This window comes from Eleutherodactylus coqui, chromosome 1 (genome assembly GCF_035609145.1).
Source record: "Eleutherodactylus coqui strain aEleCoq1 chromosome 1, aEleCoq1.hap1, whole genome shotgun sequence".
Classification (NCBI taxonomy): domain Eukaryota; kingdom Metazoa; phylum Chordata; class Amphibia; order Anura; family Eleutherodactylidae; genus Eleutherodactylus; species Eleutherodactylus coqui.
The window spans coordinates 219,327,512-219,615,869 of NC_089837.1; the positions used below are offsets into that span (position 1 = coordinate 219,327,512).

Here is a 288,358-nt window from a genome sequence, read left to right on the forward strand (position 1 = left end):
GATTCCTTAGTAGTCATGATGCCAGATAGCGTAGACAGAACCAGGTAGACAGATAAATCCTTCTCTGAAGGTGTGCTGTCAGTGGAAGCTTGCCGGGGGGTCTCCATTTTTAAATCTCCCGCCATTTCCGGGTTCTGCCGACGGCGTCTGACGTCACCGCGTCACGTCACTGGCTCCGCCCCCCGGCACAGCGCGCGGTCGCGCCGGCATGCCTGGGGGAGAGAGGCATCTGAGCCTGTGGCCCGCCGCTCTCCCCGGCAGAGAAACGCTGCATGGAGCTTTGGAAGACGGAAGGAGGGGACTCAAGGACCTGTGGTCTGCCGCTCCGACCGCTGTGGTGGTGAACCCCGGGCGGTCAGACCTGTGGCCCGCCGTACTCCCGGACCACGCTGACCCCCGAAGGGAGAAGAGAAGGGAAGCAGCCCTATGGACCGTCAACCCTTCCTGTCAGCCTGTTTGGGTGAGAGGTGAGGGGGGAAGCAGCCCTGTGGACCGGCCCCAGCTGTCATCCTGCGGCTCCCCGGAGGGAGCTCCTCTTGCATGTCCCTGTAGGGACAGGAAGCACTGGTGAATGGGGGGCAGGAGGAGCCTTTTGAAGTCTCTTGCTTCCTGTCACTACAAGGTCAAGGTGCAACCTCCATGTCTGCCGTCAGGATGACGCCGGGGAAAATTAAGATATACTGCAGGCATTGTAGCTGATACTGGAGGACTGGTAAAGTGGTGGTCACTCGGGTCTCTGTGCCTGACACAGCTGTTTGCATACCTCCCAACCAGCCTGGTTTCAGTGGGACCGTTCTGGATTTCAGGCGCTGTGCTGGGAGGTCTGCTGCATGTCCTTCTACATCCGCAGATGTATTCACTGGTAGGTGGTGCACGTTTTACAGAGGCCACAAAGTTGAAATCCCCGGGAGAAAGAACCAGTGTGTCTGGCATATTCAGATTACAACTGGTCACTGTTAACCAGCACCATGCCGATACAGAGACACCAGTTAAAGGTAGCGTGGCCGGATGGAGAAGCCCCCACAAGTGAAACGGGCGGGTAACATCCCTTCCTTTATGCATATTGCTGTGTGTAACCAATTAAAAGTATATCCACAAATAATTGCATATATACGTACAGCTGCAATGTCTGCATAACATCTACCCGTAAACGTATGTTTTGTCAGACTGTAAGCTCATGATTCAGACTCCACCAAATGCCGTTTGACCAGCGCAGAAATCCTTCACTCCTCCTACAAATTGCTTCCAGATATATAAACCAATTAAACACTTTGTATAAAAAGCTTCTACTCATTTAAACAAGGCTATGGAGTCAGTAAGACAAACCTCCGATCTGAACGTCTCATATACGACTCATGTTTATTACGTGATGAACGGACAGTATTAAATTGTTACATCAGGCTTCTCATCACCATTATGATAAATAATCAAGCTATTTAGATACATTTTATGTGTTTTTTATTGGAATACAATTTCTGAACACAACTTTACTAAATTGTAAGTAAAAAAAGTTTTCAACAGAAATTCCTATGAAGGGAAATATGCAACAAATTCTGTATTGAATTATACCATATGTTTCAATAAGCTGGGTGACCCATGCGGATTCCGAAAATCAGATCTGTCCATGGACATTGGGCCTTAGGCCGCCTGCAGACGGCCAGGTCGGATCCGGTTGCGAGAATTCTCGCAGCGGGACCCGACCCGAGCGCCTGCAGAGAGCACCGCAGACTCACCTGCTCCCGCAACTCCGGCCCTTTCATGTGCAGGCTGCCGGCACATGCGCAGAGCGGAGCCGGCGGCCATTCATTGACGTTTCTGTGCGGGACTCGCTTAGAGCATGCCGCGGTTTGTTTTCAAACCGCGGCCGTCTGCATAGGATTGCGTATTGTAATGCACTCCTATGAAGGCGTGTACGAGCGGAAATTCTGCGGGGAATCCCGCCGCGGAATTTCTGCCCATCTGCAGGCGGCCTTAATCTGTTGAATTTAACGTCTGTCCAATTCAACTTTAGAGCAGATATTAAGCCCAATGTCCACGGGCGGATCTGATTTCTGGAAGATCTGCATATCAAACCGCCTGTAGGGAAGCATTGGCCGTCTGCACATGCGGATTTGTTTTGCGGACCATTTAGTACGGAAAACAAATCGTAGCATGCTCCATTTCAGAGTGGATCTCATTGAAGTCAATGGAGGCAGACTAATCCACAGCCCGTCTGGCCGTGGATTCCACGGGAAAGCAGGAGTTCAAAAAGAAAAATAACAGCGCATGCGCGCCAGACGGAGCTTCTGCACGCATCCGCAGACCAGAAAATAGAAAACTCAAGATAGCTAATGCTGTTTGCCCGCTGCGGGCAGGGTCGGATTCCTCTGCAGAATCTGATCTGTCCGTGGACATTGGGCCTTAGTTGGCTCAGTTCATGCCAAAAATTATGCTAGAATGTTGACACACCTTAGGCCACTCCTTTTTGGGACAAGTTGGAAAAATTGTCCAAAAGAATCTAAAAATATATAGTAAGTGTTGCACAAAGCACGTAAGAGTTTTCTGGCATAATTTGAATAGTAAATAAGGCTTCATGTCCACGGGGAAAATCAGATGCGCTGCGGATTTGTAACACGGATTTGGGCTGCGGATGCACTGTAATTGTCTTTTATTTTTCATGCGGGAGCTCAATTGAGCTATGTGCTCTATGAGCTCTCGCACGCGTGATCCGCACTAAAATGGAGCATGTCCATTTTTTTTTTTCATGCTCCAGAAATTTTTAAATTCACTTCTAAATACCATCCACGGGTATTTAACTACCCGCGGGTGGTCAATGCATTCCTATGGGGCGCGGATCCACGTGCGGGAAAAATGCTGCGGATTTTAATTTTAATTTTCCCAGTGGACATGAGGCCTAAGTCTCAGTGTTCCTTTTCCCAATCATTAAAGAGGTATTCTGGGCCTTCTTTTTGTTCTCTTTTGATGACCCGTAGGTCATCAATAACTAATCGTCAGGGATCCACTGGTCAGGATTCCCCCAATCAGCCGATTCCCAGGGCTGTTGTCACTCGGTTCAGCGCAGTAAGCAGATCACGCCGGCCATAGCAGATTCCAGTGTTGATATTGCAAGCGCAGCTCCCCATGAAGTCAACGAGAGCTGCTCTTCATTACCACCCTGGGACCTGTGCCATTACAGCGCTTCCTGCACTGATCAGCAGGGATCTGAGCGCATCATCTACTAACAGCAGTCATCAATAGTAAGTGTTAGAAGTGTCCCAGCATAGCCCTTTAAATGTGCTCCTGCAACAGCTACATTTTCATCATACTTCATAGAGAATGTAGTGAATGAGAAACATGAAACCTAAAATAAATTGTAATATTTACTTCACTGCTCCGAGTGCAGCCCAATGGGCAGTGACTGCGGGGCACACACAGTGACCGCCACATAGATGGTTGTGTGCGCTAGGCGGCTAAAATAACCTTCTAGCTTCGCACTTACACAAGGTTTGGCCCTCCCGCCGCACCGTAGCAGTTGGTTGCTCTACCATGTGGACGTCGCGCCGAGCGCTCTGCTCCCTGCTGCAGATTACTGCGCGTGCAGCTGCTCGGCGGGGCCGCAGTGACGTCACCGGGGTGCCCGCGCCGTACTGCAGGGTGACTCCGCGGGTCCTTCCCATGGAGGGCGCCCCTCTGTCCGTCCTGCCGGGCTCGGAGCGGGGAGGAGCACTAGAGGGCACAACACCGCGGCTACAAGCAGGTGCGAGCGAGAGCTGCTGCATCCCTCATGTGTGCAGTGTGCCAGTAGTAAAGCGCGGGGCCGCGTGACGTAGGAGTCACATGACCCCCAGTTCTCACTACTTTAGCAGTGAGAGGAACATTGCTATTACACTTTGCTAATTGTTGGCATGCAATATGAATCATATATCATGCAGTATAATGAGTTACCATACAATTCACACTGATTGTTTTTTTGTAGCTTCCGAAAATGAAGCAACAGAGAGAAATCAGCAAAAGAGAAAAAGAAACCTGAAGCAAAAGAAAGAAACTTCAAATAAAAAACAGCTAGCATCAGTGGAAAGTCTGCTGACAGAGCTGCCATTTGCCAATGCAGATATTAGTTGTGTGTTTGAAAGTAAGTATGTCTGTGCAATGAGCTGCTGACTCTTAAAGGGGTTGTCATATTAAGAGGATCCAGGTCCACACCCTAATATGTCCCACATCTAGTATCAAGAAGAAAGGGAGGATATATGAGTTGTCTCCCGCTCCGGCGGATTTGAGCTGTTCTTACATATTACATTGATGGGCATTCATTTGTGTAATGCTACTAGAGATGGGCGAGCGTACTCGCTAAGGCTAATTAATCGAGTGAGTATTGCCATTTTCGAGTACATGCCCGCTCGTGCCAAAAGATTCAGGGGCCAGCGGGGTGAGCGGTGAGTTGCTGGAGTGAGCATGGGGGAGAGATCCTCCCCGCTCTCCCCCACTGGCCCCCCAATCTTTTGGCACGAGCGGGCACGTACTCGAAAATGGCAATACTCGCTCGAGTAATTTGCCTTAGCGAGTACGCTCGCTCATCTCTAAATGCTACATTTCTGCTGTTGCAATGACTGACCGTGCAAATACTGGAGGAACAGCACTGCATGCAGTGCTTTATCTTCTAGCCTAAACCCAGAAAACGTCTGGCCCCCATTATAGTCAGTGGAGTCCGCCTGATGCTGCTCAGATCTGTCCAGGGATGGACCCGTTGGGTTGTGGGTATTCCCTTTTCCTGCTCTCCCCAGCGCAGGTAGAAACCACCCTTAACATTCTTTAAAAGTGAATGTTGTTATTCTCAATTGGCTAACAAAGAGAAATGATGTTACAGCAAAAAAGCTAGCTAGCATGAGGAAGAGGCCCAAGTAGCCTCAAAAGCTTACGGTAACATCATTAATTTTTGTGAGCCATTAAAAGGTATCAAATCTACAAGATTATTTTGATTCTCTCAGGGTGGTTTCACATCTAGGTCGGAACCTCCGATCAGAGGTTCCATTTTAGCTGTGGCTGCAAAGAAAAAGTGCTACATGCAGCGCTTTTTCTTACATCCCAAAGCTGAACATCTGGGCAGAAAGTGAGCGGGCCCCATTATAGTCGATGGGGCTGCCTGCCGCTATTTGGTTCTGTCTACCGGAGGAACTTTTCTGCCGCTGGTATTCCCTTTTACTGCTCCCCGAACGGATATGGATAGCGGAACCCATTGTCCACAGGTGTATTGTAATGATAGAATCCGCACGACTTTCCCGTGCGGGAGATACGCAGCTCTAGGCACTCATAGGAATGCATTAGCATCCGCAAAACAATTTAGAGCATGCAGATGTGATTTTTTTTTTCCCGCCATGCGGATCACACATGCGGGAAGAAATTGCAGCACGCTCTACTTTTCTGCGGATCTCGCGGGACAGCTTCCATTGAAGTCAATGGAAGCCGACCGATCCGCGGCACAGCCAGATCTGCGGGAAAGCAGGAGAAAAAAAATTGCACTACGCATGCGTCCGGCACATCGCCAACGTGTCAGGATGCATCCGCCGTGCTGAAGAAAGAAGATCCGGCCTGCACAGAGGAGACCCGCGCTGAAGCTGGACAGGTAAGAAAATGTCTTTTCCTGTCCATGTCTGCGGGCACAGCTGGATTCTGCTGCGAGATTCAGCAGTGGAATCCGTGCGTGCCCGTGGACATGAGGCCTTAGTGAGTGCAGTGACGTTTTGTTTTACTGGCTATGGGTGCATTCAGACGATCGTATATCTCCCAGCCGATATACGTCGTCCCTCTCTGCAGGGGGAGGAAGCTGGAAGAGCCGGGAGCAGTGTACTGAGCTCCTGCTTCCTCTCCACCCCCTCTACACCCCTCGCCACTATTTGCAATGGGAGGGGCGGAGCTACGTCTGGGAACTTAGCTCCGCCTCCACCCTGCCCCCTCCCATTGCAAATAGTGGCGAGGGGCGGAGAGAGGGTGGAGAGGAGGCGGGAGCTCAGAGCACTGCTCCCGGCTCTTCCAGCTTCCTTCCCCTGCAGAGAGGGACGACGCATATCAGCTGGGCGTGAAAACCCAGCCGATATACGATCGTCTGAATGCACCCTAACACAGTTGCAAATGTGTTTCTTTTTTAAATGAACGGCACGTATAATGGGTTAACGTCATTTCTTTCAGCTGCAAAAACGGTTGACAAAAAACTGAAGAAGAAAAGAAAACCCCATCAGTTAGAAAGTGATGAAGACGATAATAAAAGTAAAAAACGAAAAAGGGCCAACTATTTTGTATCTCTGCCCATTACTAATGTTAAGGTAATCTTATTTCTATTCAGGTCACTTCCATAAGTATGTGATCTTTTTCTCATCTGTTTCTTCCTGTTTCTGTTAGTCTCCTATACGTTGGGAGTATTCTGCAATGCTTCAGCGCCGGACATTCATCCCATGCTTTTACACAGCAGTGAGGATCACTCAGTGAATGGAGGCAGAGCGGGCCAGAGATCTCTTCCAGCTGCCCGCCTCCATTTCAGGCAGTTGTTTACACAGGCCAATGGTTGTTTGATTTGTATGCCTGCAAAAAAAGGAATTATGAACAACTTATTGTTCGACGTTCTGTTGTTGTCGGCATTTACACTGAGCAATTATTGTTCAGATTCCCATGATCCAGTGAGAATCTGAACAGTTACCGTTCAGTATAAAAGGGCTCTTGGTAGTATCTGCTTCTGGACATGTGATCACCATTATATCCAATTATAGTGAGCATTAAAAAGTTTGTTTCTAGACAAAGTTGTGATGCTACCCAGTGTGTCACAGCCTCCCTTAATATCCTGTAAACCAAGAGAGAAGAAACAGGCAGCCAATATGAAGAGCTGTAAAGAAAAGTTACAGTACTAACAGAAATACATTATATCCATAAAGTGTGTATATATAGTATATAGAGATGAGCGAGCATACTCGCTAAGGGCAATTGCTCGAGCGAGCATTGCCCTTAGCGAGTACCTGCCCGCTCGAGAGAAAAGGTTCAGCTGCCGGCGCGGGTGAGAGGTGAGTTGCTGCAGTGAGCGGGGGGGAGAGAGGGAGAGAGAGATCTCCCCTCCGTTCCTTCCCGCTCTCCCCCGCTGGCAGCCGAACTTTTTCTCTCGAGCGGGCAGGTACTCGCTAAGGGCAATGCTCGGTCAACAATTGCCCTTAGCGAGTATGCTCGCTCATCACTAATAGTATATACATTATTTCCTACCATTCTATCTCCTTTCATACCAAATAAGTTGTGTAAGACTGGAACCTGTAGTGTTACTTAAAGGGGATGTACCAGAATTTTATGTTATTCTTAATCGGAAAAATAAAAAAGTGAAATGTGAGGTTAAATGCTGAAGACTGTGATTGGCTACAGCAGCTTGTGATGTACGCTGGCTGGCTGCAGCTTGTAAACAAACACCAGACACAGAGGACAGAGCTGCTGCACGGGATAGGCGGCAGTCGGGAGAAATGAGTTTAAAGTAGGCCAGTCCTGTAGGAGTTAAAGGGGTTGTCCCGCGCCGAAACGGCTTTTTTTTTTTTTTCAATAGGCCCCCCGTTCGGCGCGAGACAAACACAAGGGATGGGTTAAAAAAAAAAAAAGTTTAGTACTTACCTGAATCCCCGCTCTGCGGCGACTTCTTACTTACCTTACCAAGATGGCCGCCGGGATCTTCATCCACGATGCACCGCAGATCTTCTCCCATGGTGCACCGTGGGCTCTGTGCGGTCCATTGCCGATTACAGCCTCCTGATTGGCTGGAATCTGCACACGTGACGGGGCGGAGCTACGCGATGACGCGTAGAAGGGGCGGAGCCAGAACTCTGCTCGTGCCGAGACCCAAGAGAAGGGAGAAGACCTTTCTGCGCAAGCGCGTCTAATCGGGAGATTAGACGCTGAAATTAGACGGCACCATGGAGACGAGGACGCTAGCAACGGAGCAGGTAAGTGAATAACTTCTGTATGGCTCATATTTAATGCACGATGTATATTACAAAGTGCATTAATATGGCCACACAGAAGTGCCTAACCCCACTTGCTTTCTCGGGACAACCCCTTTAAAGGGATTTTCCAACTTTTAGCCATCATTGGCCTATCCTTGGGATAGGTAATCAATAGTTGTTCAGCTGAGGTCCACTTTAACTTTTTTTTGCACAATGCAGCTCCCAAACTGGCTCAGTGCAGAAAACAGCAGAACAGTCCCATTTAGCGTCACAGTGCGAGATAAAAATCGCAGTATTCCCTATTTTTCGGCGTTTCCTCGGACTGCCTTGCCCATTGTTTTCAGTGGGGTTAGCATTGCTCGGCATTCAAGGTGCATGTGAGTGTGATGCAAGGTTTCCCTTGAAAAATAATGGGAAACACTTGCCGATCCCCCGACGCGGCTTTCAGGATCGCTACTTCCCTGAAGTGATGGGAGGCGTTTTTGACACTTAGCATCTGTGGGGATGTCGCATGTTCACGAGCACGATATCGCCCCAAGTTTCACGACCCGATATCTCGCTCGGCCTCAGAGAAGATTGCCAACTGCCCTTAAGGCCCAATTAGACACAACGATTATTGCTCAAAATTTACTCAAAGGCAATCTTTTAAGCGATAATTGTTGTGTGCATTTATACGCTCTAAGAACTGCTGTGTTCTTTTGAGCGCTCAGCTGGTATACAGCTGAGCTCTCCGAGCGGGGTATGCAGAACACAGCTGGAGCAATGTCTTCTGCATACTCCTACTGTGTTCACGGAGCACTCAGCTGGTATACAGCTGAGCGCTCCCTGCAGGGTATACAGAAGACAGCGCTCCAGCACTGTCTTCTGCATACTCCTGCTGTGTTCACCGTGCTAGCTGAAAGACAATGATGAGCGAGTCGTTAACGAAAACTGCACTATGGACGTGCATTTAGACACAACGATTATTGCTTAATAAGACTGCTTTTGAGCCACTATCGCTGTGTCTAAATGGGGTATTACTTAGAGTTTCACAACAGTAGCCAATCACTTTCGAGGGGGGAATGAACAATGGATGTCATCTTCCCTCTGGAACATAAAGGGTAGCTTAACATCCGGTGAAGTTTGATTAATAATATTTAATAGCAAGCTAGTCCTCTCAAGGGTATACAGAGCAGTAAGCTTGTGAGGATGAAACCGGAGTATAAAAGGACTGTAAAAAAAAAAAAAAAAGAAACATCCTATACCCTATATTGTTTTGCATCAGGTAATTGTAATTTCGATGTGTCATGAAAAAAAATGTATTCACATCAACCCACCATGTAAAAACTCTGCCCATCTGTTCTTGGGGGTAACATAGGGTTAGCTAATAGAGGTGCGACTGATAATATTATAGATTGAAGATGAAGCTTAAATCCACAGTTGTACTGAGAACAGTGTAATCCTGGCAGGCAGTGGCAGTAAATTGAGTATCGGGCATGTGACCCATATCAATGTTGCTAAGGAATAAGGAGCAATAATTTGTTTTCAACTGGACCTATTGTGGACAGCTGATTGAAGAATTCCCTCAATCAAACTACAAGACCAATTGTGCAATTCCAGCCGCTCTGTAATATCATACTGAATTGGGGACTGAATGGTCCTCCTACTCATTTGTGAATCAGCATAATACGCTGGGAAATCTGTGGGCGTTTATTGCACCAAATAAATTGAAGAATATTTTTCTGCAGAAGCCTTAGATCTCCAAGGGGAACCGGAATAGGCAGGGCACGAGACAAATACTGGAGAACTACCATTTTAATGGTGTTGAGTCTGCCTGTCCAGGTTAACTATGGCAAATTCCACCCATTCAGATCTTCTTGGACTTGTTTATAGAGATTCAGGTAGTAATATCTGGAAAGTGGATCAAGAGAGTTTGTTAAATGGATTGCCAAAAAGGAAAGTTAGCGTAGGGATGTTTGAAAGCCAAAAATTAAGTTTGAGTTTTTGATTTGCTAATGGAGTATTGCAATACAAATCTTCTGATTTAGGGCTCCCACCCACTGGCATTTTTTTCTCTACTGCGATGCGATTCTAAACTTAAAGTCTCCCATCGCAGTGCGAGAAAAACGCAGGCAGATATCCCAAAATCGCCGGGATATCGCTGCGACATCGCCAGTCTTTTCAATGGGGCCAGCGGCAGCAGTGCTAGCCCCATTCAAAAGATATGGAGAATGCCGCAGACTTCTGCCGCGGACTTCTGCCACAGCTGTCACAGCTGTTGCAGGAGTTTCCTTCATCCCCGCGATTTTTGAATAGCTAAGATATTGCTATTCATGAATGAATAGCTAAGAGCTATCTGCCATTGGCTGAGCGCTCAGCCAATAGCTAAGCAGTAGCTGCTATTGGCTGAGCCCTCAGCCAATCTGCACAGCCCTTTCAGGAGGTGGGGATTTTTAAATCCCCGTCTGCTGAAAGAGCTCAGTAGCAGTGCCGGGGAGCCAGCCGGAGGACGCGGCTGACAGCAGGAGAGGTGAGTAACTTTTTTTCTTATTTTTTTAACCACTTTTTTATGATTATCGGGGAAGGGCTTATATTTCAAGCCCTTCTCCGATAATCATTCTGCAGGGCTTGTCAGAACCACTGCTTTCAATGGGATCGGCAGCAGTGTCGATCCCATTGAAAGCAATGGGATAGCATGCCGCTGACTTCTGCCACAGCTGTCACAGCTGTGGCAGAAGTCCGCGGCATTCTCCATATCTTTTCAATGGGGCTAGCGCTGCTGCCGCTGGCCCCATTGAAAAGACTGTCGCAGTGCTATCGCAGCGATTTTCTCGCACTGCTCTGCGAGAGTTTTCACTTACTCTCGCAGCGCAGTGGAGAAAAAAATGCCAGTGGGTGGGAGCCCTTAGTTGTATTAATAGTGAGGGCCAGAGATTTTTGAGAATTTATCAAGGATATTAAATAAATAAAGGAGAGACATCAATAGTCTTGTCAAATTAGTAGCAAGTTGTCAGCATATAAACTCACTTTAGAAACCTTAAAGCCAATCTTAACTCCTGCCATATCTGAAGTGTCACGGAGAATGAATGACAGCAGTTCCATCATTAGGGCAAAGAGGGCGGAATAGGGGGCATCCTTGTCTAGTACCACAGCCAATGTGGATGGCACGAGGTATCTGAGTAAGAGGTTTTGGGTATGTGGAGGGATTGGAGTAGATAGTTTTCAAGGGCTGAATAAAAGGCACAGAAAGCCCATAGGATTTAGAACTGCAATGAGATATGTCTAGGTAACACTAGCAAAGGCTTTTTTGTGTGTCCCAAATATCGGAGGATTGGCAGCCAGGTCTAAATCCTACTTATTTGTTATGGACCAAGCTTGGCAAAAGATGACTCAACCTATTAGTTAAGATGGCCAAAAAAACCTAAGTATCTAGGTTGAACAAAGAAATTGGGCGGTAGTCTTCAGGTTGAGCAGAATCTTTGTTAGGTTTTAGAATAATGGAAACTATAGTATCAAGGGATGTAAACGGTATATGGTTCCCCTGGAGTAGTTGATTACATAAAGAAGTAATGTAAAGAGTAACGATATGCTGAACTTTTTTTATAATATGGTGCAGATAATCCATCTGGGCCAGGGGCATTCCCAGGTTTCCGATTTTTAATCATTTCTGTCACCTATTTCTCATTAACAGGTGCATTTTATATAACTCTGGCTTTTTGAGTGAGTGATGGTAATGGAATATCTCTCAAATAACTGGCCATATTGCACAACTGGTCCGTTGTATGACTGGCATATAGAGCTGACTAATAATCATAAAAGACGTCATATATCCAAAAAGGACAGGAGGTCATCAATCCTGGTTTAACCTGAACCTTATAGACTTAGTTAATTTTATGCCTCAAGTGTAACATTTGTGCCAATAGTTTATCAGGCTTATTTACCTAGTTGTAATATGTCCATCTCAAGGCTAATTTATTCTCTCTCGTTTGATCTCTGGTCAGTTGTTTTTTAATACTAGAAGCAGTCTCCATAGTGAAGGCCTTATGGGCCAGCCATACCCATTCAGGGTCTGCTGCTGGAGTAGTGTTATTCTGGAAGTATGAGAATATATCCTCTGATAACTGTTGAAAAGCAAGGGCTGCAGATAATAAAGACTCATTAAGCCGTCATTTAAAGAGAGTAGCCATTTTTTCACTAAAGTCAAATTCTACATAAACTACATCATGATCTGACTGTTACGGCACTCTGCCCCCCCCCCCCCCCCCCGAGCGCCAGGTGGAGTGCCCTGATCTTCCCGCACCCCACTGTCCCTGCCTACTTGCCTCGGCCCTGGCTAACCCCCGGCGGACAACTGGACGGCGGTCCCTGCACTGGCTAGGGACCTGGCGACTGACAAGATGTGACTAACTGATGGGGGGAACAGAGTGCAGACAGAGAAGGCAGATGGAAATGACCAACAGAACATACAGAGAAAGCAAGTTGGTAATGGAAGCTGACAGGCAAACTAGAGGCTGAACTGAGACTTAGCTGCAGACAGGACCGACTAGATGCTAGCAGAACCAATAACTGGCAGTGAGCTCAGATCACTGCCAGTCTTTTAACTACAAGGCTCCGCCCAGGGGCAGAGAGTGGGAGGAGGCAACTCCTCCCACTGCTGCATAAGAAGGATGGAGGCGTGCGGGCGGCACCCTACGGGTGGACACGCCTACACCGCCGCCCACCAGCCGCCCCAAGCCGCCGGGAGAGCCCCGACACCAGAGCTCCAGGACGCCGACGCCGGAGCGATGCGTGCCGACCGCGGGACCCCGCGCCGCCCTGCATGGTAACACTGACCACAATCAGTGAATGTGACTGGCATATAATAAAGCAGGAAGTATAGGTGTATTTAGTATCCAATTGATTCTCGGGGAATGCTGAAGGCCAGTGGAGTAGTTTGAGTACCCACAAAGTGAACTGTTATGCTCCCTCCAGACATTTGCTAATGTTAAAATATCAAATTGGGATAATCTAGAACTCAGTTGTGTGCCAATACATCTTAACAGGGTATTGTGGGATCTATCCAGCTTGTCATTCACTACAAAACTGAAATCATCACACCAGATAAGATGATCATACTTGTAGTGATTCAATGTTCTTACACATGATTTATAAAAAAGATATAGGGTCATCAGTAGGTGCATATGTTTTAAGGATGGCTCTTAGGGTCCCTCAGTACCTGTGAAACGTAGAGCATAATGTAGTAATATCATCACGTCCCGACTCTTAGAATGAAACAAGGCCGTATATGCTCTGGAAAATTGCTTATGTATATATTTCGGGTAAGATGTCTTGGTAAAATGAGACTCTTGGACACATATTATATCTGTTCAGAACTTATTACAGTTCAAGAATGATTTTTTTCGGTTTAATAGGGCATTGACCCTTTCCAATCCACTGTCTGACGTCTTCCTACATTCTGATTGAAGCCCCTGCAGCTCTGCTGTCGGAAGATGTCCAGCAAGGTATTCTTACTATATATTGCTGGACGCTTTGTTGTCGGGGCCTCTCTGGCAAATCACATACTCCAGTACTGGCTGTAGCCAGCAGATGGCACCATTGTATAATGGCAGAAATAGCCCCCTAGAAAAAACCCTGAATCCAAAATTGGATTGCAAAGGGTTAAAATCTTGACCATTATGGGTGATTACTTGGCACATATATGTTGTAATAACGTGCTAAAGATCTATTCCAGTAATAGGATTAGCAGTTTCATCCAAGGTCTGATAAGGAATGTAGCTACCCACGTGCCCAATATGTTTGAGTATGGCATACAGGTATAGGTCTCAGAAACACTGGTAGGAATAAACAAGAACGAAACAACCCTGCTTCCACAGGTGATAAAACAACAAACATAATGTAAAATGTGTAAAGAGAAATTAAGCCAAAGGGGTGAGAGGACTGGCAGGTTGTCACCCACTCTCCAGGTTTGCCTAATTGCCTATACCTTCAAACTGAAGAGCTTCTTGCACCTCTTCAAGGTTCCATACTCTATAAACCTCTATTGTTGTCTGTGGTAGCAAAATCTGGAACAGAAAGGTCACTGTTCCTTCAAGATTAGACACAGATTCAGGAAGTCCTGAGGTTTAAGCTCCATTGCTTCAATGCTGCTTTGATGCTCCAAAATATTCTGATGATCAAGTTCTTGGTTTTAGCCTCCACATCAGCTACCCGCTGGTCTAAATTAGTCACTTGCCTGAGCCAGCTTCTCTCAGAAGCACTTTTGGATTTTTTTGAACAGGCTGCAGTAGAGGAGATCAGAGTTTCTCTTTTAAAACATGTTCTTGTGTAAGTTGACCTAGGCGTTGTTCACATCTGACGGATCCTATTAAGTATAATAAGGTCTGTTGGGTTTTCATTATGGAGTCCAATAAAAAAAACAGAGCTATGTGCTGCACAAGTTTTTTTCTGGTATTTTTGGCATCAGAGGCTCCTAACAGAACCTCCAACGCAGATGTGAACTATGTCTTAATTTGTTTTTTTTTTCTTCTCATGACTAGATTCTTCATGACATCCAGAATATTCAGAGTTCTGTATTAAAGAAAGACGATAGACTCTCCAGGGCCATGATTCCAAAGGGTTCATTCCATCTGACGCTCTTTGTGATGCATTTAGCCAGTGAAGAGGAAGTTACCTTGTAAGTAGAATCCATTGCGAACATGTAGCAAGTTGTATTGAGAGGTGATTTTTTTTTTGTGAGTTAATAGTGCAATGCCTAAAGAGGTTGCCACCGCCAAAACATAAAATTTTTTTTTTGCACAGTCCCCCAGTTACTCCCCAGTAATACCGCATCCATGTGTTATTTTTTTTTTTTTTTTTAATTCTCTTACCTGGATCCCCGTTCTGCAACTTTGAAAAATCTTCTGTCCAAGATGGCGCCGCTGGTCTTCTCCCACGGTGCACCGCGGGTCTTCTCCCATGGTGCACCGTGGATATTCTTCTGCAGTCTGCGTTCCACTGCCGATTCCAGCCACCTCATTGGTTGATCGGCACCACGTGACGGAGGCGGAGCAACGCGATGACGCGGAGAAGAGGACGGCCGAGGGGGGAGCCAGAACGCAGCTCATGAGCACGGACCATCCAGAAGAGGAATCGTCTCTGCGCAAGCGCGACTGATCCAGCAACCAGAGGAGAACTTTGGTCGGCGCCATGGAAACGGGGACGCCAGCACGGGGGGGGGGACCCCCTGTAGGTAAGTAAATAACTTCTGTATGGCCAATATTTAATGCACGATGTATATTACAAAGTGCATTGATATGGCCATATAGAAGTGGATAACTTCACTTGCTTTTGCGGGACAACCCCTTTAAATTACAGAGCATTGCAGCCTATAATGCTTTGGTGTTCACAGATTATACCATGACTGCACATACCTTGTCACGGATTCACAGTACGCATAGTTTATAATGAAAAAAGTTTGGTACCATGTTAGCCAGTAGAGCAAAATGTGATTCTTCTTAGTAAGGCCTTAGTCACACGGGCGTTTTTTCACGCGATTTGCGGATCGCATGACGGATGCGCATCCGCAAATCGCGTGACCGGTACGCGCAAGTCGTCCGCAAATCGCCCGAAAATCTGCTCCTAGCCGCGTTTCATTAGAAACGGGCCGGAGCTGTCCAGCGCATTGCATTCAATGGAGACGGCAATAGAGCCGGCTTCATTTAAAGCAATGCGCTGCGGGCGAGCCCGGGATGAATTGTCGGGAAGGGCTTAAATATATAAGCCCTTCCCTGCAATTCATCCTAAAATGTGTAAAAATAAAAAAAATATATATACTCACCTTCTCCCGGCAGCCGGAGCTCCGCGCGGCCGTCCTGCAGTGGGTGTGAAGGGGGTGTGAGTCAGACCTGCCCCCTGATTGGCTCAGCGCTGAGCCAATCAGAGGCATGTCTCACTCACACCCATTCATGAATTCATGAATGGATGTGAGTCAGACCTGCCCCTGATTGGCTCAGCGCTGAGAGGCAGCAGTCACTCACCCATTCATGAATTCATGAATGGGTGTGTGAGTGAAACCTGCCTCTGATTGGTCAGGGCTGTGACCAATCAGAGGCAGATCATTCAGCAGGTGGGGATTTTAAAGCCCCGCCGGCTGAATAGTGCCGAGAAGCAGTTCAGGAGAACTGACAGCGGCCGCGGCAGAACTCCGGCTGCAGCGGAAAGGTGAGTATACAATTTTTTTTTATTTTAACACATTTTAGGATGAATTGCAGGGAAGGGCTTATATATTTAAGCCCTTCCCGACAATTCACCCCGCGCACGCCGGCAGCCCATTGCTTTCAATGGAGCGGCTGTATTGCCGGCTCCATTGAATTCAATGGGCAAACATCGTTCTTCTCTGTCAAAGCTGTTACATGCCGGACGCATGCGCATGCGCAAATCGCGGCTAAAAACGCCCGTCTGACTAAGCCCTAAGAGAAACCAAGTAATCTTGTAGATATGATATCTTTTAATGACTAACAAAAATACATGACGTTATAGTGAGCTTTCAGACTTACTCCGAGTCCTTCATCAAAGCAGATCTGAAGAAGCATGCATATTTATACACACATACTTATGATAAGGCACAAACATGGATATGAATAATTTGTAGAAGAATAGTCACTGATAAGGGAGTGAAGGTTTTATGGTCCCTGAATTAGTGTTGGGAGGTCACCAGGTCTGCTATAGATGTCTCATACTTCCCATTCACGCATAAATCCTCATGAAGAATTTAACCCTCTATTAAAAGTTTCAAAAGTTGTTATGAATTTATATTCCCAAATTCCTCTATGGCTTTGTCACTTGAAATTGCCTTTCAGTATCCTAACTTTCATGTCTTCTATGCCATGTTCGTGACAAGAGAAATGCTCTGCCACAGGTAATTCTGTCTTTCTCTCTTTAATCTTGTAGCGATGAAACCTCATCTTCGCTTTAAGTTTTTGTCCTGTTTGTCCAACATAAGGGCTACCAGCAAGACATTTATTACACAGGATCACTTGTGTACCTGATCCTGTGTATTATTACGTTTGTATTAGGTGTTGTTAACCCAATTTTTGTTTGCACTATGTAATATATGTGAGTAGGAGAGCTGGGAAGGCCATTGTAAAATTCGTTTTGAGCAAATCCCTATTCGTATGGCTGTGCTGTTTTAATCAAAATACAATAACGAAAGTCATGGGATAGTTAACTACCACAGCTACAAGACAATAAGGAGTACATTAAAATAATAGATTCATATAGCACATCAATTAAATAACTCAATCTGTCATAGAATCGCAGTCAAGAACCACAATAACCAATCCCACAGATATTAACTAGTAAATCACCATCCTGGTACATAGTATGTGGAAAGAAGAAACAATTTCTAATCACTGCACATCACAAGGGAAACAAAATGAATGAAATGATCTTACCGCACAGTAAGTGGTTTCATGGTAAGCAGCATAACACTATAGTAATTATGTCCATTCCAATATTCATATTCATCCATAAATGGTTGTAGAGGTTAACCTTTTCCAATCCACTGTCTGACGTCTGAAGACATTATGATTTCAGGCTGCACAGCTCCGATGTTGGAAGACGTCCGTCGGGTTCTTTTACTGTATATTGCCAACCTCTCTGCTGTCGGAGCCTATCTAATGTGTCACCTCATGCAGTACTGCGGCATATGTTTTCTGTTATATCTGGGGGAGTTCTGGTCTCAGACACCCCCAGTTTGCATCTGCAGCTCTCCTTTGATTCAGAGGATTGGAGTACTGGGGAGAAGACGCATCGTGTGTGCATCCGCATATTCCAGCAAGTGTGGATTGGATCTACCTGTGGCGCTCTCTACTATTCTTTGATTTGCGGCATATGTTGGCGCTATACAAATAAAGATTATTATTAATACTGGCTTTAGCCAGCAAAAAGCGCCATTGTATAAGGGCAGAAAAAGAGTAAGCCCCCTGGGAAAACCAGGATACAAATTGGATTGGAAACGGATAATCTATATATATATAAAGACGAAAGCCCTCACTGACTCACTGACTGACTCACTTACTGACTGACTGACTCACTGACTCACTTACTGACTCACTCACTCACTGACTGACTCACTCACTGACTCAATGACTGACTCGCCACTAATTCTCCAACTTCCCGATGTCGTAGAAACATAAAAATTTGGCACAAGCATAGATTAGGTCCAAAATAGGAAAAGTAAAGGGGTCCCAACTCGATTATTCAATTCTAGCACAAAAGAATTAGCGTCCAAATTTTACATACGTAATCTAATTCTCTCACTTCCCAATGTCATAGAAACTTAAAATTTGGCACGAGCATTGAATATGTCATAAATAGGAAAAGTTAATGGGTCCCAACTCGATTATTAAATTCTAAGCGCAAAAGAATTAGCATCCAAATTTTACGTACGTAATCTAATTCTCTCACTTCCCGGTGTCATAGAAACTTGAAATTTGGCACGGGCATTGGTTATGTCATAAGTAGGAAACATTAATGGGTCCCAACTTGATTATTCAATTCTAAGCGCAAAAGAATTAGCGTCCAAATTTTACGTACGGAATCTAATTCTCTCACTTCCCGATGTCATAGAAACATGAAATTTGGCACGAGCATTGATTATGTCATAAATAGGATAAGTTAATGGGTCCCAACTCGATTATTCAATTCTAGCGCAAAAGAATTAGCGCCCAAATTTTACGTTCATAATCTAATTCTCTCACTTCCGGATGTCATTTTATATAAAGGAAACGTCGCATGGTTACCTCCAGATGGTGTTTCCTGGGTAATGCAAAGAACCATGCAAAATGGTGAGCATATTTTTTTCCTCGGTATCTCTAAAGTAACCACGACTTCATGAGATTTTTCCTGTGAACACCAGATAAACACCAGTACCAAATTAACACGGGCGAAGCCGGGTATAGTATAGTATATGTAACAAAGATGGAAAAAGTGGTACGCTCACGCTCTCACACCCTAAATACTAGAAGACCCTATGCCAGCACATAGGGTACCCTGAGAAGGGCAACCCCATCTGAAGTCTGACCCTACATAAATTACCCTAGGGGACTGTGACCCAAATGAAAAACAAAAGTGCATGTACCAAAAAGGAACACTCTATGCTTTTCACCCTCCTAGATAGATATGCTCATCTGGAGACACTAATATATGGTAGTGAGAAAGTATCAGTGGATATCAAACTAACCACAGAGCAGTCCAGCCTGCATATGACTGCAGTTCTATGGCGGTTTGAGTTATCCAGTCCATGTATTATATGGATATTTTATTTTAATGCATTTTTATTACAGGTTATGTTTTATATATTTATAATATACCTCTACGCTGTTACTGTATTTTGGTCCTACTTCTTTATGGAGGCCGTACAATTTGTGGAGCTGTTTTTGGCAGCTATCTGTGAAGTAATCTTTTCTTTGCTTTGGTCGTTATTTTTGTATAACTATTGTTCATTCCCAAATATTCCTTAAATAAGCACTGTATTTTCAACAAACTTTGCATAAGTCAACCAGATAATATAAGAAACTTTTGTTATATATCTTATTAGACAAAAATGCCTCTTTTTTTCACTTATGAGCTACCACTTCTCCTCCCTTCACTTCTGGTACTGATCATTCACTCTAAATTTACTGGTAAAATCTGTTTTAAGAGAGGAGATTATTATCAGCTCACTGAGGAATGAGGTTACATGCTACCCATAGATGTTTATGGAGAGAGGAGGGGTGTAGCAGCTGCAGAGGTAGAGAGACTGAGGCATTGCTGCTGCTGATTTTAGTAAGTTTAGTTATGATACAGGACTTCTTCTGCAGTTCTGTCATCTCCTGTCATCTGGATGGTTCTGGGGCAGATGCTCTGCAAAGCTCCTACAGCTGATCCATTAGAATAGGCAGCTGACCACACTGCTGCAAATTAGGCTGCTTTGGATTGAAGTTCTTGGTTGGCTAGCCTAAGCAATGTGTTTCTAGGTTAGTTTTTACCCCTTATTGACATAGAACGTATATTTATGTCCTGTGCATTTGGAGTTTGTATGGAGGGGAATTGGGAGCTGATCCCGCTGCATACAATTCAGGTGTCGGATGTTTCTCACAGCTAACCACAGTCTCATGATTAGTGATAACGCTGATCGTGGCTGTTAACCCCGTAAATGCTGCTATAAGCCATGAGAGCTGTATTAAAATCTCCTGATCTGTTTTGCAGTTTGCAGTTTGGCTGCCATGGCAGCCTGTGGCATGCCTTGATAGAATACCTGTCAGATTGCTGCATAATTTAATACTATGGTATTACATTATACTGCAGGAGTGATCAAACTACTGCAATTTTAAGTCCCCCGGGGGAGTAAAAAAAAAAGTAAAACTTAGTTTAAAAAAGTTGAATTAATTGTTAAAAAAAATAAAAGGTATCTAAAGTCTAAAAAAACCCTTTTCCCATATTTGTAGTAAAAAAAAAATGTAATCACTTTCGGTATTGCTGTGTCCCTAAAAATCTAATCTATCAAGGTAATGCATTATTTATCCTGCACGGTTTATTGTCCAGAAAAAAAAAATACACAATGCCAGACTTGTGCATTTTTGGTCACCTCGTCTCCAAAAAATTTTTTATAAAAAGGAATCAAAAAGTAGTATGTACTCCAAAGTGGTAGCAATGGAAACTACGGTATGTCCCGCAAAAAAACAAGCCCTTGGTCCTCATGTCCACTTGCATGCTGAGATTCCACTGCTGAATCCTGCAGCAGAATTCGGGCGTGCCCGCGACCATGGACATAAAAAGACACTTACTTACCTCTACAGATCCAGCGCGGGTCTTCTCCGTGCCAACTAGATGTTCTTCCTTCAGCATGGCGGATGTGTCCGGGAGAGCTTTTTTTTTTGTTTTTAAATCTGCTTTCCTGCGGATTCACGGCTCGTCCACAGTGATAGCTGCGGGTGTGCTGCGGATGAGACGGGTTCTATTATCTGCAGGAAAATGGAGCATGCTGCGATTTGTTCCTGCACGTGCAATCCGCTACTGGGGAAAAAAAATCACATCCGCATGCTTTTAGCTGCTTTGCGGATGCTAATGCATCCCTATGGGCGGCTTGATTTGTAGATCTCTCACACGGGTGCCGCAAATCAAATCTGCCCATGGACATTGGACCTTGCACAGGGCTGATGGAAAAAACTAAAAGTATGATAAAGACCAACTGCTGGTTGAAACGTCACTGTACTGTCTACATTGGTTATGGGAAAATAAACGCATTTGGATTCTTTGCACCAATTGATGCTGCTACCTAATCTTGTGTTACCTCTCATGGTGGCTTCCAAGAGGCATTTTCCAGCGGGATAATGCTCGGCTGCACACAGCAAAGAGGTCGCAGGAATGTCTCTACAACATTGTCACACTTCTATGGCCTGCCTGGTTGCCAGATTAATCTCCAATAGAACATGTATGGGACCATCTATGGTGCTAATTTTGACAGCTTACAAGTTTGCATGAACTAGAGGCTCAGTTACGTTGAGGAGTGAAATTATGCAGGATACAATACAGAACCTGTTTGCCTCCACGCCCACCCATATCACATCTTGTATCCAAGCTAGAGGTGGTACAACAGGGTACTAGAGCCTCCATGCCCACCTGTATCACATCTTACATTCAAGCTAGAGGCGGTACAACTGGGTACTAGAGCCTCCATGCCCGCCTGTATCACATCTTACATTCAAGCTAGAGGCGGTACAACAAGGTACTAGAGCCTTCATGCACGCTCATCTCACATCTTGTATACAAGCTAGAGGCGGTACAACAGGGTACTAGAGCCTCCATGTCTTTAATGTTGGCTGTTTCTTGACTTTGCAGAGCGACAAGTGCACTTTTGGACAGCAAAAAGCCAATTGAAGAAATCCTTCAGGGAAATGTTTTAGTTCTGTCATTTTGTGGCATCTCTGACTTTAAACATGAAGTTGCATATGTAAATATGACAAATGACACCTCCACAGCTGTCCTAAAACAAATTACTGGTGAGAATTTCTTCTTTTTCATGATGAGATACAACTTTAAAAATTGCTTTGTTTCATAAATTTAAGACTAGTTTATAATGCATACAACACTTCACTTTAATTTTTTTGATGGCTTAACTGTATTTTAAAATTAGCCAGTTTATTCATAATGGCTTAATATGATAGCGATCAGTAATAGTTATAGGAGGGGCAAAATGAACCACCACCAGCATGCCCAGTCAGCAAACTGGACTTTGAAGAGAAACTCCAGGGGGTAAAAGGAAATCGTACCCACCAAGCCCTGGTGTAATCCAAATAATATTATCCTTCTATTGCTATGTCCAACCTGCATTTTAAAAGAGAATATTCTTTGCATCTAATAAAATTACTCTTTTATAGCTATGGTAGCTAAATATCCCATGATTCCTTGCCCAGGAATCACATTAATTCACAAGCTACAGTTACATAGATAATAGCAAGATGCTGGAGAGCTACCGACCCAGGCAGGCTGCAGATCATGCCCTGTGTGCAGCAGCATGTATGTCACGGGGACCTTTCAATACACCACAGAATTTGCGACTTTGGAAATCCCCACCAACATCTACAGGACAAACTGTGGATTTTGATTCGGAATTCCTGGCAGAATTAAGCTATTTTCTAGTCCACAGAATTCATATGTTAGATGTGAATTTTGGTGTGGAATTTTCTGCATGACGGCAAATTCCGCTGACCGCTCCATCCTGTGTGAAAGCTTCCATAGGAAGTCTACACAAGTTCATTGCAGGAAGGTCACACACGAACATTGCACCATAGGCGTACATCTTCTACAAGAAGCAGTCTTAAGGAGATTCAGTGACAACCATAAAGTACACAATGCTAAAAAGTTTGCAGTTGTCAGCAGTTCATTTTTGAATTGTTGCTATGCAATGTCTCAGGCTCCCAGACGCATTCTACATGATATTTTATTATTCAGAAACCCACAAAAGACTTCAGTGGTGTCAGGTATCTTAATTACATGTAAGAAGTCCCTTAAGCCTAATGGCAGACATGTCCATTTTGCCTTCCTCCGATGCCTACAATTACTGTAATTGCTATATTTCGTTAGTGTTATTCAGCACACATGGCAGATATTCTTTATCATAATTTGATATATTGTATTTCCTGAGTGTTAGTTAAAAAAATGTACATCTTTTTTTTTCTTCTTTTAAATATGAAGAAGCCACAGGAAAGATATTTATGGAAAAAGGTATTTCTTTATCTGGATGTAAAGATTTTGAACCACATTTGACCTTCATGAAGTTGTCAAGAGCACCAAAGCTGCGCAAAGAGGTGAGCTTTTAAGACACAAAGAATGACATAATAGGAGGCATAAGGCGTTTTGAGAAACTAGAACAAAATGGCATTATTGACCATCATGTAATTGGCCAGTTGTAAAGCCTGGGTAAGTAAATATACTGCACTGTACAAGTAAAATGGCCACAATTGCCATGCACCTGCTGCTGTGTTATGATACAGCTAGAGTTGTGTTGTACTGCAGCTCAGCACCATTTATTTGACAGAGACAGCCAAACAAGTGTGGAGGGTCCTGTGTTAGTAATGACAGTTATGAACTCAAAACCAGAGATTTTTTGTTTTTACTCTTCCAAGATACATAACTTTTTTATTCTGCCAGCATAGCTGTTATTGCAGGGCAAGTTGTATTTTAGTATTTAACCCCTTAATGACATGGCCTATTTTGGAGTTGAGGACCAAGCGATTTTTGGTATTTTTCCATCTCCATTTTTCAAAAGCCATAACTTTTTTATTTTTCCGTCGGCGCGGCCTTATAAGGGCTTGTTTTTTTGCGTGGCGAGCTGTAGTTTTTATCGGTGCCACTTTTGGGTACAAAGGCTATATCGTAAAACTTTTATTATTTTTTTTATGATCGTAGGGAGAGAAAACGCATCAATTCTGCCATAGATTTTTTATTTTTTTTTTACAGCGTTAATCATGCAGCATAAATGACACACTAAATTTTTTCTGCGGGTCGGTACGGTTCCAACGATACCAAAATTCTTATATTTTTTTTTAGGTTTTTACACTTTTTTGCAATAAAAACCCTTTTTTTTTGGAAATCTTTTTTTTTCTCCATAGCTGCATTCAAAGTCCTGTAACTTTTTAATTTTTCTATGTACGGAGCTCTATAAGGGCTTATTTTTTGCGAGATGAGCTGTAGTTTTTGTTGGTTCCATTTTGGGGAATGTATGGCTTTTTTGATCAGTTTTATTGCATTTTTTGGGAGGCAAAATGCTAAAAATTAGCATTTTGCCTCTGCTTTTTAGCGTTTTTTGTTACACTTTTTGCCGTACAAAATAAAAAGCGTATTCAACTTTTTGTACACGTCGTTACGGACGCGTCAATACTAGAGATGAGCGAGCATACTCGTCCGAGCTTGATGCTCGTTCGAGTATTAGGGTGCTCAAGATGCTCGTTACTCGAGATGAGCACCACGCAGTACTCGTCTCGATTAAACGAGCACTGACTATTGAATTCAATGGAGCCGGCAATACAGCCAGCTCCATTGAAAGCAATGGGCTGCCAGCGATCTCAGGATGAATTTTCGGGAAGGGCTTAAAAATATAAGCCCTTACCTGAAAATCATCCTAAAATGTGTAAAAATAAAAAAAAAATGTATACTCATCTTTCCGCTGCAGCCGGAGTTCAGCCGCGTCTGGCCGGCAGCTCTCCTGAACTGCTTTCTGTAGTATTCAGCAGGTGGGGATTTCAAGCGCAGGGACCAATCAGGGGCAGCTCTCAGCTGTCATTCAGACGTGCTCCCTCTGTGAATTCTTTCCCTGCTGCGATCTACTTAGATCGCGGCAGGGAAGGGGTTAACAGCGGGGGGCGCCTCTCCGATGTCCCCCCGCTGTTACAGCGGAACGCCGGCTCCGGATCATATGTGATCATATGTGATCTCGCGCTATCCCCAGGACGTACCGGTACGTCCTGTTGTGGGAAGTACCAGGCTCCCAGGACGTACCGGTACGTCCTGTGGAGGGAAGGGGTTAATGCACTAAAGAACTTTGAAAACATTTTAAGTGGGGTGAAATTTAAGAAAATGCAGTTGTACCTTTTTTTGCAGAGGGGGTTAGCATTTGCGGCATTATGGTGCCATGAAAATGTATTCATTTTTACTGTATTCTGTGGATCAGTAGAACTGTGATGATACCAAACTTTTTTGTAGTTTTACTACACTTAAAAAAAAATTACTAAACGTCACCATGTTCTCAAACTCTTTTATTTTTCCATCAATTGGGCTATCAGAGGGCTAGTTTTTGCTGGGCGAGCTTGAACTGTTTGCCATCCATGCTTTGTCTTCCATGTTTTGGGGACATGGCAACAGTCAAACTGGTAAGCACTGGATATGAACGTCGCTAACAACGTTTGACTCTCCCTAGCAAAGCACAACAGCGCCGCTAGACTTAACATTGGAACTTTGACCTGGCCTGACAGTCACTCAATGTATCAAACTCAAATTTAATGATTTCACGGCAGTGGTGAGGATCTCACAAATCTAATAACACCAAAATCATCCACCAAAGGTCACACAAAGGGGTCAAAGTGTGGGGCAAGAAAAAGCCTGTAGGCTGTTTTTATATGAGATTTCTCATGCTTCTCATTATTTTTTGCTTGTATTCATGTAATGAGAACCTTCACTGCTTTCTTCCAGGGAATAAAATGCGTTCTGGTCATGTGATGAACACATGGTGCGTAGTGCATTAGAGTATGTGTAACAGAGTTATACACTTGTGTGATCATCACAGGACCAGGATAGATTTTTCTTAACCCCTTAGTGACGGCCCCATTGGGAAACTACGTCCTCAGTAAGTGGGCTTTAATCCTAGAGGACCTAGTATTATGCGTCCTCTTAGGATTAATGCCCACTTGCCTGAGGATGTGACAGCTCCATGCTGTTGGTGCCCGCAGGTAGCCGACAGCATGGAGCTGTCATCCCGGGCTGCGGGCAGTCCCCCCCGGCATTGTGATCGGCGCTATCCAATGGATAGCGCCGATCGCATAAAAGTTTTAAAAAGTACAAAAAAAGTTAAAGATTCAGCTGCCCTGATGGATCGGATCCATCAGGGCAGCTGAAAATACTCACCCGCCTTCTCCGCGCTGCCCCCAAAGATCTGGTCCTCCCGGACCCGCCGCCGGTCTTCCGCGCACGCGCACCAGACGATGTCGTCACGCGCATGCACAGAAGCCCGGGAGCCGCCGGCAAATTTAAAATCTCCTGGCTCCTGAAGGTAGCCGGGAACCAGGAGATGTTACCGGGGACCGCGGTGAGCAGTCCCCGGGCCCGCGATCGCCACTATCCATTGGATAGCGTCAATCGCGAAAAAGTTAAAAAAAAGTACAAGTTTCACCTCCCCTCATGGATCCAAACCATTAAGGGGAGGTGAAAATACTCACCTCAGGTCTGCTGATGTCCCCGGTGTTCCGGGACCCGAAGTCCCCGTCTGCGCATGCACAGAGGGGCTCGGGCCCCGGGAAATTTAAAATCCCTTTGCTCCTGGCTGCCATGTGTAGCCAGAGCAGAGAGATTTCACCGGGGACATGATCACTGTTATCCTATTGATAACAGTGATTATTTAAAGTAAAAAAAAGTTTAAAAAAGTTTAAAAAAAGTTTTAAAAGCTTACGTCTCATCACCCCCCACCAATCATATCCGTGAGGGAGGATGAAATGACGTACCTAAGGCCCGCGGATTTATCCACGGACCTTACCCCAGCTTCTGCGCACGAGCCCGTCGCCAACATGGCGGACGCATGGGCAAAAGCCGTGGATTGCCAGGGTAATTTAAAATCTCCCTGCTCCTGGCTACAAAACTTAGCCGAGAGCCTGGAGATTTCACGGGGGGCCGCGGTGAGCGGTTCCTGGTCACGTGTTCACCGTTATCCAATGGATAATGGCGATCATGTAAAAGTTAAAAAAAAGGTGAAGCTTCATCTTCCCTACCGATGCGATCGGTGAGAGGAGATTAAGCTTTTTACCGGAGGTCTCCGTATTTGCACCCCGCCGCTATCTTCCTCCGTGAACTTTCCCGGATTCTGCACATGCGACCGCCGGCAAAACACCGGACACATGTGCAAAAGTCGGGGAGCCCAGGAAATTTAAAATCACCTTGCTCCCAGCGACCAACGGTCTTCAAGAGCCTGGAGCAGTAACCTTGTTGAGCGGTCGCCAGTCACGTGATACAAAGGTAGCGATCTACCTTTGGCCGGTCTCACATGACTGGATAGGAATTACGGATTCCACATGCGTCTGATCCGCGGTATTACGCAGATCAACCGCATTGGATTACACAATTCCTCTCACATTAGTGGGTCGTAATTACGTAATCCACTCGCAGAAAAAAAAAACGCAGCAGGTTCTATTTTACCGTGGATATCCGCAACATAGAGCCTATTGTGCTCCATGGTCGCGGATATACCCACAGCCCATACCCAACTACCTTGTATACGAGCTGCGGGTACCCGTGTCATCGCTAAGCGACGGTGCTGGAAATACAAACAAAAAAAGATGTACTGCGCATGACCGCCTGTGTGAGTAGGCAGTTATCCGCAGTACATTACATGGCCGTACGCAGGGTCACGTCCGGATTCCACCTACGGCTGCGTGAGCCTGGCGTTATTCAGGCCGCTACCTGCAATTTACAAGAAGCCCCGGGAACGCTCGCCTTCCTGCAGTTCCAGGAGCAGCTTGTTGAGCGTCTTCTGTGTGAGACTGCCGCACCTCATCAAGCTTACGGAGACTCACAGAGCGCCACTTTTTACACCCCATACCCGCTACTGAGGTCACAAAATACCCCCAAAAAGCATGAGAGGAGGGGGGATACCCGGTTTTATTGCCCCATGTACCCATCCCAACCAGCCTCCGTAATAACCCCTGTCTTTGGAAATACTACACAGTTCACATTATTACTTTTATGTAAGATTTGGGGAACGCCGAAAAGGGCGCGGAGTGTGTGTGTGGGGGGGGGGCGGGGATTTTTTTTAAGGTGTTAATTTTTATCCCGTACAAGTGGGTAATGGGGCCTGGAATTTATTCAGTTGTGCCCTGTAATCCAACGGGTGTTCCCTCCATTACAGGCCTTGCCATGCATCCTTTAAGTAGATTAGGGCCACAATGGGTATGTTTCTGAACTCGGGACGAATGGGGGTATCCATTTTGGGGTGAAGGTCTTCATTCCTATGTACAGTGTACAAAAAAACCTGTTTTTAAATTGACAAAATTGACAAAAAAATGAAAATCGTAATTTTTTCCTTTTGCTTTGCTTTGATTCATTCAAATACTGTGGGGTCAAAATACGCAATACACCCCTAGATTAATTTGTTATGGGGTCTAGTTTTTAAAATGGGGTCATTTGTGGGGGTTCTTTATCGTTTTAGACGCTCAATGGCTCTACAAGTGGGCAATGGGGCCTGGAATTTATTCCGTTGTACCCTGAAATCCAACGGGTGCTCCTTCCATTATAGGCCTAGCCATGTGTCCTTTAAGTAGATTAAACCACAAGGGGTATGGTTCTGAACACGGGACAAACAGGGGTATCCATTTTGGCGTGAAAGTCTTCATTCCTATGTACACTGTACAAAAAAACCTGTTTTTAAATTGATACAACTGCCAAAAAAATTTAAATTGTAATTTTTTCCTACTGCTTTGCTTAGATTTATTCAAAAATTGTAGGGTAAAAATACACAGTACACCCCTAGATAAATTCGTTAAGGGGTCTAGTTTTCAAAATGGGGTCATTTGTGGGGGTTTCTGTCGTTTTGGCTGCTCAAGGGCTCTACAAGTGGGGAATGGGGCCTAAATCACCTTCAAGCTAAATTTCTGTTCTGAAAGCCACCGACTACTCCTTTCATTTTGGGCCATGTTGTGCATCCAAACAAAAGATTAGGGCCACAATGGGTATGTCTCTGAACACGGGAAAAACAGGGGTATCCATTTTGGGGTGCAAGTCTTCATTCATGTGTGTGCTGTACAAAAAAAGCAGTTTTTAAAATGACAGAATTGCCAAAAAAATGAAAATCACATTTTTTTCCCCTTTGCTTTGCTTTAATTCTTTCAAAAACTGTGCGGTCAAAATGGGCAGTACACCCCTAGATAAATTCGTTAAGGGGTCTAGTTTTCAAAATGGGGTAACTTGTGGGGGTTCTCTTTGGTTTTGGCTGCTCAAGAGCTCTACAAATGTGCTATGGGGCCTAAAACGCCTTCAAGCAAAATTTATGTTCTGAAAGACACTGACTACGCCTTTCGTTTTGGGCCCCGTTGTGTATCCACACATAAGATTAGGGCGACAATGGGTATATTTCTGAACACAGGAGAAATGGGGATCCATTTTGGGTGTAAATCCTCATTTTCATGGGCACTATAGGAAAAAAATATGTCTTTAAAATGACATATTTGCAAAAATATGAAATTTTATTTTTTCTCCTCTAAATTGAATTAATTCCTGAAAAAAAACGGTGGGGTCAAAATACTCATGACACCCCTCAGTGAATACATTAAGGGGTGTAGTTTTTAAAATGGGGTCATTTGGGGGGGGTATACATTCATGAGCCGTTGCAAACTTGGCTTGGTGCAGGAAAACGAAGTGTTCCTCAAAATGCTGAAGTAATGTTAAATTTGTACGTCATCTAAATGGTTAAAAAAAACACAAAAGTTTTTCAAATGTGCATTTAGAATAAAGTAAACAGATGGAAATATATATCTTATCAAAAATTTGTACAGTATGTTTGGACATATTTGAGATATTACAGTTGAAAATGTGAAAAAATGACAATTTTTTCAAAATTTTTCCAATATTGGTAATTTTAATAAATATACACAAATTATATCGGTCTCTTTTTACAACCAAAATGAAGTACAATATGTGGCGAAAAAACAATGTCAGAATCACTTGGATATGCAAAACCTTTACAGAGTTATGCTATGTTGAACGATGCTACGTTGAACGATGCATGTCAGATTTCCAAAATTTGGCTCCGTCACTAAGGCGCAAACAGGCTTCGTCACTAAGGGGTTAATCAACTGGTATGGTGATATGGAGGAAAACGAACAGTGAAGCTTCCAATTCATTTAGTGAAATCTGAGAGGTTAAAAACCATGATGAATTGATACAGAAAGGATACAGGGAAACTGTATAACTGTTTATTGCACAACAGATGAGCCTTATTGGCAGAAATAATTATACAGTTAAGCACAATTATGCTCTCCACTAAGGATAGTCCTTTAATAGCCATAGTACTGTTGCTTAACTTGGCTGCGTTTAAACTTGTTGGCCAACTAAAGTGTATGGGGGTGTCTCTACTCTCCCCTTTCAGCAGATCTCAGGGAAAGGAAGGTTCAGGTATTTTACATTTCAGCATGCTCATTCATTTGTTCGAAAGGGAGATAAGTACTACAAAAGGTGTCTAGCAGGGACTGACCCTCTTCCTATTGAGAATGCTTGCACAACCTAACAAAGCATGCATGTGCATGTCAGAAAAACCAGCAGCCATTGAAAGTGTATGGCCATCTTTAGTATACATTCATAATATCGCACAATGTAAGTTGGATAACAGAAGTGTTTTCCAGGCAGCGCTGGCTGTCAGTGCTGTGATACACCGGGATCGGAGTGGTAGCCTCTTCTCCGACCTCTGTGTAGTGGCCGGTGCTTGTTATTGAAATAAATGGGAGCTGCACCTGCAATTACAAGGGCTGCCCATTACACAGGGGTCGGAGCAGCGGCTTCTGCTTTGACCCCAGTGTATCAAACCACTGACAGCCAAAGTTGCCGGGAAAACCCCTCTAATTATGAATTTGTTCTTTCTTACCTAATTTCATTACTGTTTCTCAAAATCCCAAATTAAAACAATCTAGGAATGTATAGAGAAGAATGCTCTAATATAAATTGATCATTGAAATTGCTTTCTTTAGCTGTCACAATGTTCTAATAAGCCTGCATAGCTACTGGAGCTTTACTTTCTCCAACATTGTCTTGCAAATCCATAAGGTGACTGCAGGCTGCCATGTACAAAATCTGTATATTGTATTTGGACCGGCAGAAATGGATTGTCATCAAATGTCATTTTGGTGACAGAGCAGCAGTTCCCCTAGGATACTGCACTGTTTTCAAAAATGGGTTTGGGCATGTTCACACAACTTAAATATTGTCAGATGTGGATTTGTCACTTATTCTGCAACAGAAATCCGAGGCTGAGTCTCACAATTCTGCTGCAGATTTGCATGTGGACACGGATGTGAATTTAAACCCAGTTAAAGAGGCAAGACTACGTGAGGCGGCTGAAAGCAGATTATGCACAGGAAATGCATCAAGAATTGATGTCAATTCTTTTTTTTCCACAACACAGACTTTAAAATCCGTGCGTGGAAAAAAAATCGCACCATATGAACTACTACAAACTTTTCTAAAGCATTCAATTAAATACTAAAATGACATTTTTTGAAAATGGATGGTGTGAATAGGGCTTTTCAGTGCCTATTGATAGGACTGGAGTCACAGTTTTAAAGGGGTTTCCTCCACTTGTCACGCCTTCTCTTATGCCATAAAGGGGTTTTCCAGGCATAAATACTATTGATGATCTATCCTCAAGATAGGTCATCAATTTTTGATCGGCCATGGTCCATCACTCAGGACCCCGACCATTTAGCTGTGCGGGCACAATGCTATCAGCGCTGCAATAACAGAGGTCGGAGCACAAGCCTCTGCGCTGACCTACGTGTAGTGGCTGGTGTTTGTAAGTGCAGGCATGGCTCTCATAGAAATCAATGGGAGCTGTGCCTGCAGTTGCAAGCGCTGGCCACTATATGGGAGGTCGGCGTGGAGGCTTCCGCTCCAAATACACAGAAGTCGGGGCGGAAACCTCCACAATGTTCTGCCATGTAGTGACTGGCACTTGTAATTACAGGCACGGCTCCCATTGATTTCATGGCCACTACATGGGATTTTGGCACGGAGGCTTCCGCTCTGACCTCTGTTATTACAGCGCTGACAGCATGCACCCCCGCACAGCTGATTGGTTGGGGTCCCGAACGGCAGACTCTGTCCGATCAACTATTGATGACCTATCCTGATGATGGGTTATCAATAGTATTTATGGCTGGAAAACCCCCTTTAAGATTTTGCTACAGTCAACAGCAACACCCAGTGCAGTATTCCATAATGGGTCACAACAATGTAATCATTTAGTGATAAGGTATGGGTAAATGTAGGCTTTATGAGGCCCACATAATACTGTATATGCTTATTGTTATGATACCTAAACACATGATGTGCTCTTTAGGGAATTAAAAAGATTGATGTGAGTCTGTATGAAGATTTCCACGATCATTGCTTTGGAGAGGACGCCCTGATGAGATTGGATCTGTGTTCTATGTTAAAGAAAAAGCAACCAAGTGGATACTACCACACAGAAGCCTCCATATTCTTCAGTAAGTAAAAGTCTACCAAATTTGGTTCCCTCACTTTCATTTACAATGATGTGAAATTATTATATTTAATGAAAAAATGTCTGTATTTTGTTTTGCAATGTTCCCAGATTTGCAATTTGTTACTCTGCAATGTTTCAGGATGCTAACAAAATGACCACCTACAAAGCTGTACATTATGTACTTTGTTTCTGTATTCCAATTCTGTTATGGTAAAAGGATTTATTTTTATTATCTTTTATCTTGGAGTTGTGTTTTATGTTCTAATGCATTACATATTTTACACTATGGTTATGCTGATGTTTCTACTTGCCTAAATTGAATATGATGCATTTGCAAAAAAAAATAGAAAAATGTTACACTTTGTGTGATAAATGTACAGTGTCTTTGTTAGCATATTTAAAATGAAGTCCAGTTATATGCAAACGGGATTCCTAAAAAAGCGTACATCAGTATAACGTAAAACAAGATTGTGCTAACAGAGAACCATAGCTTACACTGCCACAAAATCAGACTTTAAAAAGTGGTACAATGTGCACCCTGCATTGTGCTGGTGCAGAGATGTTTTAAAAAGGTTAGCCAGAGGGTGGCAGTAGACTCCTAACCTAGTTGTTTTTACAGCATTTTAAATCCCATTAGTATTACAGTATATTAAGGTCAAAGCAGTAAGATTTTATTACTAGCAAGAAAAAGTAAAAACAAATACTAGACATACCCTGATCTCCTCCTCTTTAATCCTATTATGTTCCATGTCATAATCCAGGGGATAAATAAAATCTGTGTCCCCCCCGGCCATCATTCCCTCTAGTGCTATTTCATAAAAAAGAGAAGGAAAGAGTTATAGCTTAGGCGAATATGTTACAGGGGTTTTCTGAGTTATTACTTTTATATAGTTTTGGATTCCCTGTGCCTAAAACTATATAAACCGTAAGCCCATCATGTAGAAGCCCTGAGGCAGGTTTTCAGGACGTCATTGATGACATTCCTGCTGGCCTTCCATTGGCTGCAGTAGTCATGTGGGTAAACAACTAGCTTGACCCAGAAAATAATGTTTGTTATGTGTACCGAATGGCAAAGGCCGTAAGAATAAACCCAAAAACATTAATGGAATTTAGTTTTTCCCAATCTGCATCCCTCCTATAATGTATAAGTAAAACATACCTTATACATTATATGTTCCCCAAATGATGCTATTTAAAATATAACTTGTTTTGCAAAAATTCAAACCCTTATATGGCTATGTTGACAGAAAACTAAAAAAAGTTTTTCTCTTAGAATGCATCGATGAAATTGAAAAAGATGTTGGTCATTTAGATCTAAAATAGGCCTGTCATTAAGGAGTGAAGTTACAGATAATAGTCACACATTTCTTGTTAATGTGTGAAAGAAAAATATAATGGAAGCATTCCTTTAACAACTTGTCATGGAAACTTTACAGTTCCAGTGAACTGATGTAATAGTAGATTATGGTGATCGTGTGGGCCTAGGCACTGTGCCCGTTACACCACTTGTGGGTGTTGGCTGTATTGTATGGTCATCACTCCACTCGAACTACCACAATAGTAGACAATTTCGATCTCGGCCATTCAGCCCCTAAGATACTTGAACATGGCATCTAAGAGTTTAGACAGAGAGCGGTAACTCTCTCTGCTACCCCATCAACCCCCAATGGCGCAGTCTTGGGGTGCCTGTCGGTTGTCATATCAGGTGGGGGCCATCTGACGGGCAGAATACACCGCAATACAGAAGTACTGCATGTATTATCCAGCTCATATATAATTTTAAGTTTTCAAGTGGAACTAAAATAAAAATAAGAGTCTAAACAAATGTTGATAAAAACAAAGACAAAATACCAAAAAATGTTTTCCCCATAAAAATGCGTTATTATTTCAAAACATGATGGCCCACACTATAAAATTATCATTTTACTGGCTTGGTAAATTCTATAAAGAAAAAATATTTAAAAACTGCCGGATTTCCTGTATTTTTATTTCATTCCACCTCCAAACGAATTGAATAAAATGTGATCAGAAATTGAAATAAAATGACAACTAGTCGCTCAAAAAATATGCCCTCACACAGCTTTTTTGACGGTCAAATAAAAAAGTTATAGACCTTAGAATATGGCATCACAAAAAGATGACTTTTTTATAGTGTTTATTGTGAAAAAGTAGTAAGACCTAAAAGCAAATTGTAAATTTGCTATCACCATGAAGTACTAACCTACAGAATGCAGTTCACATCATGGTAAACTATGTAAAAATGAAACCCCAAAAATTGTGAAATTGCTGTTTTTTTGTGCCCCCAAGAAAAGTCAATATATATGTTATATGAACCCCAAAATGGTTCCATTCTCAAAATACAACAAGCCGTTGTATATCCATGTTGATGGCTTTTAGAAAACTTAAAATGACAAAAAAATAAAAATTCTGCACCCTGCCGTGCCCTTAAGGGGTTAAGAAAATGTGTGTGCCAATACATATATGAATAGACAGTGCCTTTATTGTTCACACCTATGCCCATATATGTGTATTAAAACTTGGTGAGCATATTTTTCTGTAGTACGCCTATATACACTCCATTCTGACAACAATAAAGCTTAGCTACTGTCTTTGAGCCAACTGTCATTACAATATTGCCTGCCTAATAGCCTGTATTTGTCATGCTGGGGCATATGTACATAATTGAGGTGGGTGTTTTCACTCAGAATGCAATTTTGTTGGCAAGAGCAATGAACCACATAGTAAGAAAAGGTCCATCTCTGTTTTTTTTTTTGGCCCGGCCAATGTTTTCATGGTTGTCCATTCAGCTAAATGGTAAAGAGAGATGTGCATCTAGACAAATCATCCCACAGCAATTCTAGCTAATTTGTAGTTTTAGTTACCGTATATTCCGGCGTATAAGGCGACTGGGTGTATGAGACGATCCCCCAACTGTCGCCTTATACACTGGGAATACGGTGTAAAAAAAAAAAAGCAGTACTCACCTCCCCCGGCGTTCTGCGGCGCTGCTGCAGGCTGTCGCTCCCTCCTTGTCCCCGACAGAGCATTGCTTTCTGGATGCGGGGCTTGAAATCTCCGCTTCCAAAAAGCTAATGCTGTGATTGGCTAACTCACGTGGCGTCACCCAATCACAGCCATTCAATGACATCATTGAATGGCTGTGATTAGCTAACTCACGCAGCGTCAGCCAATCAAAGCCATTCAATGACCTCATTCAATGATTGCTCATGCAGTATGACGTAATGCTATAACATTACGTCATACTGCATTCTGACAGGCAGCCTATCAAGCCTCCCCACGTGGATGGCTTGATAGGCAGTCTCTCAAGGCAGCCCTGGGGCCTTTCAGAAGGCCCCCGGCAGCCATGACCCCTGCACGGTTCCCCCTATCTCACCGCGGGGGAGGGGGGCGTACGGGACCCCGCGACCTCCCTGCGTACATACCCCGACGCTCCAGGACGTAAATGTACGTCCTGGAGCGAGAAGGGGTTAAACACTTGTAACTTAAAAAGGACGCTTCCAATTTTATTTTGATTTGTGCCATTGGAAAGAGTAGGTTTTAATCTATTCATTCCTGTAGCTTCATGTCGGTTTCTTTTCACTTATGGGGGAAAATTCAGTTAAAATAGTGTGATGAAGTTCGCACGAGATGTGCAAATCCTTGCGTTGGCCCATGGTGGCAGTGCCACTACCAATCTATAGGATTGGTATCCCCATCACCAAGAGGCTACGCTCAGTAGCCAGGCGAAGCCAACCAGGGGATGGGTTTCTTTGCCACAGGTTCCCAAGCCATAAGAGTGGCAAAGAGTGACTTTTATGTAAATAGTTCTAGTACCTCAACCAAGCTGAAACTTTGCAGAACGTCATACAGGTGGTGTATGAACATTCTGTAAACATTTCAGAAAGACTAAAGGTGGTCGAGCAGGGACCCTCTTCCAAATTGTACCAGTTGACATGGAATGATCCTTGTTCTTCATGACATACTTCCAGGCCATGGTAGTTTTCTGTACTCTGTTCCTACATTGCTCAGTCTACATCGCACTGAAAGGACTGTTGTCCGGAAAGCATTTTCACAGAGGTGCAGCAGAGGCAATATGCAGTGCAGACTGAGAGTGTTTCAGCCATGTAGTAGCATTTCCAGCTCCCTTGTGCCCTATATTGACGCTCTGTACACTGAGCTGACCAGAGGGAACATGACAGTGGAGTGGGTACGTCATCAGCAGACGTCAGTAAAACACTAATGGGCAGCTTCTCGTAAGCTGCAGTGTGATTGGGAGAATGGTGACATGTCAGCCATGTAAGTAAATTGGCAAGTGATTGAGATCCAGGGGTTTGGTCTCGAAAAACGCCTTTAACCCCTTAATAACATGCCATTTTTACTCTTTCATTTTTTCATCCCTGCCTTTCAAGGATTTTTATTTTATTTTCTGTCAGCTTTGGCACATGAGAGCTTGTTTTCTGGGGACGGAGCTGTATTTTTTAATGGTGCAATTTAAAGAGGAACTATTCATATCTTTATTTTACCAGGGCTGGCTACATAGCTTTGCAGTCTTAGCCCTGCTAACGCCAACAATATCTTCCTTTTGTTCATAGTCAGTGTCTCATTGCATTGAATTGTGAGCATTAAACCTGAGACACTGTCCTAGTGCACTGGATTCTGGTGAGAATGGGCGTAGTGTCATTTTCCACAGCATCGGGGGAGACATAACAGCAGGTTATTGGGAAATTTGTACACATCTGAAGAAAATAAAAGGCAGCAATTCTAGTTATTAAATATTAATATCGGGTTTCCCCAGCAATGAGATACTGTCTTATATTAATTTTTGCCCCAATAGAGGCACAGTGTCTTATTTTCAGGGGGGGGAGCCTTATACTCACCTGGTCCGCAGCATCCCGATGGTCTCCAGCAAAGCAAGCGCTGTGATTGGCTAATCGAGCACCAGCAGCCAATCACAGCCGGCACTCGATGAGCCAATTACAGCCACTCAGTGAATGACTATAGGCGGAATATTCGAAGCTGAGATTGCAGACGGGGAGGACTCTGCAGTTTGCTGCAGCGCCGCCGTGGACCATCGGGACGCCTGTGGACCAGGTGAGTATAGATTTTTTTAGGGAGGGGGGAGGGAGGAAGTTAGCTAGGTCTTATTTTCAGGGAAGGCCTTATATTTCAAGCCCATCCAGAAAACCTATTTTTGGGGAAACACGGTACTTATTATTAAGTGTAGTATGGAGCTTACTGTGTCTTCACTAGAGATGAGTGCAGCACACTGAAGAAGAGACCTCTGTATGCAGCTAGCTGAAGACTGATTTCCTTACCAACGCCTTCTTCTAGCTGCATAACGGAATAGGGATTTATAGTAAAAATGTAGAGAACAGCCGTTACACTTTTAGACAAAACTTTAGGTTAAAATGACCATGATTTGTGAGCAACTTATGTTGAAATAGGCATGCTAGTAACAACCAAACCATAGCTGTTTGATATGTACCCCAGCTATAGTCCAGAGGACCCTTCTGTCAGGCCACCATTGTTGTGGTGTGCAAGAAGAAGAGCTGTTGTATGGTACATGTAGAAATTCAAGTACCCTGAAGATTTTGTAGTAACATTGACTTGTTTTTCCTTGATGAAAAGAACATTAGCCATTAAATTTAAGGACATCTGTGTTATTAATTATTAAATGCCTTGCTGCAAGCTATTGTTTTTCTTAAGCGGAACCCACACATTGTCAGTGCCTCTAAATGATGTAAATGCCAGATATATTCAGCTAGCACTGATATTCCAATTCCATGACTGGCTTTTACTCTAATTTGCATGTCTGGAAGGAAAACACTTGAATAAGATGTAGCGAAAGATTGATTCTCATTACAGAGATTGACTCAGAAACATACAGATGGCATCATTTGGCTTTGTTACAGGGAACCAAACAGTATGTGGCGGCTATAAAGGTTTCGCTCATTCCTCAAGAAGTATTTACAATATTGTGTGAGGGAGGCCCAGATTTATTTGGCTAATTCATGTTTAGTTTTGCTATTAATTATTTCATTTTGAAGTACTCATAAACTTTTGGGTGACTTTTAAGAAGAAGCTGTCATATGTGTATACATGAGGAATAATAATATTTCTGACCGTAATATGACTTTTATACTGCACTTTTTAGCTGCCCTGCAGGCTCTATCTCTATTTATTAGTCTTCCCTGAGCTGATGGTGTGTCTAACTGCTATGATATCTCCCATACACTGCATATATAGAGATAAGGAGATTTTGCTTCTCTATCACTATTTGTCATGTATAGCGAAGCAGCAGCGGCGTGGAAGACATTATAAAGAAGTACTTTATAATGCAGTAGTACTTTAGAAGCAATATAGCCATTAAAAGGTAGCATATCTACAAGATTGCTTGGCTTCTCTTGCTGAGAACAATCATTTTGCAGCAGCTGTAAGACAGTAAAACATTTGCTATTAGCTACAGCAGTGTTTGTGTGTCTCTTTACTTCACTCTCACTTGGCTCCTCTTCTCCATTCCTATCTTCATTGATTTATATAGACCTTTCCCTAGTACACAGCACTCAATGAGTGCTATGTACTAAGAAGTGAAAGTATAACTTCCACTACGCGAGGCGGCTGTCATGTGACTGCTGGGATTCCCTGGCACAGCAGAGCTACAGGGTCCCAGCAGACCCTGATTAGCTCTGCTAGTGAATATTGTCACTACAGGGGGGATGTTTGTCCCTGTATTTGGGGCTCCTATGGATACCTCAGCTACAGTGGAAAAGTGTCAAATAGAAAAAAACATGTGAATGTTCTCCAGAGGTCATGGGGGACATAGATAGTAAAAAACATAATTACATAAGTAAGTAAAACAAAATTACAGAATAATATAAAAATTTATGCATAAAAAAGCAAATAACACAAAGCCGACGCCAACCAAAACCATCGTCGTATGCGCTCTGTGATCCAAAACCATGCATAGTATATATCAAAACATCCGAAACAAAATAAGTAACCCAGTCCCATACTTTTTTTTTTTTAGCTTAAATTTACTAATTAAAAAAAAAAAATGTTTAAAAGATTTTTTTTTTAGCTTTTTACTCGTTCAAACTAAAAAACGGAAAAAAGAGTCAGTGAAAAAGATCTTTAAAAAATACCCCTATATGTCACAGAAAAAAAACCCAGCAAAAATAATTTTGGTAGCTAAAGTAAAAAAAAAAATAGGGCAGTTAAACCACCACATGGGTAAAATCCCTAAAAAGTGCCTGGTCCTTAAGGCACAAAACACCTGGTCCTTCAGGGGTTAAGGGAGGCTGTAACTTTTCATGAACATATTCACTGGACACATTAGGGTTTGTTCAGTGCTATTTTGTCCTGTAAATTCTGGAAATTGAATGGACCCGCATTATAGTCAATGGGGAGCCGTTTGGCACCATTCGGTTCCGTTATGAGATGGAATGTTCGGCCAGGGGGTGCACAAGCCCAAAGTTATAACAAAAAAGTGTTTACACTGAAGGCAGCTTTTGTTTAATAGATTTTGTAAATTAACGGTAGTATTGCTGGCTCTATAGATGATTTAAGAACCATCAACCTGTTATCTGGCATTTACTGCTTTAGTAGCCACAGTGTCTGTCAAGGGATCCAACAGAATTTATTGAATCCCTTACTTACTTAAAGTGAATGTGTCATCAGAAAATGACCAATTTTTTAAATCAAGTTTTTATGCTAAATCTATTTTCTAACATTTTTTTTTTTTTACTATTTTTCAATGTCACTGTGCATATTAAAAAAAAAATCTTAGTATGTTGCACTTTTCAATCTTGCCACTAAGAATAGTCTGACACATCATAGTGGAAGTCATAGTAGTCAGATTTGATTCCTCTCAGATAATGAAACATCCTCAGCACTGGAATCAGACTTAGCTCAATGGTCTAAGAAGGTGCTAAGGGCAGGACTAAAGAGAATGACTATCAGTAACTGCCCCTCCTTTCACAGTGGCTTCTCAACAGCATGCATTTCTATTGAATTTCTTCTGAACACTTATCATTGTTTCAAGGGAGACTGGTAGCATTTGTGACCTCTACAAGTCTTCCTGAGATGGCACTCTGAGGCTTTTTGTAACTAGAGATTGCAGCTAAAACTTCCTTACTAACCATAAGATTACTATCAGCCATATACTGCATATTAAAGCCCCTTTTACATGGCACAATACTGTGCAAATCGTTCATTACATCGAGTGGTTTGCACGATAATACTGCAGTGTAAATGCATGCAGTGATAAATCACTGATTGGATCCTTCATGCAGACCTGAAAATCACGGCTGGTCTGCATTTGCATCATTCTGTGTAAACAGGCAGTTCTTCATCTATGAATGACTGCCTGTTTACTGTGAATGGAGGCTGGCCGGCTGGAACGAGCCCTGGTCCACTCCGCCTCCAGTCACTGAGCAATGATCGCTCCTCTTTAGAAGAACAGGAGCGATCCCCCCTCATTTGCCCGAAAGTCGTCCTGTGTAAAAAAGGAGCTTAACTATACTTTTCTCAGGTTTATCTGTAGTCAGCCTAATCCTAAGAAGTAAAAACGCATTAAACTTGTCCTCAGCTCTACCAGGGATTCATTCTGACCACTAGATAAGTAACTGATTCCAATGACTTCTTTAGCTTCATTATCCTGAATGTTGAGCGTGGACTTCAGCTATGTCTATTCTGACTTTACTAATCATAGACAGCAGTTCATTAGAAAACAAAACTGGCATAATACCCTTTGAAGACCTCCCTTTAGTCAGCACGAAGGGCTTTGCATAGAATGAATTAATAGACTGCATTGATTTAACAATATCTGTTTGTAAACTTTGAATGCTTCATATTTCGGGTATCTGAAGGCTACTCCTGCCTACTGAAGTAATGGATTTTTTCTAATCCGTGACAAATTGGCACTTCAAAGCACATAGATAAAAGACGACATTGATTGAACTGCTTTAGCTTCCGTCCATCATGGACCTTTTTTAGCTTGTAGCATTGATATGATCAGCTTATATGATGTGCTACACGATTAGAGAGAGAATTTGTATTTCTGGCATGCAGTAATCCCTGTGTGATGTTCTATATTAGGCTTCGGCTGCAAAGGTCAGCTGTATGGAGAAGAAATAGGCAGGCAGCATCGGCAAGAGGAAAAGTAGATAAAATGAATTTAAAATTACCTAGAAAATCTAGTTGCATGAAAAATAGTCGCACCCATCAAATACTTAAAGCTAATGAGATTCAGCTTGCCTATACTTATATAATTATAGTGTGTATGCACTAAGCTACTGATTGATCTAAGGAATGTTTTACATTCTGCTTTAGCAGTATTTAAGCTAGGTAAAGATTTGCTCAGTATTTCCATATTTTCTAATATGCGGATCACGTAAACTCTTATTTTTCTGTGTTTTAGGTAACTATATCATTATGTATAGTAGGTAGAAATGCAGGTCATCTCACCGTGGCCACTTCAGGCTGGGATAAATAGTAGAACTGGGTGTTCTACGCTGTCCTATGATGTTTATCTAATTCCCATCCACTTCTATAGGTGTTACAGAAACCGAGAGCTACACTGTTTCCACTACTTCTCAGATGTGGAAACTGAGTAGTTTGCTTTGCTACACTGTATACGCGGCTCCCATTTCCTTCAATAGGAAATCTGGATCAACAACACAGGAGGATAACAGGCTGGATTAGATGGACATTGTCTTCATTCGTCCTTACATACTATGTTACATGAGCACCCAGTTCAACCGAATGTTCATGTATTTTATATAGGGACAGTGGAGAAAGCTGCCAGACATCTCTGGCGGCAGCTTATCTCTGGGTAAATGATTAATTTATGAAATTCAATACGCCTGTTTTTTTGTTTCCCTGATATCTTCTATAATCATGCTAGAGCTATCCAGCCCCTCTGAAATGAGCGGGTGCAGACGATTTTTAACTAATGTGTATGGGCACCTTAAGAAAGGATTGTCCAAAAGTGACAATGACTTCAGTGTACCAGAGTTGGAAAGCAGTCAGCACTGAAAAAACAAAAATCCTGGATTTACTAGCCAGGTATTGCCTTACATATTATTTGAGACCAGTTGAAGACTAGTTTCATTTGTGATCATATCTAAATCACTGTGATGGGCTTGGTTAACTCCTGTGCCAAGGGAAGACCTATGAAAAAAACACTCCAGTGCCTAGGTGGGTTTGGCGAAGCTGACTTGGGTGCACAGGTGTTCCCTTCTGATTATTCTAGCATTCTCTAAACTATTTATTTGTCTAATAATGGTATTTTTAAAACCCCTGTAAGGACTTTTCTTGTCTGCCGGCAGCTACACACTTTATGGACATCGACATTATTAAGCTGGTGAACATTCCAATGATTAAGTTGTTTCGACACTCCATGTTATTGCTGTTGATAACACCCCTCTGTCTGAAGAGGTCATAGCGTTTATAACCCCTTGGTGGGCCCATGCATTTTGAGTCCGTGCCTTTTTTTCCCTTTTAAAATCTCTGCAGTAGTTTTGATGTTATGTTGGTTACGTAAGCACAATCCAGGGGTGGATTGGTCCCAGGAGACATAAGCAAGTGGAATCCAGATTATCTTGTTCACTGTGTGTGTCTATCCCTGAACTCTGTTACGGTCGCTATGGTTACTCTACCTGAATGTTAGAGAAGGGTTCTCTGATGTTTTCTATGAAAAAGATTGTGAAAAATTTCCTCCCCATAGGAATTATAATTCTGCTGTAGATATCATTTCTGGGTTCATCTACCATGGGGGTGAATTTAACATTTTCGAGAATCATTAAAAGAATAAATAGAAACAGAGAACATTGCTGGCAGAAAAAGAAATGTGTCATGGCCAAGGCCACAGTACATCTCACCTTCTCCTCCTCATGTCGGTCATGGCCAGCGGCATCTCCTGCATGCTTTGTGTGGCAGATGTCGCACCATCTTCCCTGATGTCAATGCCACCGAAAGAGTCTATGCTCACACGTGCGCATGCACCCAGTTTTTCTATCCCTGCCCAATCCAGACATTCCTCCGGCTATTTGATTCACCTTTTCCCATTGGAGACTGCCTGAGCAATAGGTTCCATTTCGTTCAACGGTACTGTAGTTTGTGATTTGATTCTAAAGGCTCATTTACACACAAAGATAATCTTTAAAACAACTGAACGATTGAAAGATTTTGCAGTCTATTTGCATAAAATGTTAATGGCCATTAACACTTTATCATCTTCATTTACATGTAAAAGGGCCTCCAGGAGCTGTTTGCAAAGCCCAGCCAGTGATTAATCACATTACAGTGTTATCTACCGTCTCCCGTGGAGATAACAGCATGTGGTCTACTGACAGATAAATGTGTTTTGCTTTATCTTTCAGTAGCTGTATGATGGTTTTAAAGTTCACCTTGAAATCATCATTCAAACGAAAAGTGCACGATGCCTGCATTTACATGTAATGATTATTGCTCATTTTCAGTCGTTTGAACAAATTTTGAGCATTAATTGTTGCATGTAAATGGACCTTTTGTTTGACCTTGACTACAGTTTGTCTGATTATTGCCTGTTCTAACTCTCGGCCTGTCATTGCATTTATGCAAATACACCCTCTGTACTATGTTATCAACTACGTCTCTGTCCCTCTGGTGTCATTCTATGGTGCTTCTGACTAGGCAGCTGAAGTACACACTGCGCATGAAAACCTGACTCTTTAGACTTGAATAGGAGAGCGCATGCACGGCAATCTGGAAAAGAGTCAGATTTTTGTGCGCAGCATGGACTTCAGCAGCAGGCACCCCGCGCTCCAAGGAGCGATTGAGTATAAAAAGTACATCACCCGGCTCCCTGTCACCTGCTCTAACAGCACCATAGCTTAGCTTATGGTGCTATAAGCAGGTGACAGGTTCCCTTTAACCCCTTGAGTGGCAGGTTTCCTACCACCCTGTCGTGCCCACCAGGGCAGGTTTTTTAAAATGGTCTAATCATTGAATTTCAACTAGTTTTGCAGTTGCGTCTCAAGAGCCATAACTTTTTCATTTTTCCATTGACATGGCCATATAAGGGCTTGTTTTTTGCGGGACAAGTTGTGATTTTTTAAACAGGGGGGAGGAAAAAAAGAAATGGGGAAAAAAGAAAAAAAGGGGCCATGTCATTAAGGGGTTAAATAATGTATTAACTTCCTTCTCTGGGTCATTAGGACGCACACGGATACCACATGTGTGATTGTATTTTTGATTTTTTACAAAGTAAAGGGAGACAAGTGTTTTTTTAATTTTTTTAATAATTTTTTTACTTTTTTTTTTTTTTTTTTAATTTTTTTTTTTTTTTTGTCCCTTTAGGGGACTTCCACAGGGACCCATCAGGACCCCTGATCACATTCCGGGGGTCCGATGGTGACAGCCCTTTACATGCTGCAGTGACAACCCTTTACATGCTGCAGTCACATAGACTGCAGCACGTAAAGGGTTAACACAGCAGAGATCGGAGGTTTTCTCTGATCTCTGCTGTAAGAGCAGGTACCTAGCTGTCCTCTGACAGCTAACAACCAGCTCTCCCTGCCACAGAGACCATCGGCTTGCTTCTGACAAGCCGATGGTCTCTATGGCAACTTGTAAACAAAGCAGGAGATTGCCAAATGCCGACATGTCGGCAATACCTTCTGCTGGTTTTTCAAAGCCCTTGCTTTGTTCTCTGTGGGTCTGTGCAGGCAGAGCACAATGTCACAGCTTGTGGCATTGTGCTCTGCAGCTCCCATAGTGATACATAGCCCGGAAATCTTCCGGGCTATGTTGCTATGAGCAGTGGAGCTCGTCCCCGGAAATTTTCCGGGCGTGCCACTCAAGGGGTTAAGTTCTTTTAAGCCTTTCCAGTTTTATGTTTAAGACCTTCCATCATTTTTGTAATCCATCGTTGGCCTTTCTGAAAGTGACGTCTTCAGAACTGAACACAGTGTTCCAGCTGTGGTCTCGCCAGATCTCTGTACAGTGGGATCAAAAGCTCCTTTTTTCTACTAATTCTGTAGCCAAGCATTTCACATGCTTTTAATACTGCCTGACCACGCTGTTGACCAATCTTGAAGTTGTCAGAATTTAGAACCACTTAATCATTTCCGTTTTGAAGTCCCGGCTAATACAGAACTACCAATACAATACGCAAAGCATTGTTTTTTACCCCCGAGTTTATTATTTTACATTTGAAAACATTGAACTACAGTTTTTCAATGTCGTGACCATTTATCCAAAAAAGTCAGTCATCGACAAACAGACAAAGCTTGCCTACAGCACCAAGCCTTTTGTTATGTCTCTTGCAAACATGTTAAGGTTTCTTTAGACCATCATCTTCACCGGTAGGGCTTGTTTCTTTTTTGTGGAGAAGATAGATACGGTTTGAGGCTCTGTATTGATTTTCAGGAACTTAATAACCGTTAAGAATTATTATCTGTACCCTTTACTCCTGACTTCTTTAAGCAGCTTTTATTAAATTACGTCACAAGGGAGCGTATAAATGTCAACCGTATAAGACAAGGCATTGAGAGGCAAACTGCGTTTAACACACCTGAGGGACACTAGCTAGTACTTGGTACTGCATTTTAGTTTGATTAATGTCTGAGCAGTTTTTCAGATTTTTGTAAACAATGTTTTTAGAGACTTTATTGGTAGGTTTCTAGTAGTGTATCTATATTACATTCTGATTATCTCTTCTGATCTTACTGGATATATATCCCATATTTGTCCTGCTGCAAAGATTGCTAGAGGACTACTTGTTTGCAAATTCCACATGTGTTTTCCCAGTGTTCTGCGTAGATCCATCTAAGGTACAAAGGTATGTTCAGCCTAAAACTTTGAAAGGGTTACAGTAATTTTTGGGGGCTGCTAATTACTATAGAATGTTCATTATGGTGTTCTCTGAGTAAGCAAAACCTCTTACTATTATGACTAACAATGGGAGAATTTGTGTTGGATCCGAAGCCAGAGGCAATAGTGTCTTTTGAAAAGTTGAAATCCTCTATCTTGGTAGCCACCGTATTGATATAGCTCGATCATAATCAGCCCTTTATTGTCAAAATTGAGGCTTTGGAAGTCAGGGTTGCTGTAGTTCTGCCCTCAGGTTCGCCAGCTTTGACTGGTTTTTGCCCTTGGGCATATTTCTTTTGAAAGTTACTCATGTGGAAAGAAACTGATATCAGTAACAGTGAGTTGTTAGCTATTAAATGGGCTTTTGAGGAATGGAATCATTTTTTGGAAGGGGCTAAGCACCAGATCAGTACTTACTGATCTCAAAAACCTGCTTTATCTAAAATCTGCTAAGGCCTTAGTCAGACGGCTGCGCATCCGCAAATCGCGTGACCGATGCGCGCAAGTCACCCGCAAATCGCCCGAAAATCTGCTCCTAGCCGCGTTTCATTAGAAACGGGCCGGAGCTGTCCAGCGCATTGCATTCAATGGAGACGGCAATAGAGCCGCCTCCATTTAAAGCAATGCGCTGCGGGCGAGCCCGGGATGAATTGTTGGTAAGGGCTTAAATATATAAGCCCTTCCCAGCAATTCATCCTAAAATGTGTTAAAATAAAAAAAAATTGTATACTCACCTTCTCCTGGCAGCCGGAGCTCCGCGCGGCCGTCCTGCAGTGGGTGTGAAGGGGGTGTGAGTCAGACCTGCCCCCTGATTGGCTCAGCGCTGAGCCAATCAGAGTCATGTCTCACTCACACCCATTCATGAATGGATGTGAGTCAGACCTGCCCCTGATTGGCTCAGCGCTGAGAGGCAGCAGTCACTCACCCATTCATGAATTCATGAATGGGTGTGAGTGAGGCATGCCTCTGATTGGCTCAGCCCTGAGCCAATCAGGGGGCAGGTCTGACTCACACCCCCTTCACACCCACTGCAGGACAGCGCGCGGAGCTCCGGCTGTCAGGAGAAGGTGAGTATACAATTTTATTTTATTTTAACACATTTTAGGATGAATTGCTGGGACGGGCTTATATATTTAACCCCTTCCCGACAATTCACCCCGCGCATGCCGGCAGCCCATTGCTTTCAATGGAGCGGCTGTATTGCCGGCTCCATTGAATTCAATGGGCAAACATCGTTCTTCTCTGCCACAGCTGTTACAGCTGTGGCAGAGGAGAATGATTTGTCTTCTATATGTTCTCAATGGGGTCGGCGCTGCTGCCGCCGGCCCCATTGAGCGCATATAGAGAAGAGAACAGGAATCGCAGATCGCAGATAGGTGCAATCTGCGTTTTTTTGTTCTATAATTTATCGGACGAGCGCATAAAAAGCGCTCATGTGTCCGATACCATTGCAAAGCAATGGTTTTATAAAATCGCCGGACGCATGCGCATGCGCAAATCGCGGCTAAAAACGCCCGTCTGACTAAGGCCTAAGATATTACATTTCAGACACTCTAAGTGGGTGTAATTTTTTACTCAATTTGTTAATTATTAGAGATGAGCGAACGTACTCGGTAAGGCCGATTTCTCAATCGAGCACCGCGATTTTCGAGTACTTCACTACTCGGGTGAAAAGTACTCGGGGGCGCTGTGGGTGAGCGGGGGGTTGCAGAGGGGAGTGGGGGGGGGGGGAGAGGGAGAGAGAGAGAGCTCCCACTTGGTCCGTGCTGCTACCCGCCGCTCCACCACGCCTACCCCCGCCCCACCCCACAGCGCCCCTGAGTACTTTTCACCCGAGTAGTGAAGTACTCGAAAATCGCGGTGCTCGATTGCGAAATCGGCCTTACCGAGTACGTTCGCTCATCTCTATTAGTTATGTTTAGGAATGTTGTAAGAATGTAAAAGTTGATGTTACATCCCAAAATTTTGGTCATGTGCAGTCTGAGAATTGTGTCAGTGCGCCAACTTTACCAAAGGTATTGTGGTTTTGGTTTTTTCCATAGACGTAATCAAAGAAACTGAAACCAGGTAACAATCTGCCCCTAAATCTACTGTAGAAAAAATGTTTGTGACAGAAAAATCATTGGTTCAGTTTGGCAGGGCACCTGGAAATCTCGGAAATCTGTATGCTTAAAACATGGACAAATATATCTTTGAATTCCATCATAGATCCACCTATTCCTAATTGCAAAACTGTAATTTGGATAGCGATGGATTGTTTTAGTAAGCAGTGTCATTTTATACCCCCAAACACCTAATTAAACTTTTTTTTCAGGATTAGTGGATGTGGATCCGCTGTGCCACGCATTGGTTTGACTTTGGGCCAAATCCAGAGGCAACACCTAAAGAACTCCGGTCTTCACTATTTACCTCCTCCAATCAGGATGTAGCCTTCACTGCAGGGTCCACATGCTGTTACACTAGAAGTGGTACTAGTAATGTGGCTGCTGACACTACTACAGACCCAGGTGCAAGACCCAATCTTGTGAACAGAGATGTAATCAGATCAGTCTAGGTCAGGGGAGGCAGCACAGCGCAGAACGAGGAACAAACTGGAAGTCGAGACACACAGAATGGGTTATGCACAATAGAACAGGCCAGAGGTCGAGCAGGCACAGGCAGGATTGTGATTAATACAAAAAGTCATGGTCTTATATGGAGAATACAGCAGAGTCAGGAATAACCAAAGTCCGAAACTAGAGAATCAGAATAAATGAGATGGCACCTTCCTTAGGGAAACTGGTATCTGATAGACCAAAGGATACCTTATGATTGGCAGGGGGAGGTTTACTATGATGCACACTAGCCCTTTAAGAATGCAGGCATCTGTGTGCATGCCCTCTAGGCCGCCGACAGAGACAGGGCAGATGCCAGAGCTGGGCATCCGCAGGATCGAGAAGGAGAACACTCGCTGTCAATGCCAGCATTGAAAGGAAAGGCAAGCTCGGCGAGTTCGGAAGAGCTTTCTGTTTTAAAATAAGTATAGAAACGACTTTTTCTTCTACTTATCACCCCAAATCTAACAGTCAAACTGAACATCAGAATCACACCCTCAACACTTTCTACGCTGTTATGTATGTGAACATCAGTTTGACTGGGCATCCTTTATTCCTCTGCTCTGAATAACCATTATCAACGTCTTATTTTGTAATTATAGTTTTCACCCCTGATTTTGTTACTTTTCTTTTTTTGAAGTAGACACTTCTCAAGTTAAAATGATCTCTAACATGTTAGTCATGTGGTTAGAAGTACAGCATAGTCTGAAGCTGAAAAAAGTGAAAAGCTGATAAGACTTCTGGTGCTGTGTTTAATTTGGACTCTCATCAATCTACTATTGAGGACGTATCCTGAAGATAGGCCATCAATAGATTACAACTGGACAACTCCTTAAAGGGGTTCAACCCAGGTTCCATGGTGCCAGAAAATAATAAACAAGCCACAGCTCCATCCCATCCTCTCTGTCCAGTCTGTTTCCAATCTACTGACAGTTTGTGTATGGGAGGTCACAGACTTCGGGAGCCAATTACAGTCCATAGTGCTCGAACCCTGAGGTCTGCGATTGGCTGCAGCAGCTTGTGATGTCCCATAAACAGGCTGCTACAGCCTGTAAACATGTCACTGGGGATATCTGAAGCTGGCAGCGCAGGAGACCCAGGCGAGGTGGAGTATAAGCACGTTAATTAATTTCTGGCAAGGGGGACTTGTTTTTAAAATAAAAATGTATTTCAGATAACCTGTTTAAGTGAAACTCGCTGGATACAGCTGATAACACAACTCGCTACCATCTGCCCACTGTATTCTGAAACAAGTCGGAAAGGAGCCGTGGGGGAGCAAATGAAATTGAAACAAATTGTGTGCTGCATAACTTTTCATTATGCCATTAATAAGCTGTATTTACATACAACTGGAAAACAACTTAAGGCTATGAACTTATCTTGTTTCTTCTAAGCAACAGCATGTGTGCTGAGAATAAATAGTACGCATAGGAAAACCTTTTTTCACCTGGACTGAAAAGCATAGTCTATTGTGGCAGTTTGTGAGCAACCTATGCATGCATCCTTTTATTATTTTTAGGAGCTTTATGTTATTTTTGTCTGTGTCCTTAGTTTTTCTGTTACCATTCTAAAGTATTATTATATTTTTTTGTGGTTAAAAACACAAATTCACAATGACAAGCTAAAGTTTTCCATAAAAGACAATTTTATAGTATATTCGCATCTTTATTCCTAATTACACCAGTTTTGGGAGATCTGTTTGTCTTTTTTCAAATAGAATCTGAATATATATTTGGTATTATTGTACCTTGACGACACCGGAAGTGGTGGGTGTCCAGCAGGGTAAGGCTGTTTGACAGCGAGATGATGCCCCCTGTTTCTGATTGGCTGCGGGGCTGCCTTCAGTAGTTCGGCCTCACAGGTCCTCTGCACTGCGGTTTTCACATCATATTGTCGGCAACCCATCTGGTTTTGCCGCTCATTTGACTGTCCCGCTGCCATCACCCCTCCCGAGGGTGTATCCATTGTCCCTGCTACAGCGTGCATGTGCTGGGGTGCCCCTGCTTGTGCACCCACCCCCGCTGTCAGTGTAGCCGCTGGCGCCATGCCAGTGGCATTGTCACCGCTATTGCAAGCTTCTGGTGAGGTGGCTGTGCTCCTGCCCCTGCGGCCATTGTTGGTGCCTACACGTTCCAAGTGCTGCGGCGCCCCTACTACTGACCCTACTGTCACTGTAGCCGGTGGTGCCCTTCCAGCGTACTTGTTCCTGCAAGAAGAATCTTGTGCATAGGCACCCGTGTTGCTGCTGCTGCTGTGAGCGTAGCCAGCGACACACTAACAACGCAGCTGCTACTTTACCCACTGTCACTGTAGCTGCCCGTGGACTTCTAGCACACTTTTCCCCGCAATCACAATCTATTGCTGAGTTGGGCGTGCTGCGGCTGGCGCCACTGTGAGTGTAGCCACCGGCGCACTCACAGTGGCACTGTCTCCCACGGGGACGGTTGCCTGACATGTGCCCCTATGAGCTCCCAGGAACGGTGTGCCAGTGACAAGAACCAGTGCAGTTACAAGTCAGTGGCAGGACCTGTGAGCCCGACCCCAGAGAGCACGCCCTGCATCCAATCAGAAACAGGGGGTGTCACTTGGCTGTCAAACAGCCTTCCCCTTGTAGACACACACTTTTCCGGTGGTGTCAAGGTACAATAATACCTATATATTTGTTCCATCCCTGCACCCCTGTCACTCTGGAGGTCTCCTCTGTCCATTGTGCTCTCTTTCATGCAGTGCAGCTTTCTTTCTGGTGCTTATCATGCACTATATTGATGTTTTCGCTTTCACTGCGTTTTGTTAAATAACAATCCCATGATGCATCTGCACATCATTACATGGGGAGCTACAGACTGTACCATCTTTGTCTACTGCGAGGACAGTGTAAATATAATTAACCTCTACATTCACCTAAATAAGCTAAAGACCATAAATATGCAGTCATGGAGGATGAACTATTAGCATCTTCTTCATTATAAGTGTGTGACAGAAGTCTCTAATCATCAGCAGTAATGTGATGAGAGTTAAGGCCCATTTAGGCACAACGATTATCGCTCAAAATCCATCTTTTGAGCGATAACCATTTGGTATGAATGTGCTCATCTTTTACTTTTCTGCCAAACGATGAATTTCAGTTCGGCATGAAATCCATCGTTCGGCAGAAAAGCCGATAAGCAGGAATGCACTCTGTGTTTTACCCGGGGAGCCCTGCTTACATTGTCTTAGCTGTCAGCCCGCAGCAGAACAAAGGGAATTCATTCAGAGAACATGGGGTGGTCTGTCCCCTGAATACAGCTCCCGGCGGTTCACAAGCTTTTAATTGGTACGAATAGGCATTAGTACCAAATAGTAGTTTATGCAAACATGATCGCTCAAAAGATCTTTGTGTGTAAATGAACCTTTACTGTTCCTCCTGAGAACAGCATCTGTTGTACAGTCCATGTAATTTCATCCCTCAGGGATTTCTAGTGGTGACATCTTCAAAGAACAGGAAGGCAAGTAATTCCCAGGGAGAAGGTACCTATGTTGATCTACATAGCTACCTATATTGAGCAGAGACACATGCTAAGGCCTCATGCACACTGGTGAATTTCTGCTGTGGAATCCAGAGCAGGTGTACGCCTCCAGATTCCGCAACAATAACCCTCCATACCATGCTATGGAAAAATTATTCTTCATGCACTCGAGCAGATGAAAAATCGCAGCATGCTTCATTTTCCCGGACAGGCCATGGATTCCGTGGGAAAAGCAGGAGTTAAAAAAAAGAAAATCTATACTGCGCATGTACGATGGCAAGTCGTTTGGACCATCTGCAGTACAGATGAAGAGCAAGAAAGGCAGGTACGCGTGGATGCCGGGCAGATTCCGTGCGGGATTCCCCGATGCGGAATCCATGAGTGCCCGTGTGCATTCGGCCTAAGGCTGCTTTCTGATGAGCATATTGTAAGCACATTTTTGCACCCGTATTACAGGCAGATGTCCCTGCTTGACCACTGGTCTACTGACCCAAACTCACAACATGACACATCCTTATGGCTAGTAGTTCTATGGTCGGACTGGGACCCGTCCTCCTCCCCTCCCCCGTGGTGAGATCGGGGGAGCCGTGCAGGTGGCATGGCAGCCGGGGGCCTTCTGAAAGGCCCCAGGGCTGCGTTATCAGACTGCCTATCAAGCCATCCCCGAATTGGTACTATCGAAACTACAAGACATCCCGCAAAAAATGAGCCATCGCTCAACCAAGTCGACGCAAAAATAAAAAAGATGACCGCAGAAAATAATTGAAAAAAAATTAAATGTCTTTGAAAAAAAAAAAAAAAATTGCACAGTAAAAAAGACCTATACAAGTTTGGTATCGTAGCAATCATACTGACCCATAGAATAAAGATATCATGTCATTTTTGTTGCAATTTGTGCGCCGTAGAAACAAGACGCACTGAAAATGGCGGAATGTGGTTTGTTTTTTCATTTTACTCCACTTAGAATTTTTTAAACGTTTTTCAGTACATTATATGGAACATTAAATAGCACCATTGAAAAATACAACTCGTCCCGCAAAAAACAAGCCCTCATACAGCAACGTCGATGGATAAATAAAGGAGTTACGATTTTTTTAACCCCTTGAGTGGCGGGGTTCCTAGCACCCTGTCGTGCCCACCAGGGCAGGTTTTCTAAAATGGTCTAATCATTGAATTTCAACTAATTTTGCAGTTGCGTCTCAAGGGCCATAACTTTTTCATTTTTCCATTGACATGGCCATATAAAGGCTTGTTTTTTGCGAGACAAGTTGTGATTTTTTAAACAGGGGGGAGGAAAAAAGAAAAAAAGGGGCCATGTCATTAAGGGGTTAAATAATGTATTAACTTCCTTCTCTGGGTCATTACGACGCACAGGGATACCACATGTGTGATTGTATTTTTGATTTTTTACAAAGTAAAGGGAGACAAGTGTTTTTATTATTTTTTAAAATAATTTTTTTACTTTTGTTTTTTTTTGTCCCTTTAGGGGACTTCCACAGGGACCCATCAGGACCCCCTGATCACATTCCGGGGGTCCGATGGTGACAGCCCTTTACATGCTGCAGTGACAGCCCTTTACATGCTGCAGTCACATAGACTGCAACATGTAAAGGGTTAACACAGCAGAGATCGGAGGTTTTCTCTGATCTCTGCTGTAAGAGCTGGTACCTAGCTGTCCCTGCCATAGAGACCATCGGCTTGCTTCTGACAAGCCGATGGTCTCTATGGCAACCTGTAAACAAAGGAGGAGACTTAGAAGCAGGAGATTGCCGGCAGATCGGCAATATCTTCTGCTGGTTTTTCAAAGCCCTTGCTTTGTTCTTTGTGGGTCTGTGCAGGCAGAGCACACTGTCACAGCTTGTGGCATTGTGCTCTGCAGCTCCCATAGTGATACATAGCCTGGAAATCTTCCGGGCTATATCACTATCGGCAGTGGAGCTCGTCCCGGAAAATTTCCAGGCGTGCCACTCAAGGGGTTAAAGGGGGAGGGAAAAACAAAAATGGGAAAAAAAACGGGGCCGCGTCACTAAGTGGTTAAATGTTTTATTTAGAAAAAATAAAACATACAATAGACGCTCTTAGAGCAGTAATTTGTGTGAATTATGTTTGTCTAGTCTCCACATACGCTGTAACATAAATGTACAATACATGGTATAAAGGACACGCCAAACACATACATTTGCTGTGCTTCAATGCAGTTCACAGCTCCTTTTCTGCAGAACATAAATGCATCAGAGTCCAGGAAAAGGGCAGACAATTAGACATGTGTTTTTAACCAAGGGGTGAAAGAGCGGGGAAGAACAGATCGGGTTTACTAACGCATAGCCATTGAGGTGGGGTTAAAACTGTATCAAAAATGCATCTTAAAAACAGCATGTGGGTTTAGTGTACTTTTGTGATTATTGGCTGCCTAATTTAAACTGAAGAAATAATACCTTTGCAGCATTCCTGCAAGACAGTGTCAGACTTTTTAACCCTTTCCAATCCACTGTCTGACGTCTAAAGACATTATGATTTAAGGCTGTACAGCTCCGATGTTGAAAGATGTCTGTCGGGGTTCTCTTACTGTATATTGCCAGCCTCTCTGCTGTCAGAGGCTATCCAATGTTTCACCTCATGCAGTATTGGCTTTAGCCAGCATATAGTGCTGTTGTATAACAGCAGAAAAAGAGCCAGCCCCCTGGGAAAACCAGGATACAAATTGGATTGGAAAGGGTTAACAAGCCTTGTAACAATGACTGGGAATGTAAGCCAAAGCCAGATTTTCTCCAGAAGGAAAAGATAAACCATATGCAGACAGCTGTTTCATGGTATTTGCCCCTTATCAGTGTGCAATAGGTTTGTTGGCTTAGTTGGGTGAGAAGGTCCTCTGGGAAATTTATGCAAATGGAAAGATTGAACAATGCCTCTGAAGCGCCACCTATTGCAAAGAGAAACCATATCCTTCATGACCCACGTCAAAGGCCTCTTGCCAAGCCAAGCCAGCAACATGCTGCACACTGATGAGAGGCAAATACCCTGAAACAGCTGTCTGTGTATGGTTTATATTTTCCTTCTGGAGAAGATTCTGGCTTTGGCTTATATTCTCAGTCATTGTTAAAAGGTCTGACATTGACTTGCAGAAATTATGCTTTCCAATGGGTGGCACTATAGAGGCATTGTTCCATATTCTCATTTGCATAAGGAGCATGGTTGGCCTTATAAGTCTCCTCACTAGGTGCTCTCCTTAAGTAGAAACCATACCCTTTCTGATGACACATGCAGCAGCGGCGGCCCCATTGAAATCAATAGGAGAAGATCGTGAAGCAGCCTAGGAATCCCCAAAAGAGAGGAGAGAGGGGAGGAGCAAAGCAACAGGAGCTCTCTTACATATCTCCCCATATTTGGAGAGATAGAGGCGGTGCTAGAGGGCTTTCCCAAGAATGGGGCCGGGGCTTGAGAGGGTGCAGGGCTAGAGGGGTTATCATAGTGATTCCTCTCTAGCCACATGAGAGGGATCACCCTGCCCCTCTCAGCTAGAGAAGAATCACTATGATAACCCCTCTAGCCCCACCCCCTCACCACCCCTCTCAGGGAAAGCCTTCTAGCCCCTCCTCCTATCTCTCCAAATATGGGGAGATATGTTAGAGAACCCCTGTTGCTCCACCAACCCTCTTTCTTCTCTATGGGGGATTCCTAGGCTGCTTCACGATCTTCTATTGATTTCAATGGGGCCACGCTGCTGCCTTTCTTATTGCTGTGAGGCTTGAGTGAACACATCGCAAATGAGAATGAAACCATTGAAAATCATTGGTTTCATAATCATGCATTTTCACTCACTCTTGCATTGCAGGAAAGTCTATCACCAGTGGGTAAGAGCCTTTAGGATAATGGTCAATTAAATGTTTTGTCACACTCTTCACATGTGAGTTTAGCAAGTAGGGATGTTCTACCATATGCATAAAAGATTCTGGAGTGCATGTGTAATATTGCTTTAAAATATGCTTTTGGTGCAAACTGTGCCCTTTAAATGTTTAAAGTAATGACGGTCAACAGTTTAGTGTTAAAAAATGTCATTTTTACACATACCATATTTAGAAAGTGTCAAAAAAAAAGTGGGTGTGGTTTCCCAAGAAAACATTATTTAGGTCAGCTTTTTAAAGTAGAATAGTGAAAAACCCATGGAAATATACACTTGCTTACAGCGGGCAAAGATTTCCTTTCCTAACTGTTACGCAGGTGAAAAAGCAAAATATATGTATTAGGAGGTGTGTGTGCCTATTCATCAATTTCTTTACTTTACTTAGATTGGTGTAAAAAAAACTACTGTCTTAGCAAATATGGACCATTCTAAGATCTTTTGTGTTAATTAGTGGCTTCCTCATACTGGGAAGCTGCTTTAGCTGAACTGTTATTTCTGCTGAACTGACATGGAGAGGGCAAGGTAGTTTTTTATATATCAGTCTTTGGATATCTGGTTAAGCAGATTTAACCTTCAATTTTGTGCATTAATATTTAAAGGGTTTGTCAACTTTGGGCTATTACTTGTTTGTTATAAGGGTTCCCCAATGATGAACTGATTATGATGGTGTCCCACTGTTGGTATTCTCAGCAAGCATCTAAGAGGTAACCACACAGCAAGTGTACAATTAACCCTGCTGTGTTGCCATAAGGGGAATTTAACCCCCCCCCCCCCCCCAAATTGCCAGCCCTTCCTACATATAAATTAAATGTGCAGTACAAGCAAGAACGTGGCATCAGCACTAGTACACTTGATATATAAATTAAAGTAGCAAAACTGTTATAGTTACTAACTGCATAAAAATGCAGGGCACATTTTGATCAAAATGTGTGAGCCCATCTGAGAGGTTAAAGTGACCTTTTTGCAGATAGGACCCTACACTGACAGACTCAACTCTTTGGGTCAAAGCCTCCAGATGCTTTCAGGGAAAGTAGGGAAATGGTGTGCATGACAGATATGGAGGCGTAGGCCAGTTTCGGCTATTAACATTTAAAGGGACTTTGGTCAATCTATTGTTTGTTAAAAATGTTCCCCAAGGATGAGCTGATTAGGATGTGTCCTGCTATTGGAACTCCCATCAAACATCTTTTGATCTGGCAGGAAACAGACAGTGCTGCCACAAGTGGGATTTGATAATTGTACAGTGCCCATTGAAATCAATGAAATATGTACATAATCAAACCTGCCAGGTTCTCCGGATTGCATCATTTCTTTGTCCTGGATGGATTAAGGTCTAGAATGAGTGATACTTCTCTATTAGCTCAGAATTCCGTAAACGGGCTGTTTGAAAAATGGTTCTCTCAAGAAGCCTGAAATTCTAAGGGCTAATTAACAGTAATTTTTCTGCCTTTAAAACTCATTTGTCATGATCGCTGCATCTAAGAATTACAGAGAGGCACCTGAGGCTATGACAACTAACAATGCAAGATTGAAGCTCACAGCAAAGTCATCCAGTTTACATTGTCCTGCCTGGCTGTGAGTGGCCTCCTTAAAGGGTCACTTCAGTGAAAACATTCTTCCATCCCTGCCCTCAGCACCCGATTGCTTATCACACTGTGGAGGTCTCCTAAATCTATTGCAGCTATTTTCAAGTAATGCAGCCTCCCATCTGATTTTTATAAGCCGCCATCTTGATGGTGAGATTTTTTTTTTGTTCCACTTTCACATCAATCCCATGATGCATCAGCACAGCATTAGTTAAAGGGCTATGCCATTCTGCCTGCTGGGGGGACAGTTTAATTATCTTTACCTTCTATACTCTTCTCAATAAGCTACAGACTAAGTATATACAGTCAGGAGGATGAGCTGTGATCTATGATACCTGTGTGATGGGAGCTGTGTGATCATCATCAGTAAGGCCGGTCTCATACAACTCGATTTGAATTGCAGATTCCGCGATCACTGTCTGCGCGGGCAATTTGTGGTAATATGCGGGCATTGAAAGGCATGTATTTTCGAAGTTTCCTCCATACCTGCGGGTTCAAATTGCGTATTTAACAAGCGGAAGGAAAATCGTGGAATGCTCTATTTTACCACAGAATAGGGTCCATTGTGTTCTATGGTCCCAGGTATACCCATAGTCCATACACAATTATATTGCGTATGGGCTGTGGATACTCGCGTCATCGCTAAGCGACTGTTCGGGATATACAAACGAGAAACAAAAAAACTGTACTGCGCATAACCGCCTGCGTGCCTCTGCGGTCTTATACAATACAATTATACAACGTCACTGGTTGGGCTCACAGCCGGAATTCCCTGAGGTCCTTCCACATGGGGAATCAGACCTGGACGTATGAGCCCGGCCTAACTGTGACAGGAGAATCTGTGTCCCCCTTTTGGCAGTTTCCGTGGTAGGGTCCATGCAACAGCATTACACAGACTGAGAAAATGATTAGTTCCAGAGCACATAAAGACAAGTAAATCTGAGCTGGTCAGAACTGAGATCACATGACCATCTGAGGACGCAAATGCCAGGAGTTTGTGATAGAAAGGAATAACTTCCCAGGGTAACACAACTGACTTATATACACTGTGGGGATAGCTACATAAGGAATGGGGAAAGAATTCACTGGAGTGGCCCTTTATCCTGGAATGCACTTTGACGCTGGTTGTCCAGCTGAGTTCCACAACACTATACATCATCCTGTCATGGTAAGGCATAATAGAGGCATGTACGTCATCGAAAAAGGGAAGTTACATTATCTATTGTTGGTCCTGTCCATTATGAATGACAGTGCGGTAATTAGGCTAATCACAAAGTGATTGCACTTGTGTCATTGTGTCTTGGGTTGTCTCCTGCGCTGTCAGACCTAAAGCAATTGCATCAAACAGCAGGACAGGGAGGAGGAGCTCTCCCTTCACTATAGCCTCTGGTTCCCTTCTCTTCGATTCCTCCTCTCTCCCCTCCCTTGTCTGTGGAATAAGCAGCATTCAGCCAGCCTGTGCACTAATCTGCACTTTAAGGTGTTCAGAGGGAAGAGGATCAGCAGAATAACACGGTGACATGGGCCAGCTCTGCTGCTTCCCTTTTTCCCGAGGTGACGAGAAAATCAGTAAGTATCCTTATGCTCAGCGCACTCTGCAGAGTAAATGTTATGACCATTGGGTTAGGAACGGCGCTTTCAGCCCATCTGTGGGAAAGGGAATGACATTTCTAGTGTCCCTGCTAGAAAAGGCACTGATAGTGGGAGTTGGCATTGAAAGCTTCATAGCAGACTGCCTCTTCTATAAATAAAGATATTAAAAATGTGTCTGCTTTCCTTCCCTCAGTTTTCTGGCAGCTTCTTTCTATTAACAGATGCCAACAAGGTAATATTATCTATTCTTTTGCATTGTAGAGCTTTGGTGGAATCATTTTCAACTTAGTTGTGTAGTATGTGAATGTGTAGTCCCTATATTGCCTGTTTGTATGATTTACTTTCATCTGTCTACTAGTAATTCTTCATTCTACAGCTCCACCTCTGCGTTCTCAAGTAATAAAGTATACATATCGCTATTTTATCTACTATTAGAATATTACTGAGTCATATACTGATCTGATTACTGCCTCTTCCATAAGGAGCCTGCAGTAGAGCATTTCTTTGTAAATTGATACAGTATGTGGAGGAGTGTTAAGCATACAGTAGAATTTCCACATTTACAGCTGATGTATTTGTGGACATTTTTATGGCTGGTTAGCTGGTTATGAACCCAAGTGAAATGGTCTAAGTTTGTCTTCCAAACACAATTGACCGAGACCTGAAAAATGTATTTGTTGCCTACTATGTATCATAAATTGTTCAGTACATTCTCTCTAGGTTCGGGGAGAACAACGGCCTTTGAATGCTACATATCTAGGCCAAAGGAGTTATGCGTGTGGTTTACATGTTTTACAGTTTGTATTATAAAAGTAGTATAAATAGTTTAATAAATAAGATTTGGTTTCATGCTTTTTGTCCTAAGGCTATTATTTACAATTGCAATTTACAGTTTGTATTGCTTTTTGTAGCAGTCTAGTGAGTGGGATTCACACATGTAAACTGAGCACTGGGAGAATTGTTTTCACCAAAGAGTTGTAAAACTGCATATATGTAACAGCTGGTGTTTTTGATTTTGATCCTTGCTGCTCCCTTTAATAGATAGGTACCTTTCAGATGAGTAAAATCATTTGAATCTCGGTACATTTCCATGGAATACAATGCGCACTGTGATGCTCTTAGAAAGCAAATTTTCCATACGTCTCTGGTGAATTTAGTCAACCCAATAACAAGCCTGTTAGAATATTTTTGGCCTGCACAGTGTAGCATTCATTGATTAACAAGCCTGGGATTGATTCTTCAATTACAACTATGAATTCATCTCCCTCCTTAGAGACACAGTAATAGTCTTTAGTTTACGTTGCAACTTTTTAATAATTTAAGAATAGCATATTGGAAGAGTTCCTGCGTCTAGACACAAAACAAAGAGCTAAAGGGCGATGGACCTGGCAAAAGATGTGGACTGAGCCATGGATCTGGATATATATGCTCTAATGATCAGAGAGTTATTGCTTTCTGGGAGCACTTCATGTGTAACTTAGGTTTATTACATTATATATTAAAAGGGTTTTCCAGGACTTTACTACAGATGACCTATGCTTACTATAGGCCATCAATAGAATAGTTGATCGGTAGGGGTCTGTTGTTTGATATTCCCCACTAGCAATGCAGATAGATCTGTCAAGATTGCAGTGGCCCCAGTTGGTAATGTTGGCACAGCTCCCATTCCTGTACACTATGTTATGTAAGCTTTTTATAACATACTGTACATTAATATAACAACCAGTTATGTGATGTTAGTATATTATTTAAGTGACAGTTGTAGAACAGCTCCGTTACAGGGAAATCAAGCACCTACTAAACACCCCCTGAAATTCCAATGGAGGTAGAAATTAAAGCACTTCCTCCTTTCTGGGCAATAATGTTGTTTTCCTTCAATTGTGAATTCTAGGGACCCTTTAATGCATACGTTTGCAATTACCAAGGACATCAAGAGTTAGTACTGTAGGATATTACAGAAGAGTTTAAGAAAAGGGTTACTATAATATTTAATCTACATTCATCTATTAATTGTCAGTGCCCTATACATAAAGAGAGAAATGGCATACAAAAACCTAGCTGTATTCACTAACTATAGTGTTTTGACAACCCCTTTGTTATCATTTGGTTTGTTCCACAATGATGCAGTGATTGGGAGAGAGATACCTTGTATGTAGTGAAACAGAACAGCCACATTTAAGCCCCCTGTCCACAGGCGTTGCGGTATCCCGCGGCGGAAGCCGCCGCCCGGGAGCAGGAGCTGCAGACAAATCTCCGCCGGTCAGCCTAATCTGATAGGCTGCGAATTGCCCTCCGCGAGCGGAGAATCGCAGTGATTCTCCGCTAGTGGACACGGGGTCGGCGCTTTCCATACAAATGCCGTGGACAGGGGGCCTTACAGTGCTCATGCACATATAATATTATTTTAGTATGTTAAATAAGAAAATTTGAAGTTATTTCCTTATAAAATTATTCTTTCAAAGTATAATATCAAAAATGATAAAGCATGAAAAAAAAAATGTAAAAGAGAGCGTATAAACCAAGTACTGTATATACTCAAGTATTAGCCGACCCGAGTATAAGCCGAGTCAATAGGTTTTACCACAAAAAACTGGTAAATCTTATTGACTCGAGTATAAGCCTAGCTATACTAGAGTATATACTAGATTTTAAAAAACGCAATACTCACCTCCTAGCCGGCGTCTGTGTCACCAGCACGATGGTCTCCCCGGCGGTGTGGCAACCTGCTTAAGACTTCTCCTGAGGCTTCCCTCACACAGGGCGTTTGCAGAAACGCAGCGTTTTGCAACGCTGCGTTTACTGCCGATTCCGCCCCGTTTCAGCAGCGCTGGCATACTTTATGCCAGCGTTTTGGCTGAGTTTTCAGCTCGGCTGAAAACGCAGCCAAGAATGCTGAAAAGGAAAAAAAAGCAATACTCACCTAGCCGCTGCAGTCCGGGTTGCGGGCGCTGGTCTCTGCAGCTGATCCGGGTTTCCTCGGCACTCCCAGGTCTATTGCCGGAGGCCAGGTTTGAGAACCCCGGCTCCGGCAATAGAGTGCTGTGATTGGTTGTCGGCGCTTGCTCGATGCCCAATCACAGCCCTTCATTGACTGTCTCAGCCAATCAGCGCCGGCAAGCTCTGATTGGCTGAGACAGTCAATGAAGGGATGTGATTGGGTATCGAGCAAGCGCCGACAACCAATCACAGCACTCTATTGCCGGAGCCGGGGTTCTCAAACCTGGCCTCCGGCAATAGACTTGGGAGTGCCGAGGAAGCCCGGATCAGCGGCAGAGACCAGCGGCCGCGACCCGGACTGCAGTGGCTAGGTGAGTATTTACTTTCTTTTTTTCTACCTAGCCTAGCTGGGACTGATTTTCGGGGTGAGGTCTTCTATTGCAAGCCCTCACCCCGAAAATCGGCGAGCGGTTAACGCTGCCAAAAACGCGGCACCAAGTGTTGCCACGTTTTCAGCAGTGCTAAAACCGCTGCCCATTCATTTCAATGGGCGACGCAGGACTGAAAACGGCCAAAAATAGAACATGCATCGCTGTCAAAGCGCAGCGTTGGGAGGCGCTGCGTTTTCAGCCCTGTGTGAGCAGCCCCATTGAAATGAATGGGAGTGTTGTACAGTGTTTAGCGCTGGGCTGAAAAGGCAGCGCTAAACGCTGTATAAAATGCCCTGTGTGAGGGAGGCCTCACTGTCATGTCCCTGCTCGATTTTTCAATTCCCCTGCTATCAGCGCTGTGTAAGTAAGCGCTGTGATTGGATCAAGTGCCATCCAATCACAGCCGACGGGGGAATTCAAATCTGAGCAGGGAGATCACAGAGGGTAGAATTCTCAAGCAGCTTGCCGCACCGCCGGGGAGACCATCGCGCCGGGGACACAGACACAGGCTGGGAGGTGAGTATTGCAGGGTTTTGTTGTTTTGTTTTGTTTTTTTACCTCACTCAAGTATAAGCCGAGGGGGGCTTTTTCAGCATAAAAAAATGTGCTGAAAAACTAGGCCTATACTCGAGTATATCTGGTGGTACTCATTGTTTTTCTTTACGATTATAGGGATGAAATCTAGTAAATTTTATTTATTTTTAAGCCAGTGAGGAACAGACTAAACTCAAAATTGACCAGACTGCTATGTGGACATACATGATAAATTGCTTAATTGATTGGTTTTTCATTTAGGGTATACCACATGGCGAATTGCCAGCCAATATGCGTATTTCTGAGACGTAAAAGCGCCCGGCCAACCAATATAGCGCCGGACGTTTTTACGTCGGGCCCAAAAGATAGTCCTGGAACTATGTTTCGGGCCGGAATACGTCTGCTGCTGCATGGGCTCCTATGCAGGCTCACCTCTTGTCTCCTCCCTGCTCGTTCTGTACAATGGATATGGGCGGGGGCGGAGCTAAGCTGCGGCCCTCTCCCTGCCCCTTGTCCATAGCCATCAATTAAAGGAGGCGGGGCGGGCTGCTGCTTAGCTCTACCCTTGTCCCCTCCCATTGCAAAGAACGAGCGGGGAGGAGACAAGAGGTGAACCTGTGATGGGGAGGGAGGGGAAATGGGCGACGACATGGTGAGCTCGGCACATATGCATCGGGCCCCATGCCGTGTGAACGGGCGCACATTAGATTAGATTTGTGCACCCGTTCACAAGCTTCTATGCCCCAGATGGAAGCGTGTATTTGCCGGCCGTGAAAACGCTGGCCAATATGCGCTTGTGTGGATTTGCTGCAGATTTTTCCACATACAAGGAGTACTATAATATGATTCATTCAGAAAAAGTAATTAGTTTTTCTGGAAGTATCTACAAATATCCAATACAGTATTACTAGTGTATAGGTTACAATAGATAAATAGTGAAACGATTAGCAGTTTGTTGTATAATAGTACAAAGGGAATTAAAATTATAAATCGTAAATTATAACAGCAGCAAAATAAAGCATCAATGCACCACATGTAATATCATACGTGACTAGGTTTGCTTAAACCTTGGGCTAATAGCTTTCTTGTTCCTTATTGCAGAACTTCTCATTAATTTTTTGCTCTGGACTCACCCAGAGGCAGATTGGGAGCTTAAACCCTACTGACGACCAATACGCCTTTTTACTGACCTCACTAATGGGCTTTTAATTTGCACATACATATTTTTAAGGGAGTGACTTGGCTGACTACTGACAGCTAGGCTCCTGCTCTAACAACCAGATACAGAGAAACCTCAGATCCTGGCAGTTTAACACCTTACATGCCACAATCAAAAGTAACTGCAGTACGTAGACAGATGATAGGGGGAGAGGGTTCCTTCTGTCACCCATTGGCATCCTGCAGTGTGATTTCAAAGTACCAATGGGTTCCCTTGACAGCCAGAAGCCTGACAAAGGCCTCCATTTTTGCCATCAACTTAGCCATAAATACAAAACCCCAAAACAATGGTAAAATTTCTAGATGCTTTTTCCATCTCCATCTAAAAAACTGTAATAAAAGTTATGCAATACATTACATGTACACCATACTGGTGCCATTAAAAATACAACTTGTCCCCCAAAAAACAAGCCCACATACAGCCGAGAGTGCATGGGTTTTTATTGGGAAGAAGCAGACGGCAACAGAGCCAAGCTTATAAAATAAATACAATACCAGAATAGAGCATACTACAAAGAAATCATAACAGAATTAAGCTTACTACAAATATATGGTACCAAAACTGTGCTTCCTACATAGATACGAGTATAGAACCTAACTTACTACTTAGAAATGGTACCAAAACCAAACTTGTTACATAGATATGCATAAGAACCAAGATTATTAAATAACTAAGCTTACTACATAGAATAGTACTAGAGCCAAGCTTACTACATAGTCATGGTATGAGACCCGAGCTTACTGCATAGATACGATATCAGAACCAAGATTACTACATACAATAACAGAACTAAGCTTACTACATAGTTATGATATAGGAACCAAGCTTACTACGTAATTATGGCATGAGAACCGAGCTTACTACATAGTTACAATATCAGAACTGAGCTTGCTACATAGATATGAGTACAGAACCTAACTTGCTACTTAGATACAGTACCAATGCCAAGCTCACTACATAGGTACTTATCAGAACCAAGATTACTACATATATACAATAACAAAACTAAGCTTACTACATAGAAACAGTATCAGAAAAATATATTAACCACAACTGTAAAAAAAAATCCATCAAAAATAGCATATAGTTGATACACAGTTGCGTCCCCTTTTTTGTAGTATTCCTGGATACATTTGACAATATCATGTGAATCTTGCCTAAGTTGGGCCATTTTCACATAATGCATAGTAGTTGTTGAATTTTGGTTGAGGAATCCGCATCAAAATTCTGCAGCTAAGCACAATACGATGCTGGTGAAGGGGTTTTTAACAAACGCCATGCACTAACAGCGGAAAAAAATCTGCTGTGGATTTGAGTCCTGCTGTGGATTTTCAAATCCCCAGTGTGGTCTATTGTAGATATTTCCGTGCAATGTAATCAGCGAAATCCATGGCTAAATCTGCACCGAAATCCGCAAGTCATTTGTGGACTTCATTGTAGAATTTTTTTTTCAGAAATGCAGCTAATTTTTCGCTCTGTGTGCAACTAGCCTTATATCTTTGAAAAACATGCCCCAAACATATGAATGTTTTCATACACGATGATACGCTTTTACATACACAGTAACACACAACAGCGTATGTTACAAACATACAGCCACACTTTAAGTACATCCACAGGTTTTATGTACGCTGCATAATTTTTGCTGCAGAACTGCATCTTGAAAATCCACGGTGTGTTATATAAGCAACTGTGGATTTCAAAAAATTCTTCCACACGCTACTCAAAAAATCTGCAAAATAAATTGACCTGTAGTGTGTATTTTAACCTCTTAGCACCCCAGGACGTTTATGTATGTCCTAGGTGTGCAGAGTTTGTATAGAGCACACTCAGATGCCAAGCTGACGGCTGACCCCTGGCCGCAACAGCTACGATAAGCGTTCATGCCAATTGGAGCTTTTAACCCTTCAATTTCTGCTCTAAAGTAAAAAGTAAAGATACATGAAAAAAACTTTTTCTATTGTAAAAAATACAGAATACTAACAGTTAAAAAAAGACCTTTCCTGTATTTATGATAATATCAAAACAAACAAAACACCACACATATTTTGTATCACTGCGGCTGTAAAAGTCCGTTCTATCAAAATAACATTATTTATTGCACACAGAAAACGTCATCAGAAAAAAAATACAAAATTGCAAAATTGCACTTTTTTGGTCACCAGTTTCCTAGAAACAATGTATTGAAAAGTGATCGAAAAGTCATATGTACTCGAAAATAATACCAATTGAAACCACTGTAAACCCCCCTCACCCAAATATGCCCCAACTGCATTTTATCAATTTCAATTGACTTTTTTAATTTTAACCCTTTCCAATCCAATTTTGGATTCAGGGTTTCCTAGGGGGCTTTCTCTGACAACAGAGTGGCCAGTATTCTACAGTAAGAATACCTTGCCGGACGTCTTCTGACATCGGAGCTGCTCAGCCTTCAATCAGAATGTCTTTGGACATCAGACAGTGGATTGGAAAGGGTTAAATACGTTTTTAGTACATTATATAGTACATTAAATAGTACCACTGAAAAATACAACTAGTGTCTTAAAAAAATAAGCCCTCAGTAGGTTTCAGGACATTTCGTCAATTTCATAGATTTGTCCACTGCTTTCCTCGTCCACTAGGACATTTTGTCCAATTGCTTTCCTCGTCCAGTAAGACATTTGACATTTCGCCATTGATACTTTAGGCCCCTAAAAATGTTGCCTCTTCAAGGGTCTGTCCACTACCAGGGTTGCCTTTTAAACGGCCAGCCACCTCACAATGTCGCCTCCTCTAGGGTCTGTCCACTTCTACGGTTGCCTCTTAAAGGGCGAGTTCCCTAAAAATGTTGCCTCTTCAAGGGTCTGTCTTCTTCCAGGGTCACCTTTTTTTTTTCTTACTGTAACTTTTTATTTGAAATTTACGAAGTTTACAATAATCCAGTAAACATTAACTAGAATGTATTAAAGTCTCATTAATGCACAACAAAGGCTGCTCACAATTCTACAGATTGGGGGAGAGAGAAGGAAAAAACATGGCTTGAAAAGCAAGTTATAATATAATCTTCTCTTTTGGCCAGTGTCACCTCTTAAAGGGACAGTCCCCTAAAAATGTTGCCTTCTCAAGGGTCTGTCCACTTCTAGGGTCTCCTCTTAAGGGGCCAGTCCCCTAAAAATGTTGCCTCTTCAAGGGTCTGTCCACTTCTAGGTTCAACCTCGTAAAGGGCCAGTCCCCTGTAAATGTCACTTCTTCAAAGGTCTGTCCACTTCTATGGACAGACCCTTGAAGAGATGACTTTGTGGGAGGACTGGGCCTTTAAGAGGTGACCCTGGAAGTGGACAGACCCTTGAAGAGGCAACATTTTTATGAGATTGGCCCTATACGAGGTTGCCCTGGAAGTGGACAGAGCTTGAAGAGGCAACATTGTGAGGGGACTGGCCTTTAAAACAAGTGGCTCAGAATCACTTTTGCATTTCCAATGCTAAATGGATAAAATCTAGGTTGGAGATAGTGTTATATAGGACAAATTGAGAATGAACGAATTGTTCGCCCGGATGAGTTTTTCCTTGGACAAACTAATGAAAGGACAAGAAAATCTTGGCCCAACTGCCCACAAACCCTTCAGCAAGTTATGTCAACGAACGAATAAAGAATTATTTTTTTGAAAGAAGGAAGAAATGAAAAATTAAGGGGTCCATGGCACGTCAATTTATTCTGCAAATTTTCACTGCAGATTTCACCTATTCAAATGAGATGAAAATGTAGAGTCCTGCAGCTTCCCAACCTCACAGCACTTGATGCATGAAGCCTGCCAGACTAAGGGTGTAATTTCATTGCTTATTAGGCAACGAATAGAGTCAGAGATAGTACATTGATTTTTATTGATCCATTAACATTTGCGAATATTCATTGTGTGCCATTATGCGCACAGAAAGGATCAAGTGAGTCGGGAGGGGCATTGTCTCTCCTTGAGGAGAGCACCTAGAAGGGGAATGAGGAGACTTATAAGGCCATGCATACTCCTCTGGGTAATATGCAAATAAGGAAGATGGACCAATACCTCCTCAGCGCCACCTATTGGATGGCAGTGAAATAAGGAAGATGCAAATAAGTAAGATGCAACAATATCTCTACTGCGCCACCTATTGGATGGCAGCATTCCTGCAAATCAAAGTTCGACCCTTTATACAAGTCTTAACAAAGATTGGTAATTACATTGATTTGCAGTTAAGCTGCCATCCAATAGGTGGCGCAGTAGAGGTATTGTTGCATCTTACCTATTTGCATATTACCCACAGGAGCATGCATGGCCTTATAAGTTTCCCCAATCACCTTCTAGGTGCTCTCCTCAAGGAGAGACAATACCACTCCCGACTCGCGTCACAGGCTAGTGAGCACTAGCCAAGCCAGAAACCTAATACACACTGATGAGGAGCAAAAACACAAAAACAGCTGTCTGTGTATGGATTCTGGATTGGTTTTCAATTCCCAATCTTTAAGATCTGTAGAAAGTGTCGAACATTGATTTGCTGCCATCCAAAAGGTGGTGCTGCAGAGGTATTGTTCCATCTTCCATATTTGCAAAAAGGAACAAAGCATTCTCTATGGGCGTATAATTGATGCTGTACATATGCAATTACATTGTGTATGGGTGGTATTTATACACGCCATTGTAAAGTAAGAGAGCGGGAAATTAAATAGAAAAGAAACCTGGAAGACTGTGCATGACAGCGGCTGATATACGCTACCATCTGATGCATGGGCTTGGCGTTTTTTCCACCGGGCAGGAGAGACAGTTTAGCTCTGCTAAGCTGTCTCCCCCTTTCCTCCCTCTCGCCTGCTCTCTGCAAGGGGAGGAGACAGGATGGGGCGAGAGCTAGTGTGCTGAACTCCTGACCCCTCTCTGCCCCTTGCCACTGTTTGCAATGGGAGGGGCAGGATGGGGCGGAGCTAAGCTCTGCCCCTGTCCCACTTCCTCCCACTGCAAGGGGCGGAGAGGAGAAGAAAAGAGGGAAGGAGTTTAGCAGTCACACGGTGCTTTTACACTGCGGGAATATGCCTGTGTGTTCTGATGCATTGGAATCCGATTCATCAGATGGTAGCGTATAGCAACCGGCCGTGAAAATGCCGGCCTATATAGGCTTGTGTGAATAAGCCCTTAAAGGGGTTGTCTGAGTTGTAGATCCTATGTAAAATTAGTTTCCCATGCACTAACATAACAAATAGGCATATACCAACCTTTCCCCTCTGTGCCCTGCGGTGCTACTTGGTCCTTACAGCATTGATGAGCCCTGCCATTGGCTGCAGCACCTTTGGCGTCCTGTAAGCAAGCTGGGGAAGCATGGATACATGACCTCAGAGTGGAGACCAGGAGCCGTGGCTCAAGACACAGTGGGAAGAGGTGAGTATTTGCTTACTTTTTGTCTTCATGCATGGGGAATGGATTTTGCAGAGGAGCTACAACTCGGACAACCCCTTAAACTTTCATTTGTCTAAACCCAGGATTACATTGTAATAAGTAAAAAATGAGTTAATTATGCTGCTAACCAGAGATTAGTGCAGCCAAAGAAAGTACCGTGTAACATACGATCACTTCTATCAATACTTCTTTCTCAGATGCGCTCCACCAGCACCCGGGAGAAAGCGGTCACCTTTACAGTTTGATTGGCATGGCTTTGTTGCATAGGTTGTGTAAAACCTTGCATTATTACTTCAGTTGCCTTTCCTATGATGCAGTTTAAAAAAATAGCTCAGCAATATGAGCTTAAAGGGAACCTGTCACAAGGGATGAGCACCATAAACTAAGTTATGGTGCTCATACGGCAGGTTCCCTGGACTCCAGGGAGGTATTTCTTATACTCACCCGGCTCCTCGATCCAGCACTGTCACCCCAGAAAGTCAGTGCGAACTGTGTAGCAGGACTCCCATAGCAATTAATGGAAGTGCGTGCGTGCAGCCAGCAGTCCTGCTACACGGTTCGCACTGACTTTCAGGGGTGACAGTGCTGGATTGGTGAGTGTAAGGAATACCTTCTTGGCCTCCAGGGAATTTGCCATATGAGCACCATAACTAAGTTATGGCTGCCCGTCACCATCCGAGATGATGAGTTCCCTTTAACAATAAGACTGAATAGTTAAACCGTGCTTAAATAACAGTAGTTATCAAATCTCTGTCTACATCAAAGCAGCCAACCTTAATTGAGGGCATGGATGCTTATTCAAAGCTCCATAGCATCACTGTAAAACACTGGTGTACTGCCACATTGAGGCAGCTTAGGTTACTTGGGGAACCATGTGCATATGTGATCCACAGAGACACACCCGGTTCTAAACAAGGAGTTGTGGATAATGTTGAATATAGCTTCAGGTGCCACAAATAGATTAGAAAGCCCTTGGGTGATTGCTGCCCTTTAATTTTGCTTTTCTGGCATGGATGGTTTTGTAATAAGGTGTTCATTCTGTTCTTTCAGGGGCCACTTAAAGTTCTAAGACCAAACTCAAATAGACCAAAAGTGAGCAGAATTCTATCAGTACAAATTACTGGCCAACCAAAGCTTACTGTTGTATGTTGCCATTTACTATATAATGAAAAATGTGTATTAAAGGGAGTCTGTCAGTGGTCCCCTGGTTGCACGCTACATCTCTCCATCAGAGCTATAGAGCTACTCATTGGAGAGCACTTCAGTTAATAAGACCTGCCTTCAGGGCACTTGTAAGCACAGCACGCTGCGGAATAGAAGTTCATTTTGTAGGCGATAGAAAAAGCCTTGGCAAAAGGTATGTTCTAGCCCAGTTTCCATGCCACTACATATCGCTCTCAGCAGTCTCAAAAATCTTAGTATCCTACACAAAGTATACAAACAGCATGTATGTTGTTCCAGCTGACCAGAAGGGAATCTGCCCTTGCAATCAGCAGATAATGATAGGGAAAGCTGTGGAGCAATTTCTTGGGTAAACTGCATATTGCTTAGGCCAGTTTCACATCTGCGGTGGAACCTCTGGCTGGAGGTGCCGTCACAGATCTGGCTAAGTGGGGAACCCCCCTTTTATGATGTTTGTGTCAACCACTGTTTCATGTATGATTTTATAATCATATTTTAAAACTATTTACTTGCATTTTCTATATATATAAAATTGAATGTCTGTCTGTCTGTTTGTCCTTTATGCGCTACTACACCATTCATCTGATCGCCATGAAACTTTGGGAAGTTGTTGAGTACACTCCTGGGAAGATTATAGGCATAGTACATTTATGCTACGATAAATGGCGCGCATGCGTGCGTCGTCGACAGTTACGACCCCCCCACGTAGATCGTTCGATTTCCATCATTGCCCCTAATTCTCTCACTTCCCGATGTTGTAGAAACATGAAATTTGGCACGAGCATTGATTATGTCATAAATAGGAAAAGCTAATGGGTCCCAACTCGATTATTCAATTGTAAGCGCCAAAGAATTAGCGTCCAAATTTTACGTACGGAATCTAATTTTCTCGCTTCCCAATGTCATAGAAACTTGAAATTTGGCACGAGCATTGATTATGTCATAAATAGGAAAAGCTAATGGGTCCCAACTCGATTATTCAATTGTAAGCGCCAAAGAATTAGCGTCCAAATTTTACGTACGGAATCTAATTTTCTCGCTTCCCAATGTCATAGAAACTTGAAATTTGGCACAAGCATTGATTATGTCATAAATAGGAAAAGCTAATGGGTCCCAACTCGATTATTCAATTCTATGCGCCAAAGAATTAGCGTCCAAATTTTACGTACGGAATGTAATTTTCTCACACAGAAACTTGAAATTTGGCACGGCCATTATATATGTCATAAATAGGAAACGCTAATGGGTCCCAACTCGATTATTCAATTCTATGCGCAAAAGAATTAGCGTCCAAATTTTACGTACGGAATGTAATTTTCTCACATAGAAACTTGAAATTTGGCAGGGGCATTGATTATGCCATAAATAGGAAAAGTTGATGGGTCCCAAGTCGAGTATTCAATTCTAAGCGCAAAACAATTAGCGTCCAAATTTTACGTACGGAATCTAATTCTCTCACTTCCTGATATATATAAATGAATGTATGTCTGTCTGTCTGTCCTTTATGCATTACTACACCATTCATCCAATTGCATGAGACTTTGGGAAGTTGTTGAGTACACTCCTGGGAAGATAATAGGCATAGTACAACTATCCTACGATAGGTGGCGCGCGTGCGAGCGTCGTCGACAGTTATGCCCCCCAGACAAAGATCGTTTGATTTCCATCTCAAGCACGAAAGCAAAAGGCATTACGAGCAACGGGATGAGTGTTCAACTACAAAATGATGCATCCGCTGAACGTTTCGCAAGACAATTGCTGTATATTGAGAATGCTGAGGTAAAATGAAAGCTGTGCTGTGATTGGTTGCTATTTCTTATACTGCTGATGTAACATGAAAGCTGTGCTGTGATTGGTGGCTACTTCTTATACTACTGAGGTTGCATGAAAGCTGTGCTGCGATTCGTTGTTATATATTATACCACTAAGGTAACATGAAAGCTGCGCTGTGATTGGTTGCTATATATAATACCGCAGAGGTAACATGAAAGCTGCGCTGTGATTGGTTGCTATTTTTTATATTGCTGAGGCAGAATAAAAGTTGCACTATGATTGGTTGTTATTTCTCTTACTGCTGAGGTAACATGAAAGCTGCGCTGTGATTGGTTGTTATATATTATACCACTGAGGTAACATGAAAGCTGCGCTGTGATTCGTTGTTATATATTATACCACTAAGGTAACATGAAAGCTGCGCTGTGATTGGTTGCTATATATAATACCGCAGAGGTAACATGAAAGCTGCGCTGTGATTGGTTGCTATTTTTTATATTGCTGAGGCAGAATAAAAGTTGCACTATGATTGGTTGTTATTTCTCTTACTGCTGAGGTAACATGAAAGCTGCGCTGTGATTGGTTGTTATATTTTATACTGCTAAGGTAACATGAAAGCTGCGCTGTGATTGGTTGTTATATATTATACCACTGAGGTAACATGAAAGCTGCGCTGTGATTGGTTGTTATCTAGATATATAAAAATGAATGAATGTATGTATGTCTGTCTGTCTTTGCAGCAACGCGCGACGGGTAAGCTAGTTATATATAAACTTTCCAATTAATTCCATTCCAATTAACAATTATTTTCACTGTAAATTAGTTTTTTTCCAGTTGAAGCAATGGGATTTTATTGCTTTGTGTGTTTTAGGCCTCCTTCCCACGAACGGATTTCCGCCGCGTAATTCGCGGCGAAAATCCGCTGCGTTGCACGCAGCTATTAGGTTCTATTGAACCTAATAGCTCCATGCTCACGATGCGTAATTCCACCGCGGAATTACGCACCGCGATTTCTCCCGTCCTCACCCGCAGCATGCTCTATTTTCTGCGGGTGAGGACGGGCTGTACGCACTGACGGCTTCCATTGCAGTCAATGGAAGCCGTCCATTCACGCTATCTCCCGCTGTAACCAGCGGGAGATAGCGTGAAAAAACGCTTTCCCGCCCACCGCCGAGCGTCATATGACGCCAAATGACGCGGTCCGGCCGCGTCACGTGACACGGCCGGCCGTGCACGTGACACGGCTGGTGACGCGAGAGCGGTGGGCGGTGACGAGCGGTGACGCGGCGGTGGTGGGCGGGGAAGCGATTTCACGCTATCTCCCGCAGGTAAGTATAGGGGCTCTGGGGGGCGCCGTGACGGGCTTCACTGCGTAATATTACGCTGCGGAGCCCGTCACGCTCGTGGGAAGGAGGCCTAAGTCACAGACATTTGAGATACAGATCATAAATGACTTCCTCCAAAGTATTTACTTTAGACTGGATAAAGAGATTTTCAAATGGTTTGTAATTGACAGGTAGCGTAAAAAAAAAGAAAAATGTATGCAGTATGCACAATAACAAATAATGAGACAGGTGAAATTGTCATTGATATGTTATAGGCTTTTCTGATTTTGTATTTTATGAATGAAAGGGAGGTAATAGTATAATTTTGGATCCTGTATTAGTATTTATTTACACATAATTGGTACCACGCATTTTGCATTTTGGAGAACTGCACCATCATCTCACCAAAAATGTTTTTTATCCTTGGCGGGGCAGTTTTTATATGTAAGACAAAAGGGGATCTCCTTTTTCTTTTTTTACTTAATAAGGGCTTATTCAGATGTTCATTTATTGGCCAGGTTTTCACGCCCGGCCGGTATACGCTGTCCCCCTCTGCAGGGGGGGAGGAGGCAGAATAGGATGGGAGCAGTGCACTGAGCTTCCGCCCCCACTGTTTGCAATGGGAGGGCGGGATGGGGGCAGAGCTAATTTCCACCCCTGCCTTGCCCTCTCCCTTTGCAAATAGTGGCGAGGGGCGGAAGGGGGCGCGAGCTTAGTGCACTTCTCCTGTCCTGTCCTGCCTCCCTCCCTAAAACCCTAACAGAGAGGGTTTTCATGCCCGGCCGAAATACGGACGTCTGAATAAGCCCTTAGGGTGCGCTCACACGTGGTGGATTTTGATGTGGATCCACACCAAAATCCATGCCTTTTGGTGTGGATTGTGGTCATAGATCTGCCGCAGATTTTACCCTTTCAATTGAAATTATGAAGTCTGCTGCAGATCCATGTCAAAACCCACAACAAATAGTGCAGCTTTTGCTGCCAATTTTACTGCTGCGGAAAATAGGCAGCAAATCTGCCATGTGCCGACTTCCTTTTTCTTCCAACTGTATTCACTGTAGTAAAGCTTGTGTATATTAAATAGCTGTAGGAAAGGGTGTGTGCTAGGCAGCTTAGGCTGCCTTGTGCTCATTTAATCCCCAAGAAAAATAGAAGAAAATAGACTGGGCAATTACATTTCCTTCCTTCAGGAAGTGCTAATCTCCTATTTTCCCGGAGTTGTATGATTAATTAAATTATACACATACACTGTTATATGTGTAATCAGTTCATTGTTGAGACATAACACAAAAAGTTACTCCATAAAGTTGTGGCATGACGTTCAATCTGTAGCCATATTAAATGGCAGGTTTGTCACCTTTTTTTTTCTAGTATAGAAAGTAGCAGTTTGTGTTTATGTAAGGAAGGTTTTTGTTATGCCAAAAACAAACACAGCATTAATCCAAAAGCTATTATTACACTGACCTTCAGTACATTTTATTTCATTTATTTTTAGCAAGAATAATAATTCCCTGTCACCAGAGAATTGTTGGAATAGGTTTGTAAGAAGCAACAAACTCTGCGTGATAAAGACGATTTCAACTGAAAAATGTTTTCAATTATTATACTTTTCATGATTCTATTCTGTATGGAGAGTAAAGTCCATCACAGCAATGTTCTCTTTAAGTAATAAATTATAGAAGATTGCAATTGAAAGAGTACTACCAAAAAGCATATATTAACCTGTTAATGACCTGTAAAGAAAGTGTACATCATGGTTGGGTGCACGTTCCCAAACTCTGACATACAGTTTCATCATAATGATCTTACGGGTATTGTCAGCGGCAAGAGCAGGTTTTATTGCCGTACCTGCTGGGATCGGAGATAGCTCTGATCCTGGCTGTTTAAGCAGCATCTACGGGGTTAGAGGGAGGGAGCTCCCTCTTTTCCACCTCATCGCTCCCATGCAAGAGCAATTGATGGGTTGCCATGACAGTCGGTGGCTTAAAAATGGCCCCGAAGTCTACCAATATTTTTCATCCCTGTCTTCCCAGAGCCATAATGTTTTTAGCAGTGCTTCGCGGTCTCCTCCCACAGCTGTCACCTGCTGTGACAGCTGCGGGAGATGAATTCTTTACTCCTCACGGGGAGTCCCCTTTACTCCCCATGCAGTAAAAACCACGGAAAATTCAGTTAACAGCTCAGTGCTCTGCACATTTCAGCACTAGAGCTGTCCACGGAAACCTTCCGGGGTTTAACTGCATGGTCAGTGCAGCAAGCCCCAGAGATTTTCCGGGCGTGCCACTCAAGGGGTTAAATAGTACCACTGAAAAATACAACTCGTCCCGCAAAAAAGAAGCCCCTTTATAGCTAGATCGATGAATGAATTAAGCAGTTATGGTTTTTTAAAAGGGAAGAGGAAAAAACGAAGATGTAAAAAAACAAAAAAGCTCTGTCACTAAGGGGTTAAATTAAGGTCCATAGCCCTGTTGTAACCCAGGAAAATTCTGAACGCATACAGCGTGGCAAACCATTTTAGGGGTCCTGTTTATACCTTAGGCCGGCATACTTGCTGCGGACTGCCAATCTCCATGCGCTATTTTGGCCTGTATAGAACATGCTGTGATTTTTCAAGCGCGTGTGATTTGTGTGGGTGGCAACATGGCTGCCTATGATTGATACACGGAATACGCTGTAACAAAATGTTCATGTGAGAGAGCCCTTAGGTTGACTTCAAATGGTAAAAATATGGATACATCATAATGACAATATCATATCTGCAAAATCCAGACCCCTTAAAGTTCTTCTGAACCAAACTTCCAATAGAACCACCAAAGGTCTAATACTAATCTAAAGAGTGACTCAAGAGGTGAGTGGTTATGCAGATTCTTAGGTCTTGGACAGAGGTAGATTAACCCCTTCCCGCTCCAGGACGTACCGGTACGTCCTGGGAGCCTGGTACTTCCCGCAACAGGACGTACCGGTACGTCCTGGGGATAGCGCGAGATCACATAAGATCCCACGCTATCCCGCAGCGGGAGCTAGCTGTCAGTCACAGCCGGCGCCCCGCTGCAACAGCTGGGGGGCATCGGAGATGCGCCCCCCGCTGTTAACCCCTTCTCTGCCGCGATCTAAGTAGATCGCGGCAGGGAAAGAGTTCACAGAGGGATCGCGCTCCCTCTGTGTCTCCAGCCGGCTCTCGCGATGTCATCACGAGAGCCCGGCCTGTCACCATAGCAACATGGCGTCCTGGCGTCCTGTATTGCCTGTGCCTATAATCGCTGTACAAGCGATAAGGCATGGCAGAGCAGTAGCTCTGCCATGCCTTATGACAGCGATCATAGGTACAGTGCTGCAAGTTCCTCAGAGGGACTCAAATAGTGTAAAAAAAAAGAAAAGAAAAGTGTAAAAAAAAAGAAAAATGTAAAAAAAACCCTTTTTTATGCTTTTTTTAATATTAGCATAAAAAAAGGGAAAAAAATTTAAAACCCCACATATTGGGTATTGACGCGTCCGTAACGACGTGTACAAAAAGTTGAACATGCTTTTTATTTTGTATGACAAAAAGCGTTAAAAAAAACGCTAAAAAACAGGCAAAATGCTAATTTTTAGCATTTTGCCTCACAAAAAATGCAATAAAAGTGATCAAAAAAGCCGTACATTCCCCAAAATGGTACCAATAAAAACTACAGCTCGTCTCACAAAAAATAAGCCCTTATAGAGCTCCGTACATAAAAAAATAAAAAAGTTACAGGACTTTGAATGCAGCTATAGAGAAAAAAAAAGATTTCCAAAAAAAGTGTAAAAACTTAAAAAAAATAACAATTTTGGTATCGTTGTAACCGAATCGACCCGCAGAAAAAATTTAGTGTGTCATTTATGCTGCATGATTAACGCTGTAAAAAAAAAGAAAAAGAAATCTATGGCAGAATTGATGCGTTTTCTCTCCCTGTTATCATACAAAAAAAAAATTTACGATATTGTCTATGTACCCAAAAGTGGCACCGATAAAAACTACAGATCGCCACGCAAAAAACAAGCCCTTATACAGCCGCGTCCACGGAAAAATAAAAAAGTTATGGGTTTTGAAAAATGGAGATGGAAAAATACCAAAAAATCGCTTGGTCCTCAACGCCAAAATAGGCCATGTCATTAAGGGGTTAAAGCAATAATCAAAAATTGAGGACTAATGACAGTCTCTATCTTGTAGGTCTTTATTGTAGTACTAGCATTAGGCCCATTTACAGTTGACAAAAAACAGTGTGGAAACCGCATGATAACAACAAAATCCTAAACCGCAGCCATAGTTTTCCTTAAAGAAGCAATCCTAAAATCTGAGTTGGGGACCATTTTAGAAATAAAAGCTATTATTGTGACCTTACACTTCCACAGGGATAAATTGGAGGATTGAAGATTGAAAGTCCTGAAAATTTCATGATCCACTGCAGGATGGAGCTGTGTGCTCTAGCCCAGTGTTCCCCAACTCCAGCCCTCAGGGACCGCCAACAGGTCAGGTTTTCAGGATTTCCTCAGTGTTGTACAGGTAATGTAATTATTATCAGTGCCTCAGACAGTGCCACAGGTGTTCTTACTATAGGATATCCTGAAAACATGACCTGTTGGTGGTCCTTGAGGACTGGAGTTGGGGACCCCTGCTCTAGCCATTGTGGATTTTGCTACAAAAATTTTTGAATTGCATTTAAGCTTTCCAATCCCCTTCTGAATCTGTATGCAGATTTACAGATGTTCTGCAGATGTTTGTCCCGATTTTTCCTCAGGTATTTGCAATGTGTGAACATTAACTGTTAAGTGGGGATTTTGAATTGTCATCCCGTGTATTTTGAGTTGTAAGAAGAAGGTGTGATTCATGCAAGTGAACACTTTCTTGTTATGTAGCTTCTAGCGATTATTATTTGTTTTAACTGTAGGAAGTTTAGATATTAAATAAGAGAAGCATTTTGTTTTATCAGTACACATACTCTTTCTCTTACATAATACAAAGCTATTGTCTTAGATTTTTCACAATTCTTTGATGCTTATGCAATATTTTATTTTTTAACAGTAGTTTTTATAAAATTTTCAATAAAGGAAGTAAAACATTGTCACATTCTAAGCAGAAGAAAGCTCTATACAGGTCAGCAGCTTTATTTTATTGTACTAAGTCTGGCTGACCCATCATGGCCTGGGGCAATATATGAAAAGGGTCCATAGGCGAAGGACCAACAGGAATAGCAACCAGAATTAAGCTTGGACTAACAAGGATGAGGGTGGGGGAGAACAAGGAAGACACAGCTAGCAGTGTATTCGAAATTCAAAGAAGCTGTTGTCATCGGCTTGATGACAAGGCACAAAGCCCATTTGGCCCATACCCATAAGAACTCCTGGGTCTCTATTGAGCCTCGTAGCCTTTGAAAATAGTTTGACGTAAATGTTAAAGAGGGAAATAGGTCAGTAGTTAGACCATTATAAAGAATCCTTGTCTGGTTTAGGGATCATTGAGTAGAGTTGTGGGATTAGAGTGGGCGCCAACATTTAGGGCTCCTGTCCATGGACGGATATTGGCCGCGGAATCTGCGGCGGGGGTTCGCACTGTGGATCCACACCAAATAGCGCCCATAGCTTGCTATGGGAAATTAATTCTTCCTGCACACTTGCAAACACCAATTGCAGTTTCCACCAGCATGGTCCCTTTTTCCACGGATTCCGTGCGGACGGCTTCCAGTGAAGTCAGTGGAAGCTGTCCGCTAAGTGATGATGCGGGAAAAGCAGGACTTTGAAAAAAATAAAATCTGTACTGCGCATGTCCGATGGCTTGCTGTGTGGACCATCTCAAAGTACATATCAAAAACAAAAGTACAGGTACGTGTGGACGCTGCTGCTCCCAGGGCCGAAATCCACATGCAGAATCCGGCCTTGCTGTGCATAGGCAGTCTTAGGTATTGAAGAATCATGCCAGATGTGGTGCAAGAATAGGAGCAAATTTCTTATAATATTTGACTGTGAGCTTTTGCTATCAAAGTTTGCTTGAGTAATAGTCATAGACCAAAACAAATTCCAGCAGTCGTCTTCCAGACCTTTCCCCTTTCCTCCGCCTAGTGTAAATAAAATAAAATAGGTCTGCACTCGATAGTCCAGCAGTGTGTCCCAGTCACCATGCTCCTCCTCCTAGCTGCTGACACATATGAATATTTACCTCCAGCCTTTCACAGTGTAAGTGAAAAAAACTTAATCTATACAAAAGCACCCACCGGCTCATTGCTCATTACAAAGAACTGGGCGGAAGTATTTAGGAAAGGTTTCATAAGGAATGATTCAGTGGGCACCTGTAAGACACTGAAGTGAAAAGTACAGGCTGTTACTTATTAGAACAATTAGTTGCCGCCAACACTTTCAATTATCCAATACAGCTAGTTGCCATCCAGTACCAGATTAAGGCTTTATTCCCATGAGTTTTCACGCCCGGCTAATATGTGCTTTCAATGCATCAGATCACATGGCCGTATTCTTGAGACGTAAAAGCGCCTGGCCAGGCCAATATAGTGCCGGGCGTTTTTACGTCAGGCCCAAAAGATAGTCCTGTAACTATCTTTTGGGCCGGCATACGTCAGCTGCTACATGGGCTCCTATGGGAGCCCATGACAGCAGCCGGAGGTGGGAGGGAGTTTAGCAGTGTGGCTGCTAAACTCCTTCCTTCTGCTCTCCTTCCCGCTTGCAGGCTCACCGCTGCTCTCCTCCCCAGAGCCTACCTCCGACCCCATCCCACCCCCTCCCATTGCAAAGAGCGAGCGGGGAGGAGAGCAGAGGTGAGCCTGTGAGGGGGAGGGAGGGGAAAGGGGCGATGGCATGGTGACCTTGGAGTATATGCGTCGGGGCCCATGCCATGTGAACGGGCGCACAAACTGTAGATTTGTTCACAAGCTTTTACGCCCCCGCTGGGTGGTAGCGTATATCGGCCGTCCGTGAAAGCACTGGCCAATATACGCTCGTGGGAATAACCCCCAAGAGTGTTTTTCATATGTGGCAAACTCGAGGCCCGCGGGCAAAAAAAAATGCAAGACTATCTCATACATTTTTCCTGGCTCTGTGCATAAATATGCAGTGAATACGTATATTACCACCCAAAATTGGACATCCTGTTTTTTTTCACACGTGGGAAATACATGCATTTAAAATGTATGTTTGAATGCCCCAGTGCAAATCAATGGAATTTAAGCTGTTTGTATTATGTACTTAATACAGAGTGCAAACAGGCATATGTGACCAAGCTGTTTGACGTTTCCCCACCAGTGGATGCAGTCTGGGTGTCAGACGGAGAGATCCTTTATGTTAAGGTGGAAAATGTGATTCTTCCCAGCAAGAGAAACCAAGTAGTCTTGTAGATATGATACAACCAAGATTACTTGGTTTCTCTTGCTGGGAACAATCACATTTTGCTCTACTGGCTTACACCAAACTATTGTTTTCATTATGTTATGGTGGGAAATGTGGATAATCCACTACCAGATGCTGCCACTGATGGAAACATGCCTCATATTATGCCAGATATGGAAGTCAGAAGAGACAACTATTAAAATGATTTATTTTGTCAAATTAATAAATGAGGGAAAGTATGATGCCACAGTCAGTGTTTCCAAAACTCTGGAAGAACCAATTAGCTTTGTTGTCGGAATTGGCTCTGCCTATTCCCAATAATTCAGTAACAGAAGTGAAGATAGCCAAGTCTCTGTCTGGCGTACAAAAGAAAGAAGTAAACAGTTGGTTATGTGTAATAGAGAATTATTTTCTGAGCCACCAGGGCAGACAGTGCTTATAAAACACAACATTGCAACAGAGACTGGTGGTACTACAAGGCTTTGCAATGATTCTAGAAAGTTGGGTTCAGTGTGTGTTTGATGCATATTGCATGCCACAAGTTGAAAAGAAAAAAGGAAAGGTTTAGGCTGGCTTCACACGGGGCCAACCCTTCGCATGGAAATTCCACCGCATTTACAGTAACATCAAAGTGGACAAGATTAGGAAAATATTGTTCACATGCTGCAGAAATAACTCACACAAAACCCATGTGGAATCTGACATGCGGCACGGAATTCAAATCTGTCCCCGCTATGGAATTAGCGACGCAACCCGCATCAAAATTCACACCAAATGGTACGGGTTTGGAGGCAGGCATTCCATGACTGATCTGCAGCGGAATGTCCGCTGTGGATATTCCGCTGCAAATCAGCCCCGTGCGAGCGCACCCCTATGGTGGCAGTTGCTCAGTCTGAATGGCTTGTGCAGGCGGGGGGAATATGTGACAGAAACAGAGGTGTGTTGCACTCAGATTCATCTACCATGTGAGGTAACAGAGAGAGTTCACCTGCTGGTTGATTAGATAAGACAGTGGGTGAATATTTAAGGAACAGCTAGCAGACAGAAGCTCTCCACTTGGTAGGGAGGGCATCATTGGGATAGTAAGTGTCAGAGACGAGGTGTTATTATTTTGTTGCTGCTGTATTTTATTTTATTACTATTGCAGCCTTGCTAATAAAGCTGGCTGAGTGTCAGTTTAAAATTCCTGGCTATTGACCCCATGATTGATTGTGATATGTGCCCTTTGACCCCAATAAAGGTGAACCTGAGCTAATCCAGTTACAGTGTCTTAAAGTGATGCTATGTCTTCTTCAGTTGAAGGCACTCTTTAATAATTTCCATCTAGCCCATATCAATTAATGAACCAATTGCTGATTACAGACTTTGCTACGCAGAAATCTAGGACCTCTTCACTTTTTGCAGCTCTCTCCACTATTTAATACTGCCATCCTGCTACCACCAGTAATGTCTTTACTGATGCCCCATGTGCTCTCACTACTGTACCTACAATGCAGCTCGATTCCCCAAATACTTCAGATATAGGGTATTAGTATATTTTGACGCCACTATGAATAAGTGGTGGAGTCAAGATTGACAGGGGGTGACTCCCCCTGTAGCTGATTGGCTGGAAATCTCGGTTTGCTGCAGGTCCTGGAAGCCCAGTATGTTGATGCTGCAGCTGCAATCCAGGGCCCTGTGTCAGGTGCGCAGTGGGGCACCCTAAACCCCTTCCATGCCGTCCTGCACCTCCATTGCATCTCGACCCCAGGGCGCCCTGCACCCCCGTTGCCTCCCGGCACCTGCTCTAGCTGCGCCCCGTTGACTCCCGGCCCCTGCTCCAGCTGCGCCCCGTTGACTCCCGGCCCCAGCTGCAGGCGAGCATTGTCCCAGCTCAAACCCCTTCCCCTTCGTCCGCTCTATGTTGAAGCGCAGAGTGGGGTCGGCATTAGGGAGGCCACAGTGGTGTTAAGCGGCTTTACCAGCCGCGCCGCTGAAGGCGCTCCCCATTCCCGGACGGCAGAAGGGAGATCAGAGCGGTGGCGGTCCCCGAAGTCACACACTGGCCGCGCTGCTGAAGGCGCTCCCCCCTCACCACTCCACAGCTGTATTTGTGGTTGGCAGCAGGAAGGACAGGGCGACGGCGGCGGTCCCCGAACTCGCACATGCTGTCCACCCACTGCAGCACCACACCACACCCGACACTTACAGCCTACAGCAGAAACAGGAGAAGGACAGCTGGCAGGCTGGGGGACAGGCGGTTAGCTGCAGCACAGCACATCCTAAGCCTAAGACACGGAGCCAGTTTACCTCCTTCTAGGACCTTTAGCTCTTGACCCTATCTGGAGTTGAGGGTGTGACAAGGGCGTTCCTCCTGTCAGACCCCTAGCTTCCGGTGGCGTCAAGATACACTAATACCCAGATATAGTAATGCCTGAGGATAACAGCAGTGTCAAAACTATAAAATTATGTGTCCCAGACCAAACTACAAAATGTAAACCCCTCCTTTTATCTCAGAATTAATTGACAACAGACCCCAAAATTAGAGATGAGCAAGCGTACTCGCTAAGGCAAATTACTCGAGCTAGTATCGCCATTTTTCGAGGACATGCCTGCTCATCCAAAAAGATTCGGGGGCCGGCGAGGGTGAGCGGTGAGTTGCGGGAGTAAGCAGGTGGGAGTGGGAGGGGGGGGGGGGGGTGTCAAACAGGCATATACTCGAAAATGGCGATACTCACTCTAGTAATTTGCCTTAACGAGTACGCCCGCTCATCTCTACCCAAAATCCATTCACCTCTCAAACCAGATACCTAAAAAAATGTAGATTCCAGATTAGAAAAAAAAGAGCACTAGATGCACAATACTTACAACACATCACTAATCAGTAGCACAGGACTGCATTAGGGGGTGCGCTCCTCCCTTTCCTCCCAGCTTTTGACATGTGACCATGATTTCATCATGTCACCACATTGCAGAAGAAACTTTACAGTTTTGATGCAGATTATGTGCAAATTGTGGTTTAATTGTAATGAATTTGCCATGATTTTGCGCACTCCACAGCAAAAATGCCAAAATTGCAAATAAAAGACTGGGGAACCCCTGGAGCTAGTGATCAAATAATAATCCGACATCCAACTGCTATGAATTGGGAAGAGTGGAGCTAGAAAAGGATCCCATGAGAATGATGTCAGCTGCTGTCAGTACTGATGGAAAAGGGGTTGCTTGCACTAGCGGTAGTAAAGGAACTCTCCAGGCATAGTGTGCACTGCGTTATGTCTGATGCCGGGCTTCACACAGAGTACATCAAGGAGACAATCCCTCTTGTATCATTATATTTCGTAGCATTATCACTTACCTCCATATACAATATTTACTTGAGATTTTTCTACAATCGCAGAATGGAGCCTGCTTAGTAAAACAACATGTAATAACACTAAATACAGGCACTTCATCAGAGAAAAAAATGCTCAGACCTGACTTTTGTTTAACCTCGCTAACCAAACAATGGTAATAAAACAGCTAAGCTTGCAAGAACGCTAACACGAATACAAACATGCAGTTGACTATAATATATGCTCAAGAAGAGTAGGAAGAAAATGTTAGTCATAATTAAGATGTCAGATTGAACCTGCTCTAGAAGACATCTGAGATGTGAACAGGGGGTGGCAGCTCATGAGGTAAGACATGAAGCAGTACGTTAATTACCTACCAGTTTTCATCTCCATTTAAATGCACAGTAAAGCAGATGTGTACAATTAATATACCAGCTATTAAAGAGCCCTTCTGAGTTCTGTTCTGCGGTGTAAATTTTCACTGCTGCCTCCTTGGCCAGGATCCATTCTTAATTTACAGTATAAACTCCCACATTTTGTCATTTCCAATCTATATTCAGTATAATCTGAATAAAACTCAAAACTGGTTGTTTGAAAATAGATGAAAAATACCACAATTATTTTCCAATTCATGCTTTCTATTTTACTGAAATATTCAACTTTATTGCTCTTTTGGACATATTTCAAAGCTTTGTTTCTCAAATTCTCAGTTTTCCTTGAACTGGTAAATGAAGACTAACTGCTATCATGTCTCCCATATACACACAGAAGAAGAGATGGTGCTGTCCTACTACTATCTCTCACATACAGAGAAGCAGCAGCATGGAGGACATTATACAGCAGTACTGTTTAGCGTAGCTGTCAGACAGTAAAACATGTTTTGCTGGCTGCAGTACCATCTGTGTGTGCATCTCTGTTTCTTTCTCACTCAGCTTCCTCCCCCTCCGCTTCATAGTGGGCTATGGGCAGAGTGTAAGTCATTCACATTACTGTTTTACACTCCTATGTTGTTCTACTCCATTATAAAAGCAGAACAGTGAAAGTGACAAAATCCCTCATGTGAAGGACACCAACTGATCACTTTAAGATATATTACAAGGTTACATAAAATTGCATGTACTAGCGAGTTCTAAAATATTGAAAGCTCAGCGATCATTTAAAGAGAAATTGTTAGCCCCCCTGAGATGTCTGTTATGATAAAAAACTTCTTTTTCCCATGAAAGAACAATCCTGAAGCATCTTTTCTTATAACTGTGCATTATACCGTTCCAATGTTATTCGTTATAGAAAATGGAAGAATAAATTGACACCTGGAGAGGTGTCCCTACACAGTCTGAAGGTGATTTCACACCCCGGTCTTTGACAGATTTTCTCAGTTTTGTTTAGCTAAAGCTAGAAATGGATCCACCAGGAAGATGAAACTCGTATAAGTCATTCCTTTATATTTCCCACATTTTTTTAACCCAATTCTGGCTTAAACCTGTGTGTGAAACCAACCTATCACTGTCCAATCTGTGTTGACAGTACCACGCTATGTAGGGACATGTTCTTTTTTCAACTGGATGTTACCGTTCCCCTTGTCAATCTATTCATAAATTTCTATGAATAAAGGCCCAGTCAGACACAACGATTATCACTCAAAAGATGTCGCTCAAGCGACTTTTGAGCGATAATCGTTCTGTCATTTGCAGCCCAAGATGATCGCTCAAGATGAGCGATCACCTTGCGCTGCCAGCGGAGGATGCAGAAGACAAGCGTGGTGTCCCCGCTTGTCTTCTGCATCCAGCTGTTCCCCTCTCCGAGCGCCTGACTGTTATACAGCCGAGCGTTCGGAGGAAAGGATGCAGAAGACAAGCGGCGTGTCCCCACCTGCCTTCTGCATCCAGATGTTTTCTGCACGGAGCGCCCGGCTGTTATACAGCCAAGAGCTCCGTGCCAGGTATGGAGAACCGAGCTGGACCGCTCTGTTCTTCATACCCAGCTGTCCTCAGGGAGCTGGATACAGCTGAAACAATAGTATCAGCTGTATTCTGCTGTGAATCCCTGATAAGACTCATTGTTGTCGTTCAGCATGCTGAAAGACAACGATGAGCAAACGAAAACTGCACCATGTCAGTGCAGTTACACACAACGATTATCGCTCAAAAGACAGCTTCACATAGTATGTGGCCTGAAACCAGTTTTCTGTCCCGATCGCTGAGAACAGCATCCAGACAAAACCCTGAAAAAAACAATGAGCTTCCTTTACTACAAGGTAGACCAAAGTTACAAGCTTGGCTCTCTGATAGAACTGGTTTCCTTTCCTTCCCGACATTTGTGTTTGGTAGAAGAGTGTAGTTGAATATAACTTTATAAAAAAAAAGATAGTCCAGAGTGGCTATTTCATATTACATGTACAGTGTATTTACTAAAACAAAATGTGATTGTTTTCAGTAAGAGAAACCAAGTAATCTTGTAGATATACCTTTTAATGGCTAACAAAAATACATTATGTTATAGCGAGCTTGCAAATCTACTCAGGCTTCTTTCTCAGGCTTAACTGGAATAGATCAGAAGAGGTGTGTGTGTATATGTATATATGTGTGTATATGTATGTGTGTGTGTGTATGTGTATATATATATATATATATATATATATATATATATATATGGCACAGACATGGTGTGATTAATTTACATTTAAAACAATACCATTACAGAATGAGTAGAGGAGTACATACTTGATTAGTCCACTGTTAAGGCATGTGAATGTTTTATGGTCTTTAAATTGATCTTAGGGGGTCATCAGGCCACCACTTATTAAGTATGTACTTCTCTACTCATTGTTTTGGTATTGTTTTAAGTGCATATTAATCACACCATATCTGCGCCTTTATATATACATATATATATATATATATATATATATATATATAATGTGTGTGTGTGTGTGTGTGTGTGTATGTGTATGTATGCCTCTTCTGATCTATTCTATTAGCCTGAGAAAGAACCCTGAGTAGGTTCAAAATCATGTTTGTGTTCGCCATTGAAAAGTATCATATCTACAAGATTCCTTGGTTTCTCTTACTGAGAACAATCACATTTTGCTCTATCGGCTAACGAGGTACCAAACCTTTTTTGTTTTTACTAAAACATACGTGTCTGCAGAGATGGCTGGTTCTCTTTAAGACCAATTTCATCCCAGTGTACTATGGGCTGATTTATTTGCCGTAATACAGACAAGTGTCTACTGACCCCAACTCGCAGCATCCATAGGTCAAGCCTGGACACTCAACCTTCTTAGGGGCACATAAATGTGCCTGTAATATGCTCATGTGAAACCGGCCTTGAGGGAATTTTTGTTCTTTTTTTCCTAATTCAGGTGACTCTTGAAGCAAGAGATCAGACAAAAGACATAAGCTCATTAGCTGACATAGCAATATTATAGTGCAATAAAAAAAGGGAACTATGCCATCAGCAACCTTCTTGGATTCATCCTATAATCGTGTTTGGAAGCTTTGCAAAACAAATATAACAGGACAGATTTGACATGTTTTGAAATATTGTACTAAACATTTAAATTAAATTGAAGCCATTTGCATCTCCTTTTTCATAAGGCTCTTGCTGTTTCCAATTTATTTCTTATGCATCAACACTTTAGTAAAACAGAATTGCCAGGCAACACACAAGATGCTTCATGCAATGTGGTAAGACTCTAAGACAACTGTCAGCAGCAAAGTCCCCTCTGACAATAAAGGGCTTTATTACACAATAACAGAGTATTACTGTCTATTTGTTTGGCCTCTTAAAAATGTTATCATATCTATGTCAGTCAATAAGCTAGAAGGAGGAAGACTTAACTGAGGGCTCAGTCACACGGGCGTATCGGCGCCCGTGTTACTGCAGGTAGCAGACGGTCGTACCTGAAGACGGACATCTCTCCGCAGCGCCGGAGGAAAGAACATGTGACCGGCTTCATTGCTGGTCATGTGTTCTTTCATCAGCGCTGCAGAGAGACGTCCGTCTTCAGGTACGGCCGTCTTCTAACTGTCAGTCACACGGGCGCATCTGCGCTGTTGTACGGGTGCCGATGCGCCCGTGTGACTGAGCCTTGACAGTGCTTGCAAAAGCCAGCTTACACATTATATGATGAAAGTGTGGAACCTGACCATTACACATATGACCTAAGTGTGCAGCCCCCTTTTATGGCCATAGCAGCTTTCACTCATCTGCAAAAGCATTCCTCAAAAAAGTGTCCGCTGTGGGAGATTGTGTCCATTCAGTCTAAAGAGGATTTTTGAGATCTGACACTGATGACACAATCTGACATTGATGTTGGACAAGAAAGTCCAGATCGCAGTTGGCATAGCAAAGGTTTTCAGTGGGGATGAGTTTAGACAGGCTTCTCAAATCATCTGAACTAGTAGTAAAAGTGTCTAAAAGTTGGCTCTATAGTGTATCTTCATGTCCAAATAAGTTTTGTGACCATAACATACATTATTTATTAAGAAAATGGTTAGGTTATAATAGCAAAAGTCTTTACTTCAAAGGGATTGTTTTATTTGTACAACCCCCTCATGTAATTAGCTGTTCTTTCTAGCACTTCTCTCTTCTACAACCACTCAGAATCCCCTTATGCTATTTTTTGGTTCAAATTGGACATATGAAAAAGCAATTGTTCCTATTTCACAATCACTTTAGTCTGCCTATTGTTTATGCCAAGTTGTGCTCAGGCAACAGGAAAAGGCTATTACTGTTTTGCTCAGGTAGCTTTATGACTGCAGTGGGAGACACTAATTTAAAGTAGCAGCTTTTCTCTGCTTCCAGGGCAGGCTCAGCATTAACTCTGATCCTGGACATTTAACACTTCAAATCCTGCAGTGAATGTTGATTACTACACCTAAATAGAAAAATGTAAAAATCCTCAGCAAAACAGTGTAATTAAAACTTTTTTCCCTCTCCGAATTAAAAAATACGCAAAATTCATATCACATAATGATCCGTACTATAAAATTAACACATTTATCCTGCACCTTAAGCACCGTAAAATAAAAAAAAAACACGAGGTCAGAAGAGCTGTCTTGTGCTCATTTTGCCTCCCTAAAAGTGAAATATAAAGTATTCAAAAAGTCACATGTACCCTTGCATGGTAGCAATGAAAACAAGTTGTCCCACATAAAATCAGCTTTCACACAGCTATGTCGATTAAAGATTAGAAATGTTATTTTTATTGATTGATTCAGTTGATTTTTTAGAATAAACTGCCATGTGTGTACATGAGGACTAACATTATACATCGCCATTATATAATTTGTATCCTGCATTTATCACAAGTTTATTCCCTGCAGACTGTACCGCTAAATCTTAGTTCTGTCTGAGTTGGCAGGATGAGCCTGCTGTTATGCTGTGTTCCATACACTGTACACAAAAAACAGCAGCATACGTATATTCCTATCTTCTTAAGCTTACACAGACATAGCATCATTATGCAGGAACATTATACATCAATACAGAGCAGTGTAGATGTGATTTCAGTAGCTGTAACTCACTAAACAACTACCCATTAGCTACTCTCCTTCTAGCAGCTTCCTTCCCTTCTTCTTTGTCGACCTATATATGCAGCATGAGTCATCCCCCTTTACTTTTTGTTCTTCATCTTATCTTTGTTAGGCTGTTTTTGTTCCATCTTTCCATTTGCATATATTTCCCAGAGGAACATGCATAGCCTAGTAAGTCTCTTACATCTTCTAAGTGCTCTCCTTAAGGAGAAACAATGCCCTTCCTGACCCACATCCCAGGCCTCTCATTAGCCAAGCTAGAAACTTACTGCATACTGATGAGGGGCAGTTACCCAGAAACAGTCCGTATGTGCATGTTATCTTTTCCTTTTGGGGAAGACTCTGGCTTTGGCTCATATTCCCAGTCATTGTTACGAGGCTTGTTAAAAATTCTGACATGGCAGGTGTTTAACATATTATTTCAGTAATACCTGTGATATCTGACTCCCAATGTGAGTTGATTTGCTTTGTGAAGCTCTGGATTATCTCTCTTGTGCCTGTGCGCATGTGCTAGGTGGGTGGTGGACTGGTACTCGCTGGAATGTGTATGCGGCCCACGTTGCCCGAACAACCTGTGGTTTTTATTGTTTCCGGGGGTGCAGTCTGCTTGACTGCGGTGCCCGGACTTCTGGCCGTGCTTTTGGACCCAGAGTATGTGCTGTTGATCGTGCAACAGGTATGCATGATAGGGGCAATTATATATAGGGAGTTCCCATCCTTGTAGCATATCTATTATCCCTGAGACAAAACACACGTTGGGGAGTGTGGACACACTGGGATAATACTATATGGGCGAGGATCAGAAACGCTATCTTTTCTCCTTAGGGAGAGCTTCTAGATGGTGAGTGAGGAGACTCAAATGGCCATTCATGCTCTTCTGGGTAATATGCAAGTAAGGGAGATGGAATAATACCTCCATAGTGCCACCTATTGGAAGGCAACATTCCTTCAAGTCAAAGTCAGACTCTTTATACAAGCCTTGTAATAATGACTGGGAATTAAAAGCAAAGCCAGACTGCATGTACAGAAAGCTGTTTCAGGGTATTTGCCCTTTATCAGTGTAAGCAGGAGTCTGGCTTTGCTAGTGAGTGGCCTGGGACGGGGGTTAGATATGATATATGGGCGGGACATGTTGTATGTTTATACATTTATGCCACCGCTCACATGTGTATTGCCGGATATGTGGGATTATTATGGTAGGGATTGCACTATAGGTGTTTATATTTGTTTTTTGTGCCGCTACAGTGAGCCAGTCTGTCGTCGCGTATGGCAACGATTTGGACTGCGCAGGCCAGCTTATCTCATGCCCTCTGTCATGCGCACTCTTGCTAGTTTTTTGTATTGCTTAAATTTCCCGCTCTGTCACTTCGCAGCGGCGCATGTAAATGCTGCATATACACAATGTAATTGCATATGGGCAGCGTTGATTACGTGCCCATGGAGAACAATGGGCTATATTGTGAATAATATGCGGCAAAATAGAACATTCTGTGTTCTTATCTGCGCGCATATCAAATGCAATGAATATTTGCAAGTGTGATTGGAGCAATGCAAATCGATGTACTTTCATTGACTTCATTTACCACATATTACACGTGCGTACATCGCTATGAAATTACGGTCGTGTGAGCCCAGCCTTACTGTGCAAATTTGATTTTATTCATGTTACCATGCACATGGCATTTGAATGGCAATTAGTGGTATCTCTCATTGTTTAACTTTTTGGTGTGCCCATTTTTTGTACTCTTTTCAGACAAAAAAAAATTAGTTCACCTCTAAATTGACAGTATATGAGTTTTTTTTAATAATATTTTGTATAAAGAAGATTAAAATATGTGTGTGTGTGTCTATATATATAAGTGTATGACTCAGTTTTTCTTGTTGCTATATAATCCATAATAGAGTTGCTAGTACAGTAGTTATTATGGGTATGATGAGGCATTTGTATGGGATCTACCTAGCCATTATATGTTTGTCCATTTGTGAATCCTAGTGGACTAATTGCCTTCCAATAGGTGGCGATGTAGAGGCATTGCACAATCTTACAATTATACTATACAGACTATACAACTTACAGTTATATTATAAATACAGATAGTATTCAATAACTGATTTTTAACTTTTGTCAGAAGTTTCCCTTTAAATATTATATTAAAATGAAGCTTGAGGGACAATTTGCTTCAACACTTCCATTACTGATAAGGGAAATTAAAAATGCTACAGAGATCAAATATTAATATAAATTTCATGTGTACAATATGAATAATTAATACATGTTTGGGAATTCGGAGTGCATTGCAAGTGGACGATTTACTCATTACAGATTGTAAGAATTATTGCAGCCAATCATAAAATCAGAGAAAAACAGATTTGCTTATGGCCCCTGCTAGGCCCCCTTCATAGGGACGTATTTTTGCATCCAAAGTTTGTGCTCAGAATCGAACCCATTGATTTTAATGGGTTTGTTCACAAGCAGGTAGTTTTCCTACGTAATTCCGTTGCGCAAAAAAACCAAAAATGCAGCATACTATATTTTTCTGCGCATTTGTGCACCAAAAGTCCCCATAGAAATCAATGGGGGAAGCGAAAATGTGTGCACAAAATGCAAGGAGATTCGTAATACCATGTCTGGCAGGCTCAACAAATATAGTAAAAGACACTGATACGCGTGCAAAAAAGTCTTGTTCAGTGTGCTGAGATGCGCACAAATGCACATACGCTCGTGTGAAGGGATTGCCCAAGTTGTAGCTTCTCTCTAAAAGCCCTTCTCCATATACTAACATAACAAAATAGGCGCTGCCGCTTTAGATGTCCCATCTGGCATCACATTTAAAGCAGGCTCACAGAAGCGTATGGTAAAACGCTGCGTATAAAATGCAGTGTTTTACTGGCGTGTGGAGCTGCGACCACTGCGATTGTGATCATGTATGCATGTACATGACAGCGTATCTCACGCACGCTTTCATGCACCGGTTTTCTGGTTTCTTCTTTTTTTTTTTTAACTTTCATTCTTTTGTTTTCTAGCAACATGGAAATTGCGTATGTACGGTGTTTTCATACACACCCATAACAATAGGGCTCTTTCGTGTAATATGCTGTAAAATAGAATATGCATTCTTTTTACGTGTATATTATATGCAGTGAATAGACGCAAGTGTGAATGGATCAATGAAAATCAATGCACTTTCATTGACTTCAATCACCGCATATTATGCGTCCGTATATTGCGCGTGCAATATGCAATGAAATTACATTCGTCTGAGCCTGCCCCAACAGGCCGCCCAGCCTCTTTATGGGACATGACTGGCGCTGAACCCAATGGCAGAGTTCAGCGCTCAATTGCTGAGCTATGTCATTGGTTGTGATGTCCCGTAAAACGGCAGCCAATGAACAAGCACCGGAGCGGAGGACTAAGCAGCACCGCAGAACACAACGGGAGCTGGGAGAGGTGAGTATAAGCCGATTTGTTATGTTTGTGCATGGAGAAAGGCTTTTACTGAGAAGCTAGAACTCGGACAACCCCTTTAACAAGTACAATAGCTTCAGTGTGTTTCTACAGAAGGCCTCAGTCAATGACACAGCCCTGATTTGTCACTTGACTGCAGTTTATGTCAGTTTGCCCTTCATTACGATTTATAGTTATTGCCTTCCAGTTATGGAGATAACATAGTTTTCAATGTCACATGTAAAACGGAAAGTCTAGTCTCCAAAGGGGAAATGCTTACAGTTTGCCGTAACATATATGGTCACATCTGCAGTGGTTTATGTCCACTAGGTCAATTTTTATTATAGCCAAGCTAACACATTACTACTTTGAATTGTTAAAGGGGTTGTCCCGCGCCGAAACGTTTTTTTTTTTTTTTCAACCCCCCCCCCGTTCGGCGCGAGACAACCCCGATGCAGGGAAGTAAAGGAAGCTTACCGGAGCGCTTACCTTAATCCCCGCGCTCCGGTGACTTCAATACTTACCGCTGAAGATGGCCGCCGGGATCCTCTGTCTTCGTGGACCGCAGCTCTTCTGTGCGGTCCACTGCCGATTCCAGCCTCCTGATTGGCTGGAATCGGCACGTGACGGGGCGGAGCTACACGGAGCCGCTCTCTGGCACGAGCGGCTCCATAGAAGACTACAGAAGACCCGGACTGCGCAAGCGCGGCTAATTTGGCCATCGGAGGGCGAAAATTAGTCGGCACCATGGGAACGAGGACGCCAGCAACGGAGCAGGTAAGTAAAAAACTTTTTATAACTTCTGTATGGCTCATAATTAATGCACAATGTATATTACAAAGTGCATTATTATGGCCATACAGAAGTGTATAGACCCACTTGCTGCCTCGGGACAACCCCTTTAACATAGCCATAGACATGTGTACGAGGGGCTGCTGATAAGTCTTTGGCTTTACCCAGAAAGAGACGAGATAGGAAGATGAAACTTTACATTTATTCCACATACTCTCCACTGATGTCAACACACTTCTTACATCGGCATTCCAAGTTCTGTAAGCCTTGCAAAAAGAAGGATTTCAGTTTTGCCTCAAACCAGTCATCCGTAGCAGCCATGGCATCAGAAATGGTGTGAAATTTGGTACCCTTGAGGTGTTTCTTCAGGTTTGGAAACATGATAGTCGGAAGGAGCTAGATCTAGTGAATAAGGTAGCTGGTCAACCAGCTGGAAGCTTAGCTCCACCAGTTTTGCTGTGGGCGCTTGTGCAGTGTGAGCGGAGGCATTGTCTTGCAGGAGCAAGATTCCTTTGGACAGCTTGCCGCGCCTTTTGGCCTTCAGAGCTGCCTTCAATTGGTCCAAAAGTTCAATGTAATACCTTGCATTAATGGTGAAAACATTTTGAAGGTAGTCCACTAGCAGCACGCCCTCCTTATCCCAGAACACAGACGCCATCACCTTAGTGGCTGATTTTTGCACCCTGAACTTCTTTGGGCGAGGAGAACCACTGTGCCTCCACTCTTTTGACTGCTCCTTGGTTTCAGGGTCATACTAATAAATCCAGGTCTCATCCATAGTGACCAGTCGATCCAGGAAGTTCTTATCAGTCCGGAAACGCTGACAAATGGACCAGAAAGTTTTCACTCGCATGCTTTTCTGATCTGTTGTCAAACATTTGGGGACCCACTTTGCAGATAGCTTTTTCAGGTTCAAATGTTCATGGATAATAACACAAACACGTTCACCAGAAATGCCCATGATGTCTGCTATTCCTTTAGCTGAAATTGGCCGATTCTCCAGTATGAGGTTGTGCACAGCATCGCCGATCTCCGGAACAACAACCCCTCTCGGTTGTCAAGGGACATTCCTCATCATTGGTGCCTAAGTGGCCCGTTTTAAATTTGGCAACCGAGTTTTTAACTGGGGGATCAATGCCCTTCATATTCTACAATGTCTGCAACATATCACCATGAATATCCTTCGCAGACTTTCCCTGTAGAAAACAAGAATTTTACCACTCTTTTGCTCTCATTTGCTGTGAATATCGCCTTAGACTCCGCCATTTTGTTTTCCTGCATGCCTAGATCACTGTTGCCATAAGCTATAAACACAACATTTTGAAAACAGACACATAAGGCTTTCATGTGATGTAACATTCGTTACCATGGAAACAAAAAAAGAACACAAAACCAAAGGCTTATCAGCACCCCCTTGTATAACTAGGTTGTCTGCCTGCACATGGGCGGGTTGGATGCGGCAGCGAAATCTGACCCTGTGCCTGGCCGGTGGCCTCTGCGGACCTGTCCCCAGTCTTCTCATCTGTACTGAGGATGCGCCAGCCGGCACAAGTGCGCGCTATAAATAATGCTACGCCGTCGCTAGGCATTGATGTGGATGACGCAAACTTTTCGCAATGATAATTGCGGAAGGGCCGTGTGTCGGACGAGTTCCATTGGCTTTACTGGAAGCCGTCTGTGTGGAATCCGCTTAGGAATAGAGCATGCTGCAATTTTTTTCCACGCAAGTGAAAAAAAGCAATTGATTTCTGCTCGTGGGCAGGAAAAAAAAAATCACTTTTCCATACCATGCTATGGGAGGTATTTGCTGCAGAATCCTGGAGAAGTCCACCCAAGCTGGATTCTGCAATGCAAATCTGCCCATGTACAGGCAGCCATTTTCTGAAGATCATGTTCTTACCCATACTGGGCCAACGCTGAGGTCTGTGATTGGCCGCAGCAGTCTGTGACGTCCTGTTCACAGACGGGACCCGGAAATAGCCAGCCAGGTAACAAAATACCAGAAAACCATTCTTGGCTGAATATTCTTGTTATTTTAATGAGGAAACAGAAATAAACGACTACCAGATTGTAACAAGGCAGACTATAAGATAAATGGCAATGTTCAGCTCAGATATCACAAGACTCCAAAAGATCTGAGCGGCGTACTGCCGGATGTCACAAGGAAATATAAGAGGTATGTATCATATACATACACTGTCGTATACAACAGATATGGTAATTTATTATTACGAGGCAGGAGGAGAGGAGGATGGTACCAGATGAAGAAACTAATAATGATGAATAGAATGACACTGGCAGCGGAGACTAGAGCAGATAATGGAACTGAAATGGCTCTCTTCCTAAAGGTGCATTTAGACACAAAGATGATCGCTCAAAAGATGGCTTCTGAGCGATCATTTTGCATAAACCACTACTTGGTACTAATGCCTATTAGTACCAATTAGTAGCGTATGAGCCGCCGGGAGCTGTAGTCAGAGAACAGACCACCCGCTGTTCTCTGAATACATTCCCTTTGTTCTGCCACCCCCAGGCAGAACACAGCATGCGGTCCGCCTTAGCAGCTCTTATGCCGAACGATTGATTTCAGGCCAAACTGAAAATCATTGTTCAGCAAAAAAGTGAAAAATGGGCACATTTACACGCAACGATATCGCTCAAAAGATGGATTTTGAGTGAATTTTGAGCAATAATCGTTGTGTCTAAATGGGCCTTAATTCTGGTCACTGAAGTATCATTCACACCGATATCACTGTCCCTATGCAGCCCTCAGCTATCTCTGCAGAGCTAACGCTGACTGCTATTCTGTCCTTAAAGGGGTCATGTACGCAACTGCCTTTTACAATTTTTACTGAGTCACAGAATAGGAAATCAGTCAATTTTCTAATGCACATGTATTTAAAATTAGTTCTTATAGCAGCGCAGTGGCCCCTATCTACACAGTAGAATGGTATAGCCCATGGACAGGTCTGTCCGTTGAAATGACCATCCGTCATGTGACACCCTGGTGTTGAGCTCACACTGATCAGGTATCTAATAGGTGAATAGGTAATTACTGAGCAGCAGAACTCGGCGGCATCATGTCTGTCAGTGTTCGTGGAGGAGCAGCTCTTATATTTTCCACCATCTCCTCTGTGTGGTGTTTTTCTTGACTTTATTAAGAACATCACCTGGAGACAGTTGTGCTTTTTTTTGAGCAGGTAATTTTTGGCCTCCTGCACACAGCAGGAGAACGAGCAGGAAGGAGAGGACAAGTGAGCCTGCGATATGGAGGGAGTAATATGTAACTTTTCCCATCTAGGAACACTTCTGGCTCCATAGAAAGGACAGGCTTAGGACTCATATATTCACACAGGCATATTTAGTTTTGGTCCGTGAATACGTTGCGTATTCATGGACCAGAACTCTGCTTATTTACTGCGTATCTGGATCTGATTGCTTTTTTTTATATGTGTATTCTCTGCATTTTCCTCATTTGACGAAAAAACGCTACCAAGTTTTATTAATTTCATTTATATATACGTAATGAGAATGAATTATGCATATTCATTGTGTATTTGCGCTTTCCCATTGACTTTAATGAGCTATTTTAGTCCCTAATATGAATCAAAATAGGACAGGCTGCAATTTTTTTCACGTGCGTAAATACGCTTGTGAAAACACAGGTCTGAATACCCCAATGCAAATCAATGGGGTCTCAACACTGTATTACCCAGTGTGAATAGGCCTTTATAGTTACCTTGTCTGAGTATATAGATAGACTTAATAAATGGATATATTCTTATTTACAATTTGTGTGTCCTGACATCATTGTTGCTGTCTTTTGCAAGCTGGTACCTCACATTAAAATGTATAGCGAAGTGTGCATTTCCGGGTAAAGGGGTGCATATTAGTTGTCCAGTCTGAATTCTCTAAAATACACCAGGTTCTCCTTCCCCACTTATTTGGTGCTGTTTGTACACTGTTCCATGTCTGTAAGTTCTGATTTTCAGGTGGACTTCCCCATTGTTCTGTTGCTCTGCTATTTGCATTCCCCTTTCAGGGAAGAGATGTGTAGCATGCCCACCTGTTTTGCCAGAAGTTTACTGTCCTGCACTTCCTTGCTGTTATTCCCCACACTACATTGCACTGTCTCTGATCCAATCAGCATGGAGGCAATATCTGAATGACTAACCCTCTGTTTTCCCAGGATGATCAAGTATTTGGAGACATTCTGGCCAAATAGTAAACCCACTATAATGCGCCCACACACATGAAGGAATGCTGCCTTCCAATAGGTGGCCCTGTGGACGTTTTATTCCATCTCCCTTATTCACACACACACACACAAACATACACATGCTGTAACAGCAGGACTATGGAGATTGTGTGAGTGAGCCCTTATGCCCCCATTACACGAGCCGATTGTTTGGCCAAGTGAGTGACGTCGCTGCTAATTCTTTCACAGTTGTTCGCACTCGTACAGAATATTTAGGCATGCAGATCATCGTTGAGAATTGTTCACTTCTTATTCAGTGCTTCACATCCTAGACCAGTGATGGCGAACCTTTTAGAGACAGAGTGCCTAAACTGCAACCCAAAACCCACTTATTTATCGCAAAGTCCCAACACGTCAGGGGGCGGGGCTTATCACGACGTATGATTTTACCCCTATCGTTCTAAAAAGGACAGGGCCGCTTCAAAATAGACCGGGTGCAGATTTTGACTGCTTTTTGGATGCGGAAATACTGCCGAATATCCTCAGCGGAAATTTTCGTGGAAAAGTCTGCAGCATTTCCACATCCAAAAAGCAGACAAAATCTGCACCCTGTCTATGGTAAAACAGTCCTGCCCATTTCCACCACATGTAAACATACCCCAGCGGTAATAGTGCCCCCCCCCCCCTCCCCTAGCAATAATAGTGACCTTCAGCCCACAACGGCCCCAGCAGTATTAGTGACCCCCACAGCAGCCCCAGCGGTTATAATGACCCCCACCCCACAGCAGCCCTAGAAGTGATAGTGACACCCCCCAGTATAACAGTGACACCCCACAGAAGCCCCCAGTGCAACAGTGACACCCCACAGCGGCCCCCAGTGCAATAGTGACACCCCATAGCGGCCCCAAGTGCAGTAGTGACACCCTACAGCGCCCCTCCTGAGACCCACATACTTACCCCCCCCCCCCCCCTTCTCGTCCTCCTCCTCCTGGAAGCTCAGCTCCTCTTCTGGTCGGCGATGGTCCTGGCACGCATATTAACTACTTCCCCACTTCTGCTGCAAGCAACCAATCAGGTTGCTGGGAATTGCTGATTGTAGCAGAAGTGGGGAAGAAAAAGTTAATATGTTCCTGACACACATGGACGTCAGTGTGTGCCGGGATCAGCGCGGCTATCAGCGCTGTGAGTGAATACCCACAGGGGAGCCGCGGCCACTGCCGGTATTCACTAGTGGTGAGCGGCCGATGGCGGCACGTGCCAGCAGGTAGGGCTCTGCGTGCTGCCTCTGGCACGCGTGCCATAGGTTCGCCACCACTGTCCTATGGGAACCACTGATCGGGGAATGTTTAAAGAAAATGGAAAGTGAGCGAACCAGCAATGACTTTTATACAGGCTGAAACTGAGTGACGAACGAAAAGTGCAGGATGGTTCACGTTTAGACGTAACAATTATTGCTCAGTTTCATTAGTTGGAGCGGATTTGGAGCAACAATCGTTATGTATAAATGGGCCCTAATCTCAATTTGGTGCCATATGCAAATGATGCAATACAATGCTTGTATCATTGATACCTCTGTGTCATTGTTGCAGCTCCGACACAGGGACCTAAAAATGAGCGTGGGGGAGAGTGAGTGGACGTTTTAGCTAAATTTCCATTGATTTCAATAGGGTTTTTATGACTTTAAATTTGCCTCAGTTTGTGGTTTTTGTAGCAGATTTCCTTTTTTTTCATAGAAACAGCACAATCTACTGTGCTATTTTTTTCATCTAATTAAAATTGAAACTCATCAGAAATTAGCCTTCTGTTTTTTTTTACAATTTATTCAGTGAAAACGGATGCAAAAGAAAAGTCTTTCATTTGTATTCATTAATTGCTCCATTTAACAAATTTGTATTTCCTTCTGTGCATGCTCACAAGGAAACTAGGAGCAAAAAAACAGTATTAAAAAATGAATTTGTTACAGATGCAAACAAATGCGAAAATGATATAAATGGAGGCTGTAGTTTCTATTTTGGGGTGGATTTGTCCTACTGCTCTGTCAAAGAATGGAAACCTTAGTTTCTGTGTGTTTCAATTTAGGATCCATTTTTTAATCCGTTTATTTACATATGTGAACTACTTCCTGCTTGATTTAAAGAGTCTGTTTAGTTTTGGCTTTGAGTTGTGACTGAGTTTTTACACAGTTATGGCAAATGAAAATTCTTGAGCGCTATGAAGTTTTTACTTGCTGGATGTGCACTTTAGCTTTTCCATTGATTGGTTAGGGCTCTTTCACACAAGCGTATATTGGCCGCCGTTTTCACAGCTGGCCGATATACGCTGTCATTAGGGTTGAGCGAACGTACTCTGCCGAACTTGATGCTCGTTTGAGTATTAGCGTACTTGATGGTGCTCGTTACTTGAACGAGCATCACGCCGTGTTCGACCCTGCCCCAGTTATTGGCTCCTCACCGCTGTGACGTGCCTTTTTTTGGCCCCTCCCTACCGCGACACAGCGCGCGCGTCAATGGCAAATTTTGGGTGGGAGAGAGAGAGAGAGAAACCAACAAATCAAGAACAAAAGAAAAAAGCTTGGGACCCGGAGTTCCACATACAAAAATGCTTGAGTCTCCCATTGTAGTCAATGGGGTTCATTAGAGCAGAGCTCTCGAATTTTATGAAAAGCTTGAATAACGCGGACCTGAGCATTTGGGTGCTCACTCAACTCTAGCTGTCATCTGATGCATTGGATTCCAATGCATCAGATCACATGGCCGTATTCCTGCAGCATAAAAGCACCCGGCTGGGCCAATATAGCGTCGGGCACATTCATGCCAAGCTGAAAAGATAGTCCTGGAACTATCTTTCCAGCCGAAATACGTCGGCCGCTATATGGGCTCCTATGGGATCCCATGACAGCAGCTGGAGAAGAAAGGTAGGATGGAGTTTAGCAGCAGGACTGCTAAACTCCCTCCCTCTTCTCTCCTCCTCTCCGGCTGTTTGCAATGGGAAGGGATGGGAGCGGAGCTCCGCCTCCTCCCATTGCTGGCTGCAGACAAGGTGGGTGGGTGCTTAGCTCCACCCTCGCCCACTCCCATTGCAAACAGCTGGAGGGAAGGAGAGAGGAGGTAAGTCGGCGAAGGGGAGGCAACGGCATTGTGGCCTCAGCATATATACCCTGGGGCCTGTGCCATCTGAACGGGCACACAAACGTTAGATTTGTGCGCCCATTCCTGCGTTTTTACGGTCCCGGCGGGCGCAAGTAAAAACGCTTACGTCCATGTGTAAGAGGCCTTAGTGCTGCTGTTGGTAAATTCAAAGTAATAGAAAGGCATCAGCATTTAATTAACCTGTAGTCAGTCATTGTATAAACTAAAATGAAGCTTGTTTACAATGCGGCTTGAGAATGTAATAGTGTTAGTCAATCAATGAAATGGCTTGAGGAGAAACTTCACTTTATTTATTTATTTCGGCGATTACTATAAAGCACTTCAATCTGTTACTTATTTGTGCTTCTATAATTACATTTCTGTTACAGCAACTTAACAATCATGAAATCATGTCATTATAAACTACGTTTTCTTACACAAAAGCTAGAAACATCCAGATGATAGTGCTCTTTTATCTCATTCCTGCTGTGCACATGTACCGTATCATCAGACCAAATAACCATAGCCTTAACGTGCTTTATCATATTAGATTAGTATTATCTATCATACATCATTGGCTTCTAATCTGCAATACATGAAATTGTTTACTGTATACAGAATCGACATTTGACAAAGCATCTGCTTGCTTCACTTGGGATACTGAACTGAGACTCAGTGGTGTTCTCAGATTTACAGGGCCTCAGGAGTCCAGCAATGAGCACCCTGCATCATTTAGTTTTTCCTGCACCTAGAAGGTGAGTGAGGAGACCATTAGGCCTCATGTCCACTAGGAAATTCAGGCCCGCGCGGATTCTCCATGCAGAATCCTGCAGCAGGACCCTCCTTTCCCGCGGACATGAGGCCTGAAAATTGATTTAACTCACCTGTCCAGACGCTGTGGGTTCTCCTCCGTCACGGCCAGATCTTCTTTCCCTCTGCCCGGCAGATGTGCTCGGCACGCCGGCAGCATGCTGCACGCGCTGTGCACTCTTTTGTTTCTTTGAACCCCTGCTCTCCTGCGGCAGAGCAGAAATTCATCTGCGGGTGTATTGCGGATCCGGGCTGCTTCTATAGGAGCCTGCTGGAGCCGTCAGCGCAGGAGACCCGCAAAAAATGGAGCATGCTGCGGGTGATTTCCCGCACATGCGATCTGTGCGGGAGGGAAAAATGACATCCGCAGGTATTTACTCACCTGCGGGTGTCCAATGCATCCCTATGGGCGCGTATCACGCGTGCAGGACACCTATGCGGATTTACAAAATAGAATTGTCCAGTGGATATGAGGTTTTAAGGCCATTCATGCACTTCTGGGAAATATGCAAATAAGGAAGATGGAACAATAGCTCTGCAGCACCACCTATTGGAAGGCAGCATTGCTGCAAGTCAGTGTCAGACTCTTTAGACAAGCCTTATAACAATAACTGGGAATTGAAAACCAATCCAGAAAACCATACATGGACAGCTGTTTCAGGGTTTTTGCCCCTCATCAATGTGCAGTAGGTTTCTGGCTTGGCTGTTGAGAGGCCTATAGATGTGGTCAGTGTTGGCCCCATTGGAACCAATTGGAGACCATTACAATCCCCTGTTGCAGCTGTGACAGTTGCAGCAGGAGATTCCTTCAGCGATTTTCTCGCATTGTCTAGCTAATGTTCTATCAATGTGAAAAAAGTGCTACAGTAGAACATGCAAAGTTACTTAATTGAATTGTTTAACTTCCTCTGGCCATACTGGCAAATTAAATTATTGGAATTCTAAAGCAAAGGTATTAGACTCTCCAGGGAACTGAAAAATACGGAGAAAAATATACATCATCTAAAAGTCAATTGCTTTTTTATCGTGCTGTGAATAGCCAATTCCACCAGCAAAAAAGTAACCTGTTAATGTGGTGCAATAAAAAGGTGCCCCCTTTTACTACATAGTGTCGATTCTGATCTTTAGATAAATAGTAATATTAGTCAAAGGAAACAGAATTAACACAGGTTTTCAAGTTTTCTGCCTTTATTTGAAGGGGTTATAATGGGCTCCCTGGTCACTCTCATATGGCTGGCTCTCTGGGGTGTTTCCCCCTGATTTTGTGTCCCTTAGTGTCTTTTTGTCCCCTTTGTGAAGTGTTCTGTCTTTTTACGTCTCCTCCTCCTGTCTGCCTTATATCTATACCTTATTTGTTCCTGGCCTTCACAAGGAGCACTGGCAGGGCACACTCTCAGCAATGAAGCAGTCAACTTCCAAGCTAAGTGAAGGAAGAGAGCATTGGCGTTGTGATGGCAATGGCGCTAGTCAGCCCTTGGTGCCATGACACACATGCTAAGTGGCAGAAAAGCAGAGTAAATCCTTTATCACATTGAGGGACATGGAGGGCAACATCTGTATACAGTAGGGCTACTATGCATGAACAGACTGGGAGGTGGTATATATCATGGAGCAGGTTGAAGTGGAGTAGTAGTGGTACATGTGGGCAGACTAAGGATAGGCTAGTGCTCACTGAAGAGTCCGTGTTTCTAAACATTTTAGCCAGCACAAAGTGGGAGAGAGTATCTCATCAAAGCCGGGCTCATGCAAGCGTGTCTTGCAGTGTCTGGGCTGCACGATGTACAGCACGCAGTCAGTAAACAATGACATTACTTACTGGCTGTGTGCTGCCCATCGCCATGTACTATCTTGGCATGTATGCGCACGTAACATGCGCCAAGATAGAACTTGCTGCGGTTTTTCTTGCCCGCTTAATTTCTGCAATTTGTGTGAATGGCAACATTGCCGCGTAATACAGTATTACCATACACTCATGTGAGACAGCCTTTAAAGTGACACCGCGCAGAGGCTCTGCCTATGCTGAAACCCCTCCCCATTCTATCCCTATCCTCATTCGTGAGTGAAGCAATTAAGTTGACAAGTGGAAATACTGTTGGATTGCCAACCATTCTTATTTGTAATTTGGAAACTGTGCTGCTCTAGAGAGAAGATCTTAAAGAGGACCTGTCACATCCTCATGTCATCTGGACCAGCTGCATACATATTTTTGCAACCATTGCCCATTGATACTATCATGATCTTCTCCTCTTCCTGCTTTCTGGTACAGGTTATCCTTCGATTTAGCTGCAATTGCTTTAAATGTGTCAAATGGGTGGTCCTATCTCCACATTGTTAATCAAAGAGCTGTGGTTCGAATCTAAAGATAGTCTGTCTGGGGAAAAGGGGTTGAGTAGGGAGAAATGTAAAGGGGCAGGGATGTCGACAGGGTTGTGGCTACAAAGCTATATTCTGCTTGCCCTGCTGATTTGAGCAAATAACAGGTTCTCTTTAAAGGGACGGTAAACACATATGCTTATTGTTTAGTGTGTCAACTGTATCCCCCCACATAAATGATTACGTTACCAGGCATTCTTAATAAGTTGCGGAATATTTGTGTGACTACCCATTCAGAAGCCAAGGAGGGCAAGAGAGATGAGTCCACAATAGGGAGTTATTAGTGCTGCAGTAACCTGCTGAGACACTGTTGTACCTTGCTAGACTTTCTGAACCTGCAACCCACTCAAGGGCATAGCCTTTACCCTTGGGATACCATACGGTAGTGACTAGTATAAAGACAATAACCATAACTAGATGCTCAGGTTTTATGTAGGGTTCACATGCACCCACATTCCAGGGACTTCGGGGTGATCAACATCCCCACCCTCAGATAACCCTTCCACTGCTGCACTACTGTGAATGTAAATATTTGTCCACCCTTGAATCCTGCTCAAGTCAGCAGATTTGCCTCATGAAGACCACCTGTTTTGTATGGTAACCAGCTCTATGATTAGCTGATAACCATGGATCTGTATTCTCTAACATCTGGGAATAACAATTGGATCTAACTATACGTTTCCTACCACAACAGAATAATACATGCGGCCACAGTCTGCTTGGAGCAGGACGTGTTTCTGTTGTCTTTTAGGTCATTGTGTGACATCACTGTTATGTCATTTATGGCATCTGCTTCAATCATCATCCATGTAATGAGCAGACTCTAACCTAACCCTTCTCAACCCCACAAAGGCAATTAGATTTTTTCATCACTGTTTATGTCCCAGAGAACGCCTTAAAGAGCTTCTCTTTATCTTTTTCTTCTAGTTTTGTGCAGTGTATATTTGTATAATTTGGGGGACTTTGTTTAATGTTGTCAGTGATTCATATTTACGGTATGTGCTCAGTTTAGCTGTTTTATTTTAGCATTTTCTGTGGATGTTTTTATGCCTATTTTTAGTGCCAATTATCTTTTAAAAAATGCAATGTTTTTAGTCTATAACTTGTATCCAAGACTTTACTATTGAGCCATATTTATTTCCTTTCAATATTTTAACCACTTTGTATAGTCTACAAGACAAAATGTTCTCTCTTCCTTAGTTGATACTGCTTTGCTTTCCTAATGTTCCAGGTACCATTTCATTGCGTATCATATCAAAACTTATCATATTATGTTCACTATTGCCCAGATGCTACGAAACCTCCACATTTCATAATATATCTGTTAGACAGGCAGATGTGGATCTGCCTTGCTGCACAATGGTTTGACTTTAGGCTGAGGATGCAGAACTTAGGGAACCCTGATTCTCACTCTTGACCCCTCAAAGTGGGATTTAGCCTTTGCTGCAGGGATCCCAAGCCTTGATATTCACAAATAGTCCCAGCAGTATGACTGCTGATGCTGCACTAGGCTGAGCTGCAGTACCTGATGGTGTGAATAGGTGTATAGCTAGAGAACTTGAAATGGTCAAGAAGGGTGGCACAGTATCAATAATGAGGTCCAGGCAGAAGGTCAGGGTAGGCAGCAAGGTCCAATAAACAGAGCTGAGGTCAGGGAGCACAGAAGTCAGATAGAATTGGTACACAGGTAGGAAGCCAGATCCGGAATGAAAACAACAGTTTTTTTTAATTGGCTAAGGATGCCATTTGTATAGGCATTCTCCACGGAGGGAAGGATGCCTAATATAGCTGGGGGTGAATGGTCACTTGTAGGGGACAGAATAGGGGAGTGTGTGCTGACCCTTTAAGAAAGGGGGTGGAGCATCTGCGAGCCCTACAAGACACTAGGGAGCCAGCAATGGAGCAGACATGGCTTTCAGTGTGGGAAGGTGCCCAACTGCTGCCCAAGTAGCAGGGGAGCAGCGGAGGCAAGCCATGACTATATCTGGTCTATTGTACGAAATCCAGCCAAGCTAAGTGTCTGCTCTAGGCGGTTCATCTGTAAACCGTGTAAGATAATGGTTTGGAATAGTGCGTTACAGTGTATGCCACCTTTCTGTTTATAATCCTGAGTTTTATGCAGACTAGATGGTAACCAGCTATGAATATCGGATGTGAAAGCTGTTCTATTGTTGTAGAAGCTGAGAAGGTTGGGAAAACTGGTTTTCCTCTTGACTTGGTACACATCTCATTGTTTACCTTTACATGCTGCCAGTGTCACTTGTATTAATTAGAACTTCCCGGTATTTGGAATATAAATGTGTGCAAAAAAAAAGTGAAAACCGTATGTAAGCACCTCCGTGAAGTATTGGAAATAATCGAAATAACGTCAACACTTTTTTTTCCGTAAACAAAACATTGATTTTATTAATTAGAACCTAATTACAGAGAAATTGCCTCACCCGAATTTTTTCTAAAAATCTAATACAACAGCACATGCATCAACTATTGGTAAAGTAGTGTTTTACGTCACCTGCAACATTACAAGTGATTGCATCGTTCTATCTGTGGTATAAAAGCACCAACAAAGTGAAGGACCGTTATTTGTACACTGGGGGCCTCATTTATCAATAACGTCTTTGTTGCCCCTAGCAAACAATCACAACACTGATCTCACTTTACCGCAGTAGTTTCAGAAATGAAAGCTGAGATCCGATTGGTTGTTATGGATAGCAAAGGCAGTTTTCCTCTTAGACAGTAGTGATACAGTGAATGAGGTCCTGTGTTTTGTGATACAGGACAATACTGCGATGGCTCCTTGCAAGAAAAGCGTTGTGCTGGCATTGAATGTCAAGGGTTATTCTACATGTCTTATAGTAGAAAGGATCCACTGTAATCAATCTAGTGCGGCACGTTTGCTGACTAAATATCATCAAACTAGCACAGTGAAGGCCTGACAGTGTACAAATGGCGATCGTTCCTTTGGTACCAGAAGTAAAATGATACACAATTTGACCAACAGCTGATGCATGTGTGCAATTGTATCAGACTTTTGGAAAAAATTAGGGTAACACAATTTTTTTTTCAATTAGGTTTTAATTAATAAAATAACTATATGTTTTGTTTATGGATAAAAAGTGTCAGAGTTTTGTTCTTTGTATTATTTACAACACCCCAGGAAGGTTTTGTGCAGCTTATTAAGGCCACTCTCAGACGCACTGTTTTTTACAGCGTTTAACACTGTAAAATGCCTCCAGAATGCTTCCCTGATGAGCATTAAAACGCAGTTTTTTTTTTTGAGCGCTGTCTTTTCTATTTTCAGGCATTCCAGCATTTTTAAACGCGATGCGTCATGCATTTGATTTAATGGGGATCTTTTTCAATGCTGTAAAAAACGCGGCAGGGTACAGCATTTTACGACATGTTTAAACGCAGTGTTATCTGCCACCGGGAGGGAAAATGAAAGACATCATCGCTTTGCCTTTCCTGTGTTGTTGCTGCGAGGGTCGGAAGTAGGATGCCCAATGCACCCAAATTTGCAGGTGTGGAATTCCCCCCCAAAATCTGCAGGTCTAAGGCTACTCTCACACTGGCGCTTTTTACCAAAGTGCTCAAAACTCCCTTTGATTTCAATGGTGCCTCGCAGACCTGTGCTGGAACGCGGCATTTTCCAGCCCTGTCTGCTTTATTTTGCAGCGTTTTCGTGCCTTTTAGCGTACCTCGTCATCACCCATCACAATGATGGGGTGCATTAAAGACCAATGTCTGAAAACAGCGGTGAAATTGCCAACACTGTGTGTGAGAATGGCCTAAGGGTATGTTTAGACTGTGCGGAATTTTTCACATGAATTTCGCCTCAAACACCAACAGCTTTCTGTTACGGTTTTTGGTGCAGATCTTCAAACAGAATTTGCCCTGACAATGAGCAAAATCCAATTGCAGATTTTTGATGTGGAAAATCATGCTTCTGTGTTAGAATTCAACACACGGATTTTGCCCATTGACAGATCCAACTGCGGATCTGTGGCCAAAACCACAGAAGGAAGACGTGGATCTCAACAAGGTGTTTAGAGGCGGAATTCATGTGTAAAATTCCAAACTTTCTGAATATACCCTTATTATGGATTTTGATCCAGAATTGGAGGCAGGTTTTAAGTCATTTTCAAGTTCGCATCAAAATCTCCGGGTAGCCTGCGGATTTATTACATAATTTACCGCGGCTTGTGGTGCATTGTGCATGCTAATTCCAGCCCATGTGAAAGGTCTCCAATCTGTAAGATGCTCAAATCCACATCTAAGCTTTCCAGTGTGATGACAACTAATCCTAAGAAGATCACAGCATCTAGACACATGTACTGAAGCTAATCAAGTGGGAATTGTAGGTAGAATGAATCTATTTGTTTAAAGAGAATAATAGTACAAACACCACTTCAACACCAATTCAGTCCTGTATAGCCATGATAGTAAATATATAGTGAATTCAAGATTTCGGGTTTTTCTTATAGCTCCTGCCCACGGACAGATATTTGCTGCGTCCGCAGCAAATAGCGCCCATAGCATGCTATAGAAAATCGATTCTTCTTGCACACTTGCGGAAAACAATTGCGATTTCCGCAAGCAGAAAAAAAAATCGCAGCAGGCTCCATTTTTTGGCATATTTCGTGTGGATGGCTTCCATTGAAATCAGTGGAAGCTGTCCGATATGCGGCCCTTTCGCAATGACAGTGCGGAAAAGCTGCGGATTCTGCATCATTGCTAGGTGATGACTCGGGAAAAGCAACATTTAAATAGTACTGCGCATGTGCGACAGCAAGCCGTGCAGGCCATCCGCAGTACAGAATATAATGAAACTAACCAGGAACACACGGACGCCGCTGCTAGCAAAGCCGGATCCCGCATGTGGAATCCCATTGCCATTTTCCCAAACATCCATCTAAGTCGTCAAACTGAACTCCAGCACCTTTTTTTGCTGACCACTGCCTTCTAGCCAGCTTCCGATTTCCACATTGCAATTGTCGAGGAATGCAAAAACGACATCTCCCACAATGCCCCATTGCAAGTCACTGACGAGTGCACATTCACAACTGTACAAAGTATGTCATCATTACAGTAAGCAAGCCTGACCAGTAAAACAGCGGATCATACAGGTAATAACCACTGGATACCAATGGAGAGCTAAGTAGAGGGGAGACCTCAGGGAAAGAAATATCTCTGCAGCCTTGTAATACAAGTTATAACATTATATCGCAAAATGACATGTTATCGCTTTATGAAGTATATAACTTTCAGTCTGAATCACTGGGATATCCCTTGAACAGCAACTTCAACAGCTAAGTGGATTGACATTAGGAGGGGGCACCGCACAATCACATCTTCAGGCCTGCTATATCTATATACCTATTGGACACTGTCTATAAGTCTGTTACACAAGATATGCACAATACATTCCAATACATTAGTTAGTAAGTGGAAATATTATTGTATTCCCTTTGGTTGGTTTGTGCTTTTTTTAAAAATTATTTTTCCTGGATATTCCGTCATTTCGGGTCACCTGGGATAGCAATCATGAATACAGCAGGATTTTGTCAGCGAAAGCAAAAATAAGTTGGTCTTTATTGTATTCTTGCCATTTTTAGATGTGCCACAGTTATTTGCTCTCCAAGGCTATGGTTTCCTACTCACTTTTCCTCATTAGTCATAACCTTTTACATGGTTCAGCCAACCACATGAAAGGAGTGAGAGAATAGAAATTCTCTCAATTCTCAGCTAGAATGAAGACAGAGACTCGGTAATACATGGCTGTTCCTAACAGCTAGATATGCTCTGTGTGTATATTTCTTCCAGCAGATAAAGTAGATTATTTATTTAGGCTGTGAGATTTATACTCTTTCAATGTATTTTCTAAGGATTGGATTATAGCTAAGGCCATACATACTATGGAGGTAGACCAGGCTGCTGGCGAGGGGGGCTTAGTCTTAAATGGTCCCTTTTCTGGAGTGAAGGGATCCTCCCAGAGTTCTGCATTGTTAGCAAACAAGAGAGACATGTTGACTTCTAATTCTCTTGTAAATGTTTTATTAAAATTAGTTCCTTTGGTTCTAACTAGAAAAGGGGATATATTTGCTTCTATAGGCACAAGAATACTGGATGTACAATGTATGAGATGTAGTAACACCGTTATTATGAACTTTTAGGCTGTATATTGTGGTTTCCGCTGTAGTTCTCCACAGTTGCAGCAGAACCGCAGTATTTTTGCTGAGATTGCCCATCGTGAAAGATGCACCGTGGCTGCGGTGTGGCCACCATATGTGAATATAGGCTACTGATAAAGCTTTTAAAACAATCTACTAATGTTACAATATCGGAAAATTGGGGAAGCTCGCCAGCAGAACAGCACAATGGTTGAGGTGTTGAGGGCACTGGTTTGATCTTTGTATGCCCAAAATTAACCACTTGATGTAAGTAATTAGTAAGTGCACACATGTTCTACAGACACCTCGCTGTGTGAAGTACGATGACCAAATTCAACTATGTCAATACTGTATGAGCTATACATTTAACTTGTTAACAACCGTGTAATCTACATGTATGTCATATGGTTGCAGGGGAAGTAGGGAGTGGGCTCTAGTACTGAACCTGTTTCATACCCAGTTAGTGCTGCTACTGTGTTACACAGCTGACACCTGCCTGCAATGGCCAAGACCAGATATAACTAAAGTCGTAGCTATTTAACTACTTGGATGCTGCACATGGCATCCAAGCTGTTAGCCGGCGTGGGCCACAAGGATGGGTTGACATGACAGCCCCTGGCCTAGTGAAGGCGCCAAGACCTACCATATGCCTTGACTGTAGCTAACATTGAAATCTATAATATATTGCAATACAGATGTATTGCAATACAATGTACAAATGATTAAATTATCGCATATTCATGTGCAGTATTGGATAGCAATACTGAAATAAATAAGATAGATTATACTGTGTACTGGCATTTGACTTTTTTCTATGTTTTTCTAAAACTTTAAAAAGCAGTATTTGTTGGTAGATACTGGTACTTTAGTCGAAAGCTCGCTATAACATCATGTATTTTTGTTAGCTATTAAAAGGTATCATATCTACAAGATTACTTGGTTTCTCTCACTGAGAACTATCACGTTTTGCTCTATTGGCTAACACGGTACCAAACTTTTTTCGTTTTTAATACCTCTGTAACATCTAAATGTGTTTCAGGGCTCTCGTAGATCTTTCTTCAGTCGCAAAAGACTCTTTTTCTTTTTGACCCATCAGTGTATTAATACCCCTTTTTATCTTTGGTGCTGTTAAAGATATTTTATGCTCTTATCTCTGAAAAAAAAACAGAATAAAAATTGATAAATGTTATATATTCCCAAAAATGGGGTCATGAAGCTCATCCCACCAAAGGTAATCTCTTATAGAGCAGGACAAATAAAAATGCTATGGCTCTTGGAATGCACTGACACAAAAGCAAATCTTTAAAAATAAAAAAATGGTTTTTTTTGGGGGGGGGGGGGCAAAATATAAAAAAACTGCATTAACTTGATATCGCTGGAATCATGCCAACCAACAGAATAATGTTATCACATTATTTATTCTGCATGCTCAATGCTGCTAAAATGAGATAAAAAAAGGTGGAATCTCCTTTTTCCAATCCCCCCCCCCCCAAAAAAAAATACAATATGAATAAAAGTTATACAATACATTCTATGTACCCCCACAATATCCTTAAAAATAAAACTTGTTTTGCAAAAAAAACATATGGCTATGTCAAGGAAAAAAGGGAAACATTATGGCTCTAGGAATGCAACAAAAAAAAGAAGAAAAACCGATTGGTCATTGGGGCATAAAATGAGTCCCTCGTTAATTCTCATCCAGGGATGTTTTTCCTGCATTATTCTTGGTTTACTTTCGAATCTTTTCTCCATTTTGCCAAGTATTCACAAGATCCTTCATGTAGTGCTGCAAAACAAAAACTACTGCAGCTATTTTCCGTGATGAGCACTTTCTCTTTTACTGAAGCGCTGAGAAGTTGCCAGAGCCCTGTCTAACTACTGCTTGGTTTTGAGGCTTATTCGGAAAGAAAACATTTAACAGAAGGAGTAATCTTTTTCCATTTTAACCAAATAGTTTTCTGGTGGAAGGATACTCAAGTAAACGTCAGAGAGCAAAATAGATGATATCTGGCCTCCCTGTTTGCTAAGCTGTAGACAGAGAAGATGTTTGGGCTACAGATTAGTAATAACACATGCATCCTGCTGGTGACAAAGCCAGATCTGCACTCTCTTGGCATTGTCACTCATTAGAGATGAAATACTGCAGCCAGGGAGAGACAGCACGCTGGGTCACAGGCACAGATCTCTTATGAATACGATGGCGCTCCACTAATAACAGGCACATAAGGATTTTACCTATTTAGATGCAACGATTATCGCTCAAACGATCGCTTTTTAGCGATTTTTGAGCGATCATCACTCCGTGTAAATGGGCCTTAATTCAGGAAAATAACGCAGCAAACAGCCAGGGAAGTTTCTAGAGAATATGACCAACGAGGCAAATATCAAAAAAAGGTCTTCTCACCCCCATCTTCAAGTTAATATTAATGCTGCACAATTAGGTTAATGCAACTACATATACCCCTTATCATTTACTCCATTATGTTTACCTTCAAGACATCAAAATGTAAAATAATCCCAACTCAAATAGCTCAAGTCAAACAGCTTTGGCTGTGCCCTCCCCCCCCCCCCCCCCCCCTCTATCTTGTCTGGCGGATTCACACTTCAGGCAGTCGCAGTCCCTGCCCAGAGGTAGCCATGCAAAGACCTACTGAAACCTAACCAGAGGTAAACAAATCTGTCTATCACACAGATGCAGCCTAATGACAATGGAGGTGGAGCTTACAGCGAAGATGGCACTATCCAGTTAGCGTAGTTTTTGTAGATGTGTTAATAGAAATAAAGTGCGTGATTATGCAAAGAGGCTGAGAAAAGGTACCATACTGCAATAACTTATAGTGTTAACCCTTTCCAATCCAATTTGTATCCTGGTTTTCCTAGGGGGTTTACTCTTTTTCTGCCATTATACAACGGCACTATATACTGGCTAAAGCCAGTACTGCATGAGCTGACTCATTGGATAGGCTCTGATAGCAGAGAGGCTGGCTATATACAGTAAGAGAACCCCGGCGGACGTCTTCCAACATTGGAGCTGTACAGCCTTAATTCAAAATGTCTTCAGAGGTCAGACAGTGGATTGGAAAGGGTTAAAATACCAATTCTATACAGGCACTCTGCAATCCAGTAATTCACAGGTGATGCTATCTCTGATTACAGATATTCACTTTCCTTTTCTTCTCCATTTGGCCTGGGCCATTATGATGACTTCTGGCTGCTGCAGAGTTTATTGCCAAGTCATCTTTAGCCCCTCACTTCTGCTGCCATTTACAGCCTATATAACAACACAGATTTAGTACTCAGACCAGATGCCCATTGGCTCTCTAAATTAATAATAATAATCTTTATTTGTATAGCGCCAACTTATTCCGCAGCGCTTATTACTCATTGACTAGTTAGTACCAGCCTGTGCAACTTTATACCTTGCATTGTATACCCCATATAGCATAGTTCTGGCTTGTGCTCTTTTATGTGCTCATAGCCTACTGCCAATCTGTGGAATTTTGCCTAGTCTGAACTAATCTGATAAAGCTGTTTAATTTACTTGAAAAAAAATTAAGGACCCAGGGGACCACTTTTTAGACCATCCTGTCGCACCTTAGCTGCCAAAATGTGGCAGGGCAGCAGCCTGGTTAGAATACACCCTTGTGTCTGTCTCTCTTTTATGATAACATTGTGGTTGATGGTGTTATGGGGACACTCTTGGTTGTTAATCTATGTGTACACCGTCACTAGATATGTTATAGGACACTGGCACTGTGGCTTGCTGTAATTTGGGTGCCTTGGGTCTGGTTGTATTATGGGGGCACAGTAGCTGGCTGTACTGTGGTGCCAAAAAAGGACTAGGGTGGCACGCCTTGTTTCCATTACATCTACCTACCTACCTACTAATCTCATACAAAGCATCAAACTGTTACATACCTATGTGTTCTAGAAATCTAAAAAGGAATGAAGCTGAGCTATAATAAGGCTGTACCATTGGCTTACTTCCAGGGATGGGGAGAAATAACACTGGTTTGAGATAAATGCATCCTACTTAAAATCCTTAATGATAAACAGCCAAAGAATGAGTACAGGAATGTGACTAGAATAGAAACATTCCTCCATTCACATAGCGGCTCTTACTAAACAATGCTTCTGTGCTCTCTACACTTCAGTTTTTGGCAGTCAGATTGCGCAACAGAAATTATTTTCTTCTGCTAAAAATACAGAGGTTCAAAAATATCAGATTGTTTAAGTTACAGCAGCGTAAAAGTTTATCCACCCTTAATGTTAATAATTCCCTAACAATATGTAGGAAGCTAATGAGAATGTGCATTAGAGGTCATTGACAAAACTGACTCTGCAGCATCAAACTGGATAGTTGTCCAAAGAGTAAGAACATCTTTCGAGTTGTTATAAATTATATGCAATTGTCTGCCAAGGAAAACTGGGTGATTTCCAATATGGCCACCATTACAGCTGACATAGTGCTTTCCATCCATCTTTCCTAAGCTTTTACATGGTTACTGGAGAACTATACATATCTGCAATTCAAGAACTCAGAAATGTAGCAAACATCGAACATAATTGAACAAAGTGAACAATTTTTGTCACACAACCATACCATATATACTTATAGCCGGGCAATTACTTGATAATTGCACAGATTAATTAGACTCTGAGTTTCCCACACTTGACTTAATATAAAGTGCACTGCAGTAAGATGAGTCAGATATAATAAGACATTTAACACATTTTTTGGCAATCCAATCTAATCTATGTCTGCTATGAGCTCACAATGATTTGTGCCATGATATATTGTTAGGAAAACACTGAATGTAAGATTATTTAGATTTCAGTCATCCATTTTAATTACAATTTTGAGCCTTTGACCATAATATACTGAGTAGGTGGCTAAACCAGTTCCATGTGCAAATAAGAGATGTCCCCTCTTTTGATGTGCAAATCCGTTTTACTTGGACACAGGGTGATGGACATTTAAGATTAGATCTTGGTCTAGGAAGAGGTGTAATTAAAGGCCCATTTAGACACAACGATTATTGCTCAAGATTTGGTCAAAAGCCGTCCTTTGAGCAATAATCGTTGTGTCTAAACGTACGGCCATCGTGCTCTGTTCGTGCACGATTCGCGCATTGTTGTTTTTCAGCTAGCTGACAGACAATGATAAGTCATAACAGGACCACACTGAGTTCTGCAGCGGGATTCCGCTAATACTGTTGTTTCGGCTGGTATCCCGCTCGGAGAACACAGCAGGAGTATGCAGAAAACAGCGCTCCAGCTGTGTTCTGTATAACGTGCTCTGAGCTCTCAGCTGTATACCAGCTGAGCGCTCCATGAAAAAAGCAGGAGTATGCAGTAGACAGCGCTCCAGCTTTGTTCTGCGTACCCCACTTGGAGCGCTCAGCTGTATACCAGCTGAGCTCTCCGTGAACACAGCAGAAGTATGCAGAAGACAGCGCTCCAGCTGTTTTCTGTATACCCCGCTCTGAGCACTTAGCTGAATACCAGTTTTCGTAGTGCGTAAATGCACACAATGATTATCACTCAAAAGATTCCCTTCAAGCGAATCTTGAGGGATAATCATTGAGTCTAAATGGGCCTTTAGTTTGTATGCAGACAAAGAGGAGTCAATATTTATGACCATATGCAGCTGTTTGATGTCCACTTCAAACAGGAATGTGCTAGCATCTTTCTGTTTCGTAGAATTTGGAATGCTGACCTATGAACATTTGTATGGGCATAAAAAGGTCCCATTTTCTCACTTTAGTGGGAGTAGTCTTGGAATCTCTGATGGAACGATGAGAAGCTCTGGGTAGTACGGATGCTTCAGACACAGAATGAGGATGTCCATCTCTTGAACCCCTAGAAGAGAGGGGAACCTTTGGTGATAATGTGCAGCTAATGATGTACTACAACTTGCTATCTTTATACTTTGTTATGTGACGTCTGCAACCTTTATGCTTTGTATATAGCCATTATCATTTGTATATAGATATTATCCTTTGTAGATCCAATAGTTTACAAATGTAGGGCAATTATTCACCACTATGCAATTATCATTTGGTTTGAATAAATTCTTATTGTTAAACCTTCCAGAGTGTCTTACTCTCTTTAAAGCGTAATATGAATTTAAGTCTTGCTCCTTGAAGGAATACAAATATATAATCAGTTTTTGGCATCAATTATAATAAGGGTACACTCACACAGGCGAGTGCGATATTGGCCAGAAAAACTTGGACCAATATCACACTTGCAATCCTGTGATTTTTGCTGCAGAAGCTAATCTCTTTGCAAGAAAAACAGAATAAATATAGAAAAAAGTGGTTGTAGGCATAATGCATTGTCTTACAGAGGCGCAAGACATATTTCTAAGCTCAACCTCTCTTTTTATTAAGAATATACCCAGCATACAATTGACGTGTTTCCTGTCCCGTTGCGCTGCATTATGTACCACTACAAGCACTCGTTATCACCATAGCATCTACAGCAAGCTTTATGCCTCACATCATCTACATCCACACAAACACCCCAAAATGGTTTCAAAAAATAGAAAAATCTTGATTTAACAAATTCCAGCCTTAAGTCCTGTGAAATCATGGTTTATCTATCTAGCTGTGTCAGTAGGGAGATGAGACAACAAAGGGACCCCCACATTGGTTTTTCCTGGGTGTTTTGTGTATTCAAAATAGCTGACACTTTTGCATTATGACTATTGTTCCTAATTCCACTGAATCATTTTCCTGAACTTGCATATTTATATATATATTGCACTCACTGTCCTGGGATCGGCAACTAAATGTTTCATTTGGCGACTAGACTTTACAGCTTAGGAGCCATTGGCTCCTATGTAATTTCTTTTAGTATGCAGCAGTGCATCAGTGTTTGAAGAGCTGTGTATAAATAGTCCATGGTCATTCTTCGCACTGTTATTTAGCTGCACCCTTCATAATATTTAAATGTGTATGGTGCTTTATTTGATAGCTTATTAGTATAATGATTCAAGTGTTCATATGTGCAGCATAGTGCTACATGTTTTAGGCCGGTCTCAGACGGGCGTTTTTTCGCGCGATTTGCGCATCGCATGTCGCATGCGCAAATCGCGTGACCGGCGGCGAAAAATTGCGGGAAAAATCTGCACCTAGCCGCGTTTATCGTCGCTGCAAAACGCCCGTCTGACCGGAGAAAAATCGCCGTGCGCATCAAAATGCGCATGAAACTTCGTCTGACCGGCGAAAAAAATGATTTTGGTGCGCACATAAAACGCAGAACGCAGATAGGCACGATCTGCGAATCGTCGTGTCCTATAATTTTTCGCATATGCGCATAAAAAGCGGACATGTGACCGATACCATAGCGAACCATTGGTTCTATATATGCGCAAATCGCATGCGCATGCGCAAATCGCGCGAAAGAACGCTCGTCTGACTAAGGCCTTAGGCTCACATTTGCATTGCAGGCTCTGTTCAAGGCTTCTAGTGCAAATCCTGTACAGAATCTCAAACAGAATAGCATGTCATGCTGCACTATTTTGTCTGATAAAATTGCGGACAAGATGACTGAAATCCGATGGATCCCACAATATGCAATGGGGTACGTTGAATACTGTTCTTGACAGTGACGTGCAAGACTTGTCACTTCTGTCATTTTCGTTGTTTGACTCCGAAGACCATGCCAAATAACAAAATACTTTAAGGAAGATTTGAAGAAAGCCTTACGCCGGCTGGACACCAGTGGATTTGCATTGCGGAATCCGGAGCGGGCGTCTGCCTCCAGATTCTGCAGCAAGTATCGCCTATAGCATGCTATGATAAAACGCGTTTTCCTCTACACAAGTGGAAATCAATTGCGATTTTCCGCTTGCTTAGAAAAAATCGCAGTATGCTCTAATTCTGTGCGCATTCCACATGGACGGCTTCTATTAAAGTCAATGAAAGCCATCTGAGCCACGGCCTTCCCACAATGACATTGCAGAAAGGTCACGGGTATCGGTGTCGTCGCTAAGCGATAACGTGGGGAGAGCAGGGGGCTAAAGAAAGAAAAACTGTACTGTGCATGTCTGACAGCTTGCCGTGTGGACCATCAGCAGTACAATAAAGAAGGAAGAAATGTCCGGTACGCGCGGATGTTGGCTTGGCACAGGGTCGGATTCCGTTGCAGGCCTTACTGAATATAGTAGCACTGGGGATGCAAACTCCATTCAGTTCGATTAAGGGTCAACCTCATAGAGAATGTCTATAAAACCATGAAATGAGTTTTTCACATATAAAAGTAGTATTTTAAGAGTGCACCCTTAGGCACATGTATACAAGAATTTGTGAATACTGTAAATACCTGAAAATCTAGGCAACCTATAAGATGCACTCGGAACCGTTCCTTCTGCATCTGATTTGCTGGTCATGTGCTGTTTGCTTTCTATCATTTATCTTTCATTAGGGTGATTTATTCATGTTAATGAATAGTAAATCCCAGTGCCCGTCTGGGTATTCAGTACTGACAACCACTGCTTCTGTACTTTACAAAGAACCTTGTCTGTAAACATGTGGATAGAAAACATGGTTAAAAGGCAGCTTGTAGAACACATTCGCCTTTTATAACCAACATCACAAGCTTCTCCTTTAATGTAGAACACAGATTTATTTCTTGTACAACCATTGCCTCTGATGGCAATTTCTAGTGTATGATTTCCCTTAGGGAGCCTATCCATTGCTCTAGCGTACTAAGATACAGCTGATTACATCCTACTAGACTATTATTTTGCAAAAATCCTCTTCATCTTGAAATATTTAGGAGCTAAAATGTATTCAGTGTTGTTATGTCGTGACTTTTTATCCTAATGCTAGGCTTCTATTAAAGAGAAACTCAATAAGGCACATTAAACCATCCCCACCACTTCTTAAAGGTGTATTCCCAGCCAGGACCCTCAAGTCACCTGACCTTTTCTGCATCCAGGTTATGAGAGGTAATCAGATGTTACAGACGCAGCCTTGCACCCTGTGCCAGGCTGTGGCCGTGACCCCTATAGGGAAAAACGGGAGTTAAGTAAACAATAGGAGCTACGTTGTCTCCATAATGAAATAGTGTAGCAATTCTATGGGAGTCACAGAAACAGCATGGCACAGGATGCTTCACCATTTGCGTATACCTCGGCAACCTTCTGAAGGCGGAACTTGCATAACAGGGTACTAGAGCCTCTATGCCCACCCATATCATATCTCACATCCAAGCTAGAGGCTGACCAACGGGGTACTAAAGCCTCTGTGCCCCCGTATCACATCTTGCATCCAAGCTAGAGACAGCCCAAAATGGTGCTAGACCTTCAGGTGTTCAGTTTTCTGCAATAAATTCTCCTTTTGCTCTGATATTGTAATCACTTTCTTATATCAAGGTTACAATCACACATATAAAGCTTCATTCCATTCCGACAATAGGTGCTTGATTTTTTTCTTTGGCAATGAGTGTAGATTGTCCTCAATTATCATAATCCTCAGGCAGGTCCTTTGTCTATTTCCTCTTTCACACAACTCTTGTTCATTATGTTGTTTATGTGGAACAAAAAGAAGAGGATTGCTAGCACATACAAACACTTTCCCAAGGAAACCACCTGTGGCAATACATGCGGGATTCTTCACCACAGTTTTCATGATGCATATGAGTTTATACATCCTTTATTTTTATATTCTATGCATATTTTCATGCCAATTCATTATATTTATTGATTGTTGCATGGGTAAAGGAAACAGGGTATTACTTGTCTTCTCTTTCATATTTTCTTTTTCAGCAATTTATAGTAATTGACACTGTGACATTTTATTTATATATACCTATATATATATATTATTTTTTTATATACGGTATTTGTGGGGTGATGTATGGCATTATAGGTATTGCACTTTGTACATACTGTTTTTTGATTGATGTAGCAGTGCCTATCACAATAATTGATATCCAATCACGTTAACACGTTATTTTAACTGTGTGATAACGGATGTTAAATAGCAACAGTTTTACTGCCACTCATGACACACTGCAGGGGGGCCTCTTGAGACCGATTTGCCCAAGGGCCCTTGAACGCCTACAGCTCGCTCTGCCCATGAGCAATCTGTGTTGAAAAACTTACAGCCTTGGGTTCAGTCAGTGAGAATTAAGAGTAAGGAAATCTCTTACATATCATGTCCCCATTGATTTCAGTGATATCAATGGCAGTAGGGCATCTATAGTATCTGTGTCTGGTAAACCCCTTTAATTGAACTGTCATGCTCTCATCATAGAGGTCAATAGCTGTGTACGTTCAGAGGCCAGCTACACCAGGGGCAAGAAGCCATTAGTCCCCCTAGACTGTGCCTCCAGCACATGTTGAGGGCTGCCTAGTCCACCCCTAATACTGTATGGATTTTTTTCCACTGCAAATCCACCATGTGCAAACATACCCCAAGGGTGGGCCACTGCTTATGGGCCAGTGTTCTGTGTCTGCTCCCAAGGGTAATATTTGCCAGTCAGCCCCTGTGTACATTTGTCAAGAGTAACAAGTAGCCTTTCTAATCTATACAATATCTCATATCGGATAGTCTATGGCAGATAGGAAATCATAGTTAGGCCGGCTGTCCACGGGCAATGCGGTATCCCGCAGCGAAGCTCCGCCACGGGAGCCGCTGTCCAGGAGCAGGAGCCGCCAGCAAATCTTCACCGGTCAGCGCTATCTAATAGTTTGCTGACCGCGGAGAATTGGGGCAATACGCAGCATGCTGCGAATTGCCCGCCGCAAGCGGAGAATTGCAATGATTCTCCGCTCGTGAACAGGTGCTGGCGCTTTCCATAGCAATGCTATGGGAAGCGTCGGCCGGTGTGATTCACCGGCAGTAAACTGCCGTGGACAGGGGGCCTTATACTAGTGAAACAGGAACTCCCATTATAGACCAATTTTCATGTAACCCGTTCAAAGTAAATTGGTTTCAGAGCAAGGTTGCAATTTCAGAGTGACACACCGTTCTGCTCAGTCTGTGCTTGAGCAACCTAAGATCGACTATTCAATGTTGCTTTATCTTGCATAATGTGAATAATCTCTTTAAGCTGATTCTGTGCCCGTTCGTGTATTTTAAAAGATAGCTTTGCTACTATCATGCCACAGGCATAAGCATCATCCTATTTTCTAATCTTATTAAGGGACCAGAAACTAAAAGGACATGGTCATGGCAGAGCTCAGCCCTGTTTGTTAGAAAATATACAGCCGAGTAAGTAGAAATACTGGAGATGATACAACTGTGATTGAGGCTATCCAGAAAAGAAAATCCTACAATAAATATTGCTCTAAGGGCTTAGACTATTGAAATTCATGATTCACTATTCGAGATCATATTTTTTTTGAGCTGGAGAATCTATATAGTTTTAGTAAATAGTGCTCTAAATATGGGCAGCATGGTGGCTAAGTAGTTAGCTTTGTAATTTTTGTAGTAGTGAGGTCTTCGGTTTGAATCCAGCCAAGCACAACAGCTTCATGGATTTTGTATGTTTACCTCTGAGTTTCCTGTGAGTACTCATGTTTTTGCTATTTGGGGAAAAAACCAACAAAATAGAGAAGCTGACTTCCTGTGAAATTATCATTAGTGTGTGAGATATGAAAATTAGATTGTGGGTCCTAGACTGATGAAAATACTTACAATCTTTGCACTGCAGAATATTTTGAGACTACCGTATATAAGCAACAGGATTTGTTTTTAAATCTGCTTTTTGTTGTTTTTCCAATGCAATGTTCCTGCAAAAACTACATTTAATTTAGCAAATAATCAATAATGCAAATTGTGCCAAATTTCAGAAAATGCTCAATTCTTAAAATGGGTCTGTCATTTAAATAAAAAATTCCATACTCACCTATTCCTCCCCAGGCAGTCTCCTTACAGCATCTTCTCCTCCCCGTTATTCTCCTGTCTCCTGTAGTCCCTGGGGCACCTCCCCTCAAGCTGGCTGATTCTTCTGCTTCCTGTGATGAAACGTACATTCACAGGCATTCTTCTAACTACCCGGCAATGTATGCTACGTCACTAGCTCACAGCCTAGCAGAGAGTTTCCGAGCTATTGCAGAGACTGCTCATGCCTGCTGTCTCTGTAATAGATCAACATTCCTTCCTAGCCAGTGAAGGCTACAACACAGTGACGTACCGTACGTTGCCGGGCAGGAAGAAGAATTTGAGCAATGCATGCTCCATAACAAGAGGAAGAGGATCCGGCCGGCTGGAGGTGACGTGACCCATGGGACTGGAGAAGATCAGTGAGGAGAAGATGTGGTAAGGAGTCTGCCTGGGGAGGAAGTGATGAGTACAGGATTTTTTTTTTTGTATGATAAAACCCCTTCAATGAAGGATGACAGTGATCCAGCTCAATAGAAAGACATGATTAAAATTCCATGCCAATGCATTTCAAACCTAATACATGTCCTTAGCCATGACTAAGGTCGTGTATTACATCTGAAACACATTAAAGTTTGAGTAAATATCATATGACTTTTAAAGGTGCTTTCACACATACCGGAATATTCTGTTACATGCTGCAGAGTATTCCACTGTCGAAATCTGCACCAAACTCAGCATATCTCGGAATATTCTGGGTTGTGTGAAACCACCCTAATACAGTTTTAGTAACATGGAATTTTAATCAGGTCTGGCTGTTGAGCTATATCATTGGATTTCTTCATTATTGGTTTCCTCTACCTCAAGTCCAGATCGGTTATGAGACCCATTGTGCAATGAGCTGTTTATTTCCCTCTATTACTGATACGCCACGTGTCATGCCTGATGTACATGTGTAGAATAATTTACATGTACACCAAAATGCTGCACATGTCTTCAGTAAATTGAGTGCATCTTTTCTACTCCTTTTAACCACACCCTTTTAACTAAAGTTAAGGCCCATTTACACCAGCAGATGATCGCTCAAAGATCGCTCAATCAACAGTTTGAGTGACAGTTTTGAGTTATCATTTTGCATAAACTATTAAGTAGCTACTCGGCTACTTAATAGCAATTAAGTGTGCAAATGAAGCCTTTAGCTGAAAGCAGGTAAGAGCACTCGGGCTGTTATCTGCTTTCAGTTCATTTGTTCTCCGACGGGAAATAATGCAATCAGCACTACCCGTAGAGAACTTCTGATAAGAGTGAACAACGGTTTTTAGGTTGAACTGAATTTAACGATCAGCTAGCAGTGCCCGAAAAGCACACGATGGGCGCACATTTACACGCACCGATTATTGTTAAAACGATCGTCGATTAGCAATTTTTTTTTTTATCGATCATCGGCTGGTGTAAGTGGGCCTTTAGGTGTAAAAAGTGTAAGAATTTGCTGTTTGATGTACCCATTTATTTATTGCTTGCGTCTTTTGCTTGGTAAATATACCCCACGCTAAGTGTCTTTCCTTCTGTCTAGGATCATGTTCATTACTTGAACTAGGTAAGGTAATTATGTCAGTGACATTTTCCATAATTCTGCAGTGAAACTAACTGCGCAGTACAGATGTTAGAGATAATGCTCATAGCATTTGCTCTGCTTTGATCTCTCAGCACACTGTTTAATCACACAACCTTCTCTGCCATTCATCATCTGTTATTTGGAAGCTGAATTCAGAGAAGAATAGAATTACACATCATATACGGTAAAGGAAGACATAGTCTAGAAACCTTGTTTCTTCTTTCTTGTATTTTCTATTTTTATAAATCTTTACAGCTTACAGAGAAAACAAATGAGACCTTTTAACCTTAATGCTACAGTGTAAAGCATGTGCTACATTTCTCTATTATTTTCTAGCAAAACCCATAAGGATCAGCATGCAACACACATTGGATTTGTCAAAAATAGAGGGGTTCTACAGTAGCGGGCAGCAGCCCCGACGTTCACCCCTGCCGCCCCCTCCCAAGCACGCTCGGACCAGTAAGCAGTTACTCGAGAAGAGTGATGCTCGCTCGAGTAACTGCTACTTTATCGGAGCGTGCTCGCTCATCTCTACTATCCTCCTTTTGGAACATGTGAATGTCCCAGGGATCTTATAGTCGTGCTGTGTGTTGGGGATTTGTATCCTGTCCACGGTCCGTACTTGTGAGCAGGTCTTGCAGCTCCTTACATTACAGGGATAAGTTCCTTTTTGTATGTCAGAGGGCAATGCACTCCTGAATATAATGTTCCTCAGGTTAGGAGGTTGCCTGTAACACAGAAGTGGAGGGTCCGGGAATATGGTTTTCAGACGTCATCCTGAAAATTAATTACATCATGTCTGTGCCTCTTCATATGTATATAGACACGGACATAATGTGATTATAGATATATAGAGGCACGGACATGGTGTGATTATATCTTCTATATTTTTGTCAATGTCTGTCTGTTGAAGCATCACACACAAACTGTACGACCGATTGACATGACATTTTGTAAAAAGTATAATCCTGACCCGCAAAAGGTTATAGGCTAAAAAATTTTCAGAAATGTTGTTGTCTTGGCAACCTTATGGCTGAAAGGATTGGCAAGTGTTTTCCATTGTTTTCAATGGGAATCCTCGCTTCACACTTGCTTGCACATCACACGCCGTGCAATGTGTTTTCCGATCTCATTGAAAACAATGGGCAAAGCGTTCCGAGGGAACGTACAAAGAGAGGACATGCCATAATTCTTTCCCGCATCGCAATGTGAAAAAAATCGCTCATTTATAAGAACTAGAGATGAGCGAGTATACTCGCTAAGGCGCATTACTCGAGTGAGTAGTGCCTTAGCCAAGTATCTTCCCGCTCGTCTCTAAAGATTCGGGGACCAGGAGCGGCGGGGAGGAACGGAGGGAAGTTCTCTCTCTCCCTCTCTCCCCCCCGCTCCCCTCTGCTCCCCGCCGCAACTCACCTGTCACCGGCGCCAGCCCCCGAATCTTTAGAGACGAGCGGGGAGATACTCGGCTAAGGCACTACTCGCTCGAGCAATGTGCCTTAGCGAGTATACTCGCTCATCTCTAATAAGAACCCATTTAAAAGAATGGCGTTTATATCCGTGCAAGATTTGTACGTCTCACATTGCACAAATCTTGCACGATTTCCACGGCCATGGGAAAGCAGCCTAAATAATACCATGTCTGGACTTTTATATTTGCATTATCTTATCTTACTGTGTGTAGCATGCAATAAGAACAAATCCTGACACTTTACATGATTTTTTTCTGAGTGTTTAGAGAGATTTGCGCTACATTATTTACTGCTTTTGGTTGTTTAAATTTATTCTTCAAAAAACATTGACACCTTTGCAGCTACAAAATTGCATGTAATTGTTCACGTTTTCAGAGGCTTTGGGTCAGTTTGCTCAGATGCTAAACTCACACAGACATACCATTCTATTATTTATCAATCTGCCAGGCCTCTTTCTGGCATTTACTGCTCTGCACGGCTATTAATCTAATTCTGCATTGGTTAAGTCAATGGAAAAATCATTGGACAGCTAGGCGTGCGGACATGTGACCCTCAAATGAATGACCTCAGAACTTTAGCAGCTGACTGTTCATGCTCTAGAATACATGATGAAAACATCACAGGCTGCTATCTAAATTGACTTGACATCTGCTTCAGTATCTCATTGCTGAGGACAGCGGTACAAGCTTGAATTTAGTAAAGGAAGATTACATTTACTAGCAGTACAAAATTTCTACAGTTAAACTGATCGAAATATATGTTTATTGTGGTCTGTTAAAAAATACATGAATAGAAAGGTAAGACACTGGATTAGGTATTTATTTAAAGGGGTTTTCCAGGGAGAATACTATTGATGACGGGGTCTGTCGCTCGGGACCCTGACCGATCGGGTGAGTAGGCGCATGCTGTCAGCGCCGCAAATTCACAGAGGACGGACCGGAAGCAGCGGAAGTCTCCACGCCGTCCTCTGTGTAGTGGCCGCCGCTTGTAACTGCTGACAAGGCTCGCATGGATTTCCTTACATAGGTCATCAATAGTATTCTCCCTGGAAAACCACTTTAAGTACTGCAGGTTGTATTTGCTTTGAGAAATCCATCCCAGTATCAATGATGTCGGCTGTGGAGAATCCAGTTCTGTAGCTCATTTTTCCCGGCTGGGTATTCTGCACTTTTCTTCCTTTTCCTGGTCACATGGTCAGCACTCTGACAATCTGACAATACTCTGTGACTTTTGAATGAATAGAAGTCAGTAATACTGTGATGGATTTCTCAAAAAGGAAAAAAAAAACTGCAGTTCTTTTTTAAAGGCGCTATAGTACTGTGTAAACGTTTTAGGCAGGTAGGGAAAAATGTTGCAAAGTAAGAATATTTTCAAAAGTAGAAGGCGTCCAATTGGCTCCAAATGTATTCTACAGCAGGGCAACAACCCCAAACATACAGCCAATGTAACAACTATCTTCAGCATGAAGAAGAACAAGGATTTCTGGAAGTAATGATATAGCCCCACAGAGCCCTGATCTTATCATCATCATGTCTGTCTGGGATTACATGAAGAGACAGAAGGACCTGAACAAGACTACATCCACAGAAGATCTGTGGTTAGTTCTCCAAGATGTTTGAAAAAGCCTCCCTGCCAAGTTCCTTGAAAAACTTTGTACTTGAAGAACTGATGCTTCTTTAAAGGCAAAGGGTGGTCACACCAAATATTGATTTCATTAATTATTTTTGACCATTCACTTTGCCATTTTTTTAATTGACAAAAAATAAACACTTCTGTTCTTACTTTGCAGCATTTTTTCCACAGCTGACTAAAACTTTTGCACAGTACCGTACATGTACGGACTGAAATGTAAAGTATACCTACTATTATCAAACTAGCAGTATATATGACTTAAACCATTTTTCTAATATTTGATAAGGCTACACTGTTCCATTTCTGTGGGATATGCTGTACTCCTGTACCCTCACATATGTTGAACACATTGGCTCCCTTTTGCCCCACCTGAAGGCTGATATATGTGTAGCTCGAACCATTCAGGTTATTAGGAGTCTAATTCAGTGGTATACAGGGCAGCCTTGTAGTGGTGGCATCAGGAAGCCAAGATTTTTAGAAGTATGTGTGTGTGTGTGTGGGGTGGGTACGGAGGGATAGTGCTCTATACTAAAGAGGCAGCACTTTGTAATTAGATGAAAGTCTGAAAACATTTACTAATACAGAGGCATTGATAGATTTTTCTATATGAACTGCTTACTTTAGCTCCTTAATACTACACTGTATACTACCGTGTTTCCCCCAAAATAAGATCCTGTCTTGTATCAATTTTTGCCCCAAAAGAGGCACTAGGTCTTATTTCCGGCGGATGGCTTATTATACTTACCCAGCAGACTGTGTTCAGGTTCCTTCCAGGGCTCCGATGCACTTTTTGCAGTCCTCGGCCGTGCACAGAAGATCACTTCCTGGTTACGGAATTTAAAAAATCCCACCTCCAGGAAGCGATGGCTCTGATCGTTTTTTGAGTGCTGCTGAGCCAAACAGTGCGGCTCTTGATGAACCAATGTGATGGCTGTGATTGGTTCATAAAATGCTGCATTGATTGGCTGAGTAACGGTCGAAGAACCAATCACAGCCATCGCTTTGCACAGGCAGGATTTATGAATCGGGTGAGCTGCGGCATTGATTGGCCAATTGATAAATCCTGCCTTCACAACGCCATGGCTGTGATTAGTTCTTCGACCGCTGATCAGTCAATCAATGCAGCACTCGATGAACAAATCACAGCCATCACATTGGTTCATCAAGCGCTGCATTGATTTTCTGAACAGCGCTCGAGAAGCAATCAGAGCCATTGCTTCCTGGAGGTGGGATTTATGAATCCCGTAACCAGGAAGTGGTCTTCTGCGGGCGGCCGAGGACTGCAAGAAGCGCGTCAGAGCTCCAGAGAGCAGTGTAAAGGACCTAGACATAGCCTGCTAGCTAATGTATTCTTTTTTTTATGTAATGCAGCTAGGGCTTATTTTGGGGGTAGGGCTTATATTTCAAGCACCCCCGAAAATCCTAATAAAATAAGACTAGGGCTTATTTTCAGGGTATGTCTTATTTTTGGTGAAACAGGGTACATGATGCAATGACCTTTATTTTGTCGTAATATTTGACCTTAGTTATTCTCTGCTTGTTTTTGTAATCTCAATAAATGTGTAAATTTCCTAAAATGCAATAACTGTTATTATATAGAACACTGCAATGTGGCATGATATCTGGTATTCTATTTCCTTACTTATTAGGAACTTTTCTTTGTCATGGTGTGTAGGTCATAAGAATGGAAGAGAACCTGATGAAGCAGAGCTGGTGAGCTTGAGTAAAAGGCTGGTGGAAAATGCAGTACTCAAAGCTGTACAGCAGTATATAGAGGAGACACAGGCCAAAACCAAACAGACTGATGGGATCTTAATGGAGCCTGGCAATAATGAGAAAATTGAGAATTACATTAAGCAATGAACAGTCTCCACACATAAATATAAACTTGAACTGGACTGTCCCATTCAAGAGACGCCTAGTTTGCTACTCAGGTGCATTTTTCATGGGAGTTGAAGGACAATATTCTTTTATTGCATCATCTACATAGGTGGATACATTAAATGACTTTTCTTGTTAAACCTGTTTGCATAGCAGAAAAGCCAAAGCAAAAGGGAAATTGCAAGATTCCCATGAGGTGAACTACAATGAATACATTGTATAGGTGTAAGAAGAATGGAAGCCTTTTGTCTACGCCTTGTTGAGTGGCAGTGAGCAGCCAACTAAGAGGCCTTACCACACGATGTAGCCATGTCATCCTGGTTTCATGGAGATACATGACTTTGTCACTTCAAACAGAAGGTTCTTACTAGATTACTACTGATGCAATGGCAATGGCAACCCTTCAAAAGCTATGCTAATTTCAATGCTGGATACTCCTTGGAGAACATATATTCACTATCTGTTATTTTACTGGTTTCCTTCAATGTATTGTAACACTATGCAGTATCTTCTCAATGCCCGTTAATCAAGAAAGAAAAATAATTTATTTTTGATGAACATAATTGTCTTTTTTTTGTAATACAGATGTGTGGCCAAAAACCAGAATGTGTGTTGTTGTGAATAGTGTTACTACTTCTATCACACACTTTTTCTATATGTCCACTGTAAAATAATGATGTTCTTCTCTCCAGGCCAGAAATACAGAAATACCATCACAGACATTGCATTTCAAAAAGAGTTGAAGCCACTGCTGGACAAAGTGAAGGACATAAAGAAAATGCTGGCTCTTCCAGAGACACGTGCAAAAATATACAAGGAATTGTATGATCACAGGAAACAGGCCGCTGCTGGCCACACAGACTAAAGTGCTGACATAAGTATTTGGGGATAAGTTTTAGTATATGAGACTTTAGTATGATAAGGTAAAGTTATGTTAGTTATGTATACTATGTTCTCTGAACCGCACATCATGCTGGAAACAATTGTTTATAATTATTGCCACATGGATTTCTTAAGAATGTTAAGGTTATACAAGTTTAATTGGCTATTTAAAAAGTAAGACCACAACTTGTATACATCATGTTAATCACATCCACTGCTGCAGAAAAGTGAGGTGCCTCTCTAATCACCCAGGAGCTGCTTGATAGAATTCACTTAGTCATTTACTGATCTGTTTGCAGTCATCTAAGGCCTTATTCACACAAATGTTTTATTGCGGCTACTCTGCCACCATAAAACGTCAACCGAAAATGAAGCATTGGATTATAAGGCATTCGTTCAGCCGGCCAATTCTATATGTGTCCAGAAAAGATAGGCCTTGCCCTATATTTTGGCCGCGATCAGCCAGCAGCTCCCATATAAGCCTATGAGAGCTGCTGGCAAGGGGAAGGGGAGGGACATTAGTAGCGGCTCATGCTACTTAACTCCCTCTCACCTCCCTCTGCCTCCTTTTCCCAGCAGCTCCAATAGGCTTCTATGGGAGCTTCTATTTCCGCAATCAGCTAGCAAAGGGAGATGGAGATAGCTTGTCATCGCTAAACTCTCTTCCCCCTGGCCAACGGAATTCCGGGCTGTTGCGTCTATACACTGCACCTGGCCGTGTGAATGAGCAAGAAAACGCAAGATTAAGCCGCGACTTGGTCACAGCTTTTCTCGTTCATGCGATATTCGGCTGCAATGCAGGTGGCTGAAAATCGTAACGCCTGTGTGAATGAGGCCTAACAATGTATCCTACAAGTAAGGGCTGCAAAACCATAAATTGACCCATTTTCTGGTTGCAATCACCCGCAACATTGGTATTGTATTTTGCAATGCTGCCCGAACACTGAGATTTTGTTACCTGTGTTGATAATCTGTGGAATGACTTAAGAACAGACATAATCTTTCCATCAACCGATTGATTGTTTCAAGTAGGATGGGATCCATTTACAATATAACCTTATGTCTATAGGAACATCCCGACAATCTGCTGATCAAACAGTGATCGGAAAGGTTGGACTTTTCCGTGTCCAGTCTTTTGCTTCCCCCCAAGATCACCCTATTTGCCTGAGCCTTTCTAGGTTCTCAATGAAGTTGGGGATGATTGATGTGCCCCATTTATTTTACGCTTATAGCCAGCTTTAGGGTTTACGCATTCACAAATGGCAGATTTGTTGCAGAACTTTCTGGGACTCTCCCATTCATCTGTATGGGGCTTGCAGAAATCCATGTGCTTGTTAACAAAACTGATTTTCATTTGCAGAAAGTTCCGTAATACAGTACTGTGCAAGGGTTTTAGGCTGGTGTGGAAAAAATGCTACAAAGTAAGAATGTTTTCAAAAATAGAACTGTGACAAGTTTATTTTTGTCAATTAACAAAGTGCGGAGAGACAAAACAGAACTGTAAATCAAATCAATATTTGGTGTGACCATACTTTGCCTTTAAAACAGCATCAGTTCTTCTAGGTACACTTGTACATAGTTTTGCAAGGAACTCGGTGTGGAAAGTTGTTCAAAAACATTTTGAAGAACTAACGACAGATTTTGAATGAATGTCGGCTTGTTCAGATCCTTCTGTCTCTCATGTAATCCCAGACAGATTTAATGTTGACATCAGGACTCTGTAGGACCATGTAATTACTTCCAGGACTCCTTGTTCTTCTTTCCACTGAAGATCGTTCTTAATGACAGTGGCTCTATATTTGGGGTCGTTGTTCTGCTGCAGAATCCATTTGGAGCCTATAAGACACCTACTATTTTTGATAAAAATTCTTACTTTCCAACATTTTTTCCTCACCTGCTTAAAACTTTTAAACAGTACTGTACAACTGCTGATATTGTAGCTCAGCTCTCTTCAAATGAATCTGCTTAGTTGCAATACCAGACAACCTATTAATAAGAAATGGTTCTGTTTCTAGAAAACCAAATGCCTTTCCAACTTTCTAATCCCAGACAACATTTTTAACTCTTTTTCCCTCGTTATACAAACTCCTTGTGAAAACTGCTGATCTGGTTTTCTCGCTTTTCTGCAACAGCGGTACTTAAAAATAATGTGTCATCAGAAAATGACCTACTATTTAAATTAACTTTTTATGTTACTTTATGTAAGTGTGTGTTTTTGGTGTTTTTTTCCTGTTTTTATTTTCCATGTTACTATGTGTATTAAAAGTTTCCTAAAATCATACAGTTTTCACTCTGGTCACTAAGCCTTATAATTAGCTGTCACTTCCTATGCTGTAGAGAAAACTTTTTAGTAGTCACCGTATCATCACAAGCAGGATTCCACCTATATATAGATAACTAAAGATCCACTATCCATAACAGGTGCTAGTCACATCTCACCTCCTACCCCACTCTGCGCTAGTCACAAAACATGCCTGGAACACTTGAAGTCAATGACTATCTCTATTCTATTGTTTGTATGGTCCATGAGGCTGCTGTGCATGACAGGAAATGTCAGCCTATTATGAGGCTTAGTAGCCAGAGCAAAAATTGCAAATTTTGAGATTTCTTTAAATAAAAAACAGTGACATGAGAAGTAAAATAAATCAGAAAAAAATAAATATTTAACATTACAAGATGATTTAAACAATAGATCATTTTCTGATTTCCATTCCCTTTAAGACTGTTAAACTAAATGATATCTCGTGGGTGTCACTTTACACAGAATATATCTATTTGGTTCTAAGTGCTGCTGTGACTTCAGGGGAGAGGTGTAATGTGAAAGAATAGTGTATACAGTGTGAAATAATGGTGGGGCCTGATATGGCTCAGTAGATACTGTCAGATGTGTGCATGCTTGAGAGCTTCTGGAATGCTAGAATGATTCTCTCTCTATTGTTTTATAATAACCAGGCCAATACATTCCCCTTGTGTAATTAGAATTTTTGCAGTCTGATACAATGGCACGATAGCACCGATAGGGGAAAGAAAGGTTTTTTTCTCAGAATTTGTGAGTCATTTTCAGTAACACAAGTAGTGAGTCATTGTTTAATGATAATAATGGCAGTCAGCTTTATTTGTACTTAAAACATATTCTCTGCTATGCAGATTTTTGGTCTTTTTATATGCGGCATTGGATTATCCCTCAAGCGCTAGTGAATTAGTACATCAACAGCACAGAATGTCTTATGTACAGTAAACTACGTTACACACAGCAGTTGTGTTTCATAATAACAGCTTTCACAGCCTCTGAAACAGCAAATCTCAAATGTTAACTTATAAAGAGTCTGTACATTGGGTAGTGCTTACCTGCTATTTAATTTTTCTCTGTTAGTTGCTTTTAAGCTCTGACCCTCTAAAGCTCAGTTATGATCAGTGACACCAGCTTAGCTGCCTTATCTAATGACAGTCTGAATCTAATCAGAGCCTTGTGCTGCTCTCTTCGTCCACAGTTTTTTACACTGCAGCTGCACTTTTTCAGACTGGTGGCTGTATCTAAGCACAAGCTCACCTGGAAGACAGAGCATGGAGAGTAGTGATAATATGATAATCAACAAACAACTAAAGGCTCATTTACATGCAAAGATAATCTTTCAAAGTATTGAAAGTTTTAACAATCTTTTTGGATAAAGTGTTAATGGCCACTGATGCCCATTAACACTTTATCATCTTCATTTGCCTGTCAAAGGGTCTCCGGGAGCTGTTTGCAGATCCCAGCATGTGATTAATCACATACACAGCTGCATTGTTCTCTCCGGGGGTGCCAGCAGGTTACAATGTAATCTCCTGACTCCCGTGGAGAACACAGCATGAGGTCTATGGAGAGACCTAATTTACACACACAGATATCTTCAAAAGATTGAAAGATCAGCGATCCTTTTGCATAAAGTACTAACAGGCACTAATATTTATTGGTACTTTCTTAGCTTCATTTGCATGCAAATCAGCTTCTGTCAGCTGTTACAGAACTCAGCAGGAGGTCTGAGGTCTGTAACTAGCTCCATTGTTCAGCCATAGGCCCCCCATCGGAGAATTCAGCACTTTGGACAGCAGACACAGCCTGCCATCCTGCTAATCAGCTGTTCTGCCAGTGGGGCTGAGAACACCTGTAACAATGCTATCAGCTGTAATCAGCTCTCTGCAGGAATAACACAGCGTGTGGTCTTGCTTATCAGCTGTTCTGCTGAATGAGGGTTCTCAAGCAAAACTGAAAAATGCCGTTCGGCTGAACAGTGACAGATGGGTACATTGAGACACAACGATTATCACTCAAAAGACGGCTTTTGAGCGAATTTTGAGCGATAATCTCTGTGTCTAAATGGGCCTTATCTCTCTGCTGCTGAACAATGAATTTTAAGTTCACCTTAAACTCACTGTTCAGAGGAAACGTGCATGATGCCTGAGTTTACATGTAAAGATTATCACTCATTTTCAGTTGTTTGAATGAATTTTGAGCGATAATCGTTACATGTAAATGGGCCGTAAGGGTCCTTTTACAAGGGATGATTGTTGGGTGCTTAAACGCCCAAGAACCATCCTAGCGATTATCTCTGCTGTGCCTTCACACAGAAGCAGTTATCACTCGGTGAATGGAGCATGCTAGAGATCTCTTCTAGCCATGTGCCTACATTCACAGTAAACAGGCAGTCATTCATAGATGCACAATAGAGATGAGCGAACGTACTCGGTAAAGCACTACTCGTCCGAGTAATGTGCTTTATCCGAGTATCGCTGTGCTCATCCTGAAAGATTCGGGGAGCGCCGCTGCTGACAGGTGAGTTGCGGCGGGGAGCAGGGGAGAGCGGGCGGGAGAGAGGGAGAGAAAGATCTCCCCTCCGTTCCTCCCCGCTCTCCCCTGCAGCTCCCCGCTCCGCGGCGCTCCCCGAATCTTTCAGGACAAGCGGGGAGGTACTCGGACAAAGCACATTACTCGGACGAGTAGTGCTTTACCGAGTACGTTCGCTCATCTCTAATGCACAACTGTCTGTTTACACAGGCTGATTTTTATGCCTTCCCTGACAAAACTGAACAGGGAGGATAAGCAAACAAATTATTGGTGGTTGTTCAGTTGCTGGCAGCATTTACACTGAATGGTATCATTCAAATTTTCACAATCCAAGAAGAATCTAAATGATAATTATAATCATTCCTTGTAAAAGGGCCCTAAATTGCCAATTAAAGAAATAAAACCATCAATTAACCACTCCACTTACATTTTGTAACTCAATGCTGTAATTGGGCCGTTATTGAGCAGTTTTAAATGATGTTTGTCCATTGTGTAAGGCATAAGACTCGAGCCATGTGGTGATACTGTCCAAGGTAAAATCATGGTTGTGACTTCAGTTGTTCAATTGAAACAATGTATCGCAAAAATTAGCATAGTACCATATTAGCCAAAAAAATCTATGTGTTGATAAATATTTTTGTGTTAAAAAAGAGAAAATTAGTATAGGAGTAATACATTTATTGTTCTGGTTAGCCAATAAAGATATTATTCCTATAATAACAACCAGACTTCAATGAGAGTGAAGTCAGCGCTCTCAGTTCCCTGTCCCCTGAAGATGATGTCTAGCTTTGTTGTACTGACAGCGGGCCACACGATCAGCTGAGGAAGGGGAACCCTATCTATCAGCTACTGATGACCTATCCAGAGGATAGATCAGAGGTGCACTACTCCATTCCTCAAGGGACCAAATGACAGGTCATGTTTTCAGGATATCCTCTAGTAAGAACACCTGTGGGAATGTCTGAGGCACTGACAGTAATTACATCACCTGTGAAATCCAGAAAACACAACCTGTTGGGCTCTCTTGAGGACTGGAGTTGTGCACTCCTGGGATAGATCAGTTGAAAAAGGCTACAATAGCCCTTTAAAAAGAAAGTCATTTTGTAGTATATAAAAAAGCCATTGCTTGCTTACCTACTTTGTAAATGGCAAGGATTTGGAAACTCGTTTTCTAAGAGTATATTAGTAATTGTATGTGCTACAGCTGTGTACAGATTTCTTCAAACTGCATTCATTTTGATTTGATCAAATATATTGATATTTCACAGCACAGTACAGTACAAGATGTTTCAAAAAGAATGGTGCAAAGTATAGCTGATTTATTTATATATGAACTGACATACTGCAGCCAGAATGACATAAAAAGATAGAACTCTTCAGGTTTTTAATGCACCTTATAGATGTTCAATGGGGATGCCGACAACCTGAAACAACGCATCTCTATGCCGAGACACATCTGGGCAGAACTGGACTATCAAACATCTGTCAGGTGCAATAAAAACTTGAAGTGTTCTATCTTTTCTTGTCATTCTGGCTGCTGTATGTCAGCTCATGTATAAATAAATCATTTGCACCATTCATCTTGAATCTTCCTGTATTAAAAGTCATGCAGGGAAGAAGGGGTCAGCACATAATGTGCCTTGCTAATGTGATTTAAACTCGTAAAAAAAGCATAGGTTTTTATATAGCTGCTGATGTTTTGTCTGAAGTATTGTTGACATTGTGTCTTTGCATCCTGTTGAAAGGTGCTTTTCCCCCCCAAGACTAGAAAAAAAGGAGTATATTTAAAACAATTGGCCAATCCTGTTGGGATTGAATTATATTTTACAAAAAACAGGGCCCTGTTCCGTTAGAACGTAGCCATATTTTGTTTTCATTTTTTGATTCTTGCCTTCCAAGAGTCATACATTTTTACTATTCTGCCAATATTGCCATATGAGGGCTGATTTTTTTGTGGGACTAGTTTTATGCCTGAATGGTCCCATTTAGTGTACAATATAATGTACTAAAAAACACTTCCAAAATCTTAAGTGGGATGAAATAAAAAAACAAATGCAACTGTGCAAATTCTTTTTTTACTATTGTCATTGTTGGGGTAAAAATTACATGTTAACTTAATTTTGCAGATCAGTGCAATTATAGTTTTACAGAATTCATATAGGTTTTATGTTTTACATTTAAAATCTAAAAATGAAAAAACAAAATGCCTTTTGTCACCTTATGTAGACACTTATAATTTTCATTTCATTTCTCCAGTGATGGGGCTCTGTGACAGCTTGTTTTTTGTGGGGTGTGCTATAGATTTTATTAGTATCATTTTGGGATGCATACAATTTTTTTAACATTTTTTGTTTCATTTTTTTAGGCAGTGAAGGTGACTACAAAAGCCAAAATTCTTGCCTTTTTAAAAAATGTTTATCGTAAGGGATAAACAACATTACATTTTAGTAGTTTGAACTTTTTTGAACATAGTGATACCAATTGCGTTTATTCTTTAGTTCTATGTAAAAAATGAGAAAATAGTCTTTTTACTCTTCTAATATTTTTTCTAAATTGTATGTATTCAACAAAACTATTTTTTCTAAATTTCTAGTGCTCTAATGGGATTTGAACATGCAATCATTTGATTGCTTGTGAAGTAAACTGCAGGATGTAGTAGAAGTAAGCCTCTAGCTGCCATGACAACTGTTTGGTAGCCCATAATAGTGTTGTGGGGGGTACAGAAGGAGCCTCCTCCCTCTGTCTAATTACATAGATGCCATAGTCAGCGTTTTCCACAGAATCTGAAGGGTTAATCAGAGGTAATTGGAGTTATTTCCTATTCTGGCCGCTGTGGGGGGTGGTTTAGTGGTTTAACCCAGTCAGCGTCTGTAAATGTTGTAAAGATGTTAAACAGGGCAGTATATTACAGTGCATCCTTTAATAATGATAAATTTGCTCCCCCCCCCAAAAAAAACAGTACCATTTAACAGGAACGCAAAAACATGGTGTGAACTTAATGTATGTGTTGGGAATTTTTCTGACATATATGCTATTATAAGTCCTGCATATCTCAAGTTAGGCCTTAGTCAGATGGGCGTTTTTTCGGCCGATTTGCGCATGCGCATGCGTCCGGCAATTTTATAAAACCATTGCTTTGCAATGGTATCGGACACATGAGCGCTTTTTATGCGCTCGTCCGATAAATTATAGAACAGAAATCGCAGATCGCACCTATCTGCGATCTGCGATTCCTGTTCTCTTCTCTATATGCGCTCAATGGGGCCAGCGGCAGCAGCGCCGACCCCATTGAGAGCATATACTAGACAAATCATTCTTCTCTGCCACAGCTGTAACAGCTGTGGCAGAGAAGAATGATGTTTGCCCATTGAATTCAATGGAGCCGGCAATACAGCCGGCTCCATTGAAAGCAATGGGCTGCCGGCGAGCGCGAGATGAATTGTCGGGAAGGGCTTAAATATATAAGCTCTTCCCTGCAATTCATCCAGAAATGTGTAAAAATAAAAAATATATATATACTCACCTTGTCCCGGCAGACAGAGTTCAGCGCGGCCGGCCAGCAGTGGGTGTGAGTGGGTGTGAGTGAGAGCTGCCCCTGATTGGCTCAGCGCTGAGCCAATCAGAGGCAGCTCTCACTCACACCCATTCATGAATTCATGAATGGGTGTGAGTGAGAGCTGCTCCTGATTGGCTCAGCGCAGGGACCAATCAAGAGCAGCTGTCACTCACACCCATTCATGAATTCATGAATGGGTGTGAGTGAGTGCTGCCTCTGATTGGCTCAGCGCGGAGCCAATCAGGGGCAGCTCTCACTCACACCCACTCAAACCCACTGCCGGCCGGCCGCGCTGAACTCCGTCTGCCGGGACAAGGTGAGTATATATATATTTTTTTATTTTTACACATTTCTGGATGAATTGCAGGGAAGGGCTTATATATTTAAGCCCTTCCCGACAATTCATCGTGAGATCGCCCGCAGCGCATTGCTTTCAATGGAGCTGGCTGTACTGCCAGCTCCATTGAATTCAATGCGCTGGACAGCTCCGGCCCGTTTCTATTGAAACGCAGCTAGGAGCAGTTTTTTCGGGCGATTTTTGGGCCCCGGTCACGCGATTTGCGGATGCGCATCCGTCATGCGATCCGCAAATCGCGGCAAAAAACGGCCGTGTGACTAAGGCCTTATAGTGAAATGTAATGTGAGATTTCACTGATATTGCATAAGTATTTTTACAGAACACTAAATCTAGAAATAGATGATAAGGGTAAAGCAGAGATAAAGTTACCCACACTGTCAGCCATAAGGGATTTTCTGCATGTCTCGAGTCAAACATTCATTTAGAGATATTGCTGAGAACACAGGTAAAGGACCATTTAGACACAACGATTAGCGCTCAAATCGTTCCATGTAAATGTGCCCATCTTTCACTTTTCTGTCGAACAATTGATTTCAGTTTGGCATGAAAACCATCATTCAGCAGAACAGCTGATAAGACGGAACGCACACTGTGTTCTGCCCATGGAGAGCGGATTACAGCTGATTGCATTGTCTCAGCTGTCAGCCCCGTGGCAGAACAAAGGGAATGTATTCAGCGAACAGCGGGTGGTCTCTTCCCTGAATACAGCTTCTGGCAGCTCACATGCTACTAAATAGTACTAATAGGCAATAGTACGTAGTAGTAGTTTTATGCAAAATGATCGCTCAAAAGCCATCTTTTGAGCAGTCATTTTTGTGTCTAAATACACCTTTACTTTCATTCTGATCTCTTCCAGTTTGGACTGGTGAATGGCTGAGGGATGGGGGCTTTAGGAATAATTTAGGAATATGTTGTAAAATTGCGCTAGGAATACTCCAGGTTAGATAAACACAATCCTCATTGCCAAAGGCAAAAAATACCCATAGGTAATATCCCCATAAATATAATCTAAATACTTGATTATTCAAAAAAGACAAAGATAGCATCAAATGATATTTAAAATAAAGGGGCAAATGGTGGCAGCAATGAGATATGACCAGCAGTCATCAATTAGTATCATGTGTGTAATTGTGCATATATACACTAAAACATTAAAATCTAACCTATAGCTACCCCAACATTTTTCACCTTGCTTCGTCCTCAGGGGCTATAGCCCTGGTGTTTTTGCAAGGCGAAACATATTAGGGTGGCTATAGGCTAGATTTTATTAGGGTTTTGGTGGTCCTGACTTATTAACCTCTAAATAGGCTTTTAAAAGTTGGCCATTCAGACCTATGTTTTAGGGTGAAGTCACACGAACGTATATCGGCTCGGTTTTCACGCCGAGCCGATATACGTTGTCCTCATGTGCAGGGGGGGGTGGAGGCTGGAAGAGCCCAGGAGCAGGAACTGAGCTCCCGCCCCTCTCTGCCTCCTCCCCACCCCCTCTCCGCCCCTCTGAACTATTTACAATGAGAGGAGGCGAGACGGAGGCGGGGTCAAGTGGCATGAATTAGCCCCGCCCCCGCCCCGCCTCTCCCCATTGCAAATAGTGCAGAGGGGTGGAGAGGAGGCAGAGAGGGGGCGGGAGCTCAGTTCCTGCTCCTGGGCTCTTCCAGCCTCCCCCCCCCCCCTGCACATGAGGACAACGTATATCGGCTCGGCGTGAAAATCGAGCCGATATACGTTCGTGTGAATGCACCCTTAGTGTGTATATATGCACAGTTACACAAACATGATACAAATTGATGACTGCTGGTCACATTTCATTGCTGCCACCATTTGGCTCTATATTGTAAATATCATTCGATGCTGTCTTTGTCTTTTTGAATAATAAAGTATTTAGATTATATTTTAAGGGATATTACCTGTGGGTATTGTTTGTCTTTGTCAATTAGAATTGGGCTTTAGTTATTTGTCTCCTATTGATGACAGCGTAGCGGGGAGAGGCGGCAGCCCGTTGTCTTACAACAGACAGAAGAGGAAACACGCAGAATCTGATCTCCTGGGACACATATAGAAGAATTCCTTATATATTATTCAGTTCAGAAGATAATTTGACTTCAGTATGTGACAAGATATTCTCAAAGAACAAAGAAAATTACATGAGGAATTTCTGAGATTTCGCGTATCTTCGCGTATCTTCTGTGTTTAGTGTTCCTTTAGGATGAGTTCTGGGTTCACTGCGACATCCTATTTACAACATTATTACTAGAGATGAGCGAACGTACTCGTTTCAAGTAATTACTCGATCGAGCACCGCGATTTTCGAGCACTTCCGTACTCGGGTGAAAAGATTCGGGGGGCGGGGGAAGGCGTGACGGAGCGGGGGGTAGCAGCGGGGAACAGGGGGGGAGCCCTCTCTCTCTCCCTCCCCCCCCCACTCCCCGCTGCAACCCCCCACTCACCCACGGCGCCCCCCCCCCCCGCATCTTTTCGCCCGAGTACGGAAGTACTCGAAAATCGCGGTGCTCGGGCGGAAAAGGGGCGTGGCCGAGTAGGTTCGCTCATCTCTAATTATTATCCATTTTCCAGAAGTATTCTGAAATGATAAAGTTGGTAAACATAATTAGTACCAAGCAGTCACTAAATTAATGCAGTTCACAAATTCCAATTTCATATAGAAGGACTGTAGTGAATAAATAAATATATGATAATTGTTTTACTAGTCTGGCTGAGAACGGATTCAGATCAAAATGCAGTTGACTATTTCGGAGCCGCTGTAGGGCAGAGTTTGATACAGCCAATGGGTGTTGTACTTTTGCCCATGTAAGCTCATTGTATTTGGACAGTATTACTCATGTAAACCTGCTGTACCCATAATGCCGACATTGTCATTTTTCTACGAGCACTACTATTTGCTACTTTTTAATGGAAAAGAGAATACACTGCACTGTTTGTACAATATGCATGGGGTTTAAGTTAATTTTTTCCAGTAATACCTATATATCTGTAATTGCGACAATATTGTAATTAATAAATATTCTCTTACAGCCAGCTGCTAATAAGAATTTTATGAATAAAATACATTTGTACAACAAGTTGTCATGTTTTGGGAATGCTGCTATGGATTACTTCTTCCTAATCACAGATGAAAAGCTGTGAGTTCAGAATGAAATCCAGATCCAAGTTCTGCAAGTATGCAGTTGCAAGAAAAAGTAAGCAAACATGGTTTCTCTATTGATTACTAATAAAATGTGGTCCGGCTGTTATCTATAGCCGGGCTCTCATGACCGTATTGTAATATGCAGCATAAAATTTGCAGCATTTTATCCATGTATGCATGCGTTTTTGCGTGCGTATACTTGTGTATGTATTGTGTGTGTGTTATGCACACAAAAATAAATGCAAGCAGGGAATGATGTCAGAAGTTGCCCAACCCCATGGAAACACCCTCTTGGTGCTCACATGATTGCCGAGGTGCCATTGTCTTGTGCTCTCCTGTGTTAGGCCTTGGTCACACAAGTGGGTTTTTTTTCACGCACGAAAATACGCGCAAAAAGATCACCCCTTGCGTGTGGAAAAAAATCATGTGAACGGGTAAATTCCAGCTGTTTGAAGTAACCCACTCAAACGATTGGAGGTGCTTGCTTTCCAGCTCCCATAGGAATCTTTAACTTCCTTTGCCTGTCTCCTAGCAACAAATGTAAAATATGTCACAAATATGCAAAGTAATTCCATATGAATTGCGTTCAGAACTTGCGTAATATACAAAAATATAAGTTTTTATGTGCACAACGCACATTAAATATACACAAGTGTGAGTGGAACAATGAAATGCAATGTACTTAGCTTGACACCATTTATCATGTATTATGTGTGCGTAATATGCAATGAAAATACGTTTGTGTGAATCCACTCTAAGACAAAGTTATACACAAGCACAATATAAGTAAATTAATAATACAAAAACAGGTGTACTGTTTGTGTCTTTTACTGAGCACATTGAGTACATATCCACAGTGCAGAGAGAAAAGTAAGTGAACTGTTTGGAATTAGCGCTCATGTCCACGGGCAAAATAAGAATTAAAATCCGCAGCGGATTTTAACTCTTCTTCTGCCCGCGGATCCGCACCCCATAGGGATGCATTGACCACCCGCGGGGTAGATAAATACCCGCGGATGGTCAATAAAAGGGATTTAAAAAAAAAATGGAGCATGAAAAAATCCGGACCATGCTCCATTTTCATGCGGGTCTCCCGCGGGGACGGCTCCCGCGGGCTTCTATTGAAGCCTATGGAAGCCGTCCGGATCCGCGGGAGACAAAAATCATATTTTACTCACACGCTCCGGTTCTTCTCTTCGGCGCGGCGCCATCTTCTCTCAGTCGCGGCCGGATCATTTTGCTTCGGCCCGGCGCATGCGCGGGGCACGTCACCGACGTCATCATGCACATCCGCCGAGCCGAAGAAAGAAGATCCGGCCGTGACGAGAGAAGATGACGCCGCAGCGAAGAGAAGAAACGGAGCGGATGGGAGGTGAGTTTATTCTTATTTATTGCTATTTTCAGCGCTCATGTCCGCGGGGCAGGAGGGACCCGCTGCAGATTCTACATGGAGAATCTGCAGCGGGCCCGATTTTCCCCGTGGACATGAGGCCTAAATGGTCTTTCTGGATTGATTACTAATAAAATGGGGTCACATTGTTATCTGTTACAGTTGTAGACCAACACAAACTACCTAAACTAATCACATATAAACAGTTGCATGGTTAATGTCTTTTATTAAGCACATTGAGTAAACATCCACAATGCAGGGAGAAATGATCTGTTGACTTTAAAAGCATGTACATTCCCCTTTAGGCCTCCTCCATACAGGCAACACAATATCGCAGTAACACTGCATCGGTGGTCTGTGCGATATCGCTGCATTTTCTGGCAGCGATACTGCGATTTTATGGCGCTACAAAGCTGAAATATAAGCCCTACCCCGAAGGTAAGCCCTAGCTGCAGAAAAAAACCTCATCACCTCATCAGAAGTGCTGTCCGGCTCCGGCCCGTATTTTCCCCGGCACTGGTCTTCAGCATCTCTGCTGGCCGGGGATTGGAAAATCCCCGCCTGCAGGAAGCGCTGCCTCTGATTGTCTGAGTGCTGTGACGCTCAGCCAATCAAAGCCAGCGCTTGATGACCCAATCACAGCCATTCATTGGCTGTGATTGATTAATCGAGTGCTAGTTCTGGTTGGCTGAGTCGAGGCTCTCAGGCAGAGCCAGTGGTTACTGGAGGTGGGGATTTTCTAATCCCCGGACAGAAGAGATGCTGAAGACAACTGCTAGAGACCATGGGGAAGACGGGCCGGAGCCGCACAGCGCTTCTAGGTGATGTATGGGTTTTGTTTTTTTGTTTTTTTGCTGCAGCAAGGGCTTAGTTTAGGAATTTGACAGTAGGCTTTCATACTGTCAAAGTTGTATTGCGATGCAACAATGAGGAGGGCTCCATAGGGAAACCTGGGCTACAAAACCTCACAAGTAGCGGCATATCACAAAATCTGCTAGGTTTTTGATTCCCAGTGTTGAATGCTACAAAACAATGCAAATGTGAAGGAACCCATAAAAAAGCATGGGCTTCACATACATGTGATTTGTAGCATTATCGCAATGTGAGAAAATTGTGCGACTTTGTCGCACGGGTGAATGAGGCCTTAGCAGCAATCACCTCTACCAAACATTTCCTCTAGCTGCAAATAAAACATTGAGGTATTTAGCCTCCCTGCAAAGATTTCTAGAATACCTTGGACACACAGCCCTGTTCATGTTATGGCACAGCATCTTGATATAGTTAACATCAGGACTCTGACTTAGCCTTTCCAAAACACAATTTTTCTTCTTTTTCAATCATTCTTTAGTTTAATCACTTGTGTGTGTTGGTTCATTGACTTGTTGTATCACTCAGTGTGCCTTCAACTTGAGGTCATGGACTGCTGCCTTTACATTCCCTTGCAAAATGTTTTGACATTCCCTAGAATTCATTGTTTTCTCAGTGGTTACATACAACTGTCCCACAGCTGATCTGTTAGTGGGATGGTTGACCACACTGCTCTTCCCAGTCTTGTTTGGGAGGAGTTCCTTATTGACTAGCCTCTCTTTAAATATTCTTTGATCTGACAGTGTGGTGCTGGTTATAGCAATAACTATATGCATTTAAATGCAGTATTCCTTGTTTATTACCACAATATAATAAATCATGGTTGCATCCCCACAACCAGCAGCACACGCTCTGCTGCACAATCAATAAAAAAAAAAAGTCAGAACGCAAAGCTTACATAAAACAACTTAAATATATTTTATTAATACAATAAAAAGATTTTCCAATACAACAGAGATGAGTGTCCAATGTCCACCAAACAGGTGTAAGGAAGGTATTCTACATATCAAGTTCATAAAATTATATATATGCTCAAAAGGCATGTATGCAAAAATGTATATCAGCAATAATGAAATCATATAAAATGACACATCAAGCATACCAAAAATTGCATTTTATCACATATACAGCAGTTACATAGTGTAAAAAGCCCACCCTTACCACCTGCACCCCAACACCTGTTTCGCCCCAAGCTTCCTCAGGGGGGTACAATTCGTAAATGAAATGGTTGAACTTAAATAGCAACTGATTAGGTCACATAATTATACAGACACTCCCTTACAAACACATGATCAGAATAGGAAACTCTCTCCCGGTGGTCAGTTCTTATTGTGTCTCAAATGTAAAAATGCACAAACAAAATGGAGTTACACAAATCGCATGATTGTATAAACATTTCTCCAAAAGTGCATCATCAAAGTAATAAATAGTCCCTCGAGTGATCAAATTAAATTAAATGAAATTGCCCATAAACAAAATTGAGTACAAGAACTAATCCATCATGTGACCACTCCATCATCATTCAATCACTAAACAACGTGTTCTAATATATAAATTTATACCTAAAAGGAACCAAGCCAAAATGGCCACTATGGTCACATGATTAGTCAGTCATCAACAACTTCAATTGTTGGGCTACAAAAAAATGGCTAGTATCACTGGGTATAAATATATTTAAATAAGGAACAGGCCATAGAAAAATGGAACCTGCCATTAGGCTCATGCATCCTGTGTCCAGCTTTAAAAAATAGCCGCTATCCACACAAAAAGACCAAAAATAAGTATAATTATAAAAATAAAAAAATGAAAATATAAAAAAAGCAACCCATAAAGATGTATCTCCTCACCATCATCGCTATCCTGCATCCCTTATATAACAAAAAAACATTTATAAGCAATAATAAAAGTGGCTAAAAACCCTAAGCCTCAACCTTGAGTGGATGAATCGGTAGTGCCCATCAGCCCCACGGAAAGAGGGGGTGAGGGGCAAGAGCGATCCACACCCAGTGGAAGCTTGGGGCAAAACACATGTCGGGGTGCAGGTGGTAAGGTGGGCTTTATACACTATGTAACTGCTGTATATGTGATAAGATGCTATTTTTGGTATGCTTGATGTGTCATTTTATACGATTGCATTATTGCTGATATATATTTTTGCATACATTCATTTTGAGCACATATATATATATATATATATATATATATATAAAACTCTATGAACTTGATATGTTGAATGCCTTCCTTCCGCCTCTTTGCTGGACATTGGACACTCATCTCTGTTATATGGAACATCTTTTTATTGTATTAATAAAATATAATAAAGTTGTTTTATGGAAGCTTGTTAATTACTAGTTAGAGATGAGTGAGCACCAAAATGCTCGGGTGCTCGTTGCTCGAGTCGAGCTTTTTGGAATGCTCGAGAGCTTGTTTCGAGTAACGAACCCCATTGAAGTCAATGGGAGACTCAAGCTTTTTTAATCTTACCTATGCTCCGCATAGGGGAGGTTGTGTGAATCACCTGAAAACATCAGTAATCATGGAAACACCACAGAAACTGATAGGGAACAGCAGGGGCAGCATGCATGGATGCATCTGAGGCTGCCAGGTTGCACTAGTAGGCCAAATTGTGGGCAAGAGCCTGGCGGTCACCCCCCTAACAATTTACCTGGGCCAGACCATAATCAGCAAGGCACACACGCTTGCACATCTGAGCTAAGCACCACACTAGGTGCAACGAAGGCCAATCACCGCCTGCGGGTGACACCACTGCCTCTTCTCCTGTGTTACATGCTGGCATTGCTGTCCAATCCCCCCAGGATGCAGGCATGGGCCTGTGTCCACAGCGTACTCAAATTTTTCCCAGGGCAGCGTCCAGCTGCCCTCATGCCACACGGTCGCTTGATAGCCACATTATCCTCATGTCTGTTTATAAGTGCGTATTGGATAAGAAGGAAGCGGAGAAACACACTGCAAAGGGTTGGCAGGGCCTGGCAGCGACCCGCTTTGAAATTGTGGGCAATATCCCACTATGCTGATGAGAGTTGATAATAAATTAACATATGATCAGAAGTCACAGTGGCCTCTAAGTACTCATAAACTAAGTAACAATTCTTCACCGACAAGAACTTTACTGATACTAAAATTTTACATTTTATTAATATTCATTAAAAGAAGGGAAAGGGGGGGGGGAGGGACCATACACAAATGTACACAAAACAAAGAGAAAAGAATTTTTGAACGTACTGGTCTGTCTTTATAATGATTTGACCATCGCTACACTGACTACCATGATGATTTATAAGTGTAGACAACTTTTCTTTTCTTAGTTCACTACCCACATAAATTGTGGGTGCTCCAGAAGATTCTTATCCGTCACACCACGTTATTTTGGGAAAATAACCACATATGTTGAAGGCATTACAGACAGTCTGAATCTGTCACCAACACGTTGTGTTCACAGGTTTGCTCTTTTATCACGTATCATAAAGAGGTAAGAAAACTTGTTGATTTTGACTCTTATCAACTTTGATCAGATGGATAAGAAGTATTTAGCAAGGTAGTACCCTCAGATAGAATAGGCAAAAATTAATATTTGATAAGGTGTCAGCACTTTGTGTTGTACTTTCTATATCTATACACACTGTCACATCTTCTATATCTATACACACTGTCACATCGACGCGTTTCTATGACACTGCTTCAGCGTGTCACTTCATCAGGATGGACTGGCTGCGTACACTTCGAATCATATATTTGCTTTATTAGGGTTAATACTTATAGATTTATTTTGCTCTCTATACCCCAACGGACTGTACTGATAATGACAGGTCAAGGCTCACTGCGTCAGCATAACATAGATCACTAGTGCTTTATTGAAAGCAATAACGTGATTTTTTACGGCTTGACGCTTCCTACTCCTCTTAAAACCTAGCTTATGCAAGGTGGCAAAAGATCCAGCTTGCGTAAGGTAGATACATAGGTCCACGATTGATAATAGTAGACAGTTAATGCATCAGCATCAATTCGCTGTGGTTATGGCACATATCGCCTCTCAAACTGGACACACGGTTTATATGATGAAAAGACCCACATTTACGGGGTTAATATATTTAGGCAGAACCTGCACATATGTGATCAGATTGATAATAGTAGGCAATTAGTGCATCAGCTTCAGTTGGCTGAGGTCAAGGTACATATAGCCTCTCAGACTGAACACATAGTTTGTATGATGAAAAAACCCACATTTATGGGGTAAATACACTTAAGCAGAGCCTGCACATATGTGATCAGATTGATAATAGTAGACAATTAATGCATCAGCTTCAATTTGCTGTGGTTCAGGCACTCAAGCTGAACACATAGTTTGAATGATGAAGAAACCCACATTTATGGGGTTAATGCATTAAAGTGGAGCCTGCATATATGTGGTCTGATGCATTGATTGAAGCTGATGCATTAATTGTCTACTATTATCAATCTGATCACATATGTGCAGGCTCTGCTTAAGTGTATTAAAGTGTAAAAAATCACGTTATTGCTTTCAATAAAGCACTAGTGATCTATGTTATGCTGACGCAGTGAGCCTTGACCTGTCATTATCAGTACAGTCCGTTGGGGTATAGAGAGCAAAATAAATCTATAAGTATTAACCCTAATAAAGCAAATATATGATTCGAAGTGTACGCAGCCAGTCCATCCTGATGAAGTGACACGCTGAAGCAGTGTCATAGAAACGCGTCGATGTGACAGTGTGTATAGATATAGAAGATGTGACAGTGTGTATAGATATAGAAAGTACAACACAAAGTGCTGACACCTTATCAAATATTAATTTTTGCCTATTCTATCTGAGGGTACTACCTTGCTAAATACTTCTTATCCATCTGATCAAAGTTGATAAGAGTCAAAATCAACAAGTTTTCTTACCTCTTTATGATACGTGATAAAAGAGCAAACCTGTGAACACAACGTGTTGGTGACAGATTCAGACTGTCTGTAATACCTTCAACGTATGTGGTTATTTTCCCAACATAACGTGGTGTGACGGATAAGAATCTTCTGGAGCACGCACAATTTATGTGGGTAGTGAACTAAGAAAAGAAAAGTTGTCTACACTTATAAATCATCATGGTAGTCAGTGTAGCGACGGTCAAGTCATTATAAAGACAGACCAGTACGTTCAAAAATTCTTTTCTCTTTGTTTTGTGTACATTTGTGTATGGTCCCTCCCCCCCCCCCTTTCCCTTCTTTTAATGAATATTAATAAAATTTAAAATTTTAGTATCAGTAAAGTTCTTGTCGGTGAAGAAACATGTGCCAGGAGCCACAAACGTGGGCATAAAGGGGACTCAGATGCCAGCACTTCTAACCATCTGCACAATTCAACAACACATTCTAAAACCAAAGATTTGTTTTAAGCAGGAGGTGTCACAAAAGTTGCCACCACAGGTATACAGTGAAACTGTCAATGTCTCATGAAATCAGTTACGCTTCCTTTCATCACTACAAGGACAGTGGGACACATGAAGAAATTTGAGTGGCCAAAGCAGGACAATTCATTCTGTCGAGGTGTCAGATTATGGAACACTGCGCTGGGATACATTTGTGGACTCTGTGGGCGTATGATGCTGGAACCAGCACGTTTGGTGAACTGTAGAGGTGAACCTCTTCAAAATTGGTGGCGAGAACCTGGAGGCGGCCCTCCAAAAAAATTGTTTTGACATACGCTGGAGGCAGCCCTGGTAAAAAAAATTGTTTTTAAAGAGCCTATGGGGCCCTTTGAAGAATTGGCTATTCAGCATGCTGACATGCTGGTTTAGAAGGAGGAGGATCAGAGAAGAATAGACCAACTGTCATTTGGACGCCCACATCCTCGACCTCGACCCTTACCCCTAGTCTTCATCATGTTGGATAATGCACTTGGACAAGATACTACGCAAAATCTGAGTTATTTTGCGTACACTTTTAGGCCAAAATCGACACAATAAACAGTATATACGGGTATATACCGTACGCTTTCAGCAGGGCCAAAAAAATTGTAAACAGTGTATACTGTTGTTAGATAGCGTAGATTGACAGCTCCCACACACAGGTATATAGCGTATGCTTTCAGCAGGCCCCCAAACATTTTAAACAGTGTATACTGTTAGATAGCATAGATTGACAGCACCCAAACATGCGTATATACCGTGCGTATTTAGCACGCCCCCCCAAAATTTAAAGTGTGTATACTGTTGTTAGACAGCGTTGATTGACAGCCACCAGACACGGGTAGATATGGTACGCTTTCAGGAGGCCCCCCAAAAATTTAAACAGTGTATACTGTTGTTCGATAGCGTTGATTGACAGCACCCACACCCGGTATATACTGTACGCTTTCAGCAGGCCACAAAAAAATGTTAAGTGTGTATACTGTTGTTAGATAGTGTTGATTGACAGGACCCACACACAGGTCTATACTGTATGCTTTCAGCAGGCCCCCCCCAAAATTTAAAGTGTGTATACTGTTGTTAAAAAGCGTCGATTCAAAGCACCTAGACACTGGTATATACATACGCTTTCAGCAGGCCCCCAAAAATGTAAAGTGTGTATACTGTTGTTAGATAGCGTTGATTGACAGCACCCACTCACTGGTATATACCGTACGCTTTCAGCAGGCAAAAATAAAATTTGAAGTGTGTATACTGTTAGATAGCGTTGATTGACAGCATCCACACACGGGTATATACCGTATGCTTTCAGCAGGCCCCCCAAAAAATTTAAACAGTGTATACTGTTGTTAGATAGCGTAAATTGGCAGCACCAACACACGGGTATATAGCGTACGCTTTCATCAGGCAAAAAAACTAATAAAAAGAAAAATTAGGAAGTTTGTCTACTTCCCATTTAGTCTCTGTACACCACTAGCATTATACTACAAAAAACTGGTAACAGTATGCAGTATACAGCTGGGATGCTTGAGAAAAAATTTGTGTGCACTACTGTTCTTAGCAAGCTGCTGATGCACACAATGAAAGGAGTTTTAGTCCTAGAAAGGACTGTTGGGTTCTTGGAGCATGGATCCTTGCCTAACCGCAACCTCTACCCTACAGCAGCAGCTATATCCCTCAGCGCATGCAGCATGCGTGTGAGGCAAGCCTCAGGTGACCAGAGTTTTAATACTCAGAGGTCACCTGATCAGTCCAGCTAGTCACTGCTATAGACGTGCACAGAGTTGGCACGTCACAGCAGGAAGTGGAAAAGCCTTTCCTGCATGTTTATTGGCTAAAAAATGGCGCTAAACATGCGGGGAGGGGACATGAAATTTTCTCAAACAGCGCATGGTGCCCGCTCAAGTAACGAGTACATTGAGCAGGCTGATGCTTGAACGAGCATGCTCGCTCACCTCTATTACTAGTGTCTTACTCTAATATACATGATGTCTAGTCCAGTACTTGCTTTGTAAGCCTTGTGGTGTTGCCTGTTACTCCCCTGTTTGTATCAGTTTAGTCTTGTTCTTTCTCCAGCTTACTTTGACTTTCTTGTCTACATGTTCTACTGTCTTCTCATTGTTTTTCAGAAATAGTGTTTCATATAGGATTTGCCATTAGGGATAGTAAGGGTGCTGTTTGGTTTTGCAGTCAGTAGGGAGAGAGTTGTGGAAGGTAGCGTAAGCGTTAGATATTAGGTTATTATTTCTGCTTTCATCAACCATCTGCTCCATTTTCTGACTGTCATTATCATCACTCGCTTACCATCATCATTCTGTTTCTGTCATCTATTGGTGATTCCCTAGCCTTCTTGCATTTGTGTTTCTATTTTTGCCAGTACGTGCTTCATATATTTCTTCTTGCAGCTGTCTGGTTGTAACATTATTCAGCTCTCCTGTGTGCCTTAATTTAATGGGTAAAGAAACTGTGAAAGCCACACTTCCAATCTTATCTCCTTAATTGAAATGCCTTTTGCCAGTTAGTACTTGGAGAAGTCTTTAATACAGAGGTTCACCCTGCACTGCAGATATGTACTCAGTGAGCGCAGTGTAGGATATGAATGATACAACTGTTTGTGTGTCATTAGTTTAATACCATTGTATCACTTACAATTATAAACGAAAACAAACAGATGACATTTTATTAATCAATGTAAAAATCCAGGTAATTACAAAGGGTTCACGTTTTCTGTCAACGGTAAGGTTCAGTTTGAAATATTGGAAATCAAACTGCATGATCTTAATTGATACCTGATGCAGACCATGCGGTGTAAATGCTACATTCATTAGACCAGGCAGAAATTATCCAGTCTGGAAGATATTTTCTAGATTAGTCCTTTCTTTGTTTCCTTTGTTCTCCAGAAAGGTTTTAGTAACCAACCACCCTGCACTGTGGGTCTTAATTATTGCATCATAGTTTCAGATTGCAAATATTGTTGTACTAGGTCAAATGTTACATTGAAATAAACGATCCAGGTCTGTGGGTGTTCACATTTATTAAAGAGGTTGTTTATTTTTCTCTCCAGAAACATCACAATTTTTTCATTCATCGTGTAACCAGTTCCCCGGTATATATAAACCCGATATGTATATATATATTTCTGGCAAGGGGGTTCACTTGCCTCTGGATCGCCAACCTCTCGGACCGGGAAATGGCACCACACGTGTATAAAGGAATTCCTCATAAATCTGGCTCCTGCCAACATTTATTCAGTATCACAGCACAGCAAACATATTCACAGCCAAACAGATTGTACAGCATACAGGAGCACCGTTCATATGCAATGTTCTGGGTTTACAACCCTCAGGGTCACCGTCACTATCCCGCCAGGGGCGTCTGGAGGGCATCCCCCTCCTCTGTCAAACATGTGATGGTTCCCAAACAGATCCGCACAGAAATCACTGGTCCCAACTGGACATTGGGCTGGCAGCCCTCCTAGCTCCACTGAGCTATTGCTCTCTCTTGAATCTGACAGGAACAGACTTTTATCTAGCGTCCTGCCACACCAGAAATCCTGCAGTACCCATCCTGTCTGCAGCCATCTACAGGTCGTTCTGTGTACTGCACTCCCAAAATATATATATCTTATTTCTATCTGAAAATTTCCCTTCAATTGGGTCGTGTGATCTCATGGTGACCCCATAGAAATTATTAGCCTTTCTGTTCTCTCTAAGCATCACCAAAGCTCAGCCACCAAAACTTCATATATGATGTCCATGAAATTACATGCACTGTATCACACAGCCTGGTCACAGGGAAAAGGGATGCAGTAACTCTATTACATTACTGCTGATGATTAGAGGCTCCTGTCACATAGTTTTAATTAAAAACATTATAGTTCACCTTGACTATATATTTATGGACTTTAGATTATTTAGGTGAATGTAGATGTTAATTATATTTACACAGTCCTCCAAGCAGGCAGAGATGGTACAACATGTAGCTGCTTATGTAATGCTGGCCTGATGCATCATGGAATTGATAGCACAGAACACAGAAAAAGTAGCAGCAAGATGATGTCTGATAAGCATCAGACATGAGACTGTACTGCATGGAAGAGAATGCAATGTACATGGGAGGTCTCCAGAGTGTGACAGACAATCAGCTGAGCGATGCAGGGATGGAAAATGTGTTTTCTTAACAGGTGTGTAGTGAAAGGGATGTAGGAATTTTATCTGAATTAGAAGATCCCCAGCACTTACTCAAGATGAAAAGGTAAGGTATTTTCAAACTCTTCCCACTCCTTCTCAGACAGATTTGGGAAATATACCTTCCTTTTGACATAAGCCTTACTAAAGGGCTAAATAGTTGTTATTTGGAGATGACAATAAATTTTAATAATTGGTTTACACTGAGTACTCAATAGATTCACCAGGAGAGAGGGACAGGGATAAAGTACCAAGTTGTAAACAATAGAAGAAAGCATTTCTCTGTAGCTGGCCTGTAGATCACTAAGAGAATGAAAAAGACTATCACTGGGATAAACACAAGACCCCATCACTCTGAGGAGGTACAGATTAAATTGAGCCATTTTCCCCTCTTAATAAAAAGACCTAAGGAGACCAACTAGCGTCTTAAATAATTTTTTTGGAATGATCACTGCTGAGACGGGGAAGAGATGTAAGAATTTTGGAAGGTATATCATTTTAAAAATGTATATACTTCCAAGCAGTGATAGCGGGAGCTATAGATTCAATTGTACTACCTGGACTTAGTCTAGCCAGTGTCCTATAGAATCTTTGAATTCTTGGTTTATTTCAATAATGGCTAACCTTGTATTCTCAAAGCTGTCAGTTACACAAGGGATTAATGTGCGAGGACGTTCAGCATGCACCAGATAAGCCAATAGTTTCCCATTTTTATCCCAGAATTCAAATACAGCTGTGTCCCTGGAAAGCAGAAGGAGTTCCCTCTGCACTCGCAACCAATGTTCATCTGTGGGGTATGCTATGAACACCTATTCTGCCACCCATTCAAGGGATCGGAGATCATATTCTTGTGTCTTATGAATTTACCTCTGTGCTGTCTCCCCTGCTATAAATGCTCCCCTAAGTATGGCTTTATAGGCATCCCGTTTAATTAGGGGATTTGAATAATCATAACTGTGTGTCCAATAGCTATTATGTGCCTGTGAAACTACAGTAGATACCTGTAGGGTGGAGAATGTATTTTCACAAGAGTGCTTCTTTAAGCCTAGCTCAAGGTGGCCAGAAAAAGACAGCCAGATAGAATGATAATTTGGAGCGCTCTACGCAGTCATAAATAACTCAGGAGTTCTTCCCTCTCACATTTATAGTCTCGCGAAGAGAATGCAGCCAATAGCGGCAGCATTTTATTTATCACTTATGGTTAGGGACTGGCTAACTCTCCTCACTTCTCCTCCAGTCAAATACGATTACATGATTGGCACCAGTGATGCACAGGTGACTCAATGCCGCTGCTATCGCCCGCATTCTCTTTGTGAGACTATAGTAAACAGCAATGGTATCGTAACCTCTGAAAATTAGTAAAAATTCTTGGAAAACCTTTCGCCTTTTCTTCTTCACTCCAGTCCTACTTTTGACAAAAATATATTAAGAGAAAATGCAAATAAGCTCTATAGTTGTATGTAACTATGTGCTGCCATAAATTTGATGAGAAAATGCTGCATTGAAAGAGTATTCTCATCTTATCCACAGGATATGCCATATGTGTCCAGTAGATGGGGGTCCCATCTCTGGGCCCTGCACCTATCTCAATAATGTGAGTCTCTTCTCTCTAGAGATGCATGCAGAGATGGTACCTACATCTGTCAGACATTTATGGCATATTCTGTGGATAAGATGGCAATAATGCTCTTCGAAACCCATTTACAAAGCATAGTCCTAAACCTCTATATCTGGGGTGAAATAACTGCTCTGTACATGGTTTTTATTCTTCAGTCAGTACAAATATTCTTCAGCTTTGAATATAATATCGGTGTCTTGGTTTGTATCAGTTATTACCATTACCATACAAATGCATACATTTAATTTAAGGTCTTTTGAGTAAATAAGTCCCGGTAATTGTTATCGTTTTAACACTGGAACATCAAGGCTGCTTCTGTAGCTGGAGTCTATTTTTGTAAGCATTAAAAAAGCATCTTGCATTTGTTCTTCCCCGGGGCAAACTAGGTCACAGTCATAAAGACTGAAAATAAACACTCAGGCAGTTCCATGTCAGTAAGTCTATCATTTTTTGTTAGCATTCCTGTGAATGACAGTCCACATCATTAGACAGCAGACCTGACTATCAATAGAGACTTGTCAATGAAATGGACATGCTAAATTATACAGTATCCCTATAGGAATATCACAATGTTTGCAGATTTGCTTGTCATCTGTCAGCATTTCTCTGGCTCCTTGCTATCCTGACGTTGCCTCTGCCAGCAGAACCAGACGATACTGGTGAGCAGCTGTCACTTACTACTGAGCATTCTCAATGCTCATGAATGCATTCACCATAATCAACTTCAGTCCTTGCAGAATGATATTTGGTTTGAAAATTATATATTGTGCACTGATACTAATTGAACTGTGATGGCACCGACAAACCCTACCCAAAGAGCCACAGTTTCCATATCTTGTACTGACGAGGAGCTTGAAGCAAATTCACACAAGCCAAATGGGTCTAAACGTATGGATTGCACACACTGGCGTAACTATAGGGGATGCGATTGCACCCGGGCTCAGGAGCCTTAGGGGGCCCATAGGTCTCTCTTCTCCATATAGGGAGCCCAGTACTATGAATAAAGCATTATAGTTGGGGGCCCTGTTACAGGTTTTGCATTGGAGCCCAGGAGCTTCAAGTTACGCCTCTGATTGTACATGTGGTATACATCAGCTATGTAGTCATTTCATATGCATAGTTGACTACAGGGACATAAAGGATCAGGGGCGTAGCTACAGGATCATGGGCTTGGGAAAAATAGTTCAGCTTGGGTCCCCCCACACTGCATTTGTAACATAGGATAACATTGCCTTTCAGTCACTGTCTATCAACTACATACCATGACTAAATAATACCACCATACAGTTGCTCAATAATGTCACCATACTGTGAGTCAATAATATATATATAATATTAAATGGATTGTCTGAGCTATAATTTTTTTTTTCATATTGATGCTCTCCATGCCTGAAAATAATAAAATAACCTATGCTCATCTTTTCCTACTCCCTGCAGATCAGTGCCGGCAGCACTTTAAGGCCTCGGTCACACGGGCGGTTTTTCCCGAAAAATCACCCGAAAAATCTGCTCCTAGCCGCGTTTCATTAGAAGCGGGCCGGAGCAGTGCAGCACTGTGCAGCGCATTGAATTCAATGGAGCCGGCAATACAGCCGGCTCCATTGAAAGCAATGGGCTGCGGGCGATCTCAGGATGAATTTTCGGGAAGGGCTTAAAAATATAAGCCCTTCCCTGAAAATCATCCAAAACTGTGTAAAAAGTAAAAAAAAAAAAATACTCACCTTGTCCCGGCAGACGGAGTTCAGCCGCGGCCGGCCGGCAGTTCTCCTGAACTGCTGTGAGTAGTATTCAGCAGCCGGGGATTTAAAATCCCCGCCTGCTGAATGAGCTGCCTCTGATTGGTCACAGCCCTCACCAAACAGAGGCAGCTCTCACTCCCCCATTCATGAATTCATGAATTCATGAATGGGTGAGTGAGTGCTGCCTCTGATTGGTGAGGGCTGTGACCAATCAGGGGCAGCTCTCAGCTGAATGATTATATTTTTAAGCCCTTGTCGAAAATTCATCCTGAGATCGCCCGCAGCCCATTGCTTTCAATGGAGCCGGATGTATTGCCGGCTCCATTGAATTCAATGGGCAAACATCATTCTTCTCTGCCACAGCTGTAACAGCTGTGGCAGAGGAGAATGATTTATCTAGTATATGTTCTCAGTGAGGTCGGCGCTGCTGCTGCTGGCCCCATTGAGCGCATATAGAGAAGAACAGGAATCACAGATCGCAGATAGGCGCGATCTGCGATTTCTGTTCTATAATAAATCGGACGAGCGCATAAAAAGTGCTCATGTGTCCGATACCATTGCAAAGCAATGGTTCTATAAAAACGGCGATCGCATGCGCAGATCGCACCAAAAATCGCCCATCTGACCGAGGCCTAAAGGTGTGTTCACACATTGAGGATTTTGGTGTGGATAATCACCAAAACCCTGTAAAATCAGCACGGTTTGGTGCACATTTGGACACGGGTTTTGGTTTGGTTCCACAGAAGATTTCACTCTTTCAGTTGAAGTTTTGAATTCGGCTGTGGCTCCACACCATGTATTAAGAGAAGCCTAGAGTCTAGATCACATGAAGTAATTATTCCCCTCTACTCTTCCTTAGTCAAACCTCATTTGGAATACTGTGTCCAGTTCTGGGCACCCCACTTTATTACAAACTGGAGCAAGTTCAGAGAAGAGTTACCAAGATGGTGAGTGGTCTGCAAATCATGTCCTATGAGGAACGGTTAAAGGATCCTCATAGGACATGATGGGAATGTTTAGCTTGCAAAAAAGAAGGCTGAGAGGAGACTTAATAGCTGCCTACAAATATCTGAAGGGCTGTCACAGTGCAGAGGGATCAGCCCTATTCTCATTTGCACCAGGAGAGACTAGAAGCAATGGGATGAAACTGAAAGGGAGGAGACACAGATTAGATATTAGAGAAAGCTTTCTGACAGTGAGGGTGATCAATGAGTGGAACAGGTTACCACAGAAGGTGGTGAGTTCTCCTTCAATGGAAGTATTCAAACAGAGGCTGGACAGACATCTGTCTGGGATGATTTAGTGAATCCTGCATTGAGTAGGGGGTTGGACCTGATGACCCTGGAAGATCTCTCCCAACTCTACCATTCTGATTCTAAATTATGTACAGCACTGTGGATTATGTATGTGCTATATAAATGAGCAAAATAAAATCTTTCTGTGCTTTGGAACCAATTTGGATTTTGCCTTACAAGAATTGTTTCAGAAGATGGTGTAATTTTGTGGGGTGTAGTATTACTTTTTAGGGGCGTAAAATACTGACAAAATACTGCCGTCTGAATGAAGCATTATACTAATTGTAATATATTATGGTTTCTGTTATAACACCTTAAAAATACATGTAGAACACAGCTTGTAAATAAAGACACGTCATTGTGAAATAGACATCACAGAACACAGCCTGGGAATAAAAAAATACCGTTATGTACATTTCTCTAAGTTTTCCCCTGCTGGCAATGTTTGTAGCGAATGTGCCATTCTTTTTGTTTTACATGAATGAAGATATAGGCCATTGTGACAGCAAAAGAGAATGCAACCCAGCAATTGTTATGACCATCTTGAAAAATCCCCGCCTCCAGAAAGTGCTGCCTCTGATTGGCTGAGCGCTGTAACTAAACAGAGGCAGCGCTCAGCCATTCATTGTGTTATATTTTAAGCCCCTTCCTCCCAAAAATCATCGCTGCAGGGGTTGCCTTCATCCCACTGTTCTCCATGGGGTGGCAGCTGTGGCAGGGAAGCGCAATCTACTCCCTATGTTTTCAATGGTGCCAATGCTGCTGCTGCCCCATTGCCGAAAAGTTGAAACAGTTGAAAATGTGACAGCATCCACGGGTTTCACATTTTTTTCCTTCAGTCACACGTTTTTAACACATGCTATAAATTCTGTCCTATTTTTTACAGGTGCGATTTTTTTCGTACACGTAAAAATTGGACATGTGACTGCTTTCATTGGAAAGCATTGGTTCTAATAGATGCGATTTTTTTATTGTGACTGTACATGCGCTGAAAAAAAAAACCGCTCGTGTGACTGCACCCTTAGAAAAAAATTAAAGATAATAAAACTTTAAAAAAACAAACTTTTCCCATATTTATAATAAAAAAACATATTTGGTATCACTGCGTCCATAAACGTTCTATCTATAAAAGTAGCATATTATGGTGAATGTCGTCAGGAAAAAATACACAACGCTAGAATTGCAAATTTACAATGACATAGCTCCAAAAAAAAAAGTTATAAAGAGGGATCGGAGGGCCCTTTTTTCTCTCTTGTTTCCTGCCCTTTCTTTTTCCCTATTCTTGCCCCCACCTACCCCACATCGTATCTTATCCCTCCTTTTCTGGCACCAGGGAGCCAGTGAACAATTCCCAAGTAAATAGGATAGTTTGCTTAAAATAAGGAATTCATTTTAAGTATTCTAACTTTGGTCAATTTTCACAATGATTAAGCAAACAAACCGGCTTCAGTTCATGTTAGTGGATAGCTCATGAAAGGTTTGAAGCAAGATCTTTGTGATGCTTTATGACAATGTTTAAATGTTTTCCTATTCTGAAAATAAATAATTAAAAAATAAAAAAGCGATTTGAAAGTCATAGGCACTCCAAAATAATATCAAGAGAGACTCCAAGATTTCCTACAAAAAAGGTGTCCTCACACAACTATACCAAAGCAAAAATTCAAAAGTTATGGCTGTCAAAAAATAGCGGCAGAAAATAATTTTTTTTACCCCAAAGATAATTCATTTTTTGAGAGTAGTACAGCAAAAAAGAAAAAAAAAACGTATGTAAAGTTATTAGAGATGAGTGAGCATACTTCATAAGGCAAACTACTGGAGTGAGTAGTGCCTTATTCGAGTACCTGCCCACTCGTCTCTAAAGATATCTCCCCTCCGTTCCTCCCCGCTCTCCCAAGCCGCTCCCTGCTCCCTGCCGGCACCCGGATCTTTAGAGACGAGTGGGAAGGTACTCAAATAAGGTACTACTCGCTCGAGTAGTTTGCCTTATCGAGTATGCTCGCTCGTCTCTAAAAGTTATCATATCACTTTTGCTGCAATGTGTATGCTGTAAAAACAACTCCTAGCTCCTGGCAAAGATGGAGGTATTTTTTTTTCTATTTCACTCCATTTAGAAATATAAAAAGTTTTTCAGCACATTATATGGTACATTAAGAAGTACCATTGAAAAATACAACTCGTGCAGCAAAAAACAAGCCCTTAGACATCTACGTCGATGGATAAATAAAAGAATTATCATTTTTTGAAAACAGAGGAGAAACCAAAAATGAAAAAGAACGGGCGAGTCATTTAAGGGGTTTATCAGCCCCAAACAATTGATTGAAAAGAATATTCTTTCTTGTGTTGTGAAGTCACATGATCTATCACTTGCATTGGGTCCTAAGAGGAGTAACCAGAAGCTCTTGGGTCTACCTACCATGTGTCATTTATAGTACTACCCTTTCTATAATAGTTCAGCTGCTCTTTAAATTTCAGTTTTATATATACATTGGGGCTAATTTATTATTCTTTGGATGCCAGAATGTCGTACTGCTGGTGCATGTACCAAAACTGCTAATTTTGGGGCATTTTTGTCACACCACTAAAAAATACAAATGGATAGTCAGACTATTATGAATAGGAGTAGCAGTGAATGGATGTAATTGTTTGTACTGGTAATTAAACAGATATCTCTTTAAATAGAGCAAACTCATTAAAAGTCCAGTTTACACAATATTTCTGGTGTGTGTTTCACCTTTGCAATTGTAATTATTTATTTAATAACTGTTTTCTTTCTGCAAAGCACCAGACGGACTACAAAATGTTCCACGGCTGATTGCAAGGAGAAAGAAAAAGTACCACATCTGCCTAGAAGGATGAGAATCTCTATGGAAACCTCTGCAATTGATAATTTGCTGAGGAAATCCAGCACATTCAGAATTTGGCTTTAGCATTTTTAACATACATGTCATGGTTTGCAGAAGCTGAAACTCCTGTTCTCCTAGTGCACTTTAGAAGAAGTACGAAGGACAGTGGTCTTATTTAGATATACCGAGCATAAAAGCCTGAAGAGGCTAGAGAAAAGGTCATACTAATACTATAATTTAATTCATAGGGCAATGCATAACATTACATGTACGATTTAAAGCGATTCCCCGGTTTTGGCACATAATTCTGGGATGGCAGTGTTTTCCTGCAGTTCTTCTCTGCTGTGCCTCTGATCCTATGGTTCATGTCCTGTCTTTGGCCGTCCAAGAAGATCGATGCAATCTTTAGACTACATAATTAATGTTAGACTACTAATGTACTATACCTGCTGTCTAATTGGCCAGTGCTGCTCATGTTATCAACACTGGCCAATCAGAGAAGAGTGCACAGTGTGCATCAGGTAGCTAAAAAATTGCTGCAGCCATGTTGAATAGCCAAAAACAGGGCTCGAAACTAGTGGATCTGGTAGAGAAGAACAACTGCAGATAATACATTTACAGTGGGTAAAACATAAAGCACAGATGAAATATAGTACAGTAGATGAAAAGCTACCATGTACAGATGCAGCAATTATTAACATGACTGGTGCATTATAACTACAATGTACTTCAATGCTGTAAATCAAGTTATCATAACATGTTAAATGTCAGGTTAATGTCTGCTACATCTGTAAATTGCTAAATCCTTTTCAATACTGCCATTTTTTTCTCCCTGATGAATGGCTGGCCTTTAGATACTGCAGATTTATCTCATAAAAGTCCTATTTTCATCAAGACATTTTGCATAGATATTGAAATTATAATGGAATGAATTCTTTCACATGGCGCAGTCAGTTCCAGCAGCTGTATGAAATGAAAGCATGTTATTAAACTTGACAGATTTTAGTCTTTTCTAAAGTACTCAAGCAGAAAAAATTATATCAATCCATCTATTTTAAATCCAAATTTATAATCAAAGTGATGGCCTGTACACCAGCTCATATTCTACATATCCAAGAGCCATATATTTAGTGCCAAGGATGGGACTGGATCCCATGCTGGGAGACCAGGGGAGTGTTGTCAAAAGAAAGCATTTGGGAAAAGCTTCAATGGCCATGCTGTCTGTACATTCCTTAAAACAATAAAAAATTGTTGCAAAAGTCTACAGTACATATCCTTTAAAGGGGTTGTCTGAGTTAAAGGTCTCTGTTTACAGCTGCAGTCTTGCCCGGTTAAGGGGAAAGCGATTTTTGAGCATTGGCGTCAGCTCCTGTGATGTCCTGTAATCTGGGAGCAACTGCAAATGTAAATAGAGACTGGAGCGGAGGACCAACCATTGGGCCTCAATTATGAATATGCAACCAATGACAAGTGTTTTATTGCAATCTAGAATACTAGTTAAAGGGAGCCTATCAGTTACTTTATGCTCCCTAAGGGCATGATTCACTTATGGGATTTTTTAGTTTGTTTCTGCAGCTCCCTGCAAGAGTTGAGTCCAGTTTATTCATAAGTACCTTGTAGCCCCACCATCTGCCCTGACTGACAGTCTTCTAGATATTAGGAAGACTTGTTATTTGTATAGCACCAACTTACTTCACAGCACTTTCAAGTAATTTTTTTACTACCCACCAGCAAGCTGGGTACTCATTTTACCGATCTTGGATGGAAGGCCGAGTCAACCTTGAGCCGGCTACCTGAACCACGCAGGGATTGAACCTGCAACCTTCAGTGCCTTAACACTCTGGACCACATGAGGCCCACAGCTATTACACTACATACTTAGAAAACTGTAAGGTGTAGGATTGAATAGTTATCCCTTCACACAGGAGCAGCATGCTGCCGGCAGTCAAGAGTGGCCGATGACCTTGGCAGTAAGCCCGGCCTCCAAGACCTGGCCGCAAGGGGAGCATGGAGATGAGAAGTCAGACGAGTGCTGGAGGCAGTTGGTGTTTGCAAGCACCGATGTGAAGGCGTTTCAGGTGCTGTGGAGACGAGGCCCACTCTCCTTCTAGACCAGCGGCAGGGAGCAGGAAGGTGCAAAGCAACATGTTACTGATGCCTTATGTGAGCCAATGTTTCCTCAGGCTGGAGAGCAGTGCAAAGGAATGGAGACACCAAAAGGGCCAAAAATGACCAGCGGTGTGGAAGGAGAGGGAGTCTGCCTTTCTGCAGCGGACTCAGTCCTGAATATACTAACATGGACCCAGAAGAACTACAACTGCAGGACATGTGAGACCAGTCTCCACCATGACATTAGTGTGTGCACACTATTAGGGACTATGACTGACAGATACGGACTGGGAAGTATCTTCCCATGGGGGTCATAGTGATGTGGGGACTGTGTCCATGTGTGGTTATGGGCAAGTATGACATTTGTTGGTGTGATGTGATGTGCAACACTTTATATGACAGAGAACAAGGCACTTTATGGTAGTGGCGTTATGCACCATTAAGTGATATGTGAGATGACAGTGTAGAAGAGATATCTGTTTGCATCTACGGTACATTGAGTCCGCAGTGATGCGGAACTCCGAAATTTTGTGATGAATTCTAGCACCTGCGTAAGGCTGCAAGGTCAGTCATGCTGCATACTCTTGATGAATAGAACAGGCAATTATGTTTCTGAGGAAGAGTTGAAGTATCTTGTTGCCCCGATGTAAAGGATGCACCCTGCACCTATGGTGCACTGAATTTGCATGCTGCAGAGCTCTGAGAATGTTGTATGGAGATATATGTTAAGTGTGACTTGTGGTTACATTTATCTAAGGGCGCCCACCCACTGGCGATTTTTTTTCCTTTGCGTTTTGCGTTTTTTCTCAAGAGCAATTAGTTTTGAATGTACTCCTGTCCACTGGCGTTTTTTTTTTCAGTCCGTTGCAATTTTTAACATAGGAACTGTCAGTTGCATATGTGTCCTTATTTTTCTCTTAATGCACCCATGAATGTCAATGTAAATTAACGGAAAAAGCCGCGAAAATGCCGCGAAAAACGCGCCGAAAACGCTGCGTTTTTCACGCACGAAAATCGCAAACGTCAGTGGGTGGGCGCCCTTACGTTTAAATTACCAGTAAAGTTCTAGTAAGTAAAGTTTATTTTTATAAAGAAATGCTGCCTTCATCACTGCTGTGCCATAATACAGTGATCCCTCGTCTGTCGCGGGGGTTACGTTCCACGATACGTGAAAATCCGCAAAGTAGCGACTCTTTTCGTTATATTCACACAAGTGAATCTGCCAGGTGAACTGCCAAACAATCGCAAAAATGAACAAACAGACGGATGCTACGATCAGTGAGCCAATCAGCGCTCAGGATACAGAACACATTCCATCAGCCAATAGTGTGCCGTGTACAATCCTACATTGGCAAGCACTAGTGGCGTACTGTATTTCCTGTATGTACCGCAAAATTCAGCGATATAACAAAAAACTCACCAAAAATAATTATATATGGTCTAAAATCTGCGATGCACTGAAGCCGCAATCATTGAACCGCGATATAGTGAGGGATCACTGTTCCACCATCTCATATCCTGCAACATTGGGAACCACCACCTGCCAATCAATGATGGTGGGGCTACAAGGTCCTCATGAATAAACTGGACTGAACTTTTGCTGCGTGCTACAGAAATATACAGAAATAAGCTGCAAGTCCTCCAAAATCCGCAAAAAGTGTCACACCACTGGCATCAGCATGTTTGTCACTATAACGTGCTGCCCTCGGTGAACACAATACAAAGTACCTGATAGGCTGCTTTTCAATTGAAAGCTTTAAAAGAAAAGAAGAAAACACTTGCGTATTCTTGTATAACCTGCTTGCACAGATATAGCATTCATTACCTTGAGTGGTGAGGCTCTCTATGGCTTTAACACAGCACTCCTACGCACTTCATTCAGCACATTCACTTTGTATTGGAGCGGCTGTGTAACATAAATTGCATACAAACTTTAATTGTGCCAAATGAACATTTGTAACGTGACAAACAAACATTTGCTTGGCGCTTGCTACATCTCTAGACCGTCTGTCCTTATCAGCTAGAATTGTGTCAATAGAGAAGAGATCCAGATCCACTTCACGTTGCAGATTACACCTTTATTCCAACATAATAGCAAACACAAGCATAATACAGGTGGCCAGAAACGATCTTTCTCAAGATAAACCAACATACATTGCCTGTATTATGCTGTTGTACCGTTGTTGGAATAATTATGTTGAAATAATTTGCAAAGTGAAGTGGATTCCGGTGTCTTTCTTCTCTACCAACTTCTGAAGTGTTGACAGTGCCTCTGCTAAAATGCATGCAAATAGGGTGTTAACTAGAGATGAACGAGCATGCTCGTCCGAGCTTGATGTTCGTTCGAGCATTACCCTGCTCGATGTACTCATTACTCGAGCCGAGGACCACGCGGTGCTCGAAAAAATTTCACCCTCTCCTCCCCACGTTTTCAATGGAGTCGCGGCTGCTGCTGGCAGCTCCGTTGAAAACAATGGTCTGCCGGCACCCCTGAATTGTTTTTCATGGAAGGGCTTTAAACTTAAGCCCTTCCCTTAAAAACAATCATTTAAGTGTTAAAAAAAAAAAAAAAGAATAAATAAACTTACGTGTCCGCCGCTGCCGTGTCCCCCACTGGGATGAAGAACACATCTGCAGCATGCGGCAGAAGTTTCCTTCATCCCCGCTAGTAAAAAGAATTTCCTGCTGCTACATCTGCCACATCTTTGACAGATGCAGCAGAGGAGTTATTCAATTCCCTACCACAGCTGTCACACATGACAGCTGCGGAAGAGGATCATACTGCCGACACCCCGTCATTGGTTTTTCAGGGAAGGGCTTTAAACATAAGCCCTTCCTTGAAAAATAATAATTTTAGTGTAAAAAAACAAAAAAAACTTACCTGTCCACCGCTGCCATGTCCCCGCGGGGATGAAGAACTCCCTGCTGCACCTGCCACATCTGTGAAGAATTCTCTACCACAGCTATCATAGATGACAGCTGCGGTAGGGGATCCAGCTGCCAGGCATCCTGAAATTGTTTTTCAGGGAAGGGCTTTAAGTATAAGCCCTTCCCTGAAAAACAAGAAAAATGGTGATTAAAAAAAAAAAAGAATACTCCACTTTCTTCACCTCCCGAGGCTCAGCCGCGTCCAGCCGGCTCTTCTCCCTGCACTCCCTGGCGGGGATTTGAAATCCCCACTGCTGAATGGGCTGCCTCTGATTAGCTGAGCACGGTGACAAATCAGAGGCAGATCCCAGCGATTCAATGACAGCTGAGAGCTGTCTCTGATTGGTCCCTGCACTCAGCCAATTAAAGGCAGCACTCACCCATTCAGCCGCGGCTCCATTGAAAGCAATGCAGAGCATGGGTCACCTTGAAAAATGCTCGAGTCTCCCATTGACTTCAATGGGGTTCGTTACTCAAAACGAGCTCTCGAGCATTACAAAATGTTTGGTTCAAGTAACGAGCACCCGAGCATTTTGGTGTTCGCTCATCTCTAGTGTTTTATGGAACAGCAATTTCAAATTTTTATTTTTGCTTTTTCATCCCCACTTTACAAGAGCTATAACAGCCCGCACCTGTGGAATCATCTCCATACTACCCATCACTGCCCGACATACATCTATGGTGGTTCCAGGGCCTGATTAACGCTGTCCACAGTATGGAGCCCTCAATTATGATGGGACCTCCCTCTTACTGCTGCTAGTGTAGTTATGCACAGCACCAATTTTTAGGCAATGCCCATTTACGCTAAACCACGTTTTGTATCCCCTTGCAGTCATAGTGCTCAATAGTGACCCTTTCATAGTAATAGTATATCTCTTAAATAATAGTCAGTTACCAGCTCTGCATAATGACATTGATTACAGTACAATTACCTCCAGTGATCATAGGTGACATTATCTCTTATTGGTGTCATTGTCTCTCCCTTTTCTTCTCTATCCGGGCCCACACCGTTATGACTTCTCCTGACCACAATTTCTCTCTGCAGAATTTAACGCACAGAAATCTTTGGCTCCTTGCTTTTTTCATCCCTATCCCTACGTTTTACGCACTGCTACACAATTCATAGTGCCCCAGATAGTAATCAGGCTCCACACAGAAAGAGCTCTTTTTAAGTGCGCTCCACGCAGTAAATGTGCGCCCCTTTTCTGCCCCATTAGTAATAATGCTGCCTCTTCTACACCTATCATTAAAAATGCCCCTTTTATGCCCCCATAATTTATAATGCCTACATCTACTCCCATAATTAATCATCCTGTCATTTCTGTCCCCGTAGGAAAATAATGCCACCTATTCTGCCCCAGTAAGTAATTATGAAAACTTTTCTGCCCCACTTAATAATGCCACCTTTTCTATCTCCATTATTAGTAATGACATCTCCTCTGCCCCTTAATAATGCTGCCTTTTTTGTCCCTGTTAATAGTTCTGCCTTTTCTCAAACTGTAATTAATAATGCCACCTTCTCTGCCCCATTATTAATAATGCCAACTTCTCTGCCCCATTATTAATGTCACCTTTTCTGCCCCCATTAATGCCGCCTTTTCTGCTCCAGCTAACATCACCTTCTATGTCCCCATAATTATTAATGCTGCCTTTTCTGACCCTCCCACCCCCAATAACCAAGCCCAAATAATAACTAATGATGCCTGTTCTGTTAGTTTTTAAAAATAAATAAGGCTTAATACTCACTAGAGATGAGCGAACGTACTCGTCCGAGCTTGATACTCGTTCGAGTATTAGCGTGTTCGAGATGCTCGTTATTCGAAACGGGCACCACGCGATGTTCGAGTTACTTTCACTTTCATCTCTGAGACGTTAGCGCGCTTTTCTGGCCAATAGAAAAACAGGGAAGGCATTACAACTTCCCCCTGCGACGTTCAAGCCCTATACCACCCCCCTGCAGTGAGTGGCTGGCGAGATCAGGTGTCACCCGAGTATATAAATCGGCCCCTCCCGCGGCTCGCCACAGATGCATTCTGACATAGTTCAGGGAAAGTGCTGTCTTGCTGGAGTTGCTATAGGGAGAGTGTTAGGAGTTATTTTAGGCTTCAAGAACCCCAACGGTCCTTCTTAGGGCCACATCTAACCGTGTCCAGTAGTGTGGAGGCTGCTTTTTGCAGTGTTGCATATATTTTTTTTTTTGTATATTGGCCGTGCAGAGCATTGCGTCCTGCAGTAATTTTACATAGTGCAGTGCCAGTAGTGATGGTGAGGCAGGGACAGAAGACCTATTTAGTGTATATAGGCAGTGGGCCTTTCCAAAAACATTTGGGAAAAAAAATCTATTTGGGCTGCCTGTGACCGTCCTCAGTGTACTGGGTCTCTGCTGGGGGTAGTTGTTCTAATTCATATGCAGCCAGCTAAGTGTTACAGCAGGCTTGCGCAAAATTCTTTCCTGGCTCTGTGTTGCCTGTTACATCACCGCTGTATTCCTGTCCACAGTGAAACAGTCTGCAGTAATTTTACATAGTCCAGGGCCAGTAGTGGTGAGGCAGGGACAGAAGATATATTTAGTGTATATAGGCAGTGGGCCTTTCCAAAAACATTTGGGAAAAAAAATCTATTTGGGCTGCCTGTGACCGTCCTCAGTGTACTGGGTCTCTGCTGGGGGTAGTTGTCCTAATTCATATGCAGCCAGCTAAGTGTTACAGCAGGCTTGCGCAAAATTCTTTCCTGGCTCTGCTGTGCATTCCGTAAGCGAAGTCAGCCTCCAACCACAGGCCAATAAGCGGCACATTTAATTACAGCGTTCTGTTTCTGCACTACTGGTAATACAGCATGCTGAGGGGTAGGGGTAGGCCTAGAGGACGTGGACGAGGGCGAGGACGCGGAGGCCCAAGTCAGGGTGTGGGCACAGGCCGAGCCAGTGCGGTGGCCAGGGGTAGAGGCAGGGCCAGACCGAATAATCCACCAACTGTTTCCCAAAGCGCCCCCTCGCGCCATGCCACCCTGCAGAGGCCAAGGTGCTCTAAGGTGTGGCAGTTTTTCACAGAGAAGCCTGACGACCGACGAACAGTGGTGTGCAACCTTTGTCGCGCCAAGATCAGCTGGGGAGCCACCACCACCAGCATGCGCAGGCATATGATGGCCAAGCATCCCACAAGGTGGGACGAAGGCCGTTCACCGCCTCCGGTTTGCACCACTGCCTCTCCCCCTGTGCCCCAACCTGCCACTGAGATCCAACCCCCCTCTGAGGACACAGGCACGAGTGCCTACCGGCCTGCACCCACACCCTCACCTCCGCTGTCCTCGGCCCCATCCAGCAATGTCTCTCAGCAAAGCGTCCAGCCGTCGCTAGCGCAACTGTTTGAGCGCAAGCGCAAGTACGCCGCCACGCATTGGCTAAGGTATGTATTGCTAATGAGGGCTTTTCAGAAGTAAAAATTGTTGGGAGGGGGGGGCCCACTCTTGCCGCTATTGTGGCTTAATAGTGGGACCTGGGAACTTGAGATGCAGCCCAACATGTAGCCCCTCGCCTGCCCTATCCGTTGCTGTGTCGTTATTAACACTTTCTTGAATTGCCCAGATTTTCACAAATGGAAAGCTTAGCGAGCATCGGCGATAAACAAAAATGCTCGGGTCAACCATTGACTTCAATGGGGTTCGTTATTCGAAACGAACCCTCGAGCATCGCGAAATTTTCGTCCCGAGTAACGAGCACCCGAGCATTTTGGTGCTCGCTCATCTCTAATACTCACCTCTCACATAGCGCTTCCCTGAAGCTCCTCTTTCTTCTTGATCTTCTGGTGTCAGCACGGATACGTGATAAGTGCTATGTCGTCTGGCTGGGTGAACACCTCACAGTCAATCATTGCTCAGGTCATTTTCACATGCAGCAGATTTGCTGTAAAATTTATTTGCAACTGAAAACCTGTTCAATTCCATCTGTTCATGGATTTCTGCATGCAAGGACTGGTTGGCAAATTTTAACCTGGAGGGCAAGCATACAACAGAGGCCCATGAGCAACGGTCCCTTCCTTTGTGTATGTTCACATTTGGAGGATTAGCTGTGAGCATTCTGCAGCTTGGCCACACCATTTGTTGCAGATTTGGGTGTGATTCGCAGCAGATTACAACCTATATTTGAAGGAGTGATGTCTACTGCATGTCTGGAACAAAATGCATGTCAAAACGTGCATCAAAAGGTGCTGATTTTGATGCAGATTTTTGGCGTGCGCTTGCTGCAGATTTATCTGCTCAGAAAAATCCACTACATGTGAACTAAGGGTGCGTTCACACTAGCGTGTTGTTGTGCGTACATACGCACACACAAAAACACGCTTGTATTTACAACAATACATTCCCTATGGTGTGTGCACATGTCCGTGTTTTACATGTCCTATCTTTGCAGGCCTGCTCCTGTAAAACACGGATATGGTGCATAGGGAATGCATGCATTGTTTTCAATGGAGCCGCAGCTGCTGCCGGCGGCTCCATTGAAAACAATGGTCTGCCGACTCCCTGCATTCTTTTTCAGGGAAGGGCTTTACATATAAGCTCTTCCCTGAAAAAGAAAAATTTTAGTGTAAAAAAAAAATGCAGGCATTCTCTTCAATGGAGCCGCTGCTGCTGCCAGTGGCTCCATTGAAGACAACAAATGAATGACGGGTGAGAGCTACCTGCGATTGTCTAAGCACCTCAGCCAATCACATTCAGCTCTTTCAGCAGGCGGGTATTTTAAATTCCTGCCTGCTGATAGATCAGCACCACAGTGCAGGGGACAGCAGGAGAAGACGCTGCTGAGCCCCAGCAGCTGAAGGGAGGTGAGTATCTATTTTTTTTTGTTTTTTAAACCAGTTTTACTTGATTTTCAGGGAAGGGCTTATATTTAAAGCCCTTCCCTGAAATCAATTGCCGGCAGCAGAATCCTCTACCATAGCTGACATGTGTGACAGCTGCGGTAGAGAATTAAAGAATTCCTCTGCTGCATCTGCCACAGATGTGGCAGATGTAGCAGCAGGGAATTCTTTTAACTAGTGGGGATGAAGGAAAAATCTGCTGCATGCAGATGTGTTCTTCATCCCCGCGGGGGACAAAGCAGCGGCTGACAGATAAGTAATTTTTGTTTTTTACACTACTTTTAATTGGCTTTTCAGGGAAGGGCTTATGAAGCCCTTCCCTGAAAAGCCATTCACGGCTGCTGGGGCTCAGCGGCGACTTCTGCCGCTGTCCCCAACTCTATAGTACTGAGCTATCAGCAGCCGGGGATTTAAAATCCCCGCCTGCTGGTAGCTCTGATTGTGATTGGCTGAGCAGTTCAGCCAATCACAATCAGAGCTACCAGGAGGCGGAGATTTTAAATCCCCGGCTGCTGATAGCTGAGAGCTACAGAACTGGGGACAACTGTAGAAACTGCTGCTGAACTCCGGCAGGTGAGTATAAAGTTTTTTTTGTACACTATTTTAAAGGGCTTTTCAGGGAAGGGCTTATGAAGCCCTTCCCTGAAAAGCCACTGACAGCTTCCGGGGGTCTGCGGCGACTTCTGCCACTGTCCCCGACTCTGTAGCACTGCTGAGCTATCAGCAGCTGGGGATTTAAAATCCCCGCCTGCTGGTAGCTCTGATTGTGATTGGCTGAAGCACTTAAATCCCCTCTGCTGATAGCTCAGAACTACAGAGTCGGAGACAGCGCCAGAAGTTGCGGTTGAGCCCCTGCAGCTGAAGGGAGGTGAGTATTCTTTTTTTTTTCAATACACTTTTTAAATGGCTTTTCAGGAAGCCCTTAAAGTCCTTCCCTGAAAAGCCATTGACGGGATGCGGGCAGCAGGATTCTCTACCACAGCTGTCATGTGTGACAGCTGTGGTTGAGAATTGAAAAATTCCCTTTGCTGCATCTGTGGCAGATGTAGCAGCAGGGAATTCTTTTAACTAGCGGCAGATGTGTTCTTCATGCCCGCGGGGGTCACGACAGCGGCGGAGAGGTAAGTTTTTTTATTTTGCACTAAAATGTTTCTTTTTCAGGGAAAAATGCAGAGGGCCGGGCTCCATTGACAACAAGCACGCAGCTGTGTTCACACGTGTTTTTGCTCATACCTAGGTGCGGACGTATGTACGCACCTAAGTATGCACAAAAACACGCTCGTGTGAACGTACCCTCAGGTCTTATTCATACATCAGTATTTAGTTAATATTTTTCAGCAGCATTTGAATGCCATAACCAGGAGTGAAACCTACAGATAGAAACTATTATGGAAAGATTTACACCTCTTCTATATTGTGGATCCGCTCGTGGCTTTGGCTTACAAATACTGCTAAAAAATATTGCCCAAATAGTGACATGTGAATAAGACCCTAGGTTTCGTTCACACATCGCTGATTTAGTGCTGATTTTGCCGCAGATGTTGGTGCAGATCTGCAGCAGATTTTACTCCTTTGATTTGAATTCAATTGAAAGGGTAAAATCCGCTGTAGACCCATCTGTACGGGCCCATAATATGAGCCCTGGCCAAGGTCAACTGACCTATTAGGGATGCTTTGCAATACAACATGAAGTTACAGAGAGAGAAACAATCTAATTTTAGTGTTAAACATTTTAAGCTGTACAATTTGATTTCCTCTTCTTTTAAATAATCTTATTTTTATTGTATGAGAAGTTACAAAGTAGAGTAGTGCGGAGGTCATTCCATACAAAACAAAATTTAGGCAGGAAATATGGCACTGACATACATATTCAGGCCTCGGTCAGGCGGGCATTTTTTGCCGCGATTTGCGGATCACATGACGGATGCGCATCCTCAAATCGCGTGACCGGGGCCAAAAAATCGCTGGAAAAATCTGCTTCTAGCCGCGTTTCCTTTGAAACGGGCCCGAGCACAGGAGCGCTGTCCAGCCCATTGAATTCCATGGAGCTGGCAATACAGGGACCAATCAGGGGCAGCTCTCAGCTATTGAATGACAGCTGAGAGCTGCCCTTGATTGGTCCCTGCGCTGAGCCAATCAGAGGCAGCACTCACTCACCCATTCATGAATTCAGGAGTGGGTGAGTGAGAGCTGCCTCTGATTGGTGAGGTCTGTGACTCAATGACTCATAGATTTAGCCATGAAGGTTATAATTCTACCAGAATTATAACCTTCATGGCTAAATCTATGAGTCATTGACCTTCATTTTGGTCACCAGCCTCTAATCACGGTCGGTCGGCACTAATTCATTCCTACATTATCTACAGGTGCCACCGCCTTTTTTCGTGAGTTAATACTCAAATTAGGGTGCTCTCATAGTTTGGTTGACCATTGGCTCTATGTTGAGCTTATTTTAGTTTCGTATGTCTATTTGTGTTAGTGACGTCGTGTCATTGAGGCTTCTCGAATTTTTAAGTATTGTGTATTAAAAGTTACGTTTTAAGGAGTACACACAGTGAATATTTCCAAAAAATTTTGTTTCTTCCTGTATTCCTCTGCCTCTGTGATTTCTTCGAAAGATGGCGGAATGTTGTTTTTTTTTTCATTTTACTCCACTTAGAATTTTGTTCAAGTTTTTCAGTACATTATATGGTACTTTAAATAGTACCATTAAAAACTACAACTCGTCCCTCAAAAAACAAGCCCTCATACAGTGACGTCGATGGATAAATAAAGGAGTTGTGATTTTTTTAAAGGGGGGAGAAAAAAACAAAAATGGAAAAAAAAAGGGCCACGTCATTAAGGGGTTAAAATAAGACTTTCCTAAAATGACTATAAACAATGAAGCTGTCTTTATTCATCACTATATTTACCCCAGTATTTACATGTTCACTTCCTGCTCAGTATTTGTGATGCCAATACACACAGCTGACAAAGCACTTCTTTTAATAGTAAAGTATTATTTGCATGAAATTAACAACGGAAAAATGCTTCCAACCCCCGGCTGAAACGAAAGAAAGAAACCCAATAATAAATGAGTAATGCTCTTTAACCCCTCAGTGCCGAAGTCTGTATGCATCTTAATAACAAACTAATTTTTTTGTGTTTTTCATCGCCACATTCCAAGAGCCATAACTTTTTAATTCTTCCGTCGACAGCCATATGAGGGCGTGTTTTTTGCGGGACAAGCTGTATTTTCTAATGGCATAATTTTGGGGTACATATATTGTATTGTATAACTTTTTAATAAAAAAATTTGTGGAGGAATTGGGGGGGGGGGGAAATTCTGCCATTTGTTTTTTAGATTTCATTTTTACGACATTCAGTGTGCAATATATATAATGTGTTAGCAGCACTATTTTCTGGGTCAGCGTGATTCCAGCGATACTAGGTTTATACAGTTTTTTTTTGTTTTTCTATTTTTCTATGTAAGAGTATTGTATTCCAAGAGCCATTGCATTTTTATTTTTCCATTGACGGAGCTCTATGAGGGCTTTTATTTTGAGGGATGAACTCTAGTCTTTATGTATATAATTTCTGGGAACATATCACATTTTGATTGCTTTTTACTCAATTTTTTTCTAGAGGCAAGATTAACAAAATCTGCAACTCTGGCATGCTTTTTATTTTTATTTTAACAGCATTCACCATGCAGTATTAGGGCTTATCCAGATGACCGTATATCGGCCGGGTTTTCACGCCGCCCGATATACGGCGTCTCTCTCTGCAGGGGGAGGAGGCTGGAAAAGCCGGGAGCAGTGCTCTGAGCTCCCGCCCCCTCTCCGCCCCTCGGCACTATTTGCAATGAGAGGAGGTGGAACGGGGCAGAGCCAAGTCTTGTAACTTAGCTCCACCCCGTGCCGCCTCTTCTGATTGTAAATAGTGCAGGGGGGCGGAGAGGAGGCAGAGAGGGGGCGGGAGCTCAGTGCACTGCTCCCAACACTTCCAGACTCCTCCCCCTGCAGAGAGGGACGCCATATATCTGCCAGCGTGAATACCCGGGCAATATACGGTCATCTGAATAAGCCCTTAATCATACGGTATATTAATTCTGTAGGCCATTATAAGGATGTCAATACCTAAGTTATACAGATTTTCTTTTCTTTTTCTTTTTGCAACTTTTTCACACTTTTTTGTATACTGCTGTATTCAAGGAGACCCTAACATTTTTTTTTGTCAACGGTGCTGTGAAAGTGTTTTTTTCTTGCAGGATGAGTTGTAGTTTTTAATTGTACCCTTTGTTGATCCATGCAACATTTTGATAACTTTCTATCCTGTTTTTTGTAAGGCGAGATAGGCAAAATTAACTATTTTTACCATGTTTTTCTATTTTTTTTTCATGAGGTACACTGTGTGGTTAAATAGCATGGCTTAAAAAAGGCTTACTTACTTTTAAACATCATGGATTAATAAAGATTTTTTAATTTTTAAAGAACTTTCTCTGCCTATGCCGCCACTACATCTATCATATTCTAATTTAACCCCTTAATGACGTGGCCCCTTTTCTTTTTCCATTTTCGTTTTTTCCTCCCCCTTTAAAGAAAAAGTAACTCCTTTATTTATCCATCGACGTCACTATATGAGGGCTTGTTTTTTGCGGGACGAGTTGTATTTTTTAGAGATGAGCGAACGTACTCGGTAAGGGCGATTTTGCAATCGAGCACCGCGATTTTCGAGTACTTCACTACTCGGGTGAAAAGTACTCGGGTGCGCTGTGGGTGAGCGGGGGGTTGCAGAGGGGAGTGGGGGGTAGCAGCGGGGAACAGGGGGGAGCCCTCTCTCTCTCCCTCTCCCCCCCACTCCCCACTGCAACCCCCAGCTCACCCACAGCGTACCCGAGTACTTTTCACCCGAGTAGTGAAGTACTCGAAAATCGCGGTGCTCGATTGCGAAATCGCCCTTACCAAGTACGTTCGCTCATCTCTAGTATTTTTCAATGGTGCTATTTAATGTACCATATAATGTACTGAAAAACTTTCAAAAAATTCTAAGTGGAGTAAAATGAAAAAAAAAAAACGCCATGCAGCCATCTTTCAGTCCGACTTGTTTCTACGGTGCACAAACTGCAACAAAAACGACATGATAACTTTATTCTATGGGTTGGTATGATTGCTACGATACCAAACTTGGATAGTTTTTTTTTTTTTACTGTATTACTCTTTTTTTTCCCCAAAGACTTTTAATTTTTTTCAATTATTTTCTGCGGTCATCTTGTACGCACAATAACTTTTTTATTTTTCCATCGACTTAGTTGTGCGAGGGCTTTTTTTTTTGCGGGATGTCCTGTAGTTTCCTTTAGTACCAATTCAGAATACAAACGACTTTTTGATCGCTTCTTATTGCATTTTTTCTGGGAGACAGGGTGACTGAAAAATTTGCATTTTAAATCAGGGCATTTATCTGCCCAGGTCAACAAGCAGTGCCTGCATGAATACACTTCGTATTTGCGCAGGCACGAGCGCAAAATACACTCATTCACTATGCAAAACAATTGTGCATGAACGAATGCATTAGGTTACATGCTGCGTATTATTTTGTGCAACCGAAAATTGAGTGAAAAGTTGGCTGATGTGAAAGCGACATGTCAAAAGTTTTGATCAGTGGGGATTCTGCTGCCGAGAACCCAGCTGATAATTCAGATGAAGGTGCAGACAGTGCTTACCCAAACACTGTGCCCCTTTACCAGATAAAGACAGATGCATAGACTTCTATAGACATCTATATATCCATCTTCATTTGCTGGAAGGAGCAGACAAGCAGTAAAGAAATCCAAAGGGGTACAGCATTTGGGCTTATTCACAGGAGAATATATCGGCTGCCATTTTCACGATCAGTTGATATACGCTACCATCTGAGCTGTCTTCCCTCCTCTTTGCCGGCTCTTTGTCTCTTTCCTCCCCTCCGTCTTGTCCGCAGCCAGCAATGGGAGGGGGTGGGATTGAGCAGAGCTAAGCTCCACCCCTGCCCTCTTCCATTGCAAACAGCCAGAGGGGAGAAGAGAGGCAGGGAGCGGCGAGGGGGAGGGAAGGGGAAAGACAGCATAGATGATAGCCATGAAAATGGTGGCTGATATACGCTCCTGTGAATAAGCCCTTCATTTGAGCAATCAGCAAGTGCTCAGCACTCAGATTCCCACTGATCAAAACTTTTGACATGTTGCGCTGACATGTCAAACATTTTTGAAATTTATAGTTACTCACTATGCATTTTTTTTGCCTCATATTTGGTTTCTAATATGTATGATACATTGTTAGTTTTTTTATATCCAGACTTTTATTGATTTTGCATAGGTATTATAAGTAAAACATTTGCTTCAAAACAAGAAAAAACAATAAATTTCAGGAAATATCTGGAGGGCTAAATTGAAAAAATGCAAGGTGTAGTATAAGGTCAGCTTCATACCGGCGTAAGCGTATTTATGTGCACATTTTCATTGCATATTTGCGCGATGGGCGTTGCATTGTTGTGCGCATGTGTGTATTTTACTGCATACCCTGCATATGTTTGTGTGCAAAAAAAACCACACCACCATGCTCCCATTGATGTCAATGGGCAATTACGTTTAATTAGTGTAATGCTACTCCCAAGCATTGCGGAACAATATATTGGCTTTGTGCCACGTTTGTTTTCATACAGTTTCTGACAGTTTTTCAACTTATCTGAAAAAGGGGCATGGCATAAATTGTGGCAAACTACTACAAATTGTGAGAAAATTTTAGTGCATATAATATATGTATATTATATGCAAAGCTGAATAAAAGTTAGAACCTATATCACTGTCACCATCTATAGCTGCAGCTGTAATTTACTTTCATACAAGAGAAAAGTCCTAGTGTGCGGCAATCATCATAATGCAAAATACTACATAGTCATTGAATATGTATATATGAAAGTAGATTACAGTTGCAGCTATAGCTGCTGACAGTGATGCAGGCTCTACCTCTTATACCACCTTGTGAAACAATGAGAGAAGCTCATTGGTTTAGTGGGTGGGATTTAGTATCCATGAGCTCTGTTAGCCAATCACAGCCATTCTGTGATTGGCTAACGCCAGACTAAGTTAGCTAATTAGAGCATTAGCTTTCTGGAGGCGGGGCTTTCAAGCCCTGCTTGCAAAAAGCAATGCTCTGCCAGCATGCACTGGGGAGAGAGAGCCTGCAGCAGCGCCGCGGGAGGTGAGTATTTATTTATTTTTTTCGGACCTGTATACCCAGCATCCATTGGTACTTTGCAATCACACTGCAAGTTGCTGGTGGATGTCAGAAAAATCCCCCTCCCCGTCATCTGCTTACATGCCGTAGATGCTATTGATTGTGATATGTAAGGGGTTTAACTGCCAGGATCTGAAGTTTCTTTGTTCCTGGCTGTTAGAGGAGGAGCCTGGCTGTCAGTAGTTAGTGAAGCCACCACCTTAAAAATATGTATGTGCAATGTGCACATACAACTTATTAGTGAAGTCAGGAAAAAGACATATTGCCATCACAAAGGGTTAAAGGTACCTTATCCCTCATTACATCTTAGTACAGATACACAGACCCAGTAAGGCTGTATATCTGCAACAGCCTAACTGGAGTTAGGTATACTATGTGAAGTCACTTCATTTGTGTGAGCTGGTCTCTTGCACTCGAAACCTGACGTTTTTTAAATTTTATTCCAAACTAGCTGATATACCCGGCTTCGCCCGGGTCAGTTTGGTACTGGTGTTTATCTGGTGTTCACATGGAAAATCTTATGAAGTCGTGGTTACTTTAGAGATACCGGGAAAAAAAAAATTCACCATTTTGCATAGTTCTCTGCGTTACCCAGGAAACACCACGGGGAGGTAACCATGCGACGTTTCCTTTATATAAAATGACATCAGGAAGTGAGAAAATTAGATTCCGTACATAAAATTTGGACGCTAATTCTTTTGCGCTTAGAATTTAATAATCGAGTTGGGACCCATTATGAATGGTGTAGTAGCGCATAAAGGACAAACAGACACGCACGCAAATTCCGTACGTAAAATTTGGATGCTAATTCTTTGGCGCATAGAATTGAATAATCGAGTTGGGACCCATTAGCTTTTCCTATTTATGACATAATCAATGCTCGTGCCAAATTTCAAGTTTCTATGACATTGGAAAGTGAGAGACTTAGATTCCGTACGTAAAATTTGGACGCTAATTCTTTGGCGCTTAGAATTGAATAATCGGGTTGGGACTCATTAACTTTTCCTATTTATGATATTATCAATGCTCGTGCTAAATTACATCGGGAAGGGAGAGAATTAGATTCTGTACGTAAAATTTGGACGCTAATTATTTTGCGCTTAGAATTAAAAATGGAGTTGGGACCCATTAGCTTTTCCTATTTATGACATAATCAATGCTCGTGCCAAATTTCAAGTTTCTATGACATTGGGAAGCGAGAAAATTAGATTCCGTACGTAAAATTTGGACGCTAATTCTTTTGCGCATAGAATTGAATAATCGAGTTGGGATCCATTAGCTTTTCCAATTATGACATAATCAATGCTCGTGCCAAATTTCAAGTTTCTATGACATTGGGAAGCGAGAAAATTAGATTCCGTACGCAAAATTTGGACGCTAATTCTTTGGCGCTTACAATTGAATAATCGAGTTGGGACCCAATAACTTTTCCTAATTATGACATAATCAATGCTCATGCCAAATTTCAAGTTTCTATGACATTGGGAAGCGAGAAAATTAGATTCCGTACGTAAAATTTGGACGCTAATTCTTTGGCGCTTAGAATTGAATAATCAAGTTGGGACCCATTAACTTTTCCTATTTATGACATAATCAATGCTCGTGCCAAATTTCAAGTTTCTATGACATTGGGAAGCGAGAAAATTAGATTCCGTACGTAAAATTTGGACACTAATTCTTTGACGCTTACAATTGAATAATCAAGTTGGGACCCATTAACTTTTCCTATTTATGACATTATCAATGCTCCTGCCAAATTTCATGTTTCTACAACATTGGGAAGTGAGAGAATTAGTGGCAATGATGGAAATCGAACGATCTACGTGGGGGGGTCGTAACTGTCGACGACGCACGCATGCGCGCCATTTATCGTAGCATAAATGTACTATGCCTATAATCTTCCCAGAAGTGTACTCAACAACTTCCCAAAGTTTCATGGCGATCGGATGAATGGTGTAGTAGCGCATAAAGGACAAACAGACACGCACGCATACAGACATACATTCAATTTTATATATATAGATTTTAATCATGCTGTGATTTGCTTAGCAGAGATGCATCTTACTAGTGATTCAGTCAACCTTTTCCACAAGCCCTAGGTTAGGCATTTTCATGGCACAATGTAGTCAACTTCAATCAAACACATGTGGAGTCTAAACACTCACTACATTCCTTGATTAATTCCTAAAAGGGTGTAGTTTCCAAAATGGGGTCACTCCGCTGTGTACGTCAGGGGCTTCCAAACATGACATAGCGTGTGATATGCCCTGTCATTCATCCAAACAGCAGTTTATGTTTATGTGGGTATTTCTGTGCTCAGGAGAAATGGGTAGCAAATTGTGAGGTGCTTTTTCTCCTGTTGCCAGGAGAAAATCAAAACTTTTGGGCTAAACCTATATATTATTGGAAAAATTGTAACTGTTCATTTTCATGGCCGAATGTTAACAAATTCCACATGACGCCTCAAGGGTCAAAACATTCACTACAGCCCTAAGAGCATTCCTTGAGGCATCTGGTTCCCAAAATAGGGTATTTGGGTGCTGGATTCTTATATCTTTGCACATCATAGCCTCTCCAAACCTGAAAGGGTGCCTTAAAAAAAGGAGGCACTATAATCCACAACATGCTCCTTTATTTGTGAGGCCTGTTTTTGAGTCCTGTTGCACACTAGGACTCAAAAACAGGCCTCACAGGTATCTTCTCCCCATCTCCCTCCCTCCTTCCCCCCCTTCTTCTCTCCCACCCACTCCATTCTTTTTTTTTTCTTACACATGGGCAAAATTGGCTTCTGCCCCATTGGAATTTTTTTTGCCTTCCTCTGGATCAATGAGTGGGGGTGGAAACACGCTGAACTAGATGGACACTGTCTTCATTCAGCCTTAAATTCTATGTTACTAGGGCCACATGTGGGATACGTCTAAGAACTGCAAGTTGGGTTTTGTTTCTCTGACAACTCTTACTGTGTTGCAGAAAGAAAAATGTAAGAATGTATTAAAAAATAATGCTAATATAAAGAAGGCTTAAGCCAAATGTTTATTAATTAAATTCTGTGCTCATTTTTCCAAATTTCTGGTAAAGTTCTAATTTTTGATATTAATAAACACCGCTAACATAAAGTAACATAAAGTACAATATGTCGACCTGCCTTTTGAGACTCCTTTGTGAAACAATAAAGGATTCTCACATCTTCATAAACTTCCTGATTGTAATATACCATTAGTGTTCCTAGATGTTGATGCTGAAAAAGCTTTCGATAGGGAGGACTGGACATTTATGAAAACGGTGTTGCATAAATTTAACTTTCAAGCGCAACTGATTAATGCTATTTTTTTCCCTCTATTAGCAACCATATGCCAGATTTAGAGTTAATGAGACCCTATCTCAATCATTTAATATCACAAATGGCACCCAACAGGGTTGTCCATTGTTCCCCACTCTATTCATACTCACTTTAGAAACCCTTTTATAAGCAGCTAGACAAAACCCCGAAATTCAAGGGCTTAGTATTGGGAGGGATTGCATACAAACCACGGCCTTTGCTGCTGATGTTATTTTTTTAATCTTAAACCCACAGCAGGGACTTATAAAGCGAAAGAGTTTATTAGATTTATATGGAGGTATCTAAAACTTTAAAGTAAACAAAACTAAATCGGTGATTTTGAATATCACTTTACCCCCACATAGAAATCAAGAAAAATATACCATTCATATGGGCGGAACAATCCATTGATTATTTAGGTATAAAACTCACAAACAACCTTCCAAAATTTTAAAAAAGTCTTTAAAAAAAAAAAAAAAAAATCTGTATATTGTTCTCAGGCTTTTTCTGGAAATATAATCGTTCAATGCTAGCATACTTCTTAATGACTGGGAAAAAACGGAATGGAGGAGTTGGTCTCCCAGATTTAACGGAGTACTACAAGGCAATTCAACTAAATAAATGGCTGGATTTGATGTGCCCTCTGAAAAGCCATAAATTGAAAAAGATAGTACAGATCTCACATAGAGATGGTTTCTTGGGAGATATGTGGTTTCCCAGCTCTAAGATCTATAGAGCCAAGGGGTTTAACATCTTATTGAGAGGTATCTGCGAGACCTTGGATGCACTTAGTCCTCAATTGGCACCCTCACCATCACCTGCTACCCCTCTAAATTTATTACCATATATAATCAAACAACCTACACATTCAACACCAGAAAAAATTTGGAATACCTTCAAACACCTAACTATTAACCCCTTAACGGCGCAGCCCTTTTTTCCCCCCATTTTCGTTTTTTCCTCCCCCCTTTAAAAATATCATAACTTCTTTATTTATCCATCGACCTCCCTGCATGAGGGCTTGTTTTTTGCGGGATGAGTTGTAGTTTTTAATGGTGCTATTTAAAGTACCATATAATGTACTAAAAACTTTAAAAAAAATTATAAATGGAGTAAAATGAAAAAAAAAACCAACATTCCGCTATCTTTCAGTGGGTCTTGTTTCTACAAACTGCAACAAAAACAACATGATAAATGTATTCTATGGGTCGGTACGATTGCTACGATACCAAACTTGTCTATTTTTTTTTTACTATACTACTTTTTTCTTTTCAAAGACATTTAATTTTTTTTCAATTATTTTCTGCTGTCATCTTGTACGCGCAATAACTTTTTTATTTTTCCGTTGATTTAGTTGAGCGAGGGCTGTAGTTGTCCTGTAGTTTCCAATAGTACCAATTTGGAATACATACGACTTTTTGATCACTTTTTATTGCGTTTTTGCTGGGAGACAGGGTAACTGAAAAAGTGCATTTCTGGGGTTTTTTTTTTTTTTTTTCGGATGACGTTCACCATGTGGGAAAAATACTGCACTACTTTGATAGATCAGATTTTTATGGATGCGGAGATACCAAATATGTATTTTTATTTTATGATTTAGATTTTTTAATAATAGATATGGCCAAAGGGGGGTGATTTAAACTTTTATAACTTTTTTTTTACAATAAATAAAACTTTATTGATTTTTTTTTTTTTACTTTACTTTTAGGTCCCCCTTTGATCGGGAATGGCTTGTTAGGCAGTCTGCTAAGGCAGCCCTGGGGCCTTTTAAAAGGCCCCTGGCTGCCATGACACCTGCACGGCGCCCCCAATCGTGGCTATCGCCCGTGGGTTTCAGCTGTAATAAACAGCTGACGCCCGCGCTGTATGCAGAGAGGTCGCCCTGCAACCTCTTTGCATACATACCTCAACGCTCCAGGATGTAAATGTACGTCATGGAGTGGGAAGGGGTTAAAGACATGCAAGTGATAATACACAAAGATCCCCTATCCATAATAAATACACTTGCACCTCACAGGAACATTCAAGATCTACACCTTGCGCATCTTTCAGCAGGGATCTTAGATTTTAAAAAACAGCATATATCTTTGAGACCCTTAACAGATTTTGAAAAACTAATTAGCAATAAAAATAAAAATGCCACAAAGATGGCACTTTTAGCAAAAAACTGCACCTGTTCCCCCACTAGCAGACCAACTTATATCTCCTCTTGGGAAAAGGAACTGGGTACCAAAATAATAAGAGAATCACTACAAAATATTAGCTGGATGGTACAAACCCCTAGAGTGGTTATATACATATAAACTCTTGGAGATGGACAAATGCTGGAGATGTCAGGAGGAAACTGGTTCATATCTACATATCTGGTACAATTGTGATAAGATTAAAACATTCTGGACAAAGGTTACAGAGGAAATGGGAATTATACTACAAACCCAACAAAGCACAGGTTGGCCTCATCCTTCTTAGCAGCAGCAAAAACCTTGATTTTCCTATTCTGGGGAAAACCAAACCCTCCAACAGTGCATTTGTGGGGAGAGCAGAAAAACCAAATTTGTGGTTTCGAAAAACTATTAAGCTGGACAAATCAATCCCATCTGACATTTCACAAAGTATGGTCCACTTGGAAACAATACTCAGCACATGCACATGTATCTCTTGGTTTGCAGGAAGTTAGGCTAGACCAAGCTATGATAAAAATGTACATGAGGTGTTGTTCATCTGGATAATGTATTGTGTGAAAAGTTTATTGCAGTAAGGTAATGTCCTCTATTATTGTATCTACACCCCCCCCCCCCATCTTCCTTTCTCCCCCCTTCTTCTCCCTCACCCACTCCATTCTTCTTTTTCTCATCGCATTTTTCTATGATTAAGTATGGCTGTATGAAAAACAATATGTCACTAGTTGACAAGAATGGCAATGTAAATTCATATGGTTTGCTAATGTTGATGCATGAAAATGGAAAAGTACGATTTATTGTCTGTAAAAATTTAATATGAAAAATCTGAAAAGAAAGGGATTTAACAAAAAATAAATAAACTTCCTGATTCTAGATATTGGATAGAGCATGGAATAACATCATTATCACATCTACAGTATTTATTAGTGGAGTTTTTCTATCTATTGAGCAACTACAACAGACATATGATGTACCCCGACCGAGCTTCTATAGCAGTGGTGTGCTGTGAGAGTCTACCAGGGGTGCTGTGATACCAGGGGCAGATTAGCCGTTCAGTCCACCAGTGGGCTGGTCATGTCCTGAGGCCACCCGTGACTGCTACAGGCACCCCCCTGAGCCGCTAATTTGGAAGGTGGCAGGTTGAGTCTACAAAGTAAAAGAAATAAAAAAGCTAGCATAATCACCTCCTTTGGTGCGTGTCTGCCTGACTTCTGGTCACCTGGTCATGTGGTATGTAAGTGCTGTGGCAAATTGGACAACCTGGAAGTCAGGAAGGCCTGAAATGAAAGGAAGGACTGCCACAGCAGAGCAGCTTAGACAGAAAAGGATGGTAAGTATATATTTTTTTTATTATATAACCTAAGAGGGACCGAGGGAGCAGTATTGCTGATGGGGACAAGATGGGAAAGTGTTCTTACTCATGGAGGCCTTCAAGGGGCAGAATTATTACTGACAGGGTAGCAAAGAGGAGCACTTTTAATGATGAGTCAATTATTACTGACGGAGAACAAAGGGCAACATTATTACTTATATGAGAAACAAGGGATAGCACTATTAATGATAGAGAAATAAGGGCAGCATTTTTAATAATGGTGCAACAAGGAGGGCATTATTAAAGATGAAGGCATGAAGGGGGTATTATTACAACTAGGCACATTGAGCGGGGCACTGCTACTACTGGGCCTACTGAGAAGGGGTTCTATTACTATAGGGGGTCATTTGAATAATGGAGATGAAATCATACGTCATGTTAAGCTATGCGCCTAGCCATGCCCCCTGACTACAGACCCTTTTTTAGTAGGGGTGCCCTGCAATCTTTTATTTTCCCCACGGGTGCCTCAAGGCTGAGAAGGTTTGAAAACACTGTTCTATAGGTTTCTTCAGCTATATCGCGCAGTATGTGCTTAGTATCCTGAGCCTTAGCCAACCATATTCACCTATCTTTCAATTGGAATACTACATATGCAAGGGCCTAAAGGGTTAATTTCCCCTGTATATACTCTTCTGATTCAGTCTAAATTTTCAGCCACACACCCAAAAGAAAAGGACAAATGGAGGTCCCTTGTTCCATCAGTACTATAAAGGATTGGTTTAATGCTATGAAATCTTATTTATCAGTATATCAAGCTGTAAATGACAAACTCATTCAATTATACATTTTGCATCAATGCTACATAACTCCCAAAAGACTGTACCTGATGGGTAGTTGAACCAATTCCCAATATCATTGGATGTTTTGAACCTGATACTGATTTTATAGCCTGATTTTGAAAGCCTACAATGGTTGGGATCAGTGAGAACACTGATCCCCATCGTTAACCCCTTGCATGCCATTATCAGCGTTGATCATCGCAAGTATGGAGTTAACAGAGGGAGAGAGCTCCCTCTGTAATGTCATCAGCCCTCCATTATGAGATATGCTAGATCAATGGTTTGCCATGGGATTCTATCCTACACTACTTGAAAAAAAGAGCCAAAATGCATTTCGCCTCCCAAAAAACATAATAAAGTGATTTTAAAAAATCATATGCACCACAACAAAAGGGTACAAATAAAAACTCCAGCTCATCAAGCTAAAACAAGCCCTTACACTGCTCTGGTCTTTGAATAAAGTGATGCAAAAAATATATATTTTTATACCAGCCTGCAGAAAAAGTTATCATGTCATTTACTCCACATAGTGGACACTGTAAAAATGTGGTGGAATTAATGCATTTTTTCATACTGCCCTCTGCCACAGAAAAATCTTAAAAGTTACACAATACATTATGTGTAACACAAAAAGGTGCCAATGAAAACTACAGTTTGCTCTACAGAAAATAAACCCTCATGTGGCCATGTTGACAGAAAAATAAAAAAGTTATGGCTTTTTAAAAGTGGAGATAAAAATCCCAAGAAGTTGTTGAGACCTTAAGGGGTTAAAGCAGTGATGTTAATATTTACAGCACATGAATGCTAAGTGGCTACAGTCAGTGGCAGCCACAGTGCCACAGGTCAGCATGCCAGTAGGGATGAGCGAGTATACTCGCTAAGGCACTACTCGCTCGAGTAATGTGCTTTAGCCGAGTATCTCCCCGCTCGTCCCTAAAGATTCGGGGGCCGCCGCAGCAGACAGGTGAGTTGCGGCGGGGAGCGGGGCAGAGCGGGCGGGAGAGAGGGAGAGAGAGATCTCCCCTTCGTTCCTCCCTGCTCTCCCCCGCAGCTCCCCGCCCCGCGGCGGCACCCAAATCTTTAGGGACGAGCAGGGAGATACTCGGCTAAGGCACATTACTCGAGTGAGTAGTGCCTTAGCGAGTATACTCGCTCATCCCTACATGCCAGCCATCACATATCACATGTCAACGATCTAGACACAAACCAACAGGACGCTGCAGTGGTAGAGGCCTGCAAAGGTCATAATTAATATTTTTAAGGGATAAGCTGCTGGCAGGTGGGGCTTTTTACAACAGAAACATCAATTCTTGATATTTTTATGACTGGCATGTAATTTTTACTTTATGGTAAAATCTTCTAAGGGCGACTTCACACGGGTGTATTTGTGCACATAAAATTTGAGCGCACAATACATAGAGAATTTAATAGGTTCGTTCTCATCTTATTTTTTTGCGCACACAAAAACATAAAGCCTGCACTATTTTTATGCACATTTGCGCACCAAAGGTCCCCCATAGAATTCAATGGGAGGTGCACAAATGCGTACACAATTAATTTCACAGTACGCTGCGCAATTTCCGTTAAAAAAAATGAACATATCTGGACCTCTAGACCAAATAGCATTTTAAATCAGAGCAAAGGTGTCTTGCGTGCCCATATGAACAGGCCCCGTGTGTGCAGAAAAGTAAAAGCGCTGCGTAATAAGTTGGCGCTATACAAATAAAGATTATTATTATTACAGTACAATGTGCAGACATGCGCGCAAATCAACCTCGTTCATAGCGCAAATACATTGCGCTAAAGTGTGCACATTTGCATATACGCTTGTGTAAAGCCGCACTAAGTTGAAGTCCTTAATACATTTATGCACAGCTTTTTCTTCATTCACCCCTATTGTATATTTGCCAGCTCAACTATATTTAAACCAAGAATTCGCTTTTCTGCATGACTTATCACACAGCTCTATAAAATATGTTTTGAACTTTTTCTAAATAAGCGAAGAACTTTCTGTCCTTGTGTGCTTTAGATCAAGCAGAACATTCTCTGGAAAGTGTGTTACTGTTGGCAGCGGTAAATGTCAAGTGAACTTGTTGAGAACTACCAATTTAGTTCTAACCTGCGATAAGAGCAGCTTCTAACACACTGCAAAGCTGGAAATGATGATATGGATGCAGTTACTGCAATAAGCTCTTCAGTGGTGGAGAAAATGTGAAAAAACAAAGCAAAAATGTACTCTAATATACTTTAATATTCATGGAAGCACGGCTGACATTTCAAACAATTATATTGCAGGACAAATGTCTTTTCTACAGTCAGTGACAGATTTAATGATAGGCACAGTAGGTTTGTGTCTCTGGGCACAACTACTTTGTAACTTGTATGTATTCATATGTTTAATAGGCACTCACCGTCCTGTGGGACGGTATTATTGTACCTAGACGCCACTGGAACTAGTTAGTGTCCACCAGGTTAAAGCTGTTTGACAACCAGGTGACGCCCCCTATTTCTCCTTGGCTGGAGGGCTGGCTGCACGTCCTCGGCCTCACAGGTCCTCAGCCCTCCGGTTTCCAGATGAAATTGTGCGGCTGCCATCTGGCTTTTCCTCTCATGTGAGGGTCCCTGTGAACTCTCCCCTCCCGAGGCGGCTGGCATTCTCCCCGCAATAGCTTGCATGTGGTGCGGCTGCCACCCTCCTGCCCCCGCTCTCACTGTAGCCGCTGGTGCACTGCCAGCATGGTGCTTCCCACTACACCGAAGTTCTGCTGTCACTGTAGCTGGCTACAGCTTCCACATGCTGTGCCGCCCCTGTTCCTGGCTCCCGCTCTCAGTGTAGCCGGCGCCAGACATTGCCCCCACTCGAGCCCCCGCTGCCAGTGTAGCCAGCGTCGCCACTGCCATTGTCCCGGCTGGAGCTCCCATGTGGTGTGCTGCGGCGCCCCTGCTCCTGCCCACGCTGTCAGCTGTGCTGTGACTGTGGGCAACAGCGGCCTCCCATCTCCCCTTACCAGCTCCCAGAGGCGCTGGACCCCAGTACTAAGTGGCCGGATCATAGTCTTCTCACTGCCAGGACCTGCATGGGGAGCGTGCCCTGCAGCCAATCACAAACAGGGGGCGTCACCTGGCTGTCAAATAGCCTTTCACCGGTGGACACCCATTCCGGTGGCTTCAAGGTACAATAATACCCTGTGGGACTTCTCTTGTGTACCTCAGGGGCTTGCAAATGTGACATGGCTTATGATTAGAGATGAGCGAACGTGTTCTTCCGAGCTTGATATTCGTGCGAATATTAGGGTGTTCGGTATGTTCGTTATTCGTAACGAACACCATGCGGTGTCCGGGTTACTTAAACTTTCTTCCCTGAGACGTTAGCGCTTTTTTTTGGCCAATATAAAGACAGGGAAGGCATTACAACTTCCCCCTGCAACGTTTAAGCCCTATACCACCCCCCTGCTGTGAGTGGCTGGGGAGATAAGGTGTCCGCCTCATATGAAAGTCTGCCCCTCCCGCGGTTCGCTCTGGATGCATTCTATATGCGCTCAATGGGGCCAGCGGCAGCAGCGCTGACCCCATTGAGAACATATAGAAGACAAATCCTTCTTCTCTGGCACAGCTGTAACAGCTGTAGCAGAGAAGAACGATGTTTGCCCATTGAATTCAATGGAGCGGCAATACAGCATGTTCCACTGAATGCAATGGGCTGCCGGCGATCGCAGGATGAATGGTCGGAAAGGGGTTAAATATATAACCCCTTTCCTGCAATTCATCCAGAAATGTGTTACACTAAAAATATATACCGGCGTATAAGGCGACGGGGCGTATAAGACGACCCCCCAACTGTCACCTTATACGCCGGTAATACAGTGGAGCAAAGAATAAAAATCATTACTTACGTTTTTAGATGATCTGCGGCGCTCCTGCAGGCTGTCACTCCTTCCTGGTCCACGGCAGAGTATTGCTTTCTCCACGAAAGACTTTAAATCCCTGCCTCCAGAAGCACACGTGCCTTCAGCCAATCACAGCCAATGACAATGATGTCATTGAATGGCTGTGATTGGCTGTGTTTCTGGAGGCGGGGATTTCAAGGCTTGAAATCCCCGCCTCCAGAAACACAGCCAATCACAGCCATTCAATGACATCATTGTCATTGGCTGTGATTGGCTGAAGGCACGTGTCTTTCTGGAGGCAGGGATTTAAAGCCTTTCATAGAGAAAGCTTGTCTGCCGTGGATTAGGAGGGAGTGACAGCCTGCAGGAGCGCCGCAGATCATCTAAAAACGTAAGTAATGCTTTTTATTCTTTGCTCCACTGTATTGCCGGCGTATAAGGTGACAGTTGGGGGGTCGTCTTATACGCCCCGTCGCCTTATACGCCGGTATATATTTTTAGTGTAACACATTTCTGGATGAATTGCAGGAAAGGGGTTATATATTTAATCCCTTTCCGACCATTCATCCTGCGATCGCCGGCAGCCCATTGCATTCAGTGGAACATGCTGTATTGCCGCTCCATTGAATTCAATGGGCAAACATCGTTCTTCTCTGCTACAGCTGTTACAGCTGTGCCAGAGGAGGACGATCTTTATGCTGACAGTGGGGGGGGGGGGGGGGGGGCACTCTTGCCGCTATTGTGGCTTAATAGTGGGACCTGTGAACTTGAGATGCAGCCCACCATGTAGCCCCTCGCCTGCCCTATCCGTCACTGTGTCATTCCCATCACTTTCTTGAATTGCCCAGATTTTCACACATGAAAACCTTAGCGAGCATCGGCGAAATACAAAAATGCTCTGGTCGCCCATTGACTTCAATGGGGTTCGTTGTTCGAAACGAACCCTCGAGCATCGCGGGAAGTTCGTTCCGAATAACGAACACCCGAACATTTTGGTGTTCGCTCATCTCTACTTATGATACATTCAAGCATAGTCTGCACTCCAAAAGGTTCTTGCAGATTCACAGCAGTGGAAAATCCCATTATTAACTGTGATTTTTGGTTTAAATGATTATAATCTACAATGTTTTGCAATCAGGGAAGTGGTAAAAAAAATGGTACTGAAAATCCCTAACGTCATTGTTTTTGATAGAACTGAACTTTTTATCCGTTCCCCTAACATGTTGCAGTGACACGTCTCATTGACAAATGGGATGGTAACACCCAGATGTCCATATATTCATACATTTCCAGAAGAGAAAGGAAAAGAACTGCGTAATGCAGAGCTCTTAGCAAAGATGTCTCAGCATGTTTCATTAGAAATGCAAGTATTTCCTTATACATGTCAAGAGAACTGATAGATCCTAAGATATCAATAAAGTTGCGAAAAACTATATCCGCATGGAACTACTTACCGGTAGTATGAAAATACCATAGTGTTAAGTATTGTATGAATTAAACCAACATATGGTACTACAGTAAACAGTGTGCTGCTAGTGTCAATAAATAATTCTAGAAGTCTTCAATGCCAGACAGTGTGTTCCTGAAAACGAAAATAAGGCGTGAACAAAGAGTTGTACTATACAGCAGATGCTCTCTACGCAAGAAGATTGATGTGATTCAGAACATTGATCCATTGCTTTGTACAATAAATGATTATAACTAGAGATGAGCGAACGTGTTCTTCCGAGCTTGATATTCGTGCGAATATTAGGGTGTTCGGGATGTTCGTTATTCGTAACGAACACCATGCGGTGTTCTGGTTATTTTCACTTCCTTCCCTGAGACGTTAGCGCGCTTTTCTGGCCAATTGAAAGACAGGGAAGGCATTACAACTTCCCCCTGTGACGTTCAAGCCCTATACCACCCCCCTGCTGTGAGTGGCTGGGAAGATCAGGTGTCACCCGAACATAAAAGTCGGCCCCTCCCGCGGTTCGCCTCAGATGCGGTGTGAGTTAGATGAGGGACAGTGCTGTTTGTACCGGAGCTGCTGTAGGGAAAGAATTGGTAGTTAGTGTAGGCTTCAAGACCCCCCAAAGGTCCTTATTAGGGCCACTGATAGCTGTGTGTTGGCTGCTGTTAGCAGTGGCAATTTTTTTTTCTCAAAATCGCCTCTGCAGACCGTTGCACCTGGCATTAGGGACAGAAGTGCTGCATAGGCAGGGAGAGTGTTAGGAGTGAGTGTAGCCTTCAAGAACCTCAACGGTCCTTTCTAGGGCCATATTTATCCGTGTGCAGTACTGTGCTGGCTGCTGTTAGCTGTGCTGCATTTTTTTTTGCTTCTCAAAATCGCCTCTGCAGACCATTGCACCCTCCATTGATACTGCAGGGAAAGAATTGTATAGGCAGGGCGACAACACAGTTGTTATTCATTGAATATACGCAGTGCTGCCTTTTGGTGCCAAAAAACTGAAAACAAATCTATTTGTCCAGCCTCTGTCCGTCCTAAGGGCGGTGAACACGTGTGAGCTGCGTGAACAACATTGCTAAATCAGACGCACCCAGCTACGCTTTACTGCTGGCTTCGCCATTTGCTTTCCTTAATTGGGAAAAAAATACCTGCTCTCCAAGAGTTATAATAACTCTGCTACCCTCACGTTCTGTGACACATAAGCAGGGACACAGCACAGTTATTAAACTTCTCATGTTCATTGAATATACGCAGTGCTGCCTTTTGGTGGAAAAAAACTGAAAACAAATCTATTTGTCCAGCCTCTGTCCGTCCTAAGGGCGGTGGACACGTGTGAGCTGCGTGAACAACATTGCTAAATCAGACGCACCCAGCTACGCTTTACTGCTGGCTTCGCCATTTGCTTTCCTTAATTGGGAAAAAAATACCTGCTCTCCAAGAGTTATAATAACTCTGCTACCCTCACGTTCTGTGACACATAAGCAGGGACACAGCACAGTTATTAAACTTCTCATGTTCATTGAATATACGCAGTGCTGCCTTTTGGTGGAAAAAAACTGAAAACAAATCTATTTGTCCAGCCTCTGTCCGTCCTAAGGGCGGTGGACACGTGTGAGCTGCGTGAACAACATTGCTAAATCAGACGCACCCAGCTACGCTTTACTGCTGGCTTCGCCATTTGCTTTCCTTAATTGGGAAAAAAATACCTGCTCTCCAAGAGTTATAATAACTCTGCTACCCTCACGTTCTGTGACACATAAGCAGGGACACAGCACAGTTATTAAACTTCTCATGTTCATTGAATATACGCAGTGCTGCCTTTTGGTGGAAAAAAACTGAAAACAAATCTATTTGTCCAGCCTCTGTCCGTCCTAAGGGCGGTGGACACGTGTGAGCTGCGTGAACAACATTGCTAAATCAGACGCACCCAGCTACGCTTTACTGCTGGCTTCGCCATTTGCTTTCCTTAATTGGGAAAAAAATACCTGCTCTCCAAGAGTTATAATAACTCTGCTACCCTCACGTTCTGTGACACATAAGCAGGGACACAGCACAGTTATTAAACTTCTCATGTTCATTGAATATACGCAGTGCTGCCTTTTGGTGGAAAAAAACTGAAAACAAATCTATTTGTCCAGCCTCTGTCCGTCCTAAGGGCGGTGGACACGTGTGAGCTGCGTGAACAACATTGCTAAATCAGACGCACCCAGCTACGCTTTACTGCTGGCTTCGCCATTTGCTTTCCTTAATTGGGAAAAAAATACCTGCTCTGCCAGAGTTAATAACTCTGCTACCCTCACGTTCTGTGACACATTAGCAGGGACACAGCACAGTTATTAAACTTAGATAATTCATTCACTAGAGGCAGTGGGGCCTTTCGTTTTCCAAAAAGGGCAAAAATTATATTTGGCCTGCAGTCTTGCGCCAATTTATTTCCTGCCTGTGAAATCAAATCACTGGTAATACAGCATGCTGAGGGGTAGGGGTAGGCCTAGAGGACGTGGACGCGGCCGAGGACGCGGAGGGCCAAGTCAGGGTGTGGGCACAGCCCGAGCTCCTGATCCTGGTGTGTCGCAGCCGACTGCTGCGCGATTAGGAGAGAGGCACGTTTCTGGCGTCCCCACATTCATCGCCCAATTAATGGGTCCACGCGGGAGACGGTTATTAGAAAATGAGCAGTGTGAGCAGGTCCTGTCCTGGATGGCAGAAAGTGCTTCGAGCAACCTATCGTCTACCCGCAGTTCTGCGCCGTCCACTGCTGCCAATCCGAATCCTCTGTCTGCTGCTCCTCCTTCCTCCCAGCCTCCTCACTCCACTACAATAACACCTGCTCAGGAGCGGGAACACTCCCAGGAACTGTTCTCGGGCCCCTGCTTAGATTGGGCAGCAGCGGTTCCTCTCCCACCAGAGGAGTTTATCGTCACTGATGCCCAACCATTCGAAAGTTCCCGGGGTCCGGGGGAAGAGGCTGGGGACTTCCGCCAACTGTCTCAACAACTTTCTGTGGGTGAGGAGGACGATGACGATCAGACACAGTTGTCTTGCAGTGAGGTAGCAGTAAGGGCAGTAAGTCCGAGGGAGCAGCGCACAGAGGATTCGGAGGAAGAGCAGCAGGACGATGAGGTGACTGACCCCACCTGGTGTGCAACGCTTACTCAGGAGGACAGGTCTTCAGAGGGGGAGTCAAGGGCATCAGCAGGGCAGGTTGCAAGAGGCAGTGCGGTGGCCAGGGGTAGAGGCAGGGCCAGACCGAATAATCCACCAAGTGTTTCCCAAAGCGCCCCCTCGCGCCATGCCACCCTGCAGAGGCCGAGGTGCTCTAAGGTCTGGCAGTTTTTCACAGAGACGCCTGACGACCGACGAACAGTGGTGTGCAACCTTTGTTGCGCAAAGCTCAGCCGGGGAGCCAACACCAACAGCCTCACCACCACCACCATGCGCAGACATATGATGGCCAAGCACCCCACAAGGTGGGACGAAGGCCGTTCACCGTCTCCGGTTTGCACCCCTGCCTCTCCCCCTGTGCCCCAACCTGCCACTGAGATGCAACCCCCCTCTCAGGACACAGGCACTACCGCCTCATGGCCTGCACCCACACCCTCATCTCCGCTGTCCTCGGCCCCATCCAGCAGTGTAGTTCAGCGCACCGTTCAGCCGTCGCTTGCGCAAGTGTTCGAGCGCAAGCGCAAGTACGCCGCCACGCACCCGCACGCTCAAACGTTAACCGTCCGCATAGCAAAATTCATCAGCCTTGAGATGCTGCCGTATAGGGTTGTGGAAACTGAGTCCTTCAAAAGTATCATGGAGGCGGCGGCCCCGCGCTACTCAGTTCCCAGTCGCCACTACTTTTCCCGATGTGCCGTCCCAGCCCTGCACGACCACGTCTCCCGCAACATTGTGCGCGCCCTCACCAACGCGGTTACTGCCACGGTCCACTTAACTACGGACACGTGGACAAGCACAGGCGGGCAGGGCCACTACATCTCCCTGACGGCACATTGGGTGAATTTAGTGGAGGCTGGGACAGAGTCAGAGCCTGGGACCGCTCACGTCCTACCCACCCCCAGAATTGCGGGCCCCAGCTCGGTGCTGGTATCTGCGGAGGTGTATGCTTCCTCCACTAAAGCACCCTCCTCCTCCTCCTCTGTCTCGCAATCAAGATGTGTTAGCAGCAGCATGTCGCCAGCAGTCGGTGTCGCGCGGTGTGGCAGCACAGCGGTGGGCAAGCGTCAGCAGGCCGTGCTGAAACTACTCAGCTTAGGCGATAAGAGGCCCACGGCCCACGAACTGCTGCAGGGTCTGACAGAGCAGACCGACCGCTGGCTTGCGCCGCTGAGCCTCCAACCGGGCATGGTCGTGTGTGACAACGGCCGTAACCTGGTGGCGGCTCTGCAGCTCGGCAGCCTCACGCACGTGCCATGCCTGGCCCACGTCTTTAATTTGGTGGTTCAGTGGTTTCTGAAAAGCTACCCACGCTTGTCAGACCTGCTCGTAAAGGCGCGCCGGCTCTGCGCACATTTCCGCAAGTCCCACACGGACGCTGCCACCCTGCGCACCCTGCAACATCACTTTAAGCTGCCAGTGCACCGACTGCTGTGCGACGTGCCCACACGGTGGAACTCTACGCTCCACATGTTGGCCAGGCTCTATGAACAACGTAGAGCTATAGTCGAATACCAACTCCAACATGGGCGGCGCAGTGGGAGTCAGCCTCCTCAATTCCTTTCAGAAGAGTGGGCCTGGTTGGCAGACATCTGCCATGTCCTTGGTAATTTTGAGGAGTCTACCCAGGTGGTGAGCGGCGATGCTACAATCATTAGCGTCACCATTCCTCTGCTATGCATCTTGAGAAATTCCCTGCAAACCATAAAGGCAGCTGCTTTGCGCTCGGAAAGGGGGGCGGGGGAAGACAGTATGCCGCTGGATAGTCAGGGCACCCTCCTGTCTATTTCTCAGCGCGTACAGGAGGAGGAGGAGGAGCATGAGGAGGAGGGGGAAGAGACAGCTTGGCCCGCTGCTGACGGTACACCGGCTGATTGCCTGTCATCCTTTCAGCGTGTATGGCCTGAGGAGGAGGAGGAGGAGGAGGAGGATCCTGATAGTGATCTTCCTAGTGAAGACAGCCATGTGTTGCGTACAGGTACCCTGGCACACATGGCTGACTTCATGTTAGGATGCCTTTCTCGTGACCCTCGCGTTGCACGCATTCTGGCCACGACGGATTACTGGGTGTACACACTGCTCGATCCACGGTATAAGGAGAACCTGCCCACTCTGATTCCCGAAGAGGAAAGGGGTTCGAGAGTGTTGCTATACCACAGGACCCTTGCGGACAAGCTGATGGTAAAATTCCCAGCCGACAGCGCTAGTGGCAGAAGGCGCAGTACCGAGGGCAAGGTAGCAGGGGATGTGCGTAGATCGAGCAGCATGTACATCCCAGGCAGTGCAACAGTCTTTAAGGGCCTGGCCAGCTTTATGGCTCCCCACCAAGACTGTGTCACCGCTCCCCAGTCACGGCTGAGTCGGCGGGAGCACTGTAAAAGGATGGTGAGGGAGTACGTAGCGGATCGCACGACCATCCTTGGTGACGCCTCTGCCCCCTACAACTACTGGGTGTCGAAGCTGGACATGTGGCCTGAACTAGCGCTGTATGCCCTGGAGGTGCTTGCTTGTCCTGCGGCTAGCGTCTTGTCGGAGAGGGTGTTTAGTGCGGCTGGGGGAATCATCACAGATAAGCGTAGCCGCTTGTCAACCGACAGTGCCGACAGGCTAACACTCATCAAGATGAACAAAGGCTGGATTTCCCCAGACTTCTGTTCTCCACCAGCGGACAGCAGCGATACGTAAGCAATACGTAGGCTGCACCCGCGGATGGAAGCTACGTTCTCTCTCACCATCCAAAACGGGGACATTTCTGCTTCATCAATCTGTGTCTAATATTCCTCCTCCTCCTCCTCCTGCTCCTCCTCCTGAAACCTCACGTAATCACGCTGAACGGGCAATTTTTCTTAGGGCCACAAGGCTCACTCAAATAATTTTTCAGAACAATTTTTATAAGTTTCAATGCGCTTAAAAGCATTGGAACTTTAACTTGAACCAATTTTTCGTTACACTGGGCTGCCTCCAGGCCTAGTTACCACTTAAGCCACATTAACCAAAGCGATTAATGGGTTTCACCTGCCCTCTTGGCTGGCCATGGCCAATTTTTGGGATGTACATTAGTACTGTTGATACAGCAATTTTTGTGGGCCCTCGCCTACAGTGTAATCAAATTAATTTTTAGCCCACCTGCATTACAGCTGACGTTACCTCAGCTGTGTTGGGCAATGCAATGGGATATTTTTATGTACCGCCGGTGGGTTCCAGGGAGCCACCCATGCTGTAGGTGCACACTGAGTTTTTAATACATCTGTACACTTCTAAAGAACCCGTCTGACTGGGCCATGCAGTGTGGGCCGAAGCCCACCTGTATTACGCACGACATTACTACCTCAGCTGTGTTGGGCAATGCAATGGGATATTTTTATGTACCGCCGGTGGGTTCCAGGGAGCCACCCATGCTGTAGGTGCACACTGAGTTTTTAATACATCTGTACACTTCTAAAGAACCCGTCTGACTGGGCCATGCAGTGTGGGCCGAAGCCCACCTGTATTACGCACGACATTACTACCTCAGCTGTGTTGGGCAATGCAATGGGATATTTCTATGTACCGCCGGTGGCTTCCTGGCACCCACCCAGGCAGTGGGTCCACAGGGAGTTTAACCTACATGTGTCCACTTGTAAAGAACCCCAGTCTGACTGGGGCATGCAGTGTGGGCCGAAACCCACCTGCATTAACCCTTTCCAGTCCACTGTGTGACCTGTGAAGACATTAGGGTTTAAGGCTGTACAGCTCCGTTGTTGGTAGACGTCCGTCGGGGTTCTCTTACTGTATATTGCCAGCCTCTCTGCTGTCGGAGCCTATCCTACGTGTCAGCTCATGCAGTACTGGCTTTAGCCAGCATATAGCGCCGTTGTATAACAGCAGAAAAAGAGTAAGCCCCCTAGGAAAACCATATACAAATTGGATTGGAAAGGGTTAAGCACAACATTACTACCTCAGCTGTGTTGGGCAATGCAATGGGATATTTCTATGTACCGCCGGTGGCTTCCTGGCACCCACCCATGCTGTAGGTGCACACGGAGTTTTTACTACATCTGTACACTTATAAAGAACCCCAGTCAGACTGGGGCATGCAGTGTGGGCCGAAGCCCACCTGCATTAAGCACGACATTACTACCTCAGCTGTGTTGGGCAATGCAATGGGATATTTCTGTGTACCGCCGGTGGGTTCCAGGGAGCCACCCATGCTGTGGGTCGACAGGGACTTCACAATAGGGAGTTGTACCTGCCTGTGTCTATGAATTAAAAAGCCCGGTCTGACTGGGGCATGCAGACACCTTGACAGAATGAATAGTGTGTGGCACATAGGTTCCCCATTGCTATGCCCACGTGTGCAGCTCCTGATGGCGGTGGCACAGGATTCTATTTCTCATTGCTTCTGTACAGCATTGTGGGCTATCGCTCCGCCACTTTTAAAGAGGGTCGCTGCCTAGCCGTGCCAACCTCTGCAGTGTGTGCCTGCGGTCCCTCGTCATGGCAGACGCAATTCTAAATAGACATGAGCGTGGTGTGGCATGAGGGCAGCTAAAGGCTGCCCAGGGACACTTTGGTGTGCGCTGTGGGGGGGGAGGGGGGGCGGTTGGGCAGCATGTAACCCAGGAGAAGTGGCAGTGGAGTGTCATCCAGGCAGTGATTGTGCTTTGTTGTAGCTAGTGTGGTGCTTAGCAAAGGTATGCCATGCTAATGAGGGCTTTTCAGAAGTAAAAGTTGTTGGGAGGGGGGGGGGGGGGCCCACTCTTGCCGGTATTGTGGCTTAATAGTGGGACCTGTGAACTTGAGATGCAGCCCAACATGTAGCCCCTCGCCTGCCCTATCCGTTGCTGTGTCGTTCCCATCACTTTCTTGAATTGCCCAGATTTTCACACATGAAAACCTTAGCGAGCATCGGCGAAATACAAAAATGCTCTGGTCGCCCATTGACTTCAATGGGGTTCGTTGTTCGAAACGAACCCTCGAGCATCGCGGGAAGTTCGTTCCGAATAACGAACACCCGAACATTTTGGTGTTCGCTCATCTCTAATTATAACATATTTGTATTGAACTCTTCTGCCTTACAGAATGCATCATATTCATATATCATTACTAGCTTTTGCCCACGAATTCGTTCGTATGAAATTTGTATTATGCCTTCTAGATGATACAAATCATAACTATCCTCATAATTATTATATTGCTAACCTATCGCTAATTTACTTATGTTATAAACCTTTATCTTTCTTTATCATATATCTTTGGTATTTCTTAATTATATAAACCATTCTTATAATACCTGTTTTATGAGAGGTCCTTCTCTAATGCTGATTAGTAAAAGACCTCTTTGTAGACTACATTGGTAGTATTACCTTCATGCACGGGGACCCCCAGACTGCTAGCAGATCTCACTCTGGAACCGGCCACATAGAGCTTACCGTGTGACAAACAGTCCTTGCTCAAGTCTATTTCGGCTACCTTCAATGATTGACCCTGCAATTTATTAATTGTCATTGCAAAGTAGACTTTGAGGGGAACTGCAGTCTTTTGAACTCAAATGGGTGCTCAGTGGGTATTAATGGTATTCGTAGTACACATACAGTTTACCCTTTAGCACATCCAATGATTACTATGGTCTCCATAACATTTTGATGGATAACTTTTAGTCTGGAACCATTACATCATTTCACAGGGTTTAGGTTCCTTAGTAACATAACTGGTATGCTAATCTTAAGAATTAGTTTATGCAGGGAAGACTGGCTGGGTTGAGGGTGTTTAGGAATTCCACAGGACAGTTTACTACTTCATCAGTTTGTAGTACTGACTCCATAGACTTAGATTGCATTTCTTCTCCTTTGAATGATTTCAACAAAAGATCACTAATAGCAGCTGCTTTCTCATTTTGGGGAGTTAAAATCATATGCTTGCTTAACCAATTTATGGGCCTCGCTTTGATCTTGGAGATGTCGGGGTACACCTTAGCAGTCATATCTGTCAGAGATGTCACCACTATGGCTAAGCTTGGTGTTATGACGATCTTACCATCAAATGTAGAGTTTTCTCTGTCTCCTATTTCAAGTAACATACCTGAAAAATGCCCCTCGGAAGCATCAATTATTAAGAGAACTCTCGTATTTGTTATTAGGATAAACTTCTGAATATGAGGCTACAGATATGAAGATTTTAAACAAGATCTTACTATGTCAGCTTGTGTCCCCATGACTGGTAAAGTTTGCCGAAAGCCTCCTGCTAAGAGAACTGTAACACCCCCCATTAAGCCATTGTTTGCCTTTATATCTTTCAGCGTTCTACTGAACACTTCAACTCCACCTTTAGGCGGCCTGCAGACAGGCGGGTCGGATCCGGCGGCGAGGATGCTCACCGCGGGACCCGACCCGAGCGCCTGCAGAGAGCAGCGTGTACTAACCCGCACCCGGGGCTCCGGCTGTTTGATGTGCCCACTTGCCAGGCAGCCGGCGCATGCGCAGACCGGAGCCGGCGGCGGGTGAGTGACGTTTCTGTGCGGGGCTCTGTGAGCCCCGTACAGAACTAGAACATGCCGTGGTTTGTTTGCCGCGTGACATTTCGCGCAGCCAAACCGCTGCAGTCTACATAGGATTGCGTTTGTTAACGCAATCCTGTGCAGGCTTCCAGCGGCGGAAATCCCGCCGTGGAATTTCCGCTCATGTGCAGCCGCCCTTAGGAGCCATAGTGCATTCATCCCATGTTATTAGCTTAGTTTTTTAGCACCTGTGCCATTACTCTGCTTTATTATGTTGCAAAGAGGTGTGTCTACATGCATCAGATTTAAGGGCAGTTTAAAAGCAGAATGAGCTGTCTTACCGCCATCTAGTAATCTGGCAGCAATGCCAGAAGAGACGACAGCCAAGGCTATCCCACGATCTTTCCGTATTCTGTCTAGTAGTAGATTAAGGATAAATGTTTTGCCGGTACCGCCAGGAGCATTCACGAAAAATATTTAACCAGTGCCCTTCACAACGCTTTCTAAAATTTGGTTGTAAAGTTGAAACTATTCTTCAGTTAATGAATAGAGATGAGCGAACGTACTCGGTAAGGGCGATTTCGCAATTGAGCACCGCGATTTTCGAGTACTTCACTACTCGGGTGAAAAGTACTCGAGTGCGCTGTGGGTGAGCGGGGGGTTGCAGCGGGGAGTGGGGGGGGGGGGAGAGGGAGAGAGAGAGGGCTCCTCCCTGTTCCCCGCTGCTACCCCCACTCCCCTCTGCAACCCCCCGCCCCACAGCGCACCCGAGTACTTTTCACCCGAGTAGTGAAGTACTCGAAAATAGCGGTGTTCGATTGCGAAATCGCCCTTACCGAGTACGTTCGCTCATCTCTATTAATGAACTTTCATTATTAGAAACTACTTGTGCCAAGAAAATTGTGTCGTAACTGATGTCTCTAAGGTAATCTCAGTTTTGTAAGACTATCACATCTGGTAGGTTGAGGTAAGCCATAGTGTTCTAAACATTGTCCTCCCAAAGACAATGCTGTGTCTTCTAGAGATAAGGCATTTATTATAAATTTCATCCATAAGGTTGTGAACCTTTTCTTGCAGTTCTGACACTATATGACACTTTACTTCCTCCAACATACTATCCTTGTATTTTCCTAAAGACATAAAGCATCTGATAGTTGATAAAATATCAACAAGAGCCTTACAGACTGATTGATATGTTGGGTGAACAATACAGTTAACAGACTTCAAATCAAAGAATGATGTTGGAACTCTAATTTCATAATGCAGAAGATGAAGATAATAGCACTAATGTGTTATTAGGGTGGACAGGGTACACTCTGCCCAAAGCTTGATCCTTTTTACTTCTGGACAGCCATCAACATTATTTCCACTTTTCTCCTCTCAAATCTGTTCCTTTTGCATACATGGTACGAAAGAACTTCCACATAAAGAAGAGATTTGGCAAAATCGTCTGTTTTGCATAGGTCAAAAAATGCTACATGTGTAGTTTTCTGGGGGCTGTTAACCTTCTGTAGCAAATTATTGTTGTCTTTGGATTAAAATAGATACACTGGCCATTTTCCAAATGCACAGTGGAATGAACGACTGTTGGAAACCTTTTGTGTATGGGAAACGCCAGAATTCTCCAGACGGCCTCAGAGCTGCTAATGTATGGACCACTTTCATATAATTTAATCTCATCACTATCATTTTCCAGGCCAAATGAAAAGCCTGGTTGCTGCTTTTATTAACATTTTTACAAATGTATTTCATAGATTTTGCAGAACTGCAATACTCTATGTTAATATGGGCAACAAATGGACATGAAAGAACAGGATTATAAGGCACCACCTAGCGATTATCCAAGGTTACATCATTAATTTTGGAGCTCTTCACCAGTACTGGGGTTACCTGTCTTCTCCTGTTTGAGACTCTTTCAGGAGGGGTCGAGGATACTTTTAAATGTGATGAAAAAGTCAGGACGACCGTAATAATGGATATATGTCATGGCGTCTTCAGGAGAATCAGTGAATGAGTACGAGAGCAACACAATTTGCCTATGCTGAGTGGCATTGGTATCTTGCCTCCCTATAGCATCTTTAAGATGTATATAGCTGCTGCTCTGGGTTGTGCTTGGTTGTTTTTAATATAATCTAATCAACCTGTCTCTATTTGTGCGTACATATCAACTAAATATTGACTGAAATGATATTGGTATTACAGCAAACGGTTAGTATCAGTTTCTCTGGTCATGATGCGGTAGGAATAAAAATTTTATGCAGATACTGTTTTTCTAAGGAGCAACTTTATTTTAGGACCACACTGGGAAATATCAATGGAATAACCATCCTCACCATAACAGAAAAGCAGTGGATACTGTAAGGCATCATACGAACGGTGCAACTCACTGATATGTTGCAACTAGAGATGAGCGAGCACCAAAATGCTCGGGTGCTCGTTACTCGGGACGAAATTATTGCGATGCTCGAGGGTTAATTTCGAGTAACGAACCCCATTGAAGTCAATGGGCGACCCGAGCATTTTTGTATATCGCCGATGCTCGCTAAGGTTTTCATTTGTGAAAATCTGGACAATTCAAGAAAGTGATGGGAACGACACAGAAACAGATAGGGCAGGCGAGGGGCTACATGTTGGGCTGCATCTCAAGTTCCCAGGTCCCACTATTATGCCACAATAGCGGCAAGAGTGGGCCCCCCCAACAACTTTTACTTCTGAAAAGCCCTCATTAGCAATGCATACCTTAGCTAAGCACCACACTACCTCCAACAAAGCACAATCACTGCCGGCATGACACTCCACTGCCACTTCTCCTGGGTTACATGCTGCCCAACCCCCCTGCACGACGCAGTGTCCACAGCGCACACCAAAGTGTCCCTGCGCAGCCTTCAGCTGCCCTCATGCCACACCACCCTCATGTCTATTTATAAGTGCGTCTGCCATGAGGAGGAACTGCAGGCACACACTGCAGAGGGTTGGCACGGCTAGGCAGTGACCCTCTTTAAAAGGGGCGGGGCGATAGCCCACAATGCTGTACAGAAGCAATGAGAAATATAATCCTGTGCCACCTCCATCAGGAGCTGCACACATGGGCATAGCAATGGGGAACCTATGTGCCACACACTATTCATTCTGTCAAGGTGTCTGCATGCCCCAGTCAGACCACGGTTTTTTATAAATAGTCACAGGCAGGTACAACTCTGCAATGGGAATTCCGTGTGCACCCACAGCATGGGTGGCTCCCTGGAACACACCGGCTGTACATAAATGTATCCCATTGAAGTGCCCTGGACAGCAGAGCTAACGTCAGATTAAATGCAGGTGGGCTTCAGCCCACACTGCATGCCCCAACCTGACCGGGGTTTTTAATTCATAGACACAGGCAGGTACAACTCCCTATTGTGAAGTCCCTGTGGACCCACAGCATGGGTGGCTCCCTGGAACCCACCGGCGGTACATAAATATATCCCATTGCAGTGCCCTGCACAGCTGAGGTAATGTCATGTTTAATGCAGGTGGGCTTCGGCCCACACTGCATGCCCCAGTCAGACTGGGGTTCTTTAGAAGTGGACACATGCAGTTACAACTCCGTGTGGACCGACAGCATGGGTGGCTCCCTGGAACCCACCGGCGGTACATAAATATATCCCATTGCATTGCCCATCACAGCTGAGGTAATGTCATGTTAAATGCAGGTGGTCTTCGGCCCACACTGCATGCCCCAGTCAGACTGGGGTTCTTTAGAAGTAGACACATGCAGTTACAACTCCGTGTGGACCGACAGCATGGGTGGGTGCCAGGAACCCACCGGCGGTACATAAATATATCCCATTGCAGTGCCCAACACAGCTGATGTAACATCAGCTTTAATGCAAGTGGGCAAAAAAGTAATTGGATTACACTGTAGGCGAGGGCCCCAAAAAATTGGTGTACCAACAGAACTAATGTACGTCAGAAAAATTGCCCATGCCCAACCAAGAGGGCAGGTGAAACCCATTAATCGCTTTGGTTAATGTGGCTTAATTTGTAACTAGGCCTGGAGGCAGCCCAGTTAAAATAAAAATTGGTTCAGGTGAAAGTTTCAACGCTTTAATGAGCATTGAAACGTATAAAAATTGTTTACAAAAATTATATGACTAAGCCTTGTGGGCCTAAGAAAAATTGCCCGTTCGGCGTGATTACGTCAGGTTTCAGGAGGAGGAGCAGGAGGAGGAGGATGAATATTATACACAGATTGATGAAGCTAAAAGGTCCACGTTTTTGATGGTGATAGAGAACAATGCTTCCATCCGCGGGTGCAGCCTACGTATTGTTTAGGTATCGCTGCTGTCCGCTGGTGGAGAAGAGAAGTCTGGGGAAATCCAGGCTTTGTTCATCTTGATGAGTGTAAGCCTGTCGGCACTGCCGGTTGACAGGCGGGTACGCTTATCCGTGATGATTCCCCCAGCCGCACTAAACACCCTCTCTGACAAGAAGCTAGCCGCAGGACAAGCAAGCACCTCCAGGGCATACAGCGCGAGTTCAGGCCACGTGTCCAGCTTCGACACCCAGTAGTTGTAGGGGGCAGAGGCGTCACGGAGGACGGTCGTGCGATCGGCTACGTACTCCCTCACCATCCTTTTACAGTGCTCCCGGCCGACTCAGCCTTGACTGGGTAGCGGTGACACAGTCTTGCTGGGGAGCCAGGAAGCTGTCAAAGGCCTTAGAGAGTGTTCCCCTGCCTGTGCTGTACATGCTGCCTGATCTCTGCACCTCCCCTGCTACCTGGCCCTCGGAACTGTGCCTTCGGCCACTAGCGCTGTCGGATGGGAATTTTACCATCAGTTTGTCCGCCAGGGTCCTGTGGTATAGCATCACTCTCGAACCCCTTTCCTTTTCGGGTATGAGAGTGGAAAGGTTCTCCTTATACCGTGGGTCGAGCAGTGTGTACACCCAGTAATCCGTAGTGGCCAGAATGCGTGTAACGCGAGGGTCACGAGAAAGGCATCCTAACATGAAGTCAGCCATGTGTGCCAGGGTACCTGTACGCAACACATGGCTGTCCTCACTAGGAAGATCACTTTCAGGATCCTCCTCCTCCTCCTCCTCAGGCCATATACACTGAAAGGATGACAGGCAAGCAGCATGGGTACCCTCAGCAGTGGGCCAAGCTGTCTCTTCCCCCTCCTCCTCATCCTCCTCATGCTCCTCCTCTACCTCCTCAACGCGCTGAGATATAGACAGGAGGGTGCTCTGACTATCCAGCGACATACTGTCTTCCCCCGCCTCTGTTTCCAAGCGCAAAGCGTCTGCCTTTATGCTTTGCAGGGAACTTCTCAAGTGGCATAGCAGAGGAATGGTGACGCTAATGATTGCAGCATCGCCGCTCACCATCTGGGTAGACTCCTCAAAGTTTCCAAGGACCTGGCAGATGTCTGCCAACCAGGCCCACTCTTCTGTAAAGAATTGAGGAGGCTGACTCCCACTGCGCCGCCCATGTTGGAGTTGGTATTCCACTATAGCTCTACGCTGCTCATAGAGCCTGGCCAACATGTGGAGCGTAGAGTTCCACCGTGTGGGCACGTCGCACAGCAGTCGGTGCACTGGCAGATGAAACCGATGTTGCAGGGTGCGCAGGGTGGCAGCGTCCGTGTGGGACTTGCGGAAATGTGCGCAGAGCCGGCGCACCTTTACGAGCAGGTCTGACAAGTGTGGGTAGCTTTTCAGAAAGCGCTGAACCACCAAATTAAAGACGTGGGCCAGGCATGGCACGTGCGTGAGGCTGCCCAGCTGCAGAGCCGCCACCAGGTTACGGCCGTTGTCACACACGACCATGCCCGGTTGGAGGCTCAGCGGCGCAAGCCAGCGGTCGGTCTGCTCTGTCAGACCCTGCAGCAGTTCGTGGGCCGTGTGCCTCTTCTCTCCTAAGCTGAGTAGTTTCAGCATGGCCTGCTGGCGCTTGCCCACCGCTATGCTGCCACGCCGCGCGACACCGACTGCTGGCGACGTGCTGCTGCTGACACATCTTGATTGCGAGACAGAGGTTGCGTAGGAGGAGGAGGGTGGTTGAGTGGAGGAAACATACACCGCCGCAGATACCACCACCGAGCTGGGGCCCGCAATTCTGGGGGTGGGTAGGATGTGAGCGGTCCCAGGCTCTGACTCTGTCCCAGCCTCCACTAAATTCACCCAATGTGCCGTCAGGGAGATATAGTGGCCCTGCCCGCCTGTGCTTGTCCACGTGTCCGTTGTTAAGTGGACCTTGGCAGTAACCGCGTTGGTGAGGGCACGTACAATGTTGCTGGAGACGTGGTCGTGCAGGGCTGGGACGGCACATCGGGAAAAGTAGTGGCGACTGGGAACTGAGTAGTGTGGGGCCGCCGCCGCCATCATACCTTTGAAAGCCTCCGTTTCCACAACCCTATATGGCAGCATCTCCAGGCTGATAAATTTGGCTATGTGCACGTTTAACGCTTGAGAATGCGGGTGCGTAGCGGCGTACTTGCGCTTGCGCTCAAACACTTGCGCTAGCGACGGCTGGACGGTGCGCTGAGAGACATTGGTGGATGGGGCCGAGCACAGCGGAGGTGAGGGTGTGGGTGCAGGCCAGGAGACGGTAGTGCCTGTGTCCTGAGAGGGGGGTTGGATCTCAGTGGCAGGTTGGGGCACAGGGGGAGAGGCAGCGGTGCAAACCGGAGGCGGTGAACGGTCTTCGTCCCACCTTGTGGGGTGCTTGGCCATCATATGTCTGCGCATGCTGGCGGTGGTGAGGCTGGTGGTGGTGGCTCCCCGGCTGATCTTGGCGCGACACAGGTTGCACACCACTGTTTGTCGGTCGTCTGCACTCTCAGTGAAAAACTGCCAGATCTTTGAGCACCTCGGCCTCTGCAGGGTGGCATGGCGCAAGGGGGCGCTTTGGGAAACAGTTGGTGGATTATTCGGTCTGGCCCTGCCTCTACCCCTGGCCACCGCACTGCCTCTTCCAACCTGCCCTGCTGCTGCCCTTGCTTCCCCCTCTGAAGACCTGTCCTCAGTAGGCGTAGCGAACCAGGTGGGGTCAGTCACCTCATCGTCCTGCTGCTCTTCCTCCGAATCCTCTGTGCGCTCCCCTCTCGGACCTACTGCCCTTACTACTACCTCACTGATAGACAACTGTGTTTCACCGTCATCGTCCTCCTCACCCACTGAAAGCTCTTGAGACAGTTGCCGGAAGTCCCCAGCCTCATCCCCCGGAGCCCGGGAACTTTCCAAAGGTTGGGCATCGGTCACAACAAACTCCTCCGGTGGGAGAAGAACCATTGCTGGCCATTCTGGGCAGGGGCCCAGGAACAGTTCCTGGGAGTTTGCCTGCTCCTCAGAATGTGTCATTGTAATGGAGTGAGGAGGCAGGGAGGAAGGAGGAGCAGCAGCCAGAGGATTCAGAGTTGCAGCAGTGGACGGCACAGAAGTCTGGGTGGTCGATAGATTGCTGGATGCACTTTCTGCCATCCATGACAGGACCTGCTCACACTGCTCATTTTCTAATAAAGGTCTACCACGTGGACCCATTAATTGTGAGATGAATGTGGGGACGCCAGAAACGTGCCTCTCTCCTAATCCCGCAGCAGTCGGCTGCGATACACCTGGATCAGGAGCTCGGCCTGTGCCCACACCCTGACTTGGGCCTCTGCGTCCTCGGCCGCGTCCACGTCCTCTAGGCCTACCCCTACCCCTCAGCATGGTGTATTACCAGTAGTGCAGAAACAGAACGCTGTGATTAAATGTGCTGCTTATTGGCCTGTGGTTGGAGGCTGACTTCGCTTATGGAACGCACAGCAGAGGCAGAAAAGAATTTTGCGCAAGCCTGCTGTAACACTTAGCTGGCTGCGTATGAATTAGGACAACTACCCCCAGCAGAGACCCTGTACACTTGTGGACAGGAATACAGCGGTGATGTAAGAGGCAACACAGAGGCAGAAAAGAATTTTGCGCAAGCCTGCTGTAACACTTAGCTGGCTGCGTATGAATTAGGACAACTACCCCCAGCAGAGACCCAGTACACTTGTGGACAGGAATACAGCGGTGATGTAAGAGGCAACACAGAGGCAGAAAAGAATTTTGCGCAAGCCTGCTGTAACACTTAGCTGGCTGCGTATGAATTAGGACAACTACCCCCAGCAGAGACCCAGTACACTGAGGACGGTCACAGGCAGCCCAAATAGATTTTTTTTCCCAAATGTTTTTGGAAAGGCCCACTGCCCATATACACTAAATATATCTTCTGTCCCTGCCTCACCACTACTGGCCCTGGACAATGTAAAATTACTGCAGGACGCAATGCTCTGCACTGCCGATATACAAAAACAAAAAAAATGTGCAACACTGCAAAAAGCAGCCTCCACACTACTGCACACGGTTAGATGTGGCCCTGAGAAGGACCGTTGGGGTTCTTGAAGCCTAAAATAACTCCTAACGCTCTCCCTATAGCAGCTCCGGCACCAGCAGCACTGTCCCTGATCTCTGTCAGAATGCATCTGTGGCGAGCCGCCGGAGGGGCCGATTTATATATTCGGGTGACACCTCCCGCCAGCCACTCACTGCAGGGGGGTGGTATAGGGCTTGAACGTCGCAGGGGGAAGTTGTAATGCCTTCCCTGTCTTTCTATTGGCCAGAAAAGCGCGCTAACGTCTCAGAGATGAAAGTGAAAGTAACTCGAACATCGCGTGGTGCTCGTCTCGAGTAACGAGCATCTCGAACACGCTAATACTCGAACGAGTATCAAGCTCGGACGAGTACGTTCACTCATCTCTAGTTGCAACCTGTTTCCATGACTTTGTAACACAATATTTCATTGTTCGAACTGCTGTTGAACTATGACCAGAGCCACCTTGCTTGCTGTTGTCTATCAGCATGAACAACAACTTTTCACAATTTTGAGGTATTTTCTCTAGAGTAGTCTTTAAGTCCTTTACATACAGGTTCTTATTGTTCAGCATCGCTTGCAACTGATTAACCAAATTGTGTTTCACGCCAGGCAAATTGCTACATCTCAAGCTTGCTTCTCATTCATCTTCAGCAAAGAAATAAATCTGTAAAAATGTAGGTTTTTGTTGGGGCAAAGGCAGCAGACTACCAACTGGACAAAGCTAAGGGCAAAACGTGCACATCTTGGCGCAGGGATTTCCATTATGTTCATGACATTGTGCTTGGTTGCGGCTATTGTCGGTTGGTATGATCATTATTTTCTTTAGGAACATCTTATATGTGTGACCTCGGTGATGTATTTCCTTATGTATTGATGCTGATGTCCTTTATCTTCTGTTTTATAATGTTTTTATGGTATATGTAATTTTCAATAAACATCTTTTTAATGATAACTTCTGCAGTCCTGCCTTGGACATTGATTTTGGGGTTGTTAGTCTACCAACTAAGTGGTATACCTGTACTGGCACTTTGAAAGTGGGCATAAAACCATTTTCTACAATTTTCTCGGCTCCAAAGGACGTTGTTACGGCACTCTGCCCCCCAAGCGCCAGGTGGGGTGCCCTGAACTTCCCGCACCCCACTGTCCCTGCCTACTTGCCTTGGCCCTGGCTAACCCCAGGCGGACAACTGGGCGGCGGTCCCTGCTCTGGCTAGGGACCTGGCGACTACCTAGATGGAACTACTAACGGGGGACAGAGTGCCGACAGAAGAGGCAGGTGGAACAGACCAACAGAACTTACAAGGCAGAGTAAGGCTGGAGATGGAGCTCACAGGCAAACTGAAAGGACACTGACTAGCAACTAGAGCAGACTGAGACAGACCTGACTAGAGGCTAACAGAACCAATAACTGGCAGTGAGCTCAGGTCACTACCAGCCTTTTAACTTAAAGCCTCCGCCCAGGGGCAGAGAGTGGGAGGAGCCGACTCTCCCACTGTTGCATATGGAAGGCGGAGGAGAGTGGGCGGCACCCTACGGGCAGACACGCCCACGCCGCTGCACGCTGGCTGCTCCACGCCACCGGGAGAGCCCCGACAGCAGAGCTGCATGGTAACAGACATCATTTGAAAGTAACTATTGTATTTTCTAATACAGTCCATAAAATGTATGTGCTCCGGATGAAGACCCATAATTAAGCTATAGGGCAGCTCAGGCAAAGGCTCGAAAGTTGGAATTTGCACCAAACTGCCGCTGCAACACATAACAGAAGCCTCTTCTTTCCACTTAAGAGAGTCACAGTATACACATTTATGAGTCACAGTTCCCAGAACAACAGTTTTATTAGATTTACAATCCACATCAGAATTGTACAGCATTCCAGACAGGTTTATACCAAACCTCCTCTAACCAATCCCATGCATAGCATCCAACTACCTATCACAAGCTGTCTCTATTCTATCTAGCTGAATCATGCCCTTAAGCTAGGCTGTACTTTGTGAGGGAATAAAGTGTGGTTGATCAACATTTAATTTACACATTTAAAGTGACAAATACATTATTACATCACAGCTCCTCAGAGTCCACAGGTCTGTATGGAGTGTCCTGTACACTACATTGTTGCCGACCCCCTCATCCCAGACATTGCCACAGTGCATTTAGCTGTAATGATTATTATTCCAAAAATCATTAAAATGAGTAAAAGTGAACAATAATCATTAGGTCAAAATGCAAGCCAATGATTAAACAAATGATAATTGTGCACTTTTCGTTCGCTGTTCATTTTATGCAGGACTAAAAATCATTGCTGGCTCGTTCACTTGTCATTAAGTCTAAACCCTGAATGGGAAGTGAACACTTTTTAACAATGATCTGCCTGTCTAAACAAGCTGAACGAGTGCGAACGAGTGCATCAATCGCTTGCTCAAATGAGAATCGGCTTGTCTAAAAGAAACCATATATAAGGGACAGTGCTCCACCAATCTCCACACCCTGTGTATAAAAAAGGGAACAGGACTTACCTGGCGTCAGTGGGGTGACCATGGGCTAGGTCGACCACTGACCCCTCCACATCCTGGATAGCATATATCAAATCCACATAAGATCCACGTGTCTTTTCCTTATATCCTGAAGGAACTGAAGAGCCACCTGGCAAGTCGTACCTTCTCCTCGAGAATGTCAACATATAGAATTAAACAAAAAATGAACAGAAAAAAGGGGGCTCTGCGCTCCAAAGGGAAGACCCGATGTAATCCTCCGAATCAGCAGTAATGGTCTTTATTCCTTAATAAAATAGTACAACGTGTTTCGTTGCAAGTACCGCAACTTTTTCAGAAAGTACCTGAGGTACTTGAGAAAGTTGTGGTTTTTGCGATGAAACGCGCTGTACTATTTTATTAAGGAATAATGACCATTACTGCTGATTCAGAGGATTACATCAGGTCTTCCCTTTGGAGCGCAGAGCCCCCTTTTTTCTGTTTATTTAGGCTTGTCTAAAAAGGGCCATTAGTGACAGACTGGGCATAGCTGGTATTGTACAGTAGTTTAGCCCTATTTAGGAGATTGGAACTGAGCTGATAGTTTTACATAGCCCTGTGAAAACCTTGAGGACGCCATGGCAGCGCCAAAACTTATTGGGGGAGCTGTGTATTCAGTTTTTAGATGTTGGTTACTTATCCTGGCATAAGTACTTTGATAGTGAAGTTGTGACCTGCATTCATACCTGCATATGACTGCAATGCAAAACCACAGACAGGAAATGGTGTTAAGGAGTACAAGGGCAAAAACACATGGACACATGCGCTAATACACCCGCCACTATGGAACATATTAGCACATGAACTGGGAGTTTTTTTTGACTATTTAAACTCTGCACAGTGTGCAAAGTATTAACGCGCAAATGATTTTCACGGCTGCATAGCGGAACTAAAACACGCGGATCTGTTTAAGCCCTAAATTGAACATTATCAATCAGCCAGAGAGAACTAAGTGCTTTAAAACACACAATTTTTATTAAAAAGGGTACACTGAACAGTTATATGGGACAATAATAAAATTATGAAGTTGTCAATTCTGTGCAAAGCAGAATAAAAGCTGGCAAGTCCAGTTTGAACCACAATTCCCGGTCTTGGAGTATATTTCTTCACATACCAACCATTTTACTCCACCGATGGCAATGGTACAACATGCACAGCGGCTCATTAGTATGGGTGGCTGTGCCTAGTACTGTAGCTCAGGCCCATACAAGCCAATTACAGAAAAATGAAGTTAATACATACAATTGCATAACTGTAGAGTGTTGCTAGAAAACCATCAGGTCGCAATGTTTTTGTTAACTTAAAAGCATTTTCTGCCTTTTTCATTTATGGAATTCTTTATTAAATGAATCCTAACCTCACAGAAGCAGGTGATTCAGCGTGCAGTGAAAGGAGGCTGTGTAACAGGGATTTTAGCATTAAATAATATGTTTAATATCACTAACAAGAGAAAACCAGTTCAGAGAAAGCGCAATTGTACTAAGAATGTCGCAATGTATCAAATGATACTGTATTTGAAAGTTAAGATTGTAATCTGCACTAATATCTTTCACCATACAGGTTGTGCTTATCATTATTACATTTATGTCACTCAAATACATTAACCTTTTCCCACCCACTGTCTGACATCTGAAAATATTATGATTTATGATATTATAATATTATGATTATGATGGAAGACGTCCGTCGGGGTTCTCTTACTGCATATTGCCAGCCTCTCTGCTGTTGGAGCCTATCCAACGTGTCACTTTATGCAGTACTGGCTTTAGCCAGCATATAATGCCGTTGTATAACGGCAGAAAAAGAGTAAGCCCCCAAGGAAAACCAGGATACAAATTGGATTGGAAAGGCTTAATGCAATGATATGCAAATAATTAATAAAAAATGGAAAGATATTTGTGTGTTAACTCTTAACAACCTATGATCCATATAGCCATCATAGATTGCAAGGAGAGGCTTTTGCACATGGCCAATTTTGCACCCATTTTTGTGTGCAAAAATACGTTGGAGAAACCGCATACAATGGAATCCATTGATTTCAATGGGGTCCCTCACATTGCTAATTTTTCCGTGTGCATTTTCACCAGGCGAGAAAATATGCGACATGCTCTATTGTTGTGCGCACGTGGTACCACAGGCCCCATAGGTGTCTGTTGGGGTGTGGTAATGCGCATTTTTCTGTGGCCACCCGTTGGGGCGCTATAAAGTTTACAGGTGATTGCAGCCAAGACACAGCAGAGATTTTGGAGTGTGCTTAAGAGAGTCTCCTTTTGGACGCCTCCTCCATCAATGAAGATGGAATTGCTCATAAATTTTGTAGATCAGAGGCTGGCATTTTGGGACCCCAGAGAATGAACCCAAACCTCCTCCTTTTCAGAACCAATTCCGCCATCTCATGTAGTGCGATGTTCATATGATTGCATGAAATCAATGGGAAATGCTTGCAATTCTCTGACGCACCTGAAACGTGCACCTCAGCATCGCAATTTTGCAGAAGCAAGGTGAGGCGTTTTTGAATGAAAAAACGCGCATTGACAAAGGTGATATTGGCCGGAGTTTCTTGGCATATCGCACTCTCCCATGTGAATGTAGCCTTACCTTGCAAAAAGACAAGACCTCAAGCAGACCCCTTCAACAGAAAAATAAAAAAGCATATTGTTTTGACAGTTTTACATTTCAAAAAAAATAGTAAAACATAAGAAGGGTATAGGTTTGGTATTAATTAGTAAAATAAAGCTCTTTTTACAGTTTACGTAACAGTAAAGTATGCTGGTCAGTATTGCGGCACATTGCAGCATGAGCTGTGCCTGATACTTGCTATGGTCGAAGCAACTGAATTCTGTATACACTATGTTGTCACTTTGACATTTCCAAGAGGCATTTCCCAACACTCTACAGGAGAGAAGTTTTATATGCTTTTTGTGTATAGTAGGGAGAGAAATGTCTGTGATCTCAAGCTGTTCCTGTAAATGTTCATAATAGGAGACTCTCAGCATGCAATAATCCCATATAATGTACACAGCTTGTTTGGCACAATTATAACCACATTTTTAGATGTTTTACAGCAGCATGAAAGTAAATGTAAGGGAGGACTAGAGTTTGGTTGTCGCAGGTACTATCGCTTTGAAACCCTGGTGGGAGAGATGCTGGTCAGCAAAAACCTGTAAAATGATTATAGTGGGTCTTGCAGAAAAACTTGTGAAGTGATGACTGAATGCTTTCCATTAGGCTAAGTGCACACCCTGTGTACTGTCTGATATACATGTACTCAGCACATTCCCATGTATTGGCAAGTCCTATTTCATGTCCGGGAAACGGACAGGAACAGCACATGCCATGAGTTTTTTCATGCAAACCATTGTTCCCTGTGTATAGTTCCATAAGCTATAAAGGGCTTTCCATGGAATTACAAGGAATAGCACTAGTGTGCACTAAACTTTAAAGAGATTTTGCAGAATGCCACAATAATTGCAGTTATGGATATAGCATTGTTTGCTGATGACAATAACAGGCTTTGGGTAACCCTTTCGCTCCTAGAGGTTTTCTGTTTCTGAAAGAGATTGTTCCATGAACAAAATTCCAAAACACAAGATTTCTTCCAGAACTTATATGAAGTTAAAAACAAAACTTTTATTATAGGATCCTTAAAAACATTCTCATAGAAGCAGACGTGTGGGTTACTTGTGATGTTTTAGTGTTATATACATCAATACCCCATGATATCATCACCAGCTTTTTTGCGCTAGTGCAGCCTGTTAAGACCACATGATTGTCATTGAGAATCGTGCAGTTTTCCTTCACTCCTCGTTCAGAGTTTCACATTCCTAAGTGAAATGCTGAACGATCAGAGTTTAAAATGCACAATAGGTGCACGAGGCGGCGCTGATTTTTATGCCAGCTGAGGATGCATTCACACGAACGTATATCGGCTCGGTTTTCACGCCGAGCCGATATACGTCATCCTCATCTGCAGGGAGGGGGGAGGATGGAAGAGCCAGGAGCAAGAACTGAGCTCCCGCCCCCTCTCTGCCTCCTCTCCGCCCCTCTGCACTATTTGCAATGAAAGGAGGCGGGACGGGGCAGGGTGGGGCTAAGTTATGAGAATTAGCCCCGCCCCACCCCACCTCTTGCCATTGCAAATAGTGCAGAGGGGCAGAGAGGAGGCAGAGAGGGGGCGGGAGCTCAGTTCCTGCTCCTGGCTCTTCCATCCACCTCCCCTGCAGATGAGGACGACGTATATCGGCTCGGCGTGAAAACCGAGCTGATATACGTTCGTGTGAATGCTACCTGAAACTGACTGATAAACGAGAACCTCATGATTCCTCATTCAGCTATTCAGATATTGGTTTGCATATAAACTGAACAATCATTCAGTTTTGCTCATTTGAATGATCAACTGAATGATAATTGGTCCAACTAAATACGGCAGGATAGTGTCCAGTGTGGTTGAGCTCATTTCACTTTTTTCATGAACAGATTGTAGAACATTAAGAAATTGCACAATTGCATGCAATAAAAAATGTTGCTATGCTGAGGTATCACTATAATAAACTTATAAGAGTGTTCCCTGGTGTCCCTTGAGTAAGTGTCTGTGCACATCCACCTACAGATATGTTAGCTAGTGGGCCTGCATGCACTGCCTCTAATTAGCAGTGATTGGATTCTCACTCATTGATGCCACAAAAGTTAGCAAGGAGGGGAAGGAAAGTTGAATATAGAACACTGTTGATATACGCTATTAGTGTTCTGCTGTCCATGCAGATCAGTACTGAGGAAGGTAGTGGAGGAGGAGAAATTAGAATATAAAGGCTCAGTCTTTATATTCTTTTAGAACATTGATGAAACAAAAAAAGTTTGTTCTACAAGATTACTTGGTTGATGTGGACGTAAAGGTCAGAAACTTGACAATCTTCCTCTCACTACTGTGTCTGGAAAGAATGCGTCTTATTTTTTGAGAGATGTGTCCCCTTAATGGTTGGCGACTTGGATGAATAAGGACTGGTTGAAGGACAGTCAGACTAATTATGTCACTGATTTCCCTCAAAACCTCTGGAGGAATGTAAAACTTTGCATTCCATGATTTGTTCCTGCATAAGAGATTTGCTAACCAGAATTGCATCTGGTGATAGTGAGCTGGGAAACCCTCTATAAGGCCATGATCAATTAGGCATTAGCTATGATTTTTTTTACATTTTTCTGGAGGGACAACTATTTAGAAGGTGGTGGTATCTTCAAAAACAACAGACATTTTGCTGTACTAATACTGACTTTTTTAGGTTTATTATTACCAACCTAGTATCTGTAATGTACAGTAAAGTGGAATGTCATCTCTCTGTACTATGAGAGATTCTAAATTTCATTGGAAAATTAAGAGATTGTGCAGATATACTTGACAAGTGATTCTTGACGTTCTGAGATAGGAGCTTAACATACAGAACTTTTTTGTTTTAGAAACCTGTTTGATTTACATTTAGGACAGGCTTTATCAATCCATCCTTTTTTTAATGGGAAAAATGTGATCCATCTATGCTTTTTTACCCTCTTCCACTAGAGCTTTCATCCAAGCTAGTGCCGTGTCTAGAACAGAACATAGGCTCAGTAACATTGTGTGCTGAGGAGGTCTCTTTTGGAAGGGAAACATTGCTAGAAAAAAGGCTAGGCTGGTTTTCATCACATTCAGAAACCAATGGTACGATGAAATGACTTCCTACTGAGCAATGCAAGAATGTAACGGATATGGTAGTTCTGTGTTCACCTAGCTGAGATCTCTTTGCAGAATCTGACTTTGAGAAGGAGCTTCTTGCGGGAGTAGATGTTTTGGAGAAAACTCATCTGGCTTGTCCCTGTGATTCTTTCGTTTGCCCTTGGGACTTGGTGGAGTGACCCTGTTAACGAAAGGGATTTTTAGAGTTTTGGAGCTCAGTAAAAGACTTGTGAACTCTATACCTACTTTTCACTTCCCTGATAAAATCAGACCCAAACAAATTACTGCCTTCAGATTACAGAATTTGTGGGAGTTTAAACCTTGTCTGCAAAGACAAGCTGGATATCCACTGCTCTGTGAACTAGTTCTGCAAGGGCAGATCACAGAAAACAAGTACAACTTAAAAGGAACATTGTGCTAGCACTCCCCTATCTTGGTAAGCAAGTGGTGCCATATCTGCCACTAGAGGGTGGCAATGTCCCAAAAGAACACTGCACTACATCACCAAGTGAACTCAAAGACATTCAGCCCAAGTCCGCATAGACATTCCCAATAATTCAAAGATTCTATGCCTTTAAAAGTTATTTTATTATTGTGTGTGTATCATTAAGTTTTCAGTTGTCCAGTATAGATTTACCAAGGATGGCAAAAAAGTGTAAAAAAGGGGGATGTGTAAGGCGGATTAGAAAAGTAACGGTAACCTACTGATGTAGTAAACGATAACTTGATATTTAACACGTTATAATAACTGAAGTTATCATGATGTGACAGTTATGAAAACAATTGTTACATTTACATTGGGTAAGTGCCACACATTTAGAGTGTAGAATTAGAGATTTGATACAATGCTACTTACTAATAAGGGATATGTTCTTGATGCTTATGTTAATGAAGGATAATGTCCTAGATGCTAGCATATACAGAGGTACAGTTATATTTGCTAGAGCTTAGCTAACAAGGAGGTGTAATATGCGATTGTGAAAAATATTTATTATGCATACGCCAGGGTTTATTGAGAGAAATGCTGCAGTGATAAATGATTGATTGCCTATCTGCAGGGGGTATTGTACATTGTCAGTGTGTATTATATTATTGTGTGTAATGATGCAGTTGGATTTATGTGACAGGCGAAGTTATCGCCTCTCTGGACATTGTGTGGGCATTTCCAATTTCAGACCCAGTGGTCATTGGAAGGTGTGTATCACCATGAGCATGGGGGTCTGATGGCTGAATGAGTGGATATGTGCTTTTTAGAGTGTGGCATGCATGGTTAAGTATCAGTTCGTGGTGTGAAGGAGCATGCAAGCAATGGAGCTTGACTGCTGGCTGAGAGCTCAATAATCAAGCAAGGATGGGAGATGGTAGGCCAGGTTTTATAGGGTATCTAATCAGGAAGCAGGGGCAGGAATAAGGAACAGGGAGAAGGTTTAGCAGGGGATCTGTCCAACAGGCTGAAACACAGCAGCTTCTGGGTTTGAGTCCCGACATGGTGTTACTGAAAGTAGGACATGAGATGAAGTATAGCTACACACAATTTATACTGCACAATGCGTTTCAGCATCGTATCGACAGCTTGTTTCAGCTTATTGCGGCATTTGCTATAGCTGTAACACAAATACTGAGGTGTTCGAGGTGCTCATTACATAAGCATCAATGATGTCATCACCACAGGATTATGCAGGGACTTACCTTGGAAGTGTTGTTCCTCACTGAAACTGGAAGAAGGTGTTGATACAATGCAAAAATATGTTGCCCAGCAAATGTTGTGTGTGCTCATACTTCGTCTCCTGTCCTGGTTTCAGCAGAGGTGTGGGTATCCTCCTGCTTTTGCTTTCATCCTTTATTGATCACATAGATGTCCACCATCATTCCAGGTAAGAGAAGGCAGCAGTGGAAAATTGATTTAGCGTGTATACCATGGGTACAACAGCTTCAGGTGAGAACCTTTTGCCTATAATGCTTCACATTCACAAGGTTGTCCTATACACAGAGCACTGTTTGTTACATTGCAGGTTGCTTTATTGCAAAGAGACTATGAGTAGTCAAAGAACTAAAGAATAGAGAAACTGCATAACTACAAAAGGTGATAAAATTTGTACCTTGTGTATACAGTATGCAAATATAATTTTTGGGTCTGGTGTGCAATAACATATCAGCACTTAGCTGCTTGTTACACTATTGCCAAGCCTGTAAGGGTAAGGCACTTAGTTGCATGGTATATGTATATTTTTAACACGACTGGGCAGGGAAGTGTATCCCTTCCTGAATTTTTAAGTGATGTGTTAAATGTTCATGCTGAAGGTCATCATTTAAAATTTTGTTATGAGGCCCAGAATATTCTAGTTATGCCTTTCATTAAAAAGGCTGAAATTAGCTGTCAAAATCCATGACATAAATTAATATGCTGTGGATTCCTCATGGAGTTTTTCTGTACCATGTGGATGAGATTTTTTGAATTTTGTCCACATAGCTTGTACTGCAAATGCTGTAGTTTTTTTTGCAGCAAATTCAACTCTTGAAATTACATATAATTTACTTCCTGTGTGATTATATCCTAAAGTTCCTTTCTAAACTTTTTGTTAGGGACTGGTAGCATGTTCAGAGTCTATTGGCTGAGACAAGCTTGATCATACCGTTAATGTTAGTGTTGCTCGTCTTGATCAGCTGGGTAAAAATTAACAGAATGTAATCTTACAAGGAGATGTGTGCCATTCCATGAATGTGGCTTAGTTGCCTTTCAGTACTAGGGTCCTAGGTTCAAATCCCATCAAGGATAACATCTACATGGACTTCAAAAAACTCCAACAAGATGTCGCCCTTGGTGAGATTTAAACCCACAACTCCAGTCCTGCAAAATAGCAGTGCTAACAACCACAACTGTCCTGTGTGCTGCAAAGGAGGAAGAATAAACACAAAGAACATAGAAAAAACATCCAGATGTCGGTTTTGGTCTGATTGGAACCTATAAAGTGAGCACTGCAAGGTAGCAGTGCTAACAACTGAGCCACCACACTTGTCCATTCTGCTCTGTACGACAACAACAACGAGAGTAAAGACATAGAGAACATAAAACCCCAACCAGATGTTAGCCTTGGTTAAATTTGAACCTACAACTCCAGCTCTGCAAGGCAGCAGTGCTAACAACTGAGTCATCACACCTGAGCTTTCTGCTCCAGAGGAGAACAGCAAGAATAAACACAAACAGAATGTAAAACACCATCTAAATGTTACCATAGGAAAGAATTGAACCTAGAACTACAGCAAGGCAGCATTGCTAATGACTAAGCCACCATGCTTGTTCTTACTTCTTCTTGTTCTTCCTCCTCCTCTAGTGGAAAAGGAGAATTAGAAAAAAGTGAAGGAAACAAACAAGGAGAAGGAGTAGAAGGAAAAGAAGAGGTTTAAGAAGGAGAAAAGGAGAAGAAGGAGAACGTAAATGAAAAAGGAAGAATAAGAATAAGAAGATCTTTTACTTCTTTTTCTATTTCCTTTTCTCAAGAGAATAAGAAGCAGGAAGACACAGTTGTTAGCACTGCTTTTTGCAGAGCAGGAATTCTAGGTTCAAATCTGACCAAGAGCAACATCTGGATAATCTTTATACCTACTGCTATATATATAGAGCCACAAGTTGCCCATCCCTGAGGAAGAAACACGCTTACTATATTCCACTAAGTTTTAGACTAGCAGTGTTACTGTTCATTACTACTTACTTCTTTCTCCCATTTGACACTGAACTGCTGTTGTAATAGATTATTTTAAGTTGTGATGAGTTTTTCACATGTTAATGCCTAGGTAGAAGCCATTATTCAGCTGCAGCACCAAGGTAATTGCTGCTTTGGCGTGCCATTTATAACTATTTTATTTATGTGAACATCTGGATGATGTTTTTATGTTTTCTTAATACTTTTCTTCCTGTTCTTCTTATCCTCTGAAGCAGAAAAGGATAGGTGTGGGGCTTGGTGCTTAGCACTGCTGCTTTGTAGGTTAAAATTTATTGAAGGGCAACAAGTGGATGGAGTTTTTCAAAGTCCATGCAGATGTTATCCTTGATGGGATTTGAACCTATGACCCCAGCAAGAGTGCAGGAATGAATGAATTAGCCATTGTTAGACATATGCAGAGTTCAATACACTAGGGCAAGTGATCAGACATACAATATGCAGGGTTCGATACACAGGAGCAAGAGATCAGGTGTGCTCAGATGAATGTAGAGTTCAGTAGTCAGGAGATGAGCATAGCAGTAAAGCTCAAGACAGCTGGACATTGATAAGCCAGCATAATCAGGCACAGAAGGTACAAAGTTGTATGTTTAAATAGGGCAGCAATTACTGTGATTGGCTACAAATCAATTCCAATGATTAGTGGATGCAGAAGACACATGCAGATCAGAGGAAGAGCAACATGTTCAGCACAGGAGCTGTCCAGAAGGACCAGAAGTTTAATGAGAACAGCTAGTACGTCAGGCACAGTTTCCCAAGCCCAGTCCTCAAGGCATCCTAACAGCTCATGTTTTCTCTATTTCCATGTGATGTAATTATCATCAGTGCCTCAGACATTGCACAGGTGTTCTTACTACAGGATATCCTTAAAAGCAAGGAGCAGAACCAGGAATACACATGAAGATCCAATGATTTTTAATATTTTTCAACAGCAATACCAATGTGTAGCCAGAAAACCTGTTTCATTTGGGAATTTACTTTCTCCAAACCTATATATTGTTATGGTAACTGCAATAGGTTTATTGCACCCTGGTGGCCAATCTAGTGAACTACACCAACTGCAATATGTCGTATGTCAACAGACCAATGAGAAACCATCAAATTCCCTCTCTTTCTATAGGACAAATTAAGATTATGATGGCAAAATGGGAATGTTTTTTGTCTCTCCTGTAAAGTTTGATAGATTTGACATACAACCTGTTGCAGTTGCCATGATGATATATCATTTAGACCTTCAGACACATGGCGTCAACAAAATGTTTTTTTCAGGTGTGGGGCAACCACTGCGATATTTGTAAATATGTACAGAAGGCTATTTTTTCCTTACGTCAGATACCATATCTAAGACATACACTATAGAAACCCATATGACATGCATTTCAACACGTGTAGTTTATTTGATTGGTTGCCTTTCTTGTCGCATTCCATGGATGTATGTTGGATGTACTATCCACAAACTTAAAATTAGAGTGGCTAAACACATCATACACTTTGCTCACACATAACGGTGCTGCTGCCTCTTGGCATTGCGAGGATAATGATGCAGGTAATACTTCCCAGCTATACATCATTGCAATTGAAAAAGTAAATCGTCTATTATAGGGAGGGGACTGACCATAAAAAGCTTATCCTTGGAGAAGCATTTTAGATTATGAAAGTTATGCACCCGAACACCTCGGGGACTCAATCTTAGACATGATCTTATGTATTTACATTGATTCATATTGGTTTTGGTTGTTTTCTGTTTTGACACTAATATGTGAAACCTGTTATGGAATTTAATCCAGTACCTGATCTTCCATTTTACCCTTTGTGTATAAATACTTGGTTTATGTCTAAATTTGCATGCTATGAGTAAAAGCTAGTTATAGCTCGAAACGCGTAGGAAATTTTCTTTTGGGGTGTGCACCCCATGGTTTTAACCACGTTCTAGCTGGATACTACTTATTCTGCTCGAGATTTCACCTGAGAACTGGCTCAGTATCTCTTTTTCCTTGCTGTGGGTGCATACTCAAGGCCATTCAATATATATACAGGAAGACGGTGAGCTGATACTTTTTTGCTTTTTCTTTATAAGGCTTTGTTTACATTAGTTTCTTGGCTTATGGTCATAAAAGAACCATTAAAACTATGCTTATTCCATCTTCTAGCAGATCCTGATGAATCCTTATGGATCCCATTGACTTATAATGAAGATTATCAGGTTTCCCTCAGGGTTGCAGTATTTTTACCAACAAGCCTAGTGCTTCTTCCCACAAGAATATAACAGAACTTCTGTGGGAAAGTGAAAATGTCAATGTGAACAGAGTAAATGAGTGAACAGCTGAATGAAAAGCCCTATGTGAATTGTGATATTTGTCATTCATGTTTGTCACCTTTGGAAATCATTAACGTATTAATGTTTGGCGCTATCGTGACTTCAGAGATGACCTGCCAGGGATTCTGTATGTTTCTGTGTAGTTTATTTGATGCACATTTGCTCTATAGTCATGCATTTTTGAGAGGTAATGAGCATAGCAGTTTTACTTATATATAATATGTGTAAGACATGCCCCTTATTTGATTACTTTTCTCTGACTACTGACCTGTAAAGTTAAAGGGGATTTTCAAGAGCATTTAAAAAATGACAGGGGGCAGATTGGTGGTTAAAGAAAAAAAGGACTCTCCTTTTAGATGTCCACTCTGGTTCAGTACAGCCACTTTGGTGTGGAGTCGGTTTTTTACATTCAAAGTTCCATAAATGCTATTATTCCATGGATGAAGGTCTATGTGGGCTTGTTTTTTGCATGACAAGCTGTTGTTTTATTGGTACCATTCATACAAACAGGAAAGTGTGCAAAAAATTTTTTTAAATATTTTTTTAATGTTTTTTTGCACTTTTAAATTTTTTTTTAAACATTTTTTTTGCCCTCATCAGCAACGTTAACCATAAAAGCTCTGATTACTATGATAATGCATTGCTGTACTCAAATGCATTATTGCTTACAATAGCAATCACAGGCCATGGTAGGCTCGGACATCAGCGTATGGTGTCCGGTTGTCGTGGCATCCCATTGACCCACTGAGATTTGCAGAGGGATGATGAAGTCACAAATGGAATGTGCTCTCTGTGCGAACCCTTTACATGCCACGATCTACATTTATTATGGCATGTTAGGGGTTAACAGTGGGGATCTGAGTTTTCACTGATCCCCACTGTTACCACAGCACATCACACTGCAGGATAGCGCAGGCTTACTTCTGAGCCTGCGCCATCCACAGGACGTACGTTTATATCCTATTGCATTAACTATCACCATGCCAGGATGCAGAATTACGACGTGTGGTGTTAAGAGAGTTGAACTGTACCTGTGTTTTCTACAAATTTTCTAAAATATAACAGTCATTTACCCACTCATTTGCTGCTGCTTTGCACCCAGTTTCATGTCTGTAATTTCTGATTTTCAGGTAGTCTTCCCCATTTTTCTTATGTCCTGCTATTTGCAATCCACTTTCACAGAGTTGACCGTGTAGCAAGCCTAGCATTCTGCCAGCAGTTCATTGTCCTGCACTTCCTTGTCCTTATTTCCTATGCTGCATTGCACTGTTTCTGGTCCAATCAGCAAGCAGGCAGTATTTGAATACTCATCCCTTTACTTTCCCAGGATGATCAGGCGTTTAGAAACATTATGGCCAAGAGGTGAGTAAAGCCAACATATTTTGTGTGTGTAATGTGTTCATACACACAGACACATTCCTACATGTTGTAAGAGCAGAAGAGCCAGAGATCAATATCACAGTGTCTGCAGATCTGTCAGCCTGCAGCCGCCTATGAAAATAAGCCCTCACCCTGTTGCTATGGAAATGTCCCTGTGTCCTTGTTACTATAGAAGTAATGTACCTATTGATATATAGTAGAGTGCAGAGAAGCTGAAAGTACACCCCTAGTTGCAGCCACTTGAAACAAGATTTACAGTAGTTTAGTAACACAATTTTTTAATGCAAGTATATTACCGAAACAATGAGACTAAGGCTGAATGCATGTGGGCAGAAATTCCATGGTGAGATTTCATGCAGAGTTTACGCCGTTGCACGCTGCCATAGGATTGCATTAGTTTATGCAATCCTATGCAGACAGACGCGATTTGACCAGGGTGAAAACCCGCGCGGTAACAAAATCACAGCATTTCCTACTTCTGTGCGAGCACTAAATTTATAAACTTCTGCTCATCTACTAGCTTGTGTTAGGGTGCCTACCCACAAGCGTTTTTTTAACGCTGCATTTTTCTAACATGAATGTCAATGGGACTTTCTAATGTTAAAAACGCATTATACAAACATCACAAAGTACAAACTTGCGATTTGTTTTTAACATTAGAAAGTCTCATTGACATTCATTTGGAAAAACACAGCGTTTATGGACCGGATCCATGGGCGCAGTTGAAAATACTCATTATGGTCCTCCGTGATGTCCCACAGCGATCGGGACCTGCTATGGGCTTCTGCCAAAAAAATGAAAATCGTAATTTTTTCCTACTGTTTTGCTTAGATTAATTTAAAAACTGCAGTGTTAAAATCTGCAGTATACCCCTAGATTAATTCATTAAGGGTCTAGTTTTCAAAATGAGATCATTTGTGGGAGTTCTCCATCGTTTTGGCTGCTCAAGGACTCTACAAGTGGGCAATGGGGCCTAAATCACCTTCAAGCAAAATTTCTGTTCTGAAAGCCACAGGCTGCTCCTTTTGGTTTGTGCATACAGACATAAAATTAGGGCCACAATGGGTATGTTTCTAAACACGGGACAAACAGGGCTGACTGTTTTGGGGTGAAAGTCTTAATTCCTATGTGTGCTGTACAAACAAAACTGTTTTTAAAATGACACAATTGCCAAAAATTGTAATTTTTTCCTATTGCTTTGCTTAGAGTCATTCAAAAACTGTGGGGTCAAAACATGCAGTACCCCCCCTAGATGAATTTGTTAAGGGGTCAGGTTTTCAAAATGGGGTCATGTTTGGGGGTTCTCTATTGTTTTGACCACTCAAGGGCTCTACTAGTGTGCTATGGGGTCTAAATCACTTTCAAACATTTTAGCCACCCAAGGGCTCTACAAGTGGGCAAAGGGGCCTAAAATGGCTTCAAACAAAATGTCTGTTCTGAAAGCCACTGGCTGCTCCTTTCGGTTTGGGCCCTGTTGTGCATACGGACATAATATTGGGGTCACAATGGGTATGTTTCTGAACACAGGACAAACAGAGGTATCTATTTTTGGTTGTAAATCCTCATTTTTATGTGCAGTATAGAAAAAAAACTGCCTTTAAAATGAGGTATTTGCAAAAATATGACATTTTATTTTTTCTCCTCTAAATTGCATTAACTCCTGAAGAAAAATAGTTGGCTAAAAATACTCATGACACCCCTCAGTGAATACATTAGCGCTTATTCAGACCGGTGCTTATCGGCCAGGTTTTCATGCCCAGCTGATATACTCTGTCCCTCTCTGCAAGGGAAGGAGGCGGGCCTGGCCAGGAGGTAGTGCACTGAGCTCCCACCCCCTCTCCGCCCTCTCCCAGACCCTCGCCACTGCTTGCAATGGGAGGGGCGGGACAGAGGCGTTGCTAAATTCTGCCCCCGTCCTTGGATGTGAAATCCCTGGATACTGTCACATCAATGGGACTGGTGGCAGCTGCGGTGGCCCCATTGACATACAGAGAACATTGCGATCCTCTGCCATAGCTGTGACAGCCCTAGTAGAGGATTTCTTCATCTCTGCGGGGAGTCCCCTTGTCACTGAACACTGCGACAGCATTATCACAGTGTCCAGTGACAAGGGGACTACTTGCGGAGATGAAGAAATCCTTGGCCACAGCTGTCAGAGGATTAGGATCTTCTCTGTATGTCATTGGGGCCACCACTGCTGCTGCCATCCCGATTGAGCACAAGGTGAAAGCCCTGGATGTGACAGCATCCAGGGGTTTCACATTCAAAAAAGACGGATGCCCCAGTTACTTGCATTTTAAAATCTGCTGCCCTATATTTACCGCTGCGCATTTATGTGCGCAGGTAAATATCGGGCATATGACCGCTACCATTGAAAAGCATTGGTTCTTAATAGATGAGGATCGCAAGCGCAAGTAACATGCACACATAAAAACGCCCGTCTGACTGAGCCCTAATGAACTAATTACACTGATCTGCAATTTAGCAACTTTTATCTATTTTTAAATAAAGAGCCGTATCGGGAAGGATTTTTTTCCACAGATTCGGAAAAGACCTTTAAAATTTCATATCACATCATGTTTTTTCACAAATCATGAAAATGTGAAAATAAAAAAAAAACATAATTTTTAATGACATTGCTATATGACCACATTTAAAACGTGAGAAAATGTTCTCTGGAGGGATGGAATGAATGTGCAAGGAATAGATAAACATAAATACATAGCTGATTACGAAAATGAAATTGATGTATCTGTATTGCGTCGATTTGTCGAATTCACAAAGCCTAAAAATGAGAGAAAGTTATCTTGGCACACCAGTATGTCTTGGACCTCACGCCACCTCTCCCTTCCTTCTTTAGGCTGCATTTTCACAGGGTGGAATCCCGCCAGATATCTTGTGGTTTTGCTGCCGCGAAAAACCGCAAGATTTCCGCTGGGAAAACGCAGCTCCAAAACCCACGGTACTTTGCTGTGGGTTTTGGAGCGGCTTGGCCGTATGCTTTTTCATTGCAGCCGGCTCTTCAATAGAGAGCAGCATGGCTGCAACGGAACAAAAAATAGACATGCCACAGCCGGAGAATTCGCGCCACAGCGCTGGCTTCTGCTGGCTTTTTCGCGACAGACTGGGCGTCCCGTGTGGTTGAGATTTTTGACAAATCTCGTCCACATGGCTGGCTAACCCAGGGATTAGTGGTCACAGGCGGATTTGCCACAGCAAAACTCTGCATGGAATTTCCACGGCAAATCCGCCCTGTGTGAACCCAGCCTTATAGTGACCGTTTGGTTGTTTCTTCATTGCGCATATACAATGGCTTCACGTGGTTGTGTCAATCATCCAGACATATGTTACTAAATATGTGGCTGCATATGCTATCTTTGCCGGCTCACCATTTTTACGTATCAGGAATATGCCCATCTGAACTAATGCATTGGTTTCCAATGCATCAGATGGGTGGCGTATATGGGCCGGCCATAAAAATGCGGCCGATCGTGTGAAAGAGCCCTTAATAAGATATCGCTCCTGATTAATTCCTTTGGAAGGAACACACTGAGTATCAGTATTGAAATTAGGAAATTGCTATTGAGCATATGATTTATACCTACAACCAGATAGGTACTCTGTTAATGCACGCAGATGGATAGGAGCATTACCATTCCCTGGTGCATTCCAGAATAATTTCCAGCTTAATCTATATTTACAACAAAGCAGTATCTTTTTTTCTAGGGATTGATTTTCAATTTGATGGTTGGGTACAAGCTACATTATAAAGATCTTATTAATGCACGTGGATGGATGTGAATCTTTCCAGGGTGAATATTAGTTTGGTCTCTAGCAAGGATTACTGACATTTAAACCTGTATCCAATAAATAAACCTTTATTGTTCTGGAGAGAATTGTTACCCTTTATAACAATAGTTACATCCTTAGGTGCTTTAGTCTGGCTCTTTCCCCCATTTTTATTTGGTGACGATATTTATTTTGGATAATTTTCACTATATTTTCCTCTTTTTTATTATTACTCAGTATTAAAAGTTACGTTTTAGAAGGACCTTCAGTTAATTCTGCCAATCACATTCAGGTAAATGGGAAAGTAGCACAAACCTCTGCAACAAATTTGTTGCAACAACACGTGATATACCCTTATAGAACCTCTTAGCCAACCTAAGGCTCTCTTCTCACCGTGTTTGGGCATACATTTAAAGAGTCCATTTTTTAAGAAATTTTTTTTTTCTTTGGATGGATCCAAAAATACACTATGCAAACCTTAGAACGTATTCTTTTTATGTTTTTTCCATGGTAAAAATCCTTTAAGTACAGAAGCAAGTAAAGTATAAAGCCAATATTAAATATAAAAGGCACATACGCAGTAAGAAAATTCTACATAATAGTTCACATAAAAGTACTATGCAGCACAAAGCTTGCAGCTGTCAATAGCTCTAAATGAATAACAGAACTGCTATTATGCAACGTTTCCAATATAATTTTTGCCCTACATCTAGAGCATGCCTGAAACATGCACATTGAAGGAGGGAAAGCTAACCAGCATAAAATAGTCTCTTTTGTTCTTCCTAAGAAATAGTGCCACTCTTGTGAGTAGCTTGTATCTGATATCTAATAAGTGATGGGAAGTGAGCGGCAAAATCAGAGGGCAAGTCTCAGGAATTGTTTTGGGAAAAAGCTGACTTTTTTTGATAATCCTCTTTAATTTATTGTCTACTTAAATTTACTCCTCGGTGGATACTTTGTAAGAGAAAAGATTGCAGTTCATTCATAGGTTCAATAAACTCAAGCATAATGATTAAAGTAACTCCTTTTTAATGCAAGTGAATGTTTTCAGCTCAGAGTATTGCAAATTTGATTATGTGTCAAGGACTTTCCTGGAACATTGTGTTTCGTGAGCGTTGAATAGCAAAGCCTTCACATCAGATGGTGACACTATTAATTGAGCTGACTGAAAAATAATTTGGAATACTGCAAGTCTCTCTCTGACTTTTTCAGTCTGCATATTTATGATGATTTGTGATACAGCAATGATTAGTGAAGTTAAGCATATGTTTACAACATTCCTTCGATGCCCGAAAAGACATTTTCTAAGAATGTTTATTAAAGGCTTTTGCTTCTATTTCATAGAATTTTGTTAGCAAAGAAGAACTGGAAGGCTGAATCCTGGAATGACTCAGGAGATGTACTGCTCATAATGATAGTAATCTGCTGAATAGAAAGCTATTGATGGTATGGTGGGTGGAATGTGAAAGGCTGCAGGGGTAATTATAAATCAAAGGTTCAATATAAAATAAGCCAGTAATGAAGAGAAATGTAATATTGACAGTCAGTTATCATTGCAGCCTGGAAGAGCCAATACATTTCCTATTATAATATGTTACTTTTAGGCCTCCCTCACACAGGCGTTTGCAGAAACGCAGTGTTTTTCAATGCTGCGTGTACTGCTGTTTAAGCAGTACTGACATGCGTTTTGCCAGCCAAGGAAGCTGAAGAAAAAAAAAAGCAACACTCACCTAACAGGCACCGTCGGGGGTCCCTGCCGCTGCTCTCCGGAGCTCCGGGCAAGCTTCCGGGCACTTGCCATCGTCGACAGAGCATCTCTTGATGGTAACGGGGTTTGAAGACCCCGCCTCTAGCAAGAGATTGCTCTGATTGGCTCAGCTGTGGGCTCGGCCAATCAGAGCCAGCGCTGGATGCACCAGTCACAGCTATTTATTGATTGGCTGAGCCAGCACTCAGGGAACCCAGCAGAGCAATCTCTTGCTAGAGGCAAGGTCCTCAAAACCTGTTACCAGCAAAAGATTATCTGTCGGCACTGACAAGTGCCCAGAAGCCTTCCCGCAGCTCCGGAGAGCAGCAGCAGGGACTCCAATTGCACCAGCTAGGTGAGTATTGCTTTTTTAATGTAGTCTAGCTAGGGCTTGTACTTAGTGCTGTCATTTGTGCATTAAAGGAGATGTCCCGCGCCGAAACGGGTTTTTTTTTTTTCAACCCCCCCCCCGTTCGGCGCGAGACAACCCCGATGCAGGGAAGTAAAGGAAGCTTACCGGAGCGCTTACCTTAATCCCCGCGCTCCGGTGACTTCAATACTTACCGCTGAAGATGGCCGCCGGGATCCTCTGTCTTCGTGGACCGCAGCTCTTCTGTGCGGTCCACTGCCGATTCCAGCCTCCTGATTGGCTGGAATCGGCACGTGACGGGGCGGAGCTACACGGAGCCGCTCTCTGGCACGAGCGGCTCCATAGAAGACTACAGAAGACCCGGACTGCGCAAGCGCGGCTAATTTGGCCATCGGAGGCCGAAAATTAGTCGGCACCATGGAGACGAGGACGCTAGCAACGGAGCAGGTAAGTATAAAACTTTTTATAACTTCTGTATGGCTCATAATTAATGCACAATGTATATTACAAAGTGCATTATTATGGCCATACAGAAGTGTATAGACCCACTTGCTGCCTCGGGACAACCCCTTTAACATTCACACTGCAGATTTTTCTTCAATGTGTATAAATTTCTTGAAATCTCATCCACATTGCTTGTACTGTAATACACTGCATAATTTCTGCATGTAAATCCACACTGGAAGATTTGCATACATGTGGATGTATCCTAAAACCATGTCTGTGTGTTTGAAAAATGTGATGGTGTAGTGGCCCGGAGTTAACGGGGCCCCTCCATAATGTATGAATGCATTTGTCTTGTGTTAATTGTATTATTGGTGTCTTTCATGTTGCATAAATATGATGTGTATTGGGTACTGTTGTATCTTGTCTCCACCACAAAAATGGGTGGAGACATCTGTCATTGTGCTGTGGAAGGTGTAGGGTACACCCCGAGCTGCAGTGTCAGCTGAAAACGCTTTCCACTTCGCCGGGACCCTCCAGTCTCAGCTGCAAGTGCCTTCCCCGGTGAGCTCTCTGCAATGTCCTGCGAAGAGTAGACTGCCAGCGTGTTACAGCCAGGAGCGCAGAGATGCGGGGGTCAGTGACGTCATCACCCCGGCGCTGTGGCCTAAAACACTGTCCCCGGAGATGTACCCCCACCCTTCTACTGCTTGCACTCTGCACCACCCCACTGTGGCTGAGACTGTCCCTGGCCCTGTGCTCTGGTCAGTCTGACCATAACCTGAGCCTCTACTGCTGATCACCGCTGTGAAAGTTACATGTTGCCGCCCTACCAGCTCCGCTGTGATGCTGCTCCCCCTACCCGGCACTACCATCTCCCCTGCCTGCGCCACTGGAAAAGTCCCGACTGGTCGCCTGGCATCTCTCAGTCGCTGTGTAGTGCTGCCTGCATGTTGCCTCACTCCCCCCTCCTGACCCGTCCCCCGACGGCTCTGTAATCCTTGCGTGATGCTGAATGCCAGTTCCTTTTCCCCGAAGGGTCTTTGGTCACATCTCTCCCACTGTAATAGGTGCTGTGTGGGTAGCGTAAGCCGACGGCACTGTGTTGCAGAGGCAAGAATGGATGCAGTCCAGGAAGTGACTGGGAGCACTGAACAGTTGGGGGCATGGGACAGCATACACACAAACACCCAATAGGAAGCTAGGGGCTTGACAGGGGCATTAACTCCAGGAAAGCCAGATAAGCCCCTAGCTTGCCGTGGAGACAAGATACAACAGTACCTGTGTATTGCATAGCTGCAGCACTGAATGGGTTAACTGTCTGGTATACAAGGACGTCTGAGAATTGTATATTGTTGTGTGTCACATGACCATGCTTTATGTATGTAAATACAAGGTGTTTGCAAGAGTAGAGAGTTGGAGTTGGAGTTGTCTGCCAGTCAGTCAGAGAGCAACACAGACACCTTCAGTTCTGTGTGGCTATGAATGGAAGTGGCTGAGAGGTAACCTTAGCGTTCCCTGGGACTGCTGTGCCCAGAAGTGAATGGTGGTATCCAACGCCACTGACAGAGAGAGAGAAAGAGAGAGAGCGGTACTGCAGCGTGGCCTGTCAACGTGATTGCTGACTGTTAGAGAGCTGGAGAGTTTGTGCCGGGACCAGAGCCCTACAAATAACTGGGACTGTAGATTCTTCTGGGCACCTGTGATTTCCTCCCCGTCGCATCACCTTGTAATTTTCTGCACTGTTCTCCTGCTGGAGTGAAATGTACTTGTCTGGAACCGTACCCAAATTTTTCAAGGAAAGAGGCACTGCCGATTGTTTCCGGCTTTGCTAGTTAATCATTCCCTGTGAGTGTGGACCCTCGCCCGGATTTACCGCAGAGAAAGGAACGGTGGAGTGACTCGTGACAACCGGCCACCAAGTTAAACAACGTATTGGCTTACCCCTTTGCAAAGCTTGCCCTCGGTTACTTGGACGAGTCCCGTACTACCCTCAGGATGGGAAATGGTAGAGCCCCGTGACAGGGCCAAAACTCTACGCCGCTGTCTCCTAGGCTGGGGTCCCGCTCCTCGGACGCTGCAATGGTACATGAACTACTAGGAGTATGTAAAAGTGTATTGTTGCATGAAAATATTCAGATGTTTGGGGCATATTTTTAAAACCTGTAACTTAGATCAGATTTATACCATGTTTTCAAAAGTATAAAGCTACAGTTTACTTCATAAGAGGGAATGCAATTGTATGAATACTATATACTGTTTTTCATGTGTCCATTTTTTTTAAAACTGCCAGTTGATATATTTTTTTCTGACAGAGCAAATGTAAGCAGGGTTCTGGTACTGTGTCTATGTAGTAAGCTTAGTCATGGTACCATATCTATGTAGTACATTTTGTTCTGTTACCATATCCATATAGTAAGCTTGTTTCTGTTAACATATTTATATAGTAATCTTGACTTTTTACCATATGTATGTTGCCACTAGAGTTAAGCCTCTGTCAGAGGCAGCAGCTAAATTCCTTCTTTCCATCTTGGGCAAGTGTGTATGTACAGTATATGGAGTAATTGTGAGTGATACCGGTACCTGTCGTCTAACGAGCATTAGTAACTCTCACAGTGACCTCAAGGCTAATTCACCCCGCACAGAGAATGTTAGATGTGAGATCCTCCGCACAGGGGCAGAATAAAATTAACCCGGTGGATAGTGCTGATTACTGTGGCTAATTCGCCCCACACAGAGAATGTTAGATGTGAGATGCTCTGCAGAGGGGAACAAAAAATTAACCCGGTGGATAGTGCTGATTACTACGGCTAATTCACCCCACACAGAGAATGTTAGATGTGAGATGCTCTGTAGAGCGGCACAAAAAATTAACTCGGTGGATAGTGCTTATTACTGTAGCTAATTCACCCCATACAGAGACTGTTAGATGTGAGATGCTCCACACGGGGCCTGAATAAAATTAAGCCGATGGATAGTGCTGATTACTGTGGCTAATTCACCCCACACAGAGAATGTTTGATGTGAGATGCGCTGCAGAGGGGCACAAAAAATTAACCTGGTGGATAGTGCTGATTACTGTGGCTTATTCACCCCACACAGAGAATGTTAGATGTGAGATGCTCCATACAGAGGCAGAATAACCTCTGCCAGCATGCGTCTGAGGCGAGCTCCGGGCGACACCAGTTTAAGTACTTGGAGGTCACCTGAAGGATCATCATGGTGAGAATACATTCTCACATAAAAGATAAGTCTAATGAATAATAAACTATTATGAATGTATTAAGGTGAACAAAGACAAGGTGATACTTACACCATGTTAGCATTCCACCAATATGGATTCTCATCGGGCTGAGTTGACAAAATTCCTGAAGCTGAAACATGAAATGAAGTGTGACAAAAACACATGATTGACACACAAACTTACATGCATGACTATAGTGAAACATGCATAGTTGACTAGTAAGTGTACATTACAGATTGAGAGGAGTTACATGGATATAGGAATGCAGACAGAAGACATATTTACATCCTGGGATAACTGGATCCCTGTCACAATGCATAGTGTAGGGTCACTCACCTTTTTTGGTGGCTGGCCATCTTTTAGAGCTCATGAGTCTTCTCATGGTGTCATAGCAGGGGTCACAGTTCTCACGGCTAATGCAGTATCAGCCACCTTTAAAAGACACAGATAGCTAGATATATCAGCATGCAATGAAGTAAGAGAAACTATATAAATTATATAGGTAAATCTCAAAATGGAATAGCCACTTGGATTGGTCAAAATTATGAGGTTTGCACAGTGACGCTCTACAAGTGACGGATAACAATCCCCGTGAAACCTGTAATGGCCACACTGGTTCTTGCGTGGCTTCCAGGAAACAGAGGTAGCGAAGAAAAGGGAGACTAAAGATTTATCAACTAAAAAGAATAGGGCAATTCTTTTATTTTACCTTACAGGTTTCTTTGGGCCTGGGCAAAACAATGATTTTTGTTGCACAACCATGTATTGACTTTGGAGCTGAATTACAGTAGCATCCATATTTACTCTTTACATATAACAGAATCACTGGCAACCACAGGAGCTTCATTACATTTTGATACTACTTACAATAGTGACTCAGCAACTGTATTATACTAGAGGTAAATAGGGACCAAAATATACTTTTTGTCAAAAAAATGAAGCACCTAGAAAGAGTAGTCATTTTGCTTCAAAACTCAGCAGGCAGTTACATCTCATGCAGATATGCAAATGATCAGAGTTGTGGAGTGATTAGATGAACGGTCTTGTCACCTGAGGCCATAAAAGTGCTTCCACCCCCGGTCTATAAAAAGGTCCTCAGAGACTACTAGTGTGTAGTAGACCTTTTTTTCCACTTGCATAGAGCTTGTTGACCACCAAATATGCCTCTATAATGCAAGCAAAAAGATTTTGCCCAATTAACAAAATTCAAGAGGGGGGACACTATTAGAATACGAGAAGCTGGATGGTTGTATCAACGAATTACTTGCCACCTGGGCTGTTCTGACCAGACTGTTAGGAGGGGTTGGGACCAATGAATGCATGAGGGCACACAAGGTGACTGGGCTCAAGACACCCTCAACAGACCACCAGTAGAGAGAATCTTCTGATCGTCTGACAAGCACAGGTAGGTCCAATTGTTTCATTTTCCACCACCCAGAGACAGGTGGCACCATCGTTACAGGCCCCGGCAACTGTCGGAACCATTTCCAGACACTTGGCTGAAGGACACTTGGTCTCACGGCACCCATTACTTGTATTGCCTTTGACACCCACACACCATCACCTACATTTGCAGTGGTGTTGTGAAGGATGAAACTAGACACCTACAGAGTGGAACCGGGTTGTCTTTAGCGATGAATCCAGGTTTTATTTAGGCATGGATGATGGCCATGTTCGTGTTTGGACACCTCGGGGTGAGAGCCTCAATCCTGCCTTTGCTGTAGAGCGGCACACTGCACCCACTGCTGGTGTGATCGTCTAGAGGGCCATGGCATATCACAGTCAGTCACCCCTAGTGGTGGTGCAAGGTACAATTACAGCTCAGCGATATGTTCAGGACATCCTGCAGCCACATGAGTTACTTCTCATAGCAGGGCTTTCAGGAGGCAGCAGGATAATGCTCAGCCGCACACACAAGGTGTCACAGGAATGCCTCCACAACATTGTCACACTTACGTGGCTGTCCGGTCCCCAGATTTTTCACTAATTGAACATGTATGGGACCATCTGGGATGGCAACTTTGACAGCCTATGGGCTTGCACGATCAAGAGGCCCAATTACAGCCAATGTGGCCCAATATGCTGCACTAGACCATATGGAACAACAAGGTACTAGAGCCTCCATGGCTGCCTGTATCACATCTTGTATCCAAGCTGGAGGCAGTACAACAAGGTTCTAAAGCCTCCATGCCTGCCTGCATCACATCTTATATCCAAGCTGGAGGTGGTACAACAGGGTACTAGAGCCTCCATGCCTACCCGTATCACATCTTGTATCCAAGCTGGAGGCAGTACAATAGGGTTCTAGAGCCTGCCTTCAAGTGTTCAGTTTTCCACAATAAAGTTTCCTTTTGCTCTGATATTGTAATCACTCACTTATAACAACATTACAATCACACAGAAAGTTTAATTTGATTCCAACAACTCCTTCTAGATGCTTGATTTTTTTTTACAACTAGTTGTAGTTGAGTGATTTATCTCATTCACTTTCTTTTGGGTGTAGTATTCAGCGATAGTATTTTAAAAGAATAATTGTGAATTTGAGAATACTATATACTTTAAGTTAAAGTGCTAACATGGTACAAATTAAAACAGACCCGTTTACTTATGTCCTTGGACATTTTGCATATGGAAATTATAAAGATGGGTCCTCTATGTGGGATCATAGAATTGTAGAATGGTAGAGTTGGAAGGGACCTTCAGGGTCATCGGGTCCAACCCCCTGTTCAGTGCAGAATTTACTAAATCATCCCAGACAGATATTTGTCCAGCCTTTGTTTGAACACTTCCATTGAAGGAGAACTCAGCACCTCCCGTGGCAACCTGTTCCACTCATTGATCACCCTCACGGTCAAAGTTTTTTTATAATATCTAATTTGCGTCCCCTCCCTTTCAGTTTCATCCCATTGCTTCTAGTCTTTCCTTGTACAGATGAGAATAGGGCTGATCCCTCTGCACTGTGAAAAACCTTCAGATATTTGTAGACCGCTATTAAGTCTCCTCTCAGCCTTCTTTTTTGCAAGCTAAACATTCCGAGATCCTTTAACCATTCTTCATAGAACATGATTTGCAGACCGCTCACCATCTTGGTGACTCTTTTCTGAACTTGCTCCAGTTTGTCTGTGTCTTTTTTAACCCCTTAATGACATGGCCTATTTTGGCGTTGAGGACCAAGCGATTTTTGGTATTTTTCCATCTCCATTTTTCAAAAGCCATAACTTTTTTATTTTTCCATTGACGCGGCCTTATAAGGGCTTGTTTTTTGCGTGGCGAGCTGTAGTTTTTATCGGTGCCACTTTTGGGTACATAGGCTATATCGTAAAACTTTAATTTTTTTTTAATGATAACAGGGAGAGAAAATGCATCAATTCTGCCATAGATTTATTTATTTTTTTTACAGCGTTAATCATGCAGCATAAATGACACACTAAATTTTTTCTGCGGGTCGATACGGTTACAACGATACCAAAATTCTTATATTTTTTTTAGGTTTTTACACTGCTCTGCCATGCCTTATCGCTTATACAGCGATCATAGGCATAGGCAATACGGGACGCCAGTGCCTGGCGTCTTGTTGCCATGGTAACAGGCCGGGCTCTCGCGATGACGTCGCGAGTGCCGGCCGGAGACACAGAGGGAGTGCGGTCCCTCTGTGAACTCTTTCCCTGCCGCGATCTACTTAGATCGCGGCAGGGAAGGGGTTAACAGTGGGGAGCGCATCTCTGATAGCCGGCTCCCGCTGCGGGATAGCACGGGATCATATGTGATCTCGCGCTATCCCCAGGACGTACCGGTACGCCCTGTTGCGGGAAGTACCAGGCTCCCAGGACATACCGGTATGTCCTGGGGCGGGAAGGGGTTAAAGTTGGGTTCTCAGAACTGTACACAGTATTCCAGATGAGTTCTGACAAAGGAAGAATAGAGGGGGATAATGACCTCACGTGATCCAGACTCTATGCTTCTCTTATTACATCCCAGAATTGTGTTTGCCTTTTTGGCTGCTGCATTACATTGTTGACTCATGTTCAGTCTATGATCTATTAGTATACCCAAGTCTTTTTCACATGTGCTCCTGCTTAGCTCAATTCTTCCCATTCTGTATGTGCTTTTTTTCATTTTTCTTGCCCAGATGTAGGACTTTGCATTTCTCCTTGTTAAATACTATTCTGTTAGTCGCTGCCCACTGTGAAAGCTTTTCTAGATCTTCTTGAATACTCTCTCTTCCCTAGTGTTAGCTATCCCTCCTAGCTTTGTGTCGTCAGCAAATTTGATCAGTTTCCCATCAATTCCCTCCTCCAGATCATTTCTCCAGATCCTCGTCTTTTAACCATGATAGCAAAATGTTGCAAGAGCAGCTCCCACTCTGGATTGCTTGGCATGACTACCATGTGGTTACTGCGGGGAATGTGTGTATCTGGACCTGTAGTGATTAGCTGATTGATAGTCGGAAGGGGGTTGGCCAGATGGGATATTCTGATCATTGTTAGTGAAAATAGTAAAAAAAACATTTTATAAGCAGAACTAACTAGCTGAAGTATACATACAACTTAAAGAAGATTAAAAGTAAGACTGTAAGGTGATCTTGATAAAACAAAATCAAAGTTCAGCTAGTAGAGATGAAGAAAAAGTTCATAGCTTTAAAATAGGTGCATGCTATGTATATAGCTAGTAACTTTCATGTAGATATGGATTAGCTGTCAAACACATTTACGCTCAGTAAAATGAGTTCTTTCCAAGTCAGGTCATAACCTTTGGCTCTAGGTCACACTCACATGTCACTCATTCATTTAAAAACATGTTTTGGAAGCAATTTCTGTTCTTATAAGCCTGCCTGTCCACGGGCATTGCAAAATCCCGTGGCGGAGATTCTCTGCGGAAGCCACCGCCCAAGAGCAGGAGCCAGCAGACGGATGTTCGCGGACACTTAGGCACATCACAGAGCAGAGGATACGGTAGGAGCGGGTGAGCCACAGGTCTCTGCAGGGTCATGGCTCTGCAGCGGGTGTCGACCCAGCTGTCTGCATGTAGCCATAGGCTCACCGCAGAGAATCATGGCAATTCGCAGCATGCTGCGAATTTCCGGCTTGTGATTGGAGAATCACAATGATTCTCCGCTAGTGGACAGGGGGAAGCGCTCTCCATAGTAACGCTACGGAAAGCATTCACTGCGTTCCCTGCGGCCGGATTATCGCCACAGGGAATGCAGTGAAAATTCGCCCGTGGACAGGAACCCTAACTCCCCACTGCAAGCTCTGTTTATTTTCTCTTGCTTCGCTTGGGCAGGAGGCCCAAAATCTTAAGTAAAGAGGAAAAGATAAATGTGAAATTTTACCTTCCAAGAAGACGAGCCACTGCCTTTGGTCTCTTTTACGTAGTAATGAGAAGATAAATATAAGATAGAGTTTTAGTCGGTGGTGGTGGGAGTACCAAGGAGGTGATGGACACTTATCAAAGGAAAGAAACGGCATGATGGAATATACACTTTACTTTGAAGAATTTCTGTATACAGATAGAAGACTAGGGCACCAAGAGGTCCTATGCTCCCCAGAAACAGCTTATATTGGGATAGTCTTGACTTTATTTCCGGCCAAATAAAGGATGTGTGCAGAATATACAATATACACATATCACACAATTTTATTTTAAACTGTGAAGTGAGTAGGAGGAATTTAGATGAACATATGAAACAAGGTCCTAATGTAAACTCAAGGAACAACTGGAGCCTTCAATATGTTTCTATACCACATGAAAAGAGTTCTCCAGGAATACATAAATATTGTAGAAATACCAGAACATTAGAAGTGCTCCAGTTTCTTAAGGACCAAAGCTCAGAGAGGTGGTTCAGCATGAGGGTTATTAATCACATCTTCAAGCACAAAGATCCAAACACATCTTTCATGCAAAAAAGAGAAGTCCATAATCTGTTCATTCTCTAAAGCACATTTTTTCTCTTCTCCATTAAATATATCAAACATTTACTTTAATGGACCCATAGCAGATAATCATGCTGCATAGGACTAACTATTTGATTGGTATGAACAACAATTTACACAAACTCTGTCCATCTGTTCTCCAATCTCTTACCCTGCTGGACGTCCATCATTGCAGGTGATGGAGTGGTTGCTCAAAAGGTGTAACTTCATCTCTTCATCTAAACACTGTTAAGCATAGGTACAAAGACAGCGCCAAGTTCTTAATCTGCGTCCTGAAATTGTCCATATTTTCCTCTACAGCAGTGAAATCCAGTGGGCAGCTCTCCCCACCCGCTTCAGTTCGCTCTCGGCTATTGGGTACAAGCTGTTGGCCACATCTTCTCCAGCTCTTTCTGCTCTCTGCGATAATGATGCTGAGGAGGGGCACAAGAGTCACACAGATGCTTCCGGCCATGCCAGGCACTAAGGCCACCCTTTGGGGGATAGCAACACAATATTGTTTTGCTTTAGAAAGTCCATATTCAAATAACTTATTAGAGAATTCAGAATTACAATATTTGGAGAGGTACAACTGTTAACTATATTAGTCAAAGCAGAGAGATGCTACAAAGAACATCAATTGCTCTTGGGGACCTTACATGCCCATGCAACACATGGACAGCTCAATAATTTCAATGGCATCATTTAATGCTCTACTTAAATTGTGATGGCATTGCAGGTAAACGTAAACAATTGCTCCCAGGTCCCCCAACATATCACAGCTGAAAGTTGGTGGTTCCGGCAGTGGGATCAGCATATCTTCAGGCGACCCTTCTACCAAAAAGTTTTGTCCAAAGAGAGCAACTCCTTTAAAGAGGACCCGTCAAGACATAAGCTTTTCATTTTTCCATACTGTCTCAATATGCCTCATAATTTTTTCCACAGAAGTAGAACAACAAATTAGGATAGCTAGGATATGCAGTCACTTTATAATTTCGTGGAGGTTTGATCTCTGGCATCCTAGAGATCTAGGAAATGAAGGGGCCGCAGCAATGATCTGCTGGTGCTGTATCCTCTTCACACTCCAGCCACCACTCTGCAGGGAACTGAAAAGTCAGTATTTCTATTATAGGAGTAAACAAACTTCCAGTGGCTAGATCTGTAGGCACTTGGACTGCCTAGCTTGGCTTTATGCTAATTTTCAGAGTTTTCTAAAAAGAAAATGCTAACCTTTTTTAGTTTAAGTTATAGAAGATGTTGAAGTTGCAGTTTACCTAATGGAGACTCAAAGGCCACTTAGCCACATAAAAAAATCCATACTATTATGAGATTCAATGATTTGGGACCCGTGGTATAAAATGTAAACCAGGGCCTAGTAACTTTAAAGATGTGAATACACAAATTCCACCTATTCTCAGCTAAGCGCCATTAGCTTCTGCTTTTCACAAGATAATATGTGATTAAAGCCTCTTTCACACAGGCAACAAAATCGTGAGATCTTGTAGCGATGCGACATCGCTACAAAACACATATATGTGAAGCTCATGGATTTTCTCACACGATTTTCTCGTAATGTGACAGTACTACAAATCGCACGTATGTAGAGCCCATGCTTTCCTATGGGTTCTTCCATAGGAGCAATGTTCGGGTTACTTTCACTTTCATCTCTGAGACGTTAGCGCGCTTTTCTGGCCAATTGAAAGACAGGGAAGGCATTACAACTTCCCCCTGCGACGTTCAAGCCCTATACCACCCCCCTGCAGTGAGTGGCTGGCGAGATCAGGTGTCACCCGAGTATAAAAATCGGCCCCTCCCACGGCTCGCCACAGATGCGTTCTGACATAGAGGAGGGAAAGTGCTATCTTGTTGGAGCTGCTATAGGGAGAGTGTTAGAAGTATTTTAGGCTTCAAGAACCCCAACTGTCCTTCTTAGGGCCACATCTAACCGTGTGCAGTACTGTGGAGGCTGCTTTTTGCAGTGTTGCACTTTTTTTTTTTGGTATATCGGCCGTGCAGAGCAATGCGCCCTGCAGTAATACTCCAGGGCCATAAGCGCTTAGGCAGGGACAGAAGACATATTGATTGAATATAGGCAGTGGGCCTTTGCAAAAAAATTTGGGGAAAAAAATCTATCTGGGCTGCTTGTGACTGTCCTCAGTGTTCTGGGTCTGTGCTGGGTGTAGTAGTTCTCCAAATTCATACGCAGCCAGCTAAGTGTTACAGCAGGCTTGCACAAAATTATTTCCTGGCTCTGTCTGGGCTGTGAAATCACTGCTGTATTGCAGTCCACAGTGCAACACTCTGCAGTTCTTTGACATACTCCAGGGCCAGAAGCACCTAGGCAGGGACAGAAGACATATTGATTGAATATAGGCAGTGGGCCTTTGCAAAAAATTTGGGGAAAAAAATCTATCTGGGCTGCCTGTGACTGTCCTCAGTGTTCTGGGTCTGTGCTGGGTGTAGTAGTTCTCCAAATTCATACGCAGCCAGCTAAGTGTTACAGCAGGCTTGCGCAAAATTATTTCCTGGCTCTGTCTGGGCTGTGAAATCACTGCTGTATTGCAGTCCACAGTGCAACACTCTGCAGTTCCTTGACATACTCCAGGGCCAGAAGCGCCTAGGCAGGGACAGAAGGCATATTGATTGAATATAGGCAGTGGGCCTTTGCAAAAAAATTTGGGGAAAAAAATCTATTTGGGCTGCCTGTGAGTGTCCTCAGTGTTCTGGGTCTCTGCTGGGTGTAGTAGTTCTCCAAATTCATACGCAGCCAGCTAAGTGTTACAGCAGGCTTGCGCAAAATTATTACCTGGCGTTCCGTAAGCAAAGTCAGCCTCCAACCACAGGCCAATAAGCGGCACATTTAATTACAGCGTTCTGTTTCTGCACTACTGGTAATACAGCATGCTGAGGGGTAGGGGTAGGCCTAGAGGACGTGGACACGGGCGAGGACGTGGAGGCCCAAGTCAGGGTGTGGGCACAGGCCGAGCCAGTGCGGTGGCCAGGGGTAGAGGCAGGGCCAGACCGAATAATCCACCAACTGTTTCCCAAAGCGCCCCCTCGCGCCATGCCACCCTGTAGAGGTCAAGGTGCTCTACGGTGTGGCAGTTTTTCACAGAGACGCCTGACGACCGACGAACAGTGGTGTGCAACCTTTGTCGCGTCAAGATCAGCTGGGGAGGCACCACCACCAGCATGCGCAGGCATATGATGGCCAAGCACCCCACAAGGTGGGACGAAGGCCGTTCACCGCCTCCGGTTTGCACCACTGCCTCTCCCCCTGTGCCCCAACCTGCCACTGAGATCCAACCCCCCTCTGAGGACACAGGCACTACCGTCTCCTGGCCTGCACCCACACCCTCACCTCCGCTGTCCTCGGCCCCATCCAGCAATGTCTCTCAGCGCAGCGTCCAGACGTCGCTAGCGGCACTGTTTGAGCGTGAGCGCAAGTACGCCGCCACGCACCCGCACGCTCAAGCGTTAAACGTGCACATTGCCAAATTGATCAGCCTGGAGATGCTGCCGTATAGGCTTGTGGAAACGGAGGCTTTCAAAAGCATGATGGCGGCGGCGGCCCCGCGCTACTCGGTTCCCAGTCGCCACTACTTTTCCCGATGTGCCGTCCCAGGCCTGCACGACCACGTCTCCCGCAACATTGTACGCGCCCTCACCAACGCGGTTACTGCCAAGGTCCACTTAACAACAGACACGTGGACAAGCACAGGCGGGCAGGGCCACTATATCTCCCTGATGGCACATTGGGTGAATTTAGTGCAGGCTGGGACAGAGTCAGAGCCTGGGACCGCTCACGTCCTACCCACCCCCCGAATTGCGTGCCCCAGCTCGGTGATGGTATCTGCGGCGGTGTATGCTTCCTCCACTAAACCACCCTTCTCCTCCTACGCAACCTCTGTCTCGCAATCAAGATGTGTCAGCAGCAGCACGTCGCCAGCAGTCGGTGTTGCGCGGCATGGCAGCACAGCAGTGGGCAAGCGTCAGCAGGCCGTGCTGAAACTACTCAGCTTAGGAGAGAAGAGTCAGACAGCCCACGAACTGCTGCAGGGTCTGACAGAGCAGACCGACCGCTGGCTTGCGCCGCTGAGCCTCCAACCGGGCATGGTAGTGTGTGACAACGGCCGTAACCTGGTGGCGGCTCTGCAGCCTCACGCACGTGCCATGCCAGGCCCATGTCTTTAATTTGGTGGTTCAGCGCTTTCTGAAAAGCTACCCCAACGTGTCATACCTGCTCGGAAAGGTGCGCCGGCTCTGCGCACATTTCTGTAATTCTAAGACGGACGCTGCCCCCCTGCGGACCCTGCAACATCGGTTTCATCTGCCAGTGCACTGATTGCTGTGCGACGTGCCCACACAGTGGAACTCTACGCTCCATATGTTGGCCAGGCTCTATGAGCAGCGTAGAGCTATTGCGGAATACCAACTCCAACATGGGCGGCGTAGTGGGAGTCAGCCTCCTCAATTATTTACAGAAGAGTGGGCCTGGTTGGCAGCCATCTGCCAGGTCCTTGGAAACTTTGAGGAGTCTACCCAGATGCTGAGCGGGAGGAGAGGAGGAGGAGGAGGATCCTGAAAGTGATCTTCCGAGTGAGGACAGCCACAGGTACCCTGGCACACATGGCTGACTTCATGTTAGGATGCCGAAGCCCACCTGCATTTAATCTGACGTTAGCTCTGCTGTCCAGGGCACTGCAATGGGATACATTTATGTATAGCCGGTGGGTTATAGGGAGCCACCCATGCTGTGGGTGCACACGGAATTCCCATTGTGGAGTTGTACCTGCCTGTGACTATTTATAAAAACCCGCGGTCTGACTGGGGTATGCAGACACCTTGACAGAATGAAAAGTGTGTGGCACATAGGTTCCCCATTGCTATGCCCACGTGTGCAGCTCCAGATGGAGGTGGCACAGGATTGGATTTCTCATTGCTTATGTACAGCATTGTGGACTATCGCCCCGGCCCTTTTAAAGAGGGTCGCAGTGTGTGCCTGCGGTTCCTCTGGCAGACGCACTTATAAATAGACATGAGGGTGGCGTGGCATGAGGGCAGCTGAAGGCTGGGCAGGGACAGTTTGGTGTGCGCTGTGGACACTGGGTCGTGGGGGGGGGGGGGTTGGGCAGCATGTTACCCAGGAGAAGGGGCAGCGGAGTGTCATGCAGGCAGTGATTGTGCTTTGTTGGAGGTAGTGTGGTGCTTAGCTAAGGGATGCATTGCTAATGAGGGCTTTTCAGAAGTAAAAGTTGTTGGGAGGGGGGGGGGCCCACTCTTGCCGCTATTGTGGCTTAATAGTGGGACCTGTGAACTTGAGATGCAGCCCAACATGTAGCCCCTCGCCTGCCCTATCCGTTGCTGTGTCGTTCCCATCACTTTCTTGAATTGCCCAGATTTTCACAAGCGAAAACCTTAGCGAGCATCGGCGATATACAAAAATGCTCGGGTCGTCCATTGACTTCAATGGGGTTCGTTATTCGAAACGAACCCTCGAGCATCGCGAAAAGTTCGTCTCGAGTAACGAGCACCCGAGCATTTTGGTGCTCGCTCATCTATAGTCCCAACATGATTATTCAATTCTAAGTGCAAAAGATTTGGCTTCCAAATTTCATGTACGGAATCTAATTCTCTCACTTCCTGATGCAACAAATAATTACAGAAATTTTTACCGCACAAATGTGAAATTTGCCATGACCATTCTTTGCCTACTAAATATTGGAAATTTAAAGGGTTGCAACTTGATTATTTAATCCTATGCAAAAAAGTAAGTGACCCCCTATGTAATGTAACTAATAACACACTTCTGTACTGCACAAACTTGAAATTTGGCATGACCATTCCTATGTTATGTAACTAATAACATATCTGTACCCCGCAATATATAAGACAGTTATCTTCTCAGCAAAACAAAACGCATTTAGAAATATTTACTGACAGGAATAAAACTGACTGTCGTATGTATTGAAAGGCTGTAAAGTACAAAAGGAAGTGGACATGGACTGCTGGGATGGAGTATGCCTTTAAGTATAACAAGGGGCTGCAACCTTCAGTCTGGGTGGGATATTTGAATAAAAAGGGGCGTTACCTTTCAGGGTAAAAATGAGGAGACTGTATGAGGAGGCACATTCTGTGGCGTGACATTTTCACATGCAGTCTGAGATAAATTTCTCTCCTATCTGCCTATACACTGAGAGGAATCTATCTGACCTGTGTGTAATGAGCAGCGTGTGGAGGTGGACATTCTATGTAGTGGCATTTTCACATATACTCTGAGGAAAATCTCTCTCTTTTCTCCCTATACGCTGAGAGAAATCTAAGTTACCTGTGTGTAATAAACAGTGTGTGTGAGGTGGACATTTTGTGGAGGGAAATTTTTCACATATAGGCCGCCTGCAGACGAGCGGGTCAGATCGGGCGGTGAGAATTCTCGCCGCGGGACCCGACCCGAGCGCCTGCAGGGATGAGCGCGTACTCACCCGCGCCCGGCGGCCCCGGCTCTTTCATGTGCCGGCTGCCGGGCAGCAAGCGCATGCGCAGACCGGAGCCGCCGGCTGCGTGAGTGACGTTTCTGTGCGAGGCTCTGCGAGCCCCGCACAAAAATAGGACATGCCGCGGTTTGTTTGCCGCGCGAGATTTCGCACGGCCAAACCGCGGCCGTCTGCATAGGATTGCGTTTGTTAACGTAATTCTATGCAGGCTTTGAGCGGCGGAAATCCCGCCGCGGGATTTCCGCTCGTCTGCAGGCGGCCATAGTCTAAGAAAAATCTCTCTTTTATCTGCCTATACGCTGAGAAAAATCTAAGTTACCTGTGTGTAATAAACAGTGTGTGTGAGGTGGACATTTTGTGGAGGGAAATTTTTCACATATAGGCCGCCTGCAGACGAGCGGGTCGGATCCGGCGGCGAGAATTCTCGCCACGGGACCCGACCCGAGCGCCTACAGGGACGAGCGCGTACTCACCCACACTCGGCGGCCCCGGCTCTTTCATGTGCCAGCTGCCGGGCAGCCAGCTGCGAGCCCCGCACAAAAATAGGACATGCCGCGGTTTGATTGCCGCGCGAGATTTCGCGCGGCCAAACCGCGGCCATCTGCATAGGATTGCGTTTGTTAACGCAATCCTATGCAGGCTTTGAGAGGCGGAAATCCCGCGAGAAATCCCGCCGCCGGATTTCCGCTCGTCTGCAGGCGGCCATAGTCTGAGGAAAATCTCTCTTTTATCTGCCTATACGCTGAGAGAAATCTAACTGACCTGTGTGTAATAAACAGCGTGTGTCAGGTGGACATTTTGTGGAGGGAAATTTTCTAATATAGTCTGAGGAAAATCTCTCTTTTATCTGCCTATACACTGAGAAACATCTAAGTTACCTGTGTGTAATAAACAGCGTGTGTCAGGTGGACATTTTGTGGAGGGAAATTTTCACATATAATCTGAGGAAAATCTTTCTCTTTTCTGCCTATACGCTGAGAAAAATATAACTGACCTGTGTGTAATAAACAGCGTGTGTGAGGTGGACATTTTGTGGAGGGAAATTTTCTAATATAGTCTGAGGAAAATCGCTCTTTTATCTGCCTATACGCTGAGAAAAATCTAACTGACCTGTGTGTAATAAACAGCGTGTGAGGTGTGGACATTTTTACATACAGTCTGACAAAAATCTCTTTTCTATCTGCTTATAGACTGAGAAAAATCTAACTGACCTCTGTGTAATAAACAGCGTGTGTGAGGTGGACATTTTGTGGAGGGAAATTTTCACATATAATCTGAGGAAAATCTATTTTCTGCCTATACGCTGAGAAAAATCTAAATTACCTGTGTGTAATAAACAGTGTGTGTGAGGTGGACATTTTGTGGAGGGAATTTTCTAATATAGTCTGAGGAAAATCTCTCTTTTATCTGCCTATACGCTGAGAGAAATCTAAGTTACCTGTGTGTAATAAACAGCGTGTGTCAGGTGGACATTTTGTGGAGGGAAATTTTTCACATATAGTCAGAGGAAAAATCTCTCTCTTTTCTGCCTATACGCTGAGAGAAATCTAACTGACCTGTGTGTAATAAACAGCGTGTGTGAGGTGTGGACATTTTGTGGGGTGACATTTTCACATACACTCTGAGATAAATCTCTCTTTTATCTGCCTATACACTGAGAGGAATTTAAATGGCCTGTATGTAATGAAAAAATCTCTCTTCTATCTGCCTATGTGCTGAAAATCAGCAAGAAATACAATTTATGAGAGAAGGTTTTTTTTCAAAAATATATAAAGCCTAGGAAAGTTCTTTTTGGCACACACACTACCTTTAGGCCTTTAACTTCAGGTAATAGGCAGGCATTTTTGAGAAATTTATTGCCCATCCGTGATAATTTAGAATAAAATTGTGAATCTTGAAAAAATTTAATTTATTTCCCATTAAACTATTAAATCTATCTTCTCTGAATTTATTTGTAAACAAAATGTCTATTGAATTCATTATTGTTGATGGGCACGCTACCCCACACAAAGTGGTAAATATTCCTCCGGATGGTTCCTGTCTTTTCCACTCTTTATCTTATTTACTTTATGGAAATCTGACTAGAAGCAACCACATCCGCTGTCTTATTGTCAACCATGTACTGTGCTGTTGGCAGAGGTTAAAAGTCTGGACGGATGATGGGACAGGTAGTAATTATTTAACAGAAGAAGATTACAGGGAGGAAATGCTAAAACCTACTACCTATGGTTGTGCTTGCGAGTTGGTGGCAGCAGGAGAAATATTTCCTTTTTATTTTGAAATTTATTACAATAAAAACAAACTGTGTCATGCTTTTGGTCAAGAAGGGAGGCCTGTCAAAAGACTTCGATTCAGCGGTGATGATTTTAGCAATGGTCACTTTGACGTTTATGAAGAAGTTGTAGCCTTACCTGAAACTGTCAAAGAACACACACTAAGTGTGGCAACACCTGCTAAGACACAAAAATATGAGGTAAACAGTTCAGATGAAGACAGGCCCCTTAAACCAAAACGTCAAAGGTACAAAGGGAAATTTTCAGATGCTGCCAGGAAAAAACAGCAACGAGATGCTGCATCAAAATATGCAAAAACTCACCCAGAAGTCCATCGCAAATTTGTAGCAAAGTACACTGAAAAAAATCCACAAGCTCATAGAGACGCAGCAGCTAAATACACCCAACAACACCCTGATGTACATGTGAAGGCAGTTGCTAAATACACCCAACACCCTGATGTACATGTGAAGGCAGTTGCTAAATACACCCAACAACACCCTGATGTACACGTGAAGGCAGTTGCTAAATACACCCAACAACACCCTGATGTACGCGTGAAGGCAGTTGCTAAATACACCCAACAACACCCTGATGTAAACATGAAGGCAGTTGCTAAATACACCCAACAACACCCTGATGTACACGTGAAGGCAGTAACTAAATATAGTCAACAACACCCTGAGGTAAATAGAGCCTGTGTTAAAAAGTACATTGGGTCAAATCCTAAAGTTCATCAAGATGCTGCAGCAAAATATGTCCAGACTCATCCACATGTTAATCGAGCCGCTGTTTCCAGATATGATCCACACAATGAAAAACAACTTCAGCGTAAAAAGCAAGTTTGGAGTAAAAAGGAAAATTCTGGATTTACATATGATCCTGATATTTTATATGAAAGTGATCGATCTGTCACTATAGGAAGTATGGAAACTGTTTGTGTTTTCTGTGAAGCTCTAAAGTGGAAAGATGAGACTCCTGGAATGTGCTGTTGTAGTGGTAAAGTTCAACTTCCTCCATTTACAGACCTACCCATACTTCTTAATTCCCTTTTCATAGGGGAACATCCTGAAAGTGAACACTTTTTAAATTCAATCCGAAAATACAACAGTGCTCTCCAAATGACTTCTTTTGGAGCTAAGCAGGTTGTGGAAGGAAATTTCACGCCTACCTTCAAAGTTCAAGGACAGGTTTACCACTTAATAGGTAGCTTATTGCCATCTCCTGAACATCAGCATACGTTTTTACAAATTTATTTTGTCGGTGATGAAGAAGAACAAATTAATATAAGATGTAAAAATGCATCTGTTGTCAATCCTAATTTGATTCGACAGCTTCAAAGAATGCTTCATGACTGCAACCCGTACATTAAAGACTTTACATCTGCAGTGGAAAGTCTACCCAGTGATGACAAGGATCAGTTTCAAATAGTCATTCATGCTGAAAGAAATCCTGTAAATGCTCATAAGGGCTGTTTTAACAAACCTACAGTCAATGAAGTTGCAGTCGTCATAGTAGGCCAAGCATTTAAAAAAAGGGATATTGCAAACTTCATAGAATCAGCGAAATTCATCGATCATATGATGCTTTACAGTACCCAATTATGTTTTGCTATGGAGAAGATGGCTATTCCATATCTCTGCCTCAGGTACATCCTACCACGAAACAGCCACTTAACAAAACAATCTCAGCTTTGAATTTTTATGTGTATCGTCTAATGATAAGACAGGATAAACAAAATCACATATTCCACTGTAGATCTTTGCTTAGCCAGTTTTTGGTGGACATGTATGCAAAAATAGAAACAGAGAGGTTACATTTCATCCGAAATAACCAGAAAACATTGAGAGCAGAAAGTTACATTCACCTCAAAGACGCCATTGATAAAAATGATGCAGACATCAGACAGTTGGGCCAGGCTGTTATCTTGCCATCGTCATTCACAGGAGGACCACGGTACATGCACGAACGTACCCAGGATGCGATGATCTATGTGCGATGACTTATTCATTACCTTTACGTGTAACCCAAAATGGACAGAAACTACAGAAGCTCTACTGCCCAGGCAGAAACCCCAACATCGTCATGACATCACAAGTCGAGTTTTCCATCTTAAAGTTAAAAAGATTATGAGTTTATTACCCAAAGGGAGTCTTTTTGGAAAGCCCAGATGTTACATGTATTCTGTCGAATGGCAGAAACGTGGTCTCCCTCACATTCATATTTTGTTATGGCTTGAAAATGCAATCACACCAGACCGGATTGACAATGTAATTTGTGCAGAGATATCAAATCCAAAAGAAGATCCTATTCTGTACAACATTGTTAAACGTAATATGATACATGGGCCATGTGGAAACTTCAACACACATTCCCAGTGCATAAAGGATGGCAAGTGCTCCAAGAGGTACCCCAAGCCATTTCTCAGTGAGACCCAGACTGGTGATGATGGGTATCCGAAGTACAGAAGAAGATCGCCAAGTGAGGGTAGGTTTACAGTAACTATTGAGAAGGCTCAAGGGACTTGGGTACTTGATAACAGCTGGGTAGTTCCTTTTAATCCTGTTCTTCTCCGCACCTTTAATGCACACATCAATGTTGAGTACTGCAATTCTGTCAAATCCATTAAATATATTTGCAAGTATGTGAATAAAGGTAGTGATCAGGCCACATTTGCAGTGGAGAATGAATGTGATGAAATAAACATATACCAGACAGGTCGCTATATTAGCAGTTCTGAAGCCATTTGGCGTATTTTTTCTTTTCAAATCCATGAAAGATTCCCTTCAGTAATGCACCTTGCGGTTCATCTGGAAAATGGGCAAAGGGTCTATTTTACTGCAGATAATGCAATAGATAAAATTAACACCCCTTCAAAAACTACTCTTATAGGATTTTTTGAACTGTGTAAGGTTGATGGCTTTGCAAGAACCCTCCTATACCACGAAGTTCCTTCATTCTATTTATGGAAAAAAGATAGATTTGTTCGAAGAAAACAAGGAACACGTGTTATCGGATGTCCAGGAATGAAAAAAGACGCAGTTCTAGGTAGAGTTTATACAGTGCATCCAAATAACTCTGAATGCTACCATTTGCGACTGCTACTGCATGAGGTTCGGGGCCCCACATCTTTCAGTCATCTAAAAACTGTTGATGGTGTGCTTCATCTAACATTCCAGTCAGCATGTAAGTCACTCGGCTTACTTGAGGACGACAGTCATTGGAACAAAACATTGGAAGAAGCAGCTTTGTCTGATTCAGCAGTTAGGTTTAGAGAATTGTTTGCCATCATGGTGGTCTTTTGTCAGGTGCCTGAGCCATTGCTGTTGTGGGAGACTCACAAAGACAATTTCTCTGAGGATATCTTGCGGCAAGTGCAGAGGCATAATCAAGAAATCAACATACAAAATAAAGAGCATATTTATAACAAGACCTTGATTTTGCTGGAAGACATCATTCTGTCTTTGGGAGGTCGAACCTTACAAGAGTATAGCTTACCAGAATCAATACGAACTGATGACATTTTGGAAAACCGAGTATATCTGAAGCAAATTAATTACGATGTTGCAATACTGAAAGACACAGTGACAAAACATGAAGCATGCCTTACTGATGACCAAAAGATTGTCTACCATAAAGTACTACAAAGTGTTGAGTCTAATTCAAACAAAGTCTTCTTTTTGGATGCATCAGGAGGAACTGGAAAAACCTATTTGATAAATTTGTGGTTGGCCAAAGTAAGGAGCACAAAAAACATTGCAATTGCTGTAGCATCCTCAGGCATTGCTGCTACACTACTACAGGGAGGAAAAACATCACACGCCACCTTCAAGCTGCCATTAAATTTAAATCGAGTTGAAGCCCCAGTCTGCAGTATTTCGAAGCAGAGTGACCTTGCACGAGTACTCCAAGACTGTAAACTTATAGTGTGGGATGAATGTACAATGTTGCATAAAGCCGGAATAGAGGCAGTTGACCGCACTCTTCGAGATCTCCGTAACAGCAACAAACTTATGGGAGGAGTCACAGTGTTGTTCTCAGGAGACTTCAGGCAAACTTTACCTGTCATGCCCCGAGGTACCCGTGCTGATGAGGTCAATGCTTGCCTCAAGAGTTCCTTTCTTTGGCCAAAAGTAGAAAGATTATCTCTTTCTACAAATATGAGGGTTCATCTGAGGGGTGACATCAATGCCGGCGAATTTGCTGATCTTCTGTTAAAAATAGGCAATGGAGATCTTAACAACATCCATAGCATCCTTAAGATCCCACCAAACCTGTGTACTACTGTCAACTCTGTAGACAGTCCCATAGCAGAAATATATCCTGACATTAAACACCTCAGACAGAAACCTGCCTCTTGGCTACGAGAAAGAGCATTGTTAACGCCTACAAACGCTTCTGCCTCTGAGTTAAATCATTGTTTGTTGGAACGTCTTGGTGGAAGTGAGACTGTTTACAAGTCGATTGACTCAGTTCTGAACATTGATGATGCTGTCAACTATCCTGTTGAGTTTCTTAATACAGTGGAGCCGCCAGGAATGCCAGCTCACCGCCTTACTCTCAAGGTTGGAGCACCCATAATGTTGTTATGGAATTTGAACCCTCCAAAACTGTGTAATGGAACAAGGCTGCAAATAAAGACACTGCGGCCGAATGTTATTGAGGCGACTGTGTTCACAGGCTGTGGTGAAGGTGAAACAGTGTTTATTCCACAGATACCTATAATCCCTTCAGACTACATTTTTGAATTTAAGCAGCTTCAATTTCCCATTAAATTATGCTTCGCCATGACTATTAACAAGTCGCAGGGGCAGTCACTGACAAAGGCAGGTATAGATGTGAGACAGGGCTGTTTCTCTCATGGACAGTTCTATGTGGCGTGTTCCCGAGTCGGCCAGCCAAGTAACCTGTTCATACTGGCTCCTGGGGGTGAAACTGCCAACATAGTATACAAAGAGGCCCTCACTACTTAATACCATTATTTGTTTTCTATTTGTAAAATTGATGAAAAATGTGAAGTTTTAAATGTTTCTTTTAAGCAGTTTTAACCTTACCTATGTTGAGAGTTAGATTCCTAAGTTTAGTATTTTACATTCATATTTATTATTTACAGCAAAAAACTACCTTTTTAGTTTTAACGAGGAATTATTATTTCCTTTTAAAATTCAATTGTTTTCTTATTTGTTTTTCACAAATCTTTTTAGTTTTATTTTTTATTTTAAATAAAGGAAACGTCGCATGGTTGCCTCCCCGTGGTATTTCCTGGGTAACGCAGAGAACTATGCAAAATGGGGAACATATGTTTTTCCTCGGTATCTCTAAAGTAACGACGACTTCATAAGATTTTCCGTGTGAACATCAGATAAACACCAGTACCAAATTAACTCGGGCGAAGCCGGGTATATCAGCTAGTACCGGTATATACATAAAACATAGTTGTGTCACTGCGCATGCACCCAAAACGCAACGCATGTTATATTCCCCCACAACTTGTAAACCTGCATATAAGTGGTACTATAAAGACAAAGACTACTTAATAACTATCCTTAATCATGGCACCTAAAATCAATCAAAATTGAAAGTTTATCTCGTTGCAGTTACATGCCGTTATGCTGCGTGAATATTATACTGTGACACGCATCCCTAGAGGGCTGCGACCCCATGTACAGCCGACCCTAATGATGCATGATGCAGAATCCTGTGTTAAATTTGTCAACATCACAAACAAATATGTCTTTGACTTGATCCTACTAAATTTGGAATTCCTCCAGAAGGAGAGAGGCATATATTCTGAAGCAGTGAATAGGATCGAAACTGAATTGCAAGGATTTATGTCTGATGCAGACTGGTTGGAATATCGGAACAAGCTGGAAGATGCCTTATTGAAATGTAAAATGGAATTGGAAGCCTCAAAGCGCACAAAATGGATTAGAAACTCAGAGGATTATAAGTCTGGGTATATATTCAGCTGGCAGAATCCGAAGAAAAGGTCTGCAAGGCCAAGACAGAATACTACCTCGGGTGGTCAGAGAATGCAAAGAAGATGTAGAACGCCTGGATGAAAATGTGACATCTGCTACATCTGAATCTATGAATGAGGCTACACATAATGATCCTAGACCTGTTGCCAAACTTCCTCCCTCTTCTTCCTCTTCTTCTTTTTTAGAAGTTCGCCCTGCAAGAGGGAATACGATTGTTCAAACAAGGTCAGGAACTGCTGGCCTAGGCGGTGAGATGATTACTGATGACTCTTTAGTAATTAATATTTCATCTAAGCAATTAACTCCAGCAGATATGTGTGTATTACTTAAGGGTCTCTCCTTTTTGTCCGACTTCAGAGCCGCATTGGTTTAATATCGACCTTGATTGTAGGTGATTCTTTAGACAGTTAGGTTATTTTCTAATAAAACTGTTGTTGCACCAGTTGAATTACGTATGGGTTTTCGGTCTGAGGAGTTGGGCTTGAAGAATAGGATCACATTTGTGCCCCCCATTATGGACCCAGTCATTGACACATATGAGCAACTGGTAAGGGCTGATATTAATCACCTTAAATCATGTAGCCAACATAATATTAAGCACCTTAATATGTCTAAAAGTGAGCTGAGGGCTTTGAAAGAATTAAGTGTTAATCCTACTATCACTATAAGACCCGCTGATAAGGGGGGTGGTATAGTGGTTATGGATACCATCAAGTACCACATGCTTAGCTCCGCCCTGTCTCACCCTCCAGGATATCACCTTGAGCATCTCCCATAGACTTCTATGGAAATTTTGCTGCACAAAATGCAGAATAATAGAGCAGCACCTATTTTTTTCTGCGCACAAAACATGCTCATGGGAATAAACCCATTGAAATCAATGGGATCTATTCTCTGTATTTAGCACACATAGTTTTTGCACTTAGTTCATGGGGGCGAGTGTGGTAGGTATGGGCCGTGAATCCCACCCTCATATCGTGCTCCCCACCATGTGAATTCCCCAGGGATGCGAGGTATTTTCATGTGACAGCCACTGCAAACGATCGCAGAGTTTCTTCCAATGCTTTCAATGGGGCCAGCTCTGCTGCCACCGACCCCATTGAAAGCAATGGGGCTACAATGCGAGAGCATGCAGCAAGATACAGCATGCAGCGATTTGTTTCCTGCATAGCATTGCGGGGCCATGTAGGAAAACATCGATTCAAAATGATGGGGCTCATATTCGTGCGTCTTGTAATGCACAAATCTCACACGATTTTGACACCCGTATGAAGCCAGCCTTAGATTTAAAAATTGTCACATGTCCTATTTTCTTGTGAGTCTCGCATGATAATAGGACATATAATGGACACCTTGCACAACACACAGCTGGGGTGTCCATGTGCTGTGCAATGCAAGTTGCACTAGAGAATCTCAGACACAACTTGCTCTTGGCTGTGTGAACACAGCCTTACAGATGAGTGTTCCAGGCAGACTGTCGGCTTTCTTGTTGATTTCAATGGCTGATAGAGTCCTACAGCATCTCCACTACATGCATGCACAAAGGTCTGACGTCCTATGCTGCGCCACGCTATACAGCATAACTTAGCTTCTCCTCCCTCCGGCTCGGTAACTCTAAGCTGGAGCTGAGAGGCAATAGTGGGATTATGCTGTATAGTGTGGAGCGGCATCGGCAGTCAGACCTTTGTGCATGCATGTAGTGGAGATGCTGTAGGGCTCTAATTGTAGGAGTGGAGGCATGGTGGCCCTAGACATCTGCAGGGGGCACATGCTTTCAGACCCCCAGCCCACCCCTGCTGACAGCAGCACTGCCGGGAGCCGAGTGCTTCCTGTTCCTCTGCCTGGTGCCTTCTTTGCTAATCAGGGGGATAATGATATCAATAAGCAGCCAGTATCATTCTGCAGAATCTTGGCCAAAAGAGTCCAAGGCAGAGGACAGAGGATGCCGTGGCAACATGATGAAGGTGAGCGAGTTTATTTTATTGCCGAGGCACAGCGGGGTCCATAAATGACTTGGAAGGGACAATGGGGTCTTAGTAGTGACTAAGGTGGTACAACTAGGCTAATAAGTTACTGAGAGGGCAGAGTGGGGTCTATAGTTGCTAAGGCAGTGTGTCGTGGCCCAGTACGTGCTTTCCTGGCCCCCTCTATAATGTCATACATGTATGTCTTATGTAGATTCTCTGTGCAAAACGGTCTGCTGGTTACCACTTCTACTACTGAGCCTTCGGTTTAGCTGCTCTGCAGGATCTGACCGACCTCTTCATCACATTCAGACAGAGCGGTACTGGTGGTGGAAGGAGAAGCCTGCATAGAGTCTCCTTCTGAAGGGGAAGAGTCCTGGATAGTCAGTGGGGACGTAACTGATCTACGTCGAGGTGGCCGCATTGAACGCCTTCCCACAAAATGGAACTCGAAGTTATCATCATAAAAAAGGGATAACAAAAGATCTCAACAGTTCTGGGATATGGTATCTCACCACAGCGTTGAGTCAGTGAACGATTATCCACGGAGGGTATTAACATTGTCTCTCAGGAAAGTGTATAAAGGACAAGAAGGTTCAACAGCATCTCTGGATTCTGCCCCTCCAGTGGCCACATTAGGTAGGTGAAGAGGTGGGAGTGCTGGAAGGCAGACATATCAGCTGAGGATTTTCTTCCCAATAAAGGGATTGTCTTCTGGGAGACGCTCCGGCAGCAACATCTCTGGCATGGTGTAGCCGCAGGCGTGTGCCCAATGGATCCATCTTGCCAAGGTGGAGGTTGCTGAAAGTCTCAAGTAAAGAGTCCATAGCCGCAGGTAACTCCTCCCCTTGGCGTTGCTTTGAGTCTATTTGATGGAGGGGTCCTTCCCCATACTTTGTGCCTGGCCAGGGAGCGGTCTTTTTGGCGCCAAAATCATATCTTTTCACGTGGTATGAGAGAGGTTATATAAGTGAGTGCTTGAGAGTGGGAAAACAAGTATATGTCTTCTGGAGTGGTAGTCAGAGCGTACAGCTACATGGGAGTACCTTTAGCCCTCACTTAGTAAAGCATGGAGGAGGAGAGGTTTTCCCCAACTTGGATGTGCATGTGAGGAGGAAGGGGTGAGTCCAATTTAAGCAAAGCAAGAGCAACCATCAGTGAGTGCTTGTCAAGGCCCAGTGCAGAAGTACTGTCTATGTTATCCTTTTCTATGTGGCCTTCCGCAGCTAGTGGATCACCGCGTGGAGGCAGACCCATTTTGTCTGTCACACACGGGTATTCTGAAGTCTGGATCACCATATGGAGGTACTAATGTTCAAGTCCACTAATTTCCTGCACTGCCATTTCTCCAAATTGAGCCTTGTATTTTGAAGTTTGCCATATGAAGTTTATTTCAGACCCTCACCATTCCCAGGGACCTGAGGTACTTTATATCTGTCTGTGGCTCATTTTATTCTGCACCAGAGTTCATTCCAGTGTGTACCAGAATGGTGGCGTCACCTCCTTTTCCACCATCTATTGGGCATCCCTATCCTAAGGGTGTCCAGAAGAGGCCCAGCAGTGCCCTGGCCCTGGCTATGTGCATCCCTCCAGGTGAGAGTGTGGTAAGTGCCACTGTGACAAGCCAGAATCTTGCCCTCCCAGATCCTCAGCGTATGCCATGTGTCCGGGGTCACCCTACGGGATGCTGCAGGGTGTACTTGACTTTGTTGCCCCAGGGCCCATGTACATCTGAAGCTGGTCGTGACCAAGGGTCTGGTTCACTCCTTCCTTGGGCACTCATGTCGCCAACCCAGTGGAGAGTCCTGTACATGTCCATCCATTTTTTTATTCTTTGGGGATGGGATAGGAGGGGGATTGTGGAGTGTTGAGAGTTATGTGGGTGGGGGGAGGGAGGAGGAGAAAGATTGGGGAGGGAAATGTTTTCATCCATGCTCATCCGGCATCCCGTAGATGCAGGTAGAAAGTACTTTTCTGAAGTATCTGAATAAGGAAGAAACAGAAACTAATGATGCCAAGTGTTGAATGAATGAAAGTTTATTCAAGTTTAAGGAATGCTGGAACTGAAGTTCGCAGGGTGATAAGTGGAAGGCAGGCATGACAAGGTTAATGGGAAGGGAAGAGTTAACCTGGCCAGGGGTATGCTGGAAAAAGTGCACCCTCCCGCCCTAGGGAAAGGGTTGGAGGGATCCTTGTAGTCAGCATAAAAGTATGGTGGGAGGAAGGCAGGGGTGGGATAGCTACCTTCCTCCTTTTGATTGATTAGTAAGTGGGTCTGTTGCCTCTTGGCTTTGACAGGGTGGTGCCCTGCAAAGATGGTGGAAGTGGTTAGCCAGGGTACGGCCAACCAGCCTTGGTGGAGGGAGGTCAGCGACTAGATGCTAGTTGGTGAGTGGTTGATCTCCTGAGTCAGTTGGCTTGTGGCGGGAGGCGTGGTTTGAGAAATAGTGTTGCCCGAGTTGGTTAGTATGCGACTAGTGGAAGTTACAACTATTTCCCATGTTGGTGAGGCAACAGAGTTTTTGTAGCTCCAAGGATCTCTCCCTAGGTTTCCTATTGGGTTAACATGTTTCATATGTTGAATGTTATCTTTGTTAATTAATATGGCTGCTGTGGCCAAATTAATCCAAAAAAAGGGGTCTATGGTTAATTAGGTAAAATGGGGTTTGAAGGGGGTGGCAGCAGTGGAGATGATTCCGTTATATATGGTCATAGTCTCTCAAAAGTGATTATCTGATGGGTGTGGGTAGGGGAGAGAGTTATGGGGGTGGGGAAGGGGTTTGGGGAGAGGGTTATGGGAGTGGAGTGAGGAGAGGGTTATGGGGGAAGGGAAGGGGGATTGGTGAGGTGAAAGGTTCTAGCCGTTGTCATGGCATTTGTTTGGGCTGCAGCAAGAGAAAAGTCCTCGCAAAGCTCTAAAGAAAGAAGAAAACAAGTGTGAGACTTGGGTGTTCAGGTGGTGCTTGGCCCCTATTATCCTTCCCTACACGGACTAGATGTACCTATTCTTGTCAAAGCAAGTTGTGGTTTTAGCTACTTAACATCAATCTGCTCCTTAGTGATGAGCAAACTGAAACAGTTGAAACCTGTTCTGAGTTAAATGCCACTAAAAGTTCAGTTCAGCGTGAACCCGAATCTCGGGCGGGTTGTCTCAGCCGAACCACCACTGTTATACACTAGTTTTAGGGGTATTGGTGAAGTTCTGGTTCAGTTTAAACTAATCTGGAATGAACCAAAGTTTATGCTGAAATTCAGTGAACCAGCCAAACTGAACTTTTGAAAAGTTCACTCATCACTACTGGTCAATATGTGTTCATATACCCACACAACATATAACTCCTGTATACAGTAGTATACACTGTGTAGAATTCAGGTATCCAGTAACTATAGGATCACCATTACCTCTAATCTATACATAGACAAATGTAGGGAGAAAAAGCTATAAAGCTTTGTTCACATCAGTGCCAGTTTCTGTTCGGAGCCGCTGGACAAAAAATGTTGCATGTCCGGTAAAATGCTGCGGGATGACAGCAACTGAACAGACCCCATTATAGTCAATGGGGTTAGCTCAATGCCATAAGGTTCAGTTATAAAAAGGAACCGTTGGGCTGAGGATTCTGTTTTCCTGTTCTCACAATAAAGTAAGAAAACAAAATCCCCAATGCAAATGTAATAACCTTAGTTTTATTTCCCTGCCTCCATGAACTTCACAAAAAAAAATACTGTCAGAGATAAAGAATGAATGAATTTGTATTCACCTGGCAAATCTGGCCCATCTTCCAATGGGTCGGCCGCTTCTGCTGCTGGAAAAAAAATGGACAAGATGAGAAACTAAATGTCCCAAAACAAAAACTAAAACTTTATATTCTGTGTCCATCCATGAAATACCATGAGCCGATGATGGAATGCTTCAATATGCCCATGGGAGATACTTCTGTACTTACCTCTTGATGTTCTTTGCCTTATCAATCATTTGGCTTTTACAGATAAGGTTGCCATCTTCACTATCATTAGTTCGACTAGGACTGACTTTGTCAGTCTCAAGGCCGCCATCCTTTTCTTTCTCGGCTTCTTCCCTAATAGAGAACACTAATAATATATATATATACCTAGTCTAGTGTTGTGTAATATATGGTGTATTTATACAATAAGCCCATTGGAGGTAAAGCAGTACTTACATAGTGATGCAATCAGATGTGCCAATAATGCTATAATCCTCGGGAATGGGAGGTATCTCATCCTCCTCCTCTTTGACATCTTCTTCTCTGTTGAACAACACATAACATATATACATTTAGTTAACCCTTTCAGGACTGGTGTATTTTAGGCTTTAAGGAAGCAGGGACTTTTGATATTTTTGCATCTCCATGTTCTGATAGCCATAACTTTGTAATTTTGCCATCAGAGGTCCCATATGGGGTTTATTATAGTGGGATAATTTAAATAAGTTAAGTGCACCATTTTCGGGTAAATGGGGGTTACTAATGAACTGTCACTCCTTTCTGTCCTTTTATTAGGAAAAGTAAGGCTGATTTAAACCCAACGATTCTCCATCAAAAATTGCTTAAAGCCGCCTTTTGAGCAAGAATTGTTGGGTCTAACTGAATGGACTTCGTACATTTTTCCTTAACAAGTTGTTCATTGATCTCTTTCAACAAGCTGAAAGAGAACTATGAGCCTTATCAATGCTGCGTGCTGAGTTCTCAGCGGGACACCGCTGATACTATTGTTTCAGCTGGTGTCCCGCTCAGAGAACACAGCAGGAGTATGCAGAAGACAGCAGTCCAGCTGTGTTCTGCATACCATGCTCGGAGTGCTTGGCTATATACCAGCTGAGCGCTCCGAGAACACAGCAGGAGTATGCAGAAGACAGTCACTATCATGGGGGTCCTACAGTGAAATACTTACTGTTTTTGTAGGAAAATTCTGAGATTTTTCTGTGGCAACTCATTGGCACGGTTGTTGTAAAATGCCGGGAAAACTGAGTATGTTGCTGCTTCCTCCTCCTGGGTCCTATTGGAGAGTAAAGAAGATGGTGATAATCTAGGACATTGTCTCCCTACTACAGGATGTATAATTCAGAAACATCAGAACCCCCCCCCCCATCATTTTCCTGTACAAGCAGCACTTTGGTAAATGATGGATGAGTAGATGTTTATCAGAGCGATTCGCGCAATCACCACAAGACAGACAACCCTCCATCAGAATCATCCCAACCCATCATCTGTGATACATAGTTCTACATGGAACTAGTTACACACACATTTGGGGAAATGTATGTCGCGGTATATGGCTGTCTGAATCCAAAGTGCGCCAAATCTATTAAGAGGCAATCATTTCTTAATACACTTGGCATACCTCCTGGCCAATCTGTGCGCCAGAATGTGGAGTCTATGCCCGCTGTCAGCTGCTGCAGATTTGTTCCATAACGTAATTGGCATAAATCATAGTAAATCTCTCAGGCAGTTGAACTTCCCTTTGCTAGTCTCATTATTTTTCTCCAAAAGTGGTGATTGAGGAGAAAAAATAAAAACATCAAATTTTTTGCCCAAATTCAGTGTGTTGCAAAATTAGCTATTTTTCCCAGCAGAAAACTGGCCAAAGGCTCTAAGTAAATTCTCACCCTTGTAATGTGTGGATATCCATGACTCAACTAATGGTGCTATGCCTTGTAATGTACAGCACAAGAGCGCAACCCAATTGCAATACTAATCCATATAGTAACATAAGTCCTATCCAGTCATCCCGTGAAGGTGTCCTGTGTACCGACCCGACTTATCATCTATGTGATATCTAGTGTGTTCCGCCACGTTGTATATTACTGTCTGTCTGGATAATACAAGTCATTATCAATGAACTATGTGTAATGCTGTGTCATATACGGTGTGTACAATAAGCCCATCGTAGAGGATGCGGTACTTACAGAACGATGTTGGCAGATTTGTCCTGGAGGGGGTCACTAGGACAGGCAGTGATGGTATCTTGTTCTGCCTTGTCTTCTTCGCTATTAAACAATACATAAATATTATATATATAGTGTTGTGTGATATATGATAAATTTATACAATAAGCCCATTGGAGATGATTCAGTACTTACACAGTGATGCTGCCGGAAGTGTCCATAATGCGGGAATCCTCGGGGATGGAAGGTATCTCATCATCCTCCTCTTCATCATCTTCTTCTCTGTTGAACAACACATAGCATATATATACATTTAGTTCTGGTGGCTAATGGGGCCAGAGGATAATATAACTTTACATAGAAAAGGAAAATCAGGACTGGTGTATTTTAATTTTGCCATCAGAGGTCCCATATGGGGTTTATTATAGTGGGATAATTTAAATAAGTTAAGTGTTCCATTTTGGGGTAAATAGGGGTTACTAATGAACTGTCACTCTCAACTTTTCTTTTATTAGGAGAAGACTTAAGGTCCATTTAAACCCAATGATTTTCGACCAAAAATTGCTTAAAGCCATGTTTTGAGCAAGAATTGTTGGGTCTATCTGAACTGACTTTGTGCGATTTTCATTAATGAGTTGTTCATCGATGTCTTTCAGCTAGCTGAAAGAGACCGGTGGGCACTATCAGTGCCGCACGCTGAATTCTCAGTGGGATACCGCTGATACTATTGTTTCAGCTGGTGTCCCGCTTGGAGAACACAGCTGTAGTATGCAGAAGACAGCGGTCCACTTATGTTCTGCATACCCCACTCAGAATGCTCAGCTATATACTAGCTGAGCGCTCTGAACACAGCAGGATTATGCAGAAGACAGCGCTCCAGCTGTTTTCTGTATACACCGCTTAGGGCACACAGCTATATACCAGCTGAACAATTTGAGAAGACAACAGGTGTATGCAAAAGATTGTGGTCCCACTTGTTTTCTACATACAGCGTGAGCCTTCATTTACACACCTATGCAAAGTGAACGTTCAAATCTGTCACCTAAACTGCCGTTTGAGTGGATTTTGAGTGATTATCTTGCATGTAAATGCACACAACGATTGTCGCTCAAAAGATGTTTTTTGAGTGAGAATCGTTGCGTCTAAATGGGCCTTTACAAAGAAAAAACTGCAATTCCAATAACACTAGAACAATAGAGTCGTCATGCTAGGAGATACTTACCGATAATAAACCACGCTGTTATCGTTGCTGGTCTCCCGCCACCTGTGGGAGAAGATAAAGAAAGAATTAAAAAAAACAAGGAATTTTTAGTAACAACCAATCAGATTGCAGCTGACATTTTCTGGTGAAAGTATGTAGCTCTACTTTGTATGATTGGCTTGCCACTGGCTAGTCAGTGATATTGGCTTCTCTCCCCTTGCAAGAGAGAAATGAAGAAGAGAAACATGATCATAGGGGCTCCTGGGTGATAGTTATATTTGTGTTATATTTCCTTCTACATTCCAGCTCTTATCACTGTGTTATCTATGGCCCCTTGTCCCTAATGTGTGATTATCTGATGAGTATGGGGGTTATGTAGGTGAAGAATAGCACCAGATGTTGTGGTAACAGTCACTATCATGGGGGTCCTACAGTGAAATACTTACTGTTTTTGTAGGAAAATTCTGAGATTTTTCTGTGGCAACTCATTGGCACGGTTGTTATAAAATGCCGGGGAAACGGAGTATGTTGCCGCTTCCTCCTCCTGGGTCCTATTGGAGAGTAAAGAAGATGGTGATAATCTAGTACATCGTCTCCCTTCTACAGGGTGTATAATTCTGGAACATCAGCACCCGCCATCATTTTCCTGTAGATGTCTATCACAGCCATTCGCACCCCATGTCATCACCACAAGACGGACAACACTCCATCAGAATCATCCCAACCGATCTTGTCTCTGACATATAGTTCTACCTGGAACTACTGGAACTAGTCACACACAAACATTTTGGGAAATGTAAGACGCTGTATATGGCAGTCTAAATCCAAAGTGCGGTAAATCTATTAAGAGGCGATCATTTCTCACTAAGTTTGGCATATCTCTGGCCAATCAGTGCACCAGAATGTGGAGTCTATGCCCACTGTCGGCTGCTGCAGATTTGTTCCATAATGTAAGCCAGGTATTGGCATAAATCATATTAAATCTCTCAGGCAGTTGAACTTTCCTTTGCTAGTCTCATTTTTTTCTCCAAAAGTGGTGATTGAGGAGAAAAAATAAAAACATCACAATTTTTGCCCAAATATAGTGTGTTGTAAAATTAGCTATTTTTTTTCCAGCAGAAAACTGCCCAAAGACTCTAAGTAAATCCTCTGCCTCGTAATGTGTGGAAATCCATGACTCAACTAATGGCGCCATGCCTTGTAATGTACAGCACAAGAGCGCAACTCAACTGCAATACTAATCCATATACTAACATATGTCCTATCCAGTCATCCCGTGAATGTGTCCTGTGTACCAACCCAACTTATCATCTATGGGATATCCAGTGTGTACCGCCACATTCTATATTACTGTCTGTCTGGATAAAACAAGTCATTATCAATGAACTATGTGTAATGCTGTGTCATATACGGTGTGTACAATAAGCTCATCATAGAGGATGCGGTACTTACAGAATGATGTTGTCCAGGAGGGGTTCACTAGGACAGGCAATGATGGTATCTTGTTCTGCCTTGTCTTCTTCGCTATTAAACAATACATAAATATTATATATATATAGTGTTGTGTGATATATGATAAATTTATACAATAAGCCCATTGGAGATGATTCAGTACTTACACAGTGATGCTGCCGGAAGTGTCCATAATGGTGGAATCCTTGGGGATGGAAGGTATCTCATCATCCTCTTCTTCGTCATCTTTTCCTCTGTTGAACAGCACATAACATATATATACATTTAGTTCTGGTGGCTAATGGGACCGCAGAATAATATAATCGTACATATAAAAAGAAAATCTGCTAGGGTAGGGTTAACCCTTTCAGGACTTGTGTATTTTTGGCTTTAAGAAAGCAGTGCCTTTTGATATTTTTGCATGTTCATGTTCTGATAGCAATAACTTTGTAATTTTGCCATCAGAGGTCCCATATGGGGTTTATTATAGTGGGATAATTTAAATAAGTTAAGTGCACCATTTATGGGTGGATGGGGGTTACTAATGAACTGTCACTCCCTGCTGTTCTTTTATTAGGGGGAGAATTAAGGCCAATTTAAACCAAATGATTCCCGATCAAAAATAGCTCAAAGCCGTCTTTTGAGCAAGGATCGTTGGGTCTAACTGAATGGACTTCGTGCATTTTTAATTAACGAGTTGTTCATGGATGTCTTTCAGAAAGCTGAAAGAGAAAGATGAGCCTTATCAATGCTGCGTGCTGAGTTCTCAGCAGGATACCGCTGATACTATTGTTTCAGCTGGTGTCCCGCTCGGAGAACACAGCACTAGTATGCAAAAGACGGCGGTCCAGCTATGTTCTACATACTCGGCCCCGAGCTCTCTGCTGAGCACTCCATGAACACAACAGGAGTATGAAGAAGAAGCGCTCAAGTTGTCTACTACATGCTCCTCTCGGCGCGCACAGCTCTATACCAGCTGAGCGCTGCAAAAAGACAACAGCTATATGCAGAAAATAGCCGCCTCGCTTGTATTCTGCGTTCAGTGTGAGCCTTCAATTACACACTTATACAAAGTGAATGCTTAAAATTCTCAACCAAACTGCTATTTGAGTGAACTTTGAGCGATTATCTTGCCATGTAAATGCACACCATGATTATCGCTCAAAATATGTTTTTTGAGTGAGAATCGTTGCGTCTAAATGGGCCTTTACAAAGAAAAAACTGCAATTCCAATAACACTAGAACAATAGAGTCATCATGCTAGGAGATACTTACCGATAATAAACCACGCTGTTGTCGTTGCTGGTCTCCCGCCACCTGTGGGAGAAGGAAAAGAAAGAATTATTAATAAGGAATTTTCAGTAACAACCAATCAGATTGCAGCTGACATTTTCTGGTGACTATATGAAGGTCTACTTTGTATGATTGGCTTGCCATGGCCAGTCGGTAATATGGGCTTCTCTTCCCTTGCAAGAGAGCAATGAAGAAGAGAAACATGATAATAGGGGCTCCTGGGTGATAGTTGATATTTGTGTTATATTTCCTTCTACATTCCAGCTCTTATCACTGTGTTATCTATGGCCCCTTGTCCCTGATATGTGATTATCTGATGAGTATGGGGGTTATGTCTGTGAAGAATAGCACCAGGTATTGTGGTAACAGTCACTATCATGGGGGTCCTACAGTGAAATACTTACTGTTTTTGTAGGAAAATTCTGAGATTTTTCTGTGGCAACTCATTGGCACGGTTGTTATAAAATGCCGGGAAAACGGAGTATGTTGCCGCTTCCTCCTCCTGGGTCCTATTGGAGAGTAAAGAAGATGGTGATAATCTAGTACATCGTCTCCCTTCTACAGGGTGTATAATTCAGGAACATTAGCGCCCGCCATCATTTTCCTGTAGATGTCTATCAGAGCCATTTGCACCCCGTGCCATCACCACAAGACAGACGACCCTCCATCAGAATCTTCCCAACCCATCGTCTGTGATACATAGTTCCCCATGGAACTAGTCACACACACATTTGGGGAAATGTATGTCGCAGTATATGGCAGTCTGAATCCAAAGTGCGCCAAATCTATTAAGAGGCGATCATTTCTTAATACACTTGGCATACCTCCTGGCCAATCTGTGCGCCAGAATGTGGAGTCTATGCCCGCTGTCAGCTGCTGCAGATTTGTTCCATAACGTAAGCCAGGTATTGGCATAAATCATAGTAAATCTCTCAGGCAGTTAAACTTCCCTTTGCTGGTCTCATTATTTTTCTCCAAAAGTGGTGATTGAGGAGAAAAAATAAAAACATCACATTTTTGCCCAAATTCAGTGTGTTGTAAAATTAGCTATTTTTCCCAGCAGAAAACTGGCCAAAGGCTCTAAGTAAATTCTCACCCTTGTAATGTGTGGATATCCATGACTCAACTAATGGCGCTATGGCTTGTACTGTGCAGCACAAGAGCTCAACCCAATTGCAATACTAATCCGTATACTAACATAAGTCCTATCCAGTCATCCCGTGAATGTGTCCTGTGTACCGACCCGACTTATCATCTATGTGATATTTAGTGTGTACCGCCATGTTGTATATTACTGTCTGTCTGGATAATACAAGTCATTATCAATGAACTATGTGAAATGTTGTGTCATATACGGTGTGTACAATAAGCCCATCGTAGAGGATGCGGTACTTACAGAACGATGTTGGCAGATTTGTCCAGGAGGGGTTCACTAGGACAGGCAGTGATGGTATCTTGTTCTGCCTTGTCTACTTCGCTATTAAACAATACAGAAATATTATATATATAGTGTTGTGTGATATATGATAAATTTATACAATAAGCCTATTGGAGATGATTAAGTATTTACACAGTGATGCTGCCAGAAGTGTCCATAATGCGGGAATCCTCGGGGATGGAAGGTATCTCATCATCCTCCTCTTCATCATCTTCTTCTCTGTTGAGCAACACATAACATATATATATATACATTTAGTTCTAGTGGCTAATGGGGCAAGAGGGTAATATAACTGTACATAGAAAAGGAAAATCAGGACTGGTGTATTTTAATTTTGCCATCAGAGGTCCCATATGGGGTTTATTATAGTGGGATAATTTAAATAAGTTAAGTGCTCCATTTTGGGGTAAATAGGAGTTACTAATGAACTGTCACTCTCAACTTTTCTTTTATTAGGAGAAGACTTAAGGTCCATATAAACCCAATGATTCTCAACCAAAAATCGCTTAAAGCCATCTTTTGAGCAAGAATCATTGGGTCTATCTGAACTGACTTTGTGCGATTTTCATTAACGAGTTGTTCATCGATGTCTTACAGCTAGCTGAAAGAGACCGATGGGCCCTATCAGTGCCGCACGCTGAATTCTCAGTGGGATACCGCTGATACTATTGTTTTAGCTGGTGTCCCGCTTGGAGAACACAGCCGTAGTATGCAGAAGACAGCGGTCCACTTATGTTCTGCATACCCCACTCAGAATGCTCAGCTTTATACTAGTTGAGCGCTCTGAACACAGCAGGATTATGCAGAAGACAGCGCTCCAGCTGTTTTCTGTATACTCCGCTCAGGGCGCACAGCTGTATACCAGCTGAATACTTCGAGAAGACAACAGGTATATGCAAAAGATAGGGGTCCTACTTGTTTTCTACATACAGCGTGAGCCTTCATTTACACACTTGTGCAAAGTGAACGTTCAAATCTGTCACCTAAACTGCCATTTGAGCGAATTTTGAGCGATTATCTTGCCATGTAAATCCACAACATGATTATCGCTCAAAATATGTTTTTTGAGTGAGAATCGTTGCATCTAAATGGGCCTTTACAAAGAAAAAACTGCAATTCCAATAACACTAGAACAATAGAGTCATCATGCTAGGAGATACTTACCGATAATAAACCACGCTGTTGTCGTTGCTGGTCTCCCGCCACCTGTGGGAGAAGGAAAAGAAAGAGTTATTAACAAGGAATTTTCAGTAACAACCAATCAGATTGCAGCTGACATTTTCTGGGGACTATATGAAGGTCTACTTTGTATGATTGGCTTGCCATGGCCAGTTGGTAATATGGGCTTCTCTTCCCTTGCAAGAGAGCAATGAAGAAGAGAAACATGATAATAGGGGCTCCTGGGTGATAGCTGATATTTGTGTTATATTTCCTTCTACATTCCAGCTCTTATCACTGTGTTATCTATGGCCCCTTGTACCTGGTGTGTGATTATATGATGAGTGTGGGGCTATGTCTGTGAAGAATAGCACCAGGTATTGTGGTAACAGTCACTATCATGGGGGTCCTACAGTGAAATACTTACTGTTTTTGTAGGAAAATTCTGAGATTTTTCTGCGGCAACTCATTGCGCGGTTGTTGTAAAATGCCAGGAAAACGGAGTATGTTGCCGCTTCCTCCTCCTGGGTCCTATTGGAGAATAAAGAAGATGGTGATAATCTAGTACATCGTCTCCCTTCTACAGGGTGTATAATTCTGGAACCTCAGCACCCGCCATCATTTTCCTGTACAAGCAGCACTTCGGGAAGTTATGGATGGGTAGATGTCTATTAGAGCCGTTCGCACCCCGCTCCATCACCACAAGACAGACAACCCTCCATCACAATCATCCCAACCCATCTTGTCTCTGATACATAGTTCTACATGGAACTACTGGAACTAGTCACACACACAAGTTTGGGGAAATGCAAGTCGCTGTATATGGCAGTCTGAATCCAAAGTGCGCCAAATCTATTAAGAGGTAATCATCTCTTACTAAGTTTGGCATATCTCTGGCAAATCAGTGAGCCAGAATGTGGAGTCTATGCCCGCTGTCATCTGCTACAGATTTGTTCCATAACTTACGCCAGGTATTGGCATAAATCATAGTAAATCTCTCAGGCAGTTGAACTTTCCTTTGCTAGTCTCATTATTTTTCTCCAAAAGTGGTGATTGAGGTGAAAAAATAAAAACATCACATTTTTTGTGCAAATTTAGTGTGTTGTAAAATTAACTAGTATTTTTTTCCCAGCAGAAAACTGGCCAAAGACTCTAAGTAAATTCCTAGCCTCGTAATGTGTGGATATCCATGACTGAGCTAATGGCGCCATGTCTTGTAATGTGCAGCACAAGAGCCTAACCCAACCGCAATACTAATCCGTATACTAACATAAGTCCTATCCAGTCATCCCGTGAATGTGTCCTGTGTACCAACCCGACTTATCATCTATGTGATATCTAGTGTGTACCGCCACGTTGTATATTACTGTCTGTCTGGATAATACAAGTCATTATCAGTGAACTATGTGTAATGCTGTGTCATATACGGTGTGTACAATAAGCCCATCGTAGAGGATGCGGTACTTACAGAATGATGTTGGCAGATTCGTCCAGGAGGGGGTCACTAGGATAGGCAGTGATGGTATCTTGTTCTGCCTTGTCTTCTTCGCTATTAAACAATAGATAAATATTATATATAGTGTTGTGTGATATATGATAAATTTATACAATAAGCCCATTGGAGATGATTCAGTACTTACACAGTGATGCTGCCGGAAGTGTCCATAATGGTGGAATCCTTGGGGATGGAAGGTATCTCATCATCCTCCTCTTCATCATCTTCTTCTCTGTTGAACAACACATAATATATACATTTAGTTCTGGTGGCTAATGGGGCCAGAGGATAATATAACCTTACATATAAAAAGAAAATCCCCAGGTGGTAGGGTTAACCCTTTCAGGACTTGTGTATTTTAGGCTTTAAGGAAGCAATGCCTTTTGATATTTTTGCATGTTTATGTTCTGATAGCCATAACTTTGTAATTTTGCCATCAGAGGTCCCATATGGGGTTTATTATAGTGGGATAATTTAAATAAGTTATGTGCCCTTTTTTGAGGGAGATAGGAATTACTAATGAACTGCCACTCTTTGCTGTCCTTTTATTAAGAGGAGGATTAAGGCCCATTTAAACCCAACGATTCTCGATCAAAAATCGCTCAAAGCCGTCTTTTGAGCAAGAATCGTTGGGACTAACTGCAAGGACTTTGTGCATTTTTCAATAACAAGTTGTTTATCGATGTCTTTCAGCAAGCTGAAAGAGAACGATGTGCCTTATCAGTGCCGCACACTGAATTCTTAGTGGGATGTCGCTGATACTATTGTTTCAGCTGGTGTCCTGCTCGGAGAACACAGCAGGAGTATGCAGAAGACAGCGGTCCAGCTATGTTTTGTTTACTTCACTTGAAGTGTACACCTATATACCAGATGAGCGCTCCGAGAAGATAACAGGTGTATGCAAAACATAGCGGTCCCACTTGTTTTCTGCATACAGCATGAGCCTTCATTTACACACTTATTCAAAGTGAATGCTCAAACTGTCACTCGAACTTATGTTTGAGCAAATTTTGAGCGATCATCTTGCTGTGTAAATGCACACAATGATTATCGTTTAAAAGATATTTTTTGAGCGAAATCGTTACTTGTAAATGGGCTTTTATTTAAAAAAAACAGCAATTCTAATAACACTAGAACAATAGGGTCATCAATCATGCTAGGAGATACTTACTGGTAATAAACCACGTTGGTGTTGTTGCTGGTCTCCCGCCACCTGTGGGAGAAGGAAAAGAAAGAATTGTTAACAAGGAATTTTTAGTAACAACCAATCAGATTGCAGCTGACATTTTCTGGTGACTATATGAAGGTCTACTTTGTATGATTGGCTTGCCACTGGCCAGTCAGTAATATGAGCTTCTCTCCCCATGCAAGAGAGCAATGAAGAAGAGTAACATGATAATAGGGGCTCCTGGGTGATAGTTATATTTGTGTTATATTTCCTTCTACATCCCTGCTCTTATCATTGTGTGGCCGCTTGTCCCTGATGTGTGATTATATGATGAGTGTGGAGCTATGTCTGTGAAGAATAGCACCAAGTATTGTGGTAACAGTCACTATCATGGGGGTCCCATAGTGAAATACTTACTGCTTTTCCAAGAAGGTTTTGAGGTTTTTTTGTGGCGACTCATTGGCACAGATGTTATAATAGGCCGGTAGTGTGTAAAATGTCACCGCTTTCTCCTCTTGAGTCCTATTAGAGAGTAAAGAGGATGGCGATAATCTAGGACATTGTCCCCCTACTACAGGGTATGAAATTCAGGAACATTAGCGTCCCCCATCATTTTCCAGATACAGGCAGCACTTCTGATAATGATAGATGAATAGATGGACGTTGGCGTGTCAGATAAGAAACATCAGAGAACAAACACCCTGCAACCACTGCTGGAAGAACACAAGCCGGTGGAAGCAGAGTTACGGTCTGGGGAATTTTATTGTGGCATTCTCTGGGCCGCTCATCCATGTGGAAGGCTCTCTAAACCAATTTGGTTCTGAATCCATCCTTGCAGAACATGTACACACATACTTGTTTTTTTTTTAAGGTAATTTAGTATGACTTTAATAAAATATGTTATACGTTTGTGGTATCGGAGGACACACCAGGTTCTTCCTTATGGACTCTGTTTTTGTTGGCATTATCCTGGTTTATGCCATAAGTTGGTTGCACCTCGTTACACTTATTTTCATGGTGTCCATCTATTTATCTAAATATCACACAAGGGTCATACAATAAGATACTTACATCCTAACTGGATATACTCGCTTTAACTCTTGCTCAGTAATTAGCTCGATCTCTCTCTCTCTCTCTCTCTCTCTCTCTCTCTCTCAATACTGTTAAAGAATAAATAAGATAGTGAGAATCTAGGTATGAGGGTCAGCCATTATTCTATAACAAAACCATCCCTAACCTCTACCGCCACCTCAAGAAAAGCTACGGACATGCTAGAAAATAAAGGACACAAAGGCGCTCCAGATGCAGTGGACATACCTCCTACCGAATACAACCATCAATGCAATGTTGGTTCTGAAGCTCCTTATATAATATACATGATGTCATACTATGTGGGGGAGGAGTCAACAACATTTGGTGACATCACAAGCAGCAATTAGGGACAAAATGAGGCCGTGCAGGAAATCAAATTTCATATACATAAAATAGTCTCTAAATTCTTTCCCCTGCCTCCAAGACCTTGTACATGGGGCAACATTGTCAACTCTATAGAATGTAATTGTGAATTATAGAATGTAATTTCCTTCGCAACATCGCATGAGTGAAAGCATTGCAAATATGTAAGGAAAATCATATATTTTTTTTTTACTTCTGAGTCGTCAGTCACTCTTGCATTGTACAAAAATGTGCGATTTTATCTCCAGTATCTTCTAGCTCTAAGGATTGTTTCAGATGGGTGAGAAAATTGCACGATTTTCGTACAATGCAAGAGTAAGTAAAAATGCAGAATGATGAAAACAATGTTTTCAATGGTTTTCTTTACATTAGTGATGTTTTCACTCATACGATATTGCGATTTTTCTGCGTTTTGCATTGTTTTCATCTGACATGTTTCCCCATGGAGCCTCCTTTTTATCGCATTGCAAAGAACGAAATTTTCATGTGATGCAATGTGTTTTTAACATTAAAAAGTCCTATTGACTATCACGCTAAAAACTGCAGCAAAATCAAGTGAAAAAAATGTGGAAGAAAATCGCAAGTGGCAGCGATGTTTTTGTGAAAAAAAGCAGCGCTGATGTTCAAAAATCGCAATAAGAAAAATGCAATTTTGCCACGATTTTCTCATTGCAAAATTGCGACTGCCTGTGGAGAACTAGCCTAAATCTGCCAAGTGTTAATGCAACCTAATAGAATCTAAATCAACCATAGTACAGTAATACAGTGAGGGATGTTATAATTACGCAATAGGGAATATACAAATAAGCAATCTGGTCCAATCCTTACAGCCACAACATTCCATGACATCACAAGCTGCAGCTTGGAATCCGCACTAAAATAAAGTATGCTGTGAAAAAAATTGCAATTCGCATCCGCATGTCTGTTTGAGGCTGCAGAACTCAATGTCTTCTAATGGGTGAATATTACAATGGATTGTCTGCGCGGATTCTGATCACAGATTCCACTATTGGAGGGTGCATTCACACAGACGTATATCGGCTCGGTTTTCACACCAAACCGATATACGTGGTCCTCGTGTGCAGGGGGGAAAGGCTGGAAGAGCCAGGAGCAGGAACTGAGCTCCCGCCTCCTCTCTGCCTCCTCTCCGCCCCTCTGCACTATTTGCAATGGGGAGAGGCGGGTCGGGGGCAGGGCTAATTCTCAGAACTTAGCCCCGCCCCCATCCCACATAGATCGTTTGATTTCCATCATTGCCACTAATTCTCTCACTTCCCGATGTCGTAGAAACATGAACTTGATTATTCGATTCTAAGCGCCAAAGAATTAGCGTCCAAATTTAACGTACGGAATCTAATTTTCTCACTTCCCAATGTCATAGAAACTCGAAACTGGGAACAACCATTGATTATGTCATAAATAGGAAAAGTTAATGGGTCCTAACTCGATTATTCAATTCTAAGCGCAAAAAAATTAGCGTCCAAGTTTTACGTACGGAATCTTATTCTCTCACTTTCCAATGTTGTAGAAACATGAAATTTGGCATGAGCATTGATTATGTCATAAATAGGAAAAGGTAATCGGTCCCAACTCGATTATTCAATTCTAAGCGCAAAAGAATTAGCATCCAAATTTTATGTACGAAATCTAATTTTCTCACTTCCCAAAGTCATAGAAACTTGAAATTTCGCACGAGCATTGATTATGTCATAAATAGGAAAAGTTAATGGGTCCCAACTCGATTATTCAATTCTAAGCACAAAAGAATTAGCGTCCAAATTTTACGTACGGAATCTAATTCTCTCACTTCCCAATGTAATAGAAACTTGAAATTTGGCACGAGCATTGATTATGTCATAAATAGGAAAGGTTAATAGGTCCCAACTCGATTATCAATTCTAAGCGCAAAAGAATTAGCATCCAAATTTTACGTACGGAATCTAATTCTCTCACTTCCCGATGTAATTTGGCACGAGCATTGATTATGTCATAAATAGGAAAAGTTAAAGGGTCCCAACTCGATTATTCAATTCTAAGCGAAAAGAATTAGCGTCCAAATTTTACGTACGGAATCTAATTCTCTCACTTCCCGATGTAATTTGGCACGAGCATTGATTATGTCATAAATAGGAAAAGCTAATGGGTTCCAACTCAATTATTTAATTCTAAGCGCAAAAGAATTAGTGTCCAAATTTTACATACAGAATCTAATTCTCTCACTTCCCGATGTAATTTGGCAAGAGCATTGATTATGTCATAAATAGGAAAAGTTAAAGGGTCCCAACTCGATTATTCAATTCTAAGCGCAAAAGTATTAGCGTCCAAATTTTATGTACGGAATCTAATTCTCTCACTTCCCGATGTTATTAAATTTGAAATTTGGCACGAGCATTGATTATGTCATAAATAGGAAAAGCTAATGGGTCCCAACTCGATTATTCAATTCTAAGCGCCAAAGAATTAGCGTCCAAATTTTACGTACGAAATCTAATTCTCTCACTTCCCAATGTAATAGAAACTTGAAATTTGGCATGAGCATTGATTATGTCAAAAATAGGAAAAGTGAATGGGTCCCAACTCGATTATCAATTCTAAGTGCAAAAGAATTAGCGTCCAAATTTTACGTACGGAATCTAATTCTCTCACTTCCCAATGTAATAGAAACTTGAAATTTGGCATGATCATTGATTATGTCATAAATAGGAAAAGTTAATGGGTCCCAACTCGATTATTCAATTCTAAGTGCCAAAGAATTAGCGTCCAAATTTTATGTACGGAATCTAATTCTCTGACTTTCCAATGTCGTAGAAACATGAAATTTGGCACGAGCATTGATTATGTCATAAATAGGAAAAGGTAATCGGTCCTAACTCGATTATTCAATTCTATGCACAAGAGAATTAGCGTCCAAATTTTACGTACGGAATCTAATTCTCTCACTTTCCAATGTCATAGAAACTTGAAATTTGGCATGAGCATTGATTATGTCATAAATAGGAAAAGTTAATAGGTCCCAACTCGATTATTCAATTCTAAGTGCCAAAGAATTAGCGTCCAAATTTTACGTACGGAATCTAATTTTCTCACTTCCCAATGTCATAGAAACGTGAAATTTGGCACGAGCATTGATTATGTCATAAATAGGAAAAGTTAATAGGTCCCAACTCGATTATTCAATTCTAAGCGCAAAAGAATTAGCGTCCAAATTTTATGTACGGAATCTAATTCTCTCACTTCCCAATGTAATAGAAACTTGAAATTTGGCATGTGCATTGATTATGTTATAAATAGGAAAAGTTAATAGGTCCCAACTCGATTATTCAATTCTAAGCGCAAAAGAATTAGCGTCCAAATTTTACGTACGAAATCTAATTCTCTCACTTCCCAATGTAATAGAAACTTGAAATTTGGCACGTGCATTGATTATGTCATAAATAGGAAAAGTTAATAGGTCCCAACTCGATTATTCAATTCTAAGCACAAAAAAATTAGCGTCCAAATTTTACGTACGGAATCTAATTCTCTCACTTCCCGATGTAATTTGGCACAAGCATTGATTATGTCATAAATAGGAAAAGTTAAAGGGTCCCAACTCGATTATTCAATTTTAAGCGAAAAGAATTAGCGTCCAAATTTTACGTACGGAATCTAATTCTCTCACTTCCCAATGTCATAAAAACTTGAAATTTGGCACGAGCATTGATTATGTCATAAATAGGAAAAGCTAATGGGTTGCAACTCAATTATTTAATTCTAAGCGCAAAAGAATTAGCGTCCAAATTTTACATACAGAATCTAATTCTCTCACTTCCCGATGAAATTTGGAAAGAGCATTGATTATGTCATAAATAGGAAAAGTTAAAGGGTCCCAACTCGATTATTCAATTCTAAGCGCAAAAGAATTAGCGTCCAAATTTTATGTACGGAATCTAATTCTCTCACTTCCCGGTGTTATTAAATTTGAAATTTGGCACGAGCATTGATTATGTCATAAATAGGAAAAGCTAATGGGTCCCAACTAGAGATGAGCGAGCACCAAAATGCTCGGGTGCTCATTACTCGAGACGAAATTATCACGATGCTCGAGGGTTCGTTTCGAGTAACGAACCCCAAGTCAATGGGCGACCCGAGCAGTTTTGTATTTCGCCAATGCTCGCTAAGGTTTTCATGTGTGAAAATCTGGGCAATTCAAGAAAGTGATGGGAACGACACAGCAACGGATAGGGCAGGCGAGGGGCTACATGTTGGGCTGCATCTCAAGTTCACAGGTCCCACTATTAAGCCACAATACCGGCAAGAGTGGGCCCCCCCCTCCCAACAACTTTTACTTCTGAAAAGCCCTCATTAGCAATGCATACCTTAGCTAAGCACCACACTACCTCCAACAAAGCACAATCACTGCCTGCATGACACTCCACTGCCACTTCTCCTGGGTTACATGCTGCCCAACCCCCCCGCACGACCCAGTGTCCACAGCGCACACCAAATTGTCCATGCGCAGCCTTCAGCTGCCCTCATGCCACGCCACACTCATGTCTATTTATAAGTGCGTCTGCCATGAGGAGGAACCACAGGCACACACTGCAGAGGGTTGGCACGGCTAGGCAGCGACCCTCTTTAAAAGGGGCGGGGCGATAGCCCACAATGCTGTACAGAAGCAATGAGAAATATAATCCTGTGCCACCGCCATCAGGAGCTGTACACGTGGGCATAGCAATGGGGAACCTATGTGCCACACACTATTCATTCTGTCAAGGTGTCTGCATGCCACAGTCAGACCGGGCTTTTTAATTCATAGACACAGGCAGGTACAACTCCCTATTGTGAAGTCCCTGTGGACCGAGAGCATGGGTGGCTCCCTGGAACCCACCGGCGGTACATAAAAATATCCCATTGCAGTGCCCATCACAGCTGAGGTAGTAATGTCGAGCTTAATGCAGGTGGGCTTCGGCCCACACTGCATGCCCCAGTCAGACTGGGGTTCTTTACAAGTGGAAACAGATGCATTTATAATTCCCTGTGAACCCACAGCATGGGTGGGTGCCAGGAAGCCACCGGCGGTACATAGAAATATCCCATTGCATTGCCCAACACAGCTGAGGTAGTAATGTCGTGCTTAATGCAGGTGGGCTTCGGCCCACACTGCATGCCCCAGTCAGACTGGGGTTCTTTACAAGTGGAAACAGATGCATTTATAATTCCCTGTGGACCCACAGCATGGGTGGGTGCCAGGAAGCCACCGGCGGTACATAGAAATATCCCATTGCATTGCCCAACACAGCTGAGGTAGTAATGTCGTGCTTAATGCAGGTGGGCTTCGGCCCACACTGCATGCCCCAGTCAGACTGGGGTTCTTTACAAGTGGACAGATGTAGTAACAACTCCCTGTGGACCCACAGCATGGGTGGGTGCCAGGAAGCCACCGGCGGTACATAGAAATATCCCATTGCATTGCCCAACACAGCTGAGGTAGTAATGTCGTGCTTAATGCAGGTGGGCTTCGGCCCACACTGCATGCCCCAGTCAGACTGGGGTTCTTTACAAGTGGACACATGTAGGTTAAACTCCGTGTGCACCTACAGCATGGGTGGCTCCCTGGAACCCACCGGCGATACACAAAAATATCCCATTGCATTGCCCAACACAGCGGATGTAACGTCAGCTGTAATGCAGGTGGGCTAAAAATTCATTTGATTACACTGTAGGCGAGGGCCCACAAAAATTGCTGTATCAACAGTACTAATGTACATCCAAAAAAAAGGCCATGGCCAACCAAGAGGGCAGGTGAAACCCATTAATCGCTTTGGTTAATGTGGCTTAAGTGGTAACTAGGCCTGGAGGCAGCCCAGTTTAACGAAAAATTGGTTCAAGTTAAAGTTTCAACGCTTTTAAGAGCATTGAAACATATAAAAATTGTTTAGAAAAATTATATGAGTGAGCCTTGTGGCCCTAAGAAAAATTGCCCTTTCAGCATGATTACGTGAGGTTTCAGGAGGAGGAGCAGGAGGAGGAGGAGGAATATTAGACACAGATTGATGAAGCAGAAATGTCCCCGTTTTGGATGGTGAGAGAGAACGTAGCTTCCATCCGCGGGTGCAGCCTACGTATTGCTTACGTATCGCTGCTGTCCGCTGGTAGAGAAGAGAAGTCTGGGGAAATCCAGGCTTTGTTCATCTTGATGAGTGTTAGCCTGTCGGCACTGTCGGTTGACAGGCGGGTACGCTTATCTGTGATGATTCCCCCAGCCGCACTAAACACCCTTTCCGACAAGACGCTAGCCGCAGGACAAGCAAGCACCTCCAGGGCATACAGCGCTAGTTCAGGCCACATGTCCAGCTTCGACACCCAGTAGTTGTAGGGGGCAGAGGCGTCACGGAGGACGGTCGTGCGATCGGCTACGTACTCCCTCACCATCCTTTTACAGTGCTCCCGCCGACTCAGCCTTGACTGGGGAGCGGTGACACAGTCTTGCTGGGGAGCCATAAAGCTGGCAAAGGCCTTGGAGAATGTTCCCCTGCCTGCGCTGTACATGCTGCCTGATCTCTGCGCCTCCCCTGCTACCTGGCCCTCGGAACTGCGCCTTCGGCCACTAGCGCTGTCGGATGGGAAGTTTACCATCAGTTTGTCCACCAGCGCCCTGTGGTATAGCATCATTCTCGAACCCCTTTCCTCTTCGGGAATGAGAGTGCAAAGGCTCTCCTTATACCGTGGATCGAGCAGTGTGTACACCCAGTAATCCGTAGTGGCCAGAATGCATGTAACGCGAGGGTCACGAGAAAGGCATCCTAACATGAAATCAGCCATGTGTGCCAGGGTACCTGTACGCAACACATGGCTGTCTTCACTAGGAAGATCACTTTCAGGATCCTCCTCCTCCTCCTCTTCCTCTTCCTCAGGCCATACACGCTGAAAGGATGACAGGCAAGCAGCATGGGTACCGTCAGCAGTGGGCCAAGCTGTCTCTTCCCCCTCCTCCTCATCCTCCTCATGCTCCTCCTCCTCCTCCTGAACGCGCTGAGATATAGACAGGAGGGTGCTCTGACTATCCAGCGACATACTGTCTTCCCGCGGCTCTGTTTCCGAGCGCAAAGCGTCTGCCTTTATGCTTTGCAGGGAACTTCTCAAGATGCATAGCAGAGGAATGGTGACGCTAATGATTGCAGCATCGCCGCTCACCACCTGGGTAGACTCCTCAAATTTTCCAAGGACCTGGCAGATGGCTGCCAACCAGGGCCACTCTTCTGTAAATAATTGAGGAGGCTGACTCCCACTGCGCCGCGCAAGTTGGAGTTGGAATTCCACTATAGCTCTACGCTGCTCATAGAGTCTGGCCAACATGTGGAGCATAGAGTTCCACTGTGTGGGCACGTCGCACAGCAGTCGGTGCACTGGCAGATTAAACCTATGTTGCAGTGTCTGCAGGGTGGCAGCGTGCGTGTGGGACTTGCGGAAATGTGCGCAGAGCTGGCGCACCTTTCCGAGCAGGTATGACACGTGGGGGTAGCTTTTCAGAAAGCGCTGAACCACCAAATTAAAGACATGGGCCAGGCATGGCACGTGCGTGAGGCTGCCGAGCTGCAGAGCCGCCACCAGCTTACGGCCGTTGTCACACACGACCATGCCCGGTTGGAGGCTCAGCGGCGCAAGCCAGTGGTCGGTCTGCTCTGTCAGACCCTGCAGCAGTTCGTGGGCCGTGTGCCTCTTCTCTCCTAAGCTGAGTAGTTTCAGCACGGCCTGCTGACGCTTGCCCACCGCTGTGCTGCCACGCCGCGTGACACCGACTGCTGGCGACGTGCTGCTGACACATCTTGATTGCGAGACAGAGGTTGTGTTGGAGGAGGAGGAGGAGGAAGGTGCTTTAGTGGAGGAAGCATACACCGCCGCAGATACCACCACCGAGCTGTGGCCCGCAATTCTGGGGGTGGGTAGGACGTGAGCGGTCCCAGGCTCTGACTCTGTCCCAGCCTCCACTAAATTCACCCAATGTGCCGTCAGGGAGATATAGTGGCCCTGCCCGCCTGTGCTTGTCCACGTGTCCGTTGTTAAGTGGACCTTGGCAGTAACCGCGTTGGTGAGGGCGCGTACAATGTTGCGGGAGACGTGGTCGTGCAGGGCTGGGACGGCACATCGGGAAAAGTAGTGGCGACTGGGAACCGAGTAGCGCGGGGCAGCCGCCGCCATCATGCTTTTGAAAGCCTCCATTTCCACAAGCCTATACGGCAGCATCTCTAGGCTGATCAATTTTGCAATGTGCATGTTTAACGCTTGAGCGTGCGGGTGCGTGGCGTCGTACTTGCGCTTGCGCTCAAACTGTGGCACTAGCGACGTCTGGACGCTGCGCTGAGAGACATTGCTGGATGGGGCCGAGGACAGCGGAGGTGAGGGTGTGGGTGCAGGCCAGGAGACGGTAGTGCCTGTGTCCTGAGAGGGGGGTTGGATCTCAGTGGCAGGTTGGGGCACAGGGGGAGAGGCAGTGGTGCAAACCGGAGGCGGTGAACGGCCTTCGTCCCACCTTGTGGGGTGCTTGGCCATCATATGCCTGCGCATGCTGTTGGTGGTACCTCCCCAGCTGATCTTGGCGCGACAAAGGTTGCAAACCACTGTTCGTCGGTCGTCAGGCGTCTCTGTGAAAAACTGCCACACCGTAGAGCACCTTGACCTGTGCAGGGTGGCATGGCGCGAGGGGGCGCTTTGGGAAACAGTTGGTGGATTATTCGGTCTGGCCCTGCCTCTACCCCTGGCCACCGCACTGGCTCGGCCTGTGCTCACACCCTCACTTGGCCCTCCGCGTCCTCGGCCGTGTCCACGTCCTCTAGGCCTACCCCTACCCCTCAGCATGCTGTATTACCAGTGATTTGATTTCCCAGGCAGGAAAGAAATTGGCGCAAGGCTGCACTCAACCGTAGCTGGTTGCGTCTGATTTTTTTACGTTCTCCACGCAGCAAACACGTACCCAGAGCCCTTAGGACTGACAGAGGCAGGGCAAATATACTTTTTCCCCTTTTGTTTAAAAGGATAGGCCCACTGCGTCTATTCACTGAATAATAAGTTTAATAACTGACACTGTGTTGCGGCCCTGCAAAAGTGTCACAGAACTTTACTGTTGCAGAGTTATTAACTGTGGCAGAGCAGGTATTTCCCAGGCAGGAAAGAAATTGGCGCAAGGCTGCACTCAACCGTAGCTGGTTGCGTCTGATTTTTTTACGTTCTCCACGCAGCACACACGTACCCAGAGCCCTTAGGACTGACAGAGGCAGGGCAAATATACTTTTTTCCCTTTTGTTAAAAAAGAAAAGGCCCACTGCATCTATTCAATGACTAATATAACTGTGTTGCGGCCCTGCAAAAGTGTCACAGAACTTTACTGTTGCAGAGTTATTAACTGTGGCAGAGCAGGTATTTCCCAGGCAGGAAAGAAATTGGCGCAAGGCTGCACTCAACCGTAGCTGGTTGCGTCTGATTTTTTTACGTTCTCCACGCAGCACACACGTACCCAGAGCCCTTAGGACTGACAGAGGCAGGGCAAATATACTTTTTTCCCTTTTGTTTAAAAGGATAGGCCCACTGCGTCTATTCACTGAATAATAAGTTTAATAACTGACACTGTGTTGCGGCCCTGCAAAAGTGTCACAGAACTTTACTGTTGCAGAGTTATTAACTGTGGCAGAGCAGGTATTTCCCAGGCAGGAAAGAAATTGGCGCAAGGCTGCACTCAACCGTAGCTGGTTGCGTCTGATTTTTTTACGTTCTCCACGCAGCACACATGTACCCAGAGCCCTTAGGACTGACAGAGGCAGGGCAAATATACTTTTTTCCCTTTTGTTAAAAAAGAAAAGGCCCACTGCGTCTATTCAATGACTAATAACTGTGTTGTGGCCCTGCCTACACAATTCTGTGCCTGTAGTATCAATGCAGGGTGCAATGCTCTGCACCGCCGATTTTGAGAAAAAAAACAACAAGCTAACAGCAGCCTGCACAGTACTCCACACAGTTAAATGTGGCCCTAGAAAGGACCGTTGAGGTTCTTGAAGCCTACCCTCACTCCTAACACTCTCCCTGCCTAAGCACCACTTCTGTCCCTAATACCGGGTGCAATGCTCTGCACTGCCGATTTTGAGAAGAAAAAAAAAATTCTCCACTGCTAACAGCAGCCTGCACACACGTAGATGTGGCCCTAAGAAGGACCGTTGGGGTTCTTGAAGCCTACACTAACTCCTAACGCTCTCCCTACAGCAGCTCCAGCACGATACCACTTTCCCTCAGCTAACTCACACGCCATCTGAGGCGAGCCGCGGGAGGGGCCGACTTTTATACTCGGGTGACATCTGATCGCCCCAGCCACTCACAGCAGGTGGGTGGTATAGGGCTTGAACGTCACAGGGGGAAGTTGTAATGCCTTCCCTGTCTTTCAATTGGCCAGAAAAGCGCGCTAACGTCTCAGAGAGGAAACTGAAAGTAACCGGAACACCGCGTGGTACTCGTTACGAGTAACGAGCATCCCAAACACCCTAATATTCGCACGAATATCAAGCTCGGACGAGTACGTTCGCTCATCTCTAGTCCCAACTCGATTATTCAATTCTAAGCGCCAAAGAATTAGCGTCCAAATTTTACGTACGGAATCTAATTCTCTCACTTCCTGATGTCATTTATATATATATAAATCAATGTCTGTCTGTCCTTTATGCATTACTACACCATTCAACCAATCGCCATGAAACTTTGGGAAGTTGTTGAGTACCCTCCTGGGAAGATTACTGGCATAGTACATCTATCCTACGATAGGTGGCGCGCGTGCGAGCAGCGTCGACAGTTATGCCCCCCAGACAAAGATCATTTGATTTCCATCTCAAGCACAAAAGCAAAAGGCATTACGAGCAAGCGTGTTTAACTACAAAATGATGCATCCGCCGAAATTTCGCAAGCATATTGAGAATGCTGTGGTAAAATGAAAGCTGTGATTGGTTGCTATTTTTTCTATTGCTGAGGCAGAATAAAAGTTGCGCTGTGATTGGTTGTTATTTCTCTTACTGCTGAGGCAGAATAAAAGTTGCGCTGTGATTGGTTGTTATTTCTTTTACTGCTGAGGTAACATGAAAGCTGCGCTGTGATTGGGTGTTATATATTATAAAGCTGAGGTAACATGTAAGCTGCGCTGCGATTGGTTGTTATATATTATACCACTGAGGTAACATGAAAGCTGTGCTGTGATTGGTTGTTATCTAGATATATAAAAACGAATTTATGTATGTATGTCTGTCTTCGCAGCAACGCGCGACGGGTAAGCTAGTATATATATATTTAAAAAAAAAAAATTATATATATATATATATATATATATATAAAGGCAAAAGCCCTCACAGACCTCACAGACTGATTCACTTACAGACTAAGTCACTCACAGACTAACTAGCTCGCTCACTGACTAAGGTCGCCTGCACACAAACAACTTGATTATTCAATGCTGAGTGCAAAAGTTAATGACCCCCTATGTTATGTAACTTCCCGGTGTTGTGCAAACTTGAAATTTGGTACAAATATTATTTAGGTAACAAACAGGAAAAGTGAAAGGGTCTCAACTTGATTTATTATTCAATTCTAAGTGCAAAAGTAATTGACCCCTTATGATATGTAACTTCCTGGTGTCATACAAACATGAAATTTAGTGTCACCATTCTATATGTCATTAATAGATAAAGTAAAGGGGTCGCAGCTTGATTATTCATTTCTAAGTGCAAAAGTAAGTAACCCCCTGTGTAATGTAACTAATAACACATCTGTATCGCACAAACATGAAATTTGGCAGGTACATTCTTTAGATCCTAAATAGGAAAAGTAAAGGGGTTGCAACTTGATTATTCAATGCTAAGTGCAAAAGTAAGTGACCCCCTATGCTATATACCTAATCTAACTCTCTAACTTCCCGGTGTCGTTCAAACTTGAAATTTGGCATCACTATTCCTTAGGTCCTAAATAGGAAATTAAGGGGGGGGGGGGGTGCAACTTTATTAATCAATTCTAAACGTAAAAGTAAGGGACCCCCTATATAATGTAACTAATAACACACATCTGTAATGCACAAACTTTAATTTTAGCACAACCATTCTTTACATCCTAAATAGGAAAAGTAAAGGGGATGCATCTTCAATATTCAATTCTAAATGTGAAAAACTGTGCAAAAATCTGCAATACATAAGATACTTCCTTTCTCAAAAACCATAAAGCCTCACCTGTATGTATATATACTGAAGAGAATCTAACTGATCTTTGTGTACATATACTGTCAATCTTATAACCAAAGAGGGAACCCGCAGCACCATGTGACACACCCAATTACGGGGAGGAATCTTCTGCAAAGCCAATCAGATAGGTGGACCAACCTTTCCAAAATTTCTGCCTGTATCTATTTTATGAAACAGAAATAAAGAAGTGCTTTTTACATCATCTCCGGTCTGCTGCGAATCCTCTTCATACTTTGAGTGTACATATACTGAGGAGAATCTACCTCACCTGTATGTGTATATACCAAACAGAATCTACCTCACCTCTATGTATATATACTGAAGAGAATCTAAGTGATCTGTGTGTACATATACTGAGGAGAATCTACCTCTCCTCTATGTGCATACACTGTGGAGAATATAACTGACCTCTGTCTGTATATACAAAAGAGAATCTACCTTACCTCTATGTGCATTTACTGAGAAGAATCTAACTGACTTACTGAGGAGAATCTACCTTACCTCTATGTGTATATACTGAGGAGAATCTAACTGACTTTTGTCTATATATACTGAAAGGATGTAAAGTATGTAAGCGCCCATGGAATGCAGGGATGCATGCCTTTAAGGCTAAGAAAGGGTTGCAACCTGCATTCTGGGGTAAATTTGAATAAATTGAGTGTTACCTTTTAAGGTTAAATAGTAAGGAGAGTGGGAGGGGTGGCACATTCTGCAGAGAGACATAGGTACATGCAGTCTGAGGACAATCTAACACTCCTCTATGTGTATACATATTTTATTCATTGGTTCCTCTGAACTAACCATAACTTAATAAAATTTGCTATGCAAACAACAAGTAAACACCTGTACCAAATTAACTCGGGTGAGGCCAGGTATATCAGCTAGTAGATATTTGGAGGAGGGCTGATAATGTATATATGACCAGTATGAATAATATAAGTCCATACAAATCCGTATTCAGGAGAGAAGCCTGGCAGCATCATTATGTCAAGGACTTCCCGATTTCTTCAGTAGGACAAACTGCGTCCACTTAGCTCCTCCTATTATATGACATCATTTCAACTAATACAATGGGCTTTAATTGAGGCCATAATCTTCTCCGGTATTAAACAGTTGATGGACAAAGGTTTTAAAATATTTCAGTAGGGTCCAGATAGCACTTTTGATAAAGTGATAAAGATCACTTTCAGCAACTGTGCCATTTTCGCAAGAGTGATTCTTCAATGCTGAATAGGCTTGAACCCTTCAGGTAATTATCACCTTTCAGTACCTGAAAAATGCATTTGGTGGTATACGTTATGGGGAAACATCCTGGGGGTGTATTGGAGTTAGGATAAGACAATACAGATTTCGGCCAATGACCTAATAGACAAAAAAAAATTATAATTTTAAAAATTACTAATTATGATAAAGATAGCAGAAGTGATATTTCCTACAAACTACAAATACATCCACTCTATGCAATTAAATGCTTTTGTTGCATCAAGTGAAGGAATTGAGCGGTCACCCTTATTTCAGAGAGACAAGTGATACCTCAGATTATTGCCAACTGATTTATCTGGCGTAAAACCACATTGCTCATTATGATCATTAACCTTATTAAGCCTTGTTCACTGAACCTTTGGC

The 288,358-nt window shown here is 43.2% G+C and overlaps 1 protein-coding gene across 2 annotated transcripts; it reads left to right on the plus strand.

The window, feature by feature from the left end:
• The first annotated feature begins 3,494 nt into the window (after window positions 1–3,494).
• AKAP7 (A-kinase anchoring protein 7) lies at window positions 3,495–135,370 on the plus strand. 2 transcript variants are annotated; one of them, XM_066605559.1, is made up of 8 exons: window positions 3,495–3,736; window positions 3,956–4,111; window positions 6,163–6,296; window positions 14,456–14,592; window positions 21,780–21,940; window positions 23,136–23,248; window positions 32,248–32,395; window positions 130,471–135,370. In XM_066605559.1, the coding sequence occupies exons 1-8, from the start codon at window positions 3,526–3,528 to the stop codon at window positions 130,641–130,643; spliced, it is 1,233 nt and encodes a 410-aa protein (XP_066461656.1). In that variant the 5' UTR covers window positions 3,495–3,525; the 3' UTR covers window positions 130,644–135,370. The 2 variants fall into 2 exon arrangements, with proteins under 2 accessions (XP_066461656.1, XP_066461655.1); XM_066605558.1 differs by lacking the exon at window positions 130,471–135,370 and adding an exon at window positions 129,573–130,449.
• Window positions 135,371–288,358: the final 152,988 nt, after the last annotated feature.

Excerpts from the sequence above, each read along its gene's own strand:
- AKAP7 (XM_066605558.1), top strand. The coding sequence starts at position 3,526 with ATGTGGACGTCGCGCCGAGCGCTCTGCTCCCTGCTGCAGATTACTGCG. Across the intron at positions 6,297-14,455 it reads TGCCCATTACTAATGTTAAG|ATTCTTCATGACATCCAGAA; the intron begins GTAATCTTATTT and ends TCTCATGACTAG. Across the intron at positions 14,593-21,779 it reads AGTGAAGAGGAAGTTACCTT|AGCGACAAGTGCACTTTTGG; the intron begins GTAAGTAGAATC and ends TTGACTTTGCAG.